The sequence below is a fragment of the Manis pentadactyla genome, chromosome 6, assembly GCF_030020395.1.
Source record: "Manis pentadactyla isolate mManPen7 chromosome 6, mManPen7.hap1, whole genome shotgun sequence".
NCBI lineage: Eukaryota > Metazoa > Chordata > Mammalia > Pholidota > Manidae > Manis > Manis pentadactyla.
In genome coordinates, this window is record NC_080024.1 from 10,126,081 (window position 1) to 10,414,438 (window position 288,358).

Sequence of the window (288,358 nt, forward strand, 5' to 3'; positions counted from 1 at the left end):
TAAACTAAATATGTTAATGGCATCATTTTGGAGTCTAGAACCGAAGAAATTTCTTTTTCACTTTGTGTTACAATTGTTTGTGAGCTCAAATATGACTGGTATAATGGGCAATTCTAAACTTTATCAGCTAATACTTTAAAAGGATGGATAGAAGGCAGCCAGGCAACGAGGCTTGTGACAAAGACATGCAGAGTAGCTGGGAAGGTGGGAAAAGAAGAGTAAGAACAGGTGACAGTGGGAAGGTCAACCACAGTTTGTTCACAACTTGCCCCAGACTGACTGGAAGGACAATCACGTGATGAGATACACTTTTTTAAAGTAGACCAGCCAAATGTTGTCTCTGAGCTGAGAAAAACAGCCACACTTCATTCTTCCTGAGCCATCCCAACCTTCCTGCTGACATTTATCGATACACATATTTTTAATCCTGATTCAAATCAATTGTTCCTGGTCAGGCACACCCCCCACCGTGCACCTGCGGTGAAGAAAAACAGCACACAGACACCTGCTTTGAGGAAAATCTATGGCAGTCAGGAAGCCCCCACCCGAGGGAGGCACCAGTTACACAAACTTGAACTGGGCTGTGAAGAGGTAGTGAAAGGCTTAAAGAATGTTCCTCTCTGCTCCCACCTGGAAAAAGATGATCTCTAATAACCCCAGTGCTGTAATGAGCATTTGGTAAGCCCTTAGTATCTGCCAGGCACTGTGGGAAACTCTGCCCCTACCTTCTCTCTTGCAATCTTCTCAGCACTCCTATGAGGCAGCCACAGGGAAAGTAAAACTCCTGTCAAGGGGTTGGCAAGAGGAAACTACGACTCAGAAAAGGAAGGAAAAAGAAAAAGCTCTTTATCACTGAAGCTATTATGACTGGCTGAGTTGAGAAACGTGTGACATGAATATTATGAAAAGTCAAGAACACTCGGTTCTCGACTAAACAATTAAAGGATTCATAAGCAATGAGAGCTGTAAGGAATTTTGCAATCAGACCACTGGGAAAGAGATATTTCTTGGAAGTCTGTTACTCTCTCAGAGATACTGAGGTGGCCATTTTTAGACCTGTGATGAGTGTCTGCCTGTGGCGCCAGCCCCAGGGCAACTACTATAGATAGTGCACTTTGACCCCGCCTGTTGAATACCAGACAATGACCTTGTAATACTTTTCCCCTTCACTTTACTTTTATTCCTGTTTTTTACATCCACTTTGTCCCACCATCTTGCCATCCTTGTTTTAAACAGAATTCTACAACTGAATATATTAAATCCTCACCATCAGTGTTTTTGCTGAGATTTCCCCAGTTATCTCTTAGAGGATGAAACTCCTCATGTAATAGAATCCTTGGGAAAGGTCTGTGTGTTTTGTATTCCCTAAGTGAATGCATATTTAAAACTGCTTTTCTATGGTCTCAATATTTGAAGTACAGTTGGCCGGGAATTACATTCTTGGCTTATGCTGGCGTTCTTTTTGTTTCTTGAAAACGCTGTTCTACTGTCCCCTGCTTTACATTCAGATCTTGAGAAATTTAATGCCAGCCTAATTTTTTCTTACCTTTATAAGTAGTTTGATCTTTTCACCAGAAGGCCCTGGGGATATTTTTTTCTTAATCCTTAAAGACTCACAGTTTTATTAAGAAAAGCCTTAGAGTTTATTGCCAGGAAAGTTTTCTCAGATGAACTTTCAATATCCTATTTCCAAAAAATGTTTTATTTGATTATAGTTTTGAATATTAGTTCTGATCTATTTTTTATTCGTTTGCTTTGCATTTCTTCTTCAAGGACTCCAATTTCACATACAGTGGCATTTCTTTTCCTGCCTTCTTTTTAAATCACTTTTTCTCTGATCTGTTTTGTTTCTCTCCTTATCTAATTTTCATTCTTCTGGCTCTTTTCATACCTTTCCTTGACATGCCTTATTACATTTTCCTTGGAATCGATCTTCCTTTGAGCCTTCTCTTTCTGACACATGCAATTGGTCTGCCTTTCTAAAGTCTCTGATCCTAGTTCAATTTCCTGCTTGCTCATCTTCATAGATGGCAGTTAAAATATTCTACTTTGACAAATATTATCCAAAATATGACTTCATGAACACACTCCTATGACCTCTGCAAGGATGTGGAAAGGACCATTAAGGAGGAAGGGGCCTGGAAGCCTAAGATTTAGGAGCATTGCAGTAATTCCACCAATGATGATAGTTGGATGCCAACCACATATGAAGTGCTTTGCATACATTATCTCATCTGGAAACTTTATGTACTTCTGAGAAACCCATTCTTTAGGATAAATAGTGTTATAATTCCCATTTTATTATGAGGAAAATTAGGCTACAAGAGATAAATCCCAAGTAACAAAATTTAGATAGAATGCAGTGCCCATTACTGGAAGGTCTATGTGTCCTCAGCCACTTTTCTTTGATGCTTCTAATTTAATCATTTCCACTATATCCTCTTGTACCTTGTTTGTTTTTTTCTGCCCCAATTTACCTCTAACTCTCACCTCCTCTCCAGAATTAAAAAAAAATCCTTTCTAGGCACATGCATTGGGCTGCCTCTTTGAAGTCTCTGATTCTCCTTCAATTTCCCACTTACTCATCTTGGAACAGAAAACATTGAACTTTTTCTACTGTCAAGCCTTTATAGTCATCTTAAATGTTCTCAGCACCCTGACACCAGAGTTGTAAGAAATGATGAAAATAGCATGGAAGCTATCAACTCTTCAGCATCTCTCCCCTGATGCACCTCCTTGCTCACTGACTGCCCTCTGCCCATGACTCCAGAGGATAAAGAAGACAAGGAGAGGGTTCGTGGGTATTAAGCTGTTATCTTATCCTTCTGAGTAACTGAGTAACTATGGCATCATTTTCTGAGAGAGAAAGAGAGACAGATAGAGAAGGCAGCTGTTTAGTGTTGGGGAATTTCTTAGTGCCAGCAGCCTTCTCTTTAAAATGGAAACCTCAAAAAAGGAGATAAAAGTTAAGACAGGTGTCTTGCAAGAATGAATACTTACAGAAAGATTTAATTTCATGCTTATTGGATGAAAAAGAAGAATTGAGGGCTGGATTTTAGTGCCATCAATAATCCCAGTAACTTAGTTTTTTTTTAACCTGGGAGACTATGGCAAAGGAATTTTAATAATATGTCTTTTATCAGTATGCTTATTTGTTTATGTGTACATTTATTTGATGTTTGGGGTTTGTTTGGGGTTATTTGCTCCCAAACTAGGACATAAAAATGGAGAAATGACTCCTGACTTCCTTGTTCACTTATGAACCCACACTCCCAAGTGCAATGTATTTGCACAAAGTAGACTTTGATAAACTTATACTGAAAGAGAGAATAAAATAGCCGTAGCTATCAAATGTGATAATGACTATGAAATATTTATCAGAAAATGGGTTCGATTCTGGGTTATTTGAATACTGGTATCAGTAAGCACTTTCATTTCTGAAACTCACATTTAAACTATATTCTCAACAACAAAGTTATCATCTTTTCTATGGCACTTTACACTCACATACAAATGCACAGTAAGAGGCTGCTGAGCTGCTTGGTGGCTCGATTGATCCTGAGAACTCACTTCACTGCACACGGACCCACTTTCCTCTCTTGGAAAGCCTGGTGAGGTAACATGACTTCAGATACGGTGGAGACGAGGACAGCAAGGGGATTGGCTGAACCTAGAGGGTGGCAGCATCTTTTGCCCATATATCTAAACCACCTCTAGTGTGCTTGAAGATTTTGCTCCAGACACCCACAATATCTGCAGCAACACTGCTGTATTTCTACTGAGAGCACTTGTGTCTAGAGGACGTGTAGCCCTTTAGTATATTAATACAACAGCTTATAAATTCTCACAGATAATGTATGACTATTTACAGTTGCTATATTCCCCTTTTCCAGAACTTCTGGCAACACCTGAAATGTGTTTAGAAAATATATATACATAGACTCTTAACTTTTTCAGTTATATTTTTTTAATTACCCAAACTTCTATATGAATAATCTCCTATGGTATTTTGAATAAAGGCCCCCAAAGATATTTTTTGTCCTAATCCCCAGAACCTATGAATATATTCCCTCATGTGGCAAAAGGGATATTGCAGATATGAATAAATGAAGGACAGAAGAGTGAAAGATTATCCTAGATTATCTGGGTGAGCTCATATGTAATCACTGGGTTCTTGTGACAGACAGGCAAGAAAGTCAAAGCAAGGAGAAGGTGATGAGACAACAGAAGCAGAAACTAGAGTCATGCGGTCACAAGCCAAGGAGAGCTGGCAGCCGCTACAGAGCAAGAGACAAGGCAGAGATTCAGACTCTCCCCTGGGGGCTCCAGAATAACGAAGCCCAGCTGACACTGTGATTTTAGCCTCATCAGATTCTTATTGGACTTCTGACCTTCAAAATTGTAAAGGAATGTGTGTTGTTTTAAGCCATTAAATCTGCAGTAATTTGTTACAACAGCAATAAGAAATTAACATATTTGCAATACAAATTGTAGACCTTTTTATGAAACCTGATCAGTCCCTTCTCATCCTCCACGCCCAACTGCCTTCTCTCTGCTCCACTAGCCGACTCCCTGGGTTCTCGTATCACTTATTTCTACCTGTGAATAATCTGGGAGCCATCCTAGGCTGTGCTCTGAGTTTATTCAAGCAATGGCTTGACAACAGCAAACACCTGCCAGTTTGTACGAGGTATTTCAGTTGCTCACCATATCCATCTCTTCTTCCCATCCATATTCTAATGTCAAGGAGGTAACTTCTCAGCTCATGCCCGGTATTCTTCTGAGAGTGTCCTCTAAATATGCCTTTGCTCACTCAGTCTGCCATTGATTTCTTACAGTATATATTTCTCCTACTGTTGTATTACACACATACTTGGAATGCAAGTTAAAACATGACTTTAGGAAACCTATTCTGGTGCTCATATCTAAGAAGTACAGCCAGCTTGTCAGATCTTAATTACTTTAAGATATTAAAGTTCCCAAAGCTGACGTGTTTCAGGCAATAATCTGACTTATTGGCATACTATATTCCTATTACTCTGTAACAAATCTCCATAAAGTTAGTGGTTTAAAAGGACATACATTTCTTATCTTAGTTATTTTCTCTTATCTCTTTATCTTCTAGGGGTCAGAAGTCCAAAAACAGATCTCATTGCTCTAAAATCCAGGTGTTGGCAGAGTTGCATTGCCTCCGGAGTCTTTTGGGAGAGAATCCATTTCCTTGCCTTTTCCAGAGTCTAGGGGACATTGGTCCTTCTCTGCTTTTTCTTTTTTTCCCATTAGGGAAATCTGAGATCTGAACCAGCAACTTGTAAGCTTCTTTTCCAGTTGAAACACTGCAAGAACTGTTTGTATGTAAAAGATGTCAAAAATCTAAACTACATTCTAGGCTATAAGCAAAATTTGTTTAGGGCAAAGTCAGATTGCAAAGGATTCTGAAGTAACCGCTTACAAGTGAGATCCCCCTTTACTTGTAATTAGAAGCCTAGAAGCCTCTTCTGAATAAAGGTCTGTGGAAACATGAAAAGCACATCCATTAGTATGAACAGCCAATATCTTTTAAGCTATAGAAATAAATTCCTATGATTGTAAGTTGTCAAAAATGAAAACAATAATTAAATCCCTCAGAAGTAGCAGGCATTGTACATTTGTTGGTGTATAAATTATTTTACATATTACAGAAAGTTAAAAAACAGCACAGAGTATTTTCAGAATTACTCCATGAAAGAAAGAAAAGAGCAAGTTGATGAACAAATCTCTCTATCTCAAATCTCTCCATTTACCTGCTTCACAGTATTATAGCTGAGGTTATATTTTCTATTTTTTAGGTGAAGAAACAAGCTCAAAAACACTATAGGATTTGTCCAAGGTGACCTGCTAGTGATGAATAGAATTGGACTAAAGATCTTTTATTTCAAAAGCAATACTGTTTTCTCTACAAAAACATCTCTTACATATTTACCTCCTCCATTAAGTAATGGAGAAAAAACAAATCTGAAAAAATAAAAATAGGTATCCACTGCATTGATTGGTAAAGACAGGGCTTCCACAAGTCATTTCATTGATGGTGAATCAACATTTTGTTCCTGGATTCCTGTCTCTGTTTCAAGCCCGAATTGTTCATTTCTATCATTTGCATGATTTGTACAAAAAAGGGTAGGAAGGACTGATGAGTATGTATTTGAGAGTTTTTTATGGGTTAAGAGATTCTTTGGTCCCACATCCCCAAATAAGTCTGTGCTTCCATGAGAACTCAATTTCCTGGAATATATAAAGTTGTATAAAATGATGTTAAGAAAAAGTTGAGGTGGATGATGAACATAAAAACTGATATGAGATTTTAGCACCATGAAGCTTCTTTCTTTATAAACAAATGACAAAAAAAAAGAAAAAGGAAATAACATTTAAAGGAGTGTTTGCTTCCTGTTATTTTATTGCAAATAGGTATATAAAAGTTGCTAGCTAAATTATATTCTATATTGATGGTATGTTATGTTAATTAATCTTAATGTTTAGTGATTAAGAAATATCTAGTACAAAAATAAATACTATGTTAAGTTAAATATATATTAAGTACATGAAGATATCTGAGTACACAGGATGAATAACCCATCCATGTGTGGAACAGGGAAATGGTATCCCAGAGGCACTGGGTCTAAGACCTAAATAAGGGCAGAAGCCAGACATGGTGGAAATAAAGGGGAAGGGGGTGTGCAGAGGTATGGTAGTGACAGAAGAAATTTCCAGACACTTCTTATTTTGTGTCATCTTGATCGGCTCTGCTTGTTCATCAAGCGTCTTCCCAGTTTGCTGCTTCCCAGCTGGCCTCCACTGCTTCATGCACCTGAACCAGGAAGAAACTGACACCTAATGTTTCCAGGGGGTGGCAGCCACTGGCTCTGAGGGAGGGGTCACACAGCTCATCGGTTTAAAAAGTAACCTGCAGGGTCAGTTAGCCAGTATGTCCAAGGAGCGAAAAACTGACTCATAGTCTAAAATAAATTCACAGTCTCTCATTTATTGTTTTCTCTATTTTTACATTAAAATAATGCTTATTGTTTATTTCTGACTAAGAAAGTAATATGTTAGAAAAAAATTAGAGTGTACAGATCAGCACATAGAAGGAAAATAGGTTCCCTATAAGCCCAGTAGTCAGGATAACCATTGTTAATATTTTTATATAAATCTATTCAGGTTCTAAGACATAGTTTTTCTTTAGAGAGGAAGAGCAGTATTTCAGTTTGGGATGTAGCAAGCTGAAAAGACCCACATCCCCACTAAGGACAACAAAAGCAGATGAACAGTAAGCTTGCTTCTCTCTTTGAATGCTGCAGAGATCTGAGGTCACTGAGTAATCAGCTGACTTGAGATCTAGGACGAGACGGTACCTGGGAAAGTGGCAGGGAGAAAGCATGAGTTTACCTGTACGGAAGCTGCCAGGCATGGGAGGGAAAATTCAGCTAGGATAGTTAAGGCATTATGGAGGCCAAGTGGGGTCTGGCAAGAGAGTGTACAGCTCCTGAGACTGTAGATGTGCTGAAAATTCGTACCCTCTTGCGGGCTTTTCTCTGTGGATCCCACAAAAACGTCTGGTGAGAGCCCTGGAGAAATTCCCCTATGGTACAGGCTCTGGTGAGGGGAAAAAGGGCTGCTGCAGGAAGGTTATGATCTTCTCCACCCCCCAACCCAACACACACACATTTTTCTCCCCGGCTTCTCCAAGGAACAAAACTCTTACTATTGCTGTGGATGGAAGGAGGACAAACCCACCATCCCCTATAGGGCACTGTTGAAATCCACTGCATCTGCGGAAGCGGATAAGGTTTCTACCCCCGAGGGGGGGGCAGGAACACACCGGTGGGCCCAGAACTACCGCTGGGGAGGCAGCACTGAGGCCCAGTACAGAGCTCACCTGAGGCTGAGGCTTCATCAAAATGAGAAGAACACCCTCCTCGCCACCCTACGCCACCAGAAAAACAGGTGCAGAGTAGCAAGTAACAGTGGGATGCTGCCTGGACAGTTGAAAGGGCCGGAGACAGATCCAGTGAGAGGCACAGTACTAAAGGAAGATGGAAGCGCGAAGCTGGAGCCGACACTGCGTGAGGCCCTCAGTCAACCAGCCGCAGCTAAATAAGGCGTCACCATGGGAGTCTGAAAACAGGGACTCCCCAGCAAGGAGGTGGGCAGGGAAGGGGCCACCACTCTCTTCACTTGACAAGTTCCCTGTTGGAACTTCTAGGAATGCAAGAACCTGCACTCCCAGACATGAGGAAGATACTTTGATCAAATAAGGAGAGAAAACTTGTTTATGTCACAGATTCTTAGATAACTTACCATTGGAACCCAAAGCCCCTGGGCCTCTATTGCTAGAGGTCCCACAAACGTCATGGGTGTGCCTGGGTGGAAGGTGGACTTGCCTAGTGTCATTCAGCACGCTGGACATGGAGGGACAAGATCTCCCAGCTTTGGAACTCTTAGTTTTTGTTTCATGCTTTTTCCTATACGCCATTCACTCTCCCATAATTTACCTCCACTGTTTTCAGTACAGAGGGCTGCTATAGACTCAGCAGAGGTCCATATAGACTTTGCACATTAGAATCACCTCAGAAACTTCTATGAAATGCTGATGCCCAGACACCATCTCCAAAGATTCTACTTCAATATATCTTTGTAGGGCTTAAACACTGACATATAGCCAGACCTGAAACACATGGACCCAAAGATCATGGTTCAAGCATGTTCAAGAGCATTTGTCCACAGGTATAAGTTAATGTGTTCAGGTATTTACTGTTAAAAAAATTACTGCTTGGGTATGTTGGGAAGGAAGAAATTTCCTCCAACCTTCAAAATTCTTTTAGCTGGTCTAAGAATTGACATAAGACAGATTAACAGGAGAAAATCACAAAGTTCAATTATGTACATGCCAGGAAGCCATAGACATGGGTTCCAAAGACACTCAGGGAAAATGAGGTATATATGCCATCCCGAATCAAGGGGAAGGAGGTAGGGCCAGGAGACATCAGAGGAAAAGGGAAGGAATTTACAGGAATATGAAAAGAGTAAATGATAATTAAATTCCCTGGGCCACACAGAAACAATGGGGCCCAAAGAGGAAATTTAACACACTTGGTCACATCCCTCCCTGTCTACCACCCTAGTTTATACTATAATATAGCTATCTCAGGTGTTAACTCTCCTCCTGGAGCACGCCCTCTATTTAAATTCTTTTTAAGCTACTGTGGGTGGAAGGTCAAAGTTTCTTTTTGAGTCTTTTGGGACTTGATTGTTTTCAACTCTGAAACAATTGGCATGTCATCATGGCACATCTTGGGGCAGCCTGCCCGGGGTCCCTACAGGCACTCACTGTTACTTAAATGCTGAAGTTGGATGCGGATCACATCAAGTTGACCATATTGACAGGAGGTCCATCTGTTGAGTGGATCAGTATCAGCAATGTGTCTGCAGGCACCAGGCAGAGATGCTAAGAGGCTTCACAGAAAGAGTGCCCGTAGCTGGCCTCTGGGGGTGCTTCTTGTCCTTTTATGCTTTCTCTGAGTACACTGACTCTTGATTTCCAAGTTCTTTCAGCTGCTGAGTAAATGTCGCATCTCCCTTGCTCCCCTTTTATACTTACAGCCTTAAAACTAAGTTGGGTCACTTGCTTATACCTACAGGTAGATCTTGGTCTTTTTCTCACACTCTTGGGAAGTGTGCAGGGACTGTACACTATCCTTTCAAGTTCTATGACTGTCATTGAATCTTTGCTCTGAAATGTCAGAATCCTCATACTAGCTTCTCATGCTTGTTTGAGTTCCAGAAATCTGAACCAAACCAACTGATTTCTGACTGTGTTTTAAGACAACATTAAAAGAACAGCCCCTGGCACCCTCCCACACCTTTAGAAGCTCAAATTCTGGTGGCTGCCATCCAGAACCATATGCCTAACCACCCCTCCCTCTTCCTGCTCTCAGAACTAGGAGAAGCCTACTTTTTGGAGAGCAGTGCCACAGGCACCAGAATGGAGATCCCTGGCAAAACTAAGAGATTGGAAGGGAAAATTCCAATCAAACTCATGTTTTAGGAGGTTCCATGATGCCATGTTCTCCATTTGCTTTATTAAAATATAAATTTCTCAACTGTTCGTTTTAACGTGATGCATAAAAAGTTACAAATACCTCTCATTAATTTTTTGAACTGTGGTTGTTTAGTTGTTTTGACAGATGCAGTGATCAATGCAATTGCAAAACACAAGAATGTTCTCCTTTGTTTTTTAAACTAAGACTGAGTCTCATTAATAAAGGAATTTTGGGAACTGTAAATGTGCACAGACATTTTCCTTGTCTGATAACAAGTACTATATACTCTACTGTGTGACATATAATTTACAGACTGAACCACTTCTTTAGAGCAGTGATTTCCTTCCTGATACTTTTGGCTTTTTTCTTTATTTTTAAATGGGGAAATGCATTTTATGCATGTCACAGATCTTAGAAGAAAAACCTCAGTGTTAGCCAGCAATGGGTCAATCATTAGATGTAGTCCTGGGTACACAGGGAGACTCACAGGAGGCGAGAGGAGGGAGAGAGGAGAATGCTGTGAGGCTCACTTCTCACACTGGGCTTTGCCTTTGTCCTGGACCTGAGGGGGAAGTGGGAAGTGCAAGCTTTCACTGGCCAAATCCTACATAGGGAAGAGGGAGAGCCATCACAATGAAGGAAATGTGCCCCAACTTTCTTTATACTCCCCAAGCCACTAAGTTCATTGTCACATTGGGGACTGGTTCAGGAACAATTTCAGTAATTTTTCCCTTTTCCTGTTGACCAAGCTCTTCCCCCTACATCTCTGTACATCTGGCTTCCTCTTGTCTGGTATGAGCTTAAATGCTCCCTTTTGAGAAATATGTGCCCCAACCATTCAATCCAAAGTTACCTTGTGGCATGTCATTTATACCGTGCATCACTATCTAAAGGTAACTCATTTAATTTGCTCTCTTCTTCAAAATGTAAACTCCACAGAACAAGAACCTTGCTATTCCTGTTACCCCTGAAATGGCTCAGCACCTACAATATGTTACCTACAGAATATGTTCAGTGGCTATTTCTTCAATGATGTGAACATGAATAGTCAGAGGAAAGAATGAAAGGAAGTTAACAGGTATAATTCCTTTAAATCTCCATAATTGGGGGGTGGGACTGGAGACAATTTGGGGATCACTGTAATAGTAGATCACATCTCAGAAACAAAGATCCTGGCATGCCACTGCATTTGAGATGCATTTCCCTTCCCATTACTCCAACACACCAAAATAGCTGATTGTGGTAGACAGAATAACAGGCCCCCAAAGAGGTTCATGCCCCAGTCTCCAAACACCTATGAATATATTACCTTACATGATGAAAGGGCCTTTACAGATGTGATCAGGTTAAGGATTCTGAATTAGAGAGATTACCCTGGATTATGCACGTGGCCCAATCCAATTATGCTGAGTCCTTATAAGTGGAAGAGCAGGGCATAAAAGTGGGCCAAAGAGATAGCATATAAGAAAGATTTGACCCACCATTACTGGCTTTAAAAATGTAGAAGGAGAGAGTCATACTCCCAAGAAATGTGGCAGCCTCTAGAATTGGGAGCAGCCTTGAGTTAACAGCCAGAAAGAAAATGGGGACCAGGGTCCTACAATCATAGGAACTGAATTCTACCAACAACCTGAATGACTAGGGAATGAATTCTTCCCTAGAGACTCCAGAAAGGAATGAAGACTCCTCATACCTTGATTTTAGCCTTATGAGACCAATACCTAACATCTGACCTTGAGAACTATAAGGGAATAAATGTTTCATTGTTTTAAGCAACTAAATTTGTGGTAATTTGTTACAGCAGCAATAGAAAACTAGAGAAACAATATAGTAGAGTGAAATACAAGTAACTATTAGGCAGGAAAATAGATATGAGTAGGGTGGAAAGAGAATAAGGCCAGCGAAGCCCACTAAAAAAGACCCCGAGTTGATGAGTTAATCAGTTAAAGCTCAAAAAGCTAGGACTAACTTGGCCTGGAATGTTTGAATATTCCCCAAATAAAGTAGGGTACCTGAGCATAGCCCATGTCTTTATTGTGTTAATCATGTCTGCCCAGGTTATTTTTTTTAACGTTACCTATGTGCTGTTTTTTTTCTCCTTCAGCCCTAATCATGTAATTTGCAACCTGGGTAACTAATTTAGTGAGCTGGCCCAGTTGTAAACAACATAGGAAAAACCAGGAAGAATTCCATCTTAAAGATAAGACTGTATTGTAAAACCCAGGAAGTTAAGAAGTAAGATTCCTAACTTACTCTTTAGCAAACAGACAATAGCTCAGCCCACCTTGGGGGCTGGGCAGGCAGTATTGTTTGATATACTCCCAGACCAAGACTCCGGTATCTCAGAGAGAAATCAGAACAGTAAATTCCTTGTGTTGTTAATTTTAAATATCCAGAGGCCACTTAACAAGTCTGTACCCCGAGCCTGTAGTCACATTCCTGAAAAATCCTTAAAAGGGAGAACCCCCAACCTTTCAGTACACTCCTCTTTACGAGGTCGCCCATACTTTCTAAGTGTGTGACCTTTTAACTTTAAAATTTCCCTTTTCAACCCTTCAGGGAGCTCCTCTCTCTGAGGTCGCTGCACTTTCTAAGTACGTAGACTTTCTCTCTTTCAATAAAACTTAAACCTTTCAAGGTGCCTCTCTTCCCTGAGGTCACCTGCTGTACTTTTTCTCTATTTAACATTTAAAAAAACTTTTACTCTGCTTCACTACTGTGTCTCTGCCCTTCAATTCTTAGCTGTGGCAGGGACAAGATCGAGGAAAATACACAATGCTCCCCCCAACATAACAACATCATACACATAAAGCTGGATGCAGACACATAACCTTTCACTTGCTCCTCTAATGCAAAAGACCTATGGTTCGAACTACAGTGGAACTGGCATTTCATAGACCTGCTCCAATAAAATACACCAAAATTGCTTTATTCAAGATAAATCATTTAAAAAGTGTTTTAGAATGTTTCATTAGCTGCAAAGTCATGATAGCCCATCTCTTTATCCACTGCGCTAAGAGGGCTTTTCATTTCTCTCTTGCTTTCTCGATTCCTCTGTCTTGTCCTCTCTACTTATTCCCAAATTGCCATGATTATGGATACTTATGGATTATGTAATCATTTTCTCTTTAGTGGAGACAGTATAATCTAGAAGAAAATGTCCAAATTTCTCTAAAGGTTCTGTATTAGATACTCCATATAATGTACTAGATGATAATATTAAATATTATATTTTAATTAAAAGTTTTTATTGTTAGATAGATATAGTTTCACATGCAGTTGTAAAAGAGTTATCTCAGATACCCTTTACCCAGTTGTTGATTCACACCCTCACACCCTCTGGAGCTTCCCAAGTGAAATATGAAACTTGCCCCCCTGCACATGGAGGACAAGGAAAGACTAGAAAAAGAGGTAGATTGCTCCATGTCAGTAGGTGGCAGCTTAATAAGCAAGGGAACATACACACAAGGCTCGTCTTAGGTGGCAATGATGGGGGAGAATACCCAATTTGCAGTGTCAAAGAGCTCTCCCTAACCATGACTGTTTGCCCTCAATGATCATCAGTGGCACTGAGGGGCCAGAACACTTCTGAGGGTTACCATGTATTAGAGTACATTTGGCTCCAGTGTCCACCAGAGCTGTCACTTTTTGTTTATTTGGGGAGGACCAGTGAACAGTGAGTTCAACATGAGTCTCTGATCACCTCCAAGGGCCTCATCTGGAGGAAATCTTGGCCTGCACCCTATCCCCCAGGCGAGGAAGTCACCCACTAAAAACAGCCTGCCCCGCCGGAGCCTCTGCTGGAGCAGGTGGGCATCAGGGATGGGAGGGGCAGGGGGTCAGGTCTGAACTGTCCTCCAGCGTTTAAGGCTCTCCACAGGCTGACCAAACAGCACTGGGTTGCCAGTCTATCTGTTTAGGTGGGTTCATGGCAGCAATGAGGCCAAACCACCTTTTTTACTTTGGGGTTATTTTTCACCAGAACTTTCATAGCCAATTGGGATATCCTTTTGGATTTTTGAGCTCCCTCTCAGTCTTGGGTCTTTCCCACAGCCTGTACCCATTCCCAGGATTTGTCAGTCTTCCCCGGATGAGCAATGGATTGCCCCACATCATAAATGTCTGGTCTCACAATTGGGCTCAGCACTGATGTCAGAGGCCCTACCAGGGGCCACTGCGCAGACTGGAGTATCTTGGCTTTCATTCCTACTGTGATTGCGGCCCAGTTGGGGCCTTCAAAGACAGGGGCATAGATGGGCTATCTCCTTCCCAGCATCCTAAGAATTTATTGTACCTCCTTTATAGATTTCCAGGCTCCCATATGCCCAAGGAGGTCCCCCTCATTGGGGGCCAAGCCTCCTCGAAGGCTAGAATAAGCCAATCCACAAGGGAGTGAGTACCTTGAATCCCCCAGTGCCATGCAGGTGCTACTAGAGAGCAGGGTGACTGATGATATTGCTCATTTTCTCTGCCTCCTGCCCTGCCAGAGAAATGCCATCACCCCCTGTAACCCACTGCCACAGTAACCACACCTGGATACCTCCCCTGGCCTTTTGCTTGAATGTGGCAGCTCCATCAGTAAGCTTAGCAGGAGTGAGCACTCTCATCACAAACATTTCCTGAACTGGGGGTTGGCCTGCTGGCTGGGACTCTTGTCGCTGTTTGGGCTTTCCTTTGTATGAGGGGTCCCAAGGCCAGGGGGCGCTTCCCTGTCTCACTGTCAGTCACCACAACATCTCCCCTTTGTTCTCCTCACTTTCCCAGGGATTCTACCTCTTAGCATCCCAATCAGGCTTTGTCACAAGTTCTCAGACTTTAATCCGTGGCAGTTTGTGCCCTCCTAACTTTGCAAAACATCCCTCTAAGGTCCTCACATTACTATTCTGCTTTCCTACCTCATCTGCCAGCCCCAGAGCAAGCAGAGAAGCAGAAAACTGTGCATCCTGCCCTGACTTCAGCTCTTCTCCCAACTTTCAAAGCCGAGCTTCACCCTCTAGTTGGGCACCGGTGGCCTGCCGAACTGCCCACAGTAGAGGCCAGCCCACTGCGCAGCCACACATCTCCCTTCTGTGCCACAGAGTGCTCTGCGTGGCTCCTCAAACAAGCACATAGCTTCTCCCTGTACTCATGCCACCGTCCACAGGATTCTAACATATGGGCCACTCGTCCCCACAGATTTTCCCCTCTTGGATTTCCCCTACGGGTGCCTCTCTCCCGATGCCCGTTTCTTCAGTCTCCTGGCTGGTTTGCTAATTGTTGGGTCGCACCCTCAGGAGCTTCCTGAGTAAAATATGAAACTGGCCCCGTACATGGAAGACAGGGGGAGATGAAAGAAAGGGGCAGGCCTCTCTGGGATGGTAGGTAGAAGGTTTAATAAGCAAGAGAACTTACCTGTGAGGCTTGTCCTGTGCAGCCACAAGGTGAGCAGATCTGCACACTTGCCTGACAAACCTTAAAAGTTTATGTAGAGGTTTAACTGGGTTCAGTCACATATTCAGTCCAGATGGTCTCAACACCACATGACTCCCTCAAGGCTATGTCCTCGGGGCAGCTTCTGCCATAGAAAAGACAAGCAGAATGCACAATCCACAAACCAAGGACTAGAGAGAGTGAGAAGCCTCTGACTGCTCAGGTCCCGATAGTGGGTCAACCAGCAGTCACCACCTCTCGATGACTTCCTTCAACATCAATCTACCCCACTGGTAACATGTTACAAACACTACATACAACTAGGATAATAACATATATGTAGTCAAGACCTAATGTATTTCCATAACCACATAGAAACCAACATGGATCTCTCATGTTGCCATCTGCATCCCTCCTACTCCCAGCCCCTCCCTGGCAGCTATTAATCTGCTCTCTATTTCTATAATTTTGTTACTTCAAGTATGTTAAATAAAATCATGCAAACATGTAACCATGGGATTGCTTTTTTTTTCTACTCAGCATAATTCTCTGGAGATTCATCTAGGTTGTTACCTGTATTGATAGTTTGTTCTTTTCAGTTTCTGAGTAGTACTCTCTGGTAAAGATACACCAGTTTGTTTAACTATTTGCCCACTGAAGGACATCTGTGTTGTTTCTAGTTTTTGGCTGTTATGAAAAAAGCCACTGTAAACATTTACATACCCAGGTTGTGTAAACATGTCTTCATTTTCTGAGCTAAATGCTCAGGAGTGAAATTACTGGGTTATGTGGCTCTAGCATGTTAACTTTTTTAAGAAACTGCCGAATTGCTCCCAGAGTGAATTTGATATTTTACATTTCCACAAGCAATGGATGAGTGGTGAGTGATTCATTTTCTCTACATTCTCACCAGCACTTCATCTTGTCATTATTTTGGTCATTCTGGTAAGTGTATAGTGAAATCCATTGTGGTTTTAATTTGCATAATGAATAATAAGTTGGACATGCTTTCATGTGCTTTGTCATCTGTAAATCCTCTTCAGTTAAATGTCTCTTTATGTCTTTTGCCCAAGTTCTAATTGGATTGTTTTCTAGAGTTGAATTTTAAGAGGTTTTAAAAATATATTCCAGATACTAGTCTTATGTCAGATATCTGGCTTGCAAATATTTTCTCCCACAGTGTAGCTTGTATTTGCATCTAATTAACAGGGTTGCTTTCAAAACAAATTTAAATTTGATGAAGTCCAATTTATCAAATTTTCCTCTTATGGATTGTGCTTTTGGTGTCAATCTAAAATTTTGCCTAGCCCTCAACCCTAAAGATCTTTTATGCTTTATCTTTTTTATGTTATGAATTTGTATTTTACATTTCAGTCTGAGATTCAATGAGTTAATTTTTGTATATAATGTGAGACTTAGTCAAGACCCATTTTTTTTTTAACATATGAAATTCCAATTGCTCCCATATTATTTATTGAAAAGTCTGTCTTTCATCCATTGAATTGCTTTTGCAGCTTTGTTAAAAGTCAGTTGGGCATATTTCTGTGGGTCTATTTCTGGTTTCTCTGTTCTATTGATCTATCTATCCTTCTACCTGTACTGCATAATGTTAGTTAATGTAACAACGTAAGTTTTGAAATCAGTAGAATAATTTCTACCACCTTCTTCTTTTCCAAATTGTTTTAGCTATCTTATTTCTTTTCCCTTTCCATATACAATTTTAGAATAATCTTGACTGTACAAAAAAAAAAACTTGCTGGGATTTTGATAGGAACTGTGTTAAACCTTTATATATGAATTTGGAGATAGCTGACATTTTTACTATGTTGAGTCTTTCAATCCATGAGCAGAATATGTCTCTCCATTCATTTAGAGTTTCTTCAGTTTCTTTCATTCATGTTTTGTGCTTTCAGCTACAAGTCTCTATATGTTTTGTGAGATTTACAGCTAGGTGTTCCTTCTTTTTTTGAGTAAATTTAAATGGAATTGAATTTTTAATTTCAATGCCCATGTGCTCATTACCAATTTACAGAAATACGATTGACTTCTGTATGTTGATCTTGAATCCTACAAACTTGAAATTTTTGAGCTCTAAGCTTTTAGAAAAATCGTTAGTATAGATTATTTGGGATTTTCTGCATAGATAATTGTGTGTTCTGTGATAGGAGCAGTTTTATTTCTTCTACCCATCTGTATGCCTTTTATTTCCCTTTTCTGTCTGTTGCACTGGCCAGAACTTTTAGCATTATGTTGAATAAGTAGGGAAAGACATCCTTGTCTTGTTTCTGATTTTAGGGAGAATTCATTCTTTCACCATTAAGCATGTTAGCTACAGGGTTTTGGCAGACATCTTTAATCAGGTTGAGGAAGTCCCACTCTAATCTTCTTTTCCTATTATAGTTTTTTTATAAATGGCTATTTAATTTTGTCCAGTACTTTTCTGTTGTGATTGATACTAATGTACTTTTTCTTCTTACCTGTTAATATGGTAGATTGCAGTGATTGTTTTTCAAATTGACACCAAAACACAATCCATAAGAGGAAAATTTGATAAATTGGACTTCATTAAATTTAAATTTGTTTTGAAAGAGACCCTGTTTTTCAAATACTGAACAAGATTTCCATCCTGGAAATAATCTCTACTTGGTGTGAAATTCTGTTTATATGTTGTTGAATTCTGTGTGTCAATATTTTGTTAGGGATTTTACCTTTATATTCACGAACAATGTTACTGCAACGTGTTCTTTTTTCTCTCTCTGGTTTTGCTATCAGGGCATACAAGTCACACATACATACATATGTAAAAGGCATATAATTCCCCACTGGTTAATTATATCCCACAAATTGTGATATGTTGTATTTTCCTCTTTGTTGAATTCAGTGTGTTTTTTAATTTTCTCTGAGACTTCCTCTTTGGCCCATGGATTATTTATAAGCATGTTTGTTTTAGTTCTCAAGTTTGATATTTTCCTCTTATATCTCTGTTCTTGATTCTTTTTCGTTTCCACTGGTTGGAGAACACACTGTGTATGATTGTATTTCTTTTAAATGTGTTGAGGTTTGCTTTGTGCTCCAGGATATCTTATATATCCTACAGACACTTGAAAAAAAAAAAAAGTGTATTCTGCTGTTTTTAGGTAGAGTGTTCTATTCATGTCCCATAGACCTTATTGGTTTATGGTTTTGTTAAGTCTTTTTAAATCTTTGATAATTGTTTGTCTACTTTTTTGTTTTATCAGTTGAAGACTGCAACTCTAATTGTGGATTTGATTATTTCTCCATTCTATTCTATTAGTCAGTTGCTTCATATATGTTATAGCTCTGTTTCTTGGCATGCACACTTTTACGGCTGCTATGTCTTCTTGGTAGATTGACCTTATTATGATTATATAATCTTCCTCTCTGGTAATTTTATTTATTCTCAGGTCTACTGTATCTGATATTCATATACCACTCATATCTTTTTAATAATATTTGCATAATATCTTTTTCCACATGTTTACTTTTGACCTTATTATATAGTTGTATCTGAAGTGTTTTTTATAGAAAGCATATAATTGGATCATGTTTTTAATCTATTCTGCCAATTTTTGTCTATTTTACTTGTATTTAGACCACTTACATTTAATACATCATTGACATATTAGGGCTTCACACTGACATTTTATGTTTTTTGTTTGTTTTCTCTTTTTTGTCATTGTTTCTGTTTGCATTTTCCTATCTTCCTGTGGCTCCTTAACATCTTTATTTCCGTTCAGTTCATCTATAATAAGCATATCTATTTGTATAGCTTTTTTTTTAGTGATTGTTCTACATATTGCATTATATGCACATAACTTATCATAGTCTGCTGGTGTCATCCAAGTGCAGAAATATTATATTTCATGTCTCCTTTTATCCTCACTCCTTTGTAGTATAATTGTCTGAAATGTTTCCTCTACAAACATTTAGAAGCACATCAGACAATGTTAAATTTTGGCTTTAAGTGTTAAATATCATTTAGGAAACTCAAGGGGAGAAGCAATCCTGTTGTATTGACATGATTACAGTATTTTTCCTTCCTAATGTTCCAAGATTCCTTCCTTATGGTTTCCTTTCTGTTTAGAAAATCTCCTTAAGCCATTCTTTCAGAGTACTGATAACAAATTCTCTTAGTTTTACTTCATCTGGGAATGTCTTGATTTCACCTTCCTTTCTGAAGAATGTTTTCACTGGATAGGGGACTCTGCACTGATCATTCTTTTGCTCAGCACTTGAAAACTGTTGTGTCACTTATTTCTGGCCTCCATGGTTTCTGATGAGAAATCCATTGTTATTTGAAATTTTCTCCTGTGGGTAAGGTAGTGTTTCTCTCTGACTGTTTTCACTATTTATCTTCATCTTTGATTTCCATAAGTTTTACCATGATGTATCTTTATGTGAATTTCTTTGTGTTTACCATGTTTGGATTTTGCTCAGCTTCTTGAACCTATTTCTTTATGTCTTTTGCCAAATTTGGGGATTTTTCAACCATTTTTCTTCACATGTTCCAGAAATTCTGTTCTTTTTCTCCTGCCACTTCATAATATGTTAAATCATGCAATTAGTGTTTTGATAACTGTATTTTTAAGTTCTAATCTTTCCATTTGTTTTTTCTTTATACATTGTATTTACTTGCTGAAGATTTTTTTTTTGCTGACTTTCTAATTTTCATTTGTTTCAAGTGTGGTTATAATTGTTCACTGAAGCATTTTTATTACGGCTACTTTAAAATCTTTGTCAGGTAATTGTAATGTCTCTGTCATCTCAGTGTTAGAATCTATTTATTTTTTTTCCCATTCAGTTTGAAATCTTCCTGGTTCTTCGAATGATAAGTAATTTCCTACCAAAGCCTGAACATTTTGGGTATTATGTTGGGAGACTCTGAATCTCATTTAAACTTTTGTTTTTGTTGGTTTCTGTTGCTGTTGCTCCTGCATGGCGAGGGGCAGGGGGTGCTGTGTCCTTACTGCCGGGTGGGGATAGAAGTCTGGGTTCTCCTCTTGACTTCCTTTGACACTTAGGAAGAAGGATATCGTCCTTACTACCGGATATGGATGGAAGTCCATGTTCCTCAGTGGACGGAGTGCCTAGTTATTGTGTTCCATAAGGCCTCATCACTTCTGGGCAGTGGTGGAAGTTCTGACTCTCTGCTCTACTTCCTCTTACACTCCCCCAGGGAAGAATGGAAGGGGGCCTTGTTCCTACTCTGCTGAACGAATGTCCACGTTCCACGATACCAAGGCACGGAGGCAGCTGCTTCTGCCTGACAGGGATGGGAACTTCGGCTCAGTGCTCAGCTTCTCTGATACCACCTGGACTGGGGGGTTTGGGTGCCTCCTTGGTGCCTAGAAATAGTAGAATCTATGTTCTCCACTTGGTCTTTGATGCTATGGATGGGGTAGAGTCACAGGATTTTTCTTTGGTGTTGTGCCAGTGTGGAGCCATTACTGTCTACACATTTTCGTCTTGCTAGGCTGCCACTTTCCTGGTCCTGTGGCTAGAGAGCAGAGCTTTCCCGGGATGAAAACAGGTGGACACATGACCAAGGCAAAGTAACCCCCATTTGTCAATGACTTGCCAGCTTCTTCAGTTCCATGTCTGGGATACAGAAGGCAAAAAGAAAATCCAGGAACTCTCCACCATGTTATTCCTTGAGTTCCCAAAGCCCCAGATTGTCTGCCTTCTTTTGTCTACTTTTTTGTCCGCTTATGTTTGTTTTAAAATCTCCAGTTTTTAGTTGTGCTTACCATGAGGAACAGGGCAAAGCACAGGTACTCTCTCTTCCCATCTGTGCAAGTTCTATGGTTTCCTTCTGAAAAAAATTCTTTTTTTAATTTTTTAATGAGAAAGGATCAGAGTCAACAGAACCACATCTGCTAATCATTTGCTACTGCCAATGTCTTTCTTAAAACAACTGTCATTTTTGCTCAAGGAGATACTGAAGCAGGCACTTAGGGATTTGCGACAGCCCTTCCTTCCAGGGCCTGGATGCCGGCCTCTGATGGGTCACCACTGTTGTAGGTCTTGTGACCTCCATGTGCACACAGGCTTCTAACAGGCCAGGAATGAGTCAGTCCCAGTTAAGCAAAATGTTAGATGACGAAATGTGAAAATCAAAAACAGGAAAGAGTAGAATTCGTGCCTCATACTGAAAATTACCGGGTATCATAATTCTTCCAAGTGGTAAAGATACCTCAAGACAAATGCTGGGCATAGAAGCCACAGGGCATAAATCTGCAAAGAAGTAAAAAGCTAACCTTTTCAAAGAATATTGCTTCTCTCTCACTTACCAACTTTACATTTCCCTGTATGGCCCCAGAAGATGGCTGGTTAACCAGAGACGGGTAAGATTCCTCTATGGAATTACTATGTTAGGGAGGAACAACCTAAGACAGGCACAGTCGCAGGGGGGCCATCAGGTGAGAAATTGGCGATCAACAGAGGTGAGGCTTAGAACCTCACCCCCTCTGTTTTGAGAGAAATCTTCTGCATCCGTCGATGTTTTGTTGCCCTTGTCTAGCTTGGATTAATACTTAGTCTACAGGCACACACCTGATCATCTACATTTGCCCTCTTACAGGACTAAATTATGTTTCCTACCTTTATCTTGCATCTACCTACCACTTCAGCATTTTATTTTAAAAAATAATAATAAATAAGGGAGAAATGTGGGATTCACATATAAATCAAGTATAAAAATCAAATGAATAATCATATCTGACTTGATTGTTTATAGTTCATGATGTGTGATCAAAACCGAAAGTTTCTGTGATGACTGCCCTTGCACTGTTCACCATGTAAGAACTTGTTCGTTATGCTTCAGAAGATTGGAGACTGTTGAGATATAGGCTTGGGGTTGATTAATGACTGTGCATTGAGTCCCCTATACAGAACTTTATTGTTGTTAACAACCATTTTGATCAATAAATATGAGAGATGCCCTCTCAAAAAAAAAAAAAAAAAACAGGAAGGAAAGTCCAAGTAAAGGGGAGAAAAATAGTTGGGAGGGCCCAGAGCATTGGCTGAGTGATCAACCATGACATGGTAGAAGACGAACCAGCAAAAAAATCAAATCCAGACAGGCAGCCACGGGAATGGTCCGCGACCAGTGGGGATGCGGGCATTGCTAGAATAGAGCGTTAATGTGGGAAAGTGGTGAACAACTTCAGGGCTCAGACCTGCTGTGCCCAAGAGAGAAGGAAGGGAGGAGACGAAAGGGAAGGGCGGGGAGAGAGAAATTCGGTCGGATTTACCCCAGCTGGGTGCCAGGAGCGGCAGGGAAAGCTTGGGAGCCGCTAGCAAGCGAGCCGGGCTGCCGCGGGGGAGGGCAGGAGCCGGGCACTGCGGCCGGAGCTTTAGCCAAGCGCCCCGCTGAGACCAGAGGGGGGGCGCCGGGGGGTGGGGGCCGCGCGCAGCGCTTCCCCGCCGGGGAGGGGCGTGGCTCCCGCAGCCCGCGGCGCCCCACCTGCGCGCCTCGGTCCGCGCGCCCGCCGGGCGCTGAGTTCTCGGACCCCGGTCCGCTCACGTCAGGCGTGCTGTCCGCGGCCCCAATTCCCGCCTGCCTTCCCCGCGCGCCGGCAGACGATGACCTGCAACTCGCTGCTCTCTGTGCCGAGGTAAGACCCGCTTCCCGTCGCCCAGCCCAGGGCCCCTGGAACTCCGTGGTGCGCTCAGCGTCGCTCCCGAACTTGCCGCGGGCGCCTGGGTCCGAGCCGGGCTCCCGCCGAGGAGGCGGAGGAACCTGCGCTGGGAATGAGTCCGGGCGCGGGGGGTCCTGGGAGATCGCGGTCCCTGTCCGCCGCCCGAGGAGCGCGAGGCCGGACGCCGCCCGCGCGCCGGAGCCGCTCCGGTGGGCACAGCGGTGCCCGCCTCTGGGGCCGGGCCCGGGGTCTCGCTGCCGGCGGGAGCCCGCAGCCGCGCTGGCGGCGGAGGCAGCCTGCGGAGGTCCCGCGCCTTGTGGGGAGCCCGCTTCCAAGGTAGGCATGAAAATAGGCGGGCGCAGGACCGAGGCAAAGTACCCCCTTCCAGTCCATCTGGTCCTGGGCGAGGGTCGCGGCTGCTGGGGTGGAAAGCGAGGTGGAGAAGTAGAAGGGAGGATGGCCCCTCACCCCGTATAGACCGCGCCCGGCCGTGACCCCAGGCAGGAAAGACCCCGGTCGGCCCCAGTCCCCCCCGCCCCGGCTGCCCCTACGTCCCCGTCCCGTCTGCTAGCTCCTCGGAGATCTCTCCAGTCGCGTGCGCCCCCTGACCCCACCCTGCCCCGGGGTCCCTCGCGGGGTGGGTCGCGGACGCCACCTAGACTGCCGAGTGAGAGCAACGTGTTTTCCCGTCTCTCCCTTTGCCCGTGTTCCGTTCTCCTGCAGACTCAGTCCTTTGCTAATTTGAGACACAGATTTCCTGTTCTCCCCACAAAGCCTCAGAGTAAATTGAGGCTGTAGCGCTGGGTGTGCTCCCCGCGCTGGGCAGGTGGCTGCTATTGGCGCTCTTTGTGCTGCGCCTGAGATTGGGAGAAGGTGTCTCACTGCCGCGCGCACAGCCCATCTCAGTAAGAGGCAGGGGGCTTAGTGCTGATCATCTTCATCCCTTATCTCCCCTTTTCCCCAGGCAAGCATCTAGGCAGCTCGGAGCCAAGGAGATCAGGCACTGGGATCAACATTTTAAGCTCACATTCTTGGAGAGCAGCAAAACCCCATCCCCAGGCCAGGGCACACAGGTAGCTGACACTGGATTGCTAAGGAGCAAGGTGAGGGTGGCAGAGGACGACACTGCTTTTCAAACGCGTTAAATGCTGCCATCTAGAGACTTGAAATATTTATATTCAGAAAAGAAACAGCTTTCCCAAGTCCACGGGCACTTCCTCCTTAAGCATCCCTTCGCTGTGGGGGTAGCAAAGGGCTCTGGAAGGGCCCGAGGCGGCTCCTATGCATGGCCTGAACTTCTCTCAAGTGAAAACTCTCTAACCCGGGGCCCAAATTGGGTCAAACCACTACTGAGCCTTTCCACTCTGCCCTAATGCATGAAAAGGGCAAAAGAACCTCAGGAAGATTTTTTTTTAAACACACACACACACACACACACACACGCACACACATGTATATATTGCCACAGATCTTTGGGTAAAAGTGTTAGGCATTTTGAAAATCTGGCAAACTGGGGGGGTGGTCACTTTCTACATCATCCATTCTGCTCCCTAAGACCATTAGAATTGACATCGTAAACTGTGATTTCCATACTCCAATAGAGACACTTTTGATAAGAGATTGTTTGCTTTAAATCCACTTTTGCAGATCAATATTGCTATGCCTGAATCAGGGTTATATTCCTACTCAAAAGCTGGGACTTTTCTAAAATATTAGAAATGCCAATAATTCCTTAAAGTTATTTCTATTGCAGTACTGTAAGATGACCATATAAAAACCAAACCAATTGCAATGATATCGCCCTGTATCTTTGTAGTACCCTATGAACATGTTAATACAGGTTTAATATCTGCTGCAGCAAATGAAACCATTTGAATATTACTGTTTATTCACCAAGGCACATCACATATACATGAATCAGTATAGTAATTCAGCTGTTTTATTAGCATCCTTACTCATATAAAAAATTAACTTGAATAGATGAGTTAATTTGATCCTTTATTTCATTGAATACAGGAAACATAATTTCCTTTCTATAATATTTAATTGGAAGCCATAGGTGTTGATATGCAAAAAGGAAACTAGAATTAAAAAATGGTGTGTAGAAATATTAGATCAGTCATAGCACTTGTCCACAAAATTTCAAATTTAAAGAATTGATGACTGATACACAACACTAGCTTTTTAAAGAAAATAGCAATAATCAGGAAAAATCACATTGCTATCGATGTTTCTGTTGTCTACATCTAAACATTTTCAATATCTTTAAAATTAAGTTGGTGTTTTTATCACTATTTCTCTTATAAACTCTAAAGCAATTCAAGACATTCTGCTGAACAATTAATTGGACAGAGAAAACAAAATGATTTAATAATATATCAAGTTAATTATAGAACTTTTTGTGTTGCCTTCTACATTTTAAAATTTTCAATGAATCAAAGATGTGACTAAAACTTTAATGAGGCAATATTCTGTGAAGATTGATCTCAAAATTGTATCACATACTTTAGAAACTTCTCAGTGTGATTTTTTAAAAAGGAATTGTTTATGGTTCTTTGAGTTATACTGTATCATCTTACCTCTGTGAAAGCTCCAGTTGGTTTTTACAATGAATATTCTCATTTTTGGATGTACAATGAGTTATGTGGATTACATTACAGATTTCTTAAAATCACTGGTTACCAAAGCCAGAAGGTGTCTCCAATAAGAAAGCTGAGCTCTGGAGGGATGAAATGTTCCCGTGTTAGTTTCATGATAGACCCAGAACCAAGGGTGTCTGACTAACAGTCCAGCTCAAGGGGAAAAAAAAGAAAGGAAAAAATAAATTTAGATCTAGAAGTTTCGGTAGAGGTTTTTTATTCATCTGTTTTTCAAAAAGTTTGATTTGCTAAGGTCACACAGCTAGGTATTTATTATGAAAATAAAAGAGACTCCAGTGTGTTCTATTGCTATAGTGCAGTTATAGAAGGGAAGTCGATTTCTTTTATATTGGTAGCTGGCATTTCTGTAGTAAGATTCATATTTTATCAAGTGTTCTTCCATATATTCAATTATTTGACCATCACCTCCCTGTGAGTTCAAATTATGACAAATATAATTATTTCCACTTCCTAGGTGAAAAATTTGAAGCAAAAGGAAATTAAATGAAGAAAATAATTAGATTTAAAAATCCATACAATAGTATGTTAGCAGAGTTAGGTCATCCACCAAGTTCTTCGGGCTTCAGGTTCAGTTTTCTTTCTTGTCTTGATTGAAAAATTCATACTTCATTTCAAATGTAGAGGAAAAAAAAGAGATTCTGATGCACAATTTGGACAAATACTGATATCATTAGAACAGATGGGGGCAGCCTCAAAAAGCAAAATCATCTTTTAAAACCAACAAATTCTGAAAATGTCATTTTTGCAAACAAATGATTTGTCACCTTTACCATATGTAAGCTTGAACCTGAAGTCACTTGCCCTTTTTATCCTGTATTTTTTGTTGTTATTTTTGTTTTATTTGGCTTACTAGATTCTAGTTCAATAAGAAGGGTTTTATATGTGACTTTGAATAAGAAAATCATTAAAGATGAACTTTTGAAAAATAAAGTATTTTGATTTAGACTTCCTAACCGAACCTAACTTTAACTAAAGTTAACCTAACTTTAACATTTTACTAATGCCCATGCTAAAGAATCTCAAGGTTTTGTCTCTAAGAAAGTTTGTTCTAGGGGGAAAAAATTGATTTCTTTTTTAAATGGAGCAGGCATGCTAATATTGCAAACTAGACCAAGGTCTTCCACCATTGAGTTTTATTGAAAAATTATCTGTTTTCAATTCATACAAAAGGAGTATATTTACATTTCTGTGTCCTATTTATTAAAAACTCTTCCAGGAAAGAAAAAAACCCATCACTCTTAATAAATTGCAGTTTAGGTACAAATATCAGATACTGTCTCAAGTATAAGCTTAAGATCATTCTCTATCCTAGAAGGCCTGCTCCCTCCAAGAACAGCACCGCGGCCACATCCCCCAAAATATAATTCTTTGGAAAACACTGTCCAGGAAGTGCTGTTTCTTATAGAGAAAAAAACTGGGAATTAGCAAGTCCTGGTGCCCAGGACGCTGCAGGGTGATAGGCATCTGGAGAAGAGATGGGGACTCTGAAGGCAGTTTCCCACAGAAACATTATAAGTAGTCTCGAAGCCCACCATTAATGCTTTTTTTCACATACTGACACTTTTAGGGGCCCTTGATCTCCATCCATGTAGTTCCTTTAGTAAAATATGCATCTGCTACCAAATAATCAGTTTGTAAATGAATTATTAGAACTCATCCCATTCACAAGGGGCTGCCTTTGTCTAGTACTATTCCTTTCCATGGAGTTTGACTCTGTGTGTGAGCATTACAGCCACCACGACTCGTAGAGAGGAAGAGGAAAAAGTGCTGTATTTGATTCTAGGTGACCTGGTGTTTAGTCCTGTTTTGAAATTAACTGCTGTGGGCAAGTTGCTTGACCTGTTGGCTCCTCTGTCTCCTTCTGGCCATAATAGCATCATACCCAAAGTATACTGACCTTCTACAGCCCTTTGGCTTCTGACATTTCATAATGTCACAGCCTTTTTGTAGCAGGGACTTTCAGTTGGGTAGGATATGGATGAACATTTCATTTTCTTGAAAGGAACAGGTGAAGTCAAGGCATTCAAAAGAACTGAAGCAACACCCACCCATCTAAAAGAAAGCACAGCTTAGAGAATGAGTTGGTTTATTTTTAATGTCCTCACATAGGAAGACCAGTGTAAGGTCATAGAAGGCATAATAAAAGCTTACTCTTTTGTAAAGAATACAGCACAGTGATTAATATCCTGGTTCTACCACTTAATAGCTATTTGTTATGTACTCTGGGCAAAATGCTTATTCACTCTATGACTTATTTTTTTCATCTGGAAAGTGTGAATAATACAGGCACTTCAAACATCTGAAAAGATTGTTGTAAGGATTGAGATAGCACCTGTGAAGTACAAGGACAGTGAGCCTTTAGCTATTGCTGACTATCATACTTAATATATTAACTCCTCTAAATATGACTGTTTCATGATAGATTTTTAAAGTCAATGCTGGTGAATAGCCCACATGACTCAGACATGAAGTCTACTTCTTATGTTAGCATAGCTCCTCCAGCTTTCTCTGGGTTGACCTTTTCCCACCTATCTAAGTCTTCATACTTAACATTGTTTCTTGTAAAAAGGGTTTGTATCTTACTTTTTATCCCATCTGATAATCTCTTTCTTTTAATTGGTATTTAGACCATTCACATTTATTATGATTCTCAAAAGTCTATATTAAAATTGACTAACTAGCTATTTTCTATGTATTTATGTTTTATGAATATAGAGTTTTGGGGTTTAAATGCTTTTTTTTTCTTGCATTGTTTTAAAGATGTCACTCCTTTGTCTTTTGGCTTGTATGGTTTCTGCCAGGAAGCTGCTTTCATTCTTATTTTTGCTCCTTTCTATGTCACGTATCTTTTTCCCTCCTACCTTTAAAATTTTCATTTTGTTTTTTTGTTTAAAGCAGTTTGAATGTGACATGCCAAGGGCAGTGTGTGTGGGGTGTATTTATCTCTGAGATTTTTGGATCTGTGGATTGGTATGTTATTAATTTTGAAAAAAATTAAATCATGATTTCTTTCTACCTTTCTTACTCTGTTCTCATTCTCTTTTCCTCATAGAATTGCAGTTGCACATATATTAGGGTATAGTGCTTTGATGCTTTCTTCTGATTGCTTTTGTTGTTTCTTCATTCTTTTTCCCTTTTGTGCCTGTTTAGGTGACTTGTATTCATTCACCTGCTTCAAGTTCATTGATTGTTTTCTCAGTTGAGTTGATTCTACTGAAGAATTTGTTAAAGGCATTCTTAATCTAGTTAGTGTTTTGCATTTCTAGTGTTTCCATTTTATTTTTCTTACAGTTCTAATTCTCTGCAGAAACTACCCATGTGAGTTTGCATGCTGTCTACCTTTCCCATCTGAAACATTAAATAATCATTATTTTGATTTCCTTGCCAGATAGTTTCAACATCTGTGCATAGCTGAGTCTGGTTCTATTGGTTGTGTTATTCCTTGGAAGTCGTTTTTTTTTTTCCTTATTGTATGACTTATAATTTCTTTATTGAAGGCAAGATATCTTTGTGGGTAGTAGTTTCCCCAAGGAAAAAGTGGAAGTCAGTAGTATTATTTTACTTACATTTTAAGAACGAAGAGATTTAGACTTAGGGAGGTGAAATGACTTGTCCAAGATTACTCAGTTATTGTGTTACACTCAGAACTTGAACTCTGGTTTTCAAACTCCAGTTCTATGCTCTCAGATTACTTCACTGTCCCTCTCTATTTCCTAATGCATGTACATTCCCTGTCTGGGAGCCTCTGAGATACTTTTGCACACCACATGAATTCATTTATTTCAGACATCTTGACCTCCTGTTCCAAGAAAGTTAATGAAGCATATATAAATGATGGTAAGAAATGGTTCTTGCCCTTGGCAAGTTTGGTATGTAATTTTAACATGCCACCTTTTTATGGTTGTCTTTTGATTCAGTCTCTGAAAATACGGTCTCTGAATCAAAAACAGCTGTGAAGACAGGTGGTTGCTATAAGAGATTTAACACAATCATAAGAAAGCAATGGAAACATAGGGTGTGACAGTTAATGGAGTTAAAACATGAATTAAAATGTTTGTATCTGTTCCCAAAGAAGTCTAAGAATCCAGGCACTGAAATCTCTCCTGCACATCAAGCCACATTTCTGCTTGAGATAGATGTGATGTATTTGGACATATGGTTTGAGAGAATTTTCTTTTAAAAAAAGACATGTGGGCCAATGTACTTCTTTATATTCCTTTCACTTTTAAAATACATATTATGTGGCCAAATTATGGAACTAGTTAACCACTTCTGAGAGTAGCCATGGTTTTAGAAGTACAAGTTAGTTTAAAAAAAGGAATTGTATTTCTATTTTGCTTTAACAAATTGCAGCAAATTTAGTGGCTTAGAACAATGCGAATGTATTATCTTACAATTCCATATGTGAGAAGTCTGAGAAGGGTGTGTTGGCAGGACTGCATTCTCTTCTGCAGGCTTTGGGGATAATCTGTTTCCTTGCTTTTCCAACTTCCGGAGGCTACTTGCATTCCTTGCCTCCAGACATACATCCTAAGTCTTCAAAGCCAGCAACGGTGGGCTGAGTCCTCCTTATATGACATCACTCTGACTTTTGATCCATCTACATAATCCAGGATAATCTCCCTATATCAAGGTCAGCTAATTAATAGCCTTAATTTCATATCGAACCTTAGTTCTACTTTGCCATCTAACAACATATTCACTGGTTCTGGGGACTTAAACATGGACATCCTTGAGGCCCATTATTCTGTCTGCCACAGGAATTAATTTAACAAAAAAAATTCATCATGCTGGCACTCCTATGGCACTTGAGATTCTACCAGGAATGCCCACCTGCCATCTTTCTTAAATAAAGGGGAAGAGTGGCAAGACTATTTGTTCCTCCACTGTGTTATGTGTCATTCTGTGTAGCTGAGCTAGAACAACTGCCCAATTCCTGAAGTTTATTTGAGAACATAGGCCAGATCAGAGAGGACCTGGAAATCTGCAGAATTTACTCTTTGGCACAGCTGTGTGTTGCAATGGTTATGAGCACTACTGAGCAAGTATTTCCCACTGTGTTCATAAGCGTAGGATAGGATTGCACCTGCTCATCTCCTTGTTACAAGGTATGGCCACCTGACTTTCTTGGACCAATATAGAGTATGCAGAAGGGACAAGTACCTCTTCCAAGAAGAACTGTGAAAGAGACCAGGTGTGATTTAATTTATTTCTCCTGCTTTTTGCTGTGGCGAAGAACAAATTTCACATCATCACTGCTCAACCAACCTGAGTTTCAGGATGAGCACAGCTTGAAGCAGAACCTCAGCCAACCCACCATGGACATGTGGTGTGAGCAAGAAATAGACCTTTGTGATTTTAATCCTCTGGGCTTTTAGAGTTGTTTCCTGCGGCTGTATAACCTAGCCCATTGTGCCTGAACTTGCTGCCTTCAGGGTTGAAATGGTAGGTGGTCTGATAAGCTGTTGACTGTCTCGTGAAGGTTTCCAAGGGATCACACATAATTCTCTAGACTTCCAAAGATCCTCATCACTAACAGTGTTTTCCTCAATGTAATGATTTGAGGATTGGGTTGGAGAAAGGGAGGAATGGAATTCACTCTGTCCAACTGCTGAAGCAAACAGGAGGCAGGTTCTGTGGACCAGCTCCAGATATTAACAGTAAGTACTGTGGCCTGCAGGTCTCTCCCTCTGTGGATGTGAAGTGTGAACTGGGAGTCACACTCAGCCTAATACCAATTCACCCATTGCTGATTTCAGTCTCATACATCTGATGCTATTTAGGGATATAATGGTACACCATACACACATTTAACCCATGCACATTCAGTGATACATGTTCATTTTCCTTCTTTCATTTCTCTCTCTCTTAATTGTTATTAAAAATATGGTTAGCTTATATTCAACTTGTGTTTTCTATTACATATAATACATGTATGTGTAGTACACACACACACATAAAAAACATTAAAATATTTTTTCACAATCCAACATGCCATAATTTACAAGCTTCTTAGGAATTTTCTAAGTTATTTTAACCTCACACAATTTTCATGACAGACAATGACATTAGACCCCCAGACCCCACATTAGTTGTTTCTGAGGCTGCACAGTGATTGGCAAAACACTGATTTCGTAACTTGTCAGCACGAGGGGAGGAGATTGGAGAGTCCATCACTGGGCAACAATTACTGAGCAGACAGACACTCTCTCCTGACACTTCAAAATTTTGGGATAGAGTAATACTATGTTCCTGCCCTTCTTGATTATAACCTTGGAGGCAGTTGGGACTGTGAATGGAGGGAATTAGGCTAGGAAATAAGTAACCAGCACACTTTGATTCTAGCTTCTCTTTTTATTTCCTAAGTGGCCTCTCTCAGGCTAACCAAACTGATCAGTTCTCTTATTTGATTTTCAGCAGCATTTGACATGATTGGCAGATGACTCCTAGCTTAAACCAATTTATCCCTAATGAGAAACTTACCTATAAAATATGCCTGTTGAAATATCAAGTGCCTTTCTGTCTGTGCTGGAGAAATGGCAACCCATTGAACATGAGATTATTAGAGCCACAGAAGACCTTGGTAAATGTCACCTTGCCTAAGCAACTCCTTTCCTTTACAGATAAAGAAACAGAAGTCAAAAGTTAAATGAATAACTAAAATCAAACAAATACTTAGAGATAGCACCAAGAATAAAACCCAGAACTTCTGATTCTGATACTTATCAGTGCACTGAATTTGTTTAAAATTATAGTAATAAAAATCTCCAAAACATAGTGAGAAGCTCCTAGGATTTTTTGTTACAACCAAACATGAATATCACTCATGTCAAAATACCTTCTTTCCTTTTTCTTAAGAAATATAATATCTATATAACTGCTTATGTCTCCATTTCACTTTGGCTGCCAGAAATCTCAGAAACAAATTCAAAGTTCAACTGTGTAGGAGTTTATTACCTGAATATCTCTTCTGTTCTTAACCATAATACTGACCTCTTGTTATATTTGTTTTCCTTAGCCCTGAGTTTTAACTTATGTTTTACCATCTTATTGTATATATCTTTTCCATTAGTTGTCACAAATTCTTAGTGGAATAAGATGGAATATCCATCATGAAATCAACATGCATGCAATCAATCATTTCCTTTGTAAGCAATGCAAAAGAATAATTTTCCTGTGTGTTGGAGGAATTTAATTCATCTGTGGCAAATTGGAACTTATATAAAATAATGGTAATTCATATTTAATTAGACTTTCTTTAATGATAGACTGTACCTGAAAAGTTATAAACAGTTTCTTTAAAATGATTGTTACATTATTAAGATTAAAGTAAAACCAACTGCTTTAGAATACATATTTTAAAAAGTAGAAGGCTGGGGTTTTGAAGTGTACTTCTCAATTACTATTAAACATGATTTTGCACATATATTTAAAATATGTATGCACATGTAATGGATGTCAATTTGTATGCAAAGTACTAATGCCTAAAAGTGCCATTTTTAATTGGTACATTTATATATTTTATTGCTCTTTGCTCAGGTTTTAAAATGCTTAAATAAAATGGGAAGAGTTTAAAATATTTAATTTGCTTTCAAAGATACAAGGAGAATTGAAAATTTTCTCCCTTTAAATTTCAGTAATAACGTAAGCTAACACACTTAATTGCTTTTTGTCCTAAAAATCTGAAATTCTGAACATAATAATAATATGAGAATATGATAAACGACTTAATAGTTTGTACCTATGAACAGACGTATCCTTTCATGTACAATTTTAGTAGCCAATTCTTCCACTTAAGTTATTCAGACATATAAACTAAAGACTTTTTCTCAATAGTTCAAACCAAAAATAAAATTCAGATAAAAAAATAAATTAAAGACCAGTCAAAGTCATTTTTTTCTATGTAAAGTCTTGGCCCCACATAATGTGCTCATTGCTGACTCATGCACTCAGTATAACCCTGAAGATTAATTTTTACTTTTTTTCTGAATGAATCAACAGTACCTCAAAACAGCTATTTGAACGGTACATATACTTCACTTGTGTAATCATCAACAGGTCAAGGATCTGACCTGGCATTTTGTTAAATCATTAGTCTTCCTCTCTTGCAATGGTGAAAACAATGTGGGGACTTCATTGGAATCATGCCAATTAAAAAATGAGCTGCAGTTTCAGCACATGAGTCACTAAAGAAGAAGGGTCCAAGAAAGAGATTAAGGATCCAGAGAACATGGTATCCAGAGAATGTCATCCCAACCTTAATCACACTCAGCCTTGTAGATCATAGTCATTATTCATAAAGGAGAAAGCAAATATTACCAAGGACATTTTTCCTCAGTATTTCTACTGGTCCGATATTTTCTATAGGATGGGTAAGGGCATATATAAAGAAGGAGACAAGTTTTCCCCTTGGAGTTTTAATCCAAGTTGTAACCTTGAAAATTTTATGGGACTGGTATGGATGGTTGAGAGTGGGGGAAAAAATGAAGGGAGAGGGGGAGAATGAGGTTTACTTGCTTACTAGAAAGGACAGAATGAAATCTAGTGACTTGAATGCCATCTTCGTCATGTGAGGATAATTGGAACCTAGCAAAGGGCACAGAAAATAAAGTCACTAAAAAGAAGGCTAAATGTCATTAAGTAGTGAATAAAATTAATATGTTTGATTGGAAATTTATCTTTAAAAATCATAAAATATATAAAAATTTGTTCATTTTGTCAATGTTTTAGAAGTATATATAAATTAGAGAACAAACAAATAATGAGTTGAGTGTTGATTGGATTGGAAGATCATAATTTTCCCTTCAAATGTTAACATGGCACTTTTCATTACAATATCATGACAGTATCAGTCCTGTGAATATATTCAACAGCCTCTTCAGTTTTGCCAATGCTCCCTTTAATTCTTTGATTCTCAAATCAGTCTCTTGTGAAATATCAGTCATCATCATTTTTATTGATTTTCTCTTCTTCCATTATTTACTGATCTCACTCTGCCAGATACTCATTTAGCAATGGTTTGACATGTGATAAAGGGTTCTCCCACATCATTTTCTTCTCCTTTCTGAATTGTTGCATCTTCTGAAAAATTTGTCATCTAGTTGATTATTATTTAAATAAAGGTCACAACCTCTTAAATCATTAACAGGCAACAGCCATCAAAGGTGTTCATGCAATAGAGAAAAACACTCACATTAAGTAGGAAGGGATCTCTACTGGAGACTAATTACTAGCGGTCAGTCCATTTGCTCTCTTACAGTGTTGCCCCCTGCAGGAACTGGCTAATGAATAACAAAGACGCCTAATCTTTGGGGGGAAAAGTTCCAGTGAATTTTAACTTCACTGGATTTTCTCCCAAGAATGGCATTGCTGAAAATCTTTTCCATTTTCACAAACGTTATCAGTAGATGAGTGAATTATCTAATGAAGCAGGTACAATTGAGTATTTCAAACAGTCTTCTGGAAAATTCTCCAGTGTAGTTAAGATTGCAGAAGTTTCCTATTTCCAAAATATCTCACAATTTTTAGTCTATTTTTAATGCACAGGTAGAAATTTGAATTGAATCTATGAAAAGCACTACATTGGGTCCCAGGAAGATAGCAAACAGTTTGTAAAGGCCAATCCCTTTCTCTTCCCTTTCTGTAGTACCACAATGTTGATCAAAGCCTGAAAGGCAACAAATAGATCAACTGGATTAAAACTGTGTGGTGGGTATTCTGACAATGTTTGTAGTGACCAGAGCCTTGGTGTAATAAATTGACGTCTAATCCCTCATAGTCACTGAATCACTGATCCTTGTAATGGGTCTGATATGCCTCTCAGGAGGGCAAAAAATTTGCTGCCATGGAAAAATAGCTCCTTTTGTAGAGTTGGTCAAGTGTAAGATAGATATAAGCCTTATTCACTTATTTATTCAGTACAGATATTGACCCCTTACTGTAATATCAGCTGGTATGCAATAATGAACACAAAAAGAGTCAGCCTCACTGTCGTGGAACTTCAGTACCAGTGAGACAAAAAAGACATTAGTCAAATAACAACATCAATGGATATATAACAAATTAGCACATGTGCTCCAAAATAAAAAGAACATGGTCTTTTTCAGCCATGAAAGTAACTAGCAGGACTTAAATGGGAGCAGTAGGAAAGGCCTATGAGCAAGAGTGCTTCTGATACTTAGAATAGCCATTGGAAAAGTACTGGAGCAAGAAAGCAATAGAGTTTTTAAACAACTCTAGGTGTGTGCCTGTAGGAGAGGAAATCAGGAAAAGACAAATGAGACTTGAAAGTTAGATAGGGGCCAGAATACGTTAAGCATTGGGGGACACTAGGTCTTCATCCACAAAACAATAAGATGTCATTTAAGTTTTTCATGTAGAATGTGGCTAGAAGCCCAGATTGAGATAGTGCATATAAAGGAAATAATCTAGTGCCTGATTTTTGTAAACTAGAAAGTTGCTATTATTGCCTATTAATTGTTATTTCAATATCACAATGCTTGGAAGCAGAGGTAGGGAGGGGAATAGAGAACCAAAATCACAAGATCACCAGAAAAGGGTTATTCAAAAGTGGAAACTGACATTAAGAGGATGCTTTAAAAGTATTTCTTGAGCTTCCAGATACATAAGGACATCCTAAAACAAGAAACATAAAGACATCCAACAAGTTGGTCATACATCATGAAGATAGAGAAGACAACCCAGAAGATTCTAAATGGCTTCATGATATTGGTTGAGATATTACCATGTTCTTAACTGCATATACAAAGAAGGTGTCACTACTACCCCTATGATTTGAATAGACATTTTCCCAAAGAAGACATACAGGTGGTCAATAGGTACATGAAAAGATGTTTACCACTAATCATCAGGGAAATGCAAATCAAAACCACAATGAGTTCTCACCTCACACTTGTTAGAATGGCTCTTGTCAAAAAGACAGATCACAAAGACTGATAAGGCTGTGAAGAAAAGGGAACGCTTGTATACTGTAAGTGAGGATGTAAATGGGTGCAGCCATTATGGAGATCAGAACCACCGTATAATGCAGAGATTCTGCTTATGGGTATCTATCCAGAAGAAATGAAATTACTGTCTTAAATAGATACCTGCATGTCCATATTTGTTGTGGTATTATTTACAATAGCCAAGACATGAGAAAAAAACCTGTGTTCATTCACAGATGAATGGATAAAATGTTTTACATATATATATGTATATATAACATAATACATATATACATATGAATATATACATTTATGTGTGTGTGAATATATATCTTATTCAGCCATCAAAAAGAAGAAAATCCTGTCATTTGTGACAACATGGATGAAACTTGAAAGCATTATGCTAAGTGGAATAAGACAGAGAAAGACAAATATTTTGTCTATAAACTTACTTATGCATGAACTCCAAGAGAAACAAACTTGCAGAAAGAAATAATAGACTGGTAGTTGCCAGGGACAGGGGCACTGAGTGACAGCGGGGGAAATGGGTTCCAGTGGTCAGAGGATGCAAACTTCCTGTTATAAGGTGAATAAGTTCTGCAGATGTAAAGTGCAGCATGGTGACTATAGTTAACAATACTGTATGATGTATTTAAAAGTTGCTAAGAGAGTAGATTTTTAAAGTTCTCACTACAAAAAAATAAAAATAAACTATGGTGACTATGTGAGGAGATGGAGGTGTTGTTAGGCAGAAAAATAGATATGAGCAGGGTGGAGAGAGAATAAGGCCAGTAAATCCCACTAAAAGGGACTCAAAGAGTTAACCAGATAAAGGCAGAAAAGATTCACAGAGTTAATGAGTTAGTCAGTTGAAGCTCCAAAGGCCAGGAGTAACTTGGAATGTCCAGATATTACCCAGATAAAGTGAAATATCCGAATAGCCCATGTCTTCATTGTGTCAATTAGATCATGCCATTGTAAGATTTACTTTAGCCCAGCTTATTCTTTAACTTAACCTATATGCTGTTTTTCCTCCCGCCAGCCTCTAATCAAGTAATTTGAAACCGGGGCAGGAGACAAACGTCATAGTTAACTGCGCCTGCCTCTGATGAAAAAAGCCCAGAGAGAAGCAGGCAGGCGGTCTTGATTGATATGTTCCCAGAGGGAAGCCACTCTCCTGGGGAGGAACCGGATCAATAAATTTCTTGTGTTAAGTTTGCAGAAGTACCTGGAGGACTAATAATAGAGGAGAGAAGACATGGTGTCTCTCACCTGAGATAAGCATCTTGAGGCCACTTGACAAATTTATACCCACTGGCCCTTTGAAAAATCCGTAAAAGAGGGAACCCCCAATATTTCAGGGTGCCTCCTGTCTGAGGATGCCCACATTTTCTCTCTCTTTAAGTGTATAACTTCAAATAAATCTTTTACTCTGCTTCACTACTGTGCCTCTGCCCTCCAACTCTTTGTTGCAGAGGGACAAGAACTGAGGGAAATAAACTCAACCACTCCCTAACGGTGTTACCTAAGCTTCTTGTGATGATCATTTTACAATATATACACATATCACATCATGTGGTACATCTTAAATTTATACAGTGTTGTATGTCAGTTGTATCGCAATAAAGCTGGGAAAACAAGCCTGCCCACACCTGCAAACACTCACTCTGATGTAACCAACAGTTGTATGTGGAGTATCTCCTCTTCAATACTAGGGAAGAGAGGAAGGGGCCAGAGGAGGGAGGTATAAAATGAGAGAAAGAAAGAATATAAAATATAGGGGAGGGTGAGTGAGTTACTTAGGTATCTCAAGCTGTATCTTAAATGATGAGTGCAAAAGCTGATGGAATTCAATCAAAAATATATTGCCCCTATTATTTGCTAAGTGGACAATATGGTTTTAAAAAATCAGTCTCCATCAGTCTTTCTCTCTCTCCCCCTACCTCCCTCTCCATCTCCACCTCCATCTGTCTCTCTTGATCCTCATGCCACTCAAGCAGCTTAATAATCCATCTCAGCCAGTAAAGGTGTTCTCTTCCCCTTTCTGTGGTCACACAGAGATCCAAAGCCTACCAGAAAGAACTGGGTGGTGTCTGTATCTGCTGCTGTATCCAGTCGTCTACTAATATGCAACTGTTTTTTGCTCACTTTAAAAGTAGGGCAATAGAATGTTTGTCTCTCATCTGGGAGTCCCACTGCTTAATGATTCAGCCTCTCTGGGTACAATATAGCCACTCCCTCCAGAGTTTTGCCACCTCCTCGCGGTATTAGCTCTAAGAAGAGCTGGGCTCCTCTCCTTACAGGTTTTCCCAGCCTCTACACCCTTCCTGTCTCTTGTTACCTCTCAAACTGAAGTTAGGATAGCCACATCGATTATGTGTGCAACACAGTCCCTGTTGTCAATTAACAGTAAATAGCTGATTTCATTGACTTCTTCTCATTATATAATGAAAACTTTGGAATGGATGCACAAATACATTTTAATAAAAATGGCAATTCAGTGGTCTTGTCCTTCAACTGCCCTTAAACTTAAGCTTGAACTGAGATGAAACCTACAAATAAGTAATCAAGGGGAAGAATCTAACTGATAGGGCCAATTAGTATAATTCAAATGTAAGAAGCTTTTCCACAAAATATTACCTATATCATAATTAAAAACTGAAATGCACCCAAATTTCTCCATTTAACTCAAATTTTGATTCTCTAAGGTAGCTATAAAAAGGCAGCAAGCATGGAAGTAATTTATCATTCTGGGGATCTTTGTTTCTCTAACCTCATCTGTTTGGAAGTAAAGTGCATAGAAGTGGCAAACCTCAGCCTCTGAAGAGGCCCAATGCCTGACTCCACATGACTCAAGAGTAGTTTCTTAGAGAAAGAATACAGGTGATAACAACCAGCATGTATCAAAAATAAAAATAAAGCAAATTCCTAATTTGTAAACACCCTCTATTTTCTATCTACTCTTTCTGGGCCACCGTTGTTCATGATTTGTACTTCTGAGGGAATCTGAGCTATGTAATGTATGCTCTGATATAACACAACCTAGCAAACAGAAAACGTAGAAACATTTCTGCATGCAGTGCTGACATTCCTATAAGCAAGGCATTTCAACTGATGTCCACACAGTTAATATAAGGACACAAACTCTTGGAGGTAAAGGTGGAAAAAACAAAGAATCAGGTTTTTATCAGGGGTACTTTGTAAAATTGAATTAGGTGTCAAGAGGATTTGTGCTTCTGAGCAAACATCTCATGAACTTTTTTCTGCTCATTGATGGCCAAAATTCATGGAGCCAGTGACAAATCAACCAGTAACATTCTGAAGCAAAATACCATGTTTCTAGATTGGACCAACTCAGCAGCCTTCCCCTGACCTCTTGGAATGTCCAAAAGGACTCATCTGGACTCACCTTGGCCTTATTATCCAACCATTTTTTGACTTACATTTCCCTCACTGTCTGTGCATCAGCCAGATTGCCCTACTTTGAGTCATTTCTACATAACAGGCCTCTTCACCTGGAATGCCCTCCTCTCTTCGTCATCTGGTTAATTCCTACCATTTTTTAGAAGCCAAATTCTCAGTGAAGCTTTCCCTGAACTCCCTTTACTAATCAACCCTCCCACCACCAAGCATTCCTCATCCCAGTACACAAGATGTATACATTTGTACTGGTTATAAGATTATAAGCTTAATGTCTGCCCTCTCTACCTACTGAGTTAGCGGAAAGCAGGATTCAGTATTTGGCACACTGTCAGCTTTGACAACTCTTGTTAGATGCATGTGATTAAACCTAAATTTTACCTAATAGTTCTTGAGCCAAGTTTACCAGTGAAACATTCATCAAAGTATCTTTGACTGGTATACAAAATAAATATACTAAAGTATTTAACTGAGAAGGTTCACTTAGTTTTAACTAAAGAACACTTGAATTTCATGATCACAGATGAACATGATTAATACAATATTCTACCCACTATGCTTCCAAGCCCACAAATGCCTCTAACATCACCTCTGAGGTACACTCAAGACATCTAACTGTGCTGAGTTGACTCCTCTTTAATCTGTATTTTGGCTCAGTTTGGTCTTCGTCAAGGTGATGAAGTTTTAATATTAAAGACCTTCCTGAGGGGAGGGAATGTGAGGTTCCCTCGACTCCTTTTCATGATGAAGAAGATGCCTACAGCTCCGGGCTCCTAGCAGCAGACCACGTTCCCAGCAGCAGTCAACTGATGATAGATTAGTCTGGAGAGAGATTTTAAAAACACACTTTTACAGAAATTACTTCCACAATCATAGTGAAATTGGCATAGAAGTGAAATGTGTGATGCTATGTGGTCGAGTAATGAGGATAGAGAGGAAGCAAAGGGCTGTGTGATGGAAGCCTCCACAGTCCACTAGCCAAGATGGATTTAGCATTTCCCTTAGCTTGATTACATGTTAGACATCACATTCCAAACTGTAGGCCCATTCTTCCCTTTTCTTAGAGCATTTTCTTTATGAAACATGCTGGTAAAACCTTGCAAAACCTCTTGCCGGTTCTACAACACAGGAATGTCTTTCTTAAGGACCTGGAAGCCATCTGTTTGGAGTGTAAGTATCCTGGGAGATAGTAATCTCGTCTCCCAGTTTCCGTGGGAGGAGAGCAACCTAACTTCCTGTGGATACCTTTGCTCCAAATTATAAAACTGTCTCATGTCATGAAAAGAAAGTTTATTTTTCTCTTGGGTAAGACCGATTCATATACCCAGATGGCTTCTGACCCCCCACTGCCACCCTCTGTGTTCTGAAAAACTCTTACCTTTTGTTTCAGTGGAGCCGCTTTAGGCTCCATTCTCGCCAGTCTCCCCTATTTTAATAGCTCTGCATAAAGTCTTCCTTACCTGTTTAGCTTTGGTATAATTTTTGCTTCGCCATCATGTTCAGGAGCCCGGACTGAGCCTGAATGAGTTAGTAGGCCAGGGGAGGGCTCAGACTCGGGAGTCCCAGCCTGGAATCCTGACTCTACCACAGCTCCTCTGTAAACTCCTTCACCCCTCAGTCTCAGTCCCTCCATCTACCACCCATGAAGAGGCTCTGAATTCTTTCACTGATAATAAGAATAGGATAGGATGCAAGACATATTTAGTAGAACTGTAAAGACACTAAAATCAGAAGGATCATGCAATTGATTGGATATTAGGGATGAGGGGAAATGGACTCAAGAGTAAATCCCAAGCTGTTCTAGCTCAGATGATCTGGGTTAATTTTAACGGTAACAAAGGCTGAACTGAAAATTCATGGGGAAAAGCAGATCAGCTGGAAATAAACTGAATTTGAGATATAGGCAGAATAAATACAGCTGGTGACATCCAGCAGGCTGTTGGTATTCAACTTAGAAGTTTAAGGGAGAGGGGCTGGAGTAAGGGAGTGAGTCCAGACTAGACGCATGAGAGGTGAGATCTGTCAGGTGAGCTGGTTAAGAATAGCTCCCCTTTTCTCACACCCAATTCTAATCCTCCTGAATTTTGATATTTTTCTTATTTGCTTGGTGGGATCCATGTTCATGCTCTAGAATTGGCAAGAGAATTCAGTCTCTTGGACTTGGATCTTTCACACGCCAACTTATCTTTAGTTCTTCCCACTCCTGGCTGTTTTAACCACCTCCAGATCAGACCTGGGGTGGTTGGTCTCTTGGCCCAATTATAAGGGGTAAAATAGCACAGACTTTGCTGAAAAAGAAGTAAAATACAATCACAATTACCTTACATGTGCATATTTTATTTTCACTATATTTCATATTTAGCCCTCTGAGGAGTGAAAAAGGGGAAAGTAGGTGAAAATGCAACTAGTGGACAATTTGAACAATAAATAGGAAGTTATTCAAATGGATGGTCAACACTGAACATCAGCTCTGATTAACTTCACTAGATAATTGCTCGATTCTCCCTGTTTTGCGTTAGTGCAGCCATGGAAGAAACGGATCTGTGACTGTGTTGTCCATTCTGCTGCATGATCCCTGACCTTTTGCATGCCTATCAGTCCTAATTAGTTTCACTCAATGTGGCCGTGCTGTTGTACCCCTGACAGTTCCACCTCAGTCATGTGCGTTCTGCAGCAGGCTCGTAACTGTGGGTTAATAAAAAGCAACATACTTAAAATTTGGTTCCTTGTTTTGCTTGGTAACTTTCCTTTCCTTTCAAGAATCACAATTATTCAACTTAGACAAAACAACTCCTGTCCTTCTGTGGCCATCTAAATAGTCTATGAAAATATTTCAGGCAAAGTGTTTATTTCCAAGATTCTCCAAAGAAGGCTTTTCTAGCAATTATCTAAGAGTCAGACTCACTCACATTCCAGGGGTCTCTGTAGGCTATCTCTGTCCTTAGGAACAAATATTGCACCCTACCTTTTTTCCACCGCCTCCCCCCAAAATAATACACCCTTTACTCCCATATTAACAGGCCAAAGGAATAGAAGTGTCTGTAATCAGCAAAATTGCAGTTTCTATAAAAACAGATAGAAAAAGAAAATAACAGGTGGTCCGTTGCTGATCACCCAGCTGCTTGCTTCCTTCTCTTCTCATCGGGTCCTGCTTTCTTGGAGCCTGTGAGGGGTGAACCCCGAATATTTAGATATACATTCAGTCTTTCAGATCATTTGGACATTTTATTTACATGATCCTGAATACCCATCTCTTTGGGAACATTTAATTTACTTTTGGTTCTGTGTAGACATGCTTTGTAATGGAAAATTCTCAAGGCATGAAACTGAAAGACCAGGTTTAAGATCATATTCTTTGATGTATTATGTGATTTGGAAACATTGTTTCACTACCCTGAACTTGACTATTCATCCATGTTTCTTGATGCAATTCTCATGAGCTGCATGCAGCAAAAACTAAGCAACCTATGGCAAAATTCTTACTTTATAAGAGTAATATTTTCCTTAACACTCTTACTTTATAAGAGTTATTTTCCTTAATCTTTTACATATTTTAATTTTATACATAAAATGTTATACATAACATTATGCATACATGGCATATCTTAGCCTAAATCTTTCGCAAGGAGGATGTCTCGAACTGCAATGGTCTTCTATATAGGACACACTCAGTTCCACTCTGCTGAGAAGCAGGCTAATAAAAGGGATGGCTGCCGAATCGCTTTTTTTGTGTCTCTCCTCCAACAACATAAACTCCATGAAGGTGGGGACTTGTGTTGCTTTATTCACTGCAGTATGCTGGGCGCTTCACACAGTGCTTGGTGCTAAGTAGCTATTTCTTGAAAGAATAAGAAAAGGGAATGTGCATGCAGATTTCTACTTAGTTTTATGATTGCTTAGAAAGGATTGTGTTCTTTCTGATTTTTCTGCTTACAGAGTGACTAATGGACTTAACACTTTGTTAGAAGAAACCCTGTCTTGACTGAGCATTTTAGGAGAAATTGAGTGCTTGTGTGTTTCTAGCAGACCTTAGAAAATAAACTCAGAAGTCTGAATCAACAAGCAGATGGCCTGGGATATATAACTATGACTATTTATTGATGTTAGCCCTTGCACTTTTAATTCTGGTTGGAGGGATAAGTTTCATTCCATCTACAGTAGAAAAGAATCAAGCCATTCATTCACACAGTACCGTTCAGGAAGGCTGATATTTAAAGCTTTGTTTAAAACCTACTTGTGATCCTTGTTTGTAGTTCTGTACTTGAAATCAGGATATAGCTACATTTGAGGCATGCATGTGAGATTCTTTGCAAAATCATAATGTAGACACCATGTACATAAAAGATAAAATTCTTTTCTCAGAGTAGGTCTTGAGGGGGAAAAAAGAGTCTTGTTCTCTTAGTTGGCATATCTTAGCCTAAATCTTTCACAAGGGAGGATGTCTCTAACTGTGATGGTCTTCTATATAGGACACATTCAGTTCCACTCTGCTGAGAAGCAGGCTAATAAAAGGAATGGCTGCCGAATGCCTTCCCAGAGCTACAATTAACAAGAACTCCTAAACTTTGAGGCTTTTCTTTGCCCTTGTGGCTGTGCCACATAGAAGTTCTATGTCTGTTTGCAACTATGATTTACAGTAAGTGTTGAATTTACAAGATTTTTCTCAGAAGTATGTTTATAGCACTTTTGGACAATTTAGAAATAAGAGAATAGCTGTTTTAAGGTTCTAAGCAGCCAGCTTTTAAGGCTCTAATTCTCTTTATACAATTTCTCTAGCTGGATTTGCTCACTATCCGCCCTCAGTTCCCTTTTCTCAGTGGCACTGAATGAGGCACTAGCAGAAACCTGCTGGGCCAATGGCTATATTATCCTAATAATGATGAAACATGTTCATCTTCTCAGCCTCAGTACAATTCTGTGCTCAGATTCCCCTGGAAAGGATGAAATGTGATTTCTAAGCACAAGTGAAGGTTTCTTAAATCTTGGTTATTTGGGAATCTATGAGGTTATACAATCTGAAATGCATATTTATATCATTTATTTTATTGTCTTTTTAGTGAGTAACCTTCTTAAGTTGCTGTGATATGTGGCATCATACTTGAGGTTAATAATAGTTGCAGGTTAATAATAGTTGCATATAGATTAAGCTAACAATCTGTGTTCCAATTGCTTTATTTTCATTGCCTACATTAAGAAAGTAATACCTCTAGGAGAACAAGGACAGACCTAGAGGATATTATGCGAAGCAAAGGATTCTCACTCTTGTCTAATTTTATCTCAGGAGTAGCTACCAGTAAATGAATAAAAAGAGTATTGCTAAGCTTCCAACAGAGATATTGGTCACAGCTCTAGGCCTTGATTTCTTCTTCTGAAAGCAAAAGGATTGGGCAAAGATAGTTTTATGAACTAAATTTAAAAACTATGTGAGTGAAACCTCAATACTTGAGATTAAATTGGATGAGAAAATACAGATGAATACTTTGCTAATGCAGAATGGTACCTGGGAAATGAACCTGTGATTAGAAATATAATTTATACAAAAAGGAGGAATGTTGCTATACTGTATTTAAAAACAATTTTTCTCAGGTGTGTCAAATAATAACCTTTGTAAATGGACAGTTGACTTAAAAACAGTTTATCTATAAATTGTGCAAGGATATGATTTAGCTAGTAATATTGATTATTCCAATTTCTTAAGTGCTGCCCAAATTAAAACTTAATTATTTTTGATAAAAATTTTTCCTCAAATATAAAAGATTAGAGGAATACTATAAAATCTCCCTAATATTCTTTTCAAGTTGAGAATGTCTTACATGTTGCTTTGACCCACATACTTTTTTTCATGAAATGGGAAATGCAGGTATTTTTTTTTCTTGCGAACTCAGTGTCTTTAAGCATTATAGCATAGGACTTCATATGATGATCTGCACTTTGGCTGTATTTTCATTCATTCATTCATTTACTTTTTTAGTTGAATGAACTTAATGAGAAAAGAGAAAGTAGATGTTTGATTCTTTCCTCCATTTGTGCATCTCATTCTAAACCTGATCATTTTTAAGCTGCTTTTTTTAACTGAACTGGAGTGAAGAGTCATAGTAAAATTGGTCATGCTACCTGCCTTTCTAACATACTGGATTCTTCTCAGCTTCCATTAGGGTAAAATGCTTTGTGAGGAAAGCACTTTAGATCTGGCAGTGAGGAAGCATGAATCCTATTTACATTCTATATGTGAGTCACTTACCTAAGATTTTTTTTCAAAATTAAATCTACAAACATAATGACAAAGTATTGTTAAAATGAATTTATAACACAAAGTTGTAAGTTCTCATGATTATCAATACATTTACATATTGTATTTTCTCTGCCTGGGGCATTTTAATATATGCCTGTTTTCCAAGCAAGATATTGTGTGCTATGTGTATCTACATATGAAAACCATGTTTTCCAAACTGAAAATCAAGACACCTTCTCTACCAAGTATTTGTTTTTGAAATACAGTTCAGCGAATGAATTGAAAGCCAGTCGATCTTGACCAATGTAAGTCACTTTAGCTAAGTATTAACCTTCATAAGAAAATGATTTTATTTAACTTCTAAGTAATGACATATGATAATTATTACTATTGTTGCTATTGTTTTTGTTGCAGCTTGCTATTATTGTGTGAAATGTCTGAGTTACTCAATAGCTTGAGGTCACTTAGTTATCTACTTCCTTTTCCATCCAACTGCTTCTAATTCTTTATGAAAAGCTTTTTGCGAGACAGGTCAGTTCTTCCTAATTTGGTCTTCTCTCCTCAAAAACATTATTGGATTTGCCTTGTTCTACCCACATTTTTCTCAGTCTTGAAACCCATTGGTACTATTTTTATTTCTGTGTCCTTCTCAACACCACCAGATAACCGTTAAAGTCTTATGAGTTTTAATTCTGGTAAGAAAGCAAGGTTATTTATCAATGTTTTTGCTGAAAATGACTAAAATTGTAAGAAAACATTTTTAAATTTACTAAAAGAAGTCAAGAGTTGATAAGACAATAAGAATTACTAGCTAAATATCAGCAGATCATCAAAGATAAATCAAAAAATTTTAAAGCAGCAGAAAAAAGACATATAACTTTAAAAACTAACAATTAGATTGGCAGCTGACTTTACAAAAGCACAGTGGAATTCCAAAGATAATGATGTGATATTTTTCAATATATGAAGGAAAATAATTGGCAAGTTAAAATTCTAAACTCAGTGAAATATCTTGCAAGAATAAAGATATTTTCTTACAGACAAAACCTGGATTGTTACTACTCACTAAATAAAATTATAGAGGATTTTAACTTTATCAGCAGTTACATTAAAAGTAAATGGACCATGCTCCAAATGAAAAACAAAGATTGTCATTGGAATTTGAAAAATCGAAGAAACTAAGACATATTTAAAACAGAAAATACTGAAAAAGATGGAAAAAGATATATGATTCAATAGCTAACCTAAGAAAGCAGATGTATATTTATCATTATCAGACAAAACAAAATGTAAAGCAAAGAACATTGTCAGAAGTTAAATATGTCACTGAATAATGGAAAAGTATGAATAACCAACAAGATATGCCATTTTCACTTTGGGTCCACATAATAAAATAGCCACAGAAATAAAACAGAAAAAAGAATGTACAAATTAAAAGAAATTATCCAAAAATGTCAATGTGCACTTACAATATCTGAATACACAACTAACTTAATGTACATAAATAGAATACTGCAATGAAATTACTACAGTAAGATACTACAGAAATTGGCCATACGCTGGATTGTAAAATGATTCTTAACATCCAGACCATTTTATCTGAGTAAAATGCAATTTAACTAGAAGTCAGTAGTGAAAAGATAAATTAAAATTTTCTATATAAATAGAAATGAACAAAATTATACTGAAAAAGAGAAAGATGTTTAAAGAAAAAATATGCCACAAAACTTGTGTAATGCAGGTAAAGCTGTTATAAGACAAAAATTCATAGCCTTAAAGGCATACATTTAACAAAGAAAAGTGTAAAGATAATAGTAAGCGTCTATCTCCTGAGATTTCAAAAAGAACAACAAAATAACCACAAAAAAGTAAATAATTATAAGACCAGAAATTAATACAATAGTAAGTAAACACAGACTAAAAAAGAACGACAAATCAAAGACGGTTCTTTGAAAAGGCAAATCAAATTGGCACATCCTTGGTGTACTACATTTAAAAGTGGGATGGGTATGAAATACAAAAAAAATAATCTTTTTGGAGGAACTTCTGAGTGGATTTTTATAGGAGTAAGAAAAAGTGAGCATCATGACAGATACTAGACAAAATTATAATACTATTATAAAGCATTATGTCAATACATAAATATAGACAAGATTTAATGGGCAATTTTGAATAAAAATGTAATCTATCAAAGTAACTCAAAAAGAAATAGAAGCCAAGACAAACATTAAAGATACAGATTCTGTGGTCAAAACCCTTCAAACAGGAAATTTCTACTCTAAGATAGTTTTGATGGAGAACATTTGATAATAGATAATTTCCATAGTATGCAAACTTCCAGCAAATAGAAAAAGAGGAATACCTTAAATTTACTTGGAGGTTGGCATAACCTTGATACCAACTGAACAAGGGAAGAAAGGAACTAAAATCAATCTCATTTGTGATCACAGAGGAAAACATTTCCCAATGCAAAATTAGCAGGTTAAGACCCACAGCATACAAAAAGGGTAATACATCATTTTTCTAATATTAGATCAATCTTGAATTCCTAAAATCAACTCATTTTGGTAACAATATCAATTAACACTCTAGAGGAGAAAAACAATATGCTTATGTCACTAAATGTAAAAAGACCTTTGATAAAATGCAGTATCCTTTTACAATTAATAAAATAAAATAAATATTTGAAAAATACCAATATACAAGAACTTCCTTATTTATAAAAACTTACAGCAAGCATAATACATAGTTGCATAACTAAGAGTTTTTGCATGACTTGATTCAACATTTTACTGAAGCTCCGAGCCAATGCAGTAAGGCAATAATGAGAAACTAAAAGTAAGCGGCATGAAAAAGAGGAAACCAAACTCCCAGCATTTGCAGCTTATTTGATTGGTATACATTGAAATCCAAAAGAATCGGCAAATTATTAGAGTCAATAAATGAGTTTACCATGTTTGCTAGATATAAATCAAAGCACACATAAAGTACATTCTTCATATGAGCTATAAACAAAAAGCAAAATTAGAGAAAGGAAATCACTTATATGCTATCAAATATGAATTTTCTAGGACTAAATCTAAGAAATGTGTGCAAGATCTTTTAGGAGAAAATTGTAATCCTTAGTGGATAACATAGATTGGAGATCTTCTTATGTGACCACAGATGTTCTCTCATTCACACCTGGTGCTATTTATTATCCCATGACTCCACACCAGGTATTTCCTGCTTTGATACTGTGATATTTTCATGCCTAAATTCTTCTCTGGTATCTTTATCCATGCAGTAAAATTTCCTTGAATTCTAATTATGTGCCAGTAACTACCAGCAACGGAGACAAAAATAATGTCACTTTATTCTCTTCTTAACTTTTACTCCTATTAATAGATAGATGATAGATAGGTAGGTAGATAGATAGATAGATAGGTAGACAGATAGATGGATATTATTGGGTTGTTCACAGTTATACAGACTTCATAGCCTTTGAGATTTGAGATAATAAGCTATTAATTTGCCTTGAAAAAAGGATTTGAGCATGCCTACAGGTAAGCATTGTATAGAAAAAATTAGAAGGCATTCAAAAAAGCTAGAACAAATGTCCACAAAAATCTGTTGCCCTGCTATTCTCTTACTATTAATTTTAATGTTAAAATATTAAGCTTGAGAAGGACAAACTGTGCTTCTCGCCAAGAAATATCCATAAGCTAAGTTGGAAATCTCTGAAATTCTTATCTTCAAGATGTCAGTGACCTTTTGCTACATCAGAGATGTGAAGCCCAATCATAGACACAAATCCAGCGTATTACCCAAGACAGATACTATCTGAAAATAGGCAGTCAGTCTTTGAACCCTTTCCTGAGGTTTGTTTTTTTATTGTTACAACTGCATCATCTAAGTACCTTGTTCTTGTTACATGCAACGTTTTGTAATGGTGTCTTTCTTGGTGAATGACACTAAAACTTCTGTTTCTTTTTCTTCCCTACCCTTCTCCTTACCTGCTTCCTCTCCAAATCTGCTGATGTTTGTAACTACTTTACTGTGGGTGTGATCCCTCCATCAGCCATGTGGGTAGTTGAACCAAACTCACCTACCTGCCTCTCTGCTGCCTTGTCCGCCAGGAGAGACTCCCAGGAATCCAGGTTGGTTGTGGGGTGTGGGATTCTGGGGATTATACAGCCATGCCATGACCTGGGCCTCCTCTTTTATGCCAGCCCCCTGTGGGCCCCCTGGGTGTCAGCTCTCCAGCTTTGACCCTGACCTGGCAGGCTTCCTGGCTTATGGTGCCCCTTTTACTAAACTGCAAACCATGTTATGCACCTTGCCTCTTTTTTACCATCAAGTTTTATCCCCTGTGTGTCCTGTCTGTTCAAGATCCTGTTACCTTCTTCTCATTTAAGTGACCCTAAGACACTAGTAGGGATTCCAGCCTCAGGGGGCAGAACGTTTTAGTTAGGCAGAGCTTTCCTCATCCCTGAGATCAAAAAGGAGGATTTTTTTTATTCCACCTTCACGGAGGCCTAGGCCTGGTAGTGCGTTTGGCGATGTTCCTCGGTGACTCAAGTCCCCCTCTTCCCTCAACAGGAGTCGCCACTTAACTGGTGCAGCAGCCCGAGACCTCTCCTCGTGCTCACCCTCACCCCTTGTCTGCATTGCTATTCTCTGGGCCCCATGGCACCCATAAACTGGGGGCACCCCAAAGACAAACAATTCTTCAGAAAGTTAGCATGTGACAAAAGCAAGTGGTACAATGTGATGACAGCAGGGCATCTGGGAAAGAGCACAGACTGGGGTCAGGTCCATCTGGGTTTGGAGCCCAAATTAAATCACTTAATTAACGGTGTAACTGAGCAGATGCCAAACCTCTATCTCAGTCTCCATATGCATATATTAGGTTAAAAGCACCTTCCAATCTGTGATGCTGTGAGGATATGAAGAGACAGATGGAAAGGTCCTGTTATAATGACTGAGGCAAATTAAAAAAAAATCAATCAGTATAAGAGCAAATGTAACTCACGGCATAATAATACAATTCTAAATATCTGAAGTGAAAAATACATCAGGGATATTTGTTATCTGGAGGTCACATAATCAAATATTTTCCAGGCCAACACTTGTAATGAAAATGATTGTAACAGGCTCACAGCACATACTGAATCTAAGGGGGCCCCAAGTTCACCAATTACTGCGCAGTGTAGCCTGATTTATCAATGTTTCAAGAGAAGTAAAAAACTTAGGCACTATTCTTTTTCCAGTGTTCAGGTGTTCACAAGTAATTCAAAGTGTTTTAATGCTGTGCAGGTCGATATGGTTCCCAGTTTGTGAGCTCCATTTATACTCTCATTGCTAAATGTTACTGATGTGAAACTACTTCTGTTTAAAATTAATTCTATTTCAACTTACAACTTTTTGACATTTAACACGTTGTACTTTTGAAAGTCATAACATGGCTGCCTTGATCTAAGTAAGATCTGATTATCCAGAATCAGTGAAGTACCCCAAAGAATCCTCCAGGTTAACTTCATTTCGTCAGTTATCTGCATAGACAATTATGAAGTTATTCAACATCGTCAACCCTCAGAGAGATATGGAAAGCAAGGTGTCAGCTCCTAGACGGTTATCTGTGATAAAGGATTCTTCTCTGGCAGCACTAAAGCTTTGCCATGGTTTAAGTTCACCTTTGGTTTAAGACAGCTGGTTTCGTTGGTCTTATTACTTCTGCCAGTCAATAGCAGTCAACCTACGAGAACTCATCACTAAAGCAGTCATATGTTAACATCGCAAATTTGGTTTTGAAGGAAAAGGTTATTTAATAATAAGGGAAATTCCTCCTGACTGTAATTACAATAGACTTTTACACTTCCAATGTTTTCATAAGCACTAGGTTTCCATCAGAGATCACACATTCTAAAATAAAGATCTCTTTTGAGTCACACACACACACACATATATATATATGTGTGTGTGTGTGTGTGTGTATATATATATATGTATATATATGCTCAATGTAGAGAGTTTAGAAAATGTAAAAAGGAACAAGAAAGAAAATGTCACAAGTTACCCCATTTGCCCAAAGATAACTGCTGTTAACATTTTCATATATTCCTATGATTTATGTTTTATTAGGTTATTGATGAAACAAACATTTGCCGGGATCCTACAGTATACCAGGCATTATTCTTGGACTTGGAATGCATCATAAAAAGCCAACAAAAATTCCCACATTTGTGGAGTTTAAAACCTGTGGGGATGGGGGCCAGGGAGGAGAGATACATAATAAATGATAAACTTAGGACCAAGTACATTCTATGGAATGTTGGAAGATGATACTTATACTGAGAAACATAAAGCAGGGCAGGAGAGGTTGGCAAGCCAGGGATAGAGATGCTCGGGGGGTAACTGCAAATAGGATGCTCAGGGAAAGCCACCCTGAGAAGGGGCATTTGAGAAAGACGTTTGAGAGGTGATGCAGTGATGTGTGCAGGTTTCCTGGTGAGGAACATTCCAGGCAGAGGGAAGAGCTAGCCAAGGCCCAAGATGACTGTGCCTGTCCTGTTCCAGGAGGAACAAGGAGGCCAGTGTGGCCAGAGTGCAGGGAGGGAGAGTGCAGAGGGGACAGGGTCCCAGAGGATAGGGAGTCCAGGCATGTCACACCTTGCAGTCCACGGCAATGACTTATACTTTTACTCAAAGTGAAATGCAGGGCTACTGTAAGGTTTTAAGTGCAGAAATGACCTGATCAGTCTTATATTTTAAAGGAATGCTACCTATAATAGTTATACAGTATAACACTTTGTATTCAACTGTGTTCATTTAATAGGGGAGCATATTCCCATCTCCCCTCTTTGGGAGGAGAGCTATCATCTTAATGTCTACCTACTAACTCCATCGCCTATTGGTGAATACGTTATTTCTTTTCTTTTTTTTCTATTAATAACATTGACTGAGTATCTCAGAACATACTTTATTTTGGTGTCTGTCCCCTAGAATCAATTCCCATAAGGGCATTACTGGGTAACAGGCATGCATAAATGAGAGTATTGAAAAGCATATCCAGATTGTTTTTCATAAAAAGTCATGTAAATTTTTGCTCCCAGAAACAATATGTAAAAGTATTACTTGTTATTTTAATTGACAGAATAATGTATCAGATTTCCTAATGTCAGAGATCAACAAAATTCATTCACTTGCTTATTTATCAGCAGATTTTTAAACATCTATGCTCTACACAATCACTAGACACATTAAAATGACACATGCCAATATTCTTCATACACATTTTTTCTTCTTTTACTTCCCTTCACTTCATTATGCTATTTTCATAACGGAATTTTTTTTTTATTTATTTTATTTTTTATTATTGAAGGGTAGTTGACAACAGTATTGCATTACATTAGTTTCAGGTGTACAACACAGTGATTCAACATTTATATACATGATAATTCTAGGTACCAGCTATCACCATACCAGGTTGTTACAATATTTTGACTATATTCCTTATGCTATACATTACATCCCGGTTACTTATTTATTTTACAATTGGAAGTGTGTTTATATATATATGTATATATGTATATATATATTTTGTGAGGGCATCTCTCATATTTATTGATCAAATAGTTGTTAACCACAATAAATTTCTGTATAGGGGGGTCAATACTCAATGCACAATCATTAATCCACCCCAAGCCTAATTTTCGTCAGTCTCCAATATTCTGATGCATAACGAACAAATTCTTACATGGAGCACAAATTCTTACATAGTGAATAAGTTACATGGTGAACAGTGCAAGGGCAGTCATCACAGAAGCTTTCGGTTTTGTTCATGCATTATGAACTATACACAGTCAGTTCAAATATGAATATTCATTTGATTTTTAAACTTGATTTATATGTGGATACCACATTTCTCTATTATTATTATTTTTAATAAAATGCTGAAGTAGGTAGATACGAGATAAAGGTAGAAAACAGAGTTTAGTGTTGTAAGAGAGCAAATGTAGATGATCAGGTGTGTGCCTGTAGACTATGTGTTAATCCGAGCTAGACGAGGGCAATAAACATCCATGTATGCAGAAGATTTCTCTCAGAACATGAGGGGGGAGGTTCTAAGCCTCACCTCTGCTGCTCCCCATTTTCTCACCACATGGCCCCCTGCGACTGTGCCTGTCTTAGGTTGTTCCTCCCTTGAGGAATCTTACCCGTCTCTGGCTAACCAGTCATCTTCCGGGGCCATACAGGGAAATGTTAAGTTGGTAGGTGAGAGAGAAGCCTTATTGTTTGAAAAGGTTAGCTTTTTACTTCTTTGCATATTTATGCCCTGTGGCATCTATGCCCAGCATTTGTCTTGAGGTATCTTTACCACTTGGAAGAATTATGATACTCGGTAAATTCGACATGTGGCACGAGTTCTATTTAAAGGTTGTGATTAGGTAGGAAGAAGAAAAGCTATAGAAGTAGCAGGCAGAAGAAAACCTGGGAAGATTGATTATTTCTTTGACATATCTTCTTGTAGAGTAACTTCAGCATGGATAGGTTTTAAACTACTAATTAAATTGTGCACACACATTAACATAATAGGAATATAGTTACCTAACCAAAGCATACCTGTAATTACCAGCCATCTCCAGTGAAACCAAGAAAACCAGTTAGGCACCTTAGGCATTTGTGAAAACTTATCTATGATATGGTGGATATTGTCTGACTGAACTTAAACAGTCTGAGAGAATTCAGATAAACTAGAACAACCCATTCCTGGGGACTGTTCATATCCCATATGTTCTTTTAACAATAAATAGTCTGTGGTTGTAAGATTTTGGAGTGCTACAATTTGCACTTCTCCTAATTCTTGGTTGAGTTCCAACAGTATAGATCCAGTCCAATTTTTGTTTTACTGTATGCACAGGCCAGCTTAGATAGCTCCTTCATCATTCCCATGGCAAGTCCAGGAACTGGTGGGATGAGTGCATCTACACCTGTGACAGTGCGTGGATCTTTGTTGGAGTTTTTTTTTTTTTGCTGATCATCTTCTGTCATGAGTCTTCCCGAGAGTGCTGATGTTGGAAGTTCTTTTTCATATCGTATCTTAGTTCATTTTTGGGGTAGCCAAATTAGGCTTTGATCCTCTGTATAAACACAAACAGACCCTTTGCCTACACTTTTATATGCCCTTTATATCATTGTGTAGAACTCATTAGAGGTCACCACATAGGAACTGCTTTTTTTTTAATCATTAATCTACACTTACATGACGAATACTTTGTTTACTAGGCTCTCCCCTATACCAGGTCCCCCTATATACACCTTTACAGTCACTGTCCATCAGCGTAGCAAACTGTTGTAGAATCACTACTTGTCTTCTCTGTGTTGTACAGCCCTCCCCTTTCTCCCACCCCGCTATGGATGCTAATCTTAATACCCCTCTTTTCTGCCCCCCCTTATCCCTCCCTACCCACCCATCCTCCCCAGTCCCTTTCCCTTTGGTACCTGTTAGTCCATTCTTGAGTTCTGTGATTCTGTTGCTGTTTTGTTCCTTCAGTTTTTCCTTTGTTCTTATATTCCACAGATGAGTGAAATCATTTGGTATTTCTCTTTCTCTGCTTGGATTATTTCACTGAGCATAATACCCTCCAGCTCCATCCATGTTGCTGCAAATGGTTGGATTTGCCCTTTTCTTATGGCTGAGTAGTATTCCATTGTGTATATGTACCACATCTTCTTTATCCATTCATCTATCGATGGACATTTAGGTTGCTTCCAATTCTTGGCTATTGTAAATAGTGCTGCGATAAACAGAGGGGTACACTGGTCTTTCTCATACTTGATTGCTGCATTCTTAGGGTAAATTCCTAGGAGTGTAATTCCTGGGTCAAATGGTATGTCTGTTTTGAGCATTTTGATGTACCTCCATACTGCTTTCCACAATGGTTGAACAAGTTTACATTCCCACCAGCAGTGTAGGAGGGTTCCCCTTTCTCCACAGCCTCGCCAATATTTGTTGTTGTCTGTCTTTTGGATGGCAGCCATCCTTACTGGTGTGAGGTGATACCTCATTGTAGTTTTAATTTGCATTTCTCTGATAATTAGCGATGTGGAGCATCTTTTCATGTGTCTATTGGCCATCTGTATTTCTTTTTTGGAGAACTGTCTGTTCAGTTCCTTTGCCCATTTTTTAATTGGGTTATTTGTTTTTTGTTTGTTGAGGCGTGTGAGCTCTTTATATATTCTGGACGTCAAGCCTTTATCGGATGTGTCATTTTCAAATATATTCTCCCATACTGTAGGGTTCCTTTTTGTTCTATTGATGGTGTCTTTTGCTGTACAGAAGCTTTTCAGCTTAATATAGTCCCACTTGTTCATTTTTGCTGTTGTTTTCCTTGCCCGGGGAGATATGTTCAAGAAGAGGTCACTCATGTTTATGTCTAAGAGGTTCGTGCCTATGTTTTCTTCCAAGAGTTTAATGGTTTCGTGACTTACATTCAGGTCTTTGATCCATTTTGAGTTTACTTTTGTATATGGGGTTAGACGATGGTCCAGTTTCATTCTCCTACATGTAGCTGTCCAGTTTTGCCAGCACCATCTGTTGAAGGGACTGTCATTTCGCCATTGTATGTCCATGGCTCCTTTATCAAATATTAATTGACCATATATGTCTGAGTTAATGTCTGGATTGTCTAGTCTGTTCCATTGGTCTGTGGCTCTGTTCTTGTGCCAGTACCAAATTGTCTTGATTACTATGGCTTTATAATAGAGCTTGAAGTTGGGGAATGAGATCCCCCCTACTTTATTCTTCTTTCTCAGGATTGCTTTGGCTATTCGGGGTCTTTGGTGGTTCCATATGAATTTTTGAATTATTTGTTCCAGTTCATTGAAGAATGTTGCTGGTAGTTTCATAGGGATTGCATCAAATCTGTATATTGCTTTGGGCAGGATGGCCATTTTGACGATATTAATTCTTCCTAGCCATGAGCATGGGATGCGTTTCCATCTGTTAGTGTCCCCTTTAATTTCTCTTAAGAGTGACTTGTAGTTTTCAGAGTATAAGTCTTTCACTTCTTTGGTTAGGTTTATTCCTAGGTATTTTATTTTTTTTGATGCAATTGTGAATGGAGTTGTTTTCCTGATTTCTCTTTCTGTTGGTTCATTGTTGGTATATAGGAAAGCCACAGATTTCTGTGTGTTGATTTTGTATCCTGCAACTTTGCTGTATTCCGATATCAGTTCTAGTAGTTCTGGGGTGGAGTCTTTAGGGTTTTTTATGTACAGTATCATGTCATCTGCAAATAGTGACAGTTTGACTTCTTCTTTGCCAATCTGGATTCCTTGTATTTTTTTGTTTTGTCTGATTGCCGTGGCTAGGACCTCCAGTACTATGTTAAATAACAGTGGGGAGAGTGGGCATCCCTGTCTAGTTCCCGATCTCAGCGGAAATGCTTTCAGCTTCTCGCTATTCAATATAATGTTGGCTGTGGGTTTTTCATAGATGGCCTTTATTATGTTGAGGTACTTGCCCTCTATTCCCATTTTGCTGAGAGTTTTTATCATGAATGGATGTTGAACTTTGTCAAATGCTTTTTCAGCATCTATGGAGATGATCATGTGGTTTTTGTCTTTCTTTTTGTTGATGTGGTGGATGATGTTGATGGACTTTCGAATGTTGTGCCATCCTTGCATCCCTGGGATGAATCCCACTTGGTCATGGTGTATGATCCTTTTGATGTATTTTTGAATTCGGTTTGCTAAAATTTTGTTGAGTATTTTTGCGTCTACGTTCATCAGGGATATTGGTCTGTAGTTTTCTTTTTTGGTGGTGTCTTTGCCTGGTTTTGGTATTAGGGTGATGTTAGCTTCATAGAATGAGTTTGGGAGTATCCCCTCCTCTTCTATTTCTTGGAAAACTTTAAGGAGAATGGGTATTATGTCTTCCCTGTGTGTCTGATAAAATTCCGAGGTAAATCCATCTGGCCTGGGGGTTTTGTTCTTTGGTAGTTTTTTGATTACCGCTTCAATTTCGTTGCTGGTAATTGGTCTGTTTAGATTTTCTGTTTCTTTTTGGGTCAGTCTTGGAAGGTTGTATTTTTCTAGGAAGTTGTCCATTTCTCCTAGGTTTCCCAGCTTGTTAGCATATAGGTTTTCATAGTAGTCTCTAATAATTCTTTGTATTTCTGCGGGGTCCGTCGTGATTTTTCCTTTCTCGTTTCTGATTCTGTTGATTTGTGTTGACTCTCTTTTCCTCTTAATAAGTCTGGCTAGAGGCTTATCTATTTTGTTTATTTTCTCGAAGAACCAGCTCTTGGTTTCATTGATTTTTGCTATTGTTTTATTCTTCTCAATTTTATTTATTTCTTCTCTGATCTTTATTATGTCCCTCCTTCTGCTGACCTTAGGCCTCATTTGTTCTTCTTTTTCCAATTTTGATAATTGTGACATTAGACCGTTCATTTGGGCTTGTTCTTCCTTTTTAAAATATGCTTGGATTGCTATATACTTTCCTCTTAAGACTGCTTTTGCTGTGTCCCACAGAAGTTGGGGCTTAGTGTTGTTGTTGTCATTTGTTTCCATATATTGCTGGATCTCCATTTTGATTTGGTCATTGATCCATTGATTATTTAGGAGCGTGTTGTTTAGCCTCCATGTGTTTGTGAGCCTTTTTGCTTTCTTTGAACAGTTTATTTCTAGTTTAATGCCTTTGTGGTCTGAAAAGTTGGTTGGTAGGGTTTGAATCTTTTTGAATTTACTGAGGCTCTTTTTGTGTCCTAGTATGTGGTCTATTCTGGAGAATGTTCCATGTGCACTTGAGAAGAATGTGTATCCTGTTGCTTTTGGATGTAGAGTTCTGTAGATGTCTATTAGGTCCATCTGTTCTAATGTGTTGTTCAGTGCCTCTGTGTCCTTACTTATTTTCTGTCTGGTGGATCTGTCCTTTGGAGTGAGTGGTGTGTTGAAGTCTCCTAGAATGAATGCATTGCATTCTATTTCCTCCTTTAGTTCTATTAATATTTGTTTCAGGTATGTTGGTGCTCCTGTATTGGGTGCATATATATTTATAATGGTTATATCCTCTTGATGGACTGAGCCCTTTATCATTATGTAATGTCCTTCTTTGTCTTTTGTTACTTTCTTTATTTTGAAGTCTGTTTTGTCTGATACCAGAATTGCAACACCTGCTTTCTTCTCTCTGTTGTTTGCTTGAAATATCTTTTTCCATCCCTTGACTTTAAGTCTGTGCGCGTCTTTGGGTTTGAGGTGAGTCTCTTGTAAGCAGCATATGGATGGATCTTGCTTTTTTATCCATTCTATTACTCTGTGTCTTTTGATTGGTGCATTCAGTCCATTTACATTTAGGGTGATTATTGAAAGGTATGAATTTATTGCCATTGCAGGCTTTAAGTTTGTGGTTACCAAAGGTTTAGGGTTAGCTTCTTTACTATCTTACTGTCTAACTTAACTCGCTTGTTGAGCTATTATAAACACAGTCTGATGATTCTTTATTTCTCTCCCTTCTTATTCCTCCTCCTCCCTTCTTCATATGTTGGGTGTTTTGTTGTGTGCTCTTTTTAGGAGTGCTCCCATCTAGAGCAGTCCCTGTAGGATGCCCTGTAGAATTGGTTTGTGGGAGGCAAATTCCCTCAACTTTTGCTTGTCTGGGAATTGTTTAATCCCTCCTTCATATTTAAATGATATTCGTGCTGGATACAGTAGTCTTGGTTCGAGGCCCTTCTGTTTCATTGCATTAAGTATATCATGCCATTCTCTTCTGGCCTGTAGGGTTTCTGTTGAGAAGTCTGATGATAGCCTGATGGGTTTTCCTTTGTAGGTAACCTTTTTTTTCTCTCTGGCTGCCTGTAATACTTTGTCCTTGTCTTTGATCTTTGCCATTTTAATTATTATGTGTCTTGGTGTTGCCCTCCTTGGATCCCTTGTCATGGGAGTTCTGTGTACCTCTGTGGTCTGAGAGGCCATTTCTTCCCCTAGTTTGGGGAAATTTTCAGCAATTATTTCTTCAAAGACATTTTCTATCCCCTCTTCTCTCTCTACTTCTTCTGGAATACCTATGATTCTTATATTGTTCCTTTTTGTTTGATCACTCAGCTCTGTTAAAATTCTTTCATTCCTGGAGATCCTTTTATCTCTCTCTGCATCAGCTTCTCTGCGTTCCTGTTCTCTGTTTTCTAGTCCATTAATGGTCTCTTGCATCTCGTCCATTCTGTTTTGAAGTCCTTCCAGAGCTTGTTTTATTTCTGAATTCTCCTTCCTTAGTTCTTGCATATTTCTCTGCAAGTCCATCAGCATGGTTATGACTTTTGTTTTGAATTCTTTTTCAGGAAGACTGGCTAAATCTATCTCCCCAGATTCCTTCTCAGGGGAAGATGTAGCAGATGCCGAAGCTGTCTGGGTTAGTCTTGTCTGGATCATATTTTTTTGCCTTTTCATGTTGACAGGTGCTATTGACTGTCAGCTGGGAGGGCCAAAATTTTCACTTGCTACTGGCCTTTCTTTACTGGGACAACTGCGACCCCTAGTGGCTTGTGTTGGGTAATTGCGTGTAGACTGGGTCTTTGTGTCTTGCCTGGCCGGAAGGGAGAAATTTCCCTTTCTGTGGGCGGAATTTGTCTCAGGCTGCTTCTCTGCTTTCGCAGCGCCCGGTGGGGTAATGGATGGGGGGGCTGCTTGACTGTTTGCCTCCGTGAGGGGTCTCAGAGCTGTTGCCCAGGGGGTTAGTGCACCCGGTTTTCTCTGTAATTTCCAGCTGCTGTACTGTGACCTGGGTTGTTTCCGTCAAGCTGTTAAGTCCCTGTCCCTTTAAGACTTTCAAAAAGCCCCCGCTTTTCTTTGTCACAGGGGCATCAGCTTCGGCACCCGCTCAGAGGTCTTACTCCCTGTTCCCCCAGTATCCAGGGCCCCCTGGGCACGTACTGTGTCTGCGCTCTGGCCCGGATGGCTGGGGCTGGGTGTTCGGCAGTCCTGGGCACCGTCTCCCTCCCGCTCTGCCTATTGTTCTCCCGCCGGGAGCTGGGGGAGGGGCGCTCGCGTCCCGCAGGGCCGGGGCTTGTATCTTACCCCTTTCACCAGTCGCTGGTTTCTCGCTGGTGTAGCTGCAGTCTGGCCACTGTCCTGCGTCTTCTGGTCTCTCTTTTAGGGCTAGTTGTGTTTGTTGTATTTTCAAAAGTATATATGTTTTTGGGAGGGGATTCCCACTGTCCTACTCACGCCGCCATGTTGGCTCCGCCTCCCATAACGGACTTTAAATGTAAATGACCAGCAATGCATGGTTCAAGCCAGGTTTCCACCCCTCCAGTGACAATTCTTTACTCAGTTCCACAATGTGATGTTTGTAATAACCGACACAGGGGTTCCACGGAAGCCTGACTCCCAGAGTCTCTGGAAGAAAGGATTTGCCAAGCAAATTAAGAGGGCAAACAGAAACATACAGGACAAATACATAAAATACCTTAAAAATCTTTCTTAGGTATTTATTAATCATTTTTTTCAATTAAAGTAATATTTTAACAATACAACTACTTTTCACTAGAAGTACTTTCAATTCCCAACAATGTCAGTTAAGTCTTTTATAAGCGCTGGGCCTTGGTTTGGCTTTTATTATTTCGACATTTTCACCATGTTGAGAGAGAAAAAGCATGTGCCTGAACAGGCCTCATCTTTGTACTATTTCAGACAACTAGAATGAATTCTGTGTCTTCTTGGATTTAAAAAAGCTTTAATTATTCTTTGATTTCAAATCTCATGATAATAGTCAAGAGTCAGCCTAAGTATGGAAATCTTTATTGTATGTATTACAGGGTCTGAGAAGAGAAAACAGACATATTACTATAGCAAGTATTTATGCATTTATTCAAAAGTTTTGCATATGTTACATTTAATATCAAAATGTTGGAAATCTAACAAGGAGGCTTTTATGAGTAAATAAATGTACAGGGTTTACTGTGACAGGATCCCTCAACTTAATAGTGAATGAGTGTTTACCCTTTGCCAGCACTATGCTACAGCTTTACAAGAATAACCCATTTAAGCACCAGAATGGTACCATGACAAAGCATCTATTACAATCAGCATTTTACAGATGAGGAAATTAAGGTTTAGGAAGATTTGAGTAATGTGTCCAATGTCATCCAACTAGTAAGGGCAGAGTGGAAACTTGAACTTTGGTTTATCTGGTGCCAAAGCACTGGGATTTGGCTACTTTAGGACTCACTTAGATGTCATGGCCACAGAAGCAAAGGATTGGAAGGAATATTAGAAGTCACAGTAGAAGACAACACTCTGAGAGTCAGGTTAATTGTGAGCTAGGTTATTTACCAGTAATATAACCTTGGATTGTATGTTAACCAGCAATTTTTGATTTCTCATCTGTAAAGGGTATCATTAAATGACACAGAGTACTTAGCACTGGCTAAGCATTCAGTGATAGTAATTTTTGTTAAAAGTAACAGAGAGAAGGTTTTATAACAGAGTGAGGCACCTGGGTGAGGGTTTGGTGGAAGAACACAAACACAAATAGGAAGAACACAAGATGGTTACTGTAACATATTGTGAATGTATCTGAACTAAAGTCTAAATGCAGCAAAATGCAGTGACATACATAATATGCTTTGATGACCCAAACATACACCTAAAACATTTTTATAAGTAAAGTACTTGGAGATAAATTTAACTATTGAAACTGTACATATAATAGTGGTTTCTAAATCAAGGTTTGGATAGTTGTTTCCTCTGATACGTTTGTTAAAATCATGCAGAATTAATGAGGACTTTGTAGGTCTTTCAGCCACTGGTGACATTTAATTTGCATAGATGACGTGATGAGAAAATCATGCTCTGATATCTTCACCTTAGAAAAGAAAAGCATGAGTATAGAAGAAAAAAAGAGTAAACTTCTTACATACGAGGTAAAAACAAGAAGGAGAAGGAGCAGAAGAGTACACAAATACACAGTGTAAAAGAAATTAAAAATGGAAGACTTTATTTGAGCTCCTGGAGCAGGGAGAGAGACATCCATGTAGAACTGAGCTCAGCTCCAAATACAACAGGGACAAATGAGGTTTGTAGCCAATGGGCAGAGTGAGGGACTCTGTGGATGGCAAACTACCAAGTGGAGACATCAGGGGTAGGGGATCCTTGCTGAAAGTCCTAATAGGGTTCTTGCTAAAGGCAGACCTAGACATCAAGGATGAGGAACTTGACCAGATGTCAAGGGTGGGGAAATTCTCCCTAGACTGACTCAGCAGGATTCTTTGCTAAAACTGGGCCCAGCAGTCCAAGAGTGGGGGTGCAGGCCAAGGTCAAGTTCTAACTGAAAAGAAGGCTCAGAGGAGTTTGACTATACTTTGGTTAAGGAGAGAGTTTTTGTGGATAGATTAGTCAGAAGAGGAAAGTAAGAAAAACTAACACATCACATGATTTTTTTAAAACCAAACCAGTTTTTTAAACACGAACCTAAACCCCTGAGCTTCATGTAGCAAGTTAATCCCTTTGGCTGAGGGTAAAATAAGGACGTTCACTTGAGCACACTTTCATTTTGAACCACACGAAGGTTAAAATCCTCTAAATTCTTGGTTGTAGCATGTCATTAAATTGATTTTAATGAGAGCATCTCAATTCCTTGCTAAAGATCTCTTCTGATAGATGTGAGCTTTTTTTTACCCCCTAGAGTTGAGATGAAAGGATTTAGTATAAAGTTCGGAGTAAATATCTTTAATAGGATAGAGACAATCAAAGGAATGGTAATTACTGCATTTACTAAAAGCATTCTGTGAGGGGAGGAGAAAAGAGCAAATCTTATCTTTTAGCATCTGCTAAAATGGTTTAACTTTTCACTGTGTTTACTTGACATTTTAGCAACAATGGCAGCAGGATTTCTTTTCATTAGAACTATCCTGGGAAATTCTTAAAATTATCTGCTCAGATGTGGCTGATCTCATCATATGTCACCCCTGCAGAAAATTTAGCTTTGAATTCAAGTACCCTTCTGTGTGTAATCTTGTGAGGTCAACGAGGATACTCAGAAAGATAAGAACAGACAACATGAAGAAATACTAACTGAGCAGCCACCACTGCCTAGCACTGTGCCAGGTCCTAAAGGGTCCCTGATCTTTTAGCACTTACAGCCTAAATGCAGAGACAGACAAATAAGACAAATTACATGCTTTTGAGAAGTGCTGTAACAGGATGTGGTTCTGGGTGCTATCGGAACACACAAGAGTGTCAATGTCACTATTAGGGTTGGGTGGGAGTATGGGGTTGGCGGGAAGGGTATGAATGTTTGTGTGTGACAGGGCACTGCAGGCTTGTGGGAAGGAGTAGTGGTGCCCTTGGTAGAGGGAAGGGACAAGGAAGGTGTGAGAGGTGATATATAAGTGGAGCCCCAAGGATAGGGTAGGAATAATCCAGGAAGACAGAGGGGGCCCAGAAAGGGTGTTCCTAAATGTAACATCCTGTGCAAAGGCTCAAGGACAAATGGAAAAGTGTATTTAATTCAATATGCCAGATAAGTGCTTCTCAAACTTTAATGGGCATATGAATCATTTAATGGGCACATGAATCACGCAGATTCTGATTCAGTAATGCTGGGGGGGTTGCCTCTAACACACTTCCTGGGTACTAACACGCTTCCAGGTGAAATCAGTGCTACCAGTTCACAGACCCAACTTTGAACAGCAACATAGAAACAATTTGATTTCCAGTAACTGGATACATCTCTCTCTCTAGGGAAATAAGGAAATGTTCCCTAAGACATTTTCACTCCCGTGGATGACCTACTTTTTCACACTGAATGAATCATTAATGATCGCAGAGTGGTAGCAACTCATACCTCCTTTATATGTGATATTTATCTGTAAAGGAGTCTCCTTCTCTTCCCATAATATTTTTAAAGTCACTACTTCATATTCTGCTTTGGAACCTTCTTTTCTGCCTTGATCTACACCCTCATTGAAACACACTTAGCAGTTTCCACATGAAGCCAGACTGAAAGGATGTTCTTAATAAATATTGTCAACACTTGTCAAAATCAAAGGAAAATGTCCCAGAAAAGAACTTGCAGCCTTACCCATTAGCAGCAAGTTATTAGGCTGTACTGTATCTTGACAGCAGTTCTTCTAATGTAAATCTTAATTTCTAATGTAAAAAGTAAATTAACTCATTTTAATAAATGCATGTGTTTCATGTTGCTTCTGTCCATGCCTTGTCCCATGACAGCCAATGTTCTGTTTCTCTAGAGACCAAGACAGCATCTTTGCAAATACTCTTAAAATCCTGTCTCCATCCCAAAAGCATGGGAACAGATTGGGCTGTGGTATAAAGTCACCTAATGTAAATTCATACCCATGTCACATGGTTTAGAAGATAAAGCTCTCTACGTATAGTTATGGGTATTAGGCATCATTAAACTAATATATAATGTGTATCTAGAGACCAGGAGATGATGCATTCACTTCGAATATTGGTGCAATGTGGTTGCATCCTACTTGTTTTCAAGTAATGCCCTGATTTTAGTCCCACTGTGCGATACTACAGCCTCAATTAATTCTCACAACAATAACAGATATATATATGCATATTAATATATATAATTTATTTTAATTAATGATATAAGGTTTAACATTAGAACAAATAGAGTGAACTTTGCAGACAAACAACATTTTTAAATTCTTTTCATCACCTTTCACTAGATATATTTCACTAGACTAGCTCAGCAGTTCTTGAACTTTTTTGTGCATAAAAACTAAAACAGTTCCTTGTCTCCTTGCTGTCATATATAAAGTGCTTTATGGGAAAACAAGGAATTTCCATGGGTTATCTTTTACTTTTTTGATGTTTCCATTGCCCCCTGATTTGGGACCTAACCAATTCTCCCCAAGTTAGATGTGAATCCTCTCTAGAGCAATCAAAGATTGCTGAAGTTGCATTTCTACTCTATTTTATATCAGGTCTGTCTCAACCTTATTTGTCAGCCTTCCTACTTCCCACTCCTAGGATTGCTAACCCTGTAAAGAGACATGGGAGATGTCCTAACATTAAACAGAAGTCTTGGAATGGCCTGGATGCAAGTGATCCACTAGCTCGCTGGAGCTGTGGTAGCAGCAGGACATGTAGCCATGTGGGCTGTTCAGCCTGTCCCCCTGTGCACCTGCACACCTGAGCACCTGCATACCTGAGTACCTGCACACCTGCATAGCTGCGTACCTGCTCACTGCACACCTGCATACCTGTACACCTGCACACCTGCACACAGGGCCTTGCCTACCTCCTAGAAGGAATAACACATGATTTCCTTGACTCATTGGGAAGTTATTGCAGAGCAAAGTAAGCTTGGTTGGTGGTCTTCCACATGTGAAAAATTTGGAACCTAACGATGATAACTATTTGGCATTTGGGTAAAAACCAAGTGGGCTTACGGCCAATAAAGCCTCCAGATGAACATCTGCACTTGGGTTTGAGATCCTCTCACACTTAAATGGCAGCTTGAACTGACAGGCCCCACGTTGTGAGAAATCTGTAAAACTAAGGCTCAAAGCCTAGCTCGCCACGATATTTTGCAAGTGACTTGTAGAGCTAGGAAGGACCACAGACTTTACCCCAAACATTCATTCTAAATAGAGATCCAGAAAAGCTAGGCATCTTAGTAGCTGGGAAGTTATAGCCGGATCTGGAGTCAATTACCTTCCTCCCTCCCTCTTTTACTTCCCTTTTCTCCTTCCTTCCTTCCTTTCTTCCATTACCTTTCCCAGTTAAGTAAAGATAACATGAATGCTACCTTCTCACTTAAGTTAGGCCCATTCTAGTCCTTAGGTCTCAATTACTCAGAAAGTATTACATGAAAATCTAAAACAAAACAGATTTTACTTGAAAGACTCTGTTTTAACTGAATCTATGATCTGTTGCATGGCACCATCAGTAGTCATTTAAAAAAGTGTCATTCACAGTAATTAGCAATGGAAATGCTAACATACTACGTCCACACACTTTTGACTTATGATTAAGTGTGATATAATCAAAATCAACTAATTTACAACTTAGAACGTACATTAGTTAGAAATACATTGTTTATTTAACTGATTTCTATTTGGTGATTCTTTTACAACACAGAGAAAAATTCTTTGTGTTGCTTGATGATTACATAAAGAATCATTAGATCATATTGCAAAAAAAGGTATTTTAATGAACTATACATGGTCTATGCATTGAACAGGCATGAAAAATACAATGTATAGATGAGATACCAGTATTTTTTTAATTCCAAATTTTTGTATTTTTGGAAGAGAAGTATTTAGAAATCATTAAGACTCAGAGGGCTGTTTATATTTAAATAGGCTCAATTAAGAATCTCCTGGTCATATCATGAAAAGCAGGTTTGGTAATAATTTCACAGTATATTACCTATTGAAGAATGTAGAAATAATTTTAAAGACATAGAAACTTAATATCACTTCAAATACTTAAATAACTTTAAAGATGTAGAAATAATTTAAAAATATATAGATAGCCCCATACGTAGTCAAACCCAAGATCTGAGAGAGAGATTATGTTGAGAATTTGGGGGACAGAAAAAAGATACTGCCTGCAGCCAGAGATGACAAAGAGAGAACCTGCATTTTTTAATGCCTACATTCTTTTCATGGTATCATCCTGTCTGCTGATTAAAATTATGTGTTTTTCCCACATTAAAAAAAATAAGATGAGTATTTTTGGTTTGGGCCAGGAAGAATTAATGTGGCAATTGTTTTACAGGGCTTAAAACTGGTTGCTTAAGAAAACATGTTAACAGCTGCTAGAAATCAGGCAGGTGCATTGTGTCCATCTCAGCACTGCGGAGGTCATGGGGTCGCAGCTCTATGTTCACACTAGTGGCTCCCCTGATCACAACAGGGAAGTCAACCAAGGAATGTCAGCGTCAGCAGGAGGATTTGCAGTGGTCAGCGCAAACTGAAAAGACGATCTTTGACAAGCCATATCGTGTTTCGTCCTTTTTTAGTACAGAGATGACTTACTGGCTCTGTTCTCTTTTGTGTCTCGGGGCACAAACAGCAACTTGGAGTCACCGCTGATGTACGAGGTTTCGGCCCCGCAGCCAGGCAGCGCCAGCAGCCGCTCTGGAAGCAGCCTGGGTGGCTCCATCACGGCGTGTAAGAAGGTAACCTTGCTGAATGCCACCCTCCTCTCACCGACTGCACTTGATGCTAGCTTTAGTTTGACTTTCCAGACACTTTCTTTAGAACAGAAACAACGACAACACTAAACAGAATGGCCCACAATTTGCTTGCTTGGATAACCCTGATGACATTTAAAGATAGAATTTGTGAAAGTGATCAGAAAACTCAAGCAGGTCAGAAAGGTATGACTCAAAAATTATAGGCCTCCAGTGCCTTTCCACCTGTCAGACCCTCTTCCCAAAGTGAGCCGGGGTGACAGCTTCTTGGTTTTGAGAAAATCTGCACTGGCTTTGAGTGTCTCACCTTATTATATTAAACTCCCGAGTCTTCATCCAAGAAAACTTCTTGGCTATTCTCCTTTTAATATTTTCTTCAGGAGAAGAGTATGATTGGCTTATTTTATTAGGAGAAACAATTGCATTTCCTAAAATATAGACTTTAGAACCGATAAACAAATCTTGCATTAACATATTTGCAGAAGGTTGTCATTTGAACAACACAAAATCATCCAATTTAATTACCTCCTTTTCCCAGCCAATCCAACTGCAGGCCCAGACACTTAGAGCAAAACACCCAGTTTCCCACCTAATGTCTTTGTCACTGTTTGATGCAGAATTCTGAGAAAATGTTTCTTTTCATCCAGAGGATATCTCTTGGATTATTTCATTAACCATTAAAAAAAAAGATAAATCATAAAAAAATACTTACATAAATATAAGTTAAGGCAAATTCTGTTACTAAAGTTATTGCATATGTATGTATATATATAATGTTCATATACATAATGCACATTATGTATGCATATATATTGACTTGTTGAAACCCATACCCAGTTAAACAGTCTCTTTAACTTCTCTGCTTGTGAGGTTTTTGTAGAATTTTCAAGTACTAAAGAAAACGATAAATTCCTGTACTAGAGAACATGCACTGATTATAGAAAAGTAGCATTAAATGTAATTTTACCAAAGTAGTTAGATGCATACATTTATAGCCAAATATAAAATTAAACTTGTCTAATTAATTAAAGGTTCTTATTATGTGTTAATTGATCTAATGTTCTTTCTTCTCTTAAAAAATTCTTATAGAGGAATCAGTGCTATAAATTCCAGTTTTTAATGCAGGAAACTGAGACACTATAATTCAAAATGATTTTAAGTTACTTATAAAAGAGGTAAACATGCAGTTCTTCAAACCCTAGGCATGCTCCAGTCAACTCTGTGACTCCAAATTATAAAGTCTTCACCAGATGCTCTGTGTTTCACAAGCCTAAGTGAATTTTCATTTATTCTACTATGCCTATTGGTTAGAATCCATATGGCATTTTAAGGAAGGACTGAGGCTGGACAGCCTGAATTTAACAGCCAGGTCAGTCATTACTAAGCTGTGGATTTCAATTAAATCACCTTCCCTCTTCATGCCTTGGTTTGTGTGTCTGAAAAAGGAAGATGATGGTGAGAATTCAGTCAGTTAATAGGTATGAAATGTTTTAAGACACTGCCTGACATACATCAGCACTTAAAATAAAAATGACCTATTACTAATGTTATTCTACAGAATAATTTTATCAAGCTAGAAAATAATTCAATGTAGGCATTACCATGCTGAGAGAGTCAGCACTTTGTGATCTGCCATCTCAGCTACAGTTATTGCTCTGGGACAAAGGCCGCCATATTCATTTCTTTAAAATCATGCCTGTAAGTTACTGAACTAATATAGCTCTTTGGGACTGAATATTTACTTGAAAAATTAGAGCCAGAAGTCGATCATCTATTCTAAATGACTCATCTATTCTAACTCTGTGTGTGTGTGTGTGTGTGTGTGTGTGTGTGTTAAAGTTTAAACCATATTTTTACTCATTCCACAACTATTTTCAGAACAATTATTAGTAGGTTGAACCATATGAAATTTCATTTTGTACAGATCAAAAGTTTTCTTTTTATAGGCGATTTCATGTGATCCAAATGAAGTACATTTAAAATTTTGTTAAGTCTTGAGGAGAGATAAAAGGACAGATAATAAAAAAAAGTGTTTCTCATGTAAAAAGTCAAATGGTAATTCATAAGTTAAATAATTATGTAAGATAGCTATACATTAATATCTCTAAATGGTATAAATTAGGCACAAAATGAGTATCATGGACATTTACAGCTAAGAAGAGAGAGACACTCTGGACCTGCAATAGTTAACAGCCTTCAGAAGGAGAAGTGGATTAAGATTTGAGTGAGTGAAGAGAGCATCCGACTTAATTTAGGAAGGGCTGATACAAATTAGTGCTGAAGTCAACACCTTTGTGTGCTGGTAATATTTTTGCTAATATTCATAGTGCATTCCTTTCATTTTAACTATTGTCTTAAGCTTACGTAATAATTGCATTTACAGACAGTTCAGTAGCAAATATGCCACATGTCATAAACTTTGTGGGCTCTAATTGTTTTCCTTCCCTTCAAAAGAGTAGCTTCCTAATATTTTCTTCTTTGTATCCAGAACATAGGCCCTCCATGAAGAGATATTGAATATTGAATACTTTCTTGCCTTGATCTTATTATATATTACTGCAAGCTAATTTATGTAACCATTGATTTTCCTAAGCTGGTTAATCACAGATAGTGGGACTGGGGAAGTGAGGATCTATATGTTCATAAGCACATATAATTTACATTCTGCACAAAAGAGACAAAATGAACAAGGACAGCTTTGTCTTCCAAACAGCAAGGCTCTCCAGCTGAATCACCTCTCTTCACAGTCAATCAGGCTTCAGTAAGAGTAACCAGCTTAATTGAAGTCTACTGGAAATTTCCCAGATTCATTTCCAGTGATAGCTTCATCTTCTTCCCCATCAAACCTTCTTATCAGAACTGACATATTGCTAAATTAACTGGCTGAAGAAATAAAACAAGGGTCCAGAAGGTAGTGCATTAGTTATATAATCAGCTTCTGAAAAATTGCAGATTTTTCACAGAATATCCTCACAGTGAATCTCCAAGGCATTCAGGAATCCTACCCAGGTGCAGTGGTTTCAGTTCCGTCTTTCTATTGAGTAGATATGGCCACTGGAAGCATAGCTGTGAATAAGCCATAGCATTGGGGGAAAAAACCTTTGGTGGATTGATTTGAAAAAGGAACTCCTTAATACATATTTTTGTCAGTGAAGGACAGCCTTTCCTGAGAGCTAAGGTGACCATACCATCCAGTCACAGTTTATATAAATTGTCCTGGAGTTTTGTTAATAGACCCCCTTTTGCTTTCAAAAGTTCTCTACGCCCAGTAAGTTATATGGTCATCCGAGATCCAGCTTCAGAATTATTCTTTCTCTCCCTTCTCCACTTCCTCTACGTGTTAGAAAACTTATCAAGTAAATTCACAGTGGGGGTATTAGTGATTGCATAGCTTAATGGAATTGTGATAAATAAAATCCATTTTTACTTAAAGACTAGTACTGCTGAACTAGTACTACTGCCCTCTCCTTAACTGACATTGACAGTAGAGTCTGTTGAACCTGGACACCACTCCGGAATTCTTCTTGTTGGAAGGCTCCAAGCGGACACTATAAATCCATCCACACTGGAATGTCAACTAATCTCTACTCTGTCGAGTCATTTCTCACATTGCCTGATGGTCTCCCTTTCTGAGGACTAGTCCTCCTTATAAGACAAATACAACCATCACTGTTACACTCAATCATAGGGATCTTCCACTGAATGAGCTAAATGATTATAAATGTTATCCTTTTAAATCAGCTAAACACTAAATGCAAGTTTTTTATATTCTCTTCACAATAAATGAGAATCTGTCACCTCTAGGGAGGTAGTGGGATATTGTGTGACAAACCTCAACCTGGAATCCAAAGACCTGAGCTAGAATCCAGGTTTCTCTTCTTACTGTGTGACCTTAGGCCAGAGATATAACTTCTCTGACTCAGATGCCTTAGCATTGGGGTGATGATTACATACAAAAGATTGTGTAAGCCCTTGGCTCATATAGTTGATGTGCAGTAAATACTAGTTTCCATATACATGATCTTTACACAGGGCAAAATTTATCTAAATAGACTTTTAAAACTACTCTGAACATTGCATGCAGTGTCTCCTCATTAAGTTGAATAGCTATTAGATTTTCCTTTACTGTGAAAGCATTATAGTCAAGGTCGTATTTCCACAATAGCTGGACATTTTCAATCCATGCTTTACTTCACAGATTGCAGATTTGCTGTTTGGGATATGGTGGAACCAAGTCTGAATAAGATTCATGGGAGGAAAGAATTATTGAAGAAAAATCAATACCCCAAATATCCTTCTCTTTTTAATGTCATATTAATTAAATCTGTCTTAGACTTGGACCTATTAAAGGCAGCAGACTGAAAACAATTCAGGTTCCCAGAGGCAGATTCTGAACTTAACGTGACATCTGATCAGCTCTTTGAAGTTTCAAGAACATTCTTTGCCATGACTGACCTCCTTTAAACGGTCTTAAATTTGTTTTCAACTGTAGCACAGATACATCTGAAGAATGACAGAATGGATGTTCCTTGATGTTTCATCTTATTCTGTAAAATACACTTTCATCTAAGCCTATATCTTTTTGATGACATGTAATTAACAAAAGCAATTCAGTTAATGTGTGCAGGCATGGCATGCAAATTGAGAGGCTTTTTCAGAATCTGATCCATATCTTTAAAGACATTTTTATTAGTCAGAACTATATTGCTCTTGGTCAAAAGCCACAATAGTACTTTCAGCAAGCATGTGATGGAAAATAGCTATAATATTCTGTATTTGCAGAAGCTGTTTCCTTAAAGGAAGGACTTAAAAAAAATTAATAAATAAAATTTAAAACAAAATCAGCATAATTTGAGTATATTCACCTTTCTATAGATGGAAGTACACTCTATCAGCACTCTGTTCTGACCCAGCAACCCTAACAATGGTCTTCAGGCTCAGCGTCTGATGATGTCAGGAAGGATATACTTGGAGCAGATGGGGAAGCAGGGAGAGGATAGATAGGTCCTGCATACAGGCAGTGAGAAGAAAAAACATCTCAGGTGAGATGTGTGTGGAAGTCAAGAACAGGAGGACTCCATGGCAGGGAGAGTTAAACAGAACCAGGAGCTCTGAATATTTGAGCCAGGACATCCACGAGTGGTGGTACCATTAAGGTCACCGGGGAAAGGAGCTAGGCGACAAAGTAGCAAAGGGAATCCATGGGTTCAGATTCAGCCCAAATACATCCAAACAGCCAGTCACGAAATTCCCCCCGGGGTCCACTTCACGGACTGGATAAGGAAACCGTATGCCTGGATCACATCAACATCGAGGAGGCTTCCAGGTTGCCCCGAGGCCAGCACACAGATGAGGGCACTGGTGGGACTCACATCCTCTGCCCTTGGGTAAAAAACAGGCTGAAATACTGACATCTTCTCTTGCCTTTAGAGGAGCCTGGCGCACACGGCAACAGAAAGGTGTGGCTGCGTGCGCGGCATGGTGAGCTCATTCTTTGGAAGATGTCTATTTGGCAGTCCTATGGGAAACTTTATTTAAAACTATCAATTATGGTTTATTTTGCAGTTTGAATATGATTTGGCTTCTTTTTTCCAAAAGCCAGTATTTGAGAATGCCTGTTCAGGCCTCTGCACCACCTCTCTGCCTCCAGGGGCTGCTCCCCAACTGTTTGAAGTTCCAACTTGCTAGCTTATGCTGTCGTTGTGGCTCCATTCCGTGGGCACCCTTTTTGTCATGTGTGAAGAATGCCTGGAAGGGTCTTGCTGTGCCTTTTCTTCTCTTTCTTTTTTTTAACCAAAAAATAGGACTCTGACTGCCCAAAATAGCTTAGGCCATTTTATGGAATTAAGGGTGATGCTGTTCTATCAGAATGAGGGAAGTGATCTCTTTTTCCAAATTCTTGTAATGACCCCCAAACCTTATATTATGTATTAACTGTCTCTATCTAAAACTGGGAGGGCTCTAATATTTTTTTAAAGTCTAATCTGCCATTCTCCTTTCTGTCTTTGGGGATTTAAGATGAGAATTGGCATCCCTGCTTGCTTCACTCTGTCTTTTAAGCACCCCATCTAAGCAACCCTCTCAACTTTGGAGTTCAGAGTAGGCACTGCGTTCCCCACTATCTCATTGGCATCCCCTTCCCTGCGTCCTGCCAGCTTGCCCTTCTGACTAACGTGCCCAGTTTTCAGTTCTGCCAATGTCAGAGCAAGAAAGAAAGATAGGGCTCAGATAGATTTGAACAGCCCTTTGAAGGGGCCCCTGGCTCATGAATGCCTGAGAATAAGCACCCCCATTTGTGTGCTCACATTTACTAGGCTTATCTCTGTTTTGACAATGAGACCCACCCTGAAAGACCCATACAAGGACTCGTGGTCTGCAGGACCTAGAGCATCCAGGAAATAGCTGCGTCCCTTAGCAAATTGTATGTCGATCTGCTTACATCTTAAAAGGTAGTTGTTTCCAATAGCTTCTTCCGTAGAGTCATAAAATGAGAGTGGCCCCTTTCTTATAATTACCAAAGGCCAAAAGCATGCCCCCATGCTTGTGGTATGCGGGCGTTAAATCCACTGTCCCTTTCACCAATGGCAAATTTTACACTAACTTTGCTTTGCATTCTTACACAAAATAATCCAAAGTCAATAGGAGGCCCTGATGCACATCAAATATTTTAAAAAATCACATTCCTCTTACTGATCATATCAACACTGCAGCATCATACTGCTTCTAAATAGCAATTAAATAGCAATAGTAATCAGCTGTCCTCTATTTATATGATTAATTTGATTCTGTTTAAAACATTACTGACCATTCATAAAGTATACTATATTTGCATTTCCTGAGTATATTGGTTTTTGTAACTCTTGCATTTTATACTTGAGACTCAAACTCAATTACTTTCACGTGGAAAAAGCTCTGATCAACTTTCAAAGCATTCTTCAGCCAGCTGACATCTGTGTGATATGGCGGAAGTAAACAAGCATGGCTTGATACTTCTGTATTGCTTCTGTGCTTGTACACCATTCTCATGACTGCTAGAGATACGATGTAGTTTTGAGGAGACCAGCGATCGTGTGGCTCGGGCAAAACCGGGAGATACCAGAAACTGTCCCTGAAGCCGCTCACTTCCTTTCTTGCCGCATTAGGATGCACTCTGGCCCTAGTTAACATACAGAATCTCATTATTACACACATGGGGGCATTAATTTCAAAGAAGAGAGACCTTTTGTTAATGAAAAGTGTCTCCATTTTATACTCAGAAAGCTACATCCCTATGTGACTTTTGTCAGAAACGAATGTTCCATATATCAGTGTACTCTGTGTTTATTTACCGGAGGCAAGCTTAGACCAGGTACATATTGCTAAAAGTATTCCATAGATAAGGACTTTCCTGCTATAAAAATACAAGTTATCTGGAGGTCAGTCATTAGTATGTTTACAATGAGGAATGGCAGTGTCATCTTTTCTGTTATCTGGGGTGTTTCCCAGGCCTCCCCACAGGAAATAGAGAGGCAATGAATTGCAGAATCACTGCTAACCATTTCCTTCCCAACCTTGCCAACCAACTACACCTTTGACCTGGTTCATTCTAGGCTTTTTCCTTTTCCTTGGTAATGGAGCATCGTTTTGTTCCAGGGCCTTGAAAGAACTCCGTTATTTTCTAATACTTTTCTAATAATCAGTTATCAGATTTCCAAAATACAGTAGGTGTAAATAGTGTAATGCAAGAACACTTCTCATCCAACCAACCAGATAATCATATTACAGAATGCATCCCAGGAATAGTCAAGCATGAGTATTCATACACTGGAAGCTGTTTCTCAAGTTTGTCAAAGGAGACTAAAGAGACAAGAACCGAGGTATTCAGCCAGTGGAATCATCACTGAAAGGAAAATGTTATCTTAACATTTAACTTAGTCTGCCAAGAAATTGAGACCAAACCACTGAGTTTTCTGTGTTTATTTTTTTCTTCCATACAGTTTTATATCCAGTGTGTATCATTGTCTCTTCTCAGAAGTTCAGTGTGTTTTAAATATGCATTATGGTTTCCCTAGGAAATGATGGAAAGGTTGTTATCCCAGAGTGGAAAACAAAAGAATACAGAATTCTCAGAAACTTTTATAAAGCACAGATTAAATCAACACAAAATTAACTGTGTAAAATTACACAAAATCTCCAACCTCTTGTCAAGTGTGTATATGTGTTTGTGGTAGGCTTTTAAGCCATAATAAGATTTAAATTAGCACTGAAACATTATTTAAGACACTGGCTAAATAATCCAAAATTATAATAAACAAATTTTGTAGAATCTCAAGAGGGCCTCAAGACTTTAAAGAATATCTGACCAAACTCAGCAGTTGTTTTCTTTATAATGAAGGTAAAGTTTCCTTCTCAGCACTTCCTCCCCCACTCACTCTGTGCCAGCTACTGTGGTCTCTTTGCTGTTTTTCAAATACAACAAGCACACTCCTGATTTGAGTCTTTGTTTTTGCTGATGATCTCTGCCTGGGATGCTCTTTCTCAGCTGGGTGTGTGACTGGCACCTCACTTTATTCAGATCTCTGCTCAGTGTCACCCTCAGAAAGGCCTGCTAGAAAATACTTTCCAAAATAGCACCTAGCATCCTTTGCTTCTTTGTACCTTTCTCTGGCTTTATTAATCTTCACAGTAGTTTTCATTCTCTCTCTCTCTCTCTCTCTCTCTCTCTCTCTCTCTCTCTCTCTCTCCATCCACCCCCAACAGAATGAGACAAGACTGTTTGTTTTGTCACTATTCATGTTTTGTTCACCGCTGATTGCCCAGTTAAATAAGCAACACCTAGTAAAAACAGTGACTGCTCCCCCACATTCATTATGCATTATTTATAATAGTCAAGATATGAAAACAAGCTAATGTCCAATGATGGATGAATGGATAAAGAAGATAGTACATATGTGCAATGGAATACTATTCAGCCACAAAAAAGATGGCACCTTGCCATTGGTGACAACATGGATGGACCTTGAGAATATTATGCTAAGGGAAATTAGTCAGATAAAGGGAGATAAATATTGTATGATTTTAATTATACCTGGAATGTAAAAAACAAAACATTAAACTCATAGATGCAGAGAACAGATTGGTAGTTGTCAGAGGCAAGTGGGGTTAGGGGTGGACAAAATAAATGAAGGAGATCAAAAGGTATACAAACTTTCAGTTATAAAAAATAAGTGTCATGTAATTTACAGTATGGTTACTACAATCAATATTGCATTACAAATTAGAAAGGTGCTAAGAAAGTGAATCTTAAAATTTTCATCATCAGGGAAAAAATTAAATTTGTATGGTGACAGGTGGTAAGTAGATTTAATGTGCTGATTATTCATTAATTCATATAAATGTGGAATCATAATGTTGTACACCTGAAACTAATATAAAGTTGTATCTCCATCATACATCAATAAACAAAAAACACACAAAAACAGCAAAACACATACACACACACAGGCACACAAAACCAAAGCCAAAACCAAACTGAACAAAAATGAAACCGCAAGAGATGCTCAATAAACAGTTGTTGAATGAATGAGTAAATGAAGACCTAATATGGGCAGCACCCCTTCTGTCATAAATAGCATTTAGCATCTAATATGATAGAGTCTAAGTCAGACTTTAGGGTTTTATGACTATCATTGCATCAATACAGAATTCAAATTTTAATTATAAGGAATCTTAAAAAGGAAGAAAACTATATTTCAAAATTAAAAGGAAAATAAACCATAATGAAAAACCACTAGGCACCAAGTGGGTGACTAAAATTAATTTGAAAAAAAAACAAAAAACACCAGTTACTGACAAATATGTGGATGAACTTGGACTCTCTATACCTTGCTCATGGGGATAGAGAATGGTAAATCCACTTTAGAAGACGGTTTATCAGCTTCTTAAAATTTACCACACTACCTGCAATCTCACCCCTGGATACTTAGCCAACTGAAATTCACATAAAAACCTGTAGGCGTATGTTTATAATAGCTTTATTCATATTTACTAAAAACTAGAAACAACCAAGAGTCCTTCAACTGGTAAATGAGTTTTAAAAATCCATGTCCATTCATACAATGGAATACCATTCAACAATAAGAGAACACCAACTTCAAATACACACAACACAGATGAATCTCAAGCACATTAGGCTAAGTGAAAGAAGCAGAGGACAAAGGCTACATACAGAACAATTTCATATACATGACATTCCAGAAAAGGCAAAACTTTAGGGATAGAAATCAAATCAATGGCTGCTGGTGGGTAGGACTTGGGAGGCATTTGACTAAGAATAGCAGGGAGCAATTTTGGGGGTGATGGGGCTAAACAGTTGTTTTACATTTTGATTGGAATGATGGTTGCACAACAGTGTTTTTCAAAATCACACGTCTTTACAAAGAAAAGGGTGAATTTATAGAAATGTGATATCTTTATGAAGAAACTGTTAACTGCGGTAAATATATCATTATTATATTATGGAGCAAATAGGTGAGAGTATTTAATGAATAGCTGCCTTCATTCTAATCTGCTGTTTGCCATATTTAGCACGTATTATGTAAATCTAATTGACCCACTCACATTACAGTCTTCATATACATGAAAAATTAGTCGAGTTTCTTAGGAGTCTAGAACAGCCGCCTTCTCCAGAGAGTCTTCTCTGAGCAATGCCCATGACTCTATTCTAATGGGCTTCTCCTGCCCCCTTTGTTTTACAGTTCTCGCTTTTTCTTTCCTAACCTCCAACACATATTCATGAAAATTGTGTGTCACATTTGAAAGGATGATTCCTTTGGACAGGGCTTCCAGACTCTTTCCACATCATGACACAGATTTTTAAAATAATATTTGTCTGGAACCCCTGAGTAAGCAGATGGCCAGTGGTGTTTGCCCTTGAATGGCCGCCCCAGACCCTGTCCAACTTTAGACAGCTGAGAGCATCAATGTTGTTATCCTAGCGCACATTAACATCTGTGAATCCACCCCTTTTGCAGGGGAAGAATAAATCTCTGCTTTTGAAGGAGAGTGAATTTGTTGTTCTGATGACATTCTTTAGTTAATCTTAAGCAGCATTCCATCACTAATCACAAGGCATACATTAGGCAAATGTATCATCTGTGTGTGAAATTTTCCTCTTAGAAGATTTAAGGCTGCTTTACATCACTATACTTAAAATTATCAGAAAATGCAATTTGATAATGTTTTGATAGCAGAGGACTCGAAAATGGGGATCTTGCTCAACATTACAATTCTTTATTATCCTTCTATAAAATCCTTGAGGGAAATAAAAGCCTTGCAGAAATATAAAATATCATTATCTGCATAGATTTAACTTTTAACTTTTCTTCATATTGAATAGATCACATGGTAAAAAATACAAGTTTTCTTTCTGAAAACAATCATTGGAAAAGGAAATTACAAATCTATACTACAGCAAATGTAAAAAGTTTTGGTGCCAAACAACTATATGCCCAGAGATAAATGTGGTAGCTAAACTGAATAAGATACTCATAGTGATATAGGATATGTATTTATACATATGTATCTATCTCTATAAAATGATATAATACTCATCTTTCATCTAATGGGAAGGAAAATACATGTGTACACATTCCAAAATTCTAAAGTAGAAATTTTATTTTCATTTTTAGAAAAAATTCATAGGAAAAAAGAAATATTTGATATGAAGGAGAGGGGCTCAGTGTCAAGATCTTGATGACTGAGTAAGAACATTGATGAAAAAAGTTCAGGAGACAGATGTGAAGATATGTGTATTGTACAGACTGTGCTCTTTAGCAAGCTGGTGGACAGGGCAGTACAGCTAAACTGGGGCAGATCTGGAAAACAACTAGGTGAGCATAGTGCAATATCCTAAGCACTGCAGCTTAATAAATATTCATGAAATTATGTATACATGGAAGCTGGATAAGGAAACTTGAACGATACCCATTTGGCAATAATCCCGTACAATTTGGGGCTCACCCACAGCAACTATCATCCTTCCTCCTTGCTTCCCAGGGCCTTACTTAATCTCTGATAGGACTAGAAAGAAAGATACTCATGTCTATGGGATCAGTTCATCAATTGAAGTTAAGATCTTAAGAGAGAATTATCTAATATCAGTCATAATGTTCATGATGATAGCAACTACCTGTTTGTGAACACCTAAAATAATCAGATACTGTGCTTATTTATTATTTCTAATGTCTATTAAAAATCCCTCACTGTGAGTGACAACACCGACATCGTTTTGCAGAGGGACGGTTTAGAAGATCCGGAGTGAGGGAGATAGAAGAGAGAGACAATCACAACGCGAATCACAGTTACAGCCTGTGGGTGCTCAGTCTTCCCCAGATGCCCTTCCCAAGTGTCCCCATCCCTGTGATTCTCTGTCACTGCACCATGTTGAATTTCTTCATACTACTTACCATAATTTATAATTAATTGTGTATTTCAATGTTCCTCTATTTATGTTTGGCTCCTGTGACAGATTTAAGTTCCATACATGTGGAGATCTGTTCTACATTATTCACTATTGTATCACCCAGAGACTAGTCCCTAGTGTACACTCAAATGTTAAGTGAATTAAAGAAAAAAATTAAACTTTGGAGAGCAGAATGTTAGACTAGAAATAGACAAACAGGTGCTCAATGGCACAGGTACTTTAAGCCAGGGTAACTAGAATTATTCTGCCTTAACTACAAATAGGGCAGTTAGGAGTCAGGTTTCTTTAAGGGCCTGGAATTGGGGAGGGAGGGAATTTGGGTCTAGACCCACAGAGTTTGATGACAGCAGGAGATCCAAGAGTAATAATTACTAGAAATGTGAAAAGCCAGGCTCTGGAGAAAGATCAAAGCTGGACTGGGGACCAGTGAGTCACCCCTCCAGGTGGTAGTTCATGCTCTGAGAGTCAGTGAGCTCTGCGATGAAAAGGGTCAGAGGGAGAGCAAAGAGCAATACCCTGAGGGCCAACTAGAGAAAACACTCCCAGTTGGGGCATCAGAGGAGGAAGAGCTAGTTAGGGAGAGAGAGGCGTCCTGCCCACCCTCCGCAGCATCCCCAGAAGACTCAGATGCACCTTCGGTCAAGTGCACAGCCACCTGCCAGCCCTCCCACATGTGGACCTGACCACTCCATCCTGGGTGATGGCTAGCCGGGATTGCCGCTCATCAAGGCACCTGCTTTCCTCATCACAGTCCTGTGACTGTTGTTCCCCTCCATTATAGTTTGATTTCTAAAAGGCAGCTGTTGTTTTTGCTCATCTTAATCTTCCCAGTGTCAAACAGTAAAAAGCTCAGCAAACCTTTGTTGACCAAATATTGTTGGAAGGAAGAGATTAGAGAAGCAGGAGGAAAAAATTAAGAATGTACCTCATAAGTACAAATAAAGAGAAACGATCAGATGTTGTGCAAAGATCAAGTAAATGTTTAGATGGAAAACATATTGTCATAACAATAATTCTCATTATTTTCATAAGTATAGTTGTCCTCTTTACAATCTCCTGCTCTGTTAGGAGGTTAGCTCTTTACCTTTTATGGCTTGAGTCTTTGAACAGCTTTCTGAAGTGTTTCATTGTCCTCATGTAATAAATGCAAAGCACTAAGTCCCACAGAAGTGGTGACTTTCCCAAGTTCACTCATTAAGTGACAAGACGAGATAGAATTTCAATTCTGCCCCCAAAGCTCTGTGACTAATCAAAAGTTAATGCCTTTTCCAATCTAAATTATTATTTTTTTCTTTTATTAATTTGAAGACATTGTTCAGCAACGTCTAGGGCTGTGTCCAGGTTAGTAGGAGTCTATGTCTCCTCCCCATTCCATAGTAATACTAAATTCCTTCAACTTGGTTCTCTAGATAAAAAAAGGAAAGAAACTGTAGAATAGAGCACATGCATCTTTCTTCATTGTTTAGGGCTCTTGCAAAATTTTAAAAGAAAACATGCCATTATTATTCACACTTGTGAATGAACAGCACATTCATTATTAGCTCTTCATTCAAAATAAGTGAACCTACAACTAAAAAGAGCAGATAAATAAATGAGCCATTGAAAGCCTGGTGACTTGTTCTCTTTTCCTCCTCAGAAAGTGACTCTCTCAGCAGGGAAATTTCATCCAGAAAGCTTCAAAATCATTACATTCTCAGGCACCACGTTCTTCGTCCCAGCCTTCCTCTTTTTCAAATGACTTATCTGAACGATTAAACCAAAACCTTTGCACAGGTTCAGACTGCTTAACATATGGGGCCAAGGGCTTCAGTGAAGCCTGCCTTCTTCTTCCCTTTGCTTATTTGCTGCTTCATGTATGTGGGATAGGGAGGGGCAGGAGGAGGGGCAGGATGGGGAGCATCACATGCTGCTGGGTGCAGAAGGGGCTTCAGATCATTAGATTTAATTGTTTACAAGGGGCCAACTGAGATGGAGTAGATGATTGCACCAAAGACAGTAGGATCAGGCCTGGAACCCACTCCTCCTGACCACCCAGACCAGGGCCCTGAGACTGGGATGGCCCAGACCTGGGTTTGGTAGAACCCAAGGATGCAATATTATGTAATTTTGTCACCTTACAGTGGAGCACTGCCTAATGGCAGCTTCAAGGACAGGCAGTCTGGCTCAAATCTGAGTTCTTCACCAAAAGACAAATTATTGACTGCTCAGTCTTTAAGCCTGGGTAAAGAGAATAATATATTTTATGATATCTAGTGTTTATTGAGTGCTTGCTATGTGCTAAGTACTATTTTCCAGCACATTACATAGCCCTTACTCAAAAGTCTGGGGGTATAATTCAGATACTGTTAGGGCCTTAGCCCTATATCTTTCTATTGAGAGAGTTCTCAATAAATACAGCATCCTTTGGTCAGTAATTAAAGAATATAAATATTAATGAATAATCACTAAATATTAATAAAGTGTATGGGAAAATGTATTTTAGTTATTGTTACAATTGGATGAACTATCTTTTAAATTCAGATGAATAAAAAAATTCAAATTTTAAGGTTACATAGTGAATGCATACTCTCACCACACAAAGCTCTCTTTAGAATATTTCTTCTTGAAGCATTGAACTATTTAGTTTTCATTTTTGTTTTTAACTTTGAATTAGATAAATTTTACTTTGTAAAAGCTATCATACTGTTTTCCATGTCTGACAATTGACCTAAATTAAATTATAATTGTGATCACAATATTTCATAGTTAATTTAAAAACCATATTGAATTTTATAATCATTTCAAATAAAAAGGCCCAAAAGTATTTTTAAGCATCCATACAGGAATATCAGACAGCAAAGGTATAAATCACCTTAATGTTTTTAATTAAAAATGTTTTTAATGTTTTAATTTGCATATATAGCACATACATTTATAATAAATGTGGTAAGTAACATAGAAGTAACAGGAGTCAGTAACATCATAAATTTGCCCCCAAACTTGATTTGTTTGAAACTCTAAAAAACATCCAAAAAAGATTATGATAATGCTTCTTTTTTTTTACTTTAAAAAGATAGCAGTAGCTTCTTGACTGAAAACAGTTTAAAAATTTTAAGTTAAATACTTCTTTTCTTGTCAGTCTGTCATCAAGGTTCACTGTTTCTTTACATGGTTTTATTTTTTTATTTTATTTTATTTTATTTTTTGAGAGGGCATCTCTCGTATTTATTGATCGAATGGTTGTTAACAACAATAAAATTCTGTACAGGGGACTCAATGCACAATCATTAATCCACCCCAAGCCTAATTCTCATCAGTCTCCGATCTTCTGAAGCACAACGAACAAGTTCTTAGATGGTGAACAAGTTCTTACATAGTGAATAAGTTCTTACATGGTGAACAGTGCAAGGGCAGTCATCACAGAAACTTTCGGTTTTGATCATGCATTATGAACTATAAACAATCAGGTCAAATATGAACATTCGTTTCATTTTTTACTTGATTTATTTGTGAATCCCACATTTCTCCCTTATTATTATTATTATTATTATTATTATTATTATTATTATTATTAATTTTATTTTTTTAAATAAAATGCTGAAGTGGTAGGTAGATGCAAGATAAAGGTAGAAAACATAGTTTAGTGCTGTAAGAAAGCAAATGTAGATGATCAGGTGTGTGCCTATAGGCTAAGTATTAATCCAAGCTAGACAAGGGCAACAAAACATCCACGGATGCAGAAGATTTCTCTCAAAACAAGGGGGGTGGGGTTCTAAGCCTCACCTCTGTTGATCGCCAATTTCTCACCTGATGGCCCCCCTGCGACTGTGCCTGTCTTAGGTTGTTCCTCCATTGAGGAATCTTACCCGTCTCTGGCTAACCAGTCAACTTCCGGGGCCACACAGGGAAATGTAAAGTTGGTAAGAGAGAGAAGCAATATTGTTTGAAAAGGTTAGCTTTTTATTTCTTTGCAGATTTATGCCCTGTGGCTTCTATGCCCAGCATTTGTCTTGAGGTATCTTTACCACTTGGAAGAATTATGATACTCGGTAAATTCGATCTGAGGCATGAATTCTATTTATGGGTTGTAATTAGGAAGGAAGAAGAAAAGCTATAGAAGTAGCAGATGGAAAAAAACATGGGAAGATTGGTTATTTCTTTGACATATCTTCTTGTAGAGTAACTTAAGCATGTATAGGTTTTAAACTACTAATTAAATTGCACAAACACATTAACATAATAGGAATACAGTTACATAACCAAAGCAGACCTACAATAACCAGCCATCTCCAGTGAAACCAAGAAAACCAGTTAGGCACCCTAAGCATTTGTGAAAACTTATCAATGATATGATGGATATTGTCTAACTGAATTTGAATAGTTTGAGAAAGATCAGACAAATTAAAACAACACATTCCTGGGAACTGTTCACATCCCATATGTTCTTTTAACAGTAGATAGTCTGTAGTCTCAAGATTTTGGAGCATTGCAACTTGCACTTCTCCTAATTCTTGGTTGAGTTCCAACAGTACAGAACCAGTCAAATTTGTTGTTTTACTGTATGCACAGGCCAGCTTAGATATCTCCTTCTTCATTCCAATGGCAATTCCAGGAACCAGTGGGATGAATGGAGCTACAACTGCAACAGCGCCAGGATCTTTGTTGAAGTTTTTTGATGATCATCTTCTGGAATGACTCTTCCAGAGTATGTTGATGTTGGGACTTCTTCTTCATATCGTATCTTAGTTCGTTTTCTGGGTAGCCAAATTAGGCTTTGATCCCCTGTATAAACACAAACAGACCCTTTGCCCACACTTTGATATGCCCTTTATACCATTGTGAAGAACTTATTGGAGGTCACCACACAGGAACTGCTTTTTTTTTTTTTTTTAACAGAAAGGAATATGATCAGAAAAATGTACTTCCATAGCTGATCATCTGACACCCTTTAAATGATAAAAATTAAGGATATTTAAAGCATGCATTAATCGTTGATTTACAGTTAGTTTTATCCTATCAGGGAGTAATCCCCCTTTCCTTTTTTTTTTTTTGTTATCATTAATCTACAATTACATGAAGAATATTATGTTTACTAGGCTCTCCCCTATACCAGGTCCCCCCTATAAACCCCTTTACTGTCACTGTCCATCAGCATAGCAAATTGCTGCAGAATCACTACTTCTCTTCTCTGTGTTGTACAGTCCTCCCCTTTCTCCCACCCCCCCATTATGCATGCTAATCTTAATACCCCCCTTCGTCTTCCCCCCCTTATCCCTCCCTACCCTCCCATCCTCCCCAGTCCCTTTCCCTTTGATAACTATTAGTCCATTCTTGGGTTCTGTGATTCTGCTGCTGTTTTGTTCCTTCAGTTTTTCCTGTGTTCTTATACTCCACAGATGAGTGAAATCATTTGGTATTTCTCTTTCTCCGCTTGGCTTATTTCACTGAGCATAATACCCTCTAGCTCTATCCATGTTGATGCAAATGGTACGATTTGTTTTCTTCTTATGGCTGAGTAATATTCCATTGTATATATGTACCACATCTTCTTTATCCAATCATCTACTGATGGACACTTCGGTTGCTTCCATATCTTGGCTATTGTAAATAGTGCAGCGATAAACATAGGGGTGCATCTGTCTTTTTCAAACTTGAGTGCTGCGTTCTTAGGGTAAATTCCTAGGAGTGGAATTCCTGGGTCAAATGGTAAGTTTATTTTGAGCATTTTGAGGAACCTCCATACTGCTTTCCAAAATGGTTGAACTAATTGACATTCCCACCAGCAGTGTAGGAGGGTTCCCCTTTCTCCACAGCCTCGCCAACATTTGTTGTTGTTTGTCTACTGGATGGTAGCCATCCTTACTGGTGTGAGGTGATACCTCATTGTAGTTTTAATTTGCATTTCTCTGATAATTAGTGATGTGGAGCATCTTTTCATGTGTCTGTTGGCCATCTGTATTTCTTTTTTGGAGAACTGTCTGTTCAGTTCCTCTGCCCATTTTTTAATTGGATTGTTTCTTTTTTGTTTGTTGAGGTGGGTGAGCTCTTTATATACTTTGGACATCAAGCCTTTATCAGATCTATCATTTTCAAATATATTCTCCCATACTGTAGGGTTCCTTTTTGTTCTATTGATGGTGTCTTTTGCTGTACAGAAGCTTTTCAGCTTAATATAGTCCCACTTGTTCATTTCTGCTGTTGTTTTCCTTGCAGGGGAGATATGTTCAAGAAGAGGTCACTCATGTTTATGTCTAAAAGGTTTTTGCCTATGTTTTTTTCTAAGAGTTTAATGGTTTCATGACTTACATTCAGGTCTTTGATCCATTTTGAGTTTACTTTTGTGTATGGGTTTAGACAATGGTCCAGTTTCATTCTCCTACATGTAGCTGTCCAGTTTTGCCAGCACCATCTGTTGAAGAGACTGTCATTTCGCCATTGTATGTCCATGGCTCCTTTATCAAATATTAATTGACCATATACGTTTGGGTTAATGTCTGGAGTCTCTAGTCTGTTCCACTGGTCTGTGGCTCTGTTCTTGTGCCAGTACCAAATTGTCTTTATTACTATGGCTTTGTAGTAGAGCTTGAAGTTGGGGAGTGAGATCCCCGCTACTTTATTCTTCTTTCTCAGAATTGCTTTGGCTATTCAGGGTCTTTGGTGTTTCCATATGAATTTTTGAATTATTTGTTCCAGTTCATTGAAGAATGTTGCTGGTAGTTTCATAGGGATTGCATCAAATCTGTATATTGCTTTGGGCAGGATGGCCATTTTGACGATATTAATTCTTCCTAGCCACGAGCATGGGATGAGTTTCCATTTGTTAGTGTCCCCTTTAATTTCTCTTAAGAGTGACTTGTAGTTTTCAGGGTATAGGTCTTTCACTTCTTTGGTTAGGTTTATTCCTAGGTATTTTATTCTTTTTGATGCAAATGTGAATGGAACTGTTTTCCTGATTTCTCTTTCTATTAGTTCATTGTTAGTGTATAGGAAAGCTACAGGTTTCTGTGTGTTAATTTTGTATCCTGCAAACTTGCTGTATTCTGATATCAGGTCTAGTAGTTTTGGAGTGGAGTCTTTAGGGTTTTTTATGTACAATATCATGTCATCTGCAAATAGTGACAGTTTAACTTCTTCTTTACCAATCTGGATTCCTTGTATTTCTTTGTTTTGTCTGATTGCCATGGCTAGGACCTCCAGTACTATGTTAAGTAACAGTGGGGAGAGTGGGCATCCCTGTCTAGTTCCCGATCTCAGAGGAAAAGCTTTCAGCTTCTCGCTGTTCATCATAATGTTGGCTGTGGGTTTATGATATATGGCCTTTATTATGTTGAGGTACTTGCCCTCTATTTCCATTTTGCTGAGAGTTTTTATCATGAATGGATGTTGAATTTTGTCAAATGCTTTTTCAGCATCTATGGAGATGATCATGTGGTTTTTGTCTTTCTTTTTGTTGATGTGGTGGATGATGTTGATGGATTTTCGAATGTTGTACCATCCTTGCATCCCTGGGATGAATCCCACTTGGTCATGGTGTATGATCCTTTTGATATACTTTTGAATTCGGTTTGCTAATACTTTATTGAGTATTTTTGCATCTACATTCATCAGGGATATTGGTCTGTAGTTTTCTTTTTTGGTGGGGTCTTTGCCTGGTTTTGGTATTAGGGTGATGTTGGCTTCATAGAATGAGTTTGGGAGTATTCCCTCCTCTTCTATTTTTTAGAAAACTTTAAGGAGAATGGGTATTATGTCTTCTCTGTGTGTCTGACAAAATTCCGAGGTAAATCCATCCGGCCCGGAGGTTTTGTTCTTGGGTAGTTTTTTGATTACCATTTCAATTACTTGCTCGTAATTGGTTTGTTTAACTTTTGTGTTTCTTCCTTGGTCAGTCTTGGAAGGTTGTATTTTTCTAGGAAGTTGTCCATTTCTTCTAGGTATTCCAGGTTGTTGGCATATAGGTTTTCATAGTAGTCTTTAATAATTCTTTGTATTTCTGTGGAGTCTGTTGTGATTTTTCCTTTCTCATTTCTGATTCTGTTCATTTGTGTTGATTCTCTTTTTCTCTTAATAAGTTTGGCTAGAGGCTTATCTATTTTGTTTATTTTCTCAAAGAACCAGCTCTTGGTTTCATTGATTTTTGCTATTGTTTTATTCTTCTCAATTTTGTTTATTTCTTCTCTGATTTTTATTATGTCCCTCCTTCTGCTGACTGTAGGCCTCATTTGTTCTTCTTTTTCCAATTTCGATAATTGTGATGTTAGACTATTCATTTGGGATTATTCTTCCTTTTTTAAATATGCTTGGATTGCTATATACTTTCCTCTTAAGACTGCTTTTGCTGTGTCCCACAGAAGTTGGGGCTTAGTGTTGTTGTTGTCATTTGTTTCCATATATTGTTGGATCTCCATTTTGATTTGGTCATTGATCCATTGATTATTTAGGAGCGTGTTGTTAAGCCTCCATGTGTTTGTGAGCCTCTTTGCTTTCTTTGTACAGTTTATTTCTAGTTTTATGCCTTTGTGGTCTGAAAAGTTGGTTGGTAGGATTTCAATCTTTTGGAAGTTTCTGAGGCTCTTTATGTGACCTAGTATGTGGTCTATTCTGGAGAATGTTCCATGTGCACTTGAGAAGAATGCGTATCCTGTTGCTTTTGGATGTAGAGTTCTGTAGATGTCTATTAGGTCCATCTGCTCTACTGTGTTGTTCAGTGCTTCCGTGTCCTTACTTATTTTCTGCCCAGTGGATCTATCCTTTGGGGTGAGTGGTGTGTTGAAGTCTCCTAGAATGAATGCGTTGCAGTCTATTTCCCCCTTTAGTTCTGTTAGTATTTGTTTCACATATGCTGGTGCTCCTGTGTTGGATGCATGTATATTTAGAATGGTTATATCCTCTTGTTGGACTGAGCACTTTATCATTATGTAGTGTCCTTCTTTATCTCTTGTTACTTTCTTTGTTTTAAAGTCTATTTTGTCTGATTAGTACTGCAACTCCTGCTTTCTTCTCTCTGTTGTTTGCCTGAAATATGTTTTTCCGTCCCTTGACTTTTAGTCTGTACATGTCTTTGGGTTTGAGGTGAGTTTCTTGTAAGCAGCATATAGATCGGTCTTGCTTTTTTATCCATTCTATTACTCTGTGTCTTTTGATTGGTGCATTAAATCCATTTACATTTAGGGTGACTATTGAAAGATATGTACTTATTGCCATTGCAGGCTTTAAATTCGTGGTTACCAAAGGTTCAAGGTTAGCCTCTTTAGTATCTTACTGCTAACTTAGGTCACTTATTGAGCTGTGATATACACTGTCTGGAGATTCTTTTCTTCTCTCCCTTCTTATTCCTCCTCCTCCATTCTTCATATGTTGGGTGTTTTGTTCTGTGCTCTTTTTAGGAGTCCTCCCATCTAGAGCAGTCCCTGTAAGATGCCCTGTAGAGGTGGTTTGTGGGAAGCAAATTCCCTCAGCTTTTGCTTGTCTGGGAATTGTTTAATCCCGCCATCATATTTAAATGATAGTCGTGCTGGATACAGTATCCTTGGTTTAAGGCCCTGCTGTTTCATTGCATTAAATATATCATGCCATTCTCTTCTGGCCTATAGGGTTTCTGTCGAGAAGTCTGATGATATCCTGATGGGTTTTCCTTTATAGGTGACCTTTTTCTCTCTAGCTGCCTTTAAAACTCTTTCCTTGTCCTTGATCTTTGCCATTTTAATTATTATGTCTCTTGGTGTTGTCCTCCTTGGATCCTTTCTGTTGGGGGTTCTGTGTATTTCTGTGGTCTGTTCGATTATTTCCTCCCCCAGTTTGGGGAAGTTTTCAGCAATTATTTCTTCCAAGATACTTTCCATCCCTTTTCCTCTCTCTTCTTCTTCTGGTACCCCTCTAATATGGATATTGTTCCTTTTGGATTGGTCACACAGTTCTCTTAATATTGTTTCATTCCTGGAGATCCTTTTGTCTCTCTCTATGTCAGCTTCTATGCGTTCCTGTTCTCTGATTTCAATTCCATCAATGGCCTCTTGCATCCTATCCATTCTGCTTATAAATCCTTCCAGAGTTTGTTTCATTTCTGCGATCTCCTTCCTGGCATCTGTGATCTCCCTCCAGACTTCATCCCATTGCTCTTGCATTTTTCTCTGCATCTCCATCAGCATGTTTATGATTTTTATTTTGAATTCTTTTTCAGGAAGACTGGTAAGGTCTATCTCCTGCTCTGGTGTTGCCTCTGTGACCTTGGTTTGCCTGTAATTTTGCCTTTTGATGGTGATAGAAATAGTTTGCAGAGCTGGAACGAGTGACGGCTGGAAGAACTTCCCTTCTTGTTGGTTTGTGGCCCTCCTCTCCTGGGAGAACAGCGACCTCTAGTGGCTTGTGCTGGGCAGCTGCGCACAGACAGGGTTTCTGCTTCCTGCCCGGCTGCTATGGAGTTAATCTCCGCTGTTGCTGTGGGCGTGGCCTGGCTCGGGCAGCTGCTCCAAAGTGGTGGAGTCGCGTTGGAGCAGGAGCGGCCGGGAGGTTACTTATCTCCGTAAGGGGCCTCCCTGCTCCCTGCAGCCCAGGGGTTAGGGTGCCCAGAGATCCCCGGATTCCCTACCTCTGGACTAAGTGTCCCGCCCTGCCCCTTTAAGACTTCCAAAAAGCACTCGCCAAAACAAAACAACAACAACAACAACAACAAATTAGATAAATAATTTAAAAAAAAACAAAAAAAAACACTCGCTTTTCTTTGTCCTCAGGCGCTGGCCTCAGGCACCTACTCACCGGTCTTGCTACCCTGTTTCCCTAGTATTGGGGTCCCTGTCCCTTTAAGACTTCCAAAAAGCACTCGCCAAAAAAAAAAAAAATGGCTGCTCACTTTCCTTTGTTCTCTGGTGCCGGCCTCCGGTACCCGCTCACCATTCTTGCTGCCCTGTTTCCCTAGTATCCAGGGCCCCCTGGGCACGTACTGTGTCTGCACTCTGGCCCGGATGGCTGGGGCTGGGTGTTCGACAGTCCTGGGCTCCGTCTCCCTCCCGCTCTGCCTGCTCTTCTCCCGCCGGGAGCTGGGGGGAGGGGCGCTCGGGTCCCGCCGGGCCGGGGCTTGTATCTTACCCCCTTCGCGATGCTCTGGGTTCTCGCAGGTGTGGTTGTGGTCTGAATGTTGTCCTGTGTCCTCTGGTCTGTATTCTAGGAAGAGTTGTCTTTGTTATATTTTCATAGATATATGTGGTTTTGGGAGGAGTTTTCTGCTGCTCTACTCATGCCCCCATCTTGGCTCCGCCCCCTCTAGTTTTCATTTTTAATTGCATTTCCTTACTCTACCAAGCAAAGATGTACCTTAGAGAAGACACCCAGTGTTGCAGGGATATGGAATAGCCAGCTGAGAAGTCTTTCTAGCATTTTCCACTGAGTAAACAGGTCAATAAAGCTGTTGACTTTTTCCTCACTCTTAGAAGGAAAAAAGACAGAACAAGGTTTTTATTTATTTTTAGTTATTTACTTAAAAACTAGGTGCAAGTGTACCCTTAAAGTCTACTCCTTTACCATAGATTCATACCACAAGTTCTTCTTTCTGTGCTCATGTCCCTATGTTAGAGACATTAAATGCAAGAGAAATATGGTGAGTTAGCCACTCTACTCTTCGCCAGTCTTGTCATGAGACGGCCTTCTAACATAGCTGCGGGAATCTTCCAGAGTTCAGTGCCAGGCTGATGCCTTTTGGCACCTCCATCTCTGCCTCTCTGTGTTTCACCAGGAAGACACACCAACCCACATAAACTGTGTGTGAACTCTATGCCCCTTCTTGGGTTGACCTAGGATAAGAATAATTCATATACTTGGCCAAGTGATGTTTGCTTTATTCTGTTGACATATGTTTTCTTACGACTAGAACACTATGTGCCTTGAATATATTAGAAGGTAGAAGAGCTCCAGGGCCTAATTTTTGAAGAGTAGCTTTGAAATGGCCAAGAAGTGATTCTGTTCAGTCAGGATTCTGATTCTAGTCAGAGGATTTAGTAAACTGTATTATTAACTGGTATGTTCCTTTGATGCCTTTTAAATCTCTAATGTTCTTAGCATGTAGAATAAATGAAGGCTTAGTTTTATTCACAAGTGTTCAGAATTCTAGAGATCATAGAAAGGCCAGGAGCAGAAACATAATGACATCAGCTTGTTTTAATGTTAACTCAGATAGATGTAAAATCATGCTCTCCTTTGAGAAATTAAAATACTGATACTAACCACATGGATTAATTCAATTATTATAATTTACATCACAGAAATTTTCTTCTCCTTAAAGAAAAATGTTACCTCAGAGTTTCATGAATAAAAAAATAACTTTAAAATGAAAGTCCATAAGAAAATGTAGTTGTATTTACAAAAATAAGGGGCACATAGTTTTTCAGAAACATACTCCAAATTAGACTCATTTATACATGGGTATAAATTAAAGCACTGGTAAGCTAATTCACTCACAGGCCTTGTGTCTTCAAAAACAAACCCAAAGCTGGACTCTGAGCAATGTGGGGAAGAAATGCTAATCTCTCTGAACCTCAAGGTCTTTGTCTTCAAAATGACAATTTCTGTGAAGATCCTTACTTTTAAAATAATTCCTACCTTAGAGCATTGCAATAAGGATTACATTAAAAAGTAAAAAAAAAAAACCAAAACGATGTATATATGAAAAATTTAGCTCATTTCCTAGCACATTTTAAGCCCACAACATAGTAGCTGTAACTATTAATATTACACAATGCAGAACTAAAATTACACCTTAGAGCAGAGTATTTGCTAAAGTAGATTTATCTTCACATATCTGAAATGCTTTCAATTCACTAATTTCAAGTGAAGGCATCCAATTTTCTATTTTCCTTATAGTTAGCGGGAGATAGTAACAGTGAAAACCATGTATTGAGAGGCTAACCTGCCATGTGCTTCTCAGAGTTTGATACCATCAGAGTTTGATACTCAGACATGATTACCTCAGTGATCTTGCCAGGTGGGCGTTATTGTCTCCATTCATGTGTGTAGAAACTGAAATTCAGAATTTAAGTCATCTGCCTAAGACCATCTTGCTACTAGTGACCAAGTTAGGACTTCAGCCCAGTTAGGCCACCAACACCCATGCTCTTAAAGTTGGAATAACCACATTTCAGGTAAAATCTTTAGGACATTGGAGAAATTCCATCACCAACTTTAATCTGCAGTAATAACCCGAGTTCATCATTCAACTGCCTGCTCATCCACAACATATCCCTTTCTACTCTTTTGGAAAATGATGAAAATTTGTCATCTGTGGGTAATAATAAACATATAGTGGAAAAAGATTTTAAAGTATACGGTGGTTTGGCTAAAACAAAAAGTTACAGAAAAAATTCAGAGACAAAAATTAATGTGTCTTTATCTTTACAGAATAAAATAACACAATCCTTTGTTTTACAGATGAAAAGTAATTGAAGTGTCATTCTATTTTTGTGGCATTAACCAAACTGATTAAGTCTATTATGTTGCTTAAATAAAAGTAGTAGTCAAATAGTAGCAGACATGTACCCTAATAAAGTAGAGGGAACTGGAAGAGCTCAGGAAATATTACATAAGGTGAAAAAAACCTTATATAGAATAGTTGGAGAGTGTGAAAACACATTAGAATTTAAATAATTTGGTTATTTATGAGATTGCATCTTCAAAATGTATTGGCTCAAATTTTTCCTTTTTGCCCTAAACTCCAAGCCTAGAAACCACATTTGTAAATCGCGTTTGCTTTTGTTAATTCATGTATACTAGTTTGTTTTGCTTTACTATACTGTTTCTACATGGAAAATGATTGCTCTAATATACTTATTCCTAATAATTTTTAAACTTAACATAGTACCCTAGGTATTCTAAAAGAATTGTGTCCTCTTTCTCAGATATGTTAACAAAGCTGAAGAACTGAAGAATCATCATTTCAGTAGCAATATCGTGCTAAAAGGAAAAACATGACTTTTTATTGAAGTATAACTAATATACAACATTATGTTAGTTTCAGGTGTACGATGTAGTGACTTGACAATTACATGTATCATGAAAGATATTTTCATCATACAAAGATATTATTATTGACTCTATTCCCTATGCTACACTTTTAGTTTTTTGAAAATTGAAAATACTAAGTTTTTAAACATTGAAAATACTCACAGAGTGTAAAAGAACATTAACACTAAAATGATGTGTGTGCCCCACTGCCAATTGAACCATACCCCCAAGTAATCTCATGGACTTTCCATGTGTTAAACATTTACTGAAGTTTCCAGATGTTGGATTTGAAGAGAGAAGAAATATCAGTATTAACATTAAGTATCCCCCTCTAAAACCAATTTCTGGTTGAATATTCTGCACATTCTAAAGGTGCTTTTATCCTGCAAGTTTTTTCTAATATCCAGATGCTCGGAGGAAATGAAAACACGTCCAGGTCCTTCAGAAAGAGCTGCTTGTTTAAATAGAAACCTTGTCAAACAGTACTGAGAAGGTTTTCTCATTTCCCTTAGGTTCTTTGTAGCAATAGCTTACTCGAGTCTACAGACTACTGGTTACAGAATCAGAGGACGCCCTGCCAGATTGGTTTTGTGGAAGACAAGTCTGAAAACTGTGCTTCTGTAAGTAAACACAACTCCTGGGATGCAGTCTGAGAAAGCAGGGAATCGGGCACATGTATTCAAATGAAGGGCAGAGATGCCATAATTCATTAAATACAAGGTTGGAGAAGTATCCTTTCTAAAATACATAACAGGTTTGGACAGACTGTTGACAAAATAACACACAGACCTCATGTTTCTACTCCAATTTTCCTCATTCAAGAGGTGAATTAACCTGATCAATTCTCTGAAAAGGAACAATGATGCTTATATTTTCAAAACAGAAAAGAAAATTCAGAAATAAAAATGTATCATGAGAACTAGACGATCATTTGAGAGCTCTCTTGGATTCCTTTCAGTGTGTTTTATAACTCCTGCTAATAGGTATTTTCCAACATGCAAATTGTATAAAAATGTCCTACCATTATTATCAATTGTAGTCATTATTTGAAAACATTTCAACCTAAGAAATACACAGGCATGCATTTAGTATATTAGAGCTGAGTTTTACATACACAACCTTCCTCAAGGGAATAGTTGTTCTTTAGATAAATACAATTCTTGTGACTAAATGTGGTACGTATTGTTGAAATGAGATTCTCCTTCATATGTGAAACATGCTCCTTTCCATATGTTATACAAAACTATGTTTCCTTTTAGTTAAAATCACCTAGCTTTTATGGGTTAATGATTACAGAAATTGGGGGAGAATATTTCCAAAGGAGAGAGAAATGTAATTCTCATGACTAAATTGAGAGCATCAGCTCTGAGCTATTCCTGGAGGTAAGTTGCATGCCAGCATTTCTGTTTAAAAGGAAAAAAAAAAATGGAAACTGAAAATGGGGTAGAGAAGCTTTTTATATATAATGAGCAGAACCAGAACTGGCAGACAGAGGATGTAGAACATTTCACACTGCAGTGTCCAGGCACAAGGAAAGCAGAGTCCATTCAGCAGGCTTAATTCAGCCTCCTTATTTAGGCAATATAATTTTGATTCTGCTTTTAGGACTTTTGATCTCTTGTCTAGAAAACTAGCTTATCACTAAAAATCTTTGGGGAAGACAAGAAAGATTAGGCCACAAGTAATTTAATAGTGATACTTCCTCTGCAAATTCAATTCGGAGGTGAGTTGGAAAATTCAGGCATTTGCTGCTACAGATCTCTAGTTACACAGCTATAAACTGTAAAAGGGAGAGAAATGAAGAGTAAAACCTATCAGCAGCTACACTCGTCTAAGCTGTCATCTGAGCAGCTCCTGTGTTAAGAAGTCTGATTTATAACACGAGTTCTGGAGTCAAGCTGCTTTGGTTTGAATCCCCTTCTAGCTTTACAGAGTTGGGCAAGCTACTCAATCTCTCTGTATGTCAGGTTCCTTATTTGCAAGATAAAGATGATAATAGTATTTATCTCATGGATTGTAAGGATAAAATTCATTAGCATTTCTAAAGTGCTTAAACAGCACCCCCACATAGTATGCTGTAAGTATTCAATAAAATCAACAGCACATGATAGCAAATACCAAAAAGATTTTGCATGTCCCACAGTACAGAAGCGGTTAAAGGAATGGTGGACATGTATACCAGGAAGAGTTATGCATCCTTTACAAACCAGGTTTGCAACAAATACTCAAGCACATGGAAATAAAGGATCACATATAGAAAAATAGGTTACAAAATTATGCATAATGTATTTTAAACAGGACATGTTAATGGACTGGGTGAAGGGAACAGAATAACCAAGAATGACTCCTGTGATTTTGGCTTAAGCTCCTAGGTGGATGGAAGCTTCATTGACGACAATGGGGAGGACTGAGGAGGAAGGAAGGGCTCGGAGACAGGATGGGTGGGTGATGCTGAATGTATTTAGTCAACCAAGTAGAAATACCAGGTTGGTAGCTGATGTACAAATCGCAGTGGCTGGCAAGATCAAGGTGAGAGGTGAGAGATTTGGGGATCTTCACGGTGACCCTCAGAGGAAGATCAGTCGAGCCAGGGAGAGTATGTAGAGAAGAGGGTATTCACCTGAGTGTGGGGTGCTCTGATGAGGGTGTCCCTGGGTGCCCTCAAAAGCAAGAGATTATTATTTAAGCATGAAAGCCTGAGTGTCATATACAAAATAGTTTATGTATCTTGATATTTTTGCTACTAAAAGTACAATTAGATGACTAGATCTTAGTGTACTTTTAAACCTGGAGGTTCATACCATCTCTCGTGTTTTTGAAATATATTTTGACAGAAGAATGAATTATTAAAATAGCTCAGAAGAGCTCTGAGTTTCAAATTTCATACAATTCCAGCTATTACAGCCATGTTCCTCCGAGTGGAAAGCCCATCAGTCAAGAAAAGCCAGCAACAATAAACAATGTTTCTCATTAAATACCTTTCAACTTCAAGGATATTGGCCACATAATTTCTATTTCTTTTTAGTAGGATTATTTGTTTGAATCAACATGTTTTTCTTAGTTAGGTCTTCCAAAATATCAGGAACAAGTTGGAAGTCATAGAATTATTAATTTTACAACTTAAGAGTCTCAAGTTAAAAAAATATATTTTTTTTAATTAGAAGAAATAAACAAATAGACCTGGCTAATGACCACCACAGGATGTCTGTTTTTCAGTTCGGAGCCTCTGGAATATTGTTTCCCTCTTTTGTAACAGTGAGACAAGGTTTATTAGGAAATGAGAAAATGTTAAAAGCAGAACTTCTATCCCCCTATTCTTGGGTATGACTCTCTTTAGGATTAGAGACAGTCCTCACTTTAGGTTCTAGAGGGCACCCCGCACATCAGCTGGTACGTAGCATCTGCCATGGTGGCTTTAATTAGATTATCTGGGAGAACCTAATTTACTTGCCAGAAGCATCTTAAATGGCTGAAAGGGTGAAGGAAAGTTTGCCCCTCGCTAAGCTATGCCTCAGGTTTGACTTGATACAATCAGCAGGCAGCCTATGTCAGCAGGAGCACTGGTAGTTTTACTGGGCAGCCAGGGATGAATTTCAAAAGCAAGGTCTCTCAACCCTTGGCACTATTGTCATGTTAGGCGGGATGATTCCTCGCTGTGGGGACCTGCCCTGTGCCTTGCACAGTGTTTAATAGCATCCCTGGCCTCTACCATGACAGGACAGTAACCCTCCTCAGCTGCAGAAATGCTTCCCGACATTGCCAGTGCCCCCTGGCCAGGGGTGACTGGGTAAGGGGCAAAATCACACCCAGCTGCAACCACTCCTCTTCAGTTTCTCAGACTTTAACCTCTAGTCACCCCTGAGGTATCTCCTATTCGTGTGTTTCAACCCGAGCTGCACCTCACTCACTCCTACAAAGGCAGGAAAGGAAAACAGCCTCCACTCCTCCCAAATGATCCCAGTCCACCTGTTGCTCGCTTCAAAGACCATATGCCTTAGGAGAAAAGAGTGAAAATGAAAGGTTCATAACAGGCAAAACCAGTTCAGGACACCTCTGCCTGCAGGTCAAGGTCAATTAATTTACTGCTATTGCCTCAGCCACCAAATAGAGTCCAGTACCGCTGGAATATTGCAAGCAACCAATTCCTAGACTGAGATCTGTTACATTTATTCGGAGTTTATTTTATTTCTTTTATCAAATACAATGCAATTACATGGCAGTGAATTTGAAAGCAATCAGACAGAATAGCACTCTCACCCTGTCACCTAATGGACCTACTTTGGGCACCCAGGCTTCTCCTTCCACATTTTCCCCCACAAGCTGGAAGGAAAAGACTTGTCAAGTCCCCTCTATTCAAACAGGAATATGAGCCCTGGGTTGAAGCTCTCCTAATTTTTCAAGAAAAGTCAGAAATCGAGTTTTCTGCATGAAATCTGACTTCTAGCTATTGCCAGCAATGAAATTTTCTTTTCAACATTGTGTATGCAAAACAGAGCACATCTATGGGATGAAATCAGCTGGTGGGACTCCATTTCTGACACCTGTGATTTAATTTTGTGCCCTCCTGGCCTCATTCTTGTTACCTGACAACTTCTCTTTGCATTTAATTTAGCACCTCTGTCACTAAACAATCCCTCAAATACTTTCCAGTTCAAAAATTCTGTGAGTCTAGGACCGACTACATTACTACATCTCCCTTTCTCACTACCTGATTTATCTGGTCCAAATTTCACCTCTCCCCACAAATAAACACCACCCTCTGTGGTCTCACTCCCAGAATTATTTGGAAAATAAAGTCTCACCTAACCTGGAAAATAAAGGACAGTGGATATGAATTACATCAATTTATTTCTTTTATTGTGTGTGTGTGTGCACACACGTGTGTGTGTGTATGCACGAACACATACCCCTATCCAGCTTCTGAAAACTAGCTATTTTCCCCATGGCTTCAAAAACATTACTCTCTTTTCCAGTTATTTTCCTGCCTCTGGGATCATACTTCTTTGTCTTGCCCCTGGACTTCTGCTCCTCCCACCTGCACTTAAATGTGGCATTTCCCAAAGGTCGGGCAAAAGCCTGGTCTCTTCTTGCTCATTGCATCTATACCTCATCGCTTTAGCCACGTCTATATGACAGTGACCACCATGTCTGGACCATAGGCTGATTTCTAGGTGCCTGTTAGATAAACCTACCTGAACATCTCAGAAATAATCCAATTCAAATAACTGGAGGTAAATATTCAAGAACATGTTCTGCCTCCCAAACTTTCACTTTCTATTGGTGGTGTCATCTATACATTTTCCCCACACTATAATCCTTAGAATCACACTCATCTTTCGCCCTTACTTTTCCTCTCTAATTGGTTGTCAGAAGCTGTTTTGATTTTTAATTCTGGCTTTGCCTGTTAAGTCCCACTGTCATTATTTTATTGCTCAAAGCTCTACATATTTCTTCCTCAGATTTAATGTGCAAAAATCAACAGCAAACACAGAAAGAAAAATACAAGTGAAGAAGAACCTCACAACCATGAAAGGCTGTGGTATTTCCTCTCCTGAAATCCTTTGCAGCACCAAGTTCCTAGATTTATTTTCAGGTTTCACTGTTACAAATAATTACATTCCCAGTTCCCCGGCTACCTCAGCATCACGTGATTCTCCCCCCCCCCCCCCCCGGGGGCTGCTGAGTCAGTTCAGCATCTAATTCAAGACCGTGGCTCTAGTTTTAAATTGAACTCAATGTGAATTCCAAGGGAGCTTATTCACCATTGTGATCCTAGTCATTAAAGTGCTACGCTAAATGACAGGCCAATGAAGAAACACTTTGACGTTGGAAAGATACACTCACAGTATTCGTTTGCCAGGGCCAGTGGTAGCACCAAAATATAACGTCAGCTGGCTAGTGTATTTACTCCACATTGTAGGCAAACAGAATGTCCTGGTGTTCTCCTATTCTGGCAAACTGAGTAATTAAGCTTCCATTTTTTGAAATTGCAGGGCTCAAGAGATAGAATAAACCTGAGAAAATATATTGCCCATTCCTCTCACTTTTCAGGTGAGAAAAAAAGATGGCAGTGAAGAGAAGGGATTTCTCAGAGCTCCAGAATAAAGCAGCTGCAAGGCCAGATCTAAAGCCCAGGTCTTAAATGCTTGGAATACACCTTTTCGAGATTCTGACAGGTTCCCACTCCAGAAAATATTATAGTATTTTATTAAAATGTAATGAAAAGTACAATTTCTTCATTGTAAGATTATATTTTCTTGAGATGTGGAAGATTTGCATTACTAATCCATGATGAAGATCCTAAATTGATATTATCATAAAGATATTTGGCTTTTTGGTTATTTTTAGTAAGTTTAAGATCAACTGTTTGCATATAAATTACTGTCAAATTATGTATGACACATATCTAAGAATATCATCCATAAGTATAAATGCCATGAGGAGCTGATATATCTGTACCACTATGCCAAAGCAACATAGCCCTTGATCATCTCAAGTGGTAATGCCAAAACTTTTGTATCCACTCAGCATTTATTGGGTCTAATGATGTTCAGACTACCCCCAGAATTTCTGAGGGGTATAGAAATATGAGCAAAACTTGTCTGCATCTTAAAAAGCTCAGAAGACTGGGCATTTCAAATAATATATCACAGCAACTCTGGGTACTGACTCCCCTCCCACCTATCCTCTCCTACCCTGTCCTGGGCTTGTTTCGTTTTTCTTTAATTTTTTTTTTTTTAAATTTCACAAGATTGTTTTAGTGAAGTCTGTTTCCCCATCAGAGTGTGAAGCCTTTGGTGTCACTGCTCAGAGGACTGTACACAGTCCCCTAGGAGGACATTGGTCTTAGCAGGTCTCTCTTTGACTGTGTCTCTCTCTAGTCTTTCGTTAAAGCTGTCTGCTTCATTTGGTATTAACAACCCTGCCTGTCTCACTATTTATCAGCTAATTGCTTTGTTAATTTTAACAATGCTCTGGAGAATAAATTTCTCAGCAGATCCATCCAATTAAATTTTGGCAGGCTTAGATTTTGAGACCCATTTTAAGTTATGTTCTGACCCCATGAGAGCTCTTCTTAAATATCTTTCCCTGGTTCTCACCAGTAAATTAGCTGGCCTATGGTTTAGCTTGTTGCTCTCAATTAAGAGGAGGTATTGCTTTGGAGGGTGCCCTTAGGCTTGAACTTCACCAGACTCTGTTTCAAATATTCTCAGTTTCTTTGGGGAGAGCTTTTGAACCCCCTTTTCTTACAGACTACCTCTCCTCCTGGGCAACCCCTCTGAGCCACTACCTTGGGCCCTGGTGGGGCAGTAGCTTGTGGTGTTCTTGGCTTGCCTCTCCCCGTGTGGAACCTCAGCTCTTTAAACAATCCGAAGTGAGGCCTGTCATGACCCTAGGAGTCTGCCTGCCATATCTGGGGCAGCGCCTGAGTAGAGCCCAGATGGAGGAAAGAAGCACTCTGTTTCTTGGCTTCATTCACCAGGAATTTAACCCCTTCAGTTTGGAGCTGGAGGGGATGAGAAATGCTGGCAGTCTCTGACTTCCTGTGAGAGCCGGGGACCCCTGTTTGGAAAGTGAGGGAGAGGGAACCCAGCCGGAGCTTCGGCCAAGTTAGTCTGGACCAAAGAGAGGCAGATGGAAGGAGAAAGTGAGCTGTGGTTTACACAGACGTTTTCTGTTCTGAGTTTTAGGAGATTTTTCTTGAAAAATTGTTTTGTCATTTTTTATATATTGTTAGGACAATTTCTAGAGAATTAAAATATTTGCTTTTATAGTTTTGCTAGTTTTGCTCACTTCACTGGGGAGATGGTCCCCAGAGCTCCTCATACTGTCATCCCAGACTGGGAACTCACTGTGGTTCCCTATTTCCAACCCATTTCTGTCCATGTCACCTGTCTGGCCCTCGGTGGTGCTCAGGTTTGTGACCCAGGCAGGGCTTGCAACTCCAGAGTCAGGGGTTTCGTGTCTCCAGTTAGCCGAATACCCTTTACCATTCAGCCTTGCGTGTAGAGTTAACATTCATTCATGTTAAGACATCTAATGTCCCTGAGGAAAAGAATCTTGGTTTTGTACAAAGTTGACAAGTGAATGTTTGCGAGATGTTCCTCAGAAGAAAAAGACTAGAATTCCTTGTAACTCATGGACTCCAACTTCAGAAGATGCTTTTGTTAATTGTATTCTGAAAACATTCAATAGGTGTCACTCAAGGTACAGAATAGCCATTAAAAACTTGTTGAACAGCATTGACTTTTAAATTTTAGGGATCTAATTTCAATGAAACCACAAAATAAACTACAGTTTTCCCCTTGATACTATGTAAATCGACTTGCAATATATTTTTTGGCTGGACTCTATTTAGACATTAAAGGAGATCTGACAAAGGATGACAAATGTCAAATAGCTAAAACTGAGTTGGTCTCTATAGTATTAATTGCCTAACAGACCCACTTGTCTCTATATGCCACTCATTTGTTCTCACATTAATTATGTTATCAACCAACAAGAGAATTTAATCATATATCCTTGAAACCACCAGAATTTTTATGTATTTGCAGCTAGAAGTTCATGGATATATATATATATATATATATATATATACACCAAAGAAAATTGTTGGTCACTGCAATTATTGTCTAATAGCGTTTATAAATAATATGAGGTAGGTGCAGGATAAAACAACTTTTATTAAAATTAAAGGTCATACTTCATTTATAACCATGAATTCCCAAGTGACTTAGCCTACAGGAGCTCAAAAATTCTTTCCAATTTTAAGACTCTTTTCAAATGCTTATTCATTGTTCTTGACAGTACAATATGGGAAGAAAGTGATATTTTGCTCAATCAGTGAGAGCTGCATAATTTGCCTCCCCCCTTTTTGTTTTAACACTGACCTTCAGCATGGTGTTCTGTTAACTTAGCAGATTGCTGGTGTTCTGATGCTTGGTGTGTGAAAACGCCTTCTGTCTGAGTCATCCAAAAGGCGTAAGAACTAGCGGTAGCTATGTGGCTTACCTGAGTGACCTCACAGGGGACTCATCAATCACTGCCGAGGCTTCAAGCTATTCCCATGACAACTCAGCTTCATTGACTATTTTTCTTCCCTCAGTAAGTTTGTTTGCAAAGATGCCCTTTTCCTCTGTCCATCATAACCCTTTCTTATCCATCATGTAGGCAGAGATCCTTTTGATCTAAAGAGGAGTTGAAAAAGGAAATGCAAAGAATTGGCCGTGGGCCCTCTTCATGTGCCTGGAAACTGAAGAGGGAATTAATTTGCTTAGGCAAAGTCCATTTGGGTTTTTAGTTTCTGAAAACATTTTCAGAACTAATCAAAAGTAACATTTTAGGGATTGCCTAAAATAAAGTTCCACAAGACATTTAAGATGATACAGAAATAATGGATTCCTGTGGTGCATGAAAATTCATATCACTTGTGTTAAAGCAAAACCAAAAGAAACTTGACTAATTTATGATACGATCTTATGTACGATTTAATTATTTTAATAAATTATGATATAATCTTATGTGTAAAATAATATTATGTATGAATATATTAAAAAATGAAATGAATGGGCTCAACATTTCCTTAGCATGTTGATAATTATGAGGAACATTCATGTAGGCTTTAAGCTCCCTTCAAATCAGTTGTGTAGTCATTTGCTTACCTTCCTATTTGTAGGCTTACTCTGTTAATAATATCATCTTTTGGTTAGAATTTAAAAAAATGTTAATACTAATTATCAGTGCCAGGAAGTAATTATTAACACACACTGTCCACACAAGGTAAAATGGGCATTCATTTGACAGCGAGTCCTTCAGGAGGTAGATGAAAGAAAATTTCCTAGCCAATGTCACATTTTACAAGCTACTCTGTGGGCACCATTTATTAAGACGACAAGACACAGCCCATTGTTTTACTTGAGCTTAGAAATGTGTAGGAGGAATGGAAATAGACAATAAAGCCCAAATACTGCCTTATTTTTTCTATGAAGAAATAACTACTATATTCATGATTGAACTATTGGATTCATTACCTGTACTGAGTTCTGTGCAAAGTAATGAGCTTTCTCATACAATGAGTGTTCAAATAGAAGTGGGGTGAAGACAGAACCACCATATCTTAGAGATGACTCACATGTCTGATCCATGACCTCTGTAAGCTCTTCTATTCCAGTATTACATGACTTTGTGAAATTTTTAGTAAAAATGAACTGATGCTTATTGAATACTCGCGGTCTGCCAGAAATCTCTGCTTAGAACAGGAGGAGGTAGATTCCTCAGTTCAGACATCTCTACAGAGTAGGGAATAATACTTTCTCCAGACAAGGCTGATTTGCATTGTATTCCCAAGTCACACAGCTAATGAATGGTGGAGCCAGGAATAAGGCACAGGAAATCTAACCAAGAGCCCGGTTTCTCAGCCCTTTCTGCACTGTCTCCCTGCTGTGTGTCACCATATCTAGCCCTCTGACTCCATGGCAACTGAACAATCTACTGTTCATTTTTATACAGAGACAGAGGGCCCCTTAATTCCAAAGTGACTGTTTAGTGATTCCATACATATGGGTTTTTTAATTGCTACCATTTTAGATGCCTATCTAATATTTTTTCTACTCACTTATCACCTGCTAATAATGAGAGCCTTATAATGCTTTAGTTTACAAATTACTTCCACTAATAATATTATTGCATTGAGTTTTTGCAGAAATCCTATGATGTAGCCAGAATAGGTATTGTTAAGTGAAGAAATGTGAATGGGTGTTAAAAGGTTTAATGCTTATCCAGGATCACAAGGTGATGTAGTTGATGAGTGAAACCAGGTATTTTGATTTACATTTTCCAAGCAACTTCTTCCTGGTCATGTCGCTTGCCAATGAAAGGATTAGTAAGGAAAGGAAAGTTTTGTGGTTTCATATTTTTGATTTTCTAGAGCAACAGTTGGTAAAATACAGTCCTCAGGTCAAATCTGGCCCACTTCCTGTTTTTATAAGTAAGGTTTTATTTGGACACAGTCATACCCATTCATTTACATATTGTCTATGGCTGTTTCTCCGCCATCAAAGTGTTGTGGCCTGCCCACTTAAAATATTTACTCTGTGGCCCTTTACAGAAAAAGAATGGCCAACCTCTGTTCTAGAAATACGGCTTGCACTTTGGAAGGTAAATACTGATTCCCTCTATTATTGGTGTAGTATGGATAAAAAAAAGACCATTTCTGTTTTCTGGGAGGGATCTCAGGACTTTTTTCATCAAGTGTTTGAAGGACTTTACATTCTACATTCAAGACTAGGTTGATCTCTGCTTCCCATTACTTAAAGCCATGATGTGTTTTGAATTTTTTTGTCAAAATGACCTTTCTATAACAATTTCCCACAGTCTTTTATTCTTGTTTCACTTTAGTAAAGTTTTTTATGCTTTACCTCTCATCATCTTCTAATTGAGCTACTCAAAGTGTCCTAAGAAATTACATGTTTCATAGCATTTTTCCCTGACTTACATCTGAGAATTAGATATGTTGCCTTTTCTTTTCCCTTCCGAAGAGTAATCTGGCATTTTATGGGAGAACAGTATTGCTTCCTGCATAAATCTAGCTTTTGTTTTACTCAAAGCTGTAATTACTAACAGTATTTTTAGTTCTGTAAACCCTAATTTGCCATCCCATTTTACTGTATGTAGCCTGTTAATCACAGCCTACCAGAAATCGCAAAAGTCACAGTCATGACTGTTGAGAAATATTTGATGTGTGGTTTGCAATTCAGACAGAGGATCAACACTTGTCAGCAATCTAGCAAAGGAAAGCCAATCCTTGATTATTCAAAAAGGGTGTGATCAGAGGATCCACTTCCCTATTTCTGGACATAATATTTCAGGAAGGAAGTTAACGATGACATTACACATATACTGGAGCCCTAACTGAGTCATTATTAATTTTGAAAAATAGATACATCTGTGTATAGCAAAAGACAATGTGCTAAGAGGTTACTACCTTCGTGGCACAAGAGAAGAAATACAGATATTGTAAAAAACCTTTCATCTTTGAAATTCATTTTTGTGATGATATTCTGTAATTTTAATTTAATTCCATAATTATGTTCTTCCTTCCTTGATAGAGATTTTGTTACTCCTTGGAACTACAAGGGTGACTGAGATAGACATAGTCTGTGCCCTCTTCAAGCCAAATTCTTCTTGGTTTTTGAATAGATAACCTCTTTTTTTCTGTGATAGCATTGATTATCTCATGCTGAGCAGAAACTTGATCAATAGGAATACATGAGAGAGTGAGAAAGAGGGAAGGAAGGAAGGAAAGAAGGCAGGCAGTCAGGCTCAAATAAAATAAAGGCAAACTCATATACTAGCAGGGGGCACTTCTGAAGGCTTCGATAATTCAAGATTAATTTTCTCATAAGCATTAACACAGAGTACAGATAATGGATCTGGGATTAAATCAGTTAACCCCCACTATAGAATATTTTTGCATTTAAATACTTTTGATCATAGTATGTATTTACAGTAATTTTTACATTGCTAATACTTTTCAAATTATCACAATAATGTAACCTGCCTTAGTTCAGATAACTATTTAGCATAAGGTTATAGGGGCACATCATGGAAACTTCGACCTTGAGGCTAATCTCCAGAAGTTTATCTTTGTCTACTTGCATGTTGGTTTTTGCAGACTGGACATTGAACCTGCTTTGATTAAAAATATATATATTGATATTGTCTCTAATATGTCACAGAATGGTTCTCTCATAAATTTACTGTAAGTCACTGGGAATGGTTCCTTGGTCTTGCTCATGGCACATTATCACTGCTAACTTCAGATCCAAAGTCATTGATTTTGTGCTCTAAAAATAGATCTTATATGATGATAGGAGTAACTGCTAAAATAACATGTATCAGAGTCACTCACGGGGGGATGAGGCATGTAAACCTTCAGTCCACATGGTTTTGTGGGCAGCAGGGTTGTCTCTGAAAAGATAAAGTAGAGCGACTACATGGTGATGATTGAAGAGTTCACAGTGCCTAAAAATTATGTGATTGTTGGTATGTTGATTTAATTTGGAGAATGTCGTGGGGCAATACATTCACATGTGAAAATCTCATGTAGCTCATGCTTTTGTTTACACCACCATGTTTTAGTTCTTTCTGTGTGTTAAGCAGTACATTAATACTGCATTTTTTAAAGACTATCCTAAATTTTCCAGACATGCTTCCACCACTGTCATACTTCTGGCTAAATTAGAGTTGGAAAGATTCCTACATTGACCTAACAACCCCCACTTAACACCCACATACTCATTCACACATATGCATACAATACAGTCCAGACTAGGTCTGCCTAGTATATTATAAGGCATTGCAGTAACTTTGGGGGACCTCAGAGCCATTGGTCCTGTCTTACTACTCTGAGTATCTGGAACTATAGGATCCAACATTCATTCAGAGAGAAGGTCTTATCCCAACCCAGTAACTCATATGGGGTATTTCTTGCCAAACCAGCTCTCTCCTCATATCAAAAGGAGGGAAAAAACATTGCTCTGCCACTAATAAGCTGTTAGATGGTGAGTCAACCATTCTGCCCTCTGAGCTAATTTTATCATCTGTAAAATAATTGTTTTGACTAGATGTTCCCAAAAGTTTTTTCCCAACTCTGAAAGCCTTTGTTTCTCCAGTTATCTGTTTTAGTTAGTGTAGATGCACAAAAAATTACTCCAAACCTTAGTAGCATAAAACAACTTTTCAATATGCCCATAAATTCTGAAGGTCGGGAATTCAGACAGGACATGGGGTGTGGCTTATTTCTGCCCTATACTGTCTGGGACTCAGCTGGAGACTGGAAAGCTGGCTCCACTGGGCATCACATAAGTTCACCAGGAGGCTAGGGGCTGGGATCATCTGAAAGCTCATTCACTTATATGTCTGACGTCTGGACCAGAAAGCCTCAAACATCAGGGATCCCAAACAGTTGGGCCTTGTAGTTTATATCTTTCTATTTCCATGTAGCCTCTCCAAGTGGTCTTTCCAGCATGCAGTCTTCAGAGTAACCAGACTTCTTAAATGGTGGCTGAGGATTCCAAAGACTTGTGTTCCAGGTGGCAGTTGTAATGCCTTTTTAGCCTATCTTCAGATATCAGGATCATTCCTACTATAGATATGTCTTACCCAGATAAAAGAGGAAGGAACACTGACCCTGCCTCTCAATGGAGGAGTGTTAGTGTTACACTGTGAAAAGTGCATGTGGAGTGATATATATATTGGTATGACCACCTCTAGAAAATACAGTATCATATAAATCAAAAGTGACTTCCTAATATGTTTGATCTAGTATGGATAGAATTAATCTGTCACAGTTCCCACCTGCATGAATTCTAGCATTAAAAAAACACTGATGTTCAATGATATGCTGCCTACAAAAGACTCACTTTAGGTTTAAGGACACACATAGACTGCAAGTGAAGGGATCGAAAAAGATATTCTAAGCAAATGTCAAATACAAAAAAGAAGAGGTAGTCATAGTTATATCAAATAAAAGATAATTGAAGCTAAAATATGGTCACTTTTTAGGCATTAAATAAGGATAAAGGAGCTAATTCATTAAGAAGATATAACAATTGTAAGTATTTATGCAACCTGACATAAAAGTACTTATATATATAAAGCAAATACTAATATAACTAAAAGAAGAGATAAATAGCAATCCAATAATAGTTGGAGATTTAATAACCTACTCTCAACAATGGATAGATCTTTCAGACAAAAAAATAATAAGAAAGTAGTGTATCTGAACAATACCATAGACAAAATGGAGCTAACAGACATTTACAGGACATTCCATGTAACAGAAGCAGAACATATTCTTCTCAAATGCACGTAAAACATATTGTAGGCTAGATCCTATGTTAGATCATAAAACAAGTTACAGCAAGTTCAAGAAGATAGAAATTATATCAAACATCTCTGACCATGTATGAAATTAGAAATCAGTAACAGGAGAAAAGCCGGAAAAAAAATCACAAATAAATGCAAATTAAATAACACACTTCTTGACCAACCAATGGATCAAAGAAGAAATTAAAAGAGAAATCAGAAAATATTTTGGGACAAAGAAAAATGAAAAAACAACATATCAAAATTTATGGGATACAACAAAAGCAGTGAATACATCATGAAAAATAAAGAAAGATCCCAAATAAATAACCTAATGTTACACCTCAAGGAACTAGAAGAAGGAGAACAAACTAAGCCTAACATTAGCAGAAGGAAGGAAATAATAAAGATTAGAGCAGAAAAAAATGAAATCAAGGACAGGAAAGAAATAGAAAACATTAATAAAATGAAGAGTTGGTTCTTTGAACATATAAATAAAATTAACTAATGTTTAGCTAGACTAACCAAGAAAAAAAAGAGAGGACTTAAACAAGAAATGAAAAAGGATACATGACAACTGATACTACAAAAAATAAAAGATCACAAAAGACTACTATGAATAATTATACATCAACAAATTAGGCAGCCTAGGAGAAATGGATAAAATCTTAGAAACATTCAATTTACCAAGACTGAATCATGAAGAAATTGAAACTCTGAACAGACTGATAATGAGTAAAGAGATTGAATCTACCTACTAAAAACCTACCAACACAGAAAAGTTAAGATTTCTCTGGTAGATTCTATCAGACATTTAAAGAATTAATGTCAATCCTCTCAAACTCATCAAAAATTGACAATGAGGGAACACTTCCAAATTCAATTTATAAAATAGCATTCAACTGATACCAAAGCCAAATAAGGACATTATAAGGAAAAACTATAGACCAATTCCCTGATGAATATAGATGCAAAAATTCTCAAAAAATACTAGAAAACAAAATTCAACAGCACACTAAACACATCATACAGCATGACCAAGTAGGATTCATCCCTGAATGCAAGGATGGCTCAATACACTTAGATCAGTAACTGTGATACATCACATTAATATACTAAAAGATAAAAACCATATGATCATCTCAAAAGATGCAGAAAAAAACACTTGACAATATTCAATATTCTTTTATGGTAAAAACTCTCAACATATTGGGTATAGAAGAAATGTAGTTCAGTGTAATGAAGGCCATATATGATAAGCCCAGCTAACACCCTCAACAGTGAAGAGTTGAAAGCTTTTCCTTTAAGATGAGGAACAAGAAAAGAAAAGCTTCTCTCACTGCTCCTATTCAACATAGTACTGGAAGTCTTAGCCAGAGAAACCAGGCAAGAAAAAGAAGAGGCATCCGATTTGGAAAAGAAAAAATGAATCTGTTTACAAATGACATGGTGTTAAATGTAGAAATCCCTAAAGATGCCACCAAATGTTGTTTGAACTCTTAGTTCAAATTCAGCAAAGTTGAGAATGTAAAATCAACATACAAAAAAAATCAGTTGCATTTCTATATGTTCACAATGAAGTACCTGAAAAAGAAAAGAAAAAGACTGTTTCCAGTAGTATCAACAACAGCAAAATATTGGGAATAAATTTAACCAAGGCAGGGCAATATTTATGGATTAAAACTATACAACACTGATGAAAGATGTTGAAAAAGACAGAAATAAATGGAAAGATATCCCATGTTCATGGGTTGGAAGAATTAATATTGTGAAAATGTCCAAACTACCCAAAGCTATCTATAGATGCAACATGATTCATATCAAAATCACAATAGCATTTTTCACAAAATTAGAAAAAAAAGGTCCTAACATTTGTATGTAGAGCATGGTGTACATACAATACAGTTAGCAATAATGTATTATATACTTGGAAGCTGTTAATCTCTTCTGGAAACACCTTCACAAACACAATCAGAAATAATGTTTAACTTGCTATTATGGGTCAGTCAGGTTGATGCATAAAAATAACCATCCCACTGTTGTTTCTATGACTGCTTAGCATATAAAATCCCTTCCTTTGTTTAGGGAATCTCTTAGTGTTTAATTCCTATAGAGGCAGAAAGGACCGGTAGGTACTCAGTCTCCAGCTAGCACACAGACATCTAACTTGAGCTTGGGCCATCACATGTTCCTCCTCCCAAATGGGATATAAAGTGGGGGCAGTTCAGAATTCATTCTGTGCTGGTAACACTCAGTATTAAGTGGCAACAGTGTAACTCACAGCTACCGTGTGACAACAGCAGTACTCCTTCCATGGCTGGACCTAGAGCGGATCCAGCCACTTAACTTTTTGTGGGTCCTTTCAGTTTTCCAAACTTGGTTCATCAGAACTTCCCTCTGGTTCAGTAAGTTAACCAGTATCCATGCAGCAAATTTCTTCTCTGTTTGTGTTAGCTGAAATTCATCTCAGTTGTTTATAAACAAAAATTCTGAAGGTTATAGGAATTAAACATTAAGGCATTGTTTTAAATGAATTTAGTAAATGTCTATAGCCCCTTTCTGTATACTAGGTAGACACAAGGGGCTGACAGTCTAATGATGAATAAAAATCAGACTATCCCTGGAAGAACGTGGCTTGAGGAGTCTCACATCATTTCCTCACCCAAGTCTCACTCCAGCACAGCTCCCTCTCTTGGCTGAAACACAGACTGGTGCTTCTAGACTGGTTGGGCTGTGGCAGTACTAGGCGCTTAAGGGCACCTGCTCACAGCATAAAAATAAATTCTTAAAACAGAAAACCCTTATTTTAGTAAAAACTAAACATTTCAAAAGATAGGTTAAATGGAATACAGTCACTACAGAGATTCAAACTTGCAGTCTAGTGGATACAGCACAAGAAGCATCCCAAACCACTATTTTTAGAAATTAAAAGTATTCAAAAACCTGGGAAGTCTAACATGCAATGACAAAAGCTTCAGAAGGACAAAAAAAAGCAATGAAAAGAAAACAATAGTTAAATAATTTAAAAAATGTTTATCTGAACTTAAAAAAAACCTGCATCTGACAAGAAGGGACTGGAGGTTACCAAAGGGAAGGGGGTGGGTAGGGAGGAAGAGAGAAGGGGATTAAGGGGCATTATGATTAACACACATAATCTAGAGGGGTCATGGGGAAGGCAGTATAGCACAGAGAAGACAAGTAGTGACTCTATAGCATCTTACTACACTGGTGGAGAGTGACTGCAAGAAGGTGTATGGTGGGGGGTACTTGATAATATGGGTGAATGTAGTAACCACAATATTGCTTATGTGAAACCTTCATAAGATTGTATATCAGTGATACCTTAAAATATTAATTAATTTAAAAAAAAGAAGACCTGAGTCTGCAGATTGAAATGGTTTACCAAATTATTGGAAAAATTAACGAAAGAGGACATGGCAAATTGAGTGCATTGAATTCTCCCACTAAAAAACATGCTGAAAAGAAGGAAGAAAAAAGAACAGGGGAGATCCATGCACTTCATCAGGGAAGCATGCTCTAATTTTATGCTTATTAGTGATAAAAACAGAAGCTTAAAAGAGCAGAACACCTATATTACTGATACGGATGCAAGGAAACAGATGCCTTCACAAATTGCTGATGCTGTTTAAGCATTCCAACCTGTTCCAACCTGTTCAGATAGGAAACCAAAGCATTTGTGAAAACTAAAGTTATGTATGTGTCCTTTAACCCAGAAATCCCTCTTTTGGTACTGAACCCCTAAAGCAACTGAAAATGAGAATCTGTGAGGCATTCTTCATAGTGGCAGCAACAGCAAAAAACAAACCAACAAACCTGGAAGCAAAGTGATTCCCATGAAGGAGAGAATGGTTGGATGAATGCTGCTACCTTGGCCCACAGAATAGAATGCCGTCAACGTAAAGAATATGCTAGAGTTATGTCACTGCACTTGGAGGGCTTACCAAAATGTGTTGAATAAGAAAAGCTAAATGAAAAGAAAGGTATATAATATGATCTCATTTTCACAGAGCATTGTCCACATCCCCCATTTACAAACACACACACATACACACACACACACACATGAATATTATATGTCAAGTTCTTATCACAAGATCACCAAGGTGATCTTATCACCCTTATCATAAGGGTATGGAAAGAATGGTGATTTTACATGGAAATAGTAGGAAAGGAGTGGAGTGAACTAAGTAGAAGAGAAAAGAATAAAAAACTGCAGTTTCCCTCAGCATACCCCCCCAACAAAAAAATACACTCTCACATGTTGTGGATGGAAAACCCAACATGTATTATGATCCCATTTATTGAAAGATATAGTATGTGCATGCAAAATAATAAAAAATATATGTGGTTAAATATATGGTTCTCCATGTAAAAAACATGTTATAAAATATTTAGTAAAGTTCTATTATCATGGACAAAATTCCTTATATTTGTGTGTACATACATACACATATTGATAGATATAAATGATATAGATATGGAGATACAGAGCTACATCTCTAGATATATAGAGAGATTTGTCTAGAGAAAAATGTGGAGGAATATACATTAACCCGTTCAAATTTACTACCACACTGGTATAGATATTGGAGGAGGGAGGAGATGAGAGGAGGTAGTGGTTATCAGTTTTGTGTGTACATATCTTTCATTATTATTTTGCTTCACTTATTATAAAGGCCATGTTATCTGTAAAAAAAAACTGATAAAAATGTTTTAAAACTAAACTAACGGGGAGGGGGCGGAAGATGGCGGCGTGAGTAGAGCAGCGGAAATCTCCTCCCAAAACAACATATATCTATGAAAATATAACAAAGACAACCCTTCCTAGAATAAAGACCAGAGGACACAGGACAATATCCAGACCACATCCACACCTGAGAGAACCCAGCGCCTCGCGAAGGGGGTAAGATACAAGCCCCGGCCCCGCGGGAGCCGAGCGCCCCTCCCCCCAGCTCCCGGCGGGAGAAGAGCAGGCAGAGCGGGAGGGAGACGGAGCCCAGGGCTGCCGAACACCCAGCCCCAGCCATCCGGGCCAGAGTGTAGGGCCCTCGATACTGGGAAAACAGGGCAGCAAGAACAGTGAGCAGGCACTGGAGGCTGGGCGACAGAGGACATAAGAAAAGCGCGCGACCATTTTTTTTTTTTGCTTTTTTGCTGCTTTGTTTTGGCGAGCGCTGTTTGGAAGTCTTAAAGGGACAGGGACCCCAATATTAGGGAAACAGGGCAGAAAGACCGGTGAGCAGAGGCCTGAGGCTGGCACCGGAGAATAAAGAAAAACGAACGACCACCTTTTTTTTTTTAAATAAAAATTTTTTTTTTTTTTAATTAAAAAAATTTTTTTTTTCTTGTTTTTTTTTGTGGTCGTTGTTTTGTTTTGGCGGGTGCTTTTTGGAAGTCTTAAAGGGGCAGGGCGGGCCACTTAATCCAGAGGTAGGGAATCCGGGACCTCTGGGCACCCTAACCCCTGGGCTGCAGGGAGCAGGGAGGCCCCTTACGGAGATAAATAGCCTCCCAGCAGCTCCCCCTCCAACGCGACTCCACCATTTTGGAGCAGCTGCCCGAGCCAGGCCACGCCCACAGCAACAGCGGAGATTAACTCCATAGCAGCCGGGCAGGAAGCAGAAACCCTGTCTGCGCGCAGCTGCGCAGCACAAGCCACTAGAGGCCGCTGTTCTCCCAGGAGAGAGGGCCACAAACCAACAAGAAAGGAAGTCCTTCCAGCCGTCACTCGTCCCAGTTCTGCAGACTATTCCTATCACCATGAAAAGGCAAAGCTACAGGCAGACAAAGATCACAGAGACAACACCAGAGAAGGAGACAGACCTAACCAGTCTTCCTGACAAAGAATTCAAAATAAGAATCATAAACATGCTGACAGAGATGCAGAGAAATACGCAAGAAAAATGGGATGAAGTCCGGAAAGAGATCACAGATGCCAGAAAGGAGATCGCAGAAATGAAACAAACTCTGGAAGGGTTTATAAGCAGAATGGATAGAATGCAAGAGGCCATTGATGGAATTGAAATCAGAGAACAGGAACGCATGGAAGCTGACATAGAGAGAGACAAAAGGATCTCCAGGAATGAAACAATATTAAGAGAACTGTGTGACCAATCTAAAAGGAGCAATATCCGTATTATAGGGGTCCCAGAAGAAGAAGAGAGAGGCAAAGAGATGGAAAGTATCTTAGAAGAAATAATTGCTGAAAACTTCCCCACACTGGGGGAGGAAGTAATCAAACAGACCACGGAAATACACAGAACCCCCAACAGAAAGGATCCAAGAAGGGCAACACCAAGACACATAATAATTAAAATGGCAAAGATCAAGGACAAGGAAAGAGTGTTAAAGGCAGCTAGAGAGAAAAAGGTCACCTATAAAGGGAAACCCATCAGGCTAACGTCAGATTTCTCAACAGAAACCCTACAGGCCAGAAGAGAATGGCATGATATATTTAATACAATGAAACAGAAGGGCCTTGAACCAAGGATACTGTATCCAGCACGACTATCATTCAAATATGACGGTGGGATTAAACAATTCCCAGACAAACAAAAGCTGAGGGAATTTGCTTTCCACAAACCACCTCTACAGAACATCTTACAGGGGCTGCTCTAGATGGGAGCACTCCTAGAAAGAGCACAGCACAAAACACCCAACATATGAAGAATCGAGGAGGAGGAACAAGAAGGGAGAGAAGAAAAGAATCTCCAGACAGTGTATATAACAGCTCAATAAGCGAGCTAAGTTAGGCAGTAATATACTAAAGAGGCTAACCTTGAACCTTTGGTAACCACGAATTTAAAGCCTGCAATGGCAATAAGTACATATCTTTCAATAGCCACCCTAAATGTTAATGGGTTGAATGCACCAATCAAAAGACACAGAGTAACAGAATGGATAAAAAAGCAAGACCCATCTATATGCTGCTTACAAGAAACTCACCTCAAACCCAAAGACACGTACAGACTAAAAGTCAAGGGATGGAAAAACATATTTCAAGCAAACAACAGTGAGAAGAAAGCAGGGGTTGCAGTACTAATATCAGACAAAATAGACTTCAAAACAAAGAAAGTAACAAGAGATAAAGAAGGACACTACATAATGATAAAGGGCTCAGTCAAACAAGAGGATATAACCATTCTAAATATATATGCACCCAACACAGGAGCACCAGCATATGTGAAACAAATACTAACAGAACTAAAGGGGGATATAGACTGCAATGCATTCATTCTAGGAGACTTCAACACACCACTCACCCCAAAGGATAGATCCACTGGGCAGAAAATAAGTAAGGACACGGAAGCACTGAACAACACAGTAGAGCAGATGGACCTAATAGACATCTATAGAACTCTACATCCAAAAGCAGCGGGATATACATTCTTCTCAAGTGCACATGGAACATTCTCCAGAATAGACCACATACTAGGCCACAAAAAGAGCCTCAGAAAATTCCAAAAGATTGAAATCCTACCAACCAACTTTTCAGACCACAAAGGCATAAAACTAGAAATAAACTGTACAAAGAAAGCAAAGAGGCTCACGAACACATGGAGGCTTAACAACATGCTCCTAAATAATCAATGGATCAATGACCAAATCAAAATGGAGATCCAGCAATATATGGAAACAAATGACAACAACAACACTAAGCCCCAACTTCTGTGGGACACAGCAAAAGCAGTCTTAAGAGGAAAGTATATAGCAATCCAAGCATATTTAAAAAAGGAAGAGCAATCCCAAATGAATGGTCTAATGTCACAATTATCGAAATTGGAAAAAGAAGAACAGATGAGGCCTAAGGTCAGCAGAAGGAGGGACATAATAAAGATCAGAGAAGAAATAAATAAAATTGAGAAGAATAAAACAATAGCAAAAATCAATGAAACCAAGAGCTGGTTCTTCGAGAAAATAAACAAAATAGATAAGCCTCTAGCCAGACTTATTAAGAAGAAAAGAGAGTCAACACAAATCAACAGTATCAGAAACGAGAAAGGAAAAATCACGACGGACCCCACGGAAATGCAAAGAATTATTGGAGACTACTATGAAAACCTATATGCTAACAAGCTGGGAAACCTAGGAGAAATGGACAACTTCCTAGAAAAATATAACCTTCCAAGATTGACCCAGGAAGAAACAGAAAATCTAAACAGACCAATTACCAGCAATGAAATTGAAGAGGTAATCAAAAAACTACCAAAGAACAAAACCCCCGGGCCAGATGGATTTACCTCGGAATTTTATCAGACATACAGGGAAGACATAATACCCATTCTCCTTAAAGTCTTCCAAAAAATAGAGGAGGAGGGGATACTCCCAAACTCATTCTATGAAGCTAACATCACCCTAATACCAAAACCAGGCAAAGATCCCACCAAAAAAGAAAACTACAGACCAATATCCCTGATGAACGTAGATGCAAAAATACTCAACAAAATATTAGCAAACCGAATTCAAAAATACATCAAAAGGATCATACACCATGACCAAGTGGGATTCATCCCAGGGATGCAAGGATGGTACAACATTCGAAAGTCCATCAACATCATCCACCACATCAACAAAAAGAAAGACAAAAACCACATGATCATCTCAATAGATGCTGAAAAAGCATTTGACAAAGTTCAACATCCATTCATGTTAAAAACTCTCAGCAAAATGGGAATAGAGGGCAAGTACCTCAACATAATAAAGGCCATCTATGATAAACCCACAGCCAACATTATATTGAACAGCGAGAAGCTGAAAGCATTTCCTCTGAGATCGGGAACTAGACAGGGATGCCCACTCTCCCCACTGTTATTTAACATAGTACTGGAGGTCCTAGCCACGGCAATCAGACAAAATAAAGAAATACAAGGAATCCAGATTGGTAAAGAAGAAGTTAAACTGTCACTATTTGCAGATGACATGATACTGTACATAAAAAACCCTAAAGACTCCACCCCAAAACTACTAGAACTGATATCGGAATACAGCAAAGTTGCAGGATACAAAATCAACACACAGAAATCTGTGGCTTTCCTATATACTAACAATGAACCAACAGAGAGAGAAATCAGGAAAACAACTCCATTCACAATTGCATCAAAAAAAATAAAATACCTAGGAATAAACCTAACCAAAGAAGTGAAAGACTTATACTCTGAAAACTACAAGTCACTCTTAAGAGAAATTAAAGGGGACACTAACAGATGGAAACTCATCCCATGCTCGTGGCTAGGAAGAATTAATATCGTCAAAATGGCCATCCTGCCCAAAGCAATATACAGATTTGATGCAATCCCTATGAAACTACCAGCAACATTCTTCAATGAACTGGAACAAATAATTCAAAAATTCATATGGAAACCCCAAAGACCCCGAATAGCCAAAGCAATCCTGAGAAAGAAGAATAAAGTAGGGGGGATCTCTCTCCCCAACTTCAAGCTCTACTATAAAGCCATAGTAATCAAGACAATTTGGTACTGGCACAAGAGCAGAGCCACAGACCAATGGAACAGACTAGAGAATCCAGACATTAACCCAGACATATATGGTCAATTAATATTTGATAAAGGAGCCATGGACATACAATGGCGAAATGACAGTCTCTTCAACAGGTGGTGCTGGCAAAACTGGACAGCTACATGTAGGAGAATGAAACTGGACCATTGTCTGACCCCATATACAAAAGTAAACTCAAAATGGATCAAAGACCTGAATGTAAGCCATGAAACCATTAAACTCCTGGAAGAAAACATAGGCGAAAACCTCTTAGACATAAACATGAGTGACCTCTTCTTGAACATATCTCCCCGGGCAAGGAAAACAACAGCAAAAATGAGTAAGTGGGACTATATTAAGCTGAAAAGCTTCTGTACAGCAAAAGACACCATCAATAGAACAAGAAGGATCCCTACAGTATGGGAGAATATATTTGAAAATGACACATCCGATAAAGGCTTGACGTCCAGAATATATAAGGAGCTCTCACGCCTCAACAAACAAAAAACAAATAACCCAATTAAAAAATGGGCAGAGGAACTGAACAGACAGTTCTCCAAAAGAGAAATACAGATGGCCAACAGACACATGAAAAGATGCTCCACATCGCTAATTATCAGAGAAATGCAAATTAAAACTACAATGAGGTATCACCTCACACCAGTAAGGATGGCTGCCATCCAAAAGACAAACAACAACAAATGTTGGCGAGGCTGTGGAGAAAGGGGAACCCTCCTACACTGCTGGTGGGAATGTAAGTTAGTTCAACCATTGTGGAAAGCAGTATGGAGGTACATCAAAATGCTCAAAACAGACTTACCATTTGACCCAGGAATTGCACTCCTAGGAATTTACCCTAAGAATGCAGCAATCAAGTTTGAGAAAGACAGATGCACCCCTATGTTTATTGCAGCACTATTTACAATAGCCAAGAATTGGAAGCAACCTAAATGTCCATCAATAGATGAATGGATAAAGAAGATGTGGTACATATACACAATGGAATACTACTCAGCTATAAGAAAAGGGCAAATCCAATCATTTGCAGCAACATGGATGGAGCTGGAGGGTATTATGCTCAGTGAAACAAGCCAAGCGGAGAAAGAGAAATACCAAATGATTTCACTTATCTGTGGAATATAAGAACAAAGGAAAAACTGAAGGAACAAAACAGCAGCAGAATCACAGAACTCAAGAATGGACTAACAGGTACCAAAGGGAAAGGGACTGGGGAGGATGGGTGGGTAGGGAGGGATAAGGGGGGGAGAAGTAGGGGGGTATTAAGATTAACATGCATGGGGGGGTAGGAGAAAAGGGAGGGCTGTACAACACAGAGAAGGCAAGTAGTGATTCTACAACATTTTGCTATGCTGATGGACAGTGACTGTAAAGGGGTTTATAGGGGAGACCTGGTATAGGGGAGAGCCTAGTAAACATAATATTCGTCATGTAAGTGTAGATTAGTGATAGCAAAAAAAAAAAAAAAAAAGGGCAGTTCCTGTGTGGTAACCTCCAACGAGTTCTACACAAGGGTATAAAGGGCATATAAAAGTGTAGGCAAAGGGTCTGTTTGTGTTTATACAGAGGATCAAAGCCTAATTGGGCTACCCCGAAAATGAACTAATATACGATATGAAAAAGAACTTCCAACATCTGCACCCTCTGGAAGACTCATGCCAGAAGATGATCATCAAAAAACCCCAACAAAGATCCACGCACTGCTACAGCTGTAGATGCACTCATCCCACCAGTTCCTGGACCTGCCATGGGAATGAGGAAGGAGATATCTAAGCTGGCCTGTGCATACAGTAAAACAACAAAATTGGACTGGATCTATACTGTTGGAACTCAACCAAGAATTTGGAGAAGTGCAAATTGTAGCGCTCCAAAGTCTTACAACTACAAACTATTTATTGTTAAAAGAACATATGGCATGTGAACAGCCCCCAGGAATGGGTTGTTTTAATTTGTCTGATTTCTCTCAGACTGTTCAAGTTCAGTTGGACAATATCCACCATATCATAGATAAGTTTTCACAAATGCCTAAGGTGCCTAACTGGTTTTCTTGGTTTCACTGCAGATGGCTGGTAATTACAGATATGCTTTGGTTATGTAACTATACTCCTATTTTGTTAATGTGTGTGTGCAATTTAAGTAGTAGCTTAAAACCTATACATGCTGAAGTTACTCTACAAGAAGATATATCAAAGAAATAATCAATCTTCCCATGTTTTCTTCCGCCTGCTACTTCTATAGCTTTTCTTCTTCCTTCCTAATTACAACCCTTAAATAGAATTCGTGCCTCATATCAAATTTACCGAGTATCATAATTCTTCCAAGTGGTAAAGATACCTCAAGACAAATGCTGGGCATAGAAGCCACAGGGCATAAATATGCAAAGAACTAAAAAGCTAACTTTTTCAAACAATAAGGCTTCTCTCTCACTTACCAACTTCACATTTCCCTGTATGGCCCCGGAAGATGACTGGTTAGCCAGAGACGGGTAAGATTCCTCAAGGGAGGAACAACCTAAGACAGGCACAGTCGCAGGGGGGCCATCAGGTGAGAAATTGGGGATCAACAGAGGTGAGGCTTAGAACCTCACCCCCCCGTTCTGAGAGAAATCTTCTGCATACGTGGATGTTTTATTGCCCTGGTCTAGCTTGGATTAACACATAGTCTACAGGCACACACCTGATCATCTACATTTGCTCTCTTACAACACTAAACTATGTTTTCTACCTTTATCTTGAATCTACCTACCACTTCAGCATTTTATTAAAAATAATAATAATAAAGAGAGAAATGTGGTATCCACATATAAATCAAGTATAAAAACCAAATGAGTATTCATATTTGAACTGACTGTTTATAGTTCATAATGCATGAGCAAAACCGAAAGTTTCTGTGATGACTGCCCTTGTACTGTTCACTATGTAACTTATTCATTATGTAAGAATTTGTTCTACATGTAAAAACTTGTTTGTTATGCCTCAGAAGATTGGAGACTGACAAAAAATAGGCTTGGGGTGGAATAATGATTGTGCATTGAGCATTGACTCCCCTATACAGAATTTTATTGTCGTTAACAACCATTTGATCAATAAATATGAGAGATGCCCTCACAAAAAAAAAAAAAAAAAAAAAGGACAGACTTCCAATGGTAAAATAAATTAGTAACCGGGATGTAATGTATAGCATAAGGAATATAGTCAAGATATTGTAACAGCCTGGTAGGGTGATAGCTGGAACCTAGAATTATGTATATAAATGTTCTACCACTGTGTTGTACACTTGAAACTCATGTAATGTAATACTGTGTGTCAACTACCCTTCAATAAAAAATAATTATTAAAAAAAAAAAAAAAAAAAAAAAAAAAAAAAAAAAAAAAACTAAACTAACTACAGCTAGAAAAGCCGTGTCTGCAAAGTACTCCACAGAGCTAAGAACTGAGGGAAGGTTCACATTCTCTCAACTCTCCTTCACGGTCGTATGTTAGCACCAAAGAAGCAAATGCAGGGGGGTAGGATCCCAGGAGGGAAGAGCTATTTCAGGTCAGAAAAGGTGATGGGAGAAACTGAACATCCAAAGTAGATTTCTGAGGAGATGTGATTGTGTTTTTAAGTTATAGCATGAAAATCGGAAAACATTAATCGGCCAAAGAAGATGGGAAGAGAATTCTAGGCAGGTACAGAAACATGCCCAAAGCTAATGCATATTATTATAAACTACATCTAATATTTACATTAAGGGAGAGTCTAATGCATCTTTGAATGACAGGACTATAGGGGTAACATGATTTTAAGACCCAAACTCAACGACTTCATAGCTATTGACAATTGATTTTCATCAAGAATGAAACTCAGTAATAGTAAAATACAAAGGAATAAAACATAAAATGCTTGAAATGAGAGATGTTTGAAACTCAATAATAACAAAGATCTTCTAAAGATAACTAGAACCCCTGTACACAAGATTTAAGGTGCTTAAATGTATTAGTGCCAATCTACAACATCTAACCTATACTTTAGTTAACACTTTTAAAGTTTATTTGTTTGGTCACAAAGAATAATACAGATTTCCATCTCCTTATTTACTTAATGACTCAAGTTGAAGTTTCAGTGAATGTGATGCATAATTGTAAATAAATCATTTACAGTCTCTGAATTTACCCTACATCAGTCCTTTTTTATTTTGCAGCAGAAATCTTTTTCACTTGAAATCTTACTTATTCCCAAAATACAAAGAGGAAACAGGGAAATGCATAAATGGTCATTTGAAGGCCTGACCCGTAACTCCAGCTCTGAACCAGAGGCCCTTAGGTCCATGACTGAATGCCAGTGTGTCTCTCTGACTGTCTCTCTGACCATCTGTTTGTATGGTTGACACCCGCAGGAGGGCTTATCTATAACTAAGCCAAGATGATTTTCATATCACATTAAGTACCCCCACTCTCAGATTTCTAGCTCCATGTGTACAGTTTGAAATTAATTTTATGTTTTGTAACCTGTTAGCCTGACATTGACCTTACATCAATTTTATCTCGTGTGATTTTAAGAATAGATCCATTTTTACTGTGGCCGGGAGGACCCATCAGTATTTCCAGCAGGTACCAGTGAGTCAGCTGGATTCTAATCGTTGCCCTTGGTAGTGTACAACCACAGAAGGCAGATGCTCCCGCATCTCTTAGTTCTTACGCTCCTGTGCTGAAGGGAGAAGCAGATGGGCTGCCCTGGCGTCGTCACAGATGAGATAAGCCAAGGGTGTTGAGTCTTTCAACACATGTTCTGTGGTCTGTGCTTTTAAAGTCACATCCATGAAGCTGACTTTTCAAATTAGGTGAAGAAGGACAATGCTGAATACCTTTTCCAACAAAAAGTAAACAGAATAAAGCAGGACAGATGAATGAAGACATGAAAGAAAGCTTAATGGACAGGATAGTGTGTTAAAAAACACATTCACAGCCTCTAAAATATTGTCCCTTCCATGTACTGGCTTTGCTTAGATGGATGCTAGAAGCATTGGGTGAATTCTGAGGCTATCTGCCCAGGTCTGTTTGTGCTGTGCTGTAATGAGAATATATTATGGCAGGCTGGGTGCTCCTGTTGCTCCAGACAGCTCAACTAGCTGAGAAATGAGTTCCTGAGAAATGGGGACACTTAAAGAAGAGTGCTTTTTCACCATCTGAACAAAGTGCAGCCTAGAAACTGCTCTGGCTCCACGCGAGGGCAGGGAGGGCCCTGCAGGGTGCCACCAACTGGCTCTGGAAGGGAGGGAGAACTTCGCCTCTGCAGATTCGGCTTGACTGTGGCCTGAAAGGGGCACAAGGTAATTGGCTAACCTTTTTAAAAGAGGATGAACTTCAGAGAGGCACAAATTACCATTCTATGGAAAATAAATTACCCTGTGTCCAGGTGAGACCCAAGGGAGAGAGGCAAGGATGGGAGATGCCTAGAGGACGTGACCTGTGGCTGATGATGAGGTCAGATGTGAGCACCAGAGTCAGAAGTCTTTGAAGCTTCTGCTCATGGGCATATTTCAACTGTCAACTAAAACCACATTTTGCTGGGAAATCGGCTGGGGACAAAATGCAAGGGAAAACATGAGAAAGATGAAAAAGAACCACCTGGAGCTTCTCTGGCTCTCGTTCAATTGTCTCATTATTAGAAAAGGTAAATGTTCCTCTTCTTGCTGGTACTACCTCAGGTTTTTGTTTTGGTCTTAGCCACCAAGAGCATATTTAAGTTCCTTTGTGGATTATGCCCATCCAGCCTAAACTGGGGAGTGCTGGGGAGGCGGGACTGGCATAAAGGGTGGATGCCCTTTGAAGTTTTGTCCCTCTGCTCCTCAGCCCTTCCTGCACGAATCAGTCCCACTCAAAGTCTTTAGCCAAACAATCCCACTTCTCCAAACTATCTATTCCCCACTTCAGTGGCTAATAGCTCTTCACTGTTCATGTCTTAGCATCTCTCTCCCCGAGAGCCTTCTGGAACGTTGAGGGCTGGAAATGCTTCCTCTACACCCATGTGTCATCCGCTAGTACTGTTCCTGGTGCACAGTTGACTCATGTTCTAAATTTTGTGGAGTGCAAGCAAGGAGTCATCTTTACCGCTCAGGGCTGTTTGTTAAGTGACAGATTCACCTTGAGTGTCCCCTGAGGCAGTCTTGCCACCCTTCCTCAAATCAATATACTGCATCTGTCCAGAAAACAATTATTATAACCCCACAGTTCTACCGCAACTAGAAGGTAAATGGCACTCCCTGGAGTTATTCAGCACACACTTTGCACAGCTGCAAGCAGCAATCTTAATAGGAATCACAAACACATCCTGGGGAGGGGACACAATGTAGTCACACATTGTGCCAGAGAGAGAATTCTCCTTTGACCCCATTTCTTTGTTTACCAATTATCCTCAGCACTCTCATTATAGCCAAACTTTTTGAAATAGAGTTGGCCCTTGAACAACCTGGGGGTTAGGGCCCCCGACCCCTGCGTAGTGGTAAACCACATACAACTTTTGACTCCCTCAGAGCTTCACTACTGATATCCTACTGTCGACCGGAAAGCCTTGCTAATAACATAAAGAGTCTATTAACATATATTTTATATGTTATATGTATCACATACTGTATTCTTACAATAAAGTACGCTAGAGGAAAGAACATGTTTTTTCAAGTTGGTGCAAATCTCCAACAGTTTCTCAATATATTTATTGAAAAATATCCACATATACAGAGACCTGTGTAGTTCAAACCTGTGTTGTTCACGGGTCAACTGTAGTTTAGGCTTGTCTCTTAAGCCCTCAGCACTCCATGGAAACTGTTATTTACCGAGTTTATCCAGGACCAATGCATCCTTTTTGATGCTTGCCTTTCTTGACCTCGCAGCAATACTGTTACCTCCCTCCTCGAATGAGTGTCTGTCAAGGACTGTGAAAAAGCTGGTATTTTACTCTACTTTCAAGCTAATAAGCTAGACTGTTACTGTTAAATGAACTCTGAGCGAAGACATGGAACAGCTGGGTCAGATAAAAAGGGTTTATTACTCACAGCGCAGCAGTAGCCAGAGAGTCAGTGTGCTTGTGTCGGCTCCTCTTGCCTCCCAAGAAGCAAAGGGGCAACGCGGGTGGGCCCCAGGTATACGCCACGCACACAGGAAGTTTGCCTCACACCCAGGAAGTGCTGAGCTTAGAGGATTCGCTGCTGTCATAGAGAACCATAAGTGAGACTACTCTGTTGGTGGGGGAGGGGAGACATTATCTCATCCTTTTTTTTTTTTTAGTTAACTTTTTCATTTGATAATTTTAACATGTTACTATCTGTAAATGTAAGGTGTACATATAGAGTGTTACTTTGATACATTTATGTAGTGTAATATTGCCATTGAAGTAATATTTATCATATTATATCATTATAGTACAGTATTACTATGTTCATAATACTGTGTATTAGTGTCTAGCTTATTTGCTACTCGTTATAAGTCTGTACACTTAAACGCCATCAACTATTCCCTCCCTTCCCCCATCCTCTGGTTAGCACATCATTTTACTCTGTTATTTCACAGGCTTGACTTTTTTAGATTCCACATGTAAGTGACATTATACAGTACTTGTCTTCCTTTGTCTGACTTATCTTGATGAGCAGAATGTACTCAAGGTCTATCAATGTTGTCACAGATGGCAGGATATCTCCCTTTCTCATCGCTGAATAATAATTGTGTATATATCCCACATCATTTTTTATCCATTCACCCGTTGAAGGACATTTGTGTTGTTTCCATATTTTTCGCTATTGTGAGTAATGTGATAAACACAGGTGTGCACCTACCTCATCAAAATACTGTTTTCATTTCTTTTGGATATATATCCGGAAGTGGAATTGCTAGATCATATGGTAGATCTATTTTTCATTTTTGAGGCACCTCCATATTGTTTTCCATGTGGTTGGGCTAATTAACATTCCTACCAATGGTGTATAATGGTTCCCTTTTCACCACGTCCTCATCAGCACCTGTGGGCTCTTGCCTTTTTGATGGCAGCCATTCCAACAGATGCGAGGGGGTATCTCATCATGGCTTTGTTTTGCATTTCCCTGATAATTAGTGATGTTGAATATCTTTTCATGTGCCTGATAGTCACTTTGATGTCCTCTTTGGAAAAAATGTCTATTTAGTACTTCCACCCATTTTTTAATTGTATTTTGTTATTGTTGTTAAGTTGTGATAATTCTTTATACACTTTGGGTATCAATCCCTTACCTGATATATGTTGTGCAAAAATTTCCTCCCACTCTGCAGGCTGTCATTTCATGTTATTGATTGTTTCTTTTGCTGTGCAGAACCTTTTGAGTTTGATGTAGTCCCACTTGTTTATTTTTGCTTTTGTTTCCTTTCTTTTTGTTCCACATATTCTTTCCCCTTGTGATCTTATGCTTTAATTAACATCAGTATCAGGGAACACAAAGTCCAAATGCCTACAGGGGTGAGGCAGGTAATGTAAATGACTGACACATACCAGGGATAAAGCCAGCATCTGCCAGAAATGTAATAATTTGCCATTCACTTTTACTGAATAGGGCAATAATATCTATCATAATACAAACATAATTGATACTGAAAATAATGCTTTGAAGTCAAAAATTAAAAACTGTACAAGCATACCTCATTTTATTGCACTTTATTGTGCTTCCAAGATATTGCAACTTTTACAAATTGAACTTTTGTGGTAAACATGCAACAATTAGGTCTATTGATGCCATTTTTCCAACAGCATTTGCTCAGTTTTTGTCTTTGAATCCTATTTTGTATCAAATATGATATTTCAAAATGTTTTATTGTTATATTTGCTATGGTAACCCATGATCAGTGGGCTTTGATATTATCATTAAAACTGTTTTGGAGCACCACGAACCATGCCCACATAAGATGGTGAACTTACTTGATAAATGTTATGTGTGTTCTGACTCTTCTAGCTGCCTATTCCCCCACGTCTGTCTTCCTCCTTGGGCCTCCCTATTCCCTGAGACACAGCAGTGTGGGACTTAGGCCGATTAAGAACACTGCAATGGCCTCTAAGTATTCCAGTGAAAGGAAGAGCTGCACATCTCTCACTTTAAATTGAATGCTAGAAATGATTAAGCTTGGTGAGGAAGGCATGTTGAAAGCTGAGACAGACAGAAAGTTAAGCCTCTTGTACTGGTTAGTCAAGTTGTGAAGGCAAAGGCAAAGTTCTTAGAGGAAATTAAAAATATGACTCCAATGAACACATAGATGATGAAAACACAAAACAGCATTATTGCTGATAGGGAGAAAGTTTTAGTGGTCTGGATAGAGGATCCAACCAGCCATAACAGTCCCTCAAGCCAAAAACCTAATCCAGAGCAAGGACCTAATTCTCTTTAATTCCTTGGAGACTGAGAGAGGTGAGGAAGGTGCAGAAGAAAAGCTTGAAGCTAGTGGAAGTTGATTCATGAGATTGAAGGAAAGGAGCGTCTCCATAACATTAAAGTGAAAGGTGAAGCAGCAAGTGCTGATGGAGACACTGCAGTAAGTTATCCAGAAGATCTAAGATAATTAATGAAGGTGGAGACACTAAACAACAGATTTTCAGTGAAGGTGAAACAGCTTGTATTGAAAAAAGATGCCGTCTAGGACTTTCATAGCTAGAGAGAAGTCATTGCCTGGCTTCAAAGCTTCAAAGGCCAGAAGCTAATGCAGCTGGTGACTCTAAGTTGGAGCCAGTGCTCATTTACCATTCTGAAAATCCTAGGGTCCTTAAGAATTATTCTAAATCAGCTCTACTTGTGCTCTATAAACGGAACAACAAGGCCTGATGAGAGCACATCTGTTTACAACAGGGTTTGCTGAATATGTTAAGCCCACTGTTGAGACCAATTGCTCATTAAAAAAAAAATGTCACCCAAGAACTCTGATGGAGATGTACAATGAGATGAATGCTGTCTTCATGCCTGCTAACACAACACCCGTTCTGCAGCCCATGGACCAAGGAGTGATTTTTGACTTCCAAGTCTTATTATATAAGAAATATGTTTTGTAAGGCTATAGCTGCCAGAGATAGTGACTCCTCTGATGGATCTGAGCAGAGAAAATTGAAAACCTTCTGGAAAGGGTTCACCATTTCAAGATACTATTAAGAACACTTGTGGTTCATGGGAAGAGGTCAACATATCAATATGAACAGGAGTTTGGAAGAAGTTGATTCCAACCCTCATGGATGACTTTGAGGGGCTCAAGGCTTCAGTGGAGGAAGTAAGCACAGATGTGGCAGAAATGGCAAGAGAACTAGAATTAGAAGTAGAGCTTGAAGATGTGACTGAACAGCTGCATCTCATGATAAAACTTTAAAAGATGAGGAGTTGCTTCTGATGGACGAGCAAAGAAGAAAAGAAATTTATTCCTGGTGAAGACGCTGTGAAGACTGTTAAAATGACAACACAAGATTTAGAATATTACATAAACTTAGTTGATAAAGAAGTAGCAGGGTTTGAGAGGATTAACTGCAATTTTAAAAGTTCTACCCTGGGTAAAATACTGTCAGGCAGCATCACATGCTACAGAGAAATCACTCCTGGAAAGAAAAGTCAATCAATGCAGCAAACTTCATTGTTGTTTTATTTTAAGAAATTGCCTCAGCCACCCCAGCCTTTAGCAATGATCGTCCCGGTCATCAGAAGCCACCTGAAAAAAGCTTCCAACTCACTGAAAGCTGAGGTGATGGTTAGCATTTTTTAGCAATAAAGTATTTTTTAATTAAGGTGTGTGCATTATTTTTTTTGACATAATGCTATTGCACACTTAATAGACTACAATAACATGTAAATATAACTTTTATATGCATTGGAAAACCAAAGAATTCATGTGAATTTCTTTATTGTGATATTCATTTTATTGTAGTGGTCTGGAACCAACCTGCAGTATTTCTGAAGTACACTTACATAGTTCTAAAAACAGAAAACCTCCCATTATTACATTCTTATATTGGAAGTTAATAGAACTTGACCTGAAACTACAAATCTGAAACCTTCTACATAAGATGTCCTTGGCAGGTTTCATATTTCAATTTACAACGTGCAATACCAAGATCAGCCATAATTCTTCTGCCTGGGTGTGATTACTTACTTTTACTACTTTCTATAATGGAAAATAACTGTTCTCAAACACTGCTTCTTCTTTTTAAAGCAGCTACATCTTGGGGATATGAAATTATGGTACCCCAATGTTATCATTTTTAGATTCTAGTACTTTTGTTTCTGTACTTCAGGAGCCTCGATTGGCAATTCTTCCTTCACAATTTAAGTATTCAGAGAGAGGAATTTAACAATATTAATGATTTGCTTGCAGTTTAGCAGTAACTAGAGAAATCTTTTCAAACATCAGCCTTCAAAATCATACTTTGGAGAACATGGTTCAGTTTCATTTGGGAAACTGATTTCAGCATATAGAAGTGGACCAGATTATTTCCTTCCAAATGACATCTCCAAATAATAATTTTAGGATTACTGGGCCAATGAAATCTTGCATTCTGGTAACTGTTCAGTGGTTAGATGAGTGGTACTGGCACTACGTGGCCAAATCTTTAATACAACCGTGGATGCATGAGGAAGTTGATGCCTTCCAACAGTTACAGCTTTCAGCTGCTCTTTGACATACTGAAGCCACAGAAACTGTACGGTGATTCCCATCCAGTTCATCCACAAATCTTACCTTGACTCAAGCTATGGGGACATATTGAATTCACAGAGTTCATTGCTATATTCATAACATTGTCTACTTTTAACTTTTTGACCAAACAGACAAAAACTAGTTCATAATGTACCACATGAACTCAAATTCTGCATTCTTGAAATATGTTGCTGCCATGTATGTTAGTTTTGTAATAAGTCCAACTCTAACACCAACCATGGCTGCACCACTATCTCTTATTAATTTTAACCCATCTACAGCAAGCTATTCAATAAACAAGTTAAATGATTTCCTGATATTATGTCATCAGGAGCACTATATCCAAAAGTTCTAGGTTAAGTCAATTGCCATCAACACCAAGAACAAATATAATTAACTGAATAGGACTACATAGATGACAGAAGGTAGGTAGGTAAATAGATTAGATAGATGGATGGATCTAGAACCCAATCTGCATTTTCAATAGATACAGCAAATAATTTTTCCATGTAAATAATATAAAATCTTCACAGTAGCTTCAACATGCCAAGCAATATTATTTCCAGCCAGAGTTTTATTTGTAAAAACTTATGTTCAGAACACATGATTCAGCTGCACTCAATAGACTTTATTTAATAAACTTGCCCTCTGTAAGGCCACTCCCAGACAAGTTATTTTCCCCAGGCATAACTAATTCCACAGAAACATCAGTTATTTTACTCACATCCAAAACAAGTGCTTTTAAAATTTCAGTCCTTTTTTGCAGATCACCATTTGTTTCATCATGAGTCCTTTTCTTCACATTTATACAGTTCTTTATGATGGATTGTTTCAATATATTATTTTATTTATTAATATTTTATTATAAAACTAACATACATGGCAATTGGTGTTAAAGTCGTACTTAATACAAAACACAGATTGGGTTCTATATCCATATAGACATTGTATTAGTACTAAATAATAGAGAAATTATTTTAGAACTGTTTTGCATATTAAACATGTGGACCCATTACCCACTTTCAAGAAGAAATAGGGTCTCTACCAATTTTTCTTAAAACTCAGTCTTGACATTATTATTTTCTTATTTTTAATAAAGACATGGCACAGAGACAAATGCCATTTGCTATCAAACTTCAGTGTCCAGGACATTATAAGAAGTGGTAGAGACTGTGGAGAACAGGGGCCCCATTTGCAAGGGTCTGGGGCATTGTTGCCATTTGGAAATGGAGGCTTATTGTCCCAGAGTTTTATACAGAGGCTAGAAATTCAGACTTTTTATCTGAAATCACCCAATTGTTTAATGTTACCTGATTTTACTTAAAACACACCTGTTCCATACTGAACACATTTCCAGGCTAGATACAAGCTAATATTGGACTGAGAATGCCAGTTTGCAGCCTCTGAAAGAAACCGGGTGATACTCACTATAATATCAGGTCTAGTAAGGCTGAGTCCAGATTCAGTCAATACAAGACTCAGTTTTTTAAGGAACAAAGTTTTGTTTTGGCTCTGTTTTTCTTCTTCTTTTTTTGTAGTGGCCACAGCTAATGTGATTTTTCCAAGAAAATACATTTCCTGAAAATTCAGAGTATAAATACCTCAGCCCAAATATCACAGTTATTGCCAGGCAAAAATCCTTGTTTGAATCACATATTGTAAATGTTATGTCCCAGGCAATGTCTAGCTAGTAGTAATAATGGTAATAATAAAGGTATTGACTTAAGCTCATATCCCTCATCTTCCTTTCCACAGGTATATCAAGAACCAGCAGAGTCTATCCTACCCGCTTTTATTAGCCCCTATTATTATGTTGTTATGGATCAACTTTAACATTAGGAAAAGAATATCCACATTTATATATTTGAAGTACACATATGAAAATGGAGAATTTCAAGTTTCCCCAAATGTTGTACAAGGTTGGCCCTATATCCAAGAGGTTCATGGAGCCTTTGTTACCAGCTCCAACCTGTGCTTTACTCTTGGAAATGAGGCCGCTGCCTTCCTCTGTCACGGACCTTTCTTAGTAAAGTCTCTTCTCCGTTTCTCAAACATTCATCACTCAGCCTTCCTGAGAGCTCTCACCTTCTCCCTGGGCAATGCCACTCCCAAGCTCAGCCACCCATTTTGGTTCCTACTTCAGGCTCTTTGCAGATTTATCCAAACCACCAACTGAACACAACATTAAATGCCTCTTGGAAAGAAGAATATTCAACAATGATCATGGATTAACTGCAGATATACTGAAGTCCTGGAAGTAAATATGACCTTTCTATCACTAAGCCATGGTTTAAAAATTAAAACAAAAAACAAAACCTTTTTTGGCTTTTAGAATAAAATGCTGAAAATGTATCCAATTCTTAATCAAATTAGAACCCTTGACAGTCTAGCTTATTCACCATCTTTTAGAAACAGCATAGCATAAGATGTATAATATATATAATATAGTATGTCACAATATATATCATAGCATATTATATAATATATAATATGGCCTATAATAATTAATTATCTTAAAAGACAGCATAGCACAGACTTCTAAGACAGACTGCTTGGGAGTGAATCCTATATCTCAGCCTCTCTGTGACTCTGCACAAGTTACTTAACTTTTCTGTATCTCAGGTTTTTCACAAGCACTTTGGGAATCATAACATCTTCTTTGTAGGATTTTTATAAAGACCAGATGTCTGGCCCAGAGGATGCATGATACCATATTAGTTCTGAAGTTCTCAACTGAGCACCTGTATAAATCACCTTGTACTCTTTTTCTGATTAATTTATGTTTAAGTATCAAATTTTGAAACTCTGTAGACATTTAATTAATCTTCTCCCTAAAGACTCCTTTTCATCATCAAAAAAAAAATTCCTCAGATGGGAGCAGTTAATTTCAGTTCTGCATAGTTAACACACAGCCAAGTCCAATATTGCATGCATTTCGTGCATGACTGTTAGGAGCATAAAAAACACAATCTCTTCTTGGAGGATAACGTGATAGAAACTTTTAAATTGTGACATTACTAAAAATCCATTTCACACCAGTTATCAGTGAAGAGTACAAAGTAAGATCCAAAGAGTAATGTTTTAGAACAAATGATTTTTGCAATTAAAATCATTAGCCCTGCCTCCCTCCAGGTGCTGGTAACAAGGTCTAAAACTCCAGGTATACAAGATGAGTAAGCTCTAGAAATCTGCTGTCTACCATTGTTTCCATAGTTAACAATGCTATGTTGTATACTTAAAATTTTTTTTAGGAGTGTAGATCTCATGGTAAGTGCTCTTACTTCAAGAAGAAAATAAAATAAGTAAAATCATTAGTTCAGAAGTGTTGGTAGACCTATCAATTCCAAGGTATGATGACCCTTCACATTTTACCCTACTCCATGTTCCAAAAATGCTTTTTGCAGAAGAGTCATTCCAAGGAACATCTTGGGACATGAAATGTCCCTTAGAGAAATAGCCCAGCACAGGTCCATCTCCATTGCCAGTAGATTGGAAGGCACATATAAATATTAGACATTGTACTATAAGTAACCATCTTTCAAACATCATTCAAACTCCAAATCTGACAGCAAATGTGAACAACATTTTTCAGTCATGTCTTTTGACCCAATTCGCTTGAGAACTCCAGAATGCTGTGAATATCCTACTGGATATGGATGAGTATTTCTTACTGGAAAAGACAACTTCCAGTTCTCTGTGTACTCTGAAATAATTAGAGATTTTCTAATAGTCAGAGATTTTCTCATCCTCCCTGGAAAAGATGTCAACTAACTGATTAGCTTTCCAACATTGTTGAAAAGTACATTCTCAACTGATCTTTTTTTTAATGTTTAGAATAAAGCTAATATATCCTTCCCTATACTTCATTGAGAAATTGAAATTATGTACTAGATTCAAGTGGTTGATCTGTACACATAAAAATTGGTAATTACTCATTCTCATTTCAAGATCTTTTTTTCCAGTAATAGAGGCTCTTGCCTCCAGGTGTGTAAATTCTCTCAAACAGCACAGTTCCTATTCAGCAACTTAATATATGATAATGACTAAGCAGTGGTTGGTGTTATTAATATGTCTACATTTTCATGTTTGTACTTCCGTGTATGTAATTGCTCCCTGTCTGAAGTCTGTTGTAATCATCCACCAGTTTTCTGACACACGATGACAAGCAGCATTCGTAACAGTGATGTGCATTTGGACAAGTGAAGTCATTCACACTTCTGGGAACAAGAAGGGAGGCATTTCATAATTAAATGTTTTCTAGTCCTGAACAACAAAGTAGTACTCTGTACTAATACAGATCTGTCTCCAAACATAAGTAATAAAGGTTAAAAAAAAATAATTGGATGCTTTTCATCTGTAAATAATGTGTATATCATTAAATGGAAACAAATACTTATACCAAGTAAGTAAGATTTAGACAGCAAAGTAACTAAAAGCAGGAAGCCAATTTTTAATTGTTTTCCATTCTCAAATAGCTGCTCTTCATAAATATTCTATCCCAAATTATTTAGATGGAACCTTATGAAAGCATCTTTTTTGTATGTAAAAATCTAAGAACAGTAATTTCAAATAGTTCCTTACACACTATAGCTCAGAAATCGATGTCATCTAATTTGCTCTATGTTCTTTAATTTTTTAAAATTAAAGTACCGTGGATATACAATCTTATGTTGGTTTCAAATATACAACACAGTGGTTCAACATTTACCCATATTATCAAGTCATCACCCCCTCCAGTGTGGTTACTGTCCATCAACATAGTAAGATGTTATAGAATCAATGAAAATATTCTCCATGCTGTACTACCATCCCCATGACCAATCTATATTGTGATTGCGAATTTATATTGTGATTGTACCCCTTAACTCCCTTCCCCCTCCCCTGCCACCTTCCCCAACCTCTCCCCTTGGAAACCACTAGTCTCTTCTCAGTGTCTATGAGTCTATTGCTTATTTTGTTCTTTCTGTTTTGCTTTGTTTTTATACTCCACAGATAAGTGAAATCATTTGTTATTTGTCTTTCTCCACCTGGCTTGTTTCACTGAGCATAATACCCTCTAGATCCATCCATGTTATTGCAAATGAGAGGATTTCTTTTCTTTTTATAGCTGAATAATATTCTATTATGTATATGTACCACATCTTCTTTATCCATTCATCTGTTTGTTGATGGACACTTAGGTTGCTTCCATATCTTGGCTATTGCAAATAGTGCAGTGATAAACATAGGGGTGCATATGTCTTTTCAAATCAGGGATCTTGTTTTCTTTGGGTAAATTCTTAGAAATGAGCAAGGCATGGAGCCAGGATTTGAAGCTAAGCTTGCCAATGAGCAAAACACATCTTTGTGCTACTGCACTCCTGTGCCTCAAAGATGAAAGGATGGTCCAGTCAGATACGGGAGGTACATACTCCCAAGGGCCAGCTAAAGAGTCACCATGAATAAGTCATTTGCTGTGTCTGGAATTTCCTTCATTGTTCTTTGGTGAAACTTACAGAATTTTAACATTCTGAACAATGAATATGTCCTCTATGGGGAAAACGGGGATATTTTTTTTTTAAAGATTTGAAAAAATAAGGTGTTTTTTGCGGCATAGCCTGGTTAGTTCTCCAGTTTTTTGTTGTTAATTCTTTTGTTGTGGTTGTTCTTACACTTTTGGGGCTCAGGAATGGTCCAGGCTTCCATGATTCAGGGAGAGCCCTATTCCCTCTGACATTCTTCCAGTTATCCAGATGAAGAAGGGTTAAAATTTTGAACTAAAAGTACCTAAGAGAGTGGTGAGAGCTTACCAAAAAAAAGCAGTTTGAGTACAACATATTTTGAAAGATGAGATATGAAGAACCATCATATTTAACTTGAGAAGAGGTAAGAATTTCATGTTCTGATCATGAGTGGTTTAGGATCAGGAAACAGAGCACCTCACTTAACACCTCCTGAGGTCCTGCTCATCTATTCATGTCAGAAGAATTTTCTGAATCTTGCCCACACCTGACAGTGTTCCATGTAGCCCAGAAAAAGATTTTCCCCACTAAGCTTGCTAATGATTACTGTGGCCCCCTGAAACTCAGCTTAATTATAGTAGGGAAAGTGGGAAGTTGATTAAAAAATATTTGTGCTGAATAGAAGATCCCCCACCATCATCCATGATGTCTATAATAATTCATCTACTTGATACTTGACCAACATTTGGATTTTCTTTGCCTGCACTATCCCAGGGCATAACTTCTGAGCCTTCAGAAATTTATCTCAGCTCTTTGTATATTTTAGTAATCTTTAAAATAACCTTTGTGAGAAAAAAAATAAGCAAGGTGGAGCTAAGTTTATGTATTCTTTTTCCTTTCAATTTAACGTACAAACAAGGTGAAACTTCCAGATAAATCCTGTTCCAAGGGAAATTTGACTCATCTTTGCCCCCACCATCCTTGGACATGATTTTTTTCCTCAACACCACACCTTTGTAGGAGGAGGTGATGAGAGAAAGGAGACATTACCAAGGAGACAAGAGATGACAAAATGACAGTCAAAAATCACTTATCCTGGGATTCCCAAATCCTCAGTCACCAGGGGAGAGATTTTGAAATATAATTTCCTTGGAAACAACCCAAATGTCTATAAACTGATAAATGGATAAATAAAATTCAATATATTGATGTAGTGGGATACTATTCAACCATAAAAACAAATGAGCTATTTTTAAACCCTGGGTGAATTTTTAAAACATTATGTTCAACCCATCACCAAAAACACATATGATTTTAGCTATATGAACTGTCCAAAACAGGCAAATTTAGACATAGAAACTAGATTAGTGCTTGCCTAGGGCTGGGGAGAGGATTTCTGGGGAGACTGACTACTAATAGACAATATCTTCTTTTGCGGATGATGAAAATATTCTAAAATTGATTGTTGAGATGGTTGTACAATATATGTGAATATATTAAAAACTATTGAAGTATACATGTCAAAATGGTAAGGCAGAAGGTATGTGAGTTAGATCTCAGTAAAGCAAATCTTTAAAATGGAAATTTAAAATAAATGTAATATATTCTGTGTCTGGTAAATGTGTAACAGATTTGTATATATCTTCCTGCTGCAAAAAAAAAAATCTTTGAAACAACAAAAATTGTGAGGAAATAAATAATTATCTTGAGTAGCATACTTATTTTCTACTGATTTTTTAAGTTAGCAATAAAATTGGCTTGATGTCTGGTTAGCTAAAATACCTATCATGATTTAGAAATTTCTATAACTTTTATTGTCTTTCTTGTCACAAACTGCTTGAATAGCTACCCCCAAAACAGCATTTCAAAGATTTTTTTTAATATTGACAACAAAAACAGGAGAAACGTTTGACAGTCTCAAGTGTAAAGAAAACTTTCTGTTTCATTTTGTGTGATTGCTGCAATCATTTTAAAACAATAATAACTGGATACAAATGCAGTATTATACCAAATAGTCAAGAGTGTTCTAGAATGTCTAATAGCACTATGGCATGGCAACATTGATGCATAAATTGCCATTTTTGTTATCATCAACCTAAAGTACTAATCAGGGAAAATGCCATACTCTTTAAAAGATAATTTTGTTCCAGAGTCCTGAATCTAGCAGAAATCTTCTGGTTGGGAGAAGAAAAGAAGCTGTTTTTTTCTTTAGAAGACTTGTGGTTCAGTCTTTTAATACCATCAAATTAAGAGATCCTATAATCTCCACATGGCCAGATGGCTGCATTGTGAGAAGCTGCCGAAAGAAGGAATCGGGTGTTTTCTCAGATAAAGCATAAGTGTGTATTTGGTTATAGTAAACATTCAAATGCCTCGATTTTAAAAGGAATTTGACATCATGCTTTCTGTTAACATTTTCTAAGCAGGATCTTCATAAAAAATTATTTCCTTAGTAGATATCAGCTGATTTCAGACAAGATGAAAAAAATGCCCAGCAGAGGAATTCAGAGATCTCACATCCTAGACTAAAACCCCACTGTCATACAGCCTCTTGAATAGTGATTTGCCCTGAATGGATGCATAATGCAAACGCATTCCTCGACTATTGCACTTGACTATCTGAACGGTCCAAAATATTGACTTAAGTGAATACATGAAAAACCATTCACGTACAATATAAGTTTGAACCTAACAGCCATTTTCAGTAATTTTTCTGTGGCTTCAATCCAAAACATCAACCTGAATTTTTTATATGATATAACAAGTGTTTTTTTATGACTTAATTTATATTGAAATTAAACTATTTATTAAATAGTTAACTCACAAAACTTACTGTGAATTACCATCCACTTAAAATTATTTCTTTTTCTAATTTTACTAGATTTTAATGTTGTACTCTTTCTCACTGTAGCCCTTCACCGAAATTTATCATATATCACTAGCTAATAAACTTTCATAGTGCAGTGTTATTTTTAAACATGCCTCTATGGCCCTCCATTTATGAAAAGGGCTTATAAGGCAATTTATAAGTAAATAAATAAATGAGATTGCCTGACCATATAATCCATAATGCTAAACAGAGAAAACAGCATATTACCTACTGATGTTGCAAATTTTATTATTTATAAATAACTTTGAAGAATATTTCATTAGATTGTGTAAAAGTCAAAACCATAAAGTGGCATCATTTTCTCAGTGTTACTTAATCCTACAACACTCTTTTAAAGCCATAATGACAGAAGAGAGGCATTTGAATTTAAAGGCTACATAAACCACTAAATTTGTTAAGTAGGCAAGTAAAGAGGTGTGTGTGTTTTCTGGGGGTGACGTGTTTCTATCTGTTCTGGATGATCATGTGTGCAGATGGTCTCAGCAAGGACAAGCACGTACAAACATGAAAAGTATTTTATGTGAGAAGAAACTTTCTAAGAAAAACATGGATGCCTCATATGTGTATTTATTACCAATTTGGTTCTCAACTTTTTGTCTTTTTCTATTTTTTAGCCAACCCTTATTCATGGGACAAAGAAGCCAATCTAAGTACTTAAAACAGTATCCATAGTTGGATTAGCATTAGCCCAGTAAATTCTCTTTTATAACTTCTCTATTTTCTTATATCCTTAGTGGAAGAAAACTTTGTTTATTGACTACTCTGGGATTGCTACATAAATAAGGCAAATAATCACTCCAGTTATAGTCACTGTTATACCCACCACCTGAGACAGTGTTTCTACTTCATCCATGCATATTCACCTATCAACAAGCATTTATTTGTTGAGCATCACCAAATGCTGGGCTATACCAAACACTGAGAACACGGTGATGAGGAGAGCTGCCCTTCACGAACTAACAGTCCAGTGAAGGTGGAAAGAAGATAGATCATGTAAAGGAAAAAAAAAATGAATTAAGTAAACACACATGCTTTAAAAACAGTCGTTGCCTGGATCATTTGGCGCATGTGGATTTGCATTGAGACGAAGGGTCAGCATAGGTAACTCACTCTCAATTGGCTCGATCCAATGAGACACAGTCTCAGCCTCTCCACCCACCGCATTCTCTCCAGACCCAGAGAGACCCCTTTCCCTACACAGCCCAGAGAACCTAAATGCAGAATCTTCCAGACTTCAATATTCTAGTCACATGTAACACTCACTCTAAACCCCCAGAAACTTATTTTCAACTTCCCGTCACCAAAGGTTTCCTTATAATCTCCTGTGATAACACAGGGAGCAGCCTCCCTTGTTGGGGGAGAATACCTGATTCTAATCTGTAGGGCTTTCTCTATTCTGATTGCACAAGGAATGTGTCATAAAATTATGATTTCCTCTTGCATTCAACTCTTTTAAAAGTCTGCTGATAAGGCCCAGAGTCTTCCTTGCATAAAGAAAGTCATTTTGCTCACCAACTTTTGTTCTCCCTCTGGAGTTCCTCTAGGAAGTGCCTCCTGCCTTCGGCTTCACAGCCTCTGTCTTCTCTCTCTTTCCTCAGCCTGTACCTAATACAGAGCCTTTTACCGTTACTCAACAGGTGCCCATTCAGGAAAATCACCCATGGATTGTTTGTGCCATTTTCCCTATTCTGCTTTCAAAGGTGTCCTGCCTGCCTTCCAAGCACACCTCCAGTCCAGTCTCCTCTGCGGTCCCTTTGTGGCTCATCCTGTGCCTCCTTCCAACTTCCTACTCCAGCACACGGGCCTGTCACTTCTGTAACACTTAGTGATGATCTTCCTAGCGCGTTCTGACAGACCACAACTCCCTGAGGGCAAGAACATGCCTCATGTTTGTCTTCTCGGAACCTGGTACCAACACCACACACCTTGGAGATGTGGAGGCTCAGTCCCTCCTGAACCCGCACAAACCTCCCACCCCATGCCCACCGTCCCCGGCTCATCTAGGCAGAGTCTCGTCCTGCGTTTCCCCCCTTGGAGTTCAGCACGAGTGGATGCCTAGATCTCAGGGGAAATCCAAGGTCATAGAAAGTGCATGTCTGAAGAGGGCAGTCCCATCACAAGGCCATTTCACCATGAAAGGATTTGCTGTAAAACTATCAAAGCTTAAACGTCAGGGCTTCTGGGCTGTCCATCTTCAGAGAACTAAAGACCCCACTCCCAGGTGCTCACAATTTATGTGTTTCTATAAATTTCTAAAGGAAGATATTTTAACTATAATTGTCTTTTTCCAGTCAGACCCCCCACTATGTCTTTTCATGTCAAGGGTCACTGGAGTGAACCCAGGCATGCGTGGGACCTGGCTTAAGGAAATTGAGTGGGTTTGTGTTTACATGAGATGTATTTATGTGACCTGAGGTCATTTTCATGTCTAGTGAAGTTTGCTAGCCATCCACATGTGGTAACGGCTCCTGGGAATATTCCTGCCATGGACACCAGAATGACAACATGAAGGTGTCAGGTCAGAGATGGTTTCACAACAGGAGCATGTCCTACTGTCCCAGGCACCAGAAATGACAGATAGTGGAAGGAGAACCTGGTTTGTGCCAGAAGCTAGTCTGTAGAGAATTCTTCCAATCATGAGACATGTGCACTTACATACGTGAAATTGGGATCTCACTGGTATTTGATCAACACACAAGTTCTCTCCTAGAGGAAATTCATTTGACAATGAAACATTGAAAATTATAACTGCCCCTTGCATTTTTTCTCTTTTAATTGGAATCAAACAAAAGAGAATTTATCCAAATTCTCATTTTCATAGAAAACAAATCTATAATATTACAAGCAATGAATATACCTATAGCAACTCAAATATGAAAGAAGTTTTATAATGATTTCCCACCAAATTTGAAAACTTGAAAAATATATGCAATACTTTCAATAAAAGTTTGTGAAGCTGAAAAAATTCAATCAACAATATTAGAGAAAAAAATGAATTATTATCATTCTATTCTCTCCAGAGAAAATGTTAGAAAACTGTTCCTTTATAAAGACCAATCAAAGAGTAAAGAGCCAAAAATGTAGGGAGAAGTGTATTGGGCAGCTGATTAATTAAAATACACTTTTTCTAGTTGTCATGTTAGTGGGATTTGTCAGCCTTTTAAAATTTGAGATCTGTTGTGAGTCCTTCTCCTTCCAAATAAATGAATATTCCTTCTCACACCTAATTTAGCATTTTCAGTTTTGTTATTCTTGTTCTTCAAGAGAGTCTCCTAAAATGTTGTGTACATCAGACCCTATTACCAAGATCATCCCCTACCACAAAGAAACAGAAAGATGTGTGTGTCGAGGGTAAGCAAATGGTTAGTTTACGTCTGACTTTGCTCCAGTCTTCACCCTGCTGGCAGGTGTGGAGGGTTTCTCCAAATGTAGGCAGAGTCTCACATTGCAACCCAGAATGAATGAAAAGAAAGTCCATCTTCAGAAAACGAAAGACGATAGCAAAGGGCAGAGAAATCACTTCTACAGATGCCTTTCTTTGGTCTCTCTGCTTGGCTGTCTCCTGCTTGATAAAAATAGTAAGAGCTTTGTGATGTCCAGGGGAAGGGAATGCCCCTTTCTTTGAGGTGAATAGAAAGTTGTCTAATCAATTCAGTCACTGCAGCCCCAGAGGCATGTTAATAATAGCCCCTGAGTGGTACTGACATTGAACCAGTTCTTCAATAGCAAAGTTTCAACTACTATAGAAGTGTTCTTAAGCTGCTCCATATTGTGCACCCCTTCCAAGCACCACCTACTATTTATGCTTCCATTTGCCCGATTCCTTCCTATTTACTTATTGTATTAGCCCAAAGGAAGAGAACCCCCAAATGGGAACGTGGGTGGTATTTCCTGCACTTTCTCCCCATAAATGCCCACCACGTTATCCTTAACAAGCAGATCATGTATCCCAGATACACTGCAAGGATATTGTGAGCCCAGGAAATGTGAGGAAATCTCCCAACTGTGGGGAATAGAACAGTAGTGATCTTTGCATTTCAGCAGTGTATAACTATTTCAGGTTTTAATGACTTTCCCAAATCTTTTGATTGTGTTTTCTAACCAAGAAAGGAAAAGGACAGACTCTGAGAAACCATGACCCCAAACAACTGGCTGATGTCAGAAGGCCCCACATGCTTTCAGGCATCTACATAAGTCCAGAAATTTGACTAACTAGCCAAATAAGTAATGTTCTCAGTTTTATTGGGTCAAGTCAACTTGTTCAGAATAAAAACCTTTGGGTGACTTTTAGCAAAATATTGTAAAACATCATTTTCATTATCCCATTTCACATCAATCTTCCAAGACCTTACTTATAGCACTTCCCTCTCTCTAGGTCTGGGCAGCCATCATTCTTTTTCTCTGTGTCTTTACAGAGTGTTGCATTTTCTTACCTGCAAGGACTACTCATGCTCTGCCACCCACCGGAGACGTGCACCCCACTCTCTACTCACCAAAACCCTGTTCCTCTTTCAAGAACACCTCATGCTCCTTTGAAACTTCTTAAGTTTTCTTCTCCCTGTCCCTATCCAAATGCCCTTGGTAGATTTTTTTCTGTGTGGTGTGTTTGAGATTTAAATTTAAATTATTGTTGTTCTGAATTATTATTTAATATTGTTGTTATTTTCATACCCTAACTTATTCAGGCACTTATTTAAAATGGCTACAAAGAGGCACACACTGTACAACAAGATTAAATAAATTAAAATTGACAAAAACCATGAAGCAGAGAAATCTACTTATCACACCCCACATTAAAACTGGGAGGAGAAAGGGAATAGAAAATGAGAAATGGAAAGAGGGAAATGGACAGAAGCCTTCACTGTGATTATAAACAGTATTATTACAGGTCTTACTTTCTGACTTCATGAGATTCAATACCCCTTTATAAACCTGAACATGTTGTGATTGTTAAATTGACTCCAATGCAAAGAGACTGTTTATTGGGCCCTGAAAGGAGGAGGACATTTGGTGGGAGATCAGTGGGAATTACAGCGTCTACATAGAGGTGTACATAGAAGCCCAAAAGTAAAAGGGCAAAGAAAAAACTGAAGGAACAAAACAGCAGCAGAATCACAGAACCCAAGAATGGACTAACAGTTACCAAAGGGAAAGGGACTGGGGAGGATGGTGGGAAGGGAGGGATAAGGGGGGGTAGAAAGGGGGCCTTACGATTAGCATGTATAATGTGGGGGGGGCAAGGGGAAGGCTGTGCAACACAGAGAAGACAAGTAGTGACTCTACAGCATCTTACTATGCTGATGGACAGTGACTGTGATGGTGGTTGTGGGGGGACTTGGTGAAGGGGGGAGCCTAGTAAACATAATGTTCCTCATGTAATTGTAGATTAATGATACCAAAATTAAAAAAAAAAAAGTTAAAGGAAGGTTTCTGTGCCAGATGGACTGTATAGAAGGTGTAGGACTCTCAAATCTTTTGTGCCAAACTGGTACTGTTTTCTTCAAAATGGACTGCCAGGTTTGTTTGTTTTATCCTCTTTCCCAGGTTTGCTTTGTGAACCTGGACGTGAACAAGGATGAACACCGCCTGGACCAGCTGCAGCAGGTAACCAGGACCTGAGCCCTCTGGCTGCCCGTTACCAGGCCGCTGCCTTGGTGGAAGAGCCAGCATGGAGGTCATTCTATTCACAGCCCATCTCCTGCCTTCCCCTGCCACCTTCCTAAGCAGTTTGCCTTCCGTCTACTTGTGCAACTTGCTTTCCCAAGAAGACAAGGCTGCTTTCCTGCCCGCTAGCATCTTCCAGTGGTTTTTTCTGCCCTCCCCTTCTCCACTCTCAAACCCTGGCTGAGATGACTTCTCCCAAACCTGCCTGGGGCCAGCTAGCCGTTCCCTCTGCCTCTCAGCTTTGCTCCTTTCATCACGTTTTATCTCTAGACTTGGTTTCCCAGCCCCGCACTCCTCTGGGATTCAGACTTTTTGCACTTCACAGCAACTCAAATTCCAAGCTCATCCGAGGTCGTGAGGATCTGGATGTAAATCCTTGACAACATGCAAGAACTTGAAGGCCCCTCAGCCCTTTGGAAACTAGAACCTGGGGATTCAATAGGAAGAAGTAACTGGGGTGAAAAGATTATCATTTCATGCCCAAGCTGGTTTGACCTCACTCTTTGGCACAGTACTGTGTAGTGAGTAACAGCACCCATTGCTTAATTATCACAACAGCAGACCTGCAATTCCTCGGTTACTCCTGTGATGTTTTTCCTGAGAATGCTGCACCAGAAACTTCTCAAACCCAATTGCCTATAAGGTCATCCATTATAGATTCTCACTGAGCTCCAAATGTCATTCAATCGTGTAGTACTGGTGGGAATTTTCCAAAGAAATTGCACACATGATTTCACATGATGGGGTGATAGTGCAGAGTCCTTCAAAGAGTGAATAGGAAGGTCCAAAGCAAGGTGGCAACTTAAGAATTGTGCCTTTGAAGATTCATGTGAGTGAGTTGAGGCAATCTTCTGCTATGGCTAAGAGCAGACACTTGGCACTGACTTAGCTGCATAAACTTGCACTACGTACTCATCCTCTCTGGGCCTCAAGCTATGTATATATATATATAAAGAAATAGTGGCACCCAATCCATGGAGGGGTGTCATGAGGATTAAAGGCAGTAAGAAGTAACATGTATAGTGGTTAGCATAGTGCCTAGTAAACAGACAGAATCAATATTAGAAGTTATTTTGTTTTTTTTATTATTATTATTAATCTTATTAGAACAGATGGTTATTAGTCAACAAGTCTCTTACTCTGGGACATAGAAGAAAAAACTTCCCAAACTACTATGTATACCTATGGTGTGACCCTAATTATTAAGTGTTTCTTTTGGGAAAGTTAGAACTAAAGAATTGTTAAAACTTTATGTTTAAGGAATATTCGATTCCAATCTAAGTCTTTATAGATTGATTTCATAGAATCTCTTCTGGTAATAGTCTTAGTAGATTAAGAGATATATAATATGAGTAGTTATATGAGTATATTGTATTTTCAAGTAAATAGTTTTGTTTGGAAGTGAAAAAAAATCATCTAGACTAATAAAGATTCTTGCTCTACAGAAATTGGTCAACGTTTCACCAGATCTTCCAAAACTTATCAGCTCCATGAATGTCCAACAGCCAAAAGAAAATGAAATTGTCCTCCTAAGTGGGTTAGCATCTGGAAATCTGCAGACAGATTTTGAAGTTTCACAGGTAAGAAATTTAAGCTGTTGATAAGGTATAAACTAGTGATATTATATTTGGTTGACTCGGCACAAATCAGCACAAAATCCCAAATAGATACTACCTGTAAGCACCTATACAATAAAAATCAAAAATGTCTTTGTATTCAAGAATGGTCTTCATTTGTATTTCTCTTAAATATTGCTACTCAGAGTTGGCAGAGCTCCCTTACATCAGCTCCTAACATTCATTATCCTCTCAAGTTCAAGGTGCTAAGTTGCACCTAAACTAGAGCAAACTCAATGGGCATTGATTGGTTTGCTTGGTTTTCTACAAATCTACTGGATAATAAAAACAGAATTGTCTTCTGTTTCAGAAACAATACCAAAATTCTGTTTCTTGCCATATGGTTCCCAGAAGCCCCCAATTTCTTCTTTCTAGATATTTTTTTATTTCTTAGGCTATACCAAACCAGCCAAGCCAATAAATACAGAATAGCAGCCCTAAGGATAGAAAGGGATTTTCTGGGCCCAAAGAAAATCCCAGAAGAAAAGAATGCTATTAAAAATGCAGTAAGAATTAAAATACTATTATTCATATTCAGTGCACTAATGCTCATTGTTATTAGATAAGTCATTATAATGATTTTTGAAGAAAAATTTAAATTTTTAAAAATTAATCATTTTGCAGAAAAATCTTAAGAGATTTCTAAAAGCACATTGTGTAAAAGATTAATTTTCTGAAATTAAACATGTTGATAGTGATACATAACACAGCTACAGATTAAAATGATGAGCATTTGTTTTCCTCCAAATTGTTCTTTTTTGTGTTTTACTGGAAATTTTTTAAATCTCTTATTCTTTAATCCTTCAAATTGTCAAGTCCATCCTCTATTTCTTGCTCTACTCCAGATGCTTGGTAAAAATCTACACACAGACCATTACAGTTTGCTAATTAAGACTAGAACAAAATTCCTACCAATCAATCTAATAAGCACACTTCCTTAGAAAATTAATCGTCTGAAAAGAGAAAACAGAAATGGTGCTAAGTGACTTCTCTTTATGTCAGGCAAAACAAAGATGTGCAAAAGTAGTTTTCAAACCTGAGTTTTAAGAGTATTTCTGCATCAGGCCAACTAGTTAGGATTTCTAATTAAAAGTGACAGGAAATTGGCTTAAGCACAGAGAGAATGTACTGTCTCTTGTAACTAAAAAACCCAGTGGGTAGATTAGATACAGGGACTTGAATCATATGATCAGGACATGAATTTTCTCTTGTGGTGTTTTTCCTACTTTCTCTGTTTACCCCATTATCAGACAAACTCCCTTCCCATTCAACATCCCTTCCCATTCAAAAAAGTGTGAATGTCCCTTCCAGGTGGCTCACAGCTAGTCTGCTGTTCTGTTGGCCGTCATGGGTCATGTGTCCATTTTTAAACCAGTCACTATGGCCTAAGGAATGCAATGTTCAGATTGGCCAGGCCTGGGTCACATGATCTCTTCTGGAGTGGGAGTTGATTTAACTCCATGTGCATCACTTGGACTAGGAATGGGCCAGAAAGCGGCGCCCTTCCAGGTTGTGAGAACCAGAAGAAGGGTGTATGATGTTGGATAAGAAAAGCAACACAGATGCCCATTAGGATCAGGGAGAGTCAAATTGTCCACAACTCATTAAAGATCATCCATCAAAAGCATATTTAAAATTCTGCATACTTTTCCTAAGAGCTGTCAAGAATTGCCTGTGAGCTATAACTCTCTTAAATTTTCACACTTATTCCAAAGTCACCATCATTTGCTGTGTATCACTTCACCTATCCTCAGTTTCCTAAAGACCTACATCATGCTGTAGGTACCACATATACGTTCTAATAAATCTGCAGTGTGGGGGAAGCACACAATGCTGAATCCCATCTAAGTCAATGATAGCTGGTTCAGGGATATTCTCAGTTTGGCTGCCTTACCCCATTAAAGTTGCTTACCTGTTAATCCACAGGTAAGGGTGGAGATATTGGCAGAGGCAACTTGAGCTGGGTTAACTGACAAATCAGTCTAAATCAGTCCAAGGGCAGAGCTAATGTTTGCACAGACGCTGTGAAGAAGGGAATAAGCAAGCCGCTTGGTACCTCTGACCCAGGAAATTACAATGCCTCAGATTTTTGGCCATCAGCCTAAAATCTTCAGTAGTTCAGATAACAAGTTACCTCACTTCTTTGAACTTTCATTTACTGTTCTATAAGATGGGGATTTAAAAAATACCTTTTCTCCATTCTCAGAGAGCAGTCCCAGTGATTTGATTAAGTAATATGGTGGCACCTTGAGAAGTACAAAAGACTATTTAAAGGCCAAGTGTCTTATTTTCTTTCCATGTCCTAAAAATTGAAGGAAGGTGAAGTAGCAAATGTTATCTAAAGTAAAATAAGTTACCAGGGGGAGTATTAACACCAAGAATAATTAATCATCCATTTATCAACTGGTTAGACTCCTTTGGGAAATAAAAGTACAATATTGTTGCAAGAATAATATAAATAGTGCTTTTTCTGCTTTCTGGAGAGTGTTGTTATCCATGAGCAGTTTTCTCTTTGTTTATTCAAGTCTTTGTCTTTTTACCTCAGCAAATGACTCTAATGCTTTTTTGTATTGCTATGTTTTTTTTAAATTAAATTATACAGTTGGAAAAAGTAAGAAAATATTCATAACATCCCTCATTCATTCATCTGTTCATTCATTCAACAGATATTTACTAATAGACTGTGACAAGAATTATATAATATCTGCCATTAATATTAGGCTATTTTGTTTGGTTTCATTGATCTAAGACCCCCAGGAAGTTTACTTACTTTGAAGATTGTTAAGAAAATATGTTTCCTTTCCACAAATACCATACCTGTGTAACATTGCTCATTTAATAAAATCTTTTCTCTAAGTCTATCTTGAAATATTACCTAATTGTTCACACTAATTTGTTAATATATCTTTTCATTCCTACTACAATATCTATAACCTTATTTTATACGTATTTAATCTGAATGATAGGAGATGCCCATATGTAATTATTTGGACCTACAATAGGGTAACTTCCTATGGCTCAACCTCATAATTATTTGTATTCATGCCTGATCCACTGATAATATATTTTGTCCCACCCCCAAGGCTGATTCATATTAGTTTGCACTCCCACCATACTTTATATATACAATAAGCGCTCTGAAAGTATCTGGTAAATTTCAGTTTACTGAATTATGTCTGAATTCAGTGGAAAGAAACATAATCAAACCAACTACTTTTACTCTATAGCCCTAATTCCTCACTATTTGGGGGATCACAGACCCTTTACGAATTTCATCAAAGCTATAAACCAGTGCTTCTCAAATATTAACGTGTGTAAGAACCACCCAGAATTTCCTTGAAAATGCAGATAATGATTTAGTAGGTCTGAGAAAAGGCCTGAGATTATACATTTCTAACAAGTGTCCAGGTGCTGTCAGGGCTGCTAGTCCACAACCCACACTTTGAAAAGCAAGATTAGGGGTGCCTTCCTTGAAAAACAGACTTAATCATGTAGATAAATTTTGTATTTCTGAGCTGCTAGGGATCCCTGGGTCCCTTGGAGAATAATTAAAACTTTCATTTTATAATCATCTGTCCTAGAATTGTTCTAATTATAATATTCTATCAAAGAAACTGATAAATGGTATGCATGTAAGAAAAAGTTATACTACTTTCAGAAACACTGTATGGGTGTCTATGTGTATTTATTCCTCTGCATGTAAACATACCACTTACATGCTTACATTCAGACTCAAGGATTCCAAAATGGCAAGTTAACTAGGATTAGACCCAGTTAACTCTAATGACAGATAAGCATATGATTGGAATAGTTCTTTTTATAAGATGAACATTTAGACATAACATATTTTTCCTAAACATTTCAAACTCTACTTTGAGATAAATTTATTTAGCTTCACCCCTGCCTGCTAGCTCTTGTTCCCATTCAAAGAATTTTCTCTTAAAAATTACTAAAAATCAGCATATTGTTCCTCTTTTAAAGATGAAAAATGGATGCACAAAACATGTTTATGATTTACTAGTAATCTTGATGCAAGCAATTGAAACTTGTATGGCTGTTCTAATGAACAAGTGAAAGTGTGTAGTGGAGGATACAGGCTGTAACTCAAGAACTGAACAGAATTAACAGGCCTCAGTGGGACAATGCTTGAAAGAAATTCAAGTGATGTTGGGAACAGAGGGTACCTAAGAGGAAGTTTGACTTGGGGGAAAATAGAGCAACTGATTCCCATATTTTTGTTCTATAATTTGCACCTCCTTATCATTGCTCTCCCCATATGCCTGTCTTTTAGAGATAATTAGTTCACTTCCAGTAGATTTCTTTAAATCTCGTTTTGGCAGCCTGTCCAGATGAGCCATACAAATTACACCTTCTAACTGTAGTTGATAGAGCACCTGCTACACATCTGAAATGCTGGCAGAGGTTTTCCTGAACATCACCAAAGTAGGGAAAGATGTTGGTCTGAGAAACTGGGACTCAATGTAATCAATAGAGGTTCCCAAGGCAGCCTTAATAATTCCTCTCAGCTAAACTTTGGACAGGCTTCTTCCTGTCTCTAGGCACTGACCTCCTTTTTCTTAGAACATTTACTTTAGAAAACTTATCATTATAAATTATTTCTCTGCCCCTTTGAGATGCAAATCTTTTGAAAAGCCTTTTGCCAGTTCTGCAATCCAGGAATGTCTTTCTTAAGGATCGAGGAGCCATCTCTTGGAAATAAAATCATCAAAGAAGACAGATGGAAAGATAAGAGCCTATCTTTGTAGATGCCTTGCTCCAATTAGCAAAATTACCTCCTGCCATGAAGAGTAAGAGTAAACAAGAAAGTTTATTTTTCCTTTAAGTAAAGCCAATCAGAAACGCAGATGGCCTGCAGTCTCCCTCCACCCCCTCCCTCCAGCCCCCATTGCCTTCATTCCATGGAGCTGTGGCCCAACTCCGTTCTGGCTTCTCTCCCCTATTTTAACAGCTCTGAATAAAGTCTTCCTTACCTGCTTAACTTTGCCCAGGGCGATCTTTGTTTTGACAGGAGAGAACAAAAATATGGGAATCAGTTGCTCTATTTTCCCCCGAGTCAAACTTCCTCTTAGGTACCCTCTGTTCCCAACATCACTTGAATTTCTTTCAAGCAGTTCACCATGATAAGCCCAGAAGACACTGCAAATATTTTAAAGTGCCCCCACTGCTTCTAACCAGGGAGACTGGTAAAAGAAGAAAGGTCAGAGGCAATGATTTTTTAATTTTTTCTTTTAATAAATGCCTTTTTTTCTCTCCACCGTCAGTGCCCTTGGCTGCCAGATATCTGCCTGGTGCAGTGTGCCAGAGGCAGTGGGCCGAACAGTACCAATTGCATCATCTTTGAAATCAACAAGTTTTTGATCGGCCTGGAACTGGTGCAGGAGCGTCAGCTCCACCTGGAAACCAACATCTTGAAAGTGGAGGATGACACAAACTGTTCCCTGTCCTCAATCGAGGAAGACTTTCTAACTGCATCTGAGCACCTGGAGGAGGAAAGCGAGGTGGAAGAATATAGGAATGGTGAGAACTGTCCAATAATATGAATGTGTGCATCCTACATTTAGTCTCCCTATGAAAACGGCCGGGTGAAATTTCAGAAAACTTTTCAGGCTGCCCCAGTTAGGCTGACCTATCACAGTCTCCCCTCACTGAGTTCAGGGAGGGAAAGGGGGTAAAGGAACACTGGTGAAGGTGCTGACTGTTGCGCTTAACGTTTAGTGGTTGGATGGCTCCATTCCTCCTCAGTGCTCTGGGGATGCGGAAGGAAATCTGTGTGCTTTAAAGGGACATCCTCCTGCCTGCCAAGAGTTGGATACTATCACTGGGAGGAAAGTTAACTTCCCTCATACTCTCAGTAGAGCCACCTATTAGTTGAAACCACATTAGACCATCCCACATCCTAGCACTGCCTCTAGGCTAGGGAACCTGGGGCCAGTTAGCTAGTCTTGCTGAGCCCATTTTCTTATCCATAATTTGGGAGTATATTAGTGCCTCTAGCACTGTTATATTTATACACTTGTATTTCTTATTTAATGTCATTAATGTATATATTTTTCATCTTATTTAATTATTGTGAGGATAGAAGGAAATAACCCAGAAAATCACCCAGGGGAGTGCTTAGCTTGCACTCCCTCGCTCTTTGGATTGACTCATTGATAGAACTAAGTGAACAGTGGTCCCTCTGCCCACTCTTAGCCACAGAGGAAGGAATCCTCCAGATGTTCATTGCCACTGCCCCTGGGGCAAGTCCTCTGCACACTTCAGAGCAAATCTTTGCAATAGGGCGCACTAGTGAGGCTGCTCTAAACATCCCCCCCTCCTCCTTCTGCACCCCCTGGGAAGCTCTAAGATGCAACAGCTTGGGTTACTTTCCCCATAGAAGAGTGGTGATCAGCTCCCAGCTCCCAAATGCTCCAGTATGTGTGTTGGCATCCCACGCTGAAAGCCATTTTGTTGAGTGGTATTCCATAATGAAACTCAGCATCCCTGTCAGATTCCTTTTTTTCTGAAGAAACATTCAAAATGCTTTTTTTGGAAAAAAAAAAATACCTGATGCTATAAGGCATTTTTTAGCAAGTCATTGCTATTTTAGACTCATGAGAACCTGTTATCCATAAAGCAATCATATCCCTCATTTTCTTTCCCCTAGGTTATGAAAATATAAATGTCTCAGCCAGTGCTTTGGAGAATAAAATGACAAAGGAGGAAGCCACGCAGGAGGAATGGGATTACCACAAGGAAAAGTCACCTTATGCTTTCAAAGGCCAGTGTAGTAGCAAATGTCACACACCGCCAACTACAGCAGAAGGATCTCTGGAAAGAGTAGCAGAAGACACAGCGCTGCAGAGTCTGCATCCGTTGGCCCCACCATCAGGATGGGAAGGTGAAGCTGTGGGGAAGGAGAGGCCCCCCGCAAATGACTGTCATTCTGAAAATGGTAAAGGTCAAGTGGAAAAATCGCAGTTTCTGTATATTCCAGGTGATGCTTATTTCTCCAAGATGGTTAAGAAAGACAGATCTTCTGCATGTGGTACCATCACTGAGCATGACAACAACTTAGTCCCAAGAACCCATGAAGATGGCACAGGCTCTCCTCCTGACATACAAGGTGGAGAAGCCACAACTGGCGAGTACGCTACAAATTTAGCAGAATCCGTGCTGCAAGATGCATTTATTGGATTATCTCAGTGTCGGCCTATACCACCCCAGGAACTTGCAGTCACTGTCTCTGCAGGCAGTGGTCTGCTACCCAGCGGCTGTTCCACAGAAGATATGGGGGTCCCTCAGTCCTGGAATGAGCTTCCCAAGATCGTCATTGTTCAGAGTCCCGATGGCAGTGATGCTGCCCCTGGGCCAGGCACATCCTCACAGCCCAAGACAGACATCTCTGTTGAGGCCTTAGGGATCCTTTCTGGGGAGAACTCTAGCAGAGGGCCCCAGAGTGCTCTGGAAGTAGCATTAGCTTGTGCAGCCACTGTAATTGGAACCATTTCCAGTCCACAGGCCACCGAAAGACTCAAAATAGAGCAAGAATCCCTGGTTTTCAACCATCCACTGGGAGACAATGAACCACTGCAAACTCAAATATCCCAAGTACTCAAAGAACCTTCCATCGGCAAATACTCATTTTCCTCTGCTTTGTGTGGCATGACCCAGGTGGCGAGTGCCGTTGCTGTCTGTGGCCTGGGTGAAACCGGGGAGGTGGAGTGCCCTGTGGCTTCAAGTGGCCTCTTGTTTGCAGCCGAGACTCCTGCAGCAGTCCCCCCACTTTGTAGTTTGGGGACAGGGAGGAGCATGGAGCTGGGAAATGAAGCCATTGTAGAGGCATTGCTCAAGGAGGCCACTCTGGTCTTAACAAGGCCTGATACCTACAGCAGCACTGGCGACCTCATGGAATCCATGAGTGGGAGAATCATGGAAGCTGCTTCAAAGCCTCAGGCCTTGTGCTCGGAAAATGTCCTTGGGAATGAACTGGCACAGACCCTGTCCAGTGTTATCCTAAAGCATGCTGTTGACGAAGCTCACCAGAAAAATAAAATAATCAACCCCAATGACAGCAGGTATTCATCTGAAACTCTGGACACCCTAATGGAAAGTATAAATCAACTGCTCTTCAGTGTGATATGCTTCACGTTCAGGAAGATGAACCATATTGTACAGCTTGGTCAATGTTCCACTGCCCTTTCTAAGGAAACCCTGAGATGGAGGGAAACAGAACTAGGCTGTCAGCCACCTGATCGGGCTGCTAGTCAAACAAGGACAAAAGCCACTGAAGGTTCCAGCAGCCACCCACTTAGCAGTCCATGTAGCACTAGCCTTGCTATCAATGACCTTGTAGAGGACGCATGTCTGAAGCAAGACAGCAAGTGCCCAGGGAAGCCAGGCCTCCTCAAGCCCACGCTGCCATCTGAATTGTCCTGTAGTCCCAGAGCGCCTGATTATTTGACTGCTAACACACCGCCCAGGGAAATATATCTGAAAGGAGCAGGGGGAGAAGATACAAAAGACCCTCATTCAATGATGGATCACAGTGAGGATGAATGCAGAGCCCCTTCAGAGAAAGGAAGGACATTGACAGTCGCCAAGTGCAGCAGAATTTCCCAGGATGCTGAGGACACCAGTCATCCAGAGGCCCAGGAGAAGTATGACTGTGCCTCACCTCTGAACAGCGAGGTTCAAGTCAACCTGTCTCTGTCAGGGAATGACTTGCTTCCTGCCCAGTCCATGCTCCAGACAAAACATGCCGAGGTGTACGGCATCCCAGACTTTGCCGAAGATTTAGCAGAGATGATTGTCTCCATGGCAACTGAAATCGCAGCAATTTGCCTTGACAACTCCAATGGAAAACAACCCTGGTTTTGCGCATGGAAACAAGGAACTGAGTTTCTGGTTACCCCAAATGTATCCTGCAGATCCCTGAAGAGGAAGAAGGAAAGCCAGGCCAGAGGGGCCACGGTGAGGAAACACAAGCCGCCGCGGCTCAGCGAGATCAAGAGGAAAACAGATGAGCACCCGGAGCTCAAAGAGAAGCTGATGAACAGGGTTGTGGACGAGTCCATGAACCTTGAGGACGTCCCGGATTCTGTCAATATTTTTGCAAACGAAGTGGCTGCCAAGATCATGAACCTAACGGAGTTCTCCGTGGTGGACAGCGCCTGGCAAGCCCAGAGCAGCCCCCGGAACCGGTTACTCGGCGGAGACAGGTGGAGCCGCCTGAAGGCCTCCAGCTGCGAGAGCATCCCGGAGGAGGACTCCAACGCCAGGGCGTTTGCCAGTAGCCTGGGCTTGATGAGCACCCTAAGCCAGCCAGTCAGCAGGGCCAGCTCCGTCTCCAAGCAGTCCAGCTGTGAGAGCATTACTGATGAGTTTTCCAGGTTCATGGTGAACCAGATGGAAAACGAAGGCAGAGGATTCGATTTACTGCTGGATTACTACGCAGGCAAGAATGCCAGCAGCATCCTGAACTCAGCTATGCAACAAGCGTGCCGCAAAAATGACCACCTGAGTGTGAGACCGAGCTGTCCCTCTAAGCAGTCCAGCACCGAGAGCATAACGGAGGAGTTCTACAGGTACATGCTGAGGGACATTGAAAGAGAAAGCAGGGACAGCGCCCCCTCCCGACGAAGCAGCCAGGACTGGTCGGCAGGCTTGCTGTCGCCTGCCGTGCGATCCCCGTTGTGCTACAGACAGTCGTCCATGCCGGACAGCAGATCCCTGGGCGCCAGGCTGACGGTGAATGCGCCCGTCAAGGCCAACTCCTTGGATGGCTTTGGTCAAAACAGCCAGCAAGATTTCCTAAGCATACAGCCGGTCAGTAGCGTGTCTTTCTCCGGGCTCTGCAAATCTGACTCTTGCTTGTATCAGAGAGGTGGGACTGACCGCATGACGGACATGCTGATTCATGAGACGTGGGCAAACTCCATCGAGGCGCTCATGCGGAAGAACAAAATCATCACGGATGACGCCGGGGCAGCCGGTGCTGAGCCTGCGGCTGATGGTTCCCGCCTGCGAGAGGAGAGGAGTGCAGACAGGACGGCTTCCAGCAGAGGGCGCCGTGGGCCGGCTCTTGGCGTTCAGGAGTCCCCTGCTCACCCCAGGAAAGATTCCATCACTGAAAGCCAGTATCTCCCAGTGTCAGCTCAGAACAAAGCCGCTCCTCTTACAAACCACAGCAGTTTAGATTCTAAAAAGGACAGGTCCTCGTGCCACGATGCTGTCCGCCCATCCCACGCCAGGCCTCCACTTTGCTCCAGGGAGGTGCCTTTAATTCAGATTGAAACGGAGCAGAGAGAAGAGTGTGGTGGAGAACCTGAACACCTCCCTTCCAAAAGCAGCCCCCTGGAGGAAGCAGAAGAGGCTTCGAGAGAGGAAAACGTGCCAGATGTGGCGAGGGGTGGAGACGCTGCCGAGAGTGCGTGTCAAAACCGCAGGTGAGTGAATGATCTCCTGGAGAAGATGAGGTGCAAGGGACCGGGCTTTGCCTCTTGACTGATATTTACTCTAAATCTTACGGGCTTTATTAAAGCAAGAACTGAATTCCTGAGGCAACAAGTGACCTCCCTGGGCTAATATGCACCTATAATAGAAAGTTAGAAGTACTTTTTAAAAAATGTCTAGAACAAATTAAATTCATTTATATAAAGAGGAAGTAAGGTATCATTCTCTCCATTAACATTATTAATCTCTCATAGTATGCTGACTTTTAAAATTCATTCATGGCAATTCTCAAGCAAAAAGAAAATGATGTCGACTTATACATATTGGAATCTGACATTAGATATTTTGACATCCTTTTTCTCTAGTGTCTCAAGTTTTCCTATTTTGTCTTGTTCTGAGGATCTTTGCAAGGACACCGTGAGTGCCGGTCCTTTAGCTGCATGGTATAATCATATGAGTGCATAAGCAACCCTGTAGTATATGGTTATTTCAATAGTTCTTTTCTAGACAATTGTAATGTAAGTGACAGTGCATTTTGAATTTGAAGTAAGGTTTCTTTGTGGCTGCCCAAAAAGTGTTGATCCTTTTCCAACTTCTATTTGCTGTCAAAAATTCATGATGTTCTTGAATATGAGACCACTGTATCATTTTTAAAAAAGGGTTGGTCTCTAGTTAAAGTCACATAAAACAGAAAAAAATAATAGTTAAGCTACTAGCTTCAGAAAACAGAAGTTGGAGAAATAGCCTGCATCATCTTTTCAGAGACATATGCATACTGTACCAAGATCCTGTGATTTTTAAATGTTTAAGTACAATAAACAGGTTGAACACAGTCTTCACCAAATTTCAGCAGCTCTTGAAAATCCCCAGTACTTTCCTACCCCCACATCCCAAGGGAAGCAAAAGCAGTTCATCTTCAGATGCTGATGCTCCCCATCATTAAAGGGCACGGCTTTGGGTATGGGTGGTCCAGGTGCACTTGAGTATTTCCTTCTAGGCCACTTAATGTTGAGAATTTCACTTTCCAACTAGATGAAACCCTGGAAGAATGCAAGGGGAAGAAAGCCTGGACACACACAAACAAAGGAACAAAGCTAATCCAAATGAGGCATAGGCCAAACTGACCAAGAAGACAAGTTCTTAAATATCAAAGATTCTCCAGTTATAGACAATACTTACCAAAATCTTATAGGAATATCATACCTCACTTAATACCCACCTTCTCCAGGAAGTATAGAGAATTACAAGTGTTTTAAAGTGCTCCAAGAGTTGAAGAAATAAAATAACCAATGTATAATTCTTTAGAATGACCTTAAGAAAATGGAAAGCTATTATTTTAGGTTCCAGGTGTTTGACTTAGTCAAAGGAAGTTAGTTAGGGAACATTTATGACCTAGTAGTTCAGCAAGATACATGGTTGTAGGCTTGAATCAAATAGTGATTGCAACTGACGTTCTTGGCCTCCCTACTGAATCATAATCTCAGGGAGGATGCTCTGGGTATCATTATAAACACCATTTTGCCCCCCAGTAGTTTTTTTGTATGCAGACCAGGGCACTTCATGTTTTTGAAATGCATGGAGGGAGTCAGTAGAAAGTGATCAAATGAAGAAATGGGAAAACCAATGGCGAGTAATCCTGAAGAGGCAAAATGGGTCCTAGAGTCCCAGCAGAAGGGTTATTCTGAAATAAAGGCCGCACATGTGTCCAAGGACGTCCTGCTCACAATGGCAGAGACTCATGCTCAGCTGAGCAGCCAGGGAGGTCTCGTGAAAAGTTCTTGTGCTTCCACTCTTGGTAATGATATCTTGCCATCCATAGTGACAGCCTTGATGCTGGAGATGATGTCCCAGAGGCTGAAGTCTCAACAGAAGGCAGAGCCCCCGATGAGCTGCCCACCCCCGCTGGCAGCAGTGGGGAGAGCACGGACAGCTGGTCCCAGCTCGCCAACGAGGAGGACAATCCAGACGACCCAAGTAGCTTTCTGCAGCTCAGTGAGCGATCCATGAGGTACCTGCTCTTCACTTGACTTCCCAGGGAAACAGGTCTTAACACAGATTGTAAAAATATATTTTAAATGATTCTCCACCAAGGGTCCCTAATAGAGCAAAAAGGAAAGCTCTCCTTAGGTCAAGGTGCCTGCCTGTCGTGATTTGTGCTAAGAGGTATCTTAATGCCCCCTATGGCTTCAATTACTCTGGCCAAGATTCAGAGTCAGCTGTGTTCCTTTCTCTGCAAAACCCAGCTAGGGTATTCAATGATGACAGCTGAGAATTGCCTAATAAGAGCTGCTATTACACCTTGTGTGTTTGATAACTTCTTTCTGGTTCATTTGTATTTCAGATGCAACCCAGGCTGGGTTTACATGAGGCAAGTGGTTCCACACTGTGTTGTGTTGTTTGGCCTGACTGGTCCTCCCCTGTCTCCCGGCTGCTCTCTGTACTGGTGCTCTAGGAAAGCTAGAGAGGAACCAGTGAAAGACAAGATTTGGAAGGGCCAAATCAATCAGGAGACATAAACCAAAAACTATCCATCTGTGAGGTGGAAACTAAAAGAATCCCCATGTTTCTGCCCCAAGTCTCATGTGCTACAGGGTCATAAGTCCAGAGGCTTTCCAGAAAAGCCAATTGGAAAATGGGATTCAGATGCTTTTAGGTGTAATGGCTCCTTGAAAGTTGTATATCCAACAGTTCATTTTGTTTAGGCTTATGAACATTTCACAATGTTAAATAATTTTCCTAAAATTCCAAAGACTGGTGGGAAGTATTAGAATATGGAGGCCGAAAGCAAAGGGAATTTGAATCCTTACATGCAGAAGTTTACAGGGTTAATGAACTCCAGTGCAATGTATGAGTCACCAGATTTCAATCAGTGAATACATTTAGTGAATTGCATGAAACTCAAAACAGGAATTTAAAATTGAGGGAATCTAATTTGTTACTCATATTACTCTTGAGGGAAGACTGTCCCATTACATGGTACCCCAGCACCCCCCTTTGGGAAAAACATTCTTGGAAGAGACATCATTGAGAATTAGAGAATGTGTGAGAAAACTCAATGGCTTTGGTGAAATTGGACGCATTCCATTTTGCAAGTACAGACAGAGCCTAAAACCTGGCTCAACTCTACTGTGCTTCAGCAAATAAGTTCCAGGTTAGTAACTAGACCATATATTGATTGTGAAATCTATTAAAATGATGCCATACACGATCCCCCCTCCACGATACATAAGGTATCAGGTATTGCTCCTTTCAAAGATTTCAAGAGGAAGGAACTAGAAAACGTTCGCATTGCCCAAATTGGTACTTGTAAATTCTGTAATCCCATAGGAAAACATGAGCCAGGTACATACTGCATAGAAGGCCCCTCAGAAACCCTCCCACCAACCTGAAAGGCAAAGGGAGAAAGTGCAGCTGCCGGTTTCCTTCAAAAGCCAAGAGACAGGCAGATAAGCATTCCAATATCTCCAACGGCAGGCTCAGAAGTATCTTAGTCTCAGTGGGTGCATCCAAGGAGTCCTTGCTGAGAGATAAACATCCTCACTCCCACAAGGAGGAGGAATAAAGGACTGTGCTGACTGTTACCCACAAGGTGTGATCTACCGGGTGTGACCCCACTGCAGAAATGAGAAAATACTGATGATGATGATGATGATGATTGGCCTGAGACAGAAATGTCTTCTGTTGTGTTTTCCCCTGATTGGATCTTAAATAAATATCAGTTTAGGAATCCTAGACACGGCGCAATATTCTTTCGGGAACCCAAAGAAGGACCTCTCGGAACAATGGCGTGTCAGTGTCGGCAGTGCGGCCAAGTGGTGGAGACTGGCATTAATGTGTAAACTTTTGCTTTGTCAGCAATGGCAACAGTAGTGCCACTAGCAGTCTTGGCATTATGGACCTGGACATTTATCAGGAAAGCATGCCATCTTCTCCCATGATTAAGTAAGTAGCCACTGAGATGCAGTGCTTGTGAGACCACTACTCCAATTCCATCTGGCAATCCATTTTGATCATTCAGGTTGGACCCACCCTCCGATTTCATCATGTCTGTACGGCCGTGGTTCCCAGGCACATGTGCTTCTGTGTCACTGGAGCAAGAGCTCAGGCCCAGATTAGCCCCACTCTACCACCACCTCCTTTCTGGATTTCAAATATGCCCCCTATAGAATCATTTTGGATAAAGTTTATTCATATAATCAGAAATTCTCATCATTTTACTTAGGTGGACACAGAGATGCAAAAATCTCTTAAGTTGTACCATGCCAGCCAACAAAGACTATTGCTCAATAGAATATACTGTGAATGGCTTTTACTGTACTTGTAGACACCTGGGCTTATCACTACTAAAAGTGCCTAATACCAAGCAGTGCTGTGATGGACATACATCACTGCAATACCCTGACTCAGGTCCGCACAAATCAGGATCTTCTAACAGACCAAGGGGAGAAGAGCATGTATAGAAGTACAATATGTATAACATAAAATGTGCAGAAAGGGAGGGGACATGAAATCAGTACTACGTGATTCTTCTAGGAAATCAAATGAATAGAAATCAATTTTTGACCATTGTGACTTAGCTTATTATTTGGAGATTTCTGAAATTTCAGAAATGTGAAAATGAAGTATACAGCCAAAGCTGCTCCCTGACCAATTTCCTCAATTACTGTCATAGCTAAAGCATTTTTGCTTCACTATGCAGTCAGGTATCCTGCCTGCGGGAGGAGTCCTCAGTGACTGGAGGTTGCAATGCAATGCATCTTTTGTTGTTCTACATGACCATTAGTCACAAATAGAGATGAACATATGCACTATCTGGATTTTGTTTTGTTTTCTAAAAGGAAAAACCAAAATAAAACAAACAAAACTACTTTAGGGTAAATGTATTTTCCTCCTTCAGGAAACATTTGTTTAGCTACTTTTCCCCTGTTTCTCCCTGGCATGAACCTAGGAACCTCAGAGACTATTTGTATTCACAGAAAAACAAAACCACCACCACCCATATCAGCGTCTTGCAGCTTCTTAATAACAGGAATTGTACCCCGTATGTCATTTCACTTCCTTCACTCACACAAAGATCTGCAGAAACTCTAGACCCTTAGGAAACTGGCCATGCTTCTGCAAAAAGTGTTTGAAAGAACAGCTGTGCTCTCTCCCAACATCAGGAATGCAATGGGCTCGATCAGTCAGATCTTAGCAGTAACAGAGAATATAATGGAGAATCCACCCTTATAGAAAGATCCATTTTCAAGACCATCTGTAATCTAATTTCCAGACAGGACAAAAACATAGGACAACCACAAGCACAGGCTTCCCAAGATGGTCACTTCCTTTCAGCTGTTGGGCCCACATGTTTTAGATTCATTTTCTGAGTCTGGTCACTATATACAAGTCTCCCTGATAAGTACTCACTATATGAAAACATCCCAAATAATACATATGATCATATCTAATGAAATACTCACTTCAGTTATGAGCTTGTAATTCCAAACCATCTCTAGCCTGACATAGCCTCCCAATAAAAAGAAAAAACTTTTTCAGCTAATTGAGATGCATTATTGTGCAGTTCAAGTTCTGCAGTTCATTGATTGACTTTTCCCTTATTTCAGATCAAAGACAAATGCATTATAAAAATATTTTCCTAGACTAAAATGCAAGTTTACATTGCTATCAATATATAGAAAAAAAATCCATGTATTAAGATAGAAACATATGGTCCTTTAAATGACAAGTTAAATACAGAAGGATAAATCCTCAAATCAGACCTACAAAATCTCTCCTTGACTGTTGAAACCTGTGAAGGTCTATGGAAGGGAGGTTGAAGAGAATTAAGGACACATTTCTCAGAACCTCCCATACCAATTATCCCAACTAAAACCAAACAGTTTGTCCAAACTTTCTTTTAAGGGCAGGGGATATTTATTGTACACCCAATAGTCCAACATTATAGCCACAATATTTCCCCAGGGTTAACTTCACTCAATGAAAACGATAAATCTAGAATGAACTTCCGAAGCTTTTAGATCAGTAAGACCCATTGCCTCATCTTCCATTTACAGCTTACTCTTCTAAACATTACCAACCATATACTGTTGTTTTCTCCCAAAGTGAATTAGTAGAAGAAAAGGAGATTCTTAAAGGACAGTCAGAAAATATAGAGGGTAAGCCACGTTCCTGTAATTTTGACACAATTTGCCTGCACTCTCCCTGTGGAACTCGGCTAAGTGTTGGTCATGTCTGTGTACAGAACGTGGCCCTGGAGTGCCAGCAGGAGCAGCCAGCTGCCAGGGGAGCCTTCTGGTGATCAACTTCGACCTGGAGCCTGCGTGTCCCGACACGGAGCTCCGAGCCACGCTGCAGTGGATAGCAGCCTCTGAACTCGGCATCCCCACCATCTACTTCAAGAAATCTCAGGAAAGCAGAATCGAAAAGGTATCATGTCCCATGTGTGGCGATCAATAAAGCTTTGTGTTTTTATCACTCCTGTAGGCTTGGTAGGTAGGTGCCTGGTTAGTCCTTTTGAATTTGAGTTATGTGTCTGGACTGAACTGTGACGAAAACTTTGAAACCTCCCACCTGCATTAAAACAGTCATGATAACTGTTTCTTTGACCCTCTGTTTCAGGTAGTTGGTGGTGATGAGAAAGTAAATTGAGGAAATGGGAACTTTTTCAACAAGTCTGGATTTTTTTTTAAGTTTCCTTGCTCTGAAACCAACCTCTGCATAACACTCACTTAATAAAAGGTATATACTAGAAACCAAAGGGAGGCCACACTGATATTTAAAACAGACTGTGGCATGGAGACAAAGAGAAGGCATTTTTAATTCCCTGCTGAACAGGTTTGCATTAGATGAACTTTCTCACTATCATTCTCCACCTACCAGAAATAGAAAGCTAGGCAATAGATCCTTAGACAACCTCTAAATTAATAGCAGCTATCACTCTAGTTCCCTGTCTCTAAGTCCTACCACTAACTGTTCTGGAATCTCAATTATTAAGATTAAAACATGAATCCATCTGCCAATGTCTTCAAGCTCAATTTTCCATAATTTAATAAGATGCTTCTTTTAAAATTTTTCAAATTAATAAGAATTAGACTTTGTAAGTCTTCTATTGCTCTATAACAAACCACCACACATTTGCTAGCTTAAAACACCACCACCCAGCTATTGCCAGAAGTTTGGGTGAATTCTGCTGTGTTCTCTGCTCAGGGACTTACAAGGCAGAAATCAAGATATCAACCTGGCTGGGCCCTTATCTAAAAACTGTGGGGAAGGAAAGCTTCCAAGTTTGTTCAGGTTGTTGTCCTAACTCAGTTCCTTGTGGTTGTAGGACTGAGGTCCTTGTTTCCTTGCTGGCTGTCAGCCAAGGGCCACTCTGAGCTTCTAGGAGCTGCCCACCCTCCTTGTCTGTGGCCCCCTCCATGTTCTCATGATGTCAACTTCACTTTTTTTTCTGTACCAGCCAGAGAAAATTCTGTTTTCAAAGGGTTCATGTGGGATAGTTTCCTCTTTGATTAACCCAATATTAACTGAAGATGCCATGTAAGAAAACATAATAAGGGCATATTCCCTTATCCCATCCTATTCTTGTTACAAGGATCAGTACAGAAAATCTTGGGAGCCATTTTAGGATCCTGCCCATCACTGTCACCATGCATTTTTTTAGCATCTTATTATCACAAAGTACCTTTACCTATTCATTATACTTGTTTTTCAACAACCCTATAAGAAGGGTAGAATGGATATTATTTTCCCTTTTTAACTAATGTGCAAATCAGGGCTCAGATAGCTTGGTCTGCGTGGTAGTCCTCAGATAGCAATGGCTGGGCCCAGTCCTGGAACCCAGATATTCTCCACAAATACCTCTTATGTGTGTCTGTTTCAAATTAAATTGCCTTGGAGTTACCATTTGGATTTTTTTAAATGTGTAATTGCATCTTAATTCTCACTGAGAAAGTCTAGCAACCTGAAATGAAAGATCCTTTACCATCTTGCCCATGCACATCATAATTAGAACTGCTTTCCCAACTCTGCATTACTAGCCAATGAGATTGGCTACTGGAAAAATTGAAAAGGAGACCTAATTCATTTTCCACACCCTCTCCAACATCAACTTTTCTCTCCAACCAGTAATCTGTATTTATTTGTGCCTAGGACTACCTACCATTCTAAGCCATCTGAATCTAGATACTATCCTATACTTGTGATACCTTTGATGGCAAGGGGATGAGTGGTTAATTTAACTCTTTGATAAGTTCTCCTTCCATCTTAACACCCAGCCTGCCCAGTGCAAAGAGTGGAGCAAAAGAGCACTCCATGTTTGAACCTTCCTTCTTGCCATACACAGTCCCAAAGATAGCCCTGCTATAGGTTGGAGACCAAGAACATTCACAGGCAAATTCAGATTCCTGGGCAACATGAAAGACAGATTGGTTTCCAACTTTACCTCTGCAGCATTGCACAGCACATTTCCAGATGTTCTCTTAATGGAGTACATGTTTACACAACCCACCGTTTTGAAGAAACAATGTAATACCCTATATGAATATATGTCTCATAAATCCCCATTGGGTGAAAGGACAAGAGTGGGTCACTAACATCTTGATTATGTAAATGATGCCCTGACTTGATATTTGCTTATCCCTGCTGATTTTCATTTCTCGGAGAGAATGGCTGTCTTTGCTGATAGTTACTTTTCTGAGAAAACAAACATTCTGCTAGTGTTATCCAGGAAAACATCTTCTAATTCTTTTTTTCATTGTCAGTGAGGGTTCTCTGCACACAGTGGCTTCTCCATAAATGGGCAGTTTGTTGGGTGAGACAGACCTGGTTAAATAAAGCAAACCCTTCAGCAAAATTTTAACATCCTTTCTTTTATCGATAGTGCAATGGGAGGCCTCATTCTGATTGTTTTCTAATTAGCCGGATAGTTAAGCGGCCATTCTCAAGTGCTGTGGAAGAGACTGTGGCCTCCCACTAAGGCTGTGTCCCACATGAGCGGCAGGGTCTCATTAGCTCCTCATCAGCTTGGAGAAGGTTAAAGATGTGTCTCTATTTAAAGTTCAGAAATGTCATTTCCCCACCATCACTCAAGTATTAAACACCATTCACAGATGTATACCCTGAGTCCCTATTTGTGTGAATTCTGAATTTTTTGGATAAATTAATTTATCTAAATTAATATGTCTCCCTTTATGGTGTTTCCAATTCACAAACCCTCCTGTCTTGTGGAAATGCAGGCATGAGCTGAAAGGGAGGAGATCATGATGAATACTGACGCAGCTCACCTCTCCCCCACTGACCTTAGGGTTAGGTGGAGGGCACTTACAGCCAGCTTACAATGAATTCCAGTCCTTCTTCAACTCAAAAGGCAAATTCCAGCATCCTGGGTGTCCAAATGTACTGTCCCTCCTCTTTGATAAATGACACTTTCATTTTCAAGCTTTCTCTTCCACAGGGCATTTTCTCTTCATTAAAATGCTGTGTCCACATGACAGCTGTACACTCGGAACATGCATCCAATATATACCAAGCATGTACAAATGCCAGGCACTGTTCTAGGCTCTGGAGAAACAGGGAACAAAAGAGATAAAATTTCTTGTCCTCTTGGAGTTCATATTCTAGTCCAGGAAGGATGCAAGGTAGGGAGAATATGAACCAAGAGGGGATCAAGTTGTAAAGAACAACTTCGAAATATGATGGGACCTTCTAGTCAAGGGAGATGAAAAGCATACAGAAAACAGTATTCCTTATACCTTGACTGTGAGCGAAATGCACATAATCAGCTGGGACATTTATTTATGATTCACATTCCTGGGTCCTCTCTTGGCCCTGATCACTTTCTAGGAGTGGGGCCCAGAAATATACATTTTTAACAATTTCTCTGAAGTGCTCTGGTGAGCACTAAAGCTTGAGACACCCTCCCTTAAGAAATACCCTGAAGGAGTGGCTGAACTTGAGGTGGTCTTTATGATAGGGGAAAGATTGCTGAGTATCCTAATGCCTGACAATCTGAGATAGTTTGTAAATTTAATTCATAATGATCTTGACTTCAGTTAAGTTTAATCTACTTAATTTAAGGTAAATTTAAAAAATCATGAAAGCAATTAGTTTTAAAAAATGATGTCGATTGGCTAATTCGCCTGTTTTCTTGGACCCAAAGCATTCTTACTCTCTGGCTCTTTTTCTTCTGTTTAAAGTCGATGAGCTTCTGTGAACTAGTGTGGGCTGATGACTGGTACAGTAAGTGGCATACTTTTCTCATGTTTAAGCCTGCTTTCAGAATTACTTCCTTTTCTTGGAAGCAGTGTGTGGAGCAGAGGAAACATATGCTTACTTCCTACAAAAAAGGATCAGAAGAGAGGCATCCTCACCTCTAATTTCCTCTCCATTCTCTATGCAAAGTGGAAAGAGAATGGGAGAGAACACGGTGTTACTGACGGCTAGCATAACTGTCCCCCAAATACTACACTGAAAGTTTCACTTTTGAAGAAATGCATAAAAAAGGAAAGAAAAATAAGGAAGAATTAGAAACTGCCTTAGCTCAGACTGACTTAACAAAAGATCATAGATGAGTGGCTTAAACAGACATTTATCTCTCACAGTCTGGAAGCTTGTAAATCCAAGATCAAGGCACCAGCAGATTTAGCTCCTGGTGAGGGGCCTCTTCCTCCCTGGGTCCTCACACGGTAGAGGGCGAGCTTTGGTATCTCTTCCTCTTCTTAAAAGTGTGTGCATGGGAGCCCCGTGCTCCTGACCTCATCTACTCACCTACTTATCTCCCAAAGCCACCACTTCCTAGTAGCATCACATTGGGGCATAGGCTTCTATTTTATGGGCTTGGGGGTGGGGGAGACACCAACATTCAGTCTGTAATAAATACTAAGTCTCTTCATTTGTAAACATAAGAAGTTGTCTTGGATTGAATCCTTTTAGTCATGGTTCTTAAACTGAGTGTGTCTTAGAATCACCTGGGGAGGTTGCACAGACCCTGATGTTCTGGCTAATGAAATCAGAATCTCCTCTTGAGGTGAAACTCGGGCATTGGGTTTTTTTAAAGGTCTCTGGTGGTTCCAGGGTGCAACCAAGACTGAGAATCATGGCTCTACAGACTGTAAGTGCAGGAGCAATATAAGGACTGACTCACTTGCGCTTAATGAAATCGAATTGTGCCTTGGAGCCTAAAGAAGATAACTGCTTACAAAAATCTGAGTTGAATGTTTCCAAAAAACCATGCAGTTGGCAGCAACTTCCATAAATTCTACCATATGATTTTGTAAACAGTTGAACTAGTAAATGCACCTCAGAATATAAAAGTCTTCTACCGTGTGATACTTTTCTTCAAATGAGTCTATCAATGATACCCTATCACAGGATATAAAGTCTTCTGGTTTCCTAAGACAAACATCGGCTCAAGGAAATGCAGACTATGATATATAGGAAGGGAACCTAATTATTAATGATTGTGAAATGGCAGGAAATGAAACATTTTTATTTTCATTTTTTAATGCATTGGAAAGTAAATCCCAGGTCCCTGACATACTAAAGCTGATTATGAGATTACCAAGGCAATAACACAGATAGGCACAGTGAAGGTTACAGGGCCAACTGCTAAATACAATGTGGTTTTTAAGGGCTATAGCAATGAACTTGGAATGTCCTCTTCTGGCTTCCTCACAATATTAGCTTCATTTTTATCTAGAATTATTTTTAAATGAAGGAAGAAAAGAAATGTAAGGTCTTCCCTCTTTCCAGCTCAGCAAATGTTTCACGGTCTAGATGTCTGAGATGAGGTCAGCACAGCCTCAGAGCAGACTGTATTTAGTGGAGTCACATCACTTTTAAAAGCTGCTTTCTAGGAAATCAGCCTGGAGTTAGAAATCATGGGAGAGCTTCTAGCGGGTGGTCCTTCCACCAACTACTGGCAGGGTGGCCGCACTGGTGGGGCATGTTCACAACTTTGGGTCAGTCAACAACATCCGTAGTCATCACCACTACTGGGAGACCCTCCCTCAGCAAGTCCTAAATAGATAGAAAGAGGCTAATACTGAACTTCCAAAAAGGTCTGAGTCAGAAAGCCTTCTGGGAAGGGCTCAGCAAATATTAGCATTTGCCCCAGACGCGGATTCTCCCACAGAGCAATGACTCAGGGATAAAAGTCGGGAGCGAAGTGGTAGCCTAGTGAGCGAGGGTTTACAGAAAGAAAAAAGAAAGGCGCTAATGCTAATTTTTTATTTCTGTTTACTTTATGTTGACCGCATCTTTATGAGACACGTTAAGGTGGAGGAGACACCCTCAAGGGATGAGTCTGGCCTAAGGCCACTGGTGACCTTTGAGATAAATCTTGAAAAGAAGTTGAAGGCTCAACTTACGGGCTCCTCTCAATGAGACCTCAGAAACTTGAAATGCCAGCCTTCTCCCCTGGGAGCACCTGCTTTTCAGACATCTAGGAAGAGCTGGAAAAGTCTGATTAATCAAACCACGCCATAATACCCTAGCCTTCCTTCCCCTTTCTCTGACGCCTTACGCTCTTACCACTTTGTCCAGCAAAAAACATGCGTTGGATCATTTATCCACACCGAGACAGAAGTAACAGCTCACAAAATTATTTTTATTTCCATAAATTACTAATTGCCACTGGGAATGTTCCCCCATCTGAGGGCATTTGCATTTTTAAAAAAACCTTAACCTAAAGGATCAAGTTCTCTAAAATTTCAGGAATCTGACAGACAGAGAGCTAAGCAGAATTGTGAGGGGTTCCAGACAGCTGACAGTCCCAGAAATTCCATCACGGAGATGGGTGGAGCTGAATGGAGCTAACCTATTGTTGTCAGAGTGAACCATGAAGAGAATTCCCGGGGATCCCATCCCTAGGACCTGCGTGCCCAGTGGCAATCACAGTGCAGTAAGAGACACGCCCCACAACCAGCTTTTACTGTGCTCCTTGATTACTGTAGGAGTGATCTGTTTACCTTTGCCTAGATCCACAGTCTCCAACTACTTTTGTGGAGCATTCTATCAATACAAAATTATTGAGTAAACAGCCCTCAAAGTATGCATGTTTATTTTTAAATTATATATGTGCAAATACATTACATAAAACTCAAGAACGAATATTTAGGCAGGGTTCATCCTTAATAATTACAGATGTCACTTCATATTTCAAATAGTCTTCATGATCCTTTTGAATGTATTTGATTCACATTTGGTCATTCATTCCTTCTGCCATTCAGCAGAGTTCCACTGGGCATCTATTAGGTGCAGGGACAAGGTATTAAAAGATGGCTTAGATGTTGTCTTTCCCCAGAGAATACTGTCTATAACACAGTTGCCATCAGCCTCCCATCTGTCTCTCTTACTACATATTCCCAAAACTCTGAGATAATGTTTATATTTCCATGTATTAAAGTTCAGTATTTCATTTTCCAGTCTAGAAAATTGCTTTATTCTGATTCAGCCAACACAAGGCAAGTGAGTACAATAAAGCACTGATTTCTGTAACTGTAAATAGTTGGTGCCATCACAGCTGGGAGAAGAAGTATAATTTAATAGCAGCTCTCTATAAGACAAGTTCTTAGTAATTGAAATGAATTAACAAATTCAAGCTGGAGAGAGGGAAAAAGACAAACGAAATTAGCATTCCAGTTTCTGGCTGATCTCCAAAGTCTAAATGAAAATGAAAAAAAGAACAGAGCAAAAAAATTCTAGAAGGAAATACTGAGGAAATAGTAACTAAACCACAGCCCTCATCTTCATAACAAATAGGTCTTTTTTCCTCGTAAAATTATATCAGATTCCCAGCCTTCCCTTTCTCTCAGGGTTCCAAATAAATATCAATGCCATATTCTCCTATCACCAAACGAATAAGGTGCTGTGGTAGAAAGAGCATTGGGCCAGAGTGTTAGAAAGGTGATCATGCTTCCAACTTCTCATCTCTCCAGTCCTCAATTTTCCATCTAAAAATGCTGCTTCTCGGGGTTGCTGACAGAATTGAATGAGATCACATGCACGAACGTACCTCCTACAGATTTTGGCTCTTACTAAGTGTTACTTTTCTTTAAGAGTATCTGACTAAGGAGTTTGAGAGGCCTTCATGCTGGGCTTCATCCCAGTTTCATGAGAGGAATGATCTATAATGATTTCCCCATCTTCCTTCCCACTGCCCACCTCACAGGCCACCTGCAGACAAAAACGTTCTTTCTAAATCGTGACCAGTGGAAACTGGCACCAAAAACCAGGCGACGAATCGAAGGGGTTTTCCCACAATCTTTCCTTTTCTTGTCACAGTGGAAAGCCAGTGTCTCTGAACATTTGTTGAAAGGGAGGGGGCCTTTCCCAACGGAGTGAGGAACCAGTTGGTGACTCTGCCCTAAACTTTAGCACTTGGCATATTTGGCCTAGATGTACATATGTAGTGAGAGGTTATTTGTGGTGTAGATAAAAGGGACTGGGAGCCACACTATACAGTCCTGTCCCAGAGTGCAGACCTGAGGAAACTTCAAATATCTCAAAAACTCTTGAAAGAAGTATTCCATCCAGTCTCTCACGATCAATGGATGGCAACTGCTGTGAGGAAAATTCCAGTTCAACTGGAAGAACTCTCTAGCAATCTGAACAGTCTAAAAAGGAAATAGACTGTCCTAGCACACAGCCTCCATCCCTGGAAATACTCAGAAATAGCCCGGAGAGCCATTGAGTTTGGAAGAATGGTTGAATGAGATGACTTTGCAGATCTTCCATGGTACGTGAGTCCTAACTCTGCTATATCTTAGTTTTTAGATGTCGTGCAGCTGGTCCATCAGAAGTCCTGGAAAGTGGGAGATATCTTTCACGCAGTTGTTCAGTACTGCAAAATGCATGAGGAGCGGAAGGCTGGGACCCCAAGTCTCTTCGACTGGCTCTTGGAACTGGGCTAAGGCAGCGGCAGCCTGCCGGAGTACTCCCTCCCCCCATTCCAGCTTAGGTGACAGTGGTTTGCTCTAAATGCTCTAAACTTTCTCAAAACATCCCATCACATTTATCAGTGCTATAAAAAACCTGCTGTTCAAGGCTACTGCGCAAGGAATAAATCTGAGGAAAAGTACAGTAGAGGTCTGTACACATCAATACAACCTGTGGGTGAGTTCAGAAGAGCTTGTGCTGAAATGGCTGGAAACACAGACATTTTAAGGGGGCCCACATTAAAAGCGTATAGCTATGCCCAAACTACCAGAAAATTTATACTTGCATATTTTTAGTAATAAAATACATAATGTCTCCAATTATGTAAATCAACTGGAAAAAAAAAGTCACTGGTCAAAACTATCTAAACTATGCTATAATCTTTATTTTACATTTTTGAGCAGATTAAGGGGCTGTCAGCCCAGGTAAATACTTAAGATACAAGTGAGAAATTTTCAGATATAAAACATTTCCACCTTCAAACCAGTATCAATGGATATTAATGGAAATACAGGTATATTTATCAATGTTCTTTACTGAGGGGATTTCATTTATTCACTGCAACTCACTGAAAAATAGTCTTCATCTCTCCAACAGTATCTGGGTTCCTAGCTAACCAGAAAACCCTTGGTATTCAGCTGGGAGAGCAAAAGATTGAAGACTGTCTTGTTTCCATCTCTGTATTGCTTAGGTAACATGATTACAGACTTCTTGTCCTAAGGGAAAGCTTTCTTTAAAAAAAGAAAAAAGTCTTTTGAGAGAAAGTCTGCTTGTGTATTAAATTATATAAAATACGAACTTTCATTTTATTTTTATTGTAAATTATGAAGAGATTATTATCTTAAATAATATATTGAGTTAGCTTAGAGGTTCATAAAATACGAAGAGATTGTTGTCTTCAAGCATATATTAACACTTGCACTCAGTCAAGTTTAATTATAAATGTGTTTGTACCCATACAGCAAGCCCACTACTCGGATGACATTTATAATGACAGGTGCAGCATTCGACGTAACTGGTGAGGATCATAGGCTCTTCTTGAATCAAAGATATTGGCATTTCATTGAGGAAAAAGAAAACCTTATCACATTTAAGTATTTTAATAACAGATTTATTCTTTTGAAAAATAAAAGTAACTTCTCTTTAAAAAGTCTTCTTTCCCTTCAACTAAATGAACTAAACTAGCTTTTATTTTCTTAATCAAAGAAGGTGTTTATCAAAGATTTCCTGAAGTACTATGCTTTTACACTATTTTTAAAGATTGTGACATCATTTTAAATGTGCACAAGGCTCTACACCATCAGTACTGGCCTTAAACAGCATCCACATCTTGAAACGTCGAGAAAGCTTCCTTGTAAACCATGCATCCCTCCCCACCACCTACCCTAGGAGTCCTTCCCCGTACTCACTAGGCATTTACTACATAAATGGTCCAATTTTAGGCTATGTTTGATTAGACAGATTAACTAAATGTCAAATGTTAAAATTTATCCATCATCTCAAAACTGCAAATTCTTTGTGCTACTAAATGGAAAAGAATATATTTATTTTTTAAGCAATGCCAGAATATTGTGTGTAGACTTCTGTTGTGCGCGAATGAATGTTTACTTATCCTACAAAGCACAAATACTGGATTGTAACCCTGTGATGAAGTTAGACATGTTGTACCTAACATTGCAAACTAATCAATAAATTTTTGTTGCCGAATGTTGATCATCTTTTCTCCAAGATCTTTACGCACCTCATAGAAATAATAGACACAGTGTGATTGGATAAAGGTAAATTATCCCTTAAACAGATTTTGCTGCCTCACTTTCAATTTTTGAATAAGCAAATGTTCTCTGAATGAACGTGTGAGGGTCAGTAACATTCATGTAAATCAGAGTTTGTGAACCTTGGCGCCATTGACATTTGGGGCCGGCGTTGGCTTCAGGGGGTCGTTCTGAGCTTTGCAGCATGTTCAGCAGCACTTCTGCCTCTTACCCACCAGATGCCAGTAACCACTTCCTCCCAGTGATGACGACTAAAAATGTCTCCCAAATTTGCCAAATGTCACCTGGGAGACAAATATCACATTGGTTGGGAGCCCCCCACCCCCGCCCTGGCATAAATAATGCACTGAAGGGGCACAGCCTGAAGCTCTAGGAGGTATTAGGTAGAGAAGGAAGATCCCATGGCCTCCAGGGAGTCCCAGCAGGAAGCTGAAAACCCCACAATCTCCCCTCCCCTGCAATGCACCCGCCCATATGCTGTGGCTCTTACAGCAAGTCCCAGGGGGTAAAGGAGAAAGAGGCACAGGACAAAGAAGAAGCCGACAAGCTTGGAGATAAACCAACCTAGGTTCAAGTAAACCAGTGGTAAACTGATGAGGCTCAGAGGTCAATGGAGCAGTGCTCTTTGAATGCAGGAAGTAAATGATTAGAATTTATGCAAATAAGGGAATCAGACTCCTGAGCAATTTATTTTATTCACTAATAAGAAGGCATGACTGTGCTGACATAAAGAATTCCCCAGTCAGCCAGTGGGCACTGTCAAAGAAAATAAACAAGGAACATCGGTAAGGACTCTATCTGAAAGGATAATACAGAAGGAGGAGGCTGTTTTAACGGGAAGCAGGCCGAGGCCAATAGCGAGAATGCTCCCACCAGAAGGTCTGCAAGGTCTCCAGGGTGAGGCAAAGGGTTTCTTTTATGGAAAGGAATAAACAAGACTAGAAAATGTCCAGAGTGGGATGGACAATGAGCCAGTGGAGGTGGCGACAGTAGATGAGAAACGGTTTATCCTGAGCTCACCCTGTTTTCTGGAGGGGCTCCTTAAGTGGGGGTTGTATGCAGGATAGGGCTGGAAATCAAGGGCCTGGACAAAGGACAGAAGCCTAACAAAAATTTGATTAACAAGTATTTCCAGAAATAGTCTCATAAACACAGAGAACTCACTGGTGGTTGCCATAGCAGAGAGGGTGGGGGAATGGGCAAAATAGGTGAAAGCGATAAAGAGGGACAAATTTCCAATTATAAACTAAATAAGCCACAGGGACGAAAAGTACAGCACAGGGAATATAGTCATTAATACTGTAATATCTTTGGTGATGCTAACTACATTCACGGTGAGCATTTTGTAATGTACAACTATGTTGTACACCTGAAACTTATATAATATTGTATATCAACTATACTTCAATTTAAAAAAATTTTGCAAACAAAAAAAACCTAGCATGGGGAGGATATAATTTTAGAGGGGGAAAAATTTTAGACAAACAATAATGTAAAGATATAAAGGCTTAATAATTTCTGCCATTTATTGAACATTTAAAAAAGCATTTCACTCCAGTTATCAGTGAGTACAAGCAATTCAGGTAATCATTTAGGAGCATGGGAATTTGGAGGGTCCTTGTCAGAGGTAAACAATGGGGGCATCCACGAGTCCAAGGCTCGGAGCTTAGCAGCTAGGAGCCAGCCAAAGGCAGGACCTGAAGAAATAGGAAGGGTTTGAGCAACCTAGGCCTCCTGAGTTAACCTATCCTGTACAAGTACTTATTGCCATCTGTCTTCTAGCATAAGTTGAATGTATGTGTCTCCATCGATGATCATAAAGTCCTTAAGGATGGAGCTATTTTTACTCATCTTTGGATTCTGCCATCGAATGTCTTGTCCACAGTAGTTGTTGAATGAAACTGGGAAAGCTTATACTAGGCCTTGGACAACTGAGGCTTTGGTTACATCTAATGATATTCAGTCCTTAGCTCTCAGAACACAGATTTACTCTCACTTTCTTCTTAGCTTACCAGAGATGGCCACCTGGTATATTTAGCTTCTCAAGATTTTTTGTGAAAATACTTTTGGATTCATGGAAGTGAAACTGTCAATAAATACCTGCCTTTTATTTTAGTTGCATAAGAATGTTTGGCCACAGAACTGAGAATGTTTCCATGCTATTGGGATGAATTTAAGTCTTACTCAGGATATTATCAACAGGGCTTGGAGGCCAGTTGCATGCAGGCAAGTTCGAATAAGCAATGGACAGGGAAGAAAATATTTGAGCTTCCCTTCTTATCAGCAAAAACTGTGCTCAAACAAAATGCTAATCCACTGTTATAGCTGCAAATCCTTAGACATCTAAAACTTTTATTTCCTGAAAAAGGCCCCCTTTAGAGCCCCAACGCCAGCTTCACATGCTTCTTTTCAGTTTCCACACTTCTTCCCTGTTTCTTCTCCCTGTTCTGTTCTTCATTAAATACTTACCATCAGTTATTTATTGGTCTTTGGAAGATTCTCTCTTCTTCGTTGAACTCTGTCCCATTCTACTTTAGTCTCTGCTCTGCCTATTTATGGCTCAGGATGCTGTGGGGACTCAATTCTACCATGACACTCTATGCGCCCCAAAAACCCAAGTGCAAAGATGGTTTCAGGGCTGATGGTGTTGCCCTGGGGCTGAGCACTTGGTCCAACTCTTCACACACACAAAACACACCCTTCTTATGTCACATTACAAACAACAGCATAGGGCACAGCCATATAGGAGCAAGAGTTTCTCTTCTTACAGAACAAAATGAATGAATTGCCATTTGTTGAGACTGAATGAAGGTGGCAGAAAGCAGAGGAGCCTCTGGTTGTGGGAGCACAGGATTCTCCTCCATGACCACGTGTGCCATTTCTGAAATTTTAAACATGGCAACAGTTTAGCTAGTGATAAAGGCAGTAGGTTACCTATTGACCTTTTATGAAACCCATAGAAATGTCTAGGAAAGTCTCACTAAATTAGATCAGTTATCACCTTCTGCTTCGTTTTCGGCATTAAGATCTTCTTTTAAAATTAAGTGCAGGGAGTTAAATCACTATGTTGTGTACTTGAAATCAATATAATATTGTTTATCAATTTAAAAATAAAAGAGTGCACTGGAAGGAAATATTTCAGGGAAGCTAATTCTCCTTCTTGCCAAAAATAGGTGACCAGATCAATTACTTAAAACAAAAAACTTTAATTCATTATAAATGAATTCATGTTGAAAAAGCAAGTTCAAGGAATGAATTTTGTTTGTGTATGCTGGGTTATTTAATAGAAAAATTGTGATAGTCCTTATATATATCTTTACTAGAAATAGAAGAAGAATTTTATTTAAATTCTAACATGAGTCATTAGATACAGGAAATAATTTCCTGACAAATATTAAATACATTGGGAATAATTTCTTCATCAAGGTTGTGAAACAGCTTTCCCTAGAATTTAGCATTTTCTATAACATTACATAGAAAAAAAAAAACCCAGAATGGAAAGAAATGTAAATGCTCAGAGATCATTTAAGGATTGCAATCATTTTTTGTCATATTCCATTGGAAATAAATTTGATATCTATGGTCCCTTTTACATATTTATAAGTTTTTATCTAAAATTTTTCACTACAAGTTTATCTATTTTCCAGGGATGTCATTTTTGGCATATTGTAAATGTTGACGTTACAATAATGTCAACATTTAAGTGCAAGTATATAGCAGGAAACAGTAACATAGTGTCCCAGCTCCACATTCCCTCCAGTACATAACTAAATAAAGTATGCAGGTAATAGGCCACACGAGATCACTTCCAACCAGAACATTCTACAAATTGCCGTTTGGCAGACAGGAGGCTACAAGTGGTATCAATATGAAGAACAACTGGGATTTGCTATGGAATTTGTATGGAATTCTGTGTGTCAGGAAAATAAAAATTAGAAGAGACTTCCTTTTAAACATCAAACAGCAATTTGTTTCTTTGTTTCCTAAGTGCTTGGGGCAAGATGTACAGAAATCCAATTTTGAACAACTCTGGTTTAAGAGGTGAGGAATGTTTGAAAGGATTCAGAGAGACCAAGAAAAATGAAATTCTAATTCTTAACATTTTTGTGGTATAGGCTCTTTTGAAAATCTGAGGAAAATTGCACATACCCAAAATTCTGGGATTCCCTGCACAGTTTCATGGGGATTATTATACATGCCACTTTCATAATCCTGCTCTGGACTCTACCACTCCAGAAAGTGGCAGGCATGTTCTTTGCTATCGCCTTCTAGACCCTCCCTGCAGTGCCTAATCCACCTTCGTAACCAATGGATCCTCAATACACACGTTTTTAAAGAAATCCCACTCTCTCGTAACTTCTGTATCTATGAGGAAAGCACGCCAAATGGGTCAGATTCTAACCAGAAAGAAGCCAGAGTTTCCAAGGTCCTCTTTGGGAAATTTGAAAGTTTTGGGAGCCATCAAAAATTGTCACTTGGAATGGCCCTGACCACTTACTTCCTCATTAGTCAATGTAGACATGTGATTTGGGGTACTACAGAGGCATTGACAAGTCAGCTGCTGTCTGCACTTCAGCCCCTGAGAGGCTGAGCTGCTTTGTTACCATCACAATGTTGGCAAATGCCTCCAGGGGGCGGTGGTGAGAAGAGGGTTACATTTAGCACCTCCAAAGAGCAGAGGTGCGCGGTGAGCTAACACATCCCTATTATATGGGCGGTTTGTCCCTCTCACGTCCATGTCTCTTGGGCTCTGTGTTTTTCCACCCTTGGCTAAGATCCCAAAGCACTCCCCAGGGTGTTTTCTGATCAGTCTCCAACTCCTGCTGTCCCACATTCTGCATTTACTTGCCCTGTATGAGCACACGGGGTGGTGACACAGGAGCGCACGCCCTCCTGGGGCATGGAATCTCGTCTTTCAGAATGCCAAGGGCAGTATTGTCATCATCAGAGCTCCCCTGATGAATAAATAACATTTAAAAATAAATGAATTTGTTCCTGGAAGGAAAGTCATTTTCCCAACTCAGCATGGATGTTTTCACAAGTACTTGAGCTGGAAGATACTGACATCTGCTAACGAGCATTGGACCACGCAGTCAACTGAAGGTTCTGGAAAGAGAGGGCAGCCTTAGCAAGGAGCTCCTGGTGTCAATTAGCCAACATTTTACTGATGATTTCTCCCTCTGTGCCCCCGGTTCAGGTCCATATAATTCATCTCAGTGGAAAAAAATTACAGACCAAACTTTGCAGGTAAGGAAATTAAGATTCAGAGGTGTGAGGGGACTTAATCAAGGAAAAATAAGAAAACAACAGCAACTCTTGTTGAGTACTTGCTCTGTTTGCCAGATGCTATTTTAAGTGCTCTTATTTGTACTAACCTACTTCACCTCCACAGCCCTATGAAGTACGTATTATTATTATCTTTTCATTATTGAAGATTCTGGGACATGATGAGAGTAAGTAGTTTGCTTAGGGTCACAGAATTAGAAACAGGCAGAGCAGGATTCATTTTTAATTGGCATAAATCTGAGACGTGTGAATTGGGAGAGGTTAAAGGAGAGACAATACAGAGAGAAAAAGCAGCCGAGTCACAAACCACAAATCATCCCGAATCGGTTTGATCACGTTTCCCAGCTACCAATGTGCTCCCAAAATAAGGAGAGAGAAATGAACAAAGCTGTGTGCTGCTGTTTGACACTGGCAGCAATTAAGGCTGGTAAAGTAGAGTTGATGACTATTTGTTTGGCTGGGTTAACTATTTGAGAATACCCCTGTGCAAGGAGACTCTACGAGGTCCTTCACACGAGCTGCCTCCATATAAATACTTGATTTAACTGCCAAGTGTAAAGATGTCCTCCGTCTGGATAACACCAGGTTATAAGATGTTTTCCAAAACAATAAAATCCCAATAGAATTTTCTTCTTAAATCAGCAAAAAAAAAAAAATGTGTTTGGCTTCTCTCATTTTTTTTAAAAAGCATTCAAAAAAGCTATATTTAACTTTTTTAAGTGTTATATTAAACATTCTCATATATTAATCATATATATTATCATAATCATATATATTAAACATTCTCATATATTAAACAAAAAAATGTTTAATATAATGCCATAGGGTCAGATTCTAACCATTCATCTGTTCAAAGTCAAAGTTAAACAATGAACTAAAGAACAATTCAATGGAACGCAGAGGAAGTGTGTGCCAGTCAAGTTTTCACATGGGAAGAATGACCACCTCAGACTCTCTGGGAGATGAATTTTAAATTCTGTTTTTAAAGCTTGACTCTGGGAGGCTGCAAGAAAGAAGAAAAAAGATTAAAAGGAGGTATTTTCAAAGTAACAAATGCCACAGTTGACTCATTATGGGCCTAGGAGTTAGAGAAACCTTCTCGCAATGGGGAAAAGGGTCGGGATGATGAACTGCCCACAACACACAGGCCCTTTGGTCACCATTTAGATGCTGGAAGTGACACCTGTCCTTCCCCTATCTGGACATGAGTGACTCCCACTCACTGTGAGGGATGGAGGAGATCTTTGGCATGGAGCAGCCCAAAGGAAATTGGCCAGGACTGCCTAGGGCCACGTGGGTCATTGCCAGGATGGCAGCAGATGATTATCACATATGGTGCCCCATCTAGCACAGAGTTTTGGTGGCCTAGTCAGCATTATCCCTATCCCTTCCCCCTCCCCTCTTTACCTGGCTTTGTATAGGAGTCCACCTGCCTCCACATAACCCATGTACTTTAGGAGAAGCTGATTCAGTCCCAGGGCCCAGGGTGAATGGAGGCTGGACCAAGCACCCTGGAGCCCAGCCCTCCCTTATCAGAACCCTTAGTGGTTCAGGGGTGGACATGGGACATAAGTTGGCCCAAACCTAAAGGAAGGAATTAAATAAAGAGCTCACTCTCTGTCTTTCTCTACAACCCCTGACAAAAATGGAACAGGAAATCATTTCCCTGGCTGCTCTGGCAGTCAACTTGCAAATGTACATGGTTTATTAGACGATCTGGATGACTTGAGGCAAACACAAACATGACGGTTTTAAAAAATGTCTTCAACTACAAGGCCCACTGTGTTTTGTTAAATTTTGTTTTGCCACCCTCTTATGAATCTAGGGCAGACGCCATAATTTCCAGTCACTCTCATTACTAAAATCTCCAGCCAGTCTCATTGAATTAACAGCCTGACTTTTGTTCTGCTAAGCACAAGCCAGGCTCTGGCTTGAGGAGCTTGAATTGGAAAGAGGGACGCTGTCTGCTCTTTTTATTGCCCTTCCTTCCCTACCTTTTCTGGTTCAACCTCCCTTAGTGTTGGGCACAGGGAGGAGGGAAGGGAAACAGGGCAAATGTTCCTTTATTTGGAGTGCAGCTGCCATCTGCTAACCACAACTGCTTCCTTAGTTAATACCACCCCACTGGCAGCACCTTCCTTGAGGCAGGAACTCAAACATCTACTTTCCCCATAGGGTGCACGTGTGAGTGTTCGGGGAGACCCTGTGGGTTACTTTTGAGCATTTCTCTGAAGTGGGAGACACAACCCTTTACCTCTTCCTTCTGTAGCCAGTGACCCCTTTCCCTGCCTTCTCTCTGCCTCTTCCTCCCATCCAAGCCTCTTGCACCTGGTTCCCAATAGCCAATAGGCAACCTTCTTGGTAAGGGTACCAGCAAAACCCTGAAGCACAGTCACCTGCCACAGTCCCTCAGTGAACTTAGGCAAACTCATCATGCCAGACAGTGGGAATCTTATCTGCACCCGAGCTCTCCCTCTTCCCCGCCTCATCTCAGCTGGGTCCTTAAAAGCACTTAACTTGGAATTTTCTTCTCTGCTCAGATGTGTGTAAGGTAAAACGATCAAGTTTGCTGTCTCCACAGGCGGCCAATCAAAAGAGTAAGTAAGCCAGAATCTCTCTTTGGGGGGTGATCTTGGTGTCCCCTCCCTTAATTTCAAGGAGAGGGAGGGAAAGATACCCCCGACAAAGAAAGGGGAAAAGGCGCAGGAGGGTGACCCACTGGTCATGAGGTTGGGAGAAAGGGTGGTGGCTAAATGGTTCAAGGGGCAGAGCTACCCTTCCCGCTTCTAGAGGTTGAATTTGGCCCGAGAAACCCTGAGGGAGAGGATTTCAGAATTGGCCACTGTTCCCTTCCCTCCCTTCAACACCAACTTGTTGGAGTAATTGAAACCAAGAAAGCAGGACCAGCTATGTAATTTTCAGACCTCTGTGCAAAATGACAACACAGGGCCCCTTGTTCAAAACTTACTGAGAATTTCAAGATGGTGACAGTAGAACATTAAACCAAACACAAGGCCTTTCTGAGTGTGAGGGCCTGTGTGACTGCACAGGCAGGTCTGGAATGCAGTGCATGGAGCCCAAGAGGACCATTCTTAAGCCCTAAGACCTCACGGAGTTGCCTTGTTAGGTTTTGGACTTGCTTAGTACCCGTCACGTCTTCCTTTATTTTCCTCCCTTCTGGAGTAGGAATGTATATCTATGCCTGCTCCACCATTGTATTTTAGAAGCACATAACTTGTCTGGTTTCACAAGTTCACAGCTAGAAAGGAATTTTTCCATGGGATGAATCATACCTCCAGTCTCACCCATAACTGATTTAGATGAGATTTAGAAGAGATTTGAACTTCAGGTCTTTGAGTTGATGATGGACTGAGATTTTGGAGGTTGTTAGAATGGAATGAATGTGTTTTTCATGTGACAAGGATATAAATTGTGTGTTTGTGGGTGGGGCACCTAAGAGTAGAATGCTGTGGACAACATTCACAAATGTGCATTATAAATAACAAGGTGCTATCCAAGGTACAATGTCAGTGTGATTCCTGAATCCTTGACTCTGTTTTAGAAAGATCACCCCAACTGATGCCTGCTTGGAAAAAAGGCAGTTAAGTCTTCAGAGGCAGAGTTAAAACAGGCTAAAGTATTTATAAATCTAGTTTTAAGCTGGGCAAAATATGCTTTTAACAGGTTATTCTCAGGGGAAGCTTTCAAGTGTCAAGTTCATGGGCCCATGAATTGAGCTTATAATTGATGGTAGTTGACTTTAGCTTGAAGTAAGTTGTTGAGATCTTGGAGGACATGATTTTTTAAATAAAACTTTCAAGTAATACTGGTAAATTTATACTCTCTGATTATCTGTATTTTCCTAGTCCCATATTTCAGGTCCATAAAAATACAAGTCTATGTTTTCTTTTGAGTATGTTGATAGTGAAACAACTATTATCACCTTGCGGTACAACATAATTATAGCCTGATTCCTGTGACGGTAGGGACAGAACCGTTCTTTGCTATTTCTCCTTTCCACAACTGATCTGTGATATTGCAGAACCTTACGCAAGCTGTTTTCCTATCATGGACACTTGATAATGGCTCTTCTAGCATCTATTTGTCTCATTCCAATGATTCCCCATTTCCCTCCTTCTATCTGCTTACTTGAAGGGAAACGAATACCTTCCTGTCCTCCAGGCGACGGCATGCAGCCTAGGCTAAACCAACCACAACTTTCTATGTCCTTGGCCAAGGTAGATCACTTGCGCAATGCTGAACAGGAATACGGAATGGGAGTTGGGAAGGTTAACATGCTGGGACATATTCTAACTGTATTTTTTAAACAATATGCTGCCTCAAATCAAATACGTTTGGATCTTTCCTTTATAATATATTAAATATGCAGGTACTGAGAGACTGAGGCATTTCTGAGAGTACTTGCTGCAGTGGTACTCTGATTTTAACAACCATGCTTTTCAAGGAGCAAGAGGTTTATGAGTTAGACTGAGAAAAATGGCAGAGAATAGTGTGATAGCTTCCCCACATGCTACATCTCACGGTCAGTTGTCTAAGCCCCGTGAAGGATGGGTCTGCAGATAAAAGCTGAAAGAACCAGTTTCATAGGGAATTATGAAGGCATGGAGGTAAGTAGAGGAACATTTATCATCATTAGGCCCTGTGGCTTTGGGGGCTCTGGGGAGCCAATCTGGGACCTATTCTCAGTAACTGATACCAAGTAGGTAGATTTACAGAATGGATAGGCTCCCTCAGGTTCAGGGGCATATTCAAGGCGGCCCAGAGCAAAATACCATGAGAAAATTCAGCTGGCAAGAAGCATTTCCAGGGGCTTCTAGAAATAATTAGGATAGATCTTAAATGGAGATCATTCTGGACACAAATGAAGATAAAAATGCAGTGGAATTTGAGCAATTACTATTAACATTGTCCTTATTTGAGATATATATACATATATATATATATATATATATACACACACACACACACATACATATGTATACATATGTATAATGTATAATATATAATATATACATATTATAAAATTCTTTTTACTATCTAGAGGCCATATACATTAAACTCCAAAATAAGGAGCAATTCATAACTAATGGAGGGAGTATGATGCACTGGAAAATGCAAAAGATTTTTAAGCAGAACTTTTAAGGTTCAAAAAGGGGACCACTTTGGATCAGTTAGTTGCTTATTTTAAATTCCAGAGAGTTTGTGAAATTAAAGTAATAACATTTACTAATTACTTATGACATATTAGGTATTTAATGATAAATGTGAATATTTTTACTTGTCCCTTCCCTCAATACCAACAACTTAAAACATTATCTAAATCCCAGGTCACAGCTTTATCCAATTAGACTTGTGATAACAGAAAATCTGGAATATTTGGACAAGAGGTGCTCTTGTCCAACCAGCATCACTATTGCATAAGAATTCAAAGCAATGGATATGTAAGTCCTCTTACTTCTCATTCCATTTTTAGAAAACTAAAGCACAAGGTCTGCAGCAGTGATTTATTTGGCCACATTATTTCAAACTTGAGGCATACAGACTTGGGATTATTAGCTAATAAATTTTGTTATTTTATAACCAACAGAAAAGGTAATCCTTCCATATTTTCCATGTAGGTCATACTCAGGTTCTTTTTAGTACAAATGTGGTGAGAATAATTGGTCAAAAAGTTTTATTATTTATTAATAATCACTTGTGACATAATTCACAAAGCATATCCTCTAGAACAATAGTACATTTACTTATCTCAATAGTACCACATGCAGGTCCCAGCATCCCTGGAAATAATTATTCAGCATCAAACCCAGTGAGTTTAAAAATCATAATCCATCTTAAATACTGAAAAGTACATTTGCAAACTAGCCTCTCAAAATGCTCTCAATTTATGAAACTCTGAACTCAGAGGAATGCTTTTTTATATTGAAAATTATAAATGAGCTCAGGAAAAAATATATTCTAAACCAGATACTCAGATGAGCATGCAAACATGGACAACTCCAGCATTTCCATATAGGAAGTGTAGTTTAGTAGGAGAAAGAATGTACCATGCAGTGAAAACATACTTACTTTATAGAGTGTTTACGTTTAGCTGAAGGAGCTTTCAGTGGTGCGAGAGGGTAACACTTCTGCCTCTCAAGCCCTTTAACATTCCCCATCTGCAAATATATTTTCTTTCATGGAAAACTGGGTGGCCCTTATGAGGAGAGCTGGGCCATGGTCATTACAACTCTCATCAGTTATTCCAATAAAGGAGAAAAATATGTTAGAGTTGAAGCCTGTCATTTGAAGATCCTTTTCTGGTAATAAAAGAGAAATTGTGGTTGGTTTGTATGTGTCTCTCTGTCCAGATCTCAAAATGAACCCAGAGACAATCCAAAGATTGCCAAACCCAGGCAAAAGGAGGGCAGGAGTGTTAACTTTTACAATCCCACATAAGATGTCCTTAAAGGGCACTGAAAGGACCGCTTAATTCTTTGACGATGGAATCGGCTGCCTGACAGATTTAACTTGAATGCCGCTTTCATTGCTGAACGAACACTTAAGCACCCCTGAGCCCAGGTATTCTGGGAACACCGGAACTAAGCACAAGGCCTTGTTCCCTAGGAAAGCATTCTTATATACCAGTAACTCCAACACACAGAGGCTAGTCATGGCAAATGACTCAAATATATATAGAGAGAGCTTCTTTTTACCTTCTTTTCTTCTTTATCATGGACAAGGATATCTTTCTTTCTCTTTTATCATGTTCAATTTTATAGTTAATGAAATATTTGTGTGCTTGGATGTGTATGCAAATGAGTTAGATGTTTCCTATGAAGAAATGCTAGCTCTAGAAACAAAAAGATCCGTGCAGAATTATGGCCGAAACGTAAACAACAGTACACGAATCCATTGCTTCAAACTGGAGACTCTCGGCAGAAGACAGCAACACAAAAGAACAGTTTTCTAGCAGGGCTCTGTCACAGTTCACTGGTCAGACCAGGCTGTGTCTGAAAATCCCGTTATTTATTTGTCTTCCTTACTTTAAAACGAAAGACTTGAACTCAGATAAGAATTAGAGCTTTCCTTTTGGTTGGTCTTTTAATGATATACACAAGTGACTGAAGATTAGGCCAGAAATGTAGACTAGGGCCAGCTCACAGATACCTTGAAACATAAAAATAGGAAATTTGAACTTCTTTAGACAGTGAACTAGACAAATGCCTGATGTGACATACCTCACCGCACTGGACCGTTCAAAATTGAAGGTAAACCCTGCTAACAAGATTCATTTATTCATAAATTGTCTATCTATAATGTTATAATGTGTATTTTGCAGCAACAGATGTCCCTCTAAAGAGCCTTGCTTTCAGATATATATACTCACATTCTTCTATTTCTATCCTCCTCCTTCAAACCAAATCTAAAAGGTCCCTATAGATATTTACAATGCTGTCTAAACAAAATGTTTACTTATATCCAATGCTTAAAAAATTTTTTTGGTTCACATTTGTAAGCATTAACTCAAATGCGTAAGAAAGCAGCTGATGCTGTTCTAAATACAGGCCACCTTCTTTTCCCACCAGCGTCAGTCAAGCCTGAGGGAGTGGCTGAGAGAAGCACCTTTGAGAAGGGAAGGCTCTCTGCTGCATGGCGAGCAAAGGGCCCTCAGAAGGCAGAGAGGCTGCGCTTGGGCTCATCAAGAAGGGCGGCTCATGCAAGAGGGCCTTTTTACATGGCACAAGTCAACACTGATTCCAACCTTGACCCAGCACATTCTCAATGGAACAGTGGGAGGTCAGGGACACTGACTGACCGCCAGCTCTACCACAGGCCTTGAGCTAGTTTTTCTTTATGTCTGTTTTTTTCATTTCAGTCTTTTAGTATATTTCCATGTTATAGCTGAGGAGACAAACTCAAGTGAAATGACCTGTTCATAGCAACAGAATGATGAGCTGAACATTGTCTTCTTCCGAAGCCCACACTCTTTGCCAAACACCACGTTAAGTGGGTCTTCTCTCCCACAGTCCTGTAGGTGAGGATATAAGCAGCCTTTGTTTGAAACCTGCCGTCCATCCTCTGCAGGAAGGGGACACCAGGCTGTGGTAAGGGGCTGTGGGTCACCACCAAGGATCTGCTTGAGGACAAGCCTAAACAGAAAATCCCTCACCTTGTACACATACAGCATCCTTTAGGGTGAACCACATGAAATCACTTTTTATAGGTCAAAATTGCCAATTTCATATGATTCAACCTAATTGTTTTTTCACGGTAATAATCCAAGAGTTAGTAACACTGCTATTCCACCTCCTGCTGGAGATTTTCCTGATCTAGAAAAGAAGTGCGTGCGTCCTTTTGTCTCAGGCACAGGAGAAAACAAGTCTTCCTGTCGCCTGGGGAGCAATGCACAGCATCATCTGCCCCTCCAGCAACACTCCTCTGAAGCGACAGGAAAAAACCACATCTCGACTGAGCAGAAATTCAGGCATTCCCCCTTGAATTGCTTTTCCCATAATTAAAAACGTGTTTGAATCGTAGAAATACTTTTAAAGAACAAAGTGTATAAGATGAAGAAAAATACTAAACCACAGAAATTTCCAAAGGGTCGTTGCACATTTGGCATCAGCCCACACCTGAAACTTTACAGGTCAGCCCACTGGAGGGGCCGATGGGAAGTGTGTCTGTGCTTCCTCTTACTGAAGGGGGCACTGGCTTCTTTGACTGACACTCTCAGTACTCAGTTTACATTTGGGGGCATTTGTCAACTCCCCCAATACGTATGAATCCCTGAAATTTTAGTAGGCATATCAGAACACCCTAGGGAATATTTCAACCTGTAAGATATTTTTAAGAAACATTTGATAAATTCTAGTTTTTCTAGTAAAAATACCTCATTTTCTTTCTCAAGGATTTCTTTTTCAAGGATTTCAAGAACAATTTTGAAATTCTGCTTAATTGGTGGAATTTGCGTCTTCCTGCTTCTCAATAGAGATTTCCATGTCTGTGCAGGCTGGATGAGGCCTTAATTAGAAATTGACAGCTTTGCACAGGGGAAAATGTGCTGAAAACCTGGCCTGATTCAAAACCCTGACTACATTACACGTTTACTAAGCCAAACCAAAATTTTATCCAGAGGCCTGAATCCACGAGAACTCATGAGAGGTGCGTGCTCGGACTACCCCCTGCATTTATTTTCCGATCATTTTCTTAGGAGAAGGTGAATTGAATAGTTGTTTTGTCTAGTGGAAGGATGCTCCTCACTATAATAATGAAAAAATTTGCCTTGAGTGTGCGAATTCTTTCTCAACTGTTAAACCCTTCAAATCCAAACCGCTGATGCAGTGTCCACAAATAATATTAACTACCCTACCAATGCATCAGGCTCATTATTATCTATTAACTTATTCGATCCTCACAAACTCCCCCCATACTATTATCTGTTCCATTTTATAGATGCGAAAACTGAGTCAAACTGTTTGAATTCGCAAGGTCCCACATCCAAGAAGTGATTGAGCAGGAGATTAAAACAGGCAGGCTGATTCTTAAGTCCATGATTTTAATTGCCAAAATACTGTCATTCATGAGAAACTGGCTGTCTGGCAGTCCTTCCCCCCACCAAGTAAGGATTAGTATGACAGTTTGATGGCCACAAAGCATGATTGCCCCCTACTTGTCCCAGGAAACTTCCCCTGCAGAAGCCCCTCCACCCAAAGCAATAAGCAATCGTTTGTTTGAAAAGTCCCCAAACTGTTTGCTTGCCCACTTGCAGCCAACCAAGAGCCACCAAATATACCTGAAGACCAACTGGAGAGTCCCCCCATTTCCAAAGCTCCCACCTGAACAGAACACTTGTCAATCAAAGACCATCCCAGTATCTCATCTTTTCACTTTCTGAAACTCACTCCCCTGTGAAACTTTGAACTCCTGCTGAAATGAAGGTGACAATAATCTCCCTTGCTACCATCTACAAATAAGCAGACTTTGTTAATTTAGTCTCAGACTTAATTTTGTCTTTGATAACCACCACCAATCGGCTGGACCCTTTTGATTTATGGTTATGTTAAAATAGCAAAATTCAATGTACTCACAATTCTTAGACTTTCAACACACTGAAATTACCATAAACTTATCAAAACATAAAAAGAGTCCAATCGAGTATGACTATTAAGAGGCATAATGGAATGTTAGATTCTTGATAGGTTGTGTTATAATAAATCATTCTAACATGATTCCCAATAGAAGGATCCATAGAGAAAACAGAACTGTCTATTATTCTCCTCACTAACCTGTGTCCTAATAAATAGGTGGTAAAATTTCTCTACACTGCATCAGGATTAATGAGTTATGTCATTTGTCCCAGACATGCCAAGATGCTGCTATACTTTAAGTCATACCCAAATCAGCGTTGTTACGTATTCCCACATGACCCTAACTTTTAAGGACACAGAATAAAAAGTTTACTCTTTGTACCCCCTTTTTGTAGCTGTAGGAAGCAAGAACTTATCTGCCAAAAGATAAACACTGCCACCTGCTGAGGTAAGACATTAAAAGCATGCAAGCTTCTGCACTTGGAAAACAGCAACATTTTCTACTTATCTTTAGTGAGAACAGTAAAAGAGTGTTTTCTTCTTAATTTCTCAGTAGAATACATGGACATCTGACATTGGCACATTCTTGATTAGGGTCTCACAGCCCTAAGAGAACAGCAGCAAAGCACGTTTGCTCACAGAGATACATCCACCATTTCCCCAAAGGCAGAGTAAGTAACAGTCCTTATTCTCATGGCCTTTCCATCTTCCACACACTTTTCTGGGATTCCCATCTCTGACATGCCCGTAAACAGTTATAAACTCATTTTCAAGTTCTAAGGAATACAACTTGAAACTCAAACCCTAAAAGAGCACGAAAATCCTAAAAGCAGCATTCCCAAACATCGACTGCTCTCATGTAACCAAGCCAAAGGCAAAAAGAATCAAACCATTGATTTTTATGAGAAAAATTTTTGAGGGCTTCCAAGTCTTGTCATTTCAGAAACTTTAAGTGCCAACTTCATCCTCCCTTCCTGGGCCAGATTTTATGCTATAATAAAAATATGTTTTTTCTATCATGATTTAATTATTTCATTGTTCAGGTTTTATTTTTTATTTCAAAGATGCCAATTGCATTAGTTATAAGAAGCATCAGAAATTAACTCACGCGCTCAAAAGTATACTCTCGGTTCTAAAATAAAAGAAATTCCCAAACTTTCATAGCCAGCTTTCCCATCAATAAATTAATCAACTTGTTTGTAAACATAGCTTCTGGCATAGTGTCTCAGTAAGTAATTGGTGAAAGATATAATCCAACTATTACTATATCCAAAGAGTTAATAACCAACATCTTTATGGCTATGTCATTTTCCCGGTAAGGTCAATGCTTGATTTCTCTTTAAATAATATGCCTCTAAAAGGCAAACACCAAGTGAATTATTCTGTGAAGACCAAGAAAACTGATCACTTACCACTTGCAAAAGATTATGAAAATGGATTGAAAATTCAGTATTTTGTTATTGGAATGAAATTCACATAACATAAAATTAACCATTTTCGGGACTCTCTTGTCCCCTCCTGGCGTGAGCCAGGAGCACTATTCTCTCACTTTATTTCTAAATAAAAGCCTGTACCTTGCTCTCCTAAAAAAAAAAAAAAAAAAAAAAATTAACCATTTTAAAGTGAACAATTTATTAGCATTTAGTATATTCACACTATTGTGCAGTCACCACCACTAACTCCAAAACACTCTCATCACCCCACAAGGAAACTGCGTCCATGAAGCACTTGCTCCCCATTTCCTCCTACCCCTGGTCTCCGGTAACCACCAACCTACATTCTATCTCTATTGATTTACCTATTCCAGATATTTCATATAAGTAAAATCACACAATATGTGACTTTTGTGTCTGGCTTCTTTCATTTAGCATAATGTGTTCAAGGTTCACCCATGTCACAGAATGTGTCAGTACTTCATGTTTATGGCTGAATAATATTCCAGTGTATGAATATATCACAGTTTTTTTATCCACACCCCCATTGGTGGACATATGAGCTGTGGTGAAAAGTGTTATAAACATGCATGTACATATGTTTAACTACCAGTGTTCAATTCTTTGGGCTATGAGTGGAATTGTTGGGTCATATGGTAAGTTCAGTTTAACTTTTTGAGAAATCTAAATATTGATTTTCAAATCAATAACAATAACAACATATAAGGTGGAGTTGCCAAGTAGCAGAGAGTAGGTTCTGATTCCCATGAATCAAGTAATGACCAACCATAATCTAATCTAATCTAATCTAATCTAATCGGTATCAGGGAACTCACCAGAATGAGTAGAGTTGTGGAGAGGAGACTTTTCTGGGGCAGAATCTATATTCCTTTTTACCACATAGGTAGACCTGGTCCATATTTATGCTAAATGAAGTAAGAAAGATAGAGCAAGACAAGCATCATATGATCTCACTTATATGTGGAATCTAAGAACAAACAAAAAACCCACTAAACTCAGAGATACAAAGAAGATTGGTGGGTGGCAGAGATGGAGGGTGGGGAGTGGGAAAAATGGGTGAAGGGAGGCAAAAGTACAAACTTACATTTATAAATTAAATCAGTCCTGGGATGTAATGTACAACATAGTGACTGTAGTTAATAATACTGTATTGCACATGTGAAAGTTGCTGGGAGAGTAGATCTTAAAAGTTCTTATCAAAAGAAAAAACACACATCACAAAAATAGACATAGAATTCACAAAAAATTTTATTCAACAGATTTTAAATTAATAGCCTTCAAAGAGGAATTGAGGAGACACATTGTTATATTACTGTGGTTTCATCATCAGTATCATGATTGTATGAGAAATAAAATGGGGATAGCTAGTGACATTTGCTAAACATTATGCTCTTTCCTGTTATCTTCTTCAAATAATATCAAGGAATGATATAACTTCCTGAGTTTTAATGGTCACAATATCTGTGAGGCTAAAGAGAATATATAAATAGTTGACTTGTGGAAAAGAGGAAATATGAACATAGCTTGCTCACTATCTGTGAAGTTCCGATTCTTGCTCACCACAGCAAGTTTGTTTGCCCATCAGCTCTCTTCAGTCAACGCCATATCCTGCAGGTATTATCCTTGCTGCCTAGTAAAACAAATTTCACAAAGCTATTTTTTCTTTTTTTTTATGCACTTTCTCTTTTTACAAGCTGACATTTTCTGGGTCATTGTAAATTATCAGGGTGCTGACTGTGCTGTATTCTCAGCACCCAGCTGCAGAGCCCCTGCACAGCTCAGGTATTTTGGGAGTGGGAATTTTTTTTTGCATGATTCCTGTCAGTCATAAATTGGTCAAGGTCATGCCTCCTCACACCAACAAGGTTCATGACATCTTAGAATTGGAGAGGACCTGAGAGTGTGACCACTTCACCCACCTCCTTTGCTTATGCCCTCTGCGTTGCCCTATAAATCGCCACCAATTTTTAGTGGAAATACAGTGACTTGGAATATCTCCAGGTTTGGGTAACTGGCTTCTGAAGAGGCAGAACATTCCACTTTGGAATACTTCAAAATGTCAGCAGATTCATCTTATCATCAGTCAAAATGTAAGACTCACATGCCCCACCCTCCCCATTACTATGATGGCCACTTTTCCAAGGTGGCCTACCCAAGGGGCACCTGTCACATTCTATCTCTGCCAATGACAGCCCTGTGCGAAGCTGTGCTGGCCATTGCTGGCTCTCTAAACGTCCGGGACCAGGCACCTAACATCAACATAAGAAGTGTGGGGGCTCCTTGGACCAGGGAAGTCTGTGAAATATGTACATTCCACCAAAAGGCAACTTGTATTTTAAAAAATGTAATAACCACACTGGCCAGTTACTGATTCCAGTAGTGATTCTGAACCCCACCTCATGCAGTCCTTGAGAAATGCATGCAGTTAATCACCCTGGGGGTCCACGGAGAAAATAAGACAGAGCAATTCAACCAAAGTGACTGCTCTGCTGATGGCAGGACAGAGGTGTCCCCAGTCAAAGAAGCTCGTGGGCCAGTGGTTAGCAATTTGGAGCTTTGGATACACTAAATAAATCCATGATATCTTAAAAGAGCTCAGGAATTCAAGTGTCAGCATTAAAACAAGGCCAGCCAATATCCCTTCCCTAGACTCCCCAGAGTCGCTCCTGGTGAGGGAGGAGGCACTGCAGAGCTGGCCTAACGTGAACCGCATGGACCAGGAAAGGCTGGACTCTGACAGACAGCCCTGGTGACCTTCTTGCTTCTTGGCAGGAGCTCCCTGAGGGAGACCCCAGGGCCTCTATCGCCGGTCCCACCCATTTCCTTGTCACGGGAAAGGATTTTACTTTGTGTTCACAATAAAATACATGACTTATTTTGGCACTGTCTCAGGAGTAACTACATTTTATTAACACTTGCAAATTGTAAGGCCAAAGAAAGTAATCTCTAATTTTAGAAGTTATCCATAATTAGGGATAAAGGAGAGGTATTTTAGGGCAAAAAGGAGCTTTTTCTCAGCACTCCTGAAGTAATATGACTAGGAAGCTACTTAGTCAGCCAATATGTAAATCCGAACTTGCATGCGACATTTAACTAATTAGGCCAGTTAAGCAATTTTCAGATTTCCTCAGCACAATGAGAATCACTGAGAGCGGGCTGACCCAGTCCTCTGCACCCTGTTAGGGTGTCCCCCTACGCTGTGGCCCCAACTCCCTGCCAGGTTAGTCACTGCACTAACATTATTCCATGTTCTTGCCATTTCCTCCCTTTCCACAATCTAAACCTATCCTCAATCCAATTCCTGCTAAATGTTGCTAACATGATTAAATCACAATAAATTCCTAATGGTTGAAAAATGCTCAATATTTGTTCTCTTGCCCAAATAGTAATGTGCTAGCAAGGGGGCGTCTGAAGAGAAAACAACTTAGCTCAGAATAAATCTCTAATGGGCTAAATCCAACTGCAGAGAAACTCGGGTACTGACTTGTTTTAGTTACTAACACTTACTGACATTAACTGAGTACCAGCCATTCGATGGGCAATGCCAGGGAAACACAGTAACCAGAAAGGCTGGCTACCCAATTCCTACTTAGTCTACAGTGACTACCATTCAAACTTCACAAAGCCTTCCAGTCAGTGGCAGAGCTCAGTTCTGTGGCTCCTCAATGCAGCTACAATTAAATAACGGATATAGAAGGCGCCAAGAAGAGCCAAGGACCCCGGAAGAGGGTAGGGGACAGGGTGAACTCCTACTCGTTGGCCTAGGAACTCTAATAGCCGATTTAAAAGGAAAAACGAGCTGTGGTGTTTCTTTTTCCAATACCTGTGATGATCATGTTGCCTTGATAGTTGAAAGCACAAGAGAAGATTTCGTCAGTGTGCCCCTGAAGAATCTGCAGGCACTGACCAGTCTGAGCGTCCCAGATTCTAGCTGTTTTGTCAGAACTGCCAGTTAGGAGACGATTCCCCTGGGGGTTGAAAGAAATCTACAAAAGAGAAAGAAATATGTGTAATTTGCTTCCCAGCGTATTTTTAGTCAGCAAAAAGGGACATTACCAAGCACCTTTCAGCTTCCCAACCTGGCATATTTTCTTATATAAAACAGTTTCATCACGATGGGAAAAATTTGGCAGGGACTAATTCATGAAAATTTAAGTCTGGACAGAAAAGTTTAATTGCTTACTCTCACAATTCTCAGGAAAAGACCCAGCTCCCTTATAATTTGAGTATTCCCCACCCTGCTTCTTTCCAAAGACTCACGATGCAGGTCTCCGCAGGCAAAGAGACGGAGTCCTGGTGTGGATGAGAACACAGCCAAGCTCCTTCACAGCCTAACCTTGATATCATCTCTGCAACCCAACTTTCTGTGGTCAAAAGCTTATGGATTTACAAGAGGATTTTCTGTTTATTGCTGTTCAAAGTGTAGCACTTTCCATAAATGTGTTCTGAGTGTTCTGAGCACCTCCTAAGAGTCAAGGAATCATCTAATGGTGTGTAATCAGCGGGAAGCCATTAGTGCTCCATTCCTGTGGGCATCGTGTTTATAATCCTCTCTAAATCCTCAGAAGAAATAATTTGGACCACCTCTCCTGTGACTGAAGGCTTAGTGAAGTCAGGCCCAAGGCCATGACTTTTTCTAATCCCTGTGTTGCCCATATCTAGTACAATGTCCAGCACAGCGGAAGCTTTCAAAAGCATTTGTTGAATGAATGAATGAATGAATGAATGAATACCTTAGCTTTGCACCCCATAGAAATGCCATTACAGGTTGGCAATTCATTAAGTAATATATCACTTAACAAGCATAAAATGCAATAATAGGGAGTTTGAGAACTTTTTATATTCACACACATACATACAAACATGTGCACTTATTGAATGGGACACAGCACACCTGTCAGTAGCCAGCACACCAGATGTTCAGAAACGTGGCCTGGACTCTCTCCTCAGCCTGTCTCCCACGTCCACACCTCACCATTCCCCTTCCTGCCAGCCCCCTCCCATAAAGAGGAAGTGCTGTGCACAGCCTCAGAGACCCTCATGAGCAAGAGGGCATCGGCCACCAGCATCAGGGGCAGAGGCAGGAGGGAAGACAGCACAGACATCAGAAACCAGAAAAATAGATATGAGCAGGTGGATGGAGAATAGGCCAGTAAAGCCCACTAAAAGGGACTCAAAGAGTTAACCAGATAAAACTAGAGAGCCAGAAAAGACTCATTGAGTTAATGACTTAATCAGTTGAAGCTCCAAAGGCCAGGAATAACTCGAATGTACCGATATTCCCCAGATAAAGAAAAGTATCTGAGCACAGCTCATGTCTTCACTGTATCAATTAGATCATGCCATTGTAAGATTTACTTTAGCCTGCTGAAAGGCCCAGCTTATTCTTTAACTTAACATGTATGCTGTTATTTCCTCTTCCTTCAGCCCCTAATCAAGTCACTTTGTAACCAGGGCAGGAGACAGACCCCCGAAGTGTAAATAAACCTATGTGGGCAAAGAATGCTGAAGTCCCAAACCAACATAATCATCTAAATAACCCTATTCTCAAGACAAAACTCCAAATGAATTATAAAATCACCAGTGTACATCATGCCTTATGCTGACCCTTGCCCAAAACAGCTCTATAAAACTCCAGCCCCCAAACCTTTAAGCGTGCCTCCTCTCTGAGGTTGCCCACACTCGCATTTCTTCGAGTGTATGACTCTCTCTGTTCTACTTCAGATCAGTAGGGAGGGGCTACTGAGAGCTCTGATTTGGGGCTTGCAAGTTCCCATCTCCTGGGTGACCCGGGCCGTACTGCAGCTGTACAATCATGCTCCTTAGCAGCCTGCCTGAAAGGCTCCTTTCTTTGCCTTTGGGAAGTTTTCAGAACATAATCTCACTCTATCCATTGCTCTGTGGCTCCCCCAAATCCTGGGGTGGTGAGGGACTCAGTTCCCACGTGGTGCAGATGGCGGACACTGGACACCAGGTGACACTGGCTTTAGGTGTTGGCAGAGGATTATGCCCTTAGGCTAAGCAGCAGTTCAGTGAGCTTACCTGTCCCCCACTTTTACCTCCTCTCTGCTTTATTAAAGTAAATCTGCCTTTATCTTGACTCAGGCCCGCTCCTCTCTTGGAATGCATTCAAATAAACTTATACTCTGCTTCACTGCTGCGTCTCTGCCCTTCATTTCTTTGTTGTGGTGGGGACAAGAGCCTAGGAGAGCAAACTCAACCTCCCCTCTAACAAAACGACAGGCTGATCTCTCACAAGGAAGGAACAAATCTGACCTCGAGCAGGAGACCCAGGAATTGGGCTGAGCAGGGAGGTGAGGGTCACCAAGTCCCAGCCTTCTCTAAAATTTTCTGAGGATACATCTAAACCTTAAATCATTGACTGGATGGCCCTGCTCTGTGAATAAGCTTTTAGGAGGAGCTTATACAAAAATCCTAAATTACAGCTTTAGAGTTTCAAAATAGGTCATATTAAACTTTGTCAAGTGTTAAATATTTCCAGGTAAGGCTTCTTCGATTGCATCTGATTTATAGAACACTTGATTCTTGCTGCACCACATGGGTTTTGCATAATATAAACTTGTATGTCTACCAGAACCAGGAAAAGCACTTCATAAGCTTCTTAAAGAGCTTTAATAAGCATTTTCAGCTAACTAAATCTTTTGCTGAGGCTGAGGAGAATGCTGTTTTACACATTTGAAAAGGTTTTAGAAATTATTTATTATGCTAAGTTAAAGGACACACTTAAAAATAAAGTCTTTAGGTAACTGACTTCTAGAAAGAAAAAGATAATTGGAGAAATTCAGTTCCCTCAGTGCCAATAGATCTATTTCTGCTAAGCATACTGTCTATTTGGGGAAAGTAAATAAACTGTTCCAAATGAGAAAGCAACTCACCTTTGAAATTTCACCTTCATGGCCTTCCAATTTGGTGATGCATTTTCTCGTGGCTGCGCTGAAAACTCTTGCTGTTCCTTTTTGAGAGGAGCAAGAATATACATAAATACAGAACTTTGAACCGCATGCCTTGAATCTGAACATCTACCCCTCTGACACACCAGCTTTGCACTAAGATTGTCTTCTTGCCATCAGTGAAAGCCAGCCACTTACTACTGTAAGTATAAGCCGGTCCCACTGCAGAGAAGAGGAGGTGCCTCTCTAGCGCCAAGCTTGTTGGTAGAGATACCAGTTTCCAAGGTAGATGGTGGTGGGGGAAGAGGGCAGGACTCCAGAAAGAAAAGGATTTGAAAGGGGAAAAGGGGAATCAAAACAAGTTTTGAGAGCCTGGTGATGAAATAAGCAAGACCAACATCGTACAGCAAGTAAGAGCCTAAGCTTACAGAGGTGCCAGAGGCCTTCTTGAGAGGGCACAGCAAACACTACTCAACAAAGAATAGATGCTAGGAAACCCTTTTCAATGCAAAGGGTTGATAGAATGGTTTGTTCCCTATTGTATCTGCAGTGCCCAGAAGTGTCGAGCTCACAGAGACACTCAATAAATAGGTGTAGGATGGATGGATGGATGAAATAATATACATATTCCCTTAGAACTAAGGAGTGGAGGTGTTAAATAAGCATAGAAGAAAAAACAACAGTAGTGAAATTGCTGTCAGAAAAAAGTTAAAATTTATCTAGCCAGATGAAGAATGCTTTCTGATTGCAAAATGTAGTACAGCATAGAGGTAAAATTAGCAAGAAGAGAGAATTTTGGTTATTCAATTTTCATTCAGAGAAAAGTAAAATATCTTAGTAAATTTTTTGCTTAACTTTCTGACAATGCCAACTTCGGGAAGAAGTAGACAAAAATTGCTATTCTAGAATAATATGATTAAAAAAATAAAACTTGCTACTAAGTTGGACATTTCAAAAACCTCAGAAGAAAGTGATCAACTTGTTTTAAGAGTTTGTTAATAACACAAAAGACAAAAATACCCTGCATAAAATAATACTCTAGATTTTACAAAAGCACTTCAGAAAGCATGAAAATAATACAGTCTAAAATCATAATTTCTTGGAGGGGCGGAAGATGGCGGCATGAGTAGAGCAGTGGAAATCTCCTCCCCAAACCACATATATCTATGAAAATATAACAAAGACAACCCTTCCTAGAATAAAGACCAGAGGACACAGGACAATATCCAGACCACATCCGCACCTGAGAGAACCCAGCGCCTCGCAAAGGGGGTAAGATACAAGCCCCGGCCCGGCAGGAGCCGAGCGCCCCTCCCCCCAGCTCCCAGCGGGAGAAGAGCAGGCAGAGCGGGAGGGAGACGGAGCCCAGGACTGCCGAGCACCCAGCCCCAGCCATCCGGGCCAGAGTGCAGGCACAGGACGTGCCCAGGGGGCCCTGGATGCTAGGGAAACAGGGCAGCAAGAACGGTGAGCAGGCACCTGAGGCTGGGCGCCGGAGGACATAAGAAAAGCGAGCGACCATTTTTTTTTTTTTTTTGCAGTTTTGTTTTGGCGAGCGCTTTTTGGAAGTCTTAAAGGGATCGGGACCCCAATACTAAGGAAACAGGGCAGCAAGACTGGTGAGCAGATGCCTGAGGCTGGCGCTGGAGAATAAAGAAAAACGAGCGGCCACATTTTTTTTTAATTAAAAAAAAAATTTTTTTTTGGTGGTCGTTGTTTTATTTTGGCGGGTGCTTTTTGGAAGTCTTAAAGGGGCAGGGTGGGTCACTTAATCCAGAGGTAGGGAATCCGGGATCTCTGGGCACCCTAACCCCTGGGCTGCAGGGAGCAGGGAGGCCCCTTACGGAGATAAATAGCCTCCCAGCAGCTCCTGCTCCAACGCGACTCCACCATTTTGGAGCAGCTGCCCGAGCCAGGCCACGCCCACAGCAACAGCGGAGATTAACTCCATAGCAGCCGGGCAGGAAGCAGAAACCCTGTCTGCGCGCAGCTGCGCAGCACAAGCCACTAGAGGCCGCTGTTCTCCCAGGAGAGGAGGGCCACAAACCAACAAGAAGGGACGTTCTTCCAGCCGTCACTCGTCCCAGCTCTGCAAACTATTCCTATCACCATGAAAAGGCAAAGCTACAGGCAGACAAAGATCACAGAGACAACACCAGAGAAGGAGACAGACCTAACCAGTCTCCCTGAAAAAGAATTCAAAATAAGAATCATTAACATGCTGACAGAGATGCAGAGAAATACGCAAGAGAAATGGGATGAAGTCCGGAAGGAGATCACAGATGCCAGAAAGGAGATCGCAGAAATGAAACAAACTCTGGAAGGGTTTATAAGCAGAATGGATAGGATGCAAGAGGCCATTGATGGAATTCAAACCAGAGAACAGGAATGCATAGAAGCTGACACAGAGAGAGATAAAAGGATCTCCAGGAATGAAACAATGTTAAGAGAACTGTGTGACCAATCCAAAAGGAACAATATCCATATTATAGGGGTACCAGAGGAAGAAGAGAGAGGAAAAAAGATGGACAGTATCTTAGAAGAAATAATCGCTAAAAACTATCCCAAAATGGGGGAGGAAATAATCGAACAGACCATGGAAATACACAGAACCCCCAACAAAAAGGATCCAAGGAGGACAACACCAAGACACATAATAATTAAAATGGCAAAGATCAAGGACAAAGAAAGAGTTTTAAAGGCAGCTAGAGAGAAAAAGGTCACCTATAGAGGGAAACCCATCACGCTAACATCAGACTTCTCAACAGAAACCCTACAGGCCAGAAGAGAATGGCATGATATATTTAATACAATGAAACAGAAGGGCCTTGAACCAAGGATACTGTATCCACCACGACTATCATTCAAATATGACGGTGGGATTAAACAATTCCCAGACAAACAAAAGCTGAGGGAATTTGCTTTCCACAAACCACCACTACAGAACAACTTACAGGGACTGCTCTAGATGGGAGCACTCCTAGAAAGAGCACAGCACAAAACACCCAACATATGAAGAATCGAGGAGGAGGAATAAGAAGGGAGAGAGGAAAAGAATCTCCAGACAGTGTATATAACAGCTCAATAAGCGAGCTAAGTTAGGCAGTAATATACTAAAGAGGCTAACCTTGAACCTTTGGTAACCATGAATTTAAAGCCTGCAATGGCAATAAGTACATATCTTTCAATAGTCACCCTAAATGTTAATGGGCTGAATGCACCAACCAAAAGACATAGAGTAATAGAATGGATAAAAAAGCAAGACCCATCTATATGTTGCTTACAAGAAACTCACCTCAAACCCAAAGACATGTACAGACTAAAAGTCAAGGGATGGAAAAACATATTTCAAGCAAACAACAGCGAGAAGAAAGCAGGGGTTGCAGTACTAATATCAGACAAAATAGACTTCAAAACAAAGAAAGTAACAAGAGATAAAGAAGGACACTACATAATGATAAAGGGCTCAGTCCAACCATTCTAAATATATATGCACCCAACACAGGAGCACCAGCATATGTGAAACAAATACTAACAGAACTAAAGAGGGAAATAGACTGCAATGCATTCATTCTAGGAGACTTCAACACACCACTCACCCCAAAGGATAGATCTACTGGGCAGAAAATAAGTAAGGACACGGAAGCACTGAACAACACAGTAGAGCAGATGGACCTAATAGACATCTATAGAACTCTACATCCAAAAGCAACAGGATATACATTCTTCTCAAGTGCACATGGAACATTCTCCAGAATAGACCACATGCTAGGCCACAAAAAGAGCCTCAGAAAATTCCAAAAGATTGAAATCCTACCAACCAACTTTTCAGACCACAAAGGCATAAAACTAGAAATAAACTGTACAAAGAAAGCAAAGAGGCTCACAAACACATGGAGGCTTAACAACACGCTCCTAAATAATCAATGGATCAATGACCAAATCAAAATGGAGATCCAGCAATATATGGAAACAAATGACAACAACAACACTAAGCCCCAACTTCTGTGGGACACAGCAAAAGCAGTCTTAAGAGGAAAGTATATAGCAATCCAAGCATATTTAAAAAAGGAAGAACAATCACAAATGAATGGTCTAATGTCACAATTATGGAAATTGGAAAAAGAAGAACAAATGAGGCCTAAGGTCAGCAGAAGGAGGGACATAATGAAGATCAGAGAAGAAATAAATAAAATTGAGAAGAATAAAACAATAGCAAAAATCAATGAAACCAAGAGCTGGTTCTTCAAGAAAATAAAGAAAATAGATAAGCCTCTAGCCAGACTTATTAAGAAGAAAAGAGAGTCAACACAAATCAACAGTATCAGAAACGAGAAAGGAAAAATCACAACGGACCCCAGAGAAATACAAAGAATTATTAGAGAATACTATGAAAACCTACGTGCTAACAAGCTGGGAAACCTAGGAGAAATGGACAACTTCCTAGAAAAATACAACCTTCCACGATTGACCCAGAAAGAAACAGAAAATCTAAACAGACCAATTACCAGCAACGAAATTGAAGCGGTAATCAAAAAACTACCAAAGAACAAAACCCCCGGACCAGATGGATTTACCTCGGAATTTTATCAGACATACAGGGAAGACATAATACCCATTCTTCTTAGAGTTTTCCAAGAAATACAGGAGGAGGGGATACTCCCAAACTCATTCGAAGCTAACATCACCCTAATACCAAAACCAGACAAAGACCCCACCAAAAAGGAAAACTACAGACCAATATCCCTGATGAACGTAGATGCAAAAATACTCAACAAAATATTAGCAAACCGAATTCAAAAATACATCAAAAGGATCATACACCATGACCAAGTGGGATTCATCCCAGGGATGCAAGGATGGTACAACATTCGAAAGTCCATCAACATCATCCACCACATCAACAAAAAGAAAGACAAAAACCACGTGATCATCTCCATAGATGCTGAAAAAGCATTTGACAAAGTTCAACATCCATTCATGATAAAAACTCTCAGCAAAATGGGAATAGAGGGCAAGTACCTCAACATAATAAAGGCTATCTATGATAAACCCACAGCCAACATTATATTGAACAGCGAGAAGCTGAAAGCGTTTCCTCTGAGATCGGGAACTAGACAGGGATGCCCATTCTCCCCACTGCTATTTAACATAGTACTGGAGGTCCTAGCCACGGCAATCAGACAAAACAAAGAAATACAAGGAATCCAGATTGGTAAAGAAGAAGTTAAACTGTCACTATTTGCAGATGACATGATACTGTACATAAAAAACTCTAAAGACTCCACCCCAAAACTACTAGAACTGATATAGGAATACAGCAAAGTTGCAGGATACAAAATCAACACACAGAAATCTGTGGCTTTCCTATACACTAACAATGAACCAACAGAAAGAGAAATCAGGAAAACAACTCCATTCACAATTGCATCAAAAAAAATAAAATACCTAGGAATAAACCAAACCAAAGAAGTGAAAGACCTATACCCTGAAAACTACAAGACACTCTTAAGAGAAATTAAAGGGGACACTAACAGATGGAAACTCATCCCATGCTCGTGGCTAGGAAGAATTAATATCATCAAATGGCCATCCTGCCCAAAGCAATATACAGATTTGATGCAATTCCTGTGAAACTACCAGCAACATTCTTCAATGAACTGGAACAAATAATTCAAAAATTCATATGGAAACACCAAAGACCCCAAATAGCCAAAGCAATCCTGAGAAAGAAGAATAAAGTAGGGGGGATCTCACTCCCCAACTTCAAGCTCTACTATAAAGCCATAGTAATCAAGACAATTTGGTACTGGCACAAGAACAGAGCCACAGACCAATGGAACAGACTAGAGAATCCAGACATTAACCCAGACATATATGGTCAATTAATATTTGATAAAGGAGCCATGGACATACGATGGTGAAATGACAGTCTTCTACCAGATGGTGCTGGCAAAACTGGACAGCTACATGTAGGAGAATGAAACTGGACCATTGTCTAACCCCATACACAAAAGTAAACTCAAAATGGATCAAAGACCTGAATGTAAGTCATGAAACCATTAAACTCTTGGAAGAAAACATAGGCAAAAACCTCTTAGACATAAACATGAGTGACCTCTTCTTGAACATATCTCCCTGGGCAAGGAAAACAACAGCTAAAATGAATAAGTGGGACTATATTAAGCTGAAAAGCTTCTGTACAGCAAAAGACACCATCAATAGAACAAAAAGGAACCCTACAGTATGGGAGAAAATATTTGAAAATGACACATCCGATAAAGGCTTGACGTCCAGAATATATAAAGAGCTCACACGCCTCAACAAACAAAAAACAAATAACCCAATTAAAAAATGGGCAGAGGAACTGAACAGACAGTTCTCCAAAAAAGAAATACAGATGGCCAACAGACACATGAAAAGATGCTCCACATCGCTAATTATCAGAGAAATGCAAATTAAAACTACAATGAGGTATCACCTCACACCAGTAAGGATGGCTGCCATCCAAAAGACAGAGAACAACAAATGTTGGGGAGGCTGTGGAGAAAGGGGAACCCTCCTACACTGCTGGTGGGAATGTAAGTTAGTTCAACCATTGTGGAAAGCAGCATGGAGGTACATCAAAATGCTCAAAACAGACCTACCATTTGACCCAGGAATTGCACTCCTAGGAATTTACCCTAAGAATGCAGCAATCAAGTATGAGAAAGGTCAGTGCACCCCTATGTTTATCGCAGCACTATTTACAATAGACAAGAATTGGAAACAACTTAAATGTCCATTGATAGATGAATGGATAAAGAAGAGGTGGTACATATACACAATGGAATACTACTCAGCCATAAGAAAAGGGCAAATCCAACCATTTGCAGCAACATGGATGGAGCTGGAGGGTATTATGCTCAGTGAAACAAGCCAAGCGGAGAAAGAGAAATACCAAATGATTTCACTTATCTGTGGAATATAAGAACAAAGGAAAAACTGAAGGAACAAAACAGCAACAGAATCACAGAACTCAAGAATGGACTAACAGGTACCAAAGGGAAAGGGACTGGGGAGGATGGGTGGGTAGGGAGGGATAAGTGGGGGGAGAAGTAGGGGGGTATTAAGATTAGCATGCATGGGGGGGTGGGAGAAAGGGGAGGGCTGTACAACACAGAGAAGGCAAGTAGTGATTCTACAACATTTTGCTATGCTGATGGACAGTGACTGTAAAGGGTTTTATAGGCGGGACCTGGTATAGGGGAGAGCCTAGTAAACATAATATTCATCATGTAAGTGTAGATTAGTGATACCAAAAAAAAAGGGGCAGTTCCTGTGTAGTAACCTCCAATGAGTTCTACACAAGAGTATAAAGGGCATATAAAAGTGTAGGCAAAGGATCTGTTTGTGTTTATACAGAGGATCAAAGCCTAATTGGGCTACCCCAAGACTGAACTAAGATACGGTATGAAAAAGAACTTCCAACATCAGCACTCTCTGGAAGACTCATGCCAGAAGATGATCATCAAAAAACCCCAACAAAGATCCACGCACTGCTACAGCTGTAGATGCACTCATCCCACCAGCTCCTGGACTTGCCAGGGGAATGAGGAAGGAGATATCTAAGCTGGCCTGTGCATACAGTAAAACAACAAATTTGACTGGATCTATACTGTTGGAACTCAATCAAGAATTAGGAGAAGTGCAAATTGTAGCGCTCCAAAATCTTACAACTACAGACTATTTACTGTTAAAAGAACATATGGGATGTGAACAGTCCCCAGGAATGGGTTGTTTTAATTTGTCTGATTTCTCTCAGACTGTTCAAGTTCAGTTGGACAATATCCACCATATCATAGATAAGTTTTCACAAATGCCTAAGGTGCCTAACTGGTTTTCTTGGTTTCACTGGAGATGGCTGGTAATTACAGGTATGCTTTGGTTATGTAACTATACTCTTATTATGTTAAGGTGGGTTAGCATAGAGAAAAACCTTAGCTGAAAGATCATACAGTTATCAAAGAGATAACACAGTCTTAATATGCTTGTCACATGTGCTTGTCAAGCAGATTTTCCATATGCAGTGTTGCATCTCATATGGCTGTAGGGGTGATGACACCATGAGGTTAGAATAGCATCATACATAATTGTTAAAAATGACGTAGACATAGTGTAATTTCACTTGCTATTATTAAGAAAATGATGCATACATAGTTTATAATCATACACTGTTGTCAAAGAGATGATCAGACATCTAGCCTTCAGAATTGTGAGAAAATGAATTTCTGTTGTTTAAGCCACCAGCCTGTGTTACTTTGTGTCAACCCTGGAAAACTAATACAGTTATCAAAGAGATGATGTAGTTACACTATGGCATCCCAAACACTTGTCACAGACATAGTGTAGCATCACATGTAATTGACAAGATGACACAATATCTTGCAGTATCACACATAGTTGTCAGGGAGATTACCCACATATAACATACATGATTACTAAAACACTTGTGCAAACATGGTGTGTTTTCACCCATTGTCAAAGGCATGATGAGCATAGTATAGCTTCATACATGGTTGTCAAGGAGATGACCCAGAAATAGTGTAGTGTCATTTGTTTGTCAGGGAGATGGAACAGATACAGTTTGGTGTCATAGGTTATCAGGGAGATGACAAACAGTGTAGTGTCATATATGGTCATCAGAGTGATGATGCAGACATCATTTTGGGTTGAATGAGGATACCATAGATGTGTCACAGACCTATTATAATGTCATAGGTACTTAATAAGAATATGAGGCAGACATATTGCAAAATCATAAATAGGAAAATAACACAGAAATGGTGTATCATCATACCCTGTTTTCCCAGTGACACATAGTAGAGTATCATACATGGTTATCATGAACATGATGCAGAAATAGTTTAACCACATACTATAGCATCTTACGAGGTTGTTAAAAAAAGAATGCAGTACTAGTATAGCATCATGCCTACTTGTCCAGGAGGCTTTCATTATGCAGCATGGTTCTCTAGGAAATGATGGATATAGCATCATACATGGCCATTAAGGAAACTCTCATAGTATAGAATCATATGTGACTATCAAGAAAATGATGCAGACATAACAGAGCTTCACATGTTGTCATGAAGAACATGATACAGGCATAGTAAAACATCATACATGTCTTTAAGGAGAGGACACAGAAATAGCAGAGTATCTTTCTTAATTGTCAGGGATATGACACAGACACAGTTTAGCATCACGTAAGATTGTCAGGGAGATGGTGCAGTCACAGTATAGCATCCTAAGTGGAGGTTGGTGAGGTGACACATTTTAGCATCACACACAGTTATCAAATTACCGACACAGACATACAGCATACATGCCTGCCATGGAGATGACACATCATAGAGCATCATACATAGACTCAAGGAGATGACATAACCAAGTATAGTGTCATAAGCAGTTTTCAAAGAGACGATCTAGACATAATGTAGAATCATATACTTTTATAAAAGGGGTGATGCAGACATAGCAGACCCTGCAGACATGTACATCAAGGAGAAGAGGTAGAAATATTACAGTATCACACGTGGGTTTCTAGGAAATGATGCAGACACAATAGAGTATCAGACACTGTCATAAGTGAAGATAAAGTGTAGCATTGCACATGATTTTAAAGGGGGTGACAAAGATTCTAAGTTAAAAATAGCAGTCAGGTATAATATATAGATATAATATAGCATCATACAGTCATCAGAGGGACAAAGACATTAAGCTGACATAGTACATATCAATTTTACGTGGTGATCAAGGAGAGGATGCAAAAAGAGTGTAACATCCTACATGGTTTTTAAGAAAATGATGTGAGTATAGTGTATTAGCATGCATGGTCATCAGGAAGATGAAGCATACATAGTGCAGTGTCTTACTTGGTGAACAAGAGATGTAGAGTGATATGTTGTCAGCAAAGAAATAACATAGATACAGTAGTGTCACCATAAGTAGCTATCAAAGATATGAAGCAGATAGAGCACAACAGTTATCAAATTACCAACACAGACATACAGCATACATGCCTGCCATGGAGATGACACATCATAGAGCATCATACAAAGACTCAAGGAGATGACATAACCAAGTGTAGTGTCATAAACAGTTTTCAAAGAGATGATCCAGATGTAATGTAGAATCATATACTTTTATAAAAGGGGTGATACAGACATACCAGACCCTGCAGACATGTTCATCAAGGAGAAGAGGTAGAAATATTACACATCAAACATGGTTTGGATGTGGAGTGGATGAAAACATAGTACAACAAGATACAGCCCTTTCAAGGAGATGAGGTGACAATGTAGCATGGGTCCTGGGTGGATGAGACAGACACAGTATAATGGCATACGTGGTCAACAGGGAGATAGCACAGAGGTATTGCAGCATCATATGTGGTCATCGTGGACTTGAGGCACACACAGTGCAGCACCAGCCCATGGTTAGCAGCAAGATGATGCAGACAAAGTATGGAGACACAGGTGGTAATCAAGAAGACGGTGTATAGCATAGCATCATATATGTTCATCATGAAGATCTGTTAGACGTAGTGGACCAGCACATGTGGTTATAAAGGAGATAATGCAAATTTATTTTAGAGTCAGTGATGGTGGTCAAGTTGATGAGGTCAATATAGTGTAGCATAATGTATGATCACTAGGGAGGTGATCCAGAATATACCATTATACACAGTTATCAAGGAGATGATGAAGATCTGGTATCACATTATACATGGCTGTCAGGAAGGTGACACAGACATGTATAGCATCACATGAGGTTATCGAGAATATGATACAGGCATAACATAGTGACACACATGGGCATTGCAGAGATGAGACTGATATAGTTTCTGTCATAGCTGGTCATCAGGGAGGAGCCCTATAGTGTAGAATCCTAAGTGTTTATCAAACAAATCATAAATCCCATAAATAAATGTATGAATAGATTACTGACCATCTGCCGAAGCAGTTGCAATAAGCTTTCCAGCATAATCAAAACAGCAGTCTAGTATTTCATCATCATGGCCTGTTAATGTTGCCACACTTTTTCCACTTGAGGCATCCCACAGCTGCAATTTTAAAAAAAGAAACTATGACTTCCTGTCTAAAGTATGAGGATGGCCAGAATGAATCTATATGGCATGTTTATGACTGGTTAAATAACTGTGTCAAACCTTGTGTATAATTTATCATCTCCTGCTATTTTTACCTTGATTGGTGACCACAGCCCACTATCTAACAAGGCACACTTTGGACAAAGAGAAGACCAAGGCAGACACTCAGAATGGGTAGTGCAAATCTGCCATGACATTAGGAAGAAAATCTGAAAGTGTATGCTTCACTGAGTCATTCATTCTATTCACATGAAGCTTGACCTAAAATTACAATGCTTGAAAATGAAAAGTACAGTAAGATTATAATGCATTTAACATATAATCAAATAACAATGCAGAATATAAGCTCTTAATAATGGAAACTTAAAAGCAAGGAGATACTGTGTTGAATCTCCTTGAGCTTCACTCATATCAGAGTTTAATAAGCGAATAGAGGGGAAAATAAGCAAAAGTAATATGCCTTTTAAAATAAGATGTTTTAATACACTTGGATTAATTAAAACTGCTTTACAGTGTCATAATTCCTTTGAGGAGATATGAAACTTGAGATTTAAAAATTACTAATTACTATTTATAAGTTTATATCTTAATTTTACAGCACCTTTGAAATTTGTGTTGCAATGAACATCTGACACAGTAAAAAGTACAGACACAAGAATTATGATACAAAGATGTTTCTTGAGCTCACCATGCAGGTGTTGTCCATAGACCCAGTTAATATCAGAGAGCAATCCCAGTTGAATAAGGCACTGCTAATCTCAGCACAATGCCCAATTAAGGTGTACACCTTCCTGCAAAATGAAGCGATTCAAACTAGTGAAAGATGCCTAACTTCAGGATATGGACACAAATAATGATGTCGAGTCCATCAAAGTAAGAGTCTAAATTTTAGTTTTTACAAAATGACAAAAAGAGTCAACTAAAATAGACTTTTGTGTCAGCAAGAATCTAGTTAAATTGCAAACAATCAAGGGTAACAATATTACTTAAGACCAGACTCCTGAAAGGCATGGTTGAAAAGCAACAGAGGTAGTCTGAAATTCTGGACGTATGCTGCCACCGGATGAGTGGATCCCCTGGCAGTTCAGGAACTCCCCAACAAGTGTCTGAAGGGCTCTTCCTTTTCTCTGTTCCTGTCACATTCATCTCTTGATCAGTACCCCTAATAATTGGCCCCTCTATCAAAATGCAGACAAATCTAAGGGTGGAGTTGTACAACACAATTAGACTGATTTAGTTAACTTCTTAGCAACTGGAACCAAAAATAATTAGGAAGGAAATTGAAGTTCTCGGACTAAATTACATTTGGGAAATTAGGCGTGATTTTATTTATTCATGATACCCATGCCTACCATAATGACAAGCCATTGAAATCTGATTACATCACACATGGAATAAATAATAGCTATATAGCCAGGCTGTTACTAACATTTTCCTTTTATGTTGCTGTTTGGCATTATTTGCTCAGAGTTCCAAGGAAGCACATACTTTTTTGTGGACCAGAAATCTCACTAAAGAACAAATTAATTTGTTTTCAATGTGTCCGATTTCCAATGGAATCCAAAGCAAAGTTAATAGATGCAAGATTAAACTAATTAATAACAAAGATTGTCTTCTTAACCCCAGGTTAAAAAAGTCTTAAAAATGAAGACTACCTTCCAGTACCAGGATCCCAGACTCCAACTGTGTGATCAAAAGACCCTGTGATGATTCTGTTTCCTGAGGTGTTAAAGGACAAGGAGATGATTTCCGCTGAATGTCCCTAGAAAGGAGCAGATGTTGTCATGTAGGCCTGCAGATAAAACAATCTGTACAGTATCATAGCCTAAAATAAAATGCTGGAAAAGGCAAAGCTCTATAGGGAGCAGAGATTCGTGGTTGGCCTGGGTGGGAATAGAGAAAGACTGCAACTGGGCGTGATGGAAATGTTCTAAAGCTAGATTTTGCTGATGGTTGCCCAATTCTGTAAGCTTACTAAAAATTGATTTACACACTAAAGTCAACTTTAACTCAAGGAAGCTGGTTTTTTTTTTAAAGGAAGAGGGAATGTTATGGGAAATTGGCTCCTTTCACATTGTCTTGCAAACACCAAAAAGGGCTGTATCCTTTAGGGGCTTATGATAGGTGAGGGGCAAAAGAAAAAAGCCTTGTGAAATAAAGTTAATGACTTCTAAAGAAGGAAATTATGATAATTTAACATGATCTAGATAAATAAAAATCTGACTTTGGCCTGCCTTTCAGCTGGTTACAGTCTGGGGTATGAGACAAGAGAAGAAGCCCCTCTCTATAGCAGACTCTGCTTGGAGTGTAGCCCTCGCTTTCCAAATTTCTTAAGTAAATTAATTAACAGAATTACTTTTCAGATAATGAAAAAATTTATTTACAAATTAAGTTGCTGGCTGATTCCAAACAGCAAAAATTAAATATAGCTGAATATTAAAATTCTGAACACATAGAACAAATGTATTTTCTGGTAGTAGATAGGCATGGGTGTGCAGGGCAAGACACATCCCTGCAGGTGCTCTTGGGCATTTGTCTGAAAGAAGAGGTAGTGCAGAGGCAATGCCCCACAGAAATGAGAATAAAGATCAGAAAGAGTGCACTTACATGCGTAAAGCTAAGCATTCTGATTTAAGAAAGAATAGCTTTTGTGTTAGTTAAAAACACTGCTTTTGCCTTTTAGTCCATTTTTAAACTCTCTTAGAAAAAGCTCTTCTAGGAAAGGGGTTCTATTTTTTAAATCAATTTATAATTTGAAAGGATGAAAAAACTGGATTTCCCACCCAGCCATTCACACAAAGAATCATCTTATTTTTGCTTAATAGTTTGGGCCGGAGCAGGAAGCAGAAGAGGGTGGCAGGTCCTAGGACGGTGCTGGGCATGTGGTGGTGACATCTGTGGAGATACATCCCCAGCTTTTACTCTGTGGGCAGTGCCATTTGGCTTTTCACCTCCTGTCACCTGCCCCTTGTCACTTCAGATTTTGTAATACAGGACGCTTCTAAGACCAGAGGGTAGAGGAGAAGAGTGTTAACAGTCATCCCTCTAAGGACTCCTCAGTCAAGGTTCTCCAGTTCTGCCCCTTCCCAAAACTGCCGGCCCCCATCTGCTCTACTTGTAGCTACCAGATAATGATGGGCACCGAGCCATAGTCAGCCTGGCTTACAGACTGCTGCTGGTCAGGACAGAAAGTCCGTCTGGCTTCCCCACCACTTTATCTGAGCCTTTCGGAATACCCAGCAAACCGGGTGGGACACTCTTCAGGGCAGTCTGAAAACCAAAAGCTCAAAAACACCTTCTAACTTACTTTGTAATAAAAATGCAAATGAAAGCAGACACCAATAACAGTCTTATCCAATGGAAGAGTTGATGAAAATGCAAAGTTTCTGAATTTATTCACATTATCAACATACTGTTAAAGTGCACACTTCCTCTCCACTCTGGATGTCCCACAGTTTGGCCGTGGTGTCCATACTTCCAGTAGCCACCAGCGTGCTTTGAGGATTGAATGATAAACACACCTGAATTATACCAAATGGAGGAGATTTTAGAAAGATAGAACTTTAAATTGTTAATTTTATATAGAAAAGCTTTAAAGTGCAACTACCTTAGCAGATTCAGCCCAATTGTTTGCACACATACACAGTACAATACCAAACATAAGTGGCCTGCTGTCTGCAGGTTGAACTCTGGAGCATTCTTGTCTCGAGGCTGCTTGTTCTCCCACATGGAGGGGCAGTGGCTCCCTCTGCTGCTTCCAGAACTCAGAAGAACAAGAACAAGAGCAAAACCCATCTCCTCTGAGATTCACGCTGACTGGCGCTCCCGTCTTCCTTGCTGCTATCTTCACAGTCCTTTCAGTCACAGCCCCTGTTGGCTCACAGTCTGGGTTCCAAGTCCTAGCTGGCCCTCATGTGGGTCATCCATCCACAGTACCCCCAGACCCACCATCCTGGAGTCCTTCTCATAATCACTTCCCATGACCACACCCTGGACCCTGACATCACCTTCTCTGGAAGACATACAACAAATACACAAATCTCTAGTTAATTTCGCCAGTACTTCTGTTGTTTCCATTCCTTATCAGGCTCTGGCCCCAGGATGTCTTCTGTCTCACTGAGACCCCTTCCTTTTCTCCTGGCCCATCAACCCCCTACTCATCCTACAGGAAGCACCACTCTTGCCAGTAGCCTCAACACTCTCAGTCCCTGTCTTTCAACAGCATCCTCCATAAAACCCCTAACTACTTGTATCAAGCTGGGATCCATCCATTCATCTGATCTCCCTACCTCATCACTCAGCCAAGGCAACTTTAAGAAAATGGCATAGAAGAGCATTGGTGTTGCTCATTCATACCTCTGTCCTCAGCACCAGTCCCGATTTGTTCTGGCTCAGTCCATTCCCCCGTTCCCTACTCTTGCCCCCATTTCTGTCCTCATCCCTCCGCAGCAGATAACCTTCTTCAAGAACTTCAGGTAGGAACTTCCTCACCATGCCATTTCCCAGCTGAAAAGTCTCAACAGTCCAGCATTATCTACAGGATGACATCCAAATTCCCTAGCATAGCATATGGGACCCTCTATAAATCAATAATAGCCTTGCCCGATTCTCCCACTTCAATCACGCACACTCTGGCTTTGAGTGGGTTACAGGTGCACCTTTAACCCAGGCAGCTGGGCAGCTCCAGGTATCCTTGCCCGCCACCTCCAACCATGGACACCTTTCAGCTCCCCCGGAGTGCACTGCATATCATTAGCATATCCTGTGCATGGCATCACAGGGGGAGGCTGAGAAGCACTGCTCTGGCTACACAGGGCCACCTGTGTTCTCAAGCACCCAGTTCTGCGGCACACCACCTCTGGGCATTTGCCAGGGTTGCTCCCTCTGCCTTCAATGCACATGCCATCTCTATGCAATGTCTTTCCTGAACACCTTCCCTGCCAAGGAGACTTGACTGCTCCTGTCTGTGACCTCACTGAACTGCCCACCAACTGCTAGCACTCCTACAACACAATATTGAACTTATTTGCTGGTGCCTCTCCTCCTTCCCTCTACTAAACTGCAAAATCCGGAAAGGCAAGAACTGTGTCTGATTTTATTCAGTAGCCCAAGCACATAGGCCAGGGCTTGATGCACAAAAAATACCTAGTAAATATTAATTGCATTGATATTGTTGAGTGAAAAATATGAATGTCTTCTTGGGAACTATATATAAAGAAAACCTTTTCAAAATTCCAGGGGAGTATGGAAACCCAGCCACACTATGGGAATGAGGATTATGTCTTCCTTATGACTTTGGGCAAGTTACTTAAATGCTCTATGCCTCGGCATCCTTAGCTGTAAAATGGGGAGATACCTGCTTCTTAGGGTTGTTATGAGTGCAACTAAGCTAATTTATGTAAAGGAACATATAGGACATTGTTCAAGACAGTTCTTTGTGCACACTGAGTGCCACTGAAGGGCCAGTGACAGTTTCCCCCAGTGTCTAGAAAAGTGCCTTGAACAAAGCATGAGCTTCTGGATGAATAAACCATGAATTGGAAGAATGACTACAAATAAATTTTAGTCCTAAAATAAATGTCTATTTTTAAAAGCTATCACTTGTTCCACAGGGTGCTAATTATCTCACTAAGTATTATAAAACATAAAATAGAATTAGCCAAAGGTGAGGGCTTCCCAATAGTAATATCTATTTAGACTATCAAACTATGTATGCGAATTTGTTCTAATGAAATCCAGAAAACAATCAGCCTATAAATATCTATAAGATACAGAAAAGTTATTTTAAAAGCTATTTTAAGACCTTCATCAACCCTCATCAAGTCAGTCCTTTTAAAACAGGTCAGTCAAAAAGAAAAAATCAGGTTGATATTGGGCTCATATTTTTATCATATTACATGTCTTCTTAGTCAATGCAGAATATGGTTCTTTGACAACATCTGCAGATAGTAAAACTAGAATAGATTGTAAAGCATATCAACATCACTATAGAAAATACATATAGACTAAAAATGCTGGCTAGAATCACACAATTAATTATAAAGGCAGAATCACTACTTTTATAATGGAATCCTAAGAAATAGCAATGATGTGTCAATGTAAGTTCATCAGTTTTAACACATGTACCACTTAAGCAGGGGACGCTGATAATGGAGCATGCTGTGTGTTGGGGGCAGGGAGTTTATAGGAAATTTCTGAACCTTCCATTCAGTTCTACTATGAACTTAGAACTGCTCTAAAGTCTATTTTAAATAAGAAAAACTTAAAAAAAAAAACAGCAACATAAAAAACATAATAAAATAAATATACTCACTATTTCAGCTCTATGACCCCTAAAGGTATGGTAACATTGTCCAGTTTCTACACTCCATAGTTTACAAGTCTTATCGAAGGACCCAGTGGCAATTTTGTCACTAAGATTTAAAAAAAAAAGTGGAATTTTGAATAAATTCAACTGTAGCTTATGATACACTTAATTAAGGCAAGTGATATTAATACATGAATCCCTATCTACTCAGATATTTGTTTCACTTTTAAAACAATAAGCAACCCTCTATTTGTTCCAGTGGAAAAAACAAAGGGTCTGCATTTTTAATAGTATCAGTTTTTATGTTTAATTTTAAATATTTTACATTAAAGCTGTAAATTTATGTTTAGGATTTCAATAGTTTTTAAAATTAGCACAATGAATATAGTAAAAGATAAATTTAGAAAACTACTAACAAATGGAAGTTAATCATGTACAATAAGATTTGTAAGAACATAGTCATATTCTGTTAGTAGGTCTACTGAAAAGGACAGCACTGAATTAAAAGAAAAGAAAAATGAGAAGATCTAAATCAATTAACAAATGGAACTTAGACAGTGAGTTTCTCCTTGGGAAAATAATACGTCTATTCCTCCAGCTGGAAGGTCTTTGAGTCAGACAGGGAACATGATAAAGGCTTCAGTCCCTTTCAGACAGGAGGCTTCCCCATGTTTACCATGGAGCTGCTGTCCACACCCAACAAGGAAGAGCAGGTCAGCCTGCTTACCCTTTGATCATGGAGCTAAAATCCTTCCCTTTTTCCTAAAAACGAAAACCTAGACCCCGATGTGCTGTTAAAGCAAAGCATCAAAATGTCCACCCAGTTGGGTCGTCATTGACAGTGCAAGCTCATTATTCAAAAATGTGAAGAGTCTTAAGACCTAAAGCACGTATCCCAGAGCAATTCTAAGTGTTCAGCACAGTTGCAGATTTCACACTTGTCTACACTAACTCGAATGCCGTGCATCGATCTCTCCTTTGTTCTCCGGCACCCACACAGTGTTTCTGGGGTTTCTAGCTTGCACTGGGGCATGCCCATCCCCCAACCCCAAACCCCCTCACGCGCAGGGCTGGTATTCTACCCAGTCTCTGCACTGCCTCTCTCCCTTGACATCCAGTCTAAGGCATTTCCCATCAGCCGTGTTTTTCATGTCTTTCTATTTATTCTGCTCAAGATATGCTGAAAGCCTTGTGAGTTCCCAGCTCTGTCCCTCCATCCCCACTGCCCCTCAAACATATCAGTCTCAAGTTGCCATTGTTTCTTATCAGTTTCTGTTTTTATCATATACTGTTCTCTTTGTGCAAATGGCATCACATTATAAAAGATATTGTTTTCGATTATTTTTTAGAATTATTTTATTGAATCAAAGGCTTACTCTTGACCTACACATAAACATGAAACTTGTTGAAGTTTGTTTCCGTTCTCTCTTTCTCTCTCTCTCTTCCTCTCTCTCTCTCTCTCTCTCTCACACACACACACACACACACACACATTTCCTCTTCTTTGGTGGCCATCTTGAAGCACTCTGCCAAAACCCCAACACCTCTAAGTGCAATGAAAAACTGTGCTTTAACCCATACATCCCTCATCAGACCATGTAATTGGACAAGTGAGTTTCCGTCAGGAGCTCTTAGTAGAATCCAATAGAAGGGCCACAAGGTAAGGTGTTCCATCCCTCAAAATCTTTGTTCTCAAACAGACATCCAAAAATACCATGTGTGTTAAGCAGACTATGAAAGGATATGGTATTATGGAGACTATACTTTTAAAATCCTTTAAATAGCATTGCGATTCAAGTAGGAATTGTACTGGAAGTAAAACAGTATAATTTATAATTTCAATAAAATCTTTCTCTCCCAAGTTGGTGCAATAAGGTATTATAAAATTTTTTTATGCTTTACAATGTAAAAATGAATGCATGAAAGTTAAATTTTCTGTGATTTAATTGGAATATTTATTCATTTTAAAGTACCAATAAAGTATAATTCAGTCATCATGATTGATGTGTTTTTAAAGTATCCTACATTCTCAAGACATAATGACATTAGCAAATTAGGTATGAAGTTTTTTAAATCAGTGGTATATCTACTCTAAGTTCATTGAATTTTTATAAAATTCCTTCCATTGCATCTGCCCCTATTTCATCATCTCATGAATTTATTATTTTGTCTGCCTCCTCATTAATCTCCCTGTCTCCTGTTTCTTCCCAGTCCAAACCCTCTGGCCCCTTCCATCTGCCAGGGCAGTCCCTTTGAAACAGTGACATAGCGTGTTGCTCCTTTGTCCACACACCTTTCCGCACGACTCAGTCCTCTAGAACAGAGCTCCAGCTACAGAACGCTCTGACCTCACCCGTTTATGTTTCTTAACATGAAATATTCACTAGAGAGACTGGGGCCTCTGAGGTCCCAGGACAAAGTCCCTCCCCAAATCCTGAGCTGCTAACATCCCCTCACCCAGGGTGTCCTGGCCTCTGCTCCATCTCCCATCTTTCATTTTCCTGCTTCTCCTATAACCCTTATAGACTTTCCAGAAGAGATCATAATGATCTTTTTCTTCTTAACTTTTAAACCATTTACTGTTTTGTTCTAGTCATCATAATACCATAGTAAAAGAACCATATTTATTGAACTAGCATGGTTAATGGAAAAAGTCAGTTAAAACAGGCAATCATGAAAAAGGTACAAATGTTCAAAATTTTTATTCAAATACATACAAATATATATTCATTTGCCAATCTTTTGACAAGAGGCCAAGGCCTTTTCTTTGGCTATGTGTCAGCTAATTGGAGTCTGTTATCTGTCTTACAGAAATCAGATCCAACTTCTACAACTTCCACTATTTTATTTAAAATGGCATGAGAACTTAAATGGAATACAATCTATAATCTGCACAGAAGTACAGACTTTTTCTAAATTTTTACAATGTGTTTTCTACTTTCTATATCTCATCTACAACTTCACTTAGTAACATTTTTAATCACTTTATCTATGTTTTATAGAAAACAACAGCTTTATTTTCACACTCATCTCTCTTTAGTATAAAGCTATATTCAATTAAATTACATAATTGTAACTGAAAGCCCAACCAACATGAGTAGGTTTATGACCGATACAACTAACTCTTGGTAAGGTTAGAACATAATCAGTGGGGGGAGAAGTTGAGCACACTAGTGGTAGCCTGGTTGCTGGAAGTGTTCAGGCAGCCATGGGCATCAGCTGTATGTTGTGCAGAAGGATAGAGAACGTTGATTAATCTACTAAATCTGTTAGAAGTTGGTTTAAAAATGCATCTATTGCATTTTGTACTGTTATTTAGCACATTACTTTACACTTTTTTTCCTACCTGGAAAAACTGTAAATTACCTTCTAAACAAAGCAAACCGTGTGACGTGTGTAAGCCACACTCCACAGAAGCATCAGTCAGAGCTGTGAACATCACAGAGAATCCCTGCCAGAGAACTTGCAAAGGCAGAGGGTCAGCGCATTGAGCTTGAACTTTCCTCTCCTCTCTACTACTGTGTGATCCTGGGAAGGTATTTGAACTTTAAATAGTTTATATGAGGACAGTAATACCTACCCAAAGGCTCCTTCAAGCATTGAAGGAAGTATTTAAAGGACTTTCAAAGCACACATTAGGCAATCAATCAATTTTAGTTCTCTGTCTTCTCCCTTTCTTCCCCCAGTAGATGGAGGGAGAGATGAATAAATGAATTGGTGGACTAAGAAGTAATAAGTGAATGGTGACTGTCTTTTTACCCATAAGGATTGTTGAATGCTATGGCATAGACCACATTCCTGTGCCCCTCCAGGGTGAGAAGCTCCTCTCCAGATGCACTATCCCAGAGTTTGCATGTCCGGTCATAGCTTCCTGTGATAAAGCTAACACAGGGGGATACAAATAAATCACAAGGTGAGAACATCAGCGTGTTAATAATGACCTCACTTTCACCCACAAGATTGTAACCCCATTTATCTTGTTTTGCACAATGGAAGTTGTGTATGAAAAACAAACATTTAAATTGTGAGCAATATCTAAATCCTTTGACTCACAGATATTCCGCTTTTATCCCAAACCCAAAGGGAAGTCATTAAATAAAATAAATAGTAACCCTGCCAACAATTTTTCTTATAAATAATTATGCACTTACTTATAAGAAATAATTTTCTTATATTAATCTTATAAATAATAATTAATCTTATAAATAATTATGCAATTAACGTTAATAATCAGTTACATGTTAATAATCAGTAACATTTTCTGAAACTCTACTAGATCTCAATAAATAGCACCATTCTTCCAGTTGGTCAGACCTTAAAATTTTAGCATCATCTTTGATTCCTCTCTTCCCCTCACATTCCACGCACAGTCTATTAGTAAATTCTGTCAGCCCAGTCTCAAAATACATCCCAACTGTAGCCACTTCTCACCAGGTCCATAGCCTCCGTCTCTTGCCTAAACAAATGAAACCATCATCTCATGGGTCTTGGCTCACATGTGGCCGTTACAAATCCATTTTCCTCACTGAAATTGCAGTTACTTTTCGGCCTTCCTTACATGGAACTTTGGCTCATGGTCCAAGGCCAGCGGGCCCGGATCTCTCTGGGAATGCAGCCTCTCCCAAAGCACACCCACAGCGGTCACACTCACCTTTTTGCTAGTCACTCAAGAACTGGATTGTCTGTGTTATACGTGCTAGTCTTTCTACCCACCTGGTTTACCACCATCACTGTCAGGACCTGAAACATGACTGGTACACTAATAATAAATGTTCAATAAGGGTTTAAAATTTAGAAACCCTTTAACATGACTATTCTACTGCAGGAATATATTTAGCATATTGGGCTCTAATATTTTTAAGTAAACTAATAGCATCTTGGTTATTCCTTAAATATTCCATTAGGCAAGATATTTCCTCAACACAGAAAAAAAATGCACAAAATTGATATGTGCGCTGAATGTCAAGTGGCAATAATAATAAGTGAAAACAAATTCTGATATTTAAGCTCAACCAAATAGGAAGGTTGGCAAGGTAGTGTATCCCTGATTCTACTCTAGGCATTTTCTCCAAGCTTCTTCAGGAATATAAATCAGTACAGTCATTGCAGAAGACATACGGTGGTTCCCCCCCACAAATTAAAAATAAACTACCATATGATCCAGCTCCCCTACTTCTGGGTATATTTCCAAGGAAACGAAATGAGGATTTCATAGAAATTTCTGCACTCCCACATTCACAATAGCCGAAACATGGAAATGATGAAAGTATCCGTCAAGGGATGAGAGAAGAAGGGAAATGTGGTGTGTGTGCACGTGCACAATGGAACGTTACCCAGCCGTGAGAAAGACGGAAATCCTGGCATTCACAACAACTCAGATGAACATGGAGGACGTCATGCTAAGTGGAATAAGCCAGACACAGGACAAACACTTTACGATCTCACTTATATGTGGAATCTAAAAAAAAATGTCCAACTCATAGAAGCAGAGAGTAGGCAGGCCAGCAGTTGCCAGAGGCTGGGGGCAGATGGTCACAGGGTACAAGCTTGCCGTTACACGGGATGAACGACTCTATGGCTCCAATGTGCAGCATGATGACTATGATAATAGTTAATAATACTGTACCAAATACTAGAAATAGGCTAGAAGAATAGATTTCAGAAAAAATGGTAACTGTGAGGAGTTATTTAGTTTGTTAATTAGTTTGTAGCAATCATTTCACTATGTATATCAAATCATCATGGTGTGTACATTAAATATAAACAACTTTTATCTAAAAAAGGAAATTTACATCCCTTGATTGTTACAAATTAGAAGTAATGAGTAGAAATAGGAACAGGAATAGAAATAGAAACAGAAACAGAGACAGAAATAGAAATAGAAATAGAAATAGAAACAGAAACAGAAACAGAAATAGAAATAGAAATAGAAACAGACATAAATAGGCAGAGCACAGAGGATTCTGAGGGCAGTGAAACTACTTTGTATGATACTATAGTGGATACTTGTCATTATACATTTGTCGACCCCTAGGATATATGAAACCAAGAGTGAGCCATCATGCAAACTATGCCCTTTGAGTGATAATGATGTGTTAATGTAGGTTCATGATTGTAACAAATGTATGACTCTTCAAGGATGTTGACAGTGGGGGGGAGGCTGTGGGTATATGGGGAAAAGGGGTATATGGGAAATCTCTGTACCTTCTGTTCAGTTTGCTCAATTTTGCTGTGAACCTAGAATGGCTCTAAAAAGTAAAATTCCGTACAAAAATATTTTTAAATAAATAGAGAACCTTACCAAGAACCCGATTTATTAAGGCCAACATTAGTCAATGGCAGTAAATGTGCTCTGAGAACCTTCAAAGAAAAGAAAACACCATTTGTTTTAAACTCAAACAAAATTAAGTTTAATTCATTAATTTTAATTTCAAACCAATGAAGACATTTAAGTTTGTCTTAATTGTATATAGTAAATGGACAATACCCAGTATCTGAACAAATGAGAACAATACATTGTACCTTCTATTATTAAGAACAATAATACAATTGGTAGTTATAAATAACTACAAAAACATAATCGGATCTCTGCTTTCCATAAGTTTACCTTGAAGATAAAAAATTATTGCTATTTAATAAGATATCAAATAGCACTAATTTGCAATATTTTCTTTACATATTACACATGATTTTGTATATAAGTATGAACAGCATATAGAGAAAACACACTAAATATGTTTCAATTATGGATTTTACAGAGTACTATTGCTTTTTGAACCCTAAAGCTTCTTTAGAGTCAGGACATGTCTTATTTATCTTTCAGTCCCTACATTCATTGTCCAACAGATATGGATCTTTATATTTATTAATGAATATACATAAATTGGATAGTCTGTTTACAAACAGTGATTGGCCAAGCTGGGACAGTCCTAGTTCTGTGTACTGACAGAGCGTAATAATTAGTAATGTCCCCTTTCACTACCAAAAGTGTTCCCTTTCAAAGATAAATTACAGTACCACTAGTTATAGAGCTCATACTTGAAGTTAAATAGTGCCACCTGCCGGAGGAAGAAATATTTCAAGAATAACCTCATGCTCTCAGTAAATTGAATGGTTGACCACAAAAAGTTGCCTGGGTATTGTCTATCAGACAGAATATGGTGAGTTCATAAGTAACAAATTACATTTTATGATAATCATATTTAAAACATGAAATAGTGTAATATGAAGCAATTCTAGAATATACTGTTAAATATCATTAAAATATACAAAAAAAAATAAAAGCTGTTCTTGAATTAATAGATGACTACCTTTGTTATATTTTAAGTTAATCAAAAACCATAGAGAAAAATAAGCAATTTGCATTGTATTAAAACTATTACATTAAATATTATAAACTGTTAAATAATTTAATAAAATATAGTTTAGTTTATATAGAAGCAGAAAATCTGAAATACTGATATAATAAAACATAACTTTTTAATAATACTTTAACTGAAAAAAATTTAATTTTTCAATAACTTAAAATTACCTTAATGATTATCCTCTGGCTTACCATTATAAAGAACAACTAAACTTACTACAAATTTTTATTTAACCTCATGAAATAAATGTTTGAACCTCATTCATTCATTCAATGAACACTTATTGAGACTTAGTCTTAGCAAACATTATTTGAGGCACTGAGGGAAAGAGAAAATATGACTTGTATTTTACCTCAAATTAATATGTTATCAACCAATTCACTGAAGTCCTCCTACCTCATCTTTTAAAAACACGCATTACCTTAAAAAGATAGAATTTGTGGTTGCTGTGCTGTCCAAGTTTATCTTGTAATCTGTGTATTAAAAGTTTCACTTGGTCCGATCGTGAAGCTGTGATCAGAGGTTCTGCTTTCTGTATCTCTTCTACTAAGGCATTGACATCAGTACTGAAATCCACACAAAAAGCTACTTTTTGCTGTGCCAACAATTGCATGTACTTTTACTACATCAAGAATTATATTGTGTTATGAAGCACAACATTTATACATACAATGGCGAGAACACCGTTATCTTTCCCAAGAGATTTCTGGGAAATAAAAATCACACAAATCAATAAAGAGCACTGTGGCATGGATGAAAGCAGCTCGGGTTCCCCAAAAGGCATTTTCATTAACTAAGACTTCCCCTGTGGAAGGTGTGTGAAGATTCTGATTTGTTTACCTAAAAAGTCCAAGTACGGAGGTTCTGAAAATGAGCTCTTTCTCTTTGTTTTTTCCCTATTTTTAATTTTAAATTCACATGTATTGAATGTTCCTGGTAGGACTATTCTTTCCACCTTACATATGTTCTCTCACTTAATGCTGTACCAACCCTCGTAATGCTTTCATCACAATTGTTTGAGTGATGAGGAAACTGAGGTTCAGAAAGATTAAGTTTTAAATACTTTGAGAGAAAAAGAAAGTATCTAACCAAAGAAATATTCAAAGAATGAGGATAATGATGGTAATATTTCTTTTGAGCTATACTATGATTTCCCTGAAAGGGACCCGGTCTGAAACATACAGATTCCAAGTTTCCTCCAGGATTCAAATTACCTACAGCAATTCTGATAATTTGGGGCTAGTTCAAAAGAATCCTACTTCAAGGAAATATTCATGTCTATAAACCTCAAAACATCCAAAATAGAAGCAAGAAGATAGTCACAATGAAAGATTGCTTATTTCTCTGGGCCACAACCGTACCATGGTATTTTTGTTCTACTTTTAGTTTTTTCCCATTCAGAATGTCTCCACCTTATCTGAATATGGGCTCCTGCAGGTATAGTCACTGATCTGACTCGGCCTGTTGAAGCGGACTTTTGCATAAGATTGCCTAAAGGGAAGAATTCCCCTGGCAATGTGATCTCACGAGAGTCTTTCCCCTGGCGCGCAACAAGCTTGAGAGACAAAGATCGGGTCACCCAGCTCCGCCCCATGACGGTTAATGAGGAGGATCATGCACCACAGGCCCCACGAGATATTATCTACTAATAAATTAACAGGCTCTGTAATACTCTTAAAATGCAAAAACAAGTACTCCTCAAAAGTATTAAGGTTATGGGAAATAAGGAAAGTCTGAGAAACTGTCACCCCATGAGGAGTCTAAGGAGACCTGCCAACTAAGTGTGACGTGGTGTCCTGGGGGGGGAACTTGGAGGAGAAAAAAAAGAGAATTAGGCAAAAAAACAAGGAAAACTGCATAATTTTTAGTTAATAATAATGTATCGATTTTGGCTCATTAGATATGACAAATGTACCATAATAATCTAAATTTAATAAGAGGGGATACTGGGTATGGAGTATGTGAGAGCTCTGTTTTCACAACTTTTCTAAAACCGTTGTAAACAGAAAGATTTTTTCTTTAAAAAGGTGTCTATTTGGAAAGGGCAGACTGCTGATCCTTTTTCCTCTTGCTCCTCATTCAGCAGACACTCAAGTAGAACTCACTGAACCAATCAGGAAATAACACCCCACAGTACAGTATTTGAAGCAATTTGTCGTCTGAGTTTATGTGGCTCATGTATACATCAGCGTACGTCAGGGTTTTCCAATAAAAAATTTGGATATGGAATACACGTTGCATGGTATAGCTGGCTTACCTGGGACCAAGATCAAGCAAATCTATGGATTTGGTCTTTAATTCTCCACTCTTTTCATATTCCAACATAATTCCTATAAAAACAAACACATTATAAACCACTTATGATGACAACCTATGTCAGCAGTTAATCTACTTTGACATAATTTTTTTATTTTTATTAGTTAATTTTTCAACATAAAACATGCAGTGTTGTGTGGTTCTAAAACAGATTATATAAACTCACTTTTTCCTGATTCTTCCTCTAACTAGAACTAAGTATCTTTGAAATTATTCAACAGGCAATGCTAAAATAATTGAAGGTTGAAGAGAAAATGGTACACTGGCTAGAAGCCTCAGAACTTGAGGAATGACAGCGTGGCACATCCCCTGGGTTTTATGTCCCACACACCCCCACCTGGGGCCCAGAGCGCCTGCTGCCTGGAACCACCAAAAAGCATAGACAACAAAACTCAAACAGTAACAACAACGAAGCTTCCTCTCTGTGGCCAAAGGACCAGTAAAAGAGAAGTCAAACAAAGAACTAATGGGGGCCTGTGAAGTAAGTTGCAGAATTTCCAGAGAACCTCAGCCTAGGCTTAGTTCACTTACATATCAACAGGTGTTTACCACTGCAGAACCTCCTGTAGATCTGGGGCAAAGGGTGGCGCGGGAGCTGGCTGTTCTCTCCTCCCCTCCATTCCTGGTATGTAATTGGTCTGGTGTCTGCCAGTCACCAAGGACCAGCCAATGGAGTTCCTCCCGGAAGGGGCGGGAAAGAAGTAGAGAGCACCCCATCGTGGTAGAGCGTGAGCAGCGGCTGGAGGAGACGGTCGGCCTGGGCCTGGCTAGCGAACTCAAGCAACAATAAGAAATAAAAGCCTTTCTCCTGACCTACTCTTCTTCTTGACTTATTTCGGTTTCACAGGTTTCATAGGGGATTCACCCTGGACCAGAAATCCCTTCTCCCTGGAGCAAGTCTGCTCCACAACTGGGGCCCCTGCAGGGGGTGCCATCCACTAGTGGAGGCCCTGGGCTGGCCCAGTCCCCACAGCAAAGCTGGATCTCAGCAGCTCGTCTGATTTGCCTGCAACAGGCCCAGCAACAAAGCCCCAAAGAAACTGGGGTCCCAAGGGGCCATTTAATCTGTGTATGGGGAAGTCCCAAGATCTCCCAGATCCCACTCCACAATGAGGCCATAGCTGGCCAGTCTCATTTCCTGCAAAAGAGGTGGCAATAAAGTCTTGGGATGTCCCAGATTTCAGTCCACAGCCAGGCACCTAAGCAGTGTCTCCCTGCCTTTTAACCAGTGACATAACCAGGCCCAGAGCCTTGTCCCCCACCACCAAAAGGTCACCCAGTGAGAGCAGGCATAATGGGGTACCTTCTGCCCCTGCAGGTGGCATGAGCAGGGATTAAGCAGGAGCCTTAACAGCACTGGGAAAACAAAGCAGACCTGGCTAACACTGAAAGGGCGAAGAAAACTACACTGCTGACTCCAAGAATGAACTAGCGGTTACCAAAGGGGAGGGGTGTGGGAGGAAGGGGTGCGGGAGGGCAGGTGGGGAGGGAGGGAGAAGGGGATTGAGGGGTATTATGTTTAGTACACATGGTGTGGGGGATCACGGGGAGAACAGTGTAGCACAGAGAAGGGACATAGTGGATCTGTGGCATCTTGCTGCACTGATGGACAGTGACTGCATTGGGGTATGGGTGGGGACTTGATAATATGGGTAAATGTAGTAACCACATTGTTTCTTCATGTGAAACCTTCATAAGAGTGTATATCAATCATACCTTAATAAAAATATAATAATAAAAAAAAAAGAAAACTACACTGCTTTGGACCTAACAGTCACAAAAGTAGACCAGAACCTATATATATTAAATCTAAATATGGTGACAGCCTGCCCAAGTAGATTTAGACAGGATCAAGAGTCTCTTGACATAATAACCAAAATATCCAGGGTACAATAAGCAGGAAAGATGATCAATAAACTCCAATATCCAGGATACAATAAGAAGTTACCAAGAATCGAGAAAGATAATCAGCAAACACCAACATAGAGATGAATCAGTTGCTGGAAATATCTGAAAGGATTTTAGAAAAGGTGTCATAAAAATGCTTCAGCAGTGATTTACAAGTTCACTTGAAGCAAATGAAAACAATGAAAAATTTTAGAAAAATGGAAGTTATTAAAGCAAACCAAATGGGAACTGTTGAACTAAAAAGTCCAATAACCAAAATGTTGAGCAGGCTCAGTAATGGAATGGAGATGACAAAGGACAGACTCATTCAACTTGAAGACAGATCAATGAAATATATTCAAATTGAACCACAAAGAAATAATAGATTTAAACAAAAACTGAACAAAGCCTCCCAACCACTTTATTGTACTACCTCTATGGATATGGACCAGTGGATCTCCAAAGTTTTGGTCTTAAAACCACTTTACACTCTAAATTATTGAGGACACCAAAGAGTTTGTGTTTCTGTAATATTTTCCATATGAAAATTGAGAAATTTTTTTAATGTTAAATTGTTTTTAAATAGAGGTAATAAGTTCATGGCATGTCAACATAAATAACACATTTTAGAGAAATGATTATATTTGCCAAAAAACAGTAAGAAGAGCAGGACTATTTTATACTTTTGCAGATCTCTCTAATATCTGGCTTAGAAAGATCTGGATCCTCGTCCACTTCTGCATTCAAGTTGTTGCTGTATGTTGCTGTGGATGAAGTATAAGAAAAAAATCTGGCCATATGCACATCTATATTTTAATATTTTAATTGCCTTTTCAGATAATCATGGATAATCTTTTCTTATAAGACTACATGAAAACTTAACAAGTGGTAGGTAGGTTCATAAAGATTGGTTGTAATACAGAATCTGAAACCACATCAATTAACCCTTCATATCTGTTACATTAAAATCCATTTGTCTATCTCACACTTTCAAAGGATATTTTAACCACGTGTGATTTATGACATCGTATACCAGACATCTGACAATATTAGTTCACTGAGTTACGTACATCTTCTAAATGTTGGCATATCTCATCAAGCAATGCCCCCCCACAAAATCACAATTGTCAATAGCACTTCCCATACCTATCAGCAGAAAACTCTTTTGGTGAGCTATTGTGTTCATTGTAGCTTGGTACAAGTTTCCTCAAATTCTACTTTTTTCTTGAAAGTTCAAATTTCATCACTGGCAAGAAACACTGACAGTTTTGCTTGAAAATTTTCTGCTTTGTTCAGTTTCAAGAAAACATCCTGCCAAATGTCCAAGTCTAAAAACCATGTTTATTTTTCAGTTAGTCTTGCAAAAAAAAACGGTGTTCCATGAAAAATATGGCTGGTTCATCTCTCAACTCAAACAACTGCACGTGTGTTTCCCTCAAGACAATGCTCACACATCACTGCAGCAGCTTAAGTACTTCTTTTTCCTCAGCAAGAATACACGTACTCCTTTGTCAGTACTTACCTAATGAATAAGTTCGTGATGCTTCATCACGGACTTCTCAAGGGAAACGGAAACTGAGGGGATTTTTCCTATCGCAAGTGTGTGTTTCTAAGGAATACAATGAACACTATTGGAGTTGGTGTCACTACTTTAATTTGTAGTAAGATGCCAGCAGTTTCAACGCCTACTGCGTTTGCACCGTTAGTGCCAATGTCAATACCCAGGGAGAAAAGCAAATGATATCTTATGGTCATTATGAAAAGAGACTTGACCTTGAGGACCCCCAAACCCAGAGGTCCCTTGACAATTGAAGGATTACTGTATAGGCTATAATTTAATTTTAGAACAGAAAAATCATTCTAAATTTTTTTTATGACACAAAAAAACTCAAAACACCACAACACAGCAGGCAAGCAAGTCAGATTCTAACCGTAACTGTAAGAGGCTATTGGGCACAGTTGTGTTTTGTTTTCTTCCCTAAGAAGTAATTCTTTCATATCAAAGACTTGAAACCAAACTCTGGTTTAAGAAGCAAATTCACAAAGAATAAAGAAAGGCTCATGGAGAGCTGACCATGTCAAATATGGTTGTACTTTCCATAGAATGAAAAAAGGTTTCTTGTGCCACATCAAACTTCTCAGCAAAACATGGATATTATAACACTGTTAAAGTTATTTTATTGAAGTATAGCTGACATACAATATTATACTAGTTTCAGGTATACAATATAGTGTTTGACAATTATGTAAATTATGAAATGCTCACCATGATAACCATAGTTACCATCTGTCACCATACAAAGTTATGATAACATGATGACCATATTCCCTCTGCGATCCTTTTCATGCCCGTGATTTATACATTTTATAAAAACTATCGATATGATAAGCATCCCAGAAAGGAATTAGGGGGACTTAGAAAGATAAATAGAATGCAGAAGGTAAGATTGGAAGTAGGTAAGACATGCATATATTGACAAGGAAAGATGAAATTAAAGAAAAGATCACATTTATAATTGCATTGAATACCTAAATATAAAATTAACAAGGAATGTGTAATACCTAGCTGCAATATTAGATATAAAAGAAAATCATTATAAATGGAAAGACACATTACTAGATGAGAAAACTCAATATTGTGAAAATGTCAAGTAACTTGTGGAGTTAAGGTGATTATGATGATTTTATTTCTTAGAATTTGAAAACTTACCAAATATTATAACAAACTATAAAACAATAAAGTGTGGTTCTGATACAAAATTAGATCAATATTATAGAATCACCTATATTTGGGAATTTAAAATTAAGTGAAGGTAACATTTCAAATTAATGGGGAAAGTTTGGATGATTCAATAAATAATGATGTATGAATCAGTTAGATTTTGGAAAAGTTAATAAAATTGGATTTATACCACACAATGTACTATATATATATATATATATATATAGAGAGAGAGAGAGAGAGAGAGAGAGAGGCTGATCAGAGATTTTAGTATTAAAATAAAATATAAAATGGTCTAAATAACAGAACATATTTCTATCTTAATGTCTGTAATTTGCTTTTTAAGCTTGATGTGAAACTCAACTGCTAAAAAAGAATTGACTGACTGATTTGTCTAAAATAAATTTTAAGCTTCTATGCAGTAAAAGATACCACAATATTAGAGACAAATGATAAATAGCCAAAAAAGTTCAACTATAAATACAAAGCTTAAAGAACTTAATAAAAGAACTCTAAAAATGATTTTAAAAAAGAAAATGTACAAAAGGCATGAAGGGTCAGTTTGCAAACAAAGAAATTCAGTGACCACTAAACAGACCAGGAGAGAATGTTCCTAACTTCATGTATAAGAAACACAAAACAACAGACAGAATTTTTACCCACCATATTAACAAAGATTTCAAACACTGAAAATATTCAATATTAGTAAGGTTAAGGAAACCTTACTAACTGTGCAAGTTAATGGGCTTCTTTCAAGGGACATCACACCTTCAGTGGGCTGAGGGTGATATTAGTTAACCTTTAATGTATTTTTCAAAAACTGGCTATAAACAAATATTTCTTTTATAATTTAAAAAGTCAGAGAAAAAATAACATGAAAAAAGTAGGGGAAAGATAGGGGTCAACATTAGTAGAATATAAACTCTTGAAGATCTGATCCCCATAAGATTACCTGAAAACTCAAGTAAGGCATAGCACTTTGACCTGTACAAAGTGCTTGTCAATCATAAACCCATTCATTTACTCAACAACTATGTGAGTGTCTATGAACCAGGCTCTATTCTAGGTGCTAAAGATACCACATTAAACAAAACAGACAAAGTCCCTGCCCTTGTGAAGCTTTTATTCTAGTGGGGAGACTAAGCAAGGTAAAAAAGTGAAATTATGAAGACTCATGCCAGAAGATGATCATCAAAAAACCCCAACAAAGATCCACGCACTGCTACAGCTGTAGATGCACTCATCCCACCAGTTCCTGGACTTGCCATGGGAATGAGGAAGGAGATATCTAAGCTGGCCTGTGCATACAGTAAAACAACAAATTTGACTGGATCTATACTGTTGGAACTCAACCAAGAATTTGGAGAAGTGCAAATTGTAGCGCTCCAAACTCTTACAACTACAGACTATTTACTGTTAAAAGAACATAAGGGATGTGAACATTCCCCAGGAATGGGTTGTTTTAATTTGTCTGATTTCTCTCAGACTGTTCAAGTTCAGTTGGACAATATCCACCATATCATAGATAAGTTTTCACAAATGCCTAAGGTGCCTAACTGGTTTTCTTGGTTTCACTGCAGATGGCTGGTAATTACAGATATGCTTTGGTTATGTAACTATACTCCTATTATGTTAATGTGTGTGCGCAATTTAAGTAGTAGCTTAAAACCTATATATGCTGAAGTTACTCTACAAGAAGATTTGTCAAAGAAATAATCAATCTTCCCATGTTTTCTTCCGCCTGCTACTTCTATAGCTTTTCTTCTTCCTTCCTAATTACAACCCTTAAATAGAATTCGTGCCTCATATCAAATTTACCGAGTATCATAATTCTTCCAAGTGGTAAAGATACCTCAAGACAAATGCTGGGCATAGAAGCCACAGGGCATAAATATGCAAAGTAAAAAGCTAACTTTTTCAAACAATAAGGCTTCTCTCTCACTTACCAACTTCACATTTCCCTGTATGGCCCCAGAAGATGACTGGTTAGCCAGAGACGGGTAAGATTCCTCAAGGGAGGAACAACCTAAGACAGGCACAGTCGCAGGGGGGCCATCAGGTGAGAAATTGGGGATCAACAGAGGTGAGGCTTAGAACCTCACCCCCCCGTTCTGAGAGAAATCTTCTGCATACGTGGATGTTTTATTGCCCTGGTCTAGCTTGGATTAACACATAGTCTACAGGCACACACCTGATCATCTACATGTGCTCTCTTACAACACTAAACTATGTTTTCTACCTTTATCTTGTATCTACCTACCACTTCAGCATTTTATTAAAAATAATAATAATAAAGAGAGAAATGTGGTATTCACATATAAATCAAGTATAAAAACCAAATGAGTATTCATATTTGAACTGTTTATAGTTCATAATGCATGAGCAAAACCGAAAGTTTCTGTGATGACTGCCCTTGTACTGTTCACTATGTAACTTATTCATTATGTAAGAATTTGTTCTACATGTAAAAACTTGTTTGTTATGCCTCAGAAGATTGGAGACTGACAAACATTAGGCTTGGGGTGGAATAATGATTGTGCATTGTGCATTGACTCCCCTATACAGAATTTTATTGTCGTTAACAACCATTTGATCAATAAATATGAGAGATGCCCTCACAAAAAAAAAAAAAAAAAAAAAAAAAAGAAGGACAGACTTCCAATGGTAAAATAAATTAGTAACCGGGATGTAATGTATAGCATAAGGAATATAGTCAAGATATTGTAACAGCCTGGTAGGGTGATAGCTGGAACCTAGAATTATGTATATAAATGTTCTACCACTGTGTTGTACACTTGAAACTCATGTAATGTAATACTGTGTGTCAACTACCCTTCAATAAAAAATAATTATTTAAAAAAAAAAAAAAAAGTGAAATTATGATCTGTTGAATTGACATGGTTCTAAGAAAAGACAAAGCCAGGAAGGGGACTGTGAAATATCTTAAGACGTTGGAAATTCTAGAAATTCTAGAATGGAAAGTTTCACTTTAATCACTTCACTTACTTTTGAGGAAAGAGCTAAAGAATGTGAGAGCATCAGCTAGGCAGACGCACAGGAGAAGATATTCTAGGCAAAAAGAACTGCAGAGACTGAGCTGGGGCCCAGCACATTCAGGGAACATCAAGGAGAGTGGTGTTGCTAGAGGGGAAAGCAGGGTGAACTCAGAGGCAAAAGGGGGTGGAGGTCCTGTGGGGCCTGAGGGATCATGGCCCTTCTACGTGAAGTGAACTAAAAAGCCACTGGAGAGCTGGAGCAGAAAAGTAATAAGATCAGACTTATATTTTAACAGAGTCACCCCGCTGCTGTGTTGGAAATAGACTGAGGTGGGGCACGGTGGAAGCACTAGCAATAAAGACACAAGGAGCCATCATCGTGGGGAGATGTTGCTGGATTTCACATATATCTGGAAGGTGAGCTGGCAGGTTTGTTACTGGACCACATGTGGAGTGTGCAAGAGAGGAGAAGAGGATGAGCGAATGTGCAAGAGTGTACAGGAGAGGAGAAAAGGGTGAGTGCAAGGTTCTGACACAAGCAAATGGAGGAATGGAGCTGCCTCTGACCAAGATAAGGGAGGCCACAGAGGCCCTGTGTGAGGCCCAACGCACATCTGAAGGAAGGACCAGGCTGGCAGTTCAGTACTCGGGGCTACTCAGCATGGTTCTAAGCCTTGAGAATAGATGAAATGGCCCAACAAATGCATATAGATAGAGAAGACCAAGGACGGAGCTCTGGGACACTCCAACATGAAGATAAAGAAGCAGAGAAGCAAACAAGGAGGAGGGACAATGGGGCAGGAGTAAAAACAGGGTGTTGGTTGGAGGCCAGAGGAGGACGGAATAACCATTTGGGCCAAATGCTGTTGTCACGTCAAGAAAGGCAAGGACTAGGACTTGGTCAGTGGCTTTAGCAATGTTGAATGACGGGGGATCCTGAAAAAGGCAGTTCCAGTGGAGAAGTGGGGGGTGAAAACACAATAGGAGTGAGTTCAAGACTGAAGGAGAAGAAAAATTGGGACAACATTCCCCCAAGGAGGTGTACTCTGCAGGGAACGAGGTTAGTGAGAAGTAGCCAGGAGGGGTCATAGCCCCATGGGTGCTGCTGTCACCCTCTGACTGACAGCTTGGCAGATCAGAACAAATGGCCCAAGTTTCAAAATTTTTCTTTGGTGAGATTATTTATGATGATCCCAGAGTTCATGGTTTTCATCTACACTCCACGGGGAAGGATGAAAGCAAGACATCCGTGTATCACTCTATTCCTGGGCACCAGTGCCAGCCCACATGCAGGCACAGCCAAGGGAAGTTGTGGACAACTTAAAGAGAACAAGCTATTCATGTTAACTCACGATGACCTCTCGTATCTAGAGCGTTTCCGTGTTTCATGTCGTTTGTGTACAGCTTGATGAATTTTGACATGGGCATACATTCAGGCAACCATCACCCAGATCAAGATATCAAACCTCACGAATTTTTTTCCCCTCTCACCTATTTCACTCTATGTTATTTTAACTGGAGTTTTAAGAGGGAGAAAATGAGTATCTTTACTACAAATGTCAACTTCCCATGGGGGAAAGTTGCTGTCCAGGCCCAGTGTTGCCAGGAGGCCCACATTTTTCAGTGGGCTAGTATATTTGGTCATCTACTGCTTTGTGACAAGTTTTGTAGACTCTAATTTTATATTCTTCTTGTTTTTAAAGTGAGTTCTTAATTAGAATCCAAGTGTTCTGCTCCTATTTCTGTCCCGTACAAGCTGGGTGGCATGTGGACATCACTTCCTCGCTAAAGGCGACTGTGTCCTCACCTTTGAAACAAGGGAGCCAGGCAAGTTTATCCTACTTTAAAACTACGGCCTTCTGTGGACTTGTTTCATAATTCTGTAACTCCCTGGAATGAAGGACTGTGCCCTTCTTTAAAGCCCAGTGGCCTGGGGCACAGAGCGCCTGCGCATAAGCCCTGAAAAGGGCGTGGATCAAGTGATATGTCTGGAATATAGTCACTAATATAATAGGCTTTGTTGAGTATGCATTTTTCTTTGCATATTCAACACACCTTGACTTGATCACTCTGCTAAATTTAAAATAAAAAGGAATGTGGTTGGTCCTTGTGTCTGCCTTTCCAGAAACCAATATCCCAAGACAGCACCAATCGCCACCCCTCCCTCCCCGTGCGTCCCATTCTTAACTAACCGGAAAGCATTCTAACTCCGCAGTTTAAAAGTTTAGAGACTTTATGGAGGAGCCTCTTAAAAGTCTCGCGGAACAGGGGCCAGCATCTGAAGGACCGAAGGGCCGTACTGGGAAGCGCCCCGGGGACCCCACCGCCCCCAACCCCGCCCCCGCCCCTCCCAGGGCCTGAGCCCCGGGCCCCAGGGGAGGGCGAGCGGCCCGGCCGGTACCTGGCGGGTAATACCGGAGCAGCAGGCTCTTGAGCTTCATGTTCTCGCTCCGGGAACCCCCAGCCCACGGGCTTCGTCGCCATGGAGACGGCCAAACAGCAGCGGGACTCCGGCGCGCGTGCGCAGCCGCCTCCGCGGCCCTGCCCGCCGGCCCTCGGCCACCCGCTGGGTGGCGCGCACGTTAGCCCATTGGGTTTCCAATAAGGAGGGATGGAAGAGAAATCCCGCCCGGCGTGACCATTCACGGGCCCTTTTCATGCCCTACTCCTGTACCCACAGAAGAAAAATGGCCTCAGTGTAAGCCTGCCTTTGCTAATGTCCTGCCGCACACTGCCAGAAGCGGTTTAGAGTTCAACAAAGGTATGAGTTATGCACCGTTTATCACCACCCTCATCTCAGGGATGCGACCCCTAAAAATGGGAACTACAAGGTGGCAGTCCAGTGAGTGTGGAGGTGGGGTGGGTAGGCAGGGGTGTCGGAAGCCTATCCACCTGGCACCTGTGTTTAAGGCTTTCCAGGCCCTTTGGTCTGTTGGATTTCTTGCCAGCACTGGTTCTTCGCCAGTTTGAATGTATATTTGACTTTTTTTAGAACTCAAGATGAAGTCACACTTGTCAGACAAGCAAAATGGATTCAAGGGACATTGCTGAGACAGGGCCAAACACGTCCTCACTCCAGTGCAAACTTGAACTTTAAAATGCTAAATCACAACATCTCAAGGACAAAATGGACTGCATTCTGCTGACTGCAACCTTGGAATTTTTCCAAATACCAGCTGCAGTCCCCACCTAATAAGCACCTTTACCTCAGGGCAAGCGCCAATCATAATTTTTGATGAACAATTGATGTGATTCTCCTTAACCTGTGGTTTTTACCTTTATAAGCCTCCTCCATTTTGTCATTTAATGGAACACAATTCAAGTGCATCCTAAATCTGTATCTCCCAAGCTGCACTCCTGACAAACCCTGAATAAAACTTTGTTTAACCTGCCCAGTATCTTTGATTCATTTATTGGGCAACATTTCTCAGCATACTTAGCAGGATCCAGAGCAAGTACCCTGGACCCTGGCACCACAAGGACAGATGCAAGGTATGCCCAAGAAAGCAGGGCCCTCGGATGTCTCCACCTGTGGGCTCCAGAGCTCAGGCAGTAGGTCCTCCTGGGTCTGAACCTCCCTGACTTCGGTTGAGGTTCAGACCAAACCAAGTCATTTATTTAGGGTTTCTGGGTATAGTCATCTCCATCCTCTTCCATTTTGGAAGGATTCTGCCTCTACCCACAGATAGGAGGTACAAGTTGAAGGTTTTTCTATATCTGTCATTTAAAAAGAGGTTTAAGTTTAAAGACAGACAACGGGCTCATCTTGTTCTGAGAAAAATAATGGAGATATACCTCCATCAAGGACCCCAGCTGGTATTATGTTTCATACCTACGGACCATCCCTCTGTAAATGTTTTAACAATGAATCCGTGTCATCCGGGATGATATAAGACTACATTAGCCAAAACGAGGAATATTTGAGATCTCCAAATTGGTTTATTTGCATGCACAATCAGAAAGAGGATTTGAGACCAAACAAAATGAAAGGCAAGCTTATTTTAACTGGTACCTAGAGGCCTCTGAATGCAATGCTGACAAAATTGCTTCCCTCCAGGCTGTTTAATCAGAAACTTCCTGAGACTAGCTTTGAAAAACTCACTGAGCCTTCTGAACTCACTATGGCAGATTTGGTTTTCCCCTTCCCTCTCCTGCACACCACCTCTAAATCCTTATTTTTGTCTCTTAAAACTACAAAACCAGAAATATGGCTATTTTTATCAATGTCCAAACCGTCCCTATTCTTCTCAAAATGCTTATAGATATTATAAAAGATCAGGATATTGAAATGGAATTGTGCTATACTTAAGGAAGAAAATTTTAAACAGCGATTACTACAAAACTCTTAAAAAAACAAAATAAAACGTCTTATTTCTCTTGAAGCTATAAGTCTTATCATGTCTTTGAAATATAAATATAGCCCACCGTGGCCAGAAATTTGGGGGGTAGTGTGGGGGAAGGAAAAGGCTTTTTTGAAAACACAAACTCCTGAGAGGGCTCTTATGTCCAGACTCTAATACCTCTGATAATAGATAAATATGCCCCCAAACTCCTCCTTGCTGAAAAATTGGGTACATTCTTTTCAGCTTCATTATATAAATATTCTACCCTCATTTTCTCTATGACTTGAGCCATTCTTTAAAATGCAAACTTTAGGGAAAAGTTTCTCATCAAAAGGAAACAAAAAGGGAAGAGAGAAAGAGAAAGAATATTTGAAAATTAGGCCTATAATGTCCTTTCCACAAATATTAATAAAAACATAAGCTGAAAAAAAAAAGCTATAAAGTCTATGTGTTTGTATGTGTCCATGTTATAAGTGTGAGATATTTTTCTATCTCTGGATAATATTACTAAAATTAATTTGTAAGAGAGCTCTATTTAATTGGCTTAAAGAAAATTTAGTGCTTATTTAAATTTAGTATTCATGAAAATTCTAAAAAATAAAATGAAAACAATCCAAATAAACTTCAGGTTCACATGATCTGGGAAAATATTAAGTATTAAAGCTAATTTAAAGTTGTTTAAAGTTGTTGATTTAATTAAAATAGACATATCTCGAACATTATCAGCATTAAAATTAAAACTTTTATTCTCCTTGAGTTTATTTAAAGTCAAATGGGTTGAAGTTATTTCTGTTATAAAATATTTTCCAAAGATAAAAAAAATAACTTGGAAAAATGACTGATGTCTCTCGAGGTTTCTATGGGTAATCTAAAAATAATTATATGAACAAGTAATTCAAATAAATAGAAGTAAGATAAAAAGGTTTATGGTAAAGTTTTGACATAGTTTCCCCAAATCTTTTTGATAACCCCAAACTTTAAAGTTTTGCTAAATTAGGTTAAATGATAAGTTAAATTCATCAAATACCTAAGCCATTGCCAAATAAGATAACATAATGAAACATTAAGTATTGAACATAAGGTCACCTACTTTGGGAGTTTTAATTTTCACAGAGAGACAAGGGATATTTGGGTCTGTTAATAAACATGTTCATGCCACATTAAGAAATATCCATTATGAGGAAAATCCACTTCTAAAAATTTTTTGAAATGTGTTTATTAGTTTGCTAATCTCCTACAGGATGCTAATACATGATAAGCAGTTCACAATTGCCTGCTTCCTAGCTTTGGCTGAAAAGCAAAATTATAAATAGTTAGAAAATTGGAAGATGAACTGAGATGAGAAGGACATGTCCACTCATCTGCTAGCTTTGGGGCTGGCAGACCCCGGGGGAACAGCATAATAAGGTGGAGGCCCTAATGTGTCATTTTGCACTTGCAGCAAAGCCTGATTAGGATGCCAAGAGAAAGAACAAAGAATAGAGGATGTTACGGTGATTGATGAGAAAAACAAATTAAGGTTTTTAAGGGTAAAAGAAAGTAGAATGTGTGTTGTTAAAAAAAGGAGGTATGAAAAATGGAGGTACATTTTTGTTGAAGGAGAAAAAAAGGAATTTTGTCCTAAAATAAAATGATTGTTCCAGAATAAGCCTCCTCCATTTTATAATCTGGTGGAACATGATTCAAGTGCACCTTGCATCTGTATTCCCAGGGCTGCGCTCCTAACAAACCCTGAATAAAACCAACTCGTTTAACCTGACATCTTTGCTTCATTACTTGCTCACACTTGCCAAGGTGAATTTCCATTAGGAAGACCATCAACAGGAAGAGACAGCTAGCCAGACTGTCAATTCCCTGGAAGAAATTTGGCCTAAGTCCGTAAATCGGACTTTCTCAAACCTCAGCAATTCCCATGTTATCCTCGCAACTGAGGGCCACATCTCTTGATCACTTCCATGCCTCCATACCTAAGAGTTTTCTTCAAGTTCTCATAATTTCTCTAAATTGACTCATTTGTTTTGTCATGTTTTAAAATGTAATCTAAAGGAATATTTTTATTAACACTGTAAGTTAAATTTTCCTATCATTTTCAACAGAGAGCAGCAAGTATCTATAAAAATAAATGAGATTTTTTAAAAATACTATTGGATCACTCAATGCCACTGCCTGCCAAAGGCTGCAAAACAAGGATCTTCCCTTTCATTAAAAAAAATAAACCAGCCACCATTAGAAATTTTCAAGAAAGGCTAGCCCCCAACTGAACCTTTTTACTTCATGTACTCAGAAGATTGGAGGTGTCATTGGAATGGAAAAGCCTTTTTTCCTAAGTGATACAAGTGAACCTACTAATGGGCAGCCTATAAAAATCATTGCATCCTCCAGCAGTAAGCATCCCACACTTGGAAAAGTGGAAACCAGATGAAACCTAAGATCTCTTCCAGCTCAAACTTTCCCCTGATCTGGAAAGGGTCTAAGTAAGGAGGGGCAAAGGGTGTATCTGCAGAAACAAGGCAGTCTTTAGTAGATTTTGTTCACCTGTATTATTGCATATGCTCATGCCATTTAAACTGGGGCCTTTGGAAAAATAACTTTACAGTGAAGAAATATGGTAGATACCACTTAACCATGTGATCAAAGTTAACATCACCGATACTGGGGCAGAACGACATCGTACCCCCTGTTACAATGCACTGGAAAGGACTCGGTGATTCTCTGGAATTCCGGCGCATGAGGCATTCATTACCTGTCTCTAGTCATAAGGAAACATTAGGTCAACCCAAATTGAAGAAATTGTACAAGATAACTGTCAAGGTCAAGAAAGAAAAAGACAGACTTGAAAAACTACTGCAGATTAAAGGACACTAAAGAGAACAACCAAATGTGCCGAGTGATCTCGGATCCTGGCCCAGAAAAGGAAGTAGCTATAAAGGACATAATTGGGACAACTGGTTAAAATTGGAATAGGGATTGTGATTTAGATGATCTTATATTAATTTATGTCCTATGAAGTTGTCTGATTTGGGTCATTACACTGTGGTTGTGTAACAGAACACCCCCATCCTTGGGAAACACACTGATTTATTTAGGGGTAAAGGGTATCATACCTGCAATCAACTCTCAAATGGTTTTGAAAACAATTTTAGGTTAAGTATAGATCTGTGCATTTGGATAGGTAAGTGGTAAGAAATTATAGAGTCAGTGAGCAAAATGTTGAATCTAGCAAAGGGTTCTTTTTGAAGAGTTCCTAATATTACTGCAACTTCTCCATACATATGAAATGATTACAAAATAAAAAGTGGCCTTCATTTCCCACAGTGAAAGCCAGGCTTCAGAATATTCCAGGAAATAATGACAATCACAGAACTATCTGACTCCACTTTTGTTAAGTGAGCTCCAAGTTCAAGATCACTTCCTGTATCACCCCCAATTCTACCTACATCTTCCTCTAGTTATGGGACTGAGAGCCTACAGCATCATTACCTACCCTTCACCACTCCCTCCATTTCCAGCAGCTCCTGGCCCTGCTAAGTGGCCCTTTTATTCCTGTTTCAGGTGGAAGATTTTATCTATTTCCTTGAACCAAACTTTTATGGGTTGTTCTTTTGCTTCTTAAAAAAAGCAGCTCTGCAGTTTTTGACATCTGACCCTGGGCTCAAGAAGCTTAAGCCAAGTTCTCCCACATATCCAGAACTTTCTAACCACCTCCCCATCATATCCAGAGCCCCCATTGTCAATTCTGGGACACAGGCCCTTGGTGCTGAGGTCCAGTCTTCTCACGGCCCACTCCTACCAGTGGTCAGCGGCCCTCACCTCCATCTTTGCTTGAGAGTCATTTATCTGGATCTCCAAACACCCTGACTGCCTATTCAGTTTCCAAAGTTCTTCTGCCTAAGCCCTCTCTGCCAGTAGGACTCCTAATGTTCTGACCTGACAGCCCAGAATCCTTGTTATAAGTACCCAATATAACTCCCCTTGACCCCTTTCTAGGAAGGTATAGGATTGTATGCAAATGAAACAGATTTCTCTTTTGGCCTTGACTTAGGTTGGGGTGAAAGCCTGGCTTAATTGACTCTGCATCTACTCATTCCCAGCAAATGACTGTTGCATTCTAAGTCACCCCAGTCCAGAGCCTTCAATTAGGAATGATGTACAGACATCTGCAAAAACAAAGCTCCCACGTTGCTCAGGCGATGGGTGCTCATCCCACTGTGAGGCTGACGGGGTATGACTTCCTCACGGGGCCACTGCAGAGTCCATCCCTAAAAGCTGTAATACTTTTAATCTATTCACAGTATTCTGTGTTGACCTGTCCACTGATTCATGAGGTCAATCGTTGTCATTCACTATGAATCTACACATATAAATGTAATATTTGACTCTGGGTATATTTCCCACTGAGACCTGCCTTAAACAACCAGAAACTAAAAAATTAGCAGCATTAATTTTATTCCCACAAACCTACCCTGTCTGTGGCATTGAAGCCACTGTGCTCTGTTCTCACAGTGCATCCCTGGGCCAGTAGCATCAGTACCAACTGGAAACTTGTTAGAAGTGCAAATTGTTGCCTCTCTGCATCCCTATGGAATAGAAATCCTGGTGATGAGGCCCCAAAATCTGTGTTTGAACAAGCTTTCCTGGTGAATCTAATGAATGATGAACTCTGAGAACCGCTGCCCTGGTGAAACACGTTACATTGTCTTGGCCAGGCCCAGTGAAGCTGGGTGAACTCGTCCTACAATCAGCCTTTGTGGTTATTCTGAAGAGCCCTTCCTGATCACCAGGGACAATCAGCTGGTTGCTCAGCCACAGCTAAGGATGTGACTAAGACGCGGAAACCATGTGGGAAGGAACTGGAATGCTGTACCTGATTGGGCTTCCGATGCTCCCGTGCACGAGGAGAGACCAATGAATATCGCACTGGAGGAGGGATAGGAAGGTCCCTGGGAAGAAGGGCAGGAGGCAGGGGACTCTCTACAAGTGGGAGAGAGCGAGAAAGATGGCGAGGATGAAGGGAGGAAGGCAGCAGTTGTCCTGGGGGGTCCAAAGTCAGCATTGACGGGGGCCAGGGGCAGGGCTTCCAGCCACAGCAGGCTTGGTTCCGTCTGACCCAGCACCTCCTGAGCAGAGCTGTAGCATCAGTGAAACACTGTATTACTAGTCTCTGGGGACCTCAATGGGAACAGTAGATAAAAAGGAGAGATGCAGTTTTCTCCTGGAGAGAAAGACAATAAAGAGATCCGAGTGTTCAGTGCCTGGAGGTGGAGGTCAGCCATGTCACCCAGTTAGCAGTGGCCCCCCACTGGCAAGGCCCCAAGAAGGGGGGCTGCATCCCTGAGGGGCACACTGATGACACGTCACAGTCTACCTTCTGCCCGTGCCTGCCTCCAGAGCGATGCCTGACTCACAAAGAATCTGATCCTCCCTGGAACCAGAGAACCAGTGGGAGCAGGAACCACTTGCTGAATCACCCAGTAAGTATGTGCTGAGGACCTGCATGTGCCGGGCATGTTCCAGGCACAAGGCGTCTAACTCTGACAGAAGATTTCAGGGAAATGATCCATAGAATCCAACTTCAGGTGGACTTGAAACTATCGTATTTATGGAGAGGGGGCATGTCTCTAGGTGTGACCACATTTACATTCACTGACTTACTACTGGGACATGCAGGTCACACTAGCAGGGCTGTTAAGGGAGAGTTTTGCCACTTGTAATTCTTTAGAACAGAATACCTGACTTGACCATCTCCCAGCCCCACGATCTTGAGCAAGATCCATAACCTCGATGGCTTCAGTTTCCTCATCAGAATGATAGGAATGATCCCAGTATCCAGTTAAAAGAGCTGTTATCACTAAGTCTGGCTCACTCAGAAACACTGCTAGTACCAAGGGTGGTGACGATAACAATTAGCATTTATAATCTTAAGGTGGTTTATCTGAAATTGAGAAAAGGGTGTATTCATATTGTTACCATTTAAACTGATCATCTAGATCAACAATTATCCTGGTAATAGCTACACACAATTTGGAGTCCTTTGTATGATACCTGACAACAGGTGTACCTTAGTAGTTATATTAATTAGTATTAGGATAGTTAGTACAAATATTAAAACAAGTTTACATTCCTTTGGGAATAACTACCTTCTCTGTAGATCTAAACTGATCTGTCTTTTTAAAGAAATAGCCTATGAGGTTAAAAGTGGGGAAAGGGTTCTACATCTTAACAAGTCCAGAGGTAGTCCAGGGAAGAATAATCAAGGTATAAAAGGACCTGAGAATGTCCAGAACATGAACAAGGGGACCTGGGGTTGGCATGACCCTACTTTCCTTTCCTGGCATATCATCCTCCATTGACGCTTGATGGTTGGGAAGCTGGACAATCCATTTGCAATAGAAAGAAACTGCTTGCGTGCAGGTGGAGGGCAGGGCTAAGAGCCAGATACAGAGACAGATGTCAACTCAATATAAGAAACTTTGTGCCAGCATATCCAGTAATGGACGAGGCTATCTCAAAAGTACTGAGCATTTCCCAGCATGGGACGTGTTCTTGCTGAGCTAGTTTGACCAGTTTCCAGGATTTCTGTAGAACACGGCCTGAAATTGGATGAGAGACAAGACTAGATAAGAGGTCCACTTTCCTCTTCAATGCCACCATTCTATGATTTTGTGCTGTCTGTGCGTTTTCACAGGACAATTAATGTGAAAAGGTGAACAGCAGTGGATTGCTGGTTGGAAGACAGAAGTTCCAATCCTGGCCTTCCCATCAGCGGCATTTACAGGGTCCTTGGTTCTGGTAACCCTCGGTTGCGCATCTGCGAATTGTTCCCTTTTATTCCATTCAGCTACAGCAAACCAGGCAAGCACATTCGTGCTCCAGGTATTCATTCTTGTCATTCCTTCCACCTGACAAGCCTTCCACTTCATCAGTTTTAAGGTCTTACCAGGCTAAAATCACCTTCTCCACTTGCTCAATTCCATTTAATGCAATGGTATGCGGTGGGTGTGGGTTTCACATCACAGACTCTGAAATATCTCCACCCAGCAATTCCTGCCTCAAGCCCCCGATTCCAAGTACTGCATGCGGCCACCTTCAGGTCAGGTCATGTGACCCCGTGGCTCCTCTGGCATTTCACGTTCAGAACTGCTACTTGCTTTTTCTTCCTTCCACAGAATTTCTTCCAAACTCCAGAGGGATCATACACAACAGCCACTTACTGATGGAGAACAACCACCGATGGAGAAAAGCCTGATATTCTCAGTCTTGGTCATCCTTGGTCCTGTGCTCCTGATGGCCTTTATGACCCCCTCCCTGTCACCAAGGTGTTCTATGCTGGCTTCATGCAGTCAGTTGCTGAGATGTAACTACGCTCCTGCTTAGATCCCAGCGGGACAGTCTACCGCACACCACTTCTGCATGTCCTCCTCTAGGCCGGGGACCCTGCAAGGCCCTCTTTCCTTATTAACTTCCGTGCTCCACTAGAGAGTCCTGAGAACTTCCAAATATCAAACATCCGTTTGACCAAGAGAAACTAGGGGGTGCTGTCTAGTTGAGTAGGAGAGAAGTTTCCACCCAGTCTCCACCCATTTCAGTGATGCATGAAATCTCCTCCGTAAGACTTGTCCGACTCCACTACCATCTCAGAGAAGCTTGGTATTGTTCTTTCTACTTGGATCCCCAAACTCCAAAGACATCCTCTTCTATCCCCCCCCCATACCTAAGTGCAGTGAACTGTCTCCATCCTTCCTCCCTCTGCCCAGATGAAAAGGTCATTTTCTAAATCTGGTGGTAGTGGTGCTGGTGGTGGGGGACTGGTTGGCAACAGTTAGCTGGTGCCCTCTGCCTGCTGGAGACGGGCCCCTGCGAGCCTGATGAATAAACTGACCGGCAGGAAAATGAGTCCAGCGGCGCTTTAGGAGTGCCATCACTAGCACAAGCCATGCCTTTGAGCAGACTGTGATCTGGGTTGGAGGTAACACACAATGCCCCTTCACCCTGCCAGGGCCTCTGAGGCCAGGCTTAGTGGGGGCGCTCTGCAGCTGGCCGGCCCAAGGCTAGCACACGCCAGGTTCACCACCACCCCCACACCCCCACTCCTCCTCCCTGGTTGGGCTTTGTGAGCTGTCCAGACTGCCCACTGAACTCAGCAGGCCGCCACAAGTCCTCCACGTGAGCCCACGAGGCTGTTGATCCTTACAGCCTTGTTCACAGAAAAGCCTCTGCCCGCTCAGCTTCCCTCTTTGTCACGTACTCCCCCTGCCGTGCATCTGCTTGCAAGGTGCATTTCAACGCAGAAGTGGAGGAAAAGCATGTAACACGTGACTGGGTCAGACTGGCGGAATATCAAACTCTTAATGCTGTTGAGGAGTATGTCCCCCTGAAGGAGGCATCATGGTTTAGAAAGGACACAAATATGGGTCAGAGGACTTTGAAGTTTGAATGCCAGTTCCACCAGTTACTAGCAGAACCACATTTTGAACCTCAGTTTGCTCCAGGTTGAACGGGAATAATAATAGTACCTGCTTCATGGGCTTCTGCAAATTAAATGACGTTAAGATTTGCAATGCACTCTATATCCCTTTAAGTGTCCAGGCACCTAACATTTTTTAAACATTATCATTCTGTAATTGTTTGACTCTATTACTGAATTATCCACCTCTGGAATACATACATGCACAATATAGCTAACCAGTTATTTAAAATAAACTATCCCTTGGAGGGATTTTTACAGTCGAGTGATGGTTATTTAGCTGCTAAATAGCCCATTGGCAGTAGGGGGCAGCAGTGCACCTATGTGATACATGAGCAGTACCACTATTTCCTTTCAAACTCCTGAGCCTGGGTCAGACAATGGAGCCTCTGCAGAGAATACGCCTTCCTTCTGGCTTCCTGAAATCTGTCTTTTAAGGTCATTCCCCAGATACACCAAAAAAGTATATAAGATAGATTCTTGCATGTTTCATCTTTTTATAATTTTGTGTCCATTCATGTATAATTCATTTGTGGAGGTTTTGTAATTGGCTTAGAAAGAATATTCAAACTTGGTGAGCTAGATTTATTTGTTGTTTTCTATTGCACTTAACATTCCTTATGTGTTACTGCTGTTCTTAGCCACAATCTCAGATATTTGCACATTAGTTTTCTTAGTCACAATTTCATATATTTGAAAGAAACCAAAAAAATCTATTTTTAAATATACAATAAAATAGTGGTATTTGTAGGTATCATAGCAATAAGAAATCAAAACGTTTGGTTTGAACAGCCCTGCTGATAACTCCCCAGTAAGCTAGCAATGGTAACAATAGCAATAATTAGCATTAACTCAATGCTTACTTTGTGCCAGGCACTGGGTTAAGTGTGTTAAACAAATTCTTACCTGATTTAATCTTCACACAAAACCTCTGTGAGGTAAGGAGCAGAGTCCCCACCTTACAGATGATAAACTGAGGCTCTGTGAGGGTAAGAGAGCGTGAGCTTTCTTCCCTCTGCCTATGGCCTTTTTAAGTAGTTCTTTTAATGAGCTGACTTTTCTGCTTGCCTTTTAGCCTTTTTTTAACAACCTAAAATTCTGTTTTCTCTTACTTTTCATTTTAGAATGCAGCATCTCACCACGAGTGAAGAATTGCTTATAATCCTTCTTCCCTGAGGTGAAAGGGTGCCAACCCAGCAGCCACGGGCCCTGCGGGACTCACTGTGACACGGGACAAACTCTAGGCTGATGACAGATTGGCCAGCTCTCAGGCAGGATTTTGGCTTCATGTGTGCCTATTGAACTGAGTATGTGGTTTCTATAAAGTAATCTTTTGAAACAGAAAAGGAAAAAAAGTCAACCTGCCCTTATTTTCTTTTGTTTTCCATGGGAATATATACAAAAAAAAAAACATAAAAAAATAAAAGTCTTTGAGACCTAGAGTGCTATTATGATTGTTTCGCTCCCTGTTATCCTTTTTCCTAGGACTTAAATTCCCCTGAGTTGCCTGGCATCTCAGAATAGCACTATTTGTCAGTAATTACCAGAAAATGGAGCTAAGCATATCTCGACCGCTCTACTGTAAATGGGGCTCCAAATCCTTTCCCCCTGCCTTCTTTTTCTTTGACCTCATTGGCAGCCCCTTTCCTTCTCGAAGCTTCTTTGGCTTTCTCCTGTCTCTCTGATCTATTTGGCTCTTTCTTCTCAGCCCACGTTGCTGTCTCCAGCTCACCTATGTCACAGCACTCTTTTCCCAAACCACCTCCTCTTCAGACTGCCCAGACTTCCTTTTCTCATTTACCTCCTGTTTAGTCAACTGGTAAGTCCTTCTATTTCCCAAGCTCTTACATGGCCCCTGTGGTAGATCCAGCAGGTTGGCTCAAATATCAGCCCTGTTTCATCCCCCTGGTAGGGGGGTGAGCGGCTGCTGGAGACTGCAGGCGTCCTCACAGCCCACATTCCAGGTGTGGCCGGACCACCAGCAAAGTTTGTGCCGCGTGGAAGCAGACATATGTTGGAGGCAGAGTCTGTGCGGCACGCAGCCGGCAAGCTCAGTCAGCCTCAGGGAAGCAGGGTAGTTCTTCTGCAACAGCTTTGCCAGCATTTCCACGTCTGCTCTCTTAAGCTTCGTGGATGTTGAAAAATGGAGTGCTGGCCATCCAGAAGGTCTGCAGTCCTGTGGTCCCAGTAGCCCTCAGCTCTGCGCCGGTGTCCTGATTCCCTGCCCCCTGATCAGAGCAGAGCTGGCTGCAAACTTGGTTGACCACCTCTGCAATGTTGTTTTGGTAGATCTACCTGGAATTTCTGCTCAAAATCTGTTCTTCTAGCCCTCCAATGACTCGGCAAACTTCCTTTTCCCTACTTTATTCACTTTCATTCAAAATAATATCCTTTCCAATCATTAATTGGTAAGAAAGGTGATGGGAGGGAACACATTCTCCAAGATAAGAGTGTGGGAGTAACTACCTGAAATGCTTGAGTCAGTGACCATTACAGGGTGAAATACTGAGAAGCCACAACATTAGGGACTTTGATTGTCTCACCCGTCCACACAAGATCATGGTGGATTACTAGGTGAGAACACCAAGCTGTTAAGACGGACTGAGAAGGAAGGAGCAGGATCCCCGAGTACGGCCCATGGATGCAAATGATTCAAAGATTAACTCCATGAAATGCAAGGATCTGCCGCCTCACAGGTATTTCTAGGAGACCCGTATTCTCGAGCTCATTGTGATAGATGCTTCCAGGAGAAAAATAAGATACTGCACTCTGCCCCCTATTCAATGAAGAGACAAAATGCTTGGTGGGAATGTCAGGACACTTTGAGTTGAAAGCCTCTTCTATTTATTGAGTAACCTCTCAGGTAGCTAACATTGAGTGGGACTGAGCCTAAGGAGGGTTCTCAATTCATCCAGGCTGCAATGGAAACAGCTCCACCGCTTGGTCCTTATGAGTCGAAGAATGCTTAGGATGATGTGTAGAGTCTATGGGTGCTCTGAAAGAAGAGTCACAGCTCAGACACCCTAGGTTTAAAGGAAAAATCATGTCCTCTTCTTAAAGGAAATCTTTTGAAATATAGTTCTTAGTTTGCTGTGGGGCCCTGGTAGAGACTAAACACCCGACAGAAGGACCAGTTGGCCTTATAGATGAAGGTGCTCATCCCGAACTGGGTGTCGTATGGTTCATCAAACTGTAAGTCAGGGGTAACTAGCAGCACACTTTCAATAAGAGGATGTGGAATTTATAGGGTCCAGGTGGAGGAGATTCCGAAGGAATAAATCAGTTGCATGAACAATGCTTATACCCCTCGTGCACCTACATTATTGCACTGACATCTTTTCCTCTGCCCACACCTATGGCCACATGGGGAGCTCCCATCAGTGGCCTGAAGGAAGAAAATTCAAACATAGTTTAAATGTGGCTTTAAGAGCTGGAAGAGAACTGCACAGTTATGGTTCCAGGCAGAGGTAAACCCCAAGGACAGTGGAGGATGGAAAACCGTGCTAGAGACAGAACTTGGAACAAAGTCCACTTTATATGGAGCCAGAAAGATGGTGTGGTTGTGAGCAATTGCTATAATTTGGACAATTGTTCAGGGATTTGGAAGGAAAAGATACTGCAATTTGGTGACAAGTCTAGAGAAGAGAAAAGTGGAGCAGCACCTCAGAATGAGCCACATTTTGAGAATATTTTTGTCCCATACGAACACTTGCCAAAGACCCCACTGGAGCAAAGGTTCTCAATCACCAAGAGAAAAAACGTAAACTCACATTGGAGCTGTCAATCAGCCTCCAACCCACCAACGTTGCTTTTTGCTCAGTGGCTCATGAATAAAGTGGCTCCGGAGGCAGGGATGAAGGTAAGGCGTGGTCCAGAGAGGATTTCTTTTTGCCGAGGCTGGCCTGCCTCCAGCCACTGCTGAGAATCCAGATTACCCACAGCAGCAAGCAGCCTGGAGTCCCATTCTTGTACAGGAGCCTAAGGAGCAAGCCGACAGTGTGAGAAGGTTTATGATATCAGAACTGCTCCATTATGGAAGGACAGAAAATTGCCCTAAGTGGAAAAAACAATTATGCTAGGTAAAAATATTGGTTCTGTACCTACCATGCTCCCTCCTTCAGCACAATCTGCTTCTGCATTCCTGTAGGCTGAATGAGTGCCCTGTGTGAGTGCACGCACAGAAGTCAGGTTGAAACCCAAGGCCCAACGTGATGGTAGTAGGATATTGGGCCTTTGGGAGGTGATTAGGGCATGAGGGCAGAGCCTCATGAATGAGATCAGCGCCCTTATGATCTCCTCATATGCCTGAGAGAGCTCCCTGTCCTCTTTCCCCATGGGAGGACACAGCAAGAAGTCTATAGCCCAGAAGAGGGCCCTCACCTGACTGTGCTGGTACCCTTGTCTTCCAACCTCCAGACTCTGAAAAATAAATTTTTATTATTTATAAGCTGCCCAGTTGGCGGTATTGTGTTACAGCAGCCAAACAGACTAAGACATGCATCATCATGATATCTAGACAATATTGTTTCTGAATAAGGCATCATGTCTGCGCACCAGAAATCAGGCAAAGGGTTCCTGTTCGTATGACAGCCTCACCACCTGGAAGCGGGCAGCCTGCATAGCACGCAGTTCCAGGGCTGGGGGTGGGGCTGGGGGGGAAGCAGTACTGGGTTAGACTGGGGTTTGGTGTCCTGATGTGGTTATTTGCTCTGAACCAGCCCCCATCCTGGGTGTTGATTCTCCCATAGTCTGAATACATTGTTTGGGGATCCAAAGGATGGAGATGAGAGAGGCATCTCTGAACATTTCACCCAATAATTCATTCACAAAAAGTTTAGTTTATCACCTTTTCGTTTGTGGTTCTGTTGGTTTAGAAGTCTGAGATCCCAAGGACAAAATTATTCCACCATTAGACACAAGCATGCTCCCATAGCTAAGAACTGCCCTCTGGCCATTTCAGGTTCCTTGTGTCCCTAGATAAACAGACATAAAATGAGGGCTACCACATTGACTAGAGTGACTAGACTGGTTATCAAGAGACAATTATACAGACAAAGGGTGAATATTCCGTAAATGAAGAAACCCTATTGAGTGACCCCATGTCCCGCCATTTCAGATAGTAGAAGTCAGTGGAGACCATGAGCACAATATAACATAGACCCCCTTAAGATTCATGCTTTTCAGGATTGAAAGTTTGGATTGCCCCTTGCATAATGAACTCTAACCTGCTGAGGGGCTGGCTGACAGCAAGGGGAACATAGAATTGTCGTGGAGTAAGGAAGATACAAAGAACAAATAGAATATAAAGCCTCATGATCTGTTGCAGAAATGAACACCACTGTAGCTAACATGCTTCTCTCCAAGCTGTGTCATATTATCCTCTCTCTTCCTTTTCCCTCCTGGTTTACACAGGGCTTGTTTATAATTTTGTCCATAGATTGTAGTTTAACAACACAAGACTGTGATGGAACTACAGAGGGAAAGACCAACACCTGGGGAGGGTTGCTGCAACTGCTGGCATTCTGGGTCTCCACTGGGCGGGGAAAGTTGAATGGATTCTCATTTGCTTGGGGGATGATGGTCTTATTACAGTAATGAGAGCAGCTTGTTCTTGCCGTTCTTATGGTCTGAAAGTTTAAGTGCAGGAAGAAGGGCATTCATGGGTGTCACACAGCCAAAGATGTGATCTTTGGCAAGCAAGGGGTATTGGCTTCATCAAGTCTATTCCCAACCCCTTGTATCATATCAGGCTTTACTACAAGCTGCAGGCTGACAACCCAAAGACCTCATTCCCCCGACATCTTTCCTGCTCAGGCTTCTCATTCATGTGACCTTGCTGTCCTAGCCCTCTCTCAAAAGCAATGGGGGAAGAGATGTTTAGACCCACATTTGGGCTATGTTCTCAACTGCAGCGAAAAGTTCAGGGGTGTCAGAGTCAGAAGGATGGAAGTTTGATTCCCTACTCTGCTACCAAATCCCATGAGAATGTAGGCATTTTCCATACCTTCCCGGAGCTGAGCCTCAGCATCCCATGTGTGTGCAGAAACCCCTCCCTGGAAGAACTATTGCAAGAAATAAGTGAGATCATGACCGTAAACCACCTAGTGTAGTTCCTGGCGTGCCTCACCAAATGCTGGTTCCCCATCGCTTAAACAACCGACAGATTTGTTTGGCCACTAGTCATATCTTTTCCAGAAATATATTGAGTAAAAGAATGTACAGCATGGCAGGAACAATAAGAAAAGAACTTAGGATGTTATCTAACAGGGCATGAAGCCAAGGGAAATCGCACTCCAACTGGGATCTGATTTCTTTTTTAGTGGTAGAAAATTATCTGGGCAAAAGCCCTCTTTAGGATGCAGAGGCAATATCACATTCAAGCGTCCAGCCTACATCACTGTTTAACCAGGTGTGTCAGTAAGGGTGGTAGACCCTGGGTGCAGCCCCGGCTTCCTCCACCAACCTCATACTTTTCTCTCTTGGAGGAGGAAGTGCTATTCAGCACATAGCAGTTACCTAGAGCGGCCAGTATTTTTTGTACTTTCCAAGTTAAAGTTACTAATATATGTTGTTATATGCCCTCCCCATTCCTGTTCCAGCAGAACTATTTGAAGTGCTTGTTCTCAGAATTCACCTGGGACTTTATCCTCCAGAGGTGACAAGAATAAACACTCGAACTGTGTTTCTTCACAGAGGAAACCACCACTTTTGAAACAATGTAGTGAAGTTAGCTCTCAGGGCTGGCTGTTCTGCTGAGGCTATTGTTCTAGAAATGTCCTGTACCTGATAATCCAAAGCAGAACAAGAAAGCTATTCATTTTTAAGTATCAGAATATACAACGTGCGTGATGCTTTTTCTGGTGTGAAGTGCTCAGTACTTTCCGTGGTGAAGGTGGGAGGAGGAAGTTCACCTCGGAGAATTTGCTTAGAGCAGAGAAGGAACCTCTTTTCTCTTTCATTAAAATGTTTCATGAACCTGATGCCTACTTAAATATTTGCAGACTATATTCACTTGGTTCCTCTAATATAACCAGGAATATAAAAACAATTTACAGATATTTAGGTATATATCCATATTAGTACTTAGATATTAATATATGTACTAATTCCACCCATTTATTAATGAGTGATAGGAAGACAAACAAGGGAAAAATTGGGGATAAAAGAGAAAAAATAAGGAAGAATAAAGGAAAAATAAGGAAGTGCTGAAAGTAGACAAAGAGGAAGAGAAAGCTATAGGGCATATGAACAAAGGAGGACAGAGAGAGCTTAACTCTAAAATATAATAGGAAACAGTGCTAAAAAACTTGAATCCAAATTCTAAGTCCTGGGAGCAAGTGATCGCAAGTGTAGAAGTGAAGCTGTTTATTTCTCCACTAGCCTCACCCTTAACCCAAGGACAATAAACCCTTCCTTGTTTGGTAATGGTATAGGAATGAGGGATCATCACAAAACCACAGAAGGTCGGTTGCAAGGACCTGAACAGCAACCCCCCCATAGTCATGGCTCAGCCTATCTTGGTTCTTTTCAGTAATAAAGAATACACTTCCCAAGGCAGTTTAGGACAGCTTTCTTCTTATAGATTAAATCCTTAGCCTGTAACCACCAGCAATTCAGCCCTTGAGACTGAACCCAGAAAATCTACTCTTTCTCCTACAGGACAGCCCAGCAGAAGCCGGCCGTGTGTGTCCTTGCAGCCTGGCTGGTCCCTCACACGAGTGTCCAGTACCCTCTCAATATGGCCCTGCTTTCTGCAAAGGTTCCCTCTTCTCTTCTCCTCAGCAAAGCATGGCTCATTCTCCTGGTGTGGTCTGGAAAGGCACAGACACCTCCCACATTCTAGAGACCACGTTCTAACACTGTACCTTCCATTCAGATGGCTATTCCTTGGGCAGCCACATGATACTAGGAAGAGCTCAGCACGGAAGAATAGCTTACATGTCTTCAGCTAAAGTGCAGTTTCCTTCCCCTTCTCTGGGTACAAAGCTCTGGGAAATTGCTGAAACAAGACAGGGGCATTTGTCTCCGGCCCAGTCCCTGCTCCTTTCCTGTGCCGGTTCTGCCCACCACGGATGTTCCCAGATGCTCTTCTCTTTTCCTTCAGCATCTGCCAGTAGCCAGGACCTCTCTGGACTCAATCTAATTGCCAATGTGTGGCACAGGCTTCTGCATGAGCTGCTGTCCTCAGCAATTTTCCTCCCTTCCCTTTCCCAGCCAAGCTTCTGCACAGCATTCTGGTGGAGATGGCGAGTGCTGAGCCAGGCTGTGTCCTAACTCAACTGTGTGAACCCAGGCAACTGAATTAACCTCCATTCCCTCTCCTGCAAAACAAGGACAATAGCAGTGCCAACCTCCTAGTGTCCTTGGGAAATGGAGCCACACATGTAAACGTCTAGAACAGGGCTGGTCCCTCAGGAACTGCTCAGGAGGCGTTAGCTTCTACTCCGATGCTTACTCTAGCTCAGCCTCCTATGACTGCGTGATTCATAAAGTCAAACTAAGGAGGCTGACTATTGGCTACAAAGCGTCATGTGCAGGACTCTCTAATACTGACTTCCTGAAAAAGTATGCAAAATTATGTGGACATTTTACCCCTGTAATTCTCAACCGTTGCTGCACACTAGAATCTTCTGGGGAGCTTTTAAAAATGACTGCTGCCCAGGCTCCCCCATATATTCTGATTTAAGTAGTCTGAGGTGGGGTCCAGGCATTGCTTCCCAAATAAGTATAATGGACATCCATGGGTGAAAATCACTGAGGTGTGGTGCGGTTCTTAATGAAGGTGGGCAACAGTAATGTTTGTATGCCAAGACACCCTTCCCAGAGACGGACCCTATAGGGCTGAAGGATAAAAGCTGCACAGGTGATTCTGATGTGCTCTGGAGGACCCTGGGCCAACAAATTTTCATCACCTTCTCCAAGGTTGGCTCCCAAACAGTAGCCTGAGATGTGGTATCGGTCAGGAATGCCGTTCTCCCCAGTCCAGACCTCTCTTCCAGACTTAGATGCGTGCACTCGGCGACCCGGGGTCCAGCCCTGAGCGGAAGGGGCTCCCAGGAAGGGAGGAAGTCCTGGCCTTTGGCTCTTTCTTTCACAATTGGGCAAATCACCAAGCAGAGCAGCTTTTATCACTGAGAATGGGGAAAAATCAGAAAGATGGCTGGAGCCAAGAGACTCCTTCTTTATCTTTATCCAGAATATTTTAGATTGAGTGAAATAGCCATAAGAAGGCTGTTTCTATTTCTGTCAACATACGCACGAGAACAGATTTTCAACAATAACTGATAGAAACTAAATCCAGGAAAAAGTAGGATATTGTCACTTCGTTTCACACCATATCAAATATAGATGTGCAAATTGACAAGCTTGTATTAAAGAAAAAATACACCCAAATAGAGTAAAATAAACTGCTCTGTTATTTATTTTTTTCTGTCTAAATTCTTTAGTATATTCTCTCTTCAAAAAGACATTTAGGTGCCAATGCATCTACTTTCTGTGCTTTCTGAAGATGAGTTTCCATTATTCTGAAATTGTTCTTCCTATATTTATGGTGTGAAAATATTGTTACTTTAATGAAATGATAGCATATTTGCTTGTTCATTTGTTTTTAATAACTTTGCTTTGAAAAATAGAGAATTGTTCACTCTATGTCAGGAAACCCTCCTCCTCTCTGAGTCCCCCACACCTTTTTAAAAACCAGTCCGTGAAATCCCAGAGTCTGGGAAACAGGTGATTTCTGCAAAGTGCGTTTCAAAGTACTTAAACAATGGAAAAGTATGCAAAGTACTTCAACAATATACAAATAGTAGGTGTGACCCACTGCATACCTACTAAATGAATATCTCCAAAATACTAGCATCTTAACAAACATCTTAATGTACGTTTCTTGTAAATGGAAATCTGACAACTAAACTAGAGTGTTGCATTTTGAAAAGGACATTTCTTTACCCAAATGGATCTATAGTGACGTACCATAAAGAAAGGAAGGACAAAATGATTAAATATTTTGGGGAAGTGGGTACGAGTGAATTTGAAAAGTACTCCTTTGTAATAATGTACAAAGCAGGGAAAAGGATGTTGGATGAATGGATGGATGGATGGATGGATAGTGGGATAAAGGATGGAGAAAAGGATGGGGGATGGAAAACAGGAAGATTAGAAAGAATTAGGAAAAGGGAAAAAGTTAGATGAAGATGAGGTAGAAGAGGTTGAGAAGTATAAGAAAGGGTGTGGATAACATGGAGGAAAGAATGCTCAGAGTTACTGTACAAGGGGATTCAATGGCTAACCTGTCCTCGGTTTCTCTGAAAATTAATGAATTGGTTCTGATTATCTCTAATATCCTTTATAGCTCTGGCATCTCCTGTGTGCATGCGATAGACAAAGAAGGAGGAAGAGGAAGAAAAAGAGAGGAAAGGAGGTTCAGTACCAAAGCCTTAGACTATGGAATGAGTTTGCTGTGGTCCCTGGAACAAACTACCACAACCTTAGCAGCTTAAAAAAAATCTCCTACTGTCCTGGAGGGTAAGGGTCCTAAAATCTAGGCAGCCCTCCTGTGCAGTACTCCCAGAGGCTTTGATTCAGAGATGTGGGCTCCTTTCATTTAGTTCTACCTTCTTCCACTCATGGCTCCCAAGGCTGCCAGATTTAGCAAATAAAAATACAGGATGCCCCATTAAGTTTGAACACCAGACAGCACATAATATTTTTAGTAGACATATGCTCTAAATATTGCATGGAGTGTAATAATGCTAAAAAACTTATCTTGCTTATCTGAAACTTGAAGTTAACTAGTTATCCTCTACTGTTTCTTGCAAACTTCCTTGGGGATCATACCCATTCCAGCCAGGCAGATGGGGAGGAGAGTGTGGATAATCATGCTCTAAGGAGGTGATTGTGGTCCAGCCAGGATGAAAGTTTGTTGACCAAGTTGGTTGACTGGAGGAACAGCCTCCGGTGCTGGCTCTATACTCAGGCCAATTTCTTCCCCGTCACCCCACCAGCCACTCTAGTCCCCTCTAGTTGGCTTCAAAGTGCTCATTTGAGCACATTACAACTCTTTTTATGATCCTTTCTTAATGTTACCTAGAAGTTCCTGCCCCCAACCTATGTTGCAGCCTCATTTATTACTTACTCCTCACTTCCCCCATTCCTGTCACACTGTCTTCCTTCAGCCCCCGTATAAATCCTTGAGCCAAAATGGAGTTCGTGTGCACTTCCAAAATTGTTCATAAAAGGAACAAATGTTCTAGTCAAAATGAGCTGAATGTCATCTAAACTAACACCCAGGGCCGCAAGCAAGTCTTCTTACTGTCTCATGAAATCCCCGCTTTCATTCTATTTCTCTGCAGATTCAGGAGTCCAGGGTTTTTGTTACCATTTCCAAAGAGGTAGAAACGAAGCTGAATATAGAAAATAGTGCAAAACATGAATTTGTTTAAAAGAGGGTGGCTTTTAGGCTTCCGGTTTTTAAAAAAAATGGTCTGACCCAGTTTTCAACTAGGTCAAGATGTGGGAGACTGAGTTAAATCACGAAAGGCACAAATTACCCTAGAGCAGAGGAAGGTGTTCACGAGGTCACTTCACAGCTGCTCCTCTAGCTTGAGGGAAACTTGCCTTTCCAGTGGAGGGAGTGGCGTGCCCTGAGGGAAAACGAACTCATAATTTAATATCCCTCTACTTGCGTTTTCTCCATCTTCCTCCCAAATGTGGTCATGTTCCCCATTCCTTCCCAAAATGGTTGCTTTTCCCTTATTGGCATGAGTCGAAGTGACCCAAAATAGGAAGCTCTGTCGTGTTCTGCACCTTTTCTGAACCATTGCTCATTGATTTTTAGCAGAAGACACAGAAGCCTGAAATTCAGAAAATCTCACAGTGTTTATCCTTTTTTTCTTCCATATTTTCTCTGGCATCGTAGCTCATAAATATTTCTTGCTCCTTCCACCTATTTCCCTAAACACCTTTAAATGGCTAAGTTATTAGGACTTTTCTCTTAGGTCATTTGCGTTTCTTTTATAAAAGTTTTTCCCTTACTGGTTTCTCTGATCTTTGAAATATGAGCATTTGTGATTTCCTAGAAATGTTTATTCTTTTAAAAAATAAGCCTCATTTTATTCTTTTGTTTTTCTCATTCCTGTTAGATAGGTCTGATCCATTTCTCCTTTTTTTTCTTTTCTGTTAGAACTTTGTCACTTCTTTTCCATTGGTCTTTCCCCTTCCTTTCCCTGAGAGGGAAATGGTCTTATGAACCCAGCTTCTCAGGAGCTCTCTGCTTACTTCTGCTCTTTTCTCATTGTAGTGTTTCCTCACATTTTTAGTTTTTATGTCTTTAACACTTTTTTGCTCTGTCTTCCGCACGGACTCATTTCCTGCCCTCTCTTCTCCTTTGTGTCTATGCCTCCATTTTCCCTTCTAAATTTTCTTTAGTTCCCTTTTCTCTTCTTTAGATCCTCCTGTTCTTGCTTCCTAAGAAAAACGTCCTTGTTTCAAAAAAGCCTCGAGAGACTCCTAAACACAAACAAGACATCTCCTGGCCAGCCCCATTTCCTGTATGCTCACACACAAGCCTGGGGTCCAGCCCATCTCTGCCCAGAACACTTCTCCACTTTCTCTGCCCATCTCCCTCTGCTCCTCCAGGACTTAACCAGATGTCACCTGCCCCCTGATCTTCCCAGCCTGCTTAATCAAATGTCTTCTATGCATCTACCACCCCATGGGTTTAACCTCTCTATCAATCAAAATTCAAGGCAGGATTATAATTTAACCTTAATAAAAAGAACCAGATATAACAGCATATGAAAAGAGTACATAAGACAAATATCCAGAATATTGGATAATTATTTTTTAAAATCCATAAACCTTCACCCAGTTCACCACTCCCAGAATGCCCATGGGTCCTGTTTTAGTCACACTGCTACTCTCTCCTGAAAATAACTGTTATCCTTGCTTTCATTTTAATCTCTTCCTCACTTTTCTTTAGAGTTTCACCACCTTTGTATGCATTCTTTAACAATAAAGCTTTATTTTTCCTGGTTTTGACTGTTACAGAAATGGGATCATTCTATTAATAGCCTGCAGATGGCTGTCTTTTATCTTCTTTCACTCACTGCTCTGTTTAAGATTCCAGGCTATTGTTGCATTTAGCTGTAGTTTGCTTATTTTCTTTTCTGTCTAGATTTCTATTGCATACGCTGTTTTATTCCACAATTTATTTATCCATTCTAAAGTTGATGAACCAGTTTGGAGTTAACTGTAAACATTGCTGCCGAAGGCATCCCTGTGCAAGAATTCTGGTACACTTGCACATGGTGTTTCTTAAGGGAATGAATGAGAAAGAATTACTAAGTCTCAGAGTACACTCATGTTTAGTAGAAAATTCCAAATTGTTTTCCAAAGGGGTGGTAACAATTTATGTTCCCATTGGTCGTCTTTGGGAATTCCTTTTCCATCAGGGCCTTACCAGCCTTTGCTCATCTGATGGACAGGGGTGGGGATTTTCCTCTCTGCATGCATGGAGCAACCCAGTTGTCTGGGTTGTAGAAGGAACCCCACCTGAATTTGTTAATTCACAAAACCCCCTATGTGTATGAATCATTACAGAGCTAGTCAACAGCTGAAAATTTGAAATACTATTCCCTAGAAAAGAGATGAACTATGAATACATACTATAACATGGATGAATCTCAAAAACATGTTGAATGAAAGAAATCAAACACAGAGTATATCTTGATAGGAGTCTGGATTAAACAGATGTATGCATTTGTTGAAACCTATGGGATGGTACATTTACGATTTTTTGCATTTTGTTTAATATAATTACCTTAAAAAATGGAAGAGCTTGAAACAAATATTAAACCATAGTTAACGGTGTGCAGGTTCAAATGGTGGGAGATCAAACACACTAATGTCTGCAGCCTATTTTGAAATGCATCAGAAATATGTCAGACTGACAGATGGAAATAAGCAAATAGAGTAAATATTAATCATATTATCTGGGAGAGGTATGTGGGTGTTCACTGTACAACTGTTTCAACTTTCCTACATTTGAAAAACTTTATAATAACATGCTAAATCAAAATGTTAAAAAAAATTAAAAATAAAAAAGGAAAAGGAGAAAATGTACCTAATCATTTATCAAATTGATAACACAAAGAAAAATGTTCGTTTCAAGTGACTTTTGAATATAGCTGTCCATACCAACTTTATGGGACATATTCCATGTAGATCTAAAAAGAAATGATAAATTTCATGCATTGGTTTTATTGTTAATAGCAATATTGCTACTGTTATTTCCTATATGAAACAGTTTCATATATACTGTAAGATAAAACAAGTAAGTATATTGTTATTAATAGGAGCCAAGACTAATAGTGTAAAACTGTAGAGATCAAAACTGAAATCCAGAAAGTTAAGCAAAAACTCCATAATATTAAATTTAATTTAGAAAAATCAATATGAACTCATATATTTTTAGAAATACATTTCCTATTTCTTTTCCCCTGAAATGTGTTAGGGACAGCACACCTAGTTACAAGCAGTACCTTAGAACAAAGATCTTGTTTTCCATATATCATCCTAACCCCCCCAAAACATAATTACGGTTTCTTCAAGAAATAGCTGATTCCAGGTCTGAGGCAGAGAAAGTGCAGGGGAAGCCGGAAACATCTTTGTGCATAAAGCAAAATAAGTTCAAAGATCAGTAAGCACGTGTCAGACAGATACAAGAGCCAGATTTTCAGACAAAGTTGGCTCCATTAAAAGTAAGTGATTGTGACACGCTGAATAAATGAATTTTTAAAAAAGAGGAAAGAAACCATTTGCGTGTCTATCATACTAAATTCTTACTCTGAAAATTAAAACTTTCCTCAGAAGAACTACATAGATCTGTGCTGAGGGAAAGCTCTTCTTTACAAAGAATTCCAGTGAATAATATAGAAAGAATAATAAGAGATTTACAACCTTCAGAGTACTAACTGATTCATGCAGGGATCCACAGTGGATGTAAAACTACCAGGTAAGTTACACTGGGGATATTGGCACAATGTCATCACCTCACCCCACAGATGGCTTACTCGTGACAAAGGTAAATACCTTCTTTACAATGAGGAGATGTCTGTCACCGTCTTAGCCAGGAGACCACATTAACATCACTAATTGTGACAAATTGGCATTATGTGCTCTGTGAAGGGAGTTATATAATGCAAACCTGAAAAATTATGTCAGAAAAATTTACCTGAATCTAATCAGCTTTTAGATTTAACTTCTAGACTAAAGGAAATACGAAGGACAGAGAACAAATTAAAAGAAAGAATTATTAAATACAGAATTTGCAGTTTAATAAAACAAATAATTATTCAAACAGTCAAGGTGATAAAAAAAAAAACAAGTGAGGGAGATCTGGTGTAATTTTTTGACTGAAAGGTATAAATCAATAAGCACAATGTATAAACCTTTGTTGGAAATTAATTTGCAAGAAAAAAATAGCCAAAAATGCATGTGGGGCATAATTTGGAGAAACATAATATGGATTAGGCATAGTAGAGAATGGTTCTTATTTTATGAGGTGTGATATGCCCTAATGATAATGGAGGAGAATTTCATTGTTTTATGAGATGGATACTAAATTCTTAAGGTGACGTAACACCACATGTCTAACTTACTTTGAATAATTCAGCTAAATAGTTCAGAGGAACACAGAGTAAAAGAGAAGGAGATTGAGAAAGAACAAGAGAACAATAGGCCAAAATGTTCACAAGTGTTGAGACTAGTTGTCAGGGACATGGTGCTCATCAGACTAGCCTTTCAACTTCTCTGTATGCCTGAAAGTTTTTATATTAAAAATTTTAACAAAAAGAATGAACAGCAAGAAATAAAAAATCTTTTAAAACTCGCAATAGTATAATTTAAAGATAAGGTAGTATCAAATCAAAATACATTTAAAATAATAGAATTTGAATGTACTCCACAAAACCTCGGCTCCATTCACAATGAATAACACAGATGTGCCTGGCTCCTCATCCTGGTACACTCTGATCCAACCTATGCCCTGCGGCCACAGTGATCCTTCAAAAAGGATCAGCTCACAGTGTCCATCCTTCAGTGGTTCAGAGGCAAATCCCAGATCCCTTGGCCTGCCTCCTGGCATACTCTTTACTTTCCACAACAGTCAGACAAGTGACTTTGCTTCATAAAAATGCCCTTTGTACCAAAGGTCCCTTTGTTCTCTCAGTATGATGGAAGTTGAAGATCAGCTCATTCACCCTCCATTCAGCCTTCCTTCTTCTACCTGGAAAGGTGGAAAGCTAAAACATTTCTGCAAGTTTCCTTTCAGCTAGGGTGCTGGGTGCGATGTGATCTGCTTACTAGGGGTCCTAGTTCAAGATTCGGAAGGTAGAAATCAGGCAGGGTCATCTTCACCTCCCTTTTTACTGGTTTTCGCTATCTGTCAGAGCCGTGCAAACGTGAGGTTTCTAGCATTCCATGTCCATCTTCAGCTTCAGTTGGGGCCTCTTGATGAAACTGATCCCTGGACTGCAGCTATGGGCACCCATTGTTGAGTTTCTAAAGAGTCTAGAGGTGGTTGAAGTGGCGGCCACAGTCCACCGCTAGCAGCTGGTGATTCCAATCAATATTCTTGATTCCAGCGTAGCTCCGTGGTGGGTCAGCTCTTTATGATTCTAGAATTATTCTTGGCGGCCCATCTTTGTTCTCATTCTGTCAGCCTTCCAATAATATTTTAGGACCTAATTTTCTACATTAAAACCTGCTTTGAAGAAAATACATAGAGTTCTTTTCATTGTCCACACTGAACTCTAACTGATACAATTGTGTAATTGTGTAAATCTGAGAAGTAATTACCTAAAAAAAAAAAAAAAGATCTTTTGAAATAATAGGAGCTTACATTTGGCAGGAATTCCAAAATATGGAACATCAAACCACCTTGGACACTTGAGGAAAAAAAATAAATTACCTGACTACACCCCAAACCTGCATGATAAGACTCTCCCTAGGTGGAGTGCAGGATATATGTTTAAAATCTGTCCCTGTGATCATGTTGCAACCTGTCTAACACAGACAAACAGGTATGTAGGGTTCTGAGGTGTAAAGGCTTATTGACGTCATGAGACCCGATCTGCCATCAGATGCAAGAATCTCAATACCGACATTCTGATATCTCCCAACCTTCTTTTCTTACAGGTTACACTGTTGTCTGCAGTAACTTATCAACCTAGTAGAAACTCTCTATTAAAAAAAGCCACCTTCATAGAAAGAATGAAACAGCTTCTTTCAAAACTGTGTAATAAAGTAATTGCCCATGTTAAATTGACTTAAAGATCCACAGTTTACTTAGCAGAATGCAAATTAAACTTATAATAGTATGTGATATACTACGAAGCTCCTTAAAAATAGTTTTATTAGCTTAAAACATGTTCCTGATGTTGTTAATATACCAAAACAGAATCTCAAAGTAGTATGTCATAGAGTCACAGAATTACAAAATACAAGATTTGAAGCAATTTTAAAGACATTCATTTTAAAACAGAAACCTAGAAAGCACAACTTAAAGATAATGATATTGGGAAAAAAGTGACTTCAGAGATCTTTGCTTGATTTTTTACTGAGTGTTGGCTCAACAGAGCAATGTGTTTAATGCAGTATTCAGGGTTCTTTTCAAATACATTTTCAATTTACACTCATGTCCCTGCATAACATTCTTTAATTTTCACTGGGTTCATACCTTGAGATGCCCATAACCTTACCCCTTCTGTGGATTCAACTCTGACATAAAGAGTTGGAGAGTTAATTAAACATGGACAGGTAAACAGAGCAAAACAAAATACCAAAAAATTAACAAAAATCTGCAAGTTTGAAAGAGGCAAGTGATTATGGATATGTGTACAATGAATTTAAGAAGAAAGCAAAGGTGGAGAAGCAAAGTTTCTTCCAACATCACCTTTGACAGGCCGAGAAATAATTGAGAATAGAAGCCTGTCTATTCCCAATATTTCAAGTCTGATAGTGACACTGTGGGGTGTTGCTTTCTGTTGATGACAGAGGTAGTCTATAGCTGTGCCCAAACCCCTTAATTTCTCATCCCTCTTCTGGGTATCAACTACCCAAGAGAGTAAGAACAATAAAGTTCTTCGAAAATTGTTAAGTCCAAATGGCTAAATGTTCATGTCACAGGAAGAATATGATCTGACTGTTAGGGCAGAGAATTTACATTAGTAAATAAATAATCATGAGACCCATCTGGTCTGCTCAGAAGAAAGTTCATGGTTAACAACTGCATGTAGATCTATGTCGGATAGACAGGGTATTCAGAGCTCAGAGTTTGGTGTAGAACTGGCCCCTGCTTCCTAGAGTAGTGGTGGCCAATAAGGTCTGGCAAGCTCATAGAGGACAATAAAAGAACTTAATTTAGTTGTTCAAAACACATAAAGAAAATCACATATTTATCGTTTTGTAGTTGAGCAGGCAAATTCTCTATTATTCATTAACTTGGCAGGTATTTCCTGGGTCCCTAGCATGTGACAGGCACTCTGCCAAGCCCTGGGGTAGAGTGGTGAGCAGAGTCGTTGTTTTCGTGAAGCCCCCATTCTGGACAGATTCCATGTGCCTGGAATGCTGCCAACAATCCAATGGTCTCATCTCTTCAATAGCTCTAAGGGCATGGCTGTCGGGCCAGGCTGACCAGGATTTGGCTCTCAGCCTCACGCCCCGCTGTACACATACTCCTGGGTGCTTGTCCCACCTGGACAGTGCCCTCCTTCTCCTGGTCCCTGGGGTGGCCACATCCAACATGGTGCCGCCGTGAGGTGGGAAGTGACCTGGTCCCATAGTGTAGGGAGACAAAGCTCACCCAAGTCTTTCCAACGAGGAGGTCTACTCACTGGGGAAGAAAACAAAGTTCTCCTTGCCTTAAGCAACGTGTCCTTCTCCTTACTCAACTTCCCAGTTTAGGGACTCCGTTCAGATGGGACTCATGTAGGCTGATGTGGACCCCCATAGAGATGAGCAGGCTTGTACCCTCACACACAGGCTCTTCCCAGGAACCAAATCCACTTAATAATGAGAATCACCTGCACATTTATGGAAGTAGAGACTCTTGGGCCCCTCTCTAGACCTCACAAATCAGAATCTCGGGGGATTTCTATTTATAACAAATAAGAGATGACACCAGGTGGCTATTAGTTTCTAAAAAGCAAAGGCCAGGTATTTAATCAGAACTTAAGATTGCTTTCCTTTTTAAAGACTTTTTCTGATTATGGAATAAACAGACAAACGTGGCAGAGAATTTTGAAAAAGGGAAAAAATAAGAAGAAGACAGAACTTACCCATTATCTCAAAGCCTACAGTTAAGAAAAATGACCAGATTGGTGTTTCCCTTTGTATTTATTCCTGAGTATACATATATATTTTTCTAATGTATTTAAGGTTATACTATAAATACTGTTTTCTTTTTCTTATAGATATTCTTTGTGTATATGCACATATACTCTGAATACATGCCTGATATTTTACAGCAACAGTTTCATTTAACTGTTATTTGTTGAGAATCCCTTATATGCAAACATTGCTTTAGATGCTGGGGATACAGGGGTCAGCAAATAGGAAGAGACCTATGTTTTTATGAACTTATATTACAATCATAGGAGATACATAAATAAAATAATTAGTACAAGTGTCAGGAATGATAACATCTGGGTGCCTACCAGGGTAAGGCCAATTAGCATACACAGATGGACTGTATTAGCCCACCCCACCTCTTAAAAACTCTCCCGCCCTTTGTTTTAGTGGAATTGGCCCAGGCTTTTGTTCTGGCCTCTCTCGCCTATTACAATAGCCTTGAATAAAGTCATCTTTGCCTATTTAACTTTGTCCAGTGCAATTTTTGCTTTGACAGCCACAGTGAAAGTCCAGCCGATTTAGAAGACCATGAATTTGCGATAGTGCCCGACCACAGATGGTGGAACTCTACCAACAGGACTCAGCCATCTGCAAATTGAGATGCTGAAGGATGGGACCAAACCACAAATGCAGTTTTGTAACTTGGGCACGGCACAAAGGAGCAAAGGGGTGAAGATAGCAACAGGAGAATTGTTTTGGTAAACATATGGGACTTAGGCTGACGGGGCCAGGGGGGTGGGGGGGGCACTTAAAGCCTGCTGATAGTGTAAAAGAAAGGAAAGGAATCAAGAAATTAGAAGACTGCCTGAGATTAAAATATAAAGGCAATGTAAGGAAATGGAATGAAGTAGCAAGAGAGGCAGCCATCCTCAGAGAAAAGTCAGCCCAATCTGACCATGTCATTCCCTGCTGGAATCCCTTTACTGGTTTCTCATAGCCTCAAGGATGACGCCACTTCCTTAATGTGAGAGCCATCCCCCACCCTATATCCAGCCACTTCTGCAGCATGCACACACACCCATACCCACTAGAACACGAGTGTTTGTGCATACACATCCCTTTCCCCACCTGAGACAACCTGAAGTGTGCGTTCAACTCTTGTGCTATCTGAGAAATGCCTCCTTGCCTTCTACAAGTCCCAGGCAGGACTCATGTTATTTCTTTAACTTCCATAGCATTTCTATTATGGACAGTGCTTTTAAGGATATTTTTGAAAAAGCCTCCTCCTTCTTCTCAATTGTAGGTTGATGTGTGCAATTTAGGTTTTTTATTTGGGGGATCTTTTTTAGTTTGTTTTGGTGGGGGACAATATTTTTACTCCCCTTAGTTGTAAAATGGTAAACACCCCTTTACTCCAACTGACATTTCCACCTAGGTTGACTCATTGCAGGCAGGTTTGTGGAGCCAATTTTTACAGTGCAGCTGGGAGGAGAGGCAGGCCCGGTCAGGCCCAGACAAGGTCAAGGCTGGGCTGAGGAGGGTAGTGACAGGAAGACGGAGGCAGAGAGGCAGCCCTGCCCAGGAGCACTGAGGGTAGAAACAGAGGAAATGAAGCCTTTAATCAAGTGAAACACAACTTCTGGGCCCGATGAGACTGCACCCAAGGCACCGAATCCAGAGAGCCACGGGCATTCAGGGACGGACGAAGGTCAAGGCAAGCGCTACGATTGACTGAGACCTGATTTTATTAAAGGAGACAGATGCTACCTGGCCTTTCTATTTGGAACCTCTATCCTATATGCCTTAAACAAAATGCCAAAGGGAGACCATGGGGGGGTACTGTAAAACAGAAAAAAGATCTTCCTGCCTCTCCTGTTATTGGGGGCAGGGTTGGGGGAACACAATGATTCCCTTTACATTTTTCAGGGAAGACCCATGATGTGTGTCAGCTTCTGCTCAAGATGTGATTAAATTTCTTCCAGGTAATTCTGGTGAGATGGGACTCTTGCTAATTACATTTTGCCGAGACTATTCCACTCAATGAATACAGTTCCATCATAATATGAAGGATAAGACAGATGTGAGAAAACTTCTGTGGCAGAAGGATTCACATAAGGAGCTGATGATGTTGTGCAAACACACGGTTTTCATGGACCAAGTGCAGAGCGAATTTATGAATACCTGTGCTCCATCCCAGAGGACCTGGGTTCAGGTTCCGTGTGCTCTTCTCAGTCCCTGTAATAGTCTGCCAGAGCTGCCAGAACAAATACCACAGCCTGGGAGGCTTACACAACAGAAACTAATATCCTCACAGTTTTGGAGGCTAAAAATCCAAGATCAGAGTGTTTGTGGGGTTGGTTTCTTCTGAGGCCTCTCTCCTTGGCTTGTAGAGGGCTGTGTCCTCACAAGGTATTCCCTGCATGCATATCTGTGTCCAAATTTGTTCTTCCTGTAAGGACACCAGTCACATTGGATTCGGGCCCACCCTATGACCTCATTTAACCTTAATCACCTCCTCAAGTCCCTGTGTCCACATACAGTCACATTCCAAGATAATGGGGATTAGGACTTCAAAATATGAACTTTGAGGGGATAACACAATCAACCCACAATGGTCCCTTCACCTCTGGGCTCCGTACCTGCCTGGGTCGGCCTCTGGATTTCACGATTCAGGACCCCAGTCCTTGCTTTCGCCCCTGGATTCTGGCCTCTGAAGCACTGAGCTCATTACAACCTCAGTCTGAATGGATCAAAATCCAACCCTTTCCTCCTTGCCTGGAATTTAATTGAGTTTAACCTTAATATAACCCTGTTAAGATGACTGATATTCAAGTGAAGAGAAAGGAATAAGAAAAATGAAAACCGTTTTTTCTACTAGCCTTTCAAACTTGTGACTGTTTACTGTTAAAAATGCCTCAATTGTAATAATTAAAGAAATGGAGGATATGTTGTGCTGTGCCAGAGCATGGGCAGCATTTTCTATAACAAATAACTAGATTTGTCCACAGCGTTTATCCATTTAATTCAGTCAAAGCCATAGAAAGAAAACAAATTTGCAAAATCACCAAACCATGGGAATAAATGTTACTTTATGCTAATTAAATCACCAAATCATGGTTTGTAGGTTTTCTGACCTTAAGTTAGCTCCCAGTTGGTGTCTTGACACTTGGTGCTAAAGTCATTCCGGTGAAGAATGCTTAGTCTTAAGGATTCTACTGACCTATCCTCTCGGTCAGAGCAAACTGAGGCGGAGCACAGCTGTCCTGCCAGGGCATTATTTCATCTTAGAAAGTTAAGACCAGGCTCTTGGACAGGCTGAGTCACATCTGTTTTCTTTGCCTTATCTGGGCTCCTTCCTCAGCCCAGGGGAAGACCGGAGCCTTGATTCTGAGAGAAAGAAAGTAGATTGTGACCAGCCCTTCACTGGATATGGAGATGTCTGTCGCCACCCCACTCTTGATCCCTTCACTTCACTTCTTTTTTCTTTCACATTTGGTTACCTATTTGTTTTCTGTTCCTACTTCAATAAGTCACATGGAAGTAAGCACTTTACCCCTCTTATCCCCAGTGACTGGAGCAGACTGTCACATAGTAGGTAGTCAATAAAGTTCCCTTCCTGTTCCCCTCCTGTTGATTGATTGATTGAATGAATGAATGAATGAATGAGTGGAAAGCATAACTTTTATTCAATGAACTGTAACTGAACAGAAAAGAACAGCTCAGCAGTGATGTGCATCTGGCACTGCTAGGGGAGAAGGTGCCCACATCACAGCTGGAGCTTACTACTTGGGGAAACGAACTTTTTAAGTCTTTTCAGTAACAAATTCTAAAACACTCTGATACCTTCTAAAACAGCAGAGCACACAGGTGACTGCATCCAGAGGCAAAGCCTGAGCCTGAGCTAGTCTGACCCGTCCCTGCTCTCACAGGCGAGCTGCAGAGGGCTGCCTGCCACACGCCGGTTGGAGGCGCAGTACACTGGTATCTCCAGTCTCAGTGAAACGCCGACACTGTGGCACAAGACTTCACTGGCACCTCAAAGCCCCAGCCCTGCCTGTTCACACATCACTCTCGAAAGGCAACCAGTCTTTCACCAAGAAAAGCAAGACCACCAGATCGAACTCCAACTTCCTCCACCCCAAATCGTAAACTCCACTGCATCTACTCCCATTCTTTCCTCCGTGCCTCTTGTTCCAAAGGAGGAGATAACCTCAATTGACTTGTGTTCTGAAAACCATTTCTCCCACCTCTTGAGGGAAGTTGAACCACCATTTATTCCCCCTCCGATGTTCTTTAACATCTTTAATCTCTTCTCAATCTCTCTTACTCTCTGCACTCAATACTTTTCCATCTTTAAAAAAAAAAGTTCCCCTCCTCGATTTCATTTCCTCCTACCTTCACTGCCAAACTCTTTGTTACCATTCATTCTTCAACTTACTGCTCCTACAATCACCAGGAACTCACAGTCCAGTGCCAGAGTTCAAACACATTATTCCATCCTCCCCTTATTTGACCCCTTAATTGACTTGCACTCGTGAAGTTCTGCAGGACCTGGAGCCATCACAAAGAACACACAAGTAAAGCTACATGTAGGGGCTAAGGCTATGGTCAGGTGTTAGCAGTTTCACACAAAAAACACTTGGAGATGCATGACCCAAAAACCCAAAAATGCTCAGGTGGTCAGAGATGAACTGACCAGGGAGAAAGAACTGACCAGGGAGAAAGAACTAGACTCTGATTATAAATTAGTGCTGGAAATCTATGTTCTCAGGAAGAGTATACAAACAAGACTGCTTGAACTAAGAGAGATAAAGGCCCCCCTGTGGAGTCACCCCTGGAGAGGCGGTTGTGGAAGTGGAAAGGAGGCCTTTGCTTCTTCACTATCACCAGAATTTAAGGAGAATTAATTTATGTATTATATACATAATTAAAAATAAGTTAAAAAGACAGAAGATGCTAATGAAAGAAGACAGACACCAAAGAGTACATTCTATATAATTCTACTTATTAGAAAGCAAGAAAGTCAAACTAATGTATTATGAAATGGATCAGAACAGCTGTAGTCCTGGGACTGTTCAGAGAGAAGGGGACAGGAGGGGACCTTCTGGGTGCTGAAAGTATTTAATATCTTGAATGACCAAGAGTAGTAACACAGGTATGTACATATGTAAAAATATGTCAAGCTGTACACCTTAGAGTCTTGTATTTTACTGTATATAAATTGTAGCTCAGTCAAAAAATTAAATACAAAGATACACATTTTCCAAAATGAAAAAAAAAAAAGAAGAAAAGCTGTGAATTGGGAGTGACCTTCCTAATCCAAAAACATGGTTAGTGCAGTGACAGTAATGAGCTGAGCGTTCAAATTGTACGGCTGAGACTCCCGTCTGCACTGATCCCAGGCAGAACAACTGGCTTTGTGGTTCCGATTTGACCTCATGGGGGAATGTGTGGGTCTGCCCGTGTGCACATGCCCACGCACTTGATGCTGGAACGTTTACATTGTGATGCATAAACTGGCGTCCTGGCCTAGAAATTTCTGTCTTCAGAAACTCAGCTAATAGTTATTAGTACTCCTGGTCCCAAAAGACTCAGACACCATCGGAGCACTAACAGAGTGTGCCACTTTTCTGACTCTGCCAGGTCCACCTGGGGGGGCCTCCCAGCAGCCAGCCAAATGTGTGGGCCCCTGACAGTGGCTCTCTGGCTGTGCTGTTCCAAGAGAGGGTAACTGGTGGGCGGAGGAGGGCAGGCGGTCTGGGGCGATTCTCAGGAATCCCAAACTCATCTCTACTCTCTCTACCTTTCTTTTTGCCTCGGCTGGGACTGAGGTCTCGCCATTTGCCACTCTATCTGTCACTCAGTTCTCTCTGGTGCCTCTGCCTCAGCCTTCCATCCCACATCCCTTTCTCCCTGCTTGGACTTCTCAGTGGCCCCCCGGTGTTGCCATGTTTGAGTTCAAACCACTGTACTTCACTGAGGTAACAGTTTCAGTTTAATCTGCAATTACTCCACCTTCACCCCCACAGATTGCACACATTCTGCCTCATCCAGAGTTGCTCAATTGGTGGCATGAATGACATTTGGGGTAGGACGATGCTTCATTGTGCAGGGCTATGCTGTGCATTCCAGTAAGCTCAGCATCCCTGTCTCCTGTCCACCAAATGCCTACGGTACCTACTTTCAGATATTATGGCAACTAAAGTAGGCCCCCTGATTTTCCAAACACCCCCTGCTGTCCTTTTTCCAACTGGGTGGCTGCTTCTGGCCTTGCATACTTCTTGGGCTGAGCTGTAAGCAATTGTCATCTTCAAAGTTCAAGACTATCAAACACTGGCTATTTAATGTTTGGCTCAACAGAATATTATTTCCTTCAGGAAGCCCTCACTACTGATTCCATACAGCACCTCACTTTCCTTTTGCACATGCTTACAATCATGTGTTGTAATAGTTGACTTAGTTGTCCCCTTCCTCCCACCACAAAGCTTAGTCCTAATTACCAGGGAGCAAGGACCAAATCCTAACTTTATCTCTTGGCATCTCGGGCTCCACTTGGCTCAGTGCCTGGCACATAATAGGTACTAAACCCATGTTTAATGAATTAATAAACAGGATATTGAGCATACTTTCCCTGATGACTCAGTGTTATCATTCCCAGGCACAGAGATTTCTTCAGGGCTCATGGAGCCACATAACAGCTTTTGGCTCTATACCAAATGACCCATGATTGCCCTGCTTTATGGATTTCTGTGTCTGGATTTTGCACCATATCCCTGGTGTGTCTGCCTGCGTCTGATGATCCTTCATGGCCTTTGGCATTTGAGGAGGTTCTATGTGGAGGTGATCCATAAACATTGGTGCATGAATGCTGTACTATACTGCTTCAGGGTCCTTTTGTCTTACTTCAGGGTTTTTGCAAAGTTTTACACATTTCAAGTCCTTCTGCTGGTTAGTGAAGCAGTCAGTTTCTAAGACTCCTCTGCATTGTCATTTTGTTTTTAGAAACTGTCTCAAGACATCTCAGGAAGACTTTTGAAGTAGAGAAATGTTCCTTAATAAGATGCTAGGATGCCTATTCCTAGGTGCTGGCTGGTGACAGAAGGATGAACTAATTGATCTCCCAAGGCATTTTCTAAATGATTGTTGTGTCCTTGCAGTCACAAAGTTTGTGGGTACACTTTTTCATTCTGAAAAATTTTCTGTTAATAAACACTGAGGTATGGATCTCAGATCTCAAGATTTTTCTCATTTTTGGCTTGGATGACTTTGAATATAGAAAACAATATATTTCCTTTATAATTCATACAAAAGGAAGCCCAGGACCATAAGGGATAGAGATAGACAAACATAAATGGGGAGTATAATTACTCAGAAAATTTCCATTTTTATTATATCTTTAAACATTTTTCATATACTTCTTAATAAATGCTACATAACTCAATCAATGAAAAAATTTTAGTTGTTTATTTTCTATATTTATTCTTATATTTCTCTTTTACAGATTAATTATAACAATTTAGGAATGAAAATCATGTAAACGGAAGACTGTTACATAGTTTTAAACATAGCTTGCTGCTTACAAGAAAGTCCATAGAATCACATTCCTCCAAACATAATTTTATACCTTATACTAAACCACATACCTTATGGGAAATATGTTTTAAATAGAAAAACACAAAAAAATGACATATATAAATAACTTAACATAAAATAGAGCTTGACTCTAAAGTGATGCTTAACAAAGCAAACTATGATGCAATATGAATCAACTTAATTAATTGGACAAGCCCCATGAGGCACAAATCAGAAAAGTGCTGAATCCTCCGTGATGTGCAAGTGAAGCCAACAGCTTCAGTGAAGTTCCTTTTATTCCTGGGCTGTGTCCAATTCCATTCCAGACAACATTGTTATTACATCTTCTTGACTCTTTGGCTGCAAAGAGAAAAAGAAGAAACCAATAAGCAAAGAGGGGGAGACTGGCTTTCGAGAATAATGGCATTGGTACTGAAAGGTTGCCTCTATTCCCTCATCTCATCTCAGGATGCCAAGCATCTCAGGGTCCACATGAGGAAACAGAGCTTCCGAGAGCCTGGGCCTTACCCAACATAATGCAGCTAACTAGTGACAGAAACAGCATGTGAACACTTAGGTTGTGTCTTTAAATCCAGTGTCTATGGCACCTGGGGTTACGTGACTTCTGTCCTTTGATAAATTGTTGCTCCCTATTAACATCAATGTAAATCAGAGCCATTGATCTCTTTTGAACTGTTTTTCGGTTTCCAGCAAACAAATGCCATTATATAAATAGGAGGCATTTTTGCAACAAGAATTAAGCAGTTAGTGCCTATCAAATGCATAGGCATTTGAATCGAATGCATAGGAATCAAATACATCACGTGAAAATCACTAACTTGAAAAACTTAAATGATCTATAAATGGAAAAAGTGAGTTTTGCTTTCATGGGCCAACTCAAATTTCCCCATTAAAATTCCATAGTGCTTAGGCTAAAGAATCAGAGGAGCCTGTAACCCACCACTCTACACACTGCCCCTGCCGCACATACTTAAAGAGAGGCTGATTGACAGTGAATGTTCCACACCTGAGGATATGCACAGCTTTCTTCACCCAGATCTTCTTTGGATCTGCACACACAGCCAGTCTTTTCTTGGTGTAAAAGCTGAAAAATCAGAAAATTTGATTTGTGTTCAAAGTGCTTTTAAATGGCTTTCTTCACAGAACATGCAATGAAGATTTCATATTCCCACTGATTGCTCTACACAAGAAACGTTTCATTTATTCCAGAGGAGAAAGAAAAAATGCCAAAAAAGAAAATGTTTCTGATAAAGCTTGATGCCAGAAATGAAAACGATTCCTCCTTTCTCTGTAATTTAGCAAATAGTTGTAAAATGGCACAAAAACAAAGTCTCAGGATTGTGATTTAATTGTTTTGCTCGTGGTTATATGAAGTATGTATGTATCTGATCAATAACACATCATTCCGAAACACAGTATCCTATGTAAATCAAGAATATTATATATGACAGTCCAACTGCTCTGAGCTTTTCCTTACAGCTTCAACCATTTTCTGGTAGAAGGCGCTCATCTCAAAGTTTATGCCTCCCATGTTCCCCTGGGATAGCATAGTAGTAGCCAAAAGTTTATCTTAGAAAGTGATCTTGCTGCCCTCAACTGTATTCCTTTGTTAAAAAACTATAATTTTGCCTTATTGCGAACCTATCTAAAGTGAACTTGGAAGGAGGTATGTGTTCTGGAAACGAAGCTATCTTTGCCACATCGGGGTTTTTTTGAATGAAACTCCAAAAGGGCAAATTTTTTGTACCTGAAATTCTAATATGCTCCTGATACAAATGAATTAAAAGTTATTACTTACATGATCGCATTGATGTCACAAGCTTCATTGGCCAGCTGCTGGGTGAAGCCCATGATAAACTTGGGATGAAGGACATGTTCTGTATATCGGAGGCAGCAGTCGAAGTTGCTTGCTGCTAAAAAGAAACAAAACGTGCTGAGTCCACAAGAATGAACTTATTCTGTGACAGGTATTATGGAACTACGGGAAGTGATGGAAAACAGAATCTGATTTACATGGTAAATAAACTATTTAGAGGGACAGTTCCAATGTCTTTGAGACCTGATTTAACATAGTTTCCAGTTCTCTCAAAAAAAAAAAATGATCTGTGTGCTGGGAAATTTTTGTTCAACAAGACGGTTTAGAAGCACATGACTTCTCATAAAAGAACTAGCTTTAGTAAAAAACACAAACTGACAGTGTTTTATTTCAGTTCACTATAATCACTTAAGACCATGAGCATCTCTCTCTGGAAGAAACTTACAGATAACCTTCCAAAAATCACATAATGAATAAACTGGCATATTTTAATCTATTATTTGGCTACTGTGGATTGAGAAGAACAAAAAATTACAAAGGAAAATGTGATTTATGGAGCAGCTCATAAGGGCCACAACTAAAGCGCTTTGAAATTATAGTATGAGTTAGTAGGATTTTTAAGTTCTATTCATATAGGTTCAACATGCACATTTTCAAGAGTGCAACTGGTGTTAAAAGTGATGTACTCTTAAAGTATAAAGCAAAACTTGGACACTGCCCCAAGTTAAATTATAACCTGATGTAAGGTAAGGGAGAAATGTTATCTTCAGAGTTGGCAAGTGATGTTCCCAAGGCTGTTTAATGACAAACACGTCAAGTGAGTCAGGTGCCATAACCCATTCCTAAAGAGTGAGTTTTGAACTTCACTAAAGTTATTTAGTTGATAGGTAAGAAAGTTGGGGAAATAAAGAGTGCTACCCACATTTCAGAATGACTCAGTTCCCTGGCAATGTTACACAATTTACATCACTCCCAGAAGTAGCACTTTGGCCTTGTTCTGGAGCTCGAGTCTCTAAGAGCTCACCTAGCCCCCAGATCTGCTGGGATTGACAGCAGAGAGGAAAGCCTGGTCAGCAGCAGGAACCTTTCCTCCTCTGCTCACCAGTGAGCTGACAACTCCTATCATCCCCTTTTGAAGACTTTCTAACAAGCTTCCATCCCTTGGGAGCCCCCAGATGAGCTCAAGACTTAGATGAAAATGCAGACAGTTCTTCCTCCTGCATTAGCAGAAGGAGGGGCACTTACCTTCTGACCTGCTGCAAAGGTGCAGTAGCAGGACTGACACCAAAGCAGCTAGCAGCAAACTCTTGGTACTGCACAGCATTTCAGCTCCGAGGCTAGCTCTGCTTGGCACTGGATGCTCAGCCCTGTGAGTGCTGCTATGTTCTGATAGCAGCCTGTGCCTGGGATGGCTCTACTTATAGCAAATATTGGGAATGTACACAGGAGGCGTGTTCTGACCTGGGTTTTCCCCATTGATCAACCTGCCCCAACATGCCGTCACAAAGAAAAAAACCACAGGAAAACTTCCTGCCTTTCCCGAGTGTTTGGAAGGTGTGAAGGTCGGGGAGGGTGGTGTTTGGGATACTGAGAATGTGAAAGTCCTGTTAAGTCCTTTGCACATTTGCCAAGAGGGAAAAGCAGTTCAGCCCTGTGGTTCAGAAATGGTTATCATCCAGTTTTAACTTAATCTCTTGTCTCTGAATAGAGAGAAGACAAGGGTCAACTGTGATACAAAGATCAGCCTCACATAGGAACATTACAGAACTGCTGTTGTTACACTTTATTTGCTTTCAAAAGCCAATCAGGAGGAGAAGAAGAGGTAGGATGCCAGGCATTCTTGGGCATGTATTTACAATTGTATAGTTGGTGCTCAGCTATCACCAAAGACCATGAATTATTAGGCTACCATTAGCAGCAGGTAATACAGCAATGTCGTAGTAGTGTCCCCAATTTTAGTGGAAAACACCAGCCCTTAAGTAAGACTCAAGCTCCAGCTTCAGCTTGATTTCACGTCAGCTCTTATAAGAATCTTCTACATTTACATGACTCTAATCAGTATAACAGCTCAGAAAGTAATCCCCACCTGCCTTTAATTCTTCATGCTGATGTAGTTACATAACTCAATACAAAGCCTGAGGAGGGTTAAAGAAAAAAGAAGAAAACCATCAGCATTAGTTAATCAACTAAAATAAATGTCAAATAATACTGACAATGGTAAGCATGTAATATGAATCCCTAACCTATGACGGTGTAAGAAGAACTCTCCACTAGAGAGAATATCACTGTATACTAGAGACTGGGTTTGTGGGAAGGGTGTGACTGTGAAAAAACAGCACAGGGGAGTTTTGGGGGAGATGATGGAATTACTTTCGAACCTATTGTGGGCATGATTATCATATCAACATGTGTTAAAGTTCATAGAACTGTGCTTCAAAAGGAAAAAGTGAATTGCGTGATATGATCATCTTAAAAATAAAGTTTAAAAATATTGAGATCATTAAAAAAGGAACTGTCCACTAAACACAGGTTGAAAGAAAATGGATCAAAAAAGATGCACCACACAAACAGTACACAAAAGAGAAGTGGAGTCACTCTGCCCGTGTCTGACAAAATAATCTTAAAACAAAAAATGTTACTAGAGATAAAGAGGAAGTCCCATAATGATAAAGAATGAATCCATCAGGAAGATATAAAGATTATGACTATCTATATATACACCTAACAACAGCACTTTCAAATGCATGAAGCAAAGACTGAGAGAATTGAAGGGAAGAATAGACTGTTTAATAATGAAAGTTAAGTACTTCAATACCACACTTTCAATTATGAATTTAAAAAGTAGAAGAATTGAACATCACTATAAATCAATTAGACCTAAGAGACATCTACAGAACACTTCACCAAACAACAACAGAATAGGCATTCTTCTCACATGCACGTGGAAAAATCTCCGAGATAAATCATATGCTAGGCCACAGAACAAGTCTCAATAAATTTAAAAGGATGGAAACCATAGCAAGTATGTGTTCAAACCATAATAGAACTAAATTAGAATTCAGTAATGGCAGGAAATTTTGGAAAATTCACAAACATGTGGATATTAAATAATACAATCCTAAATAATGTGCCAAAGAAGAAATCAAAAAAGAAAATAGGAAATGCTTTGAAATGAATGATAATGAATACACAGCATATCAAAACCTATGTGATACAATGAAAGCACTGCTCAGAAGTAAATGAAATAAGGAATGGCAAAATAATATAGAAAATCAGGGGAACCAACTGGTTCTTTAAAAAGATCAACAAAATTAACAAGCTTTAACTAGACTTGCCAAGGAAATGAAAGTGAGGGTGGAGGGTGGAGAAAACAGATTGTTAAACTGAGGAATGAAAGAGGGGCCTTCACTATAAGAAATAAAGAGGAGTAAAAGGGAATTCTATGAACAACTTTATGCCAATAAATTACATAATATAGGTGAAAGGGACATATTACTAGAAAGACACAAATTACTGAAACTGACTTCGGTAAACATGGAAAGTTTGAATAGCTTTTTGTAATAGTAGATATCAAATTGGCAACTAAAAATATTTCTGCAAAGAAAATTCCAGATACAGATGGCTTCACTGGTAAATTTCGTCTAACATTCAAAGAAAACTTAAAACCAATCCTGCACAAACTTTTCTAAAAAACAGAAGAAGGAACAAATTCTAACTCATTCTATGAGGATAGTATTACACTGAAATCAAAATAACATAAGGACACCACAAGAAAACTACAGACCAGTATCCTTTATGAATACAACCACAAAGATTCTAAACAAAATACTAGTAAACTGCATCCAGCAATATCTAAAAAGGAGCATGCACCATAACCAAATGGGTTTTATCCTAGAAAATGTAATACACAATATTAACAGAATAAAAACAAAAAAAATATGAAAATCATTTGACAAACTACAACAACCTATGATAATAAAAATACTCAACTAGGAATATTAGAGAACTTCCTCAACCTCATCTATGAAAATCCCACAGCTAATATCATACTCAATGTTGACTGAATACCTTCCCTGGAGTTTAAGGTCAAAATAGGGATGTCTGCTCTCACCATTTCTATTCAACATTTTGCTGGAGATTCAAGCCAAGACAATTAGGCAAGAAAAGGGGAAGGTACCCAGATGGGAAAGGAAATAGTAACTATCTTAATTTGTAGATGACATGATCTTGTATGTAGAAAATCCTAAAGAATCCAGTAAAAACTCCTAAAATTATTAAGTGCAGCAAGATTGCAAAATTCAAGATAAATATACAAAAATCACTTGTATTTCTATACACCATCAATGAACAACTAGAAAATAAAATTAAGAAAACATTTACTTTTACAATTGCATCAAAAAATAATAAAATACATAGGTATAAATTTAACAAAGAAAGTGAAAAATATAACTAAAAGCTATAAAACATTATTAAAGAAATTAAAGAAGATTTCCAAATAAATTAAAGACATCTATGTCATATATTAAGTCTTCTAGAAGACTTAATATTGACCAAAAAACTATTCTAATCAAAACATGTGGTACTGGCACAAGTGTAGACATGTACATCAATAGAATAGAATTGAGAATCCAGATATAATCCCCCATGTCTATGGTTAAAAGATTTTTTTTATTATGGTGTCAAGACCATTCAATGAAGGGAAAGAATAGTCTTTTTCTTGGGGCAACTGGATATCCACATGCAAAAGAGTTATGTTAAACCCCTACCTCACACCATACACCACAAATTAACACAAAATAGATCAGAGACTTAAGTATAAGAGCTAAAACTACTAAACTCTTAGAGGAAAATATAAGAGTAAATCTCCATTACTTTGGGTCAGATATTACACCAAAAGCTCAAGCAACAAAATATACCAAAACTACAAACTTTTGTGTTTCAAAGGATATTATAAAAATACGAAAAAACAACCCACACAAAGGTTATGAAATATTTGTAAATCATGTATCTAGTAAAGGACTTATACTTGTATCCAGAATGTATGAAGAACTCTAGCAACTCAATAACAAAAAGTGAACAACCTAACTTAAACACGGGCTAAATGTCTAAATAGACACATCCAAAGATATATTAATGGCCAACAAGCACGTGAAAAGATGTTCAACATCATTTATCATTAGGGAAATGTAAATCAAAACCACAGAGACATACCACTTCACACTCACAACAATGACTATACTAAAAAAGACAGATAATAAGTGTTGGCAACCACTAGTTCATTCTTGGAGTCTCTGAGTCTGCTGCCATTTTGTTCCTTCAGTTTTGTTTCATTGCTAGTGGTTACCAAAGGGGGGGTGTGGGAGGGAGGGAGAAGGGGATTGAGGGGTATTATGTTTAGTACACACAGAGTGGGGGATCACGGGGAGAACAGGGTACCACAGAGAAGGTACACAGTGGATACAGTGGATCTGTGGCATCTTACTACACTGATGGACAGTGACTGCATTGGGGTGTGGGTGGGGACTTGATAATATGGGAAAATGTAGTAACCACATTGTTTTTTCATGTGAAACCTTCATAAGAGTGTATATCAATCATACCTTAACGAAAAAATTTTTTTAATGTGTTGGCAGTGATGTGAAGAAATTAGAACCCTCATAACTTGTTCATACGATTGATAAATGGTGCAGTCACTTGAAAAAGAGATTGACAGATCTGCAAATGGTTAATCATAGAATTACCATATGACACAGAAATTCTACCACTAGGTATACATCCAAGAGAAGTGATAAGTCCACACAAAAGCTTGTATATTAATATTCATGACATTACATAATAGTCCCAAAATGGAAATAATCCAGATGTCATCATATGATGAATAGATAAATAAATGTGATAAATTTGTACAACAGAATTCTATTTGGCAAAATATTAATGACATCCTGATGGATACTACAACATGAACAAACCTTGAACACATACTAAGTGGAAAAAAAAACAAGCACAAAATATCACGTATTATACGATTCCATCCACATGAAATGTTCAAAATTAGCACACCGATAGAAACAGGAAGTAGAGGAATGATTGTTTAGGGCTAGTTTGCGGTGTCGGGGAAAGTAAGGGGAAAGGAAAGTGACTGCTAATGATTATAGGGTTTCTTTTTTATTTTTTATCTAAAAATAGTAATGATGTAGCATAACCCTATGAACATACTAAAACACATTGAATTGTGCACTTTTAAAAAGTGAACTTTATAGTAACTGAATTATATCTCAATAAAGCTCATAACCACAACAAAATTCTCCACATCCCTACATCTAACGCGCACTCCGCCCATGGATCCTTTCTTTCTAACTACTCTCAGCTGCCAGCGATCTATGTTCATTTCTTCTTCTACCTCTATTCCTGTCCCCTCTCCTCTTCTCCCTCTGTGTCACCTCTTAATCATACCTGTTTTCCTCACCCTTTAATAACTCTAAGAAAGAACTGATATTTTGATACTTTTTTATACATTGATTGAAATTTTACTTCCCTATGCTGAGTTTGATAGATGTGTCATTTCAATTTGTCACTTGAAAACTTTAAAAAATATGCCCCTCAAGTGATTTTTTTGGTCAGTCAATGAATATGCCAATGAAAAGGTTAATGTAAGAAAATTATTTCAAGCCTAAATTATTAGAAGGCTATTTATCACACTGGAATTTGTTTTCTAGCCATTCTTTTCAAGTATCTCAGACACATTCCTAGTGAGTTCTAATTCCTGCATGCAGTAGCATCTGTTTTTTTCACAGAAAATTTTTAAAACTTGTGATATGTAGAAGGTACTTAGTGTATATACAGATGGCCAGAACACAGTACCTGAATTCAGAGAACTTATAATAAGAGAATTAAAACACACACAAAGAAATAGAAAATGAAGAAATACAGGGTGTCATATTCATATTTTACAAAACATTTTCATTGAAATTATTCATTTAAGGTGATCATTTAAAAGTTACTTAACTCCCTTCCATTTCTACAGCAAACAAAATTGAGACATGTCATGCTGAGAACAGAGTGTCCATCAAGTGTCCATCAGCCCTTTCTGTAGGGGTTCCATGAGAAGATTTTTTAAAGATGGAGGGAGTTCTTTGTAAAGGAGCATGTATTGAGAACCTACTTGGTGCCAGGTATTTTAGTGGGAATGGGCTTTGGGAGCAAGGAAACATGATATTCAATTGGTGCAGTGGGGGTTTGGGGGGGTGGGGGGGGTGGAGACCAAGGGCCAGACAGCCCTGAGCTTCCTAGCTTCCACCCCAGAGGCTCCTGCCGGCAGCTGAGCTCCAGGCACAAATAGGTTTCTCACCATGTTTTTTGTATAGTACAAAATCATTGAATTTTTGAGCTGGTGAAGCATGAAGCCCATTTAGCTCAGTACCTCAGTTTTAAAGTTGAGAACACAGAAGCTAGAGAGAAGTTTGACTTTGGGTCTGGAGCTGAAACTAGAAATCAGGTACTCCTCCCAGGTCAGTGCATGATTAATTTCCTCCTCAAGACTCTATTATCTCACTGTCAGTGGATGGTGTATTATGTGTCATTAACCTGCCCTTTATTGGCTTTCAGATCATAATTCAAGTTGGAGTTTCATCATATACATCAAATACAGAGATATTACAAAGGTCACTAAAAGTAAAAATGGAAAACCATGACTTGAATGGAAGATAGAAATAGTATCCAATAGAATGACTACTTAAATCAGTATCTTGTTTCTTGGCATCTTAGCCTGGATTCCCCTGAAGCAGAGCCTTGGGTGTGGACCATGTACTTGAGAGCTAGTCCCAGGAAACAAGAGGTTGGTGGGGGAGCTTCCAAGATGATTCTGGGGCACTGGAAACTTGATTCCTTCTGAGAAACAAACAGATTTTGATTTACAGAATTACCCTCCTAAAGGATGGCAAGTGGGGTATTTGTCAACTAGCTCACATCCCTCGTTGGGGACTGTCCCCCTGCATTAATCCCCCTGCAGTTCTAAGCTTTGTTTGGCGGTGGGGAGATGGGTCCAGCATCGGGTCCTAGAGCAGAAGCAAGCAGAACGTGCTTAAGGTGAGTTGTGAGTGTGATATGATGAGAACTCATTCTACTACTGCTGGGGTGAAATCAAAGGTGGGCTGGAGGAATGTGACGTGGGTTCCAGAGATACCTGCTACTAACAGGTTTAGAAAGCTTCCACGGAAATAGCAATTGTGAAGAAAATAACTATCAAGGCCAGGTGATTCCTACACAGACCCCAGGAAAACAGCACAGTTTTATAAAAAAGTCTTTCCAGAACACGCTGTCTATCCACAAGCTGTTTTTCTCATGCCCCATTTATCCCAAGAAGCTTTGGCCCATAAGTTTATTATGCTGCAAGGATGCATCACTGTGCCGAAGAATACTTATTTACCGGGTCCAGGAAGCCAAGGACTAGTGGTCCTGAGAGCCACAAAGAGGCCTAAAAAATATCACCACTACCACTGAAGAGTAGCCAGTGGGTGTCACTTTGACCTACAGGGACAGCCAGAGAGCCAAGGGGCTGGGGGTCAATGCAAGCATCTGGGGGGAAAGCACCTCGGTAAAGAAAGCTTCTACCTTTGGCTTTAGAACCAACATTAATGTATGGTATGCTCATCAATATCATCATGAAATTCTTGCAGGGAGTAGGGCAGACCAGTTTTCTAAATGTAAAAACTATTCATTATAAACCAATAGCATAAACTATTATGCTACTCTGTAATAGCCATGGATATAGACTCATGCATAAATTGCTTCTTTTCAAGAACTGGAAGAGACACCCCTGGGAGATTGTTAAAGCCCTGGCTGCGGGTTAAGTAGAACAGGAAACCAACCCTGAATTCCTGCAGGGTCATTGTTTAAAACAAGGTAAAGAGCCCTTATAACCAGTCCAGGGATGACTGACACTATTATCTCAGGAGAGGAGCCCTGGGTAAATATTTGAGGGGGCATTTGGACACTCATCTCAGCTGATGACTATAGAAAGTTGTAGATGTTACATATGTGCACACCAGGTTCTCCTTTTCTGACCTACTGAGAGACCGTCCCTGTTCAGATCTAGTTTCTCTGTAGAAAAGAGATTAATTAACGTAAAATTCACCTAACTCTCTCTGCCCTGCTCATCCTCATGGGGGCGCTCTTCACTTTGCCTCTAGATTCTCACCTCCCGGGTTCTGTGTGGTCGCAGCAGAGGAGTCTCCGTTAAGGACATGTGGATCATCAGGGTAGTTACGGGCCTCACACCGGTAACCAGCAGATAAGAACTATGCCAAAATTTCCTGTGCAAGGCCATCGAGCATCACCTTCCCAAAGCTAGCAAGGGAAGTGCTGTCAGACAGTTTGAGGCTGGTGTAATGAGGCTGATGAATGAAGGCCAATGGACACTCTGCTTCTTGGTTTAGTAGAGTTTTCTTATAACAATATTCAGTGGAAAATGCAATACTAGCCAGCCCTTTTATGATTGATTTTAGCAAGAAAATGTCCTGATGGGACACATAGAGGTCAACCTTTGATGAAATGTGGTGAGAAGGACCTGGAGGCTAAGTGAGGGATGCTGAGAGAAGTGTCGTGGTTTATTAGGAATGGCTGCTGTGAGGCGGTGGAATGAAGATACATGGGCAACATATCTGTATATAAAGAGATGGATCTGCCCCTGAATTGTATTAATGGTGTCAATGAGATGGTTGAATACTTAGTGTTTTTCTTGCATAAAAATTTTATTATGAAAACAAAATGTATATGTCAAACTGAATACATAAATCTCCTAGTGCCCTTTCATCTCTTGAAGACTGAAGAAAGTCCATAAGAATAGAAATACAGAAAGAACAGAGTTTTGAAGATATTTCTGTACTTAAAAAAATCAATCACCATAGTGCATTCTCGTTTAGAAGAAAGATATAAATAACTGAAAAGAGAAACACAGATTCATCAGAAACTCACCATCTAGAGAATAAGTGTTAAAAGATTTCTGTATAACCTCTAGACTTATATCTTGAAATTTCTGTAATATTAGCAGGATCATAGGGTACATGTGTTTAAAACCTATTCTTTTCATTTAAGAATACAGATACAGTCAACTGTTATATCAAAAAAATGTACTCTCTATGCCACATTTAAAATAGTTGCACAGTTTCTCACTGCATGATTATCCACGATTTAATTCCCCGGGTATTTCTTATTTTTCAGTTGTTGTAAATAGTACCATGAAGTACATTTTATATTTGAATCTTTATATTCTTCATTACTTTCTCAAGATAAGTCCAAGAAATGCAGTTCATCAAGAAATGTGTACATAATTAATGGTTTTGAGATTGCAAAACTATCTACCAGAAATCTCTGCTTGGGTGGACCCAATTCCCTGTACACTTTACAACATTTAGAAATACATGTGTTTACGTCTAGGGCTTTGTAGAAGCCACCACATGCACTTCTTTATTAAACATGACTCTAAAAATGTGGCACATGCCTCAGTGCTATCAGCTACCATGATAAGTCCTAGCCTGTACCTCATTAACTGCTAGGGACTTTTTTATTGCTGGCACAGCCTCTATGAAATATATATGCCATGCCCTGACCTCTTAAAGTAAATATTTTGCCAGGGAAATCGAAGAACCGGAAGAAGAGAACCAACAGAAGGGAGGCGGACAGTCCCTATCACTCCCGTACTTTCCAAAGGATCCTCTGGGTACTGAGTAGATTTATTTAAGGGAGCAAAGGTTTTAAATATGTAACTGAGTTATTGCTCAGATGATGAAATCTAGGTAGCTCCCTATTGTTAAGTTCAAAAATCCCCCTGCGTGCTTTCTCAAAGCTGGCGTGAAAAGGCCGGCTATAATAATCTACTCAGAGGCAGAGCATAATCTGCCGAGGAATGCTGCTCGGTCACCTAGCTTCACGTTGCAGCCAGCAATTCCCATGTGGCCCTTGGGGATGGCATCAGATAAAAGGCCAGCATGACGACATGTCCCAAGTTCTAATCTGTGACATTTAAATACTCCAACGTTGTGTAAGTTCCCTCTGCTTTTGTGCAGAAGAGTTCAGCTGTCCATTTAGTAATTGTTTCTGCAGTTATTCCAGAAAAGACTAAATCTAACTACTTATTTAAGGCAATTTGTATCGACTAAGAATATAATCAGAAATGTTGGCAAAAATTACACATGAAACCATTCAACACAGCACCCTGTAGGATAAGAAAGAAAATGAAAATAATTATAGGATATCTGTAAGATTGGTGAATATGCTGCCATTTAAATAATGTTGAAGCATTTTATACAAGGGGAAAGTGTCAATGATGTAATGACAGTGAGAACAGAGGAATCCAAAATTATAAATAACACATCAATCTGGTATGGAAGACACTCATGCATTAAAAAAAAAGACTGGAAGGAAATTCACCAAAGTGGAGACAGCAATTACCTCCGGGAATGGGAGGCCTTCCCTCCTCATTTTCAGTTTTTTTTTCCTCTATTTATCAATCTTTTTACAATAAACACATATTGCTCTTATGATCAGAGAAAAATAAGCTATTTTCAAACCCACATATAAAAAGAACCCCATTTCTTACTATATTGAGCTTAGCAGTATGACTTTAAAGGGCTACTTTTATTCATAATTCTAATATTTTCTAGTAAACATCGCCCCTGGAAGAGAAAGAATGACCTTATTTCTTGGAATGCCTCATACCAGGCTTTCATGAAAACATTACAGTAAGCCTTGGCATAGTTCTCACAGCACTCTTAGCTTCATGGACAGCCCTACAAGGGAGACAACTCTATCTCGAGAATGTCAATAATATATTCTGTCTTAGAATTTGTGGGATAAAAAAGGTGAAAGCTAACTGGAAAGCGTTTACATGGGCTGGTAGATTTTTCCAAATTTAATTGTGAAGTTACTTTATTAGGTTAGGAAAATGTGTTTATAAAACAGTTTCAGAAACACAGATCACTTTGCTGATGAGGGTGAAAGAATAAATGACCAGACCAGTAACTTGCTGTGTGATTGGGCAAATCATTGTGTCTCTGGGTCTTAGCATGTCCCTCAGGAAATGAGCAATGAGCAAATACCTACTTTATCGGTTCTCTTTCAAAAGTAATATATTATTCAATAATACAAAAGAATTCTTTAACAGATCTTATTAAGCATTCATTTCCACTAAACAAGAAGAAATGGCTGTAAACTCTGGTAGTATTTATAGCCTTATGAGTTTTTGATGGTGAGAACAGTTAAGATTTAGTCTCTTAGCAACTCTGAAGTGTGTAATTACACTCTAAGTATATAATGTGGGTACAGTGTTACTGGCTATAGTCCCAAGGCTGTGCATTAGATCTCCAGAATTTATGCATATTCTGACTGCAAGTTTGTACCTTATTTCCAACATCTCCCCATTCCCCCCTCCCCAGTAGCCTCTGGTAACCACCATTCCACTCTTTGTTTTTATATAGTTATAACTAGATTTTCAACAGCTTATAATAATCCAGTTTAACCCATAGGCTTATAAACTCTTCCTTGCATTTTACCATAATGTGACCTAAGCAAGCATCCATTTTGAATCTTGTCATTTTTCTTAACTGTGTTACATCCTACCATCCTAATCATCCTTCCTCTCAAGGTAGAAGTTAGGCAAATCCTAAAATAACTTGTCACTTTCAACTACACCCATTACCATTTACGGCACATTTCTTCAGAGCTCACCAATGCCCATTGGGAGTGAACCCGATGGTGGAATCAAATAAGCATCTGGAATGTTCTCAAGCCCAGAACTACCGATCTGCTTGGGGTCTGTATGTCGGTTGGGGAAGATTAACCGAGTCATGACTTGGTTCGCAGGTGTTGTGGCTGCCACTAGGACGAGGTGGGCCGACAGGGCAGCTCTAGCCATGGAAGGGCACCAATGAGGCCACAGTTCCGGATTCATCACCGAACAGGCTCACTGATTTGCTTCAGACCTACAACCCTTAACTCAGGCCCAGCATGCATAAGGGGCAGGTGGGGCAGAACAAAATGTGGCCTGTACCGTGAGAACAATCAGTACAGCATCTCCAAAACCAGCCCAAACACTTTTACAAAACTCTGTCGAAAGGCAGTACCCGCCTGACTGCTGAGCTGAAGCACCTTCTGAAATGCTTCCATCCTTTCTGAGGCTTGATGAGCCCTCGGCAGAGAATCACGAGAGAAAACTGTCTGACTCTTTCAAACATCTGTGTCATACAGACTCAGGTTTCTAGGAAAAAACTTTCTCCCAGAGATGAGTCAAGTGGCACAGATGATTGTCACCCAAGCCAAAGGGTGAGCAGGACCATGGAGGGGAATAAAAAGCTAAGAAAAGCTACACTGTGATTTTTAAGAAATGGTGTATCTCACCATGACGGCCACTGGAGATCTTTCCACCCTGAGCTGTTTGTTACTAATCAGTAGAGACACATGATCACTTTTAGGAAGATGATTATAAAAACGGGTATAGGGAACTCAGAACACCACTGGCCCTGGGCTGCAAAGGAAGCACATTCACATAGGTTCCTGTTCTTTCTCTTACTCTCAATGTATCTTATTTTAATGCCATTTCAGCATTTTCTTTGGGAGGGGGAGGGTTAAACTTATTTTCTCTCTCCTCTTCTTTTTCCTTTCCTCTCTCCTTTTCTATTTTCCTCACCGTTACCATTCATTTTCCTCTTAACTTAAAATTATAGATGTATTCTGCCCTCTGCTTCTACTTCTTTTTCCCTTCCTCAACTTCCATGCCAACTAAAAGGTGTTCAAAAGGAGGATTTGCTCAGCCAACTCTACCAAATAAATTGGCCCTTTTACTTATTGACAAATATATGTGTATTCACTCCCCACCTTGGCCACCAATAGAAAACATATCAGCTGACTCTTCTACAGACTTTTGGGAGCTTAGAATGAATCGGCAGCATGAACACGTAATTTGAGCTATTCCAAATGAGAAAGCTTTTGTTTTAAAGTGAAAGCAACTAAGAAAATAATTCAGGCTTGATGTTCTTCATCCCTCCATGCTCCAAGGGAGTCTGACCCTTGTTGAATGTCACAGTCGATAAGAATAATTCCAGGAATGTAGAGAATTAGTTTGAGCACCTGGAAAACTTAGTCCAATGAGAGCTTTCACTGAAGGAGGAGGCGGGGGTGGGGGTGGGGGAGAGGAGACTGAATATTTTGCTTCCTCTAATTTTTAGCAATAAAATACATTAGAAAAACTGAAAAACCTCACCTTTCAGTGGTTTCGATCATGCCAACATATATAACTAAGAAATCAACACTTAATGGTAAAAATGGCCAAATATGGGGGATACACAAACACATGCATAAGTGTTGGATATTGTTTCCAGCACACTAAGCAATCTGGTCAAGACAAAGATGTAAAAGAGAGAGTTTTGGTGGTTGAGAGGGTTTGGGTGGAAATTTAGTAAGAAAGATAAAACA

The 288,358-nt window shown here is 39.6% G+C and overlaps 3 protein-coding genes across 10 annotated transcripts; 1 reads left to right on the forward strand and 2 right to left on the reverse strand.

Annotated features, from left to right (window-relative positions):
- The first annotated feature begins 22,633 nt into the window (after window positions 1-22,633).
- Window positions 22,634-173,779, forward strand: SPHKAP (SPHK1 interactor, AKAP domain containing). 7 transcript variants are annotated; one of them, XM_036913055.2, is made up of 13 exons: window positions 23,034-23,122; window positions 50,465-50,543; window positions 68,446-68,551; window positions 95,510-95,617; window positions 144,938-144,997; window positions 146,503-146,637; window positions 151,956-152,211; window positions 153,341-157,121; window positions 158,948-159,136; window positions 160,984-161,070; window positions 163,234-163,286; window positions 163,373-163,557; window positions 171,900-173,779. In XM_036913055.2, exons 2-13 carry the CDS (start codon window positions 50,467-50,469, stop codon window positions 172,041-172,043), a joined length of 5,181 nt encoding a protein of 1,726 aa, XP_036768950.2. In that variant the 5' UTR covers window positions 23,034-23,122; window positions 50,465-50,466; the 3' UTR covers window positions 172,044-173,779. The 7 variants fall into 7 exon arrangements, with proteins under 7 accessions (XP_057359462.1, XP_057359461.1, XP_057359463.1 ...); XM_057503482.1 differs by lacking the exon at window positions 23,034-23,122 and adding an exon at window positions 23,310-23,482; XM_036913064.2 differs by lacking the exon at window positions 50,465-50,543 and having other exon boundaries at window positions 22,964-23,122.
- Window positions 173,780-191,901: 18,122 nt separating this feature from the next.
- On the reverse strand, window positions 191,902-234,850 carry DAW1 (dynein assembly factor with WD repeats 1). The gene is made up of 13 exons (XM_036913106.2): window positions 234,728-234,850; window positions 224,663-224,735; window positions 222,827-222,971; window positions 221,343-221,401; window positions 218,801-218,923; window positions 215,048-215,147; window positions 212,148-212,255; window positions 210,390-210,496; window positions 209,423-209,525; window positions 208,575-208,689; window positions 197,568-197,644; window positions 194,495-194,657; window positions 191,902-192,301 (listed from the first exon to the last, which is right to left on the reverse strand). Exons 1-13 carry the CDS (start codon window positions 234,765-234,767, stop codon window positions 192,267-192,269), a joined length of 1,248 nt encoding a protein of 415 aa, XP_036769001.2. The 5' UTR covers window positions 234,768-234,850; the 3' UTR covers window positions 191,902-192,266.
- A 37,082-nt stretch (window positions 234,851-271,932) lies between these two features.
- CCL20 (C-C motif chemokine ligand 20) lies at window positions 271,933-275,293 on the reverse strand. Of its 2 annotated transcripts, none has more exons than XM_036913127.2 (4): window positions 275,138-275,293; window positions 273,875-273,986; window positions 273,083-273,160; window positions 271,933-272,415 (listed from the first exon to the last, which is right to left on the reverse strand). In XM_036913127.2, the coding sequence occupies exons 1-4, from the start codon at window positions 275,214-275,216 to the stop codon at window positions 272,394-272,396; spliced, it is 291 nt and encodes a 96-aa protein (XP_036769022.1). In that variant the 5' UTR covers window positions 275,217-275,293; the 3' UTR covers window positions 271,933-272,393. The 2 variants fall into 2 exon arrangements, with proteins under 2 accessions (XP_036769022.1, XP_036769015.1); XM_036913120.2 differs by having other exon boundaries at window positions 273,875-273,989; window positions 275,138-275,289.
- Window positions 275,294-288,358: the final 13,065 nt, after the last annotated feature.

Bases quoted from the DNA above. Each gene is read 5' to 3' on its own strand.
- DAW1 (XM_036913106.2), bottom strand. From the start codon at position 234,767: ATGAAGCTCAAGAGCCTGCTGCTCCGGTATTACCCGCCAG. The intron at 222,972-224,662 runs GTAAGCCAGCTA...TGTGGATTTCAG, and splicing joins TTGCTTGATCTTGGTCCCAG to TACTGATGTCAATGCCTTAG. The intron at 209,526-210,389 runs GTAGTCTTCATT...TTCATTTTGCAG, and splicing joins TGGGATCCTGGTACTGGAAG to GAAGGTGTACACCTTAATTG.
- SPHKAP (XM_057503478.1), top strand. From the start codon at position 22,649: ATGTGGGAAAGTGGTGAACAACTTCAGGGCTCAGACCTGCTGTGCCCA. The intron at 144,998-146,502 runs GTAACCAGGACC...CTTGCTCTACAG, and splicing joins GCCTGGACCAGCTGCAGCAG to AAATTGGTCAACGTTTCACC. The intron at 161,071-163,233 runs GTAAGTAGCCAC...TTTCTCCCAAAG, and splicing joins CCATCTTCTCCCATGATTAA to TGAATTAGTAGAAGAAAAGG.
- CCL20 (XM_036913120.2), bottom strand. From the start codon at position 275,216: ATGCTGTGCAGTACCAAGAGTTTGCTGCTAGCTGCTTTGGTGTCAGTC. The intron at 273,990-275,137 runs GTAAGTGCCCCT...GTTTCTTTTTAG, and splicing joins CCTTTGCAGCAGGTCAGAAG to CAGCAAGCAACTTCGACTGC. The intron at 272,416-273,082 runs GTGTGGAACATT...TTCTCTTTGCAG, and splicing joins AAAGCTGTGCATATCCTCAG to CCAAAGAGTCAAGAAGATGT.